This window comes from Nelumbo nucifera, chromosome 3 (assembly GCF_055504915.1).
Source record: "Nelumbo nucifera cultivar China Antique chromosome 3, China Antique-T2T, whole genome shotgun sequence".
Classification (NCBI taxonomy): Eukaryota; Viridiplantae; Streptophyta; class Magnoliopsida; order Proteales; family Nelumbonaceae; genus Nelumbo; species Nelumbo nucifera.
The window spans coordinates 98,798,180-99,053,198 of NC_142651.1; the positions used below are offsets into that span (position 1 = coordinate 98,798,180).

The window sequence follows — 255,019 nt, forward strand, 5'->3', positions numbered from 1 at the left end:
GTTTTCTTACAACATTTTTAAGGTGTTAGTAAGGGTTTTCAATTTCTTAACAATTTTTGTTAATTTTTGTACAGTTTTAGGAGGGATAGGAGGATGGTGTTTTGTTCAAAACATGAGTTAGATATCACGGTTGAGGATTATGATATGTTGATTCAATGACAAACTTCAAGTTGTTGACACGTGCATGGTAGAACAAAAAGATGCTCTAGCAATTCTTCAATTTCAGGCCAATTTAGTTCAAAGGTTCTAAGAATAGATTCAGTTGATGGTAACACCTTGTAAACCCTAGAATTAGAACTTGTACTTGTTCTCTGCACCAATCTTTATTGTTTTTAGTAGTTGATGAGCTTTAAAGTCGATTGTTTTGGGTGATTGTTTGCTATAAACATTCATTGGGTTATTTATATCTTTAATCATTTGTTTTTCATCTAACCATGTAAAGCATGTCAGATTATGAGTAGTTTATTAAATTGAGTAAACTTTTATAACTTTAATATTAATTGATTGGTTCAATTTAGCTTGGTCCCCACCCTGATGATTAGCTTATAATCTTAATTGTTTGATTATATGCTAAAGTTGGTTTATAAATTGATGGAGAATTAAGTCATTATTATTTTTGTGGATCATTTTTCATAATTTAAAATTGAAAATCACTTTTTATAATTCAAATATATATTTTTAGCAATAATACGATAAACATACACGTGCAACGCACATGCACCCCACTAGTATTTAACTCGAAAGGTAATAAATCTAACATACCCTTACCATCAACAACACTACTGTCAATATCAATAACATTAAATAAATAAAAATGTTTTTGTACATAAATAAATACAAACATACTAAAGAGCTTAAATAAATGACATGTTTCTTTTATCAATATCAATAAAGTCTAACTTTTCAAGGTGTCGCAATTTCAAACTTCTATTTGGTAGTGAATTATTAGCTCAACGAGAGATCTCTTCAATATTTGTTATGAATTGAGGGGAGTCGTCAAAATCGGAGGCTCATATACGTATACATGCGTAGAACTTGCACACAAGAGAAAGAAACCATATACAACCCAAAAGCTTAAGCTATTGGGTTATGGACTACTCTTATATATAAGTCCCTTGTACATCTCTTTCCTTTCCAATGTGTGATTCTTTTCAACTACTCATACGTGAATCCCAACAATATCCTCTACGTCATCCTTAGTCAATTAGTTTTCAAGATTGTATATGGCATTTCAAGTAGGTTTTATATATTCTGTGATGCTACTTTTATTGGGTATGTCTACATGATTACTTGGGCGGTGCTAAATTTCTAATTAATCATTCATTCATTAAAGCAGGGGGTGGAGAGATGTTGTTGGGTGATGTGGAATCTATGAGGTTTTGCCATTAAAATTGTGTTACAGAATCTAATGGACTTAAGAAGGCTCATCTTTACCTTCTCAGTCATAATCAGATTGTCATTAGGAGTATTAATGCATTGTGGGTGTTTTGAGATATTATGCAAGAGAAATGAAAATGTTGTTGCCCATTGTGTGGCAAAGCATTTTTGTGATTCTTTTTGAGTTTGTCTCATGGTTTGGTTGTTTCCTCAATGAATTGTGTTTCACTTTTGAATAAAATCATTCCCTTGAAATGGGAGAAAAAACATGGACATTGACTTTTTTGACTTTGTGTACTGGGTGATTTGATGGGACAATGGAAGGGTTAAAGCTTTTGAACTCATAGTTGTTACGATGGGAGGAGCAAAATTGGTTTTTAAAAAAATTTCACCCATACATAATCACATGTTGACATGTAGATGGATTTTAACAGATTATAAATGGTGGGAAGGTCTTTGTCTGGTGATATCACCCAAAAGGAAAATATTTGTCCATTTTGTAAAACTAGGGGAGGTTTAAGTATTTAAGATGAAAAGTAAAGGGAGGCTTAAGTCTTTTTGCCATTTATTATTATAATAATAACAACAACAACAACAACAATAATAATAACAATAACAATAACAACAACAACAACAACAACAACAACAACAACAACAACAACAACAATAATAATAATAATAATAATAATAATAATAATAACCGAGAGAGAGAGAGAGAGTTAATGGGGAGAGAAAGTTTGCTATCGCCGCACTATTCTTGTCAAATGGAAGATGATGAACAATGACCTGGGCGGAAGAGTTAGCACAAGAAGAAAGAGTAAGAGAGAGAGAGAGATTGGTGGAATCACCACCGTTGCTAAAGGTTGCAACGACAATCAAGGTGAGGAATAGTGGAAGAGGACCGAGAGGGAGAGAAGAGAAAAAATGGGGAAGAAGAGGAAGAGAGGATGAAAGAGAGAGACTGGAAGAGGGGGGAGATCTCGAGATATGAGGATCAAGACATCTTCTAATGGGAAAAAGGAGAATCTTTAATGACATCTTCTAAAAAACTAAAAGAAGAAGAAAAATCTAACACTCACTCTATAGATGTATTAAACGAAGAATTAGAGATAGAATGAAAATCAAATACACCATCAATGGAGCTAAATATGCTCTCATATAAAAGCAAAAAGCCTTATTACCTAGGCACACCCCATTAGACATACTTTTTGAGGAACTTGCAAAACCTTAAGTAAGTTATGATGGAAATACATTTTATGAATGGAATTTAGATGAGAAAACTGAGTACCAAATTCATGAAATGGTCCATCATATGATGTTATATGCTAGCGCCAGTAAACTAGCTGAGAATGAAGAAAAGATAATTGCCACCATAATGACCGAATGCTTTACAGGCCAACTTAAAGGATGATGGAACAATTACCTTTCCCAAGCCGAAAAAGATTGTATCATAAATTCGGTAAAAAGAGATGAAGATGGAGAAATGGTCTTAAGTCAATGCCAACCAATTCAAGATGCAGTCACCTCTTTAGTATTAAATATACTAAATCATTTTATAGGGAATTATGATGATATGTCAGAAAGGATAAGTGAACAACTTATAAATATTTAGTTAATAATATATTTTACATCAATTAATAATATATTTTAAATATTTACGAATAAATATTTTAAATAACGAAATATTTAACATAACTAGATTTTGAATAGTTAAAATAACAAAATTATGTATTAATAGTACTATAGTTTTATGGATTATTAAATTCAACAAGTAATTAATATTTTAAAATTTAAATAATGATATTATTTCAGTAAATAAATAATATTGTAAATAACTAATTTCATTTGTACCAATTAATAACTCCAGAAAATAACTTTTTAAAAAATTATTGCTTATTAATAATAATTTTAAAAAATCTTTATTTATTATATATTTATCTATACTAAAATTAATATTTATTGTATTTCAATAATTATTTATTGTTTTTTGTGATAAATATATTTCCCTAATTATGTATAAATATATTTTTCTTTTGTTATTATCAATAATTATTAGATTTTAATATACTGTTATTTAGCTTTTTAAATTTAATTTATTGCATATTTTGCTATAAATTTTTAATAATTATTGGAGATTAAACTATTGTTCACGAGTTGGTTTGGTTCACTTGTAGGTTGTTTAGCCAACCAAATCAACCTGGTCAGGTTGGGGGGTTGGTCATTCAGGTTATATTAGTTTAGGCCAATTTTTGGTTTGGTCGGTCAGTTCAAAAATTTAAACTTAAAAAATTAAGTTTAAATTTAAAAAAATTACAATGACATTATTTTAAAAATAAATTTTTGATATAAACTATTTTAGCCTAAGAAATATTGAAATTTTCCCGCTTCTCCATATTAAAAAAATATTAATATATATCTACGGCCGAGTTGTTCGATTTTAGTCAGTTTACAAATGGGCAAAGCAAAAATGATCCAACTTAGTTGGGTTGGGAAATTATTGAACCATAGCCGAATGGAAATACTAGAAATCGGGTTGGCCAGTTTTATTAGCTTGATTTGGAATGACAATGGGGTGGGGCGGGGATGAGGAGCCTCTCCACATCGATGTCCTCGTCCCCATCCACGCTAACGGGGACAAAGTTATCCCCATCCCCGTCTCCATGGGGATCCCCACTCCTTGTGATTCTTTATAATGTCAACCATTATATTTTTGTTTTTTTTATTTTATTTAAAAAATAAAAATAAAATAATTAAAATTTACAACCCTATTAGAAAAAATTCAAACATATTAACCATATTTTTAAAAATATTAACATATGTATGTGTGCATATATACATATATAAACGTATGTGTATATATACATATATATTAGTCAGGGTCCATGTGGGGCAAGGAGTGCTCTCTCTATCCTTGAACCGTCTCCGCAATGGGGGTGAAAATTTCCCCATTTCCGTCCCATTCGGGATAGATCCCCACGGGGATCGGGGAAATGGGGGAAACTTGCCATCCCTAAGTTTGATAAACAACCATATCTAAAATTAATTATTGTTATTTTTTGTATTGTAAAAAATATTAAAAGTAATATATAAAATATAGATGACTATTAATTATTATATAAAACAATTGTATACTCTTACATATTTCTATTATTTATCTTTAACTTAACAAATCCCGTGCATCGCACGGGTCCTCCCTAGTAATATCATACAACGAAATCATCAAAAAAGCTCAAGGAACTTCCTCTCAGCCCCCTAATTTGATAGACCTAAAGCAAGAGGTCAACAATCTCAAAACTGAGGTTAAATCCTTGAAAGGAAGAATTGAGATATTAGAATCTTATAAAGATTCCATACACCAAGAGGGATCTAGCAGATCTTCAGAAATAGGAAGTGTAGAACCCGCACCGCTGAATTTGTGGGAGAGGATGAAGAATTTGTATATTTAAATGAAGAGGTAAAATACCAAAAATGGTACTCAAGAATAACTATTAAAATTAAAGATTTTAGTTTCTCAATTATAGCCTTAATTGATTCAGGTGCCGATATAAACTGCATAAGGGAAGGAATTGTGCCTTCCAAATACTTTGAAAAAACTTCCTATTATCAATTCTTCCTTGCCAAATAGATTTTGCAGGAATTACTACCACTATAGGTGAAATAACCATCACCTATAAGTTCTACCAAAAGCCAAAAACAACAACTATAAATACTTTAAGGGAAGATTTGAAAAATAAAGTCAAATTTATTTCTGAATTGCAGTAAAAAATAAAAGAAAAGAAACTGGTTAAATCCTTGGAAGATTCAAAAACCCAACAGGAAATAACAAAGTTCTAAACAAAATTGGAAAAGGAAATATGCGCCGAGATTCCCAATGCATTATGGCATAGGAAAAGGCATGTAGTAAGCCTTTCTTATGAGGAAGAGTTTAAACAAAAATTCCCACTAAAACCAGACCAATTCAGATGAATAGTAGATTAATATAGATTTGCAAAAGAGAAATTCAAGAATTAATAGCAAAAGGTTTAATTATACTAAGTCCCCTTGGAGCTGCCCAACATTCTATTGGAAAACACAACAGAGATAGAAAGGGGGGTACCAAGGCTAGTGATTAATTATAAACCACTCAATAAAGCCTTGAGATGGATTAGATATCCCATCCCTAATAAGCAAGACCTAATAAATAGGTTATATGATGCAAAACTATTTTCCAAATTCGACCTAAAATCAAGTTATTGGCAAATCCAAATAAATGAAAAGGATAGATATAAAACATCTTTCACAGTTCCTTTTGGGCACTAGGAATGGAATGTTATGCCCTTTAGATTAAAAGAATGCTCCCTCTGAATTCTAGAGAATTATGAATGATATTTTTATTCCTCATACTCAATTCATCATAGTTTATATAGATGATGTATTAGTATATTCTCCATCTTTGAAATCCCATTGGAAACACTTGAACATATTTCTAAAAATCATGAGAGAAAATGGCTTAACTGCATCAGCTAAGAAGATGAAACTATTTCAAACAGAAGTAAGATTTTTGGGATATCAAATATCCAAAGGGAAAATAACCCCTATTTAGAAAGTGATAGAATTTGCAGATAAATTTTTTGATGAAATTAAGGATGGGACCCAAGTCCAAAGATTTTTAGGTAATCTTAACTATGTAGCAGACTACTACAAAGACCTAGCTAGAAACCAGCAACTGCTCCAAAAAAGACTAAAGAAATGTCCTTTGAAGTGGAATGATCAATTCACTCAAACAATGATAAGAATAGAGCAAGGGGTAAAAAACCCTTCCATGTCTCAATATCCCTCATCCAGGGATCCCCAAGATTGTAGGAACCGATGCAAGTGAAATTGGATATGGAGGAATCCTAAAGCAACATAGGAATGAAAAGATGAAATCATCCGTTTCACCTCTGGTACCTGGAATGAAACCTAGAAAAAAATATTCTATTGTCAAAAAGGAGATACTAAGCATTGTTTTATGCATATCAAAATTTTAAAGAGATTTGATAAATCAGCATTTTACTTTGCAAATTGATTGTAAATCTGCAAAAGAAACTCTTGAAAAAGACGTTAAAAATTTGGTTTCAAAGCAGATTTTTTCCAGATGGCAAGCTATTTTATTAGTTTTCAATTTTAAAACAAAGTATCTTAAAGAATCTGATAATGCTTCGCTAGACTTCTTGACCAGGGAATTCCTCTAAAGACATCTAATTAAAGATGGCTAGCAGGATAAAAGATCTGCCTCCACGTCCTAATCAAAGGCATTAAAGAAGGACTAATCAATATATCCCTCGAACTTATTAATTCGGGTTAAGCTCTTTCAGGACTTATCAGTCCCCTAGTGCTTCTCCCTTAATTAGGGAGCCCTCTACGGCAATTGATGAGGCTAATTCCAACTAGTACATAATCAACTCTTCAGAGTTTGTGGTAACAATATCTCGTGAAGAAGCGGTTGCGGTATCCTCTCATATAAATCCAGAAGGTGCTCTTCAACGTCTCGCCTTAGAATACCTTGATGGTAATCATTTCACAGTGTGTGGTCTGAATAAAGACCAAAAGTACTATGAAGAAATTCTCCTTCATATGGGTTCTGCAAGAATTTAGCACTACTACAAGGACCCTAGTAAATAAAAAATAGCTTATTCAAAGCTAGTAATAGTTAAATTTATGTCGAAGGCATCTTAGGGTGACTCCAACAAACCAAGATTCATCACCAAACCAATAGATAGGAGATCTAGAAAGTTCAATTACTAGGATTATCAAGATGCTTGGTATAAGGTATTTTTGGTTCAAAATTCTATTTTCAAACATTCGTGGTTCATCTGGTTCTCTAAAGAGTTTCAGGGCCCATATTTAGATTGGGCCTATGTTTGGTGGACTACATGGGGAGCATCAAATGATATCTTCCCTAAAAAAGAATTATTAGATAAGTATTCAAATTTTGGGCAAGGAAGAAGCTACTTAGAGTTCAAACATGTAAAACAATTTGAATTCTTTAAAACATATTGCCTTCCTTGGATCCTAAAATGGAGTTATCATTTGGATGTTTTGTGGATGCCTCCATCCATTAATAGAATCATTGAAATTAAGTGGTGGGATAAGTTCGACCTCACGTTAGCTCTTAAGCCAGTAGAAGAAGACGAGGTTCTTTAGACACTGTTTGAGTCCTATATGGAAAAGATCAAAAGAAAGTTTTATGACTTGGATCCCATTTGAGCTCGAAGAGATGTCCCTTTGGTTTGCAGAAAAGATGAAAGAGAAAAGCAAAGGAATCTCTAAAGATATCGATATCGAAAGTGTTCGGTCTTTCAGTACCCACTAAGGGTCTCAATTAAGAAGGAATCTAACTGTTGATAGATATTTGTCCACTTTAAAAAGGTTCGACCTTATCTTCAACAGTAAGATTCATCACATCGAAAGTCGAAAATAAAGGAGCATTTTCCCATAGTAAAGAGATAATTAAGAAGCATTTCTAGCTCATCTCCCTGTCTAAAAAGACAAAAGTAGAAAAGTCAAGCGTCTCAATTAAAGATGCCCTCAAGATAAGATCGAATTTGAAAAGAGATTTCTTGAAGCTTTTCTCCTACCTATAAATAAGGATCGCCTTCTCATTCCAGGGCACGGCTGAGAATTATGTTTAGGAGTGTTTTCTTTCTAGTCTTCTTGTTCTAAGTGTTTGTGAACATTTTCTTTTCTAAGTGTATTTCATCTGAAAGTTCTTGTGAGGATTGTCGAGTGTAATTGTTAAGTTGTGCTTCTAGTGTGAGTGTGCTTTCGGTGTACTTTTCGTTTTGTAAGTTGAATATTTCTGTAAACCTCTTTTGTAATATGTTCTTTCTTTAAATCGAACTATATTATTTTGTTATTTTCACTGTTTTGCTGTTTTTATGCATAGCATATTGCCTCCCTCAGTTTAATCTCTGTTATAATAATAATAATAATAATAATAATAATAATAATAATAATAATAATAATAATAATAATAATAATAATAATAATAATAATAATAATAATGTTTGTGAAAAATTGTCGACGTTAGATCTGTACAATTAATGTGCAAGATTGCAAATACACAATTCAGATTTGGATAAGACAATTCGATCCAAAACAAGTAGTGATTCTGATTTAGGTGATGTTTGGTATGGTGATGTTGCGATTATGTTTTCAGGCTACGTAAAACCTCACCATCGGTTTGGTGTTGTTGGCATTTGTTTGCAATGTAAATCAAGAAAGATGTAAAACATCACCATCAGTTTAGAATTGTCGGCGTTTGGATGGAGTGGAGTTTTACATCGTAAGATGATGTAAAACCTCACTATATTAGTGATGTTTTACATCTATTATCAATGTAGTATTACATCGATAATCACGTTTTCCGATGCTCAATGGTTCAATGTGAACTCTATTGGTGGACTTTTACATTGATGAGGTTTTACACCGCAAACAACACATCAGCACGATGTAGGTGATTGGGTTTTGTCAAACTATAATATTGTGACTGTTCACGGGCTACAATGTTGTGTTGCCAAATATAGCCCATACCCCAAGTTGAGTTAGGCCTAGGAGGTAAGGCCCATGTGTTGGCACAACCCATTTTGTATATCTATGATTTTCAAATTTATTAATTATTATTTAAGGTTTTTTCTAATTCTATTATAATTTTTTATTTTTTTAATTTTATTGTACTATTTCATTTTAATTTATTGTAATTTTTACCAATTTCATTTTACTATTTCAGTGTGAAACTCCATTGATGGACTTTTACATCAATGAGGTTTTACACTGCAACCAACACATCGACACGATGTAGGTGATTAGGTTTTGTTGAACTATAATACTATGACTATTCACGGGCTACAATGTTGTGTTGTCCCCTATGAACACTGAGTTTTTAACTACAAAAAGGAGATAAGTCCTTAAAATAAGGAATGCCAAATGCAACCTTAATAGGAGGTCAAAGTTTGTTCTCACAAAATTGGTCCTCGCACTGTTATCACAAGACTTGCTTTGAAAACATCTTTTATATATTCATGGGAAAATGTTCCCAATGCATGACCACAACACTTGCTTTGAGAACATCCTTTTATTCATGGGAAGATATTCCGGGACAAAATCCGAATTTGCTTAGTGGACTCCAATGGCACTTTTGTATAAACGCAATGGACATACAACACAACATACTAAGCATCTCCTCATCAGCGTCTACCTTTCACATACTAAAAGATTTAAACCACGGTAAAAAGCTCTTGCTTTCTAGAACAAAACCGAATAAAATCGGCTTATCTTGCAAAAGCAATGGAGAACAGAAGTATGGAGGTACTTTTAATTGGTACTCAAAAGTTTGGAACGTCAAATGCCCCCCAAAACTAAAAGTTTTTCTTTTTCTCCTACTCATGGATAGACTTCCCTCAAGTCAAGGGAACTTTGAGAAAAAAAAGAGGTTTTAATATAGAAGACACTTGTGCTAGATGTGGTGAATTAGAAAACTGTACTCATATTTTTAATTTGTGCAACTATGCAAAACAAATATGGATGGTGGTTACTCCTAGTATCGAAGGTCCAAATGATGATGAAGTTACTTTGAGGATGTGGTGGGAGAGGATTTCAACTCATAATCATGAAAATAATTTGGAAAAAAATTGTCTTTATCTTGTGGTTCATGTGAAAAAGTAGAAATCAAAAAGTTTTTGAAAATATTGAGACTCCCCCTCCTCAGGTTCTTGAGAGAGCAAGCATTGCTTTATCTAAAAATTTGAAAGCCCAGCAGAATGATTTTGTTGAGGAAAATCACAAAAAGTGGAGACCGATCATTTGGAAATGTCCAAAAAGTAATTCAATAAAAATTAACTTTGATGCATTTTATATTGATGGAGACAAATGTGCTATGGCTTCTATTGTTAGAAATTGTAGTGGTAAAGTCTTGGATATAAAGACATATTTTTTGGGCAAGGCCACAATCAATATAACTGAAGCTTGGGCAGCTTGGGAAGCCTACAATCTTGCGCTAAATTTCAGAGATTCCCCCATAATTATAGAAGGGGACTCCAAGCTTATCATCTCTTGCCTGCGAAATGAAGTTCAGCCGCCTTGTAGCATAAAGAATATCATTGAAGATTGCTTTGCTCTGAAGGCCCAGTTCGAGAATGGTTTGAAGTATCGTCATGTCTTCTAGGAGACGAATTAGGCTTCTGATTGGATTGCCCACCAAGCCCAATCTTATACTCTAGGTTTCTTAAATTTTAACTTGAAGGATCTTCCAATTTCTTTGGGTTATATTTGTAGTAGTGATTTGTGGGGACATGCTACCCCCAGTCTTGTGTAGTTCCTTTTGGTTCTATAAAAAAAGAATAAAAATTCTAAGTTTGTTAGCTTAATGAACAGTGATATCTTGATATTTTAACTGCCCAAACAATGCAACCGTTTTTGAAAAAAAAAAAAATCTCAAACTTTCACCAATAAAAGAAAAAACACTCCCAAACACCACTTTTTGATAACCCATTTTTTGAGTTCAAATATGATATCGGAAAACTTTGAAGCCATTCAAATGGTATCATAATAGGAGTGATCAATCAGATGGTATTAATCAAAATTCAAGGGGGTGCTTTAATGGGTTAAAGCTCTTATGGTATCATAAAATTTCCCCCCATTTTATATTACAGGTTATTGGTTTCTGAAGTCGTTTTTTTTGAATTCCAAGAGACTTAGTTAAAATGGCTGAATTGAATCATTTAATGCCTTTTATAGATAAAAAGGGAAAACTTTCGAGGGTATATATATTAAAAGTCCAACTTCAGCTTCTGTAATTGACTATAGTAAGAGAAAGCTTTAAGTTCAGCCACATCGGCTGTTATGAAAAGACATTATTTTTTTTTTTGTGCTACAAGTTTAACACTGTTTTTTAGTAGAATACATTGTGCTCTTTAAATGTCATTCCACGTACAAAATTAAAAATATAAAGATTGGATAATTTTTGGAGTCCCGATTTACTCCCATTAAAACATGTTATATTGCTTCCAAAACGATATATAGCTTTACATCTCAAACATGTTAGTATGTTTTATTGAGAATAAACCTGAACTTTGATTTTTGAATGTAAAACTGGCTGTATTTATCGATCGTTCTATCTAAAAATGGAGTTCATCAAGGGAGAAAACAGATGATCATACTTATTCCAATAAGCTTCATGTCCAGAGCATCTTATTCATATGAAAAGTTCCACTCCTATCTCCTACCACAAAATCTTTTCACATCCCTACCCACAGGACACCACAGCGATGTAATGCAAAAATCTTGTAATGAAGACAAGAAAAAAAATTCCCAATGTACGGCTGTAATGTCTGGTGGGTAGGAATATGGGAAGAGTTGTAAGAAGGAAATCTGAGCTCCAAAAAATTCAGTCCTTTCTTCTTGTTACCGGAAAAATTCAGTCCATTTATCTCTTCTCACCTAACAATTTCTGTTGATAGCGAATCCACAGTGATTGCCCCCCAATAATGTTGACACACTAATAGGCATGATACACGTGGGATTTACAGCTTTCTTGGAGGATTATGGTTTGTCTTTGAGTCGATATCGTGAACATAACCATTTGAGGAGGTATTCTAATTTGAATTGTTTTCTTATTCTCATTTAAAAAGGGAAAAAAACAAAACAAAATTAGCTGGCTTGAAAATAAACCGGTTTTTTAAATAAAAATATAAAAGATATGTTCTTGATTATATGTGTTTTTTGTTTTCAAAGTTTAAGGCTGTTTTTGGTTGCAATGCAAATAAATTTGCACTGATGCAAAACTTTGGCAGTGCAAATGATTCGAGTGTAAATTCTGGCTTATTTTTGTTTTAAATTTTAGCTTTTATTTTGTTTGATTGCAGTATAAATGAAGTGAATTAAGACATGAAGCAGGATAAAATTAAACAAGAATTTGCATTTTTTTCATTTGCACTCCCATGCATTTGTACTAGTACAAATAAAATTGTACTACAGCCAAATACGGCCTAAAGCTTAGTTTGGAAGGAGTACAAATACAAATATGTAGAATGCAAAACCTTGCATTTTGTATTATTTTCTGTATATTTGTACTCCTTCCAAATTGAGCCCAAATAAAAAATGTATTCTTAAGTTTCTGGTTTAAAAAGATATTTTCATCTAGTTATTTAATATCATGTACCACGAATGAGTGTGTTATAAGATTAAACAAGTTAAAGGCTGAAAATGAAATCTTATGAAAGAACTTAGAAGTAACTCCTATAGATGATAAAATGAGAGAAAATAAATTGAGGTGGTTTGATCAAATGCATGATAAGACAATCAATAACACACTTTAGGAAAAATAATCTATTACAAGTTGAAGGGGATAGAAGAATTAGGGGCAAATGAAAAAAAGGACTTGGGTGGAAGTAATGAGAAATGATTTAAACACCCATAGTTCAACAATGGATATGACGAACATAATGGAATGGCAAACCAAGACTTATCATTTATGTAGACAACCCCATATAATTGGGACAAGGTTCAGATAATGATGCACACACATAGATATTTGTTTTATTTTATATAATATGATATATTATATATCTAAATATTCTAAAATGACACCCAATATAATGTAGTGTATATAATATTTTATATTTATAAAAATTATAATATATATTGTATACATATATTATATGTTATATAATATGAAACATAATAAATATAAAATGTAATGTTATTTAAAGGCATAGGCCCAAAGCCTGGCCCGGGCTTATATTTTAGGCCTGGAGTTTGAATGGGCCGGGCAGGTCCTGGGCCCAGCCCATGATCTAATCTTTGCTATTATTTTGAGTGTAGACGCTCCCTGAAGTGGATCCACCTGAATCATGATAGTGATACTCTCCAAATGCAACCAGTGGCGAGTAAGATGGGTGCCAGACCACAACCATCCCGAGAGCCACTATTACATCTGCGCAAAAGAAGCAACAAACAAATATCCTTTTACGTAGGATATAAACTACAAAACATAGAATACAGACGTAAAGAAAGAGTAATAAAGAGCTAGGAAAATGAGAGAGTTCTCATATTTTAGCTCCTGATTTAGAGAAAACAATTCTAAAGATATATTTGCACCCTAGATAAATCACAGAGAGATTATTTACTACTCGTTTCTCTTAGCACCAAAGTTCAACCATGTCAACCTCTATGACAGATTCAAAATGAATAACTAATATCCTTCAAACTCTGACATGAGCATTCCGCAATACAGCAGTTTGACCTCAAGAGAGATTAATTTCGATTATCTGCTAAATAGAACTTCATCAAATATTGAGTTTCATATACATGGTTGACAGAGTAGTTTCCATTACCACTCATAAGAACTTCAGTAAGGCATGTTTAAACATATATTGATGAGAGAACTTACACAATGTTTATGTATGGTATAACAAAGGAATTAAAAAAAAAAAAAAAATCAGCTCTGCCATAGGCACAGATGCAATAACTAACATAACTAGCAGTGGAGAGGATATTCCAAAAATAATAATAATGAAAATGAGAAGATCCACTCATCTGTATGTTGTCTCATAACTCGGACCCTATTTGCATTTTAGGATGGACAACATCTTGGTCAATCCATTTACGAGACTCTTCCCACAATTGGGTCTCAATTCCTAATTTCCTGAGCTCCACCATACCTCTCTCAACTGTAAGATTGAAGACAAAAACATCACCAAGTGGACAATTTACATCGTCAAGCCAACTGATCAAGTTTCTATCTATGCACAATTAAAAAGAATCGGTATATGATCCCAGCATATATCATGTGGATAATACTCTTCACCATCCATGATTACACAACTTAACCCGTATGAACACAGTCACCTTTTACAACCCTTAAAGTTCAACCTCAGTGGATAATTTACCAGTGACAACTCCAGTTTACAGTGGATGAAGATGAACATCTTATATATGACAAGCAATGTGTTTAGTTCTCTATATATTCAGTTATCAAAACACCATTATCTGCTTCTCCAGTACACTGAAATTCCAATGGACAAAGAAATCCCCCTTCTTTCATCCCCCTTCATATTTGTGCAGATGTGTGTGTCTATCTGGGTAGTATCTGTGGTACTCATAATTTATGTTTTGGCAAGCACAACTAAAGAACTAGCAAATTACCATCAACAGCATCATGTGACGTTGGTGACCGAGAACTGTGGTTGATCCAGAATTGCAAATGCTCATCTGCAATGTCCTGTTCCAGCCCATGATTTTTTGCTCTTCTCCAGAAATATGTAAGCCAAGCCTGCAAAGGCATAAAATCAAACACAGGTAAATAGATCAGGAAAAAGGGACTGAAAGGGCATATCCACTATTTGGTTTGGTCAGCCTATGATGATTTATAGTGTCAATCAGTGTAAAGGAAACTTATATGCATTTTAAACTGTGAGACTTGAACTTGACATTTTCTTCTAGTTAAAAAATACTATCCACAAATATAGAAACATTGATAGCTCTTAATGCCTTCCTGATCATGTGCGTGTGTGTGAATTCCCAGCCCAAGCCCAACCTAAGGCCTAAAATGTGGATGCTCTCTTCGAGCTGTGCTTGAGTCAAACTTGGGCAGATTGCATCCTTAAATCACCATGTGCAACAGTGCAAGAGGTTTGGGAGAATAAATCACTTTACATGAATTAAAGGTACTCTCAACTATGTTGCTGTCACTTAATTACAAGTGTTCAGATGCCCTGACTTTGTTACATTCAAATAGTTTATTCAATTTCCTATAGAACAATTTTCAAGGTTATGCAATTTGAGTACAATTTAATTAACTCTTCTTTGAATTACAAGTTTTGTACAGAATTTATAATTTTTTATTTTCTTTTTCCATGATAACATTTTAGTCATGCATATCTTCTTATTTTAAGCTTCTCTTTAATTATGAATGGGTCCATAAATTTCTAAGGGTCATTTAAAATCCCTGAAGTTTTGGGTAAACTAGAATATCAAAACATCTAAATGAAATGAGGTTCTCAGAGAAGGTATAAAGTTGTGTTTTCATCTTACTTCCAAGGTTTCTTCCTGTAATGATCTTGAAAGAAAGGAGCTTGCTCTTCATTTCTTCTTTCAACCTCATCTCCTAGGGTCTTTGTAAACATTCGAGATCCTTCTTTAGCTGATTAACTGAACACCCAACCCTATTAACAGGGTCTGGGTCCATAAACATAAGACTCAATCATAATCAGTCAATCTTGGGTCCATTTACTCAAGACCCGATAGAAAATCTGGTCCAACCCTGATCCTGTTAGCAGGTGGTCAATCAATATTCAAGTGTATGGATATTAATGTTCTAAGTTGGGAAAAAACAAATCCTTTTCCAAATTTATCTCCAACTGTTGGTCTTTTTCAATTTCTACACACTAGTTTAGTTCCAATCAATTCACAGGTCTGGTTTGGAATACCTGCCTAATATCCAGACCCAAAACTGATAAAAATAAGAATTAATGCATAACAATCAGGGCTGCAATTTTTACAGGACAAACCGAATCCTGCCAAGATTTTGCATGGGCTGGGCTTGGATTTTCAGGTTCTAGGCTAGTCCTGGACCTGGAAGTTCAGGCTTTACTCCAATTTTGTGTTTGCTTTGGGTTGAAGCCTCAGGTAGCTCAAGCCCACCCAACCTTCTAAAACATATGAACTCCAATGTATATATGTAATTTATACAAGTTTATACAATGCATTTACACTATTATGAACACTAATACAATATCTTTATGCTATGTATAAGATGGCTTACACATATGGACATACACATATCTAATGTGTGTGTGTGTTTTTTAAGTACAAATGAAGGTAGAAGTGCAAAACATGAGCAAAAAGAGCTTCAAACATAACCAATCCACCCAGGCTTGAAGCCAGCACAAGTTGTGATAGGGCTTTAGCTCAGGCTGGCCAGACTGGGCTTTGACCATGGATTGGGCTGGACCTTGGCCTTAGGTCCAGGGTCTATGGTTGGGCAATGGGTATGGGCATAGGTTAGACATAAACTCAGCCCAACCTTCTCAGGGTTCAATTCCTACACAAAATAGGTTCTGGATCTATATATGTATGACCAGGACCAAACCTGATCCATCGACACCCCTTGTATAATAGATATTTAGATTCCTCTTCGTTATGGCTTCACAATCAGATCATACTTGCTGATCTACATAGACAGCAGGCTACAGCATGACATGAAGCTAATCACTACTCTTAGTAAACCATTGGCTTATTCCTGCTCACAATCAGTCATGTTAGTGCATACTATTCATCATTTATATCAAAATGAATCTACTAATTTATTTGGTTTCTGACAGGGTTAATGGCACAACTGTGAGATTACTGATAAACAATCAGGAACAAGAAAGACAGGAATTTGTATAATATTCTTTTACTATAACAGAATTGCTAGACCAGGAATTAACCGGAGGACTAAAACACTAGATGCTATGTTTTACATCCCTTGTGACAACAATTAAGTTCACAAATCATGGACATGAGAACCAAAAAGGAAATATTTACAGTTAATTGATGAAATACACTTTCTTTAACAAAAGAAAATAGACAAAAAAAAACTTCTACTATGAGTTTTGTGTAAAGAAATATGAACAAGAATAACTTTTCCAAGGAAATACAATGATACCTGCTTGAAAATCACATCTTCAGACTCCTCCTGGCTCAACTCTGAAACCAAACATTGTTTTGAATTCAACATTCATCAAAGTAAAGGATCAGAAGGATCCATGTAGCAATATTTAATAGAGATCTATCTAAATTTGTCATAGCAGGAAACCTCAAGCAATGAAATGAACACATAAGATGTGGCAATCAAGCTAAAGTTCCAAAAAATAACATGTCATTTTCCTGCTCCCTCCTCAGTTTTGTGTAAGGGCATTTTTGTCCTTTTATATATATATTTCTATTAGGGCACCTAGTCTTCTTCTTCTTCTTCTTCTTCTTCTTCTTCTTCTTCTTCTTCTTCTTCTATATCACAGAATATCTTGTAACTTGGTATCAGAGCACCTTAAAGATCAAGGAAATAATCTGCTGCTGGTCGTGACTCACAGACAGACCTGCTGACATCAGCATGCTAGCGGTTGACATCAGCAGTCCATACATTTGGAAGCAGCACTTTGTATTTCTGATGCACGTTGATGTGCCTAGATTTTAAAGGAATTTTGGTGTAGGTTGCATGGTAGGTTGAAGCTGTTTGAGATTTTTTTTGGATTTTCCAGATAAAAATAGGTGAAAAATCCAGATCTGGAGTTTAGGGCTTGTAGTTGACATCAGCACGCTAGCGGTTGACATCAGCAGTCCATACATTTGGAACCAGCACTTTGTATTTCTGATGCACGTTGATGTGCCTAGATTTTAAAGGAATTTTGGTGTAGGTTGCATGGTAGGTTGAAGCTGTTTGAGATTTTTTTTGGATTTTCCAGATAAAAATGGGTGAAAAATCCAGATCTGGAGTTTAGGGCTTGTATGCTTGTATGGTGGGTTGGATGCCTTTAAAACCTCTTGTGTTTGAATCATGGGAAGTGGTCCCCAATTTTTTGGAGCCTCAAAATATTCATAAGAATTTTTTTCCTCCATTGTTTTGCCGCCAACATTTATTTTTCCCTTGTTCTATTGCTGCAACCCGTGTTCAACCTTGTGGGAAAGGATTTTGAGTGTTCAGCTGGTGTTGGGATACTGGTGTTGGTGAGAAAGATTGTTTTTGAGGGGTTGTGATTGATGGACTCACACAAAGATGTCCGTGTGCCTACCTAAGTCCTCTTGGGAGGTAATGATAATGCCAGAGGACAAATTACTACCGCAAAACTTGATGGAACAAATTTCCTTGAATGGTTCCAATTAGCTAAGCTTACAACTGGTGGGAGAGGTAAACTTGAGTTTATTACCAGCAAGGAAGCTAAACCAAAGCCTGAAGATCCAAATCATTCCAAATGGGAGCAAGATAATCTGCTAGTCATGTCATACTGAAACCTTTGCCTATTTCCAGGGGGATAAAAAGATACAAGAATACTATTCGAGCTTTATTGATCTCTGGGCTGAATATGAACTTGTTCATACTGAACCTTCTGATCCCGTTGAATGTGTCAAGTGTTTGCAGAAACATATTGAAAATAGGAAAGTTAACCGGTTTCTCATGAGGCTAAGACTCGTATGAAATAATCAGGTCAAATATTTTGAGTAGAGGAACTCTTCCAGACTTAGACTTTGTGATGGGAGAGTTGTTGAGGGAAGAAACTAGACTCCTAACTGCTGCAAACATAGAAGGGAAACATCCTAATTTAGGGATTGATATTGTTTTTCTTGCACGAGGGAATAAGAAATCTGGTGGAAAAGACCCTTCTAAAACTCAATGCTATGAATGTAAAGGATATAGACATATAGCCTCTCATTGCAAAAAGAAGAATGTCTGCACATATTGCAAAAAAACATGGACATATCATTCCAGATTGCCCAATTCATCCACCCACCCAAGGGACCCATGAAGAAGAATCAACCACGAGCTTATCGGGCATGTGAGGGACCAGTGTCCAATACCCCTATTGTCAAGGGAGAATCCTCTGCTTCCATGAATAAGGAAGAGATACAACAACTGGTATCCTCTGCCATCTCATTTGCCTTTTCTGCTATTGGCTTACCTATTGAGTTCTCCGGTTATTGCTCTTCTCCCTCTCACATTTGTATAATTGATTCCAGTGCAACAAATCATATGACTGGGGCCTATCCTGAACCTTTTGTTAGAATGTTAGAGTGATGTTCGGCTGATAAGAGTTCTTATTAGCCCATTCTTATGTGTAACTTATCTTGTAACTGGGCTTGTGTTAATGGGCCTAATCCTGTTTAATGATTTAAGTCATCTGGGTGTCCCATCACTAATCAGGGGCATCCCAGTAATTTCTTGTACCTTGTACTATATTCATCTATAAATAAAGGATTGGTCGACTGGCTAGTACAGTTCGACATTCTCTTCAGTTCTGTGGTTCTCTTCTCTTCCTTGCTACTTCGAGTATAGCTCTTCAGATTACATGGTATCAGAGCATTAGCTCCTTCCTGGTTTCAGCAGGCGCACTCTCTTCTCTTGCTGTCTTTTCATCTTCTCTCTTCTTTTTCTGGGTTGCTGCAGTGAAGACCTAGGAGTGTAAGAGAGTAAAGCAAGTTCGAACCTAGGGTTTCTCTTGGTTGTAGGACTCAAGGGAAATAAGACCCAAAAGTAGATGTCCTACTAGATTATCTCCAGCAAATAGTAGCTATTGGGCTACTAAGAGAGGTCTGTATAGGACAGACCTAGTTGAGGACTGATTTCAGCAGTCCTAGCTCTAGCCGAAAGGGGGAGAGCTTCCTCTACAGTTGCAGCTTCGTGCTCCAGCAAGACTTGCGCAGAACAAGTGGTAAAGACTTAGCCTTCTCTACAGTTGCAGCTTCGTGCCCCAGCAAGACTTGGGCAGAACTGTGGTAACTTCAGTACAGATTTTCTTCAGGTCGGTTATCAGTCCTACTTTGTGAACTTCAGTTACTGCACTGCACAGTTACTTCAGGTCGCAGAACAAGCCCTAACTGAAGTAACTTCAGTTACTAGCACTGTGAACTGGTTCAGTTACAGCCCCTTACTTGCTACTTCGGCCAGTCCTAAACAGCACTGCACAGTACCCGAACTGTGAACACTTCTACCAGCACTGTGAACACTGTGACCACTTCGGCCAGTCCTAAACAGAACCACCTACAGCACTGTGAACAACTCTTGGACTGAAGTCAGGATGTCCTCACTATCCGGTGAAGTTTCCTCTAGAGATAACAGACCTGTTACAAGGTCCTCAAACCTGGAAAACCCTAATCTGCACAGCTTGCAGATTACAAGTGTGCTGCTAGATGAGTATAACTTCAGAGAGTGGTCTGTCTCAGCAATGCTGTTCATTACCTCTCGTGAGCTCACAGGCTATTTGGATGGAGACAAGAAACAACCAGAAATTGGCAGTCTGGAATACACTGTGTGGCGCAAGGAAAATGCCACAGTCATGTCTTGGTTACTGGCCTCTATGACTCCTATGGTGGCCAGAACTGTTCATCACTTCCCCACAACTGCTAAAATTTGGGAGAAAGTATCTAAGACATATGGCCAGAAAAAGAACAATGCTAGAATCTACAGGCTGAACCAAGACATTGCAGCCCTAAGGCAAGGAGATGTTGTCATGCAAACCGGATATAGCCAAAGTGCATTAGACTACTCTCTCTTTGTTTGGAAAAGACCCTAAGGCCTTACCATTCTCTTACTATATGTGGATGACATATTGTTGACTGGAGATGATATAGAAGGAATCTAGGACCTTAAGTCTCTTCTCCACAGTTCCTTTCACATGAAAGATCTTGGCCCTCTTAACTATTTCTTGGGACTTGAAGTTCAACAGAGCTCCTAAGGTTATTTTGTCTGCCAACACAAGTATGCCTCTGATCTTGTTAAGTTGGCCAACCTCACTGATGATAAATAGGTTGATACTCCCTTGGAGCTGAATGTCAAATTATCCAAATTAGAAGGCTCCCTACTTCCTAATGCTTCCCTCTATAGGCAACTTGTTGGGTCTCTCATTTTTATCATAGGGTCTTTTCTTCTCTTAATCTTCTTCTCTCCAATTGAAGGCCTATGCTAATGCAAATTGGGTTGGATGCCCCAACACACGCCACTCCACTATTGGGAGGTGTGTCTTCATAGGAGACTCTAATTTCATGAAAATGCAAGAAAATAGACTGTTTCCAAGTCCTCTACGGAAGCAGAGTATAGGGAAATGTCATTTGTTTGTAGTGAAGTTGTTTGGCTTCAATCTTTATTTCAGGAGTTGGGTCATTCCTCTCCTACACCCATTCCTCTGTATGCGGATAACACTAGCTATTAAGGTGGCCTCGAAACCTGTCTTTCATGAAAGGGCGGTGAATAAACCCTAGTTGATTCCAGGTCAAAGTAGAGAAGAAGAAAGAAGAAAGAAAAGAGAAAGAAGAAGAAGGAGAAAAGTAGAGTGTTCGGCCAGACTAGAAGAGAGAAATGTGAAAAAATCACTCTCCTAGCCGACCCACTTGAATTTTATTCATAAAACTTAGAGTTGCAAGAAAGACAATTTTGTCCCTCATAGAAGATGGGACACATAACTTAAACTCAGATACAATAGACCTTTCACTTTCAAGAAGATACACCAAAATGACCAAAATACCCCTGACTCGAGCATTCTAACACTCCCCCTCAAGCTGGAGAGTATATATCATATAGTCCCAGCTTGTTACAAATGTAATCTATTCTTCCCCGAGACAATCCTTTTGTGAAGAGATCTGCCCACTGATTTCCTGAGCTCATATGAGATGTAGTTATTACCCCACTTATCACTTTCTCTCTCACAAAGTGACAATCCACCTCAATATGTTTAGTTCTTTCATGGAAGATGGGATTGGATGAGACGTGAACAGCAGATTGGTTATCACAGTATAGTTTCACGGGTTTGTCAATTGAGAAACCCATCTCCTGTAGTAAGTTCTTTACCCATACTAGTTCACATGTGGTATGGGCCATAGCCCTGTACTCTGCTTCTGCACTACTTCTTGCCACCACTGTTTGCTTCTTGCTCTTCCAAGTTACAAGATTGCCACCCAGGAAGGTACAGTACCCTGTGGTTGACCTCCTGTCTGATATAGAGCCAGCCCAGTCAGCATCTGTGTACCCTACTATCTCAAGAGTTCCTCCCTTTTGGTATAACAAACCACGACCTGGAGCACCCTTTAGGTACCTAACAATTCTCAGAACAACTTCCCAGTGAGGAACCCGGGGATGTTGCATAAACTGACTCACCATACTCACAGCAAATGATATATCTGGTCGGGTAATGGTCAGGTAGTTCAACTTTCCCACCAACCTTCTGTATCTTCCAGGATCATCAAACTCTTCACCTGCATCCACACTTAACTTGGCATTGAGTTCCATAGGAGTCTCTGCTGGTTTAGCACCTAACAACCCTGTTTCTTCAAGTAGATCAAGAACATATTTTCTCTGACATAGGTTGATCCCCTGTTTTGACCTCGCAACCTCTATTCCTAGGAAACACTTTAGCTTCCCCAAATCTTTCGAATTGAAGTGGTCCTGTAAGAATTTTTTCAGCCTATCAATTCCATTGCTGTCACTTCCAGTTATGACAATATCATCCACATACACGACTAGCAAGATTTTCCCATCCTTTGAGTTATAGCTGAACACAGAATGATCAACCTGACACTGTTTCATCCCAAAGGCCTTCACCACTTCACTGAACCTGCCAAACCATGCACGTGGAGATTGTTTCAGTCCATAAATTGCCTTTTTGAGCCTGCACACCTTAGCAGCCTCCCCCTAAGCAACAAACCCAGGTGGTTGCTCCATATACACCTCCTCAACAAGATCGCCATGTAGGAAGGCATTTTTTATGTCAAGTTGTACGAGAGGCCAATCATACATAGCAGCTTATGAGATCAACACCCGAACTGAACCAATTTTAGCCACAAGAGAGAATGTATCCATATAGTCCACACCATATAACTGAGAATAGCCCTTGGCCATTAACCGTGCCTTCAATCGTTCCACACTGCCATCAGGAAGACGCTTCACTGTATAGACCCATTTACACCCAATAGTGTGCTTACCAGGAGGAAGGGTGGTGAGTTCCCACGTGTGATTATGTTGTAGAGCAGAGAGTTCTACGCCACCCTGGGGAGGTAAGGGCTTCTTGTACAGTCTTGGGAATGGGAATCAATGAGAGTAATGATATAAACTTGCAATGAGAAACAGAAAGGTGAGCAATGGAAACATAGTCTGAAATGGGATGAGAAGTACAAGCACGTTTACCTTTCCGCAAAGCAATAGGGAGATCAAGATCTGAGGGAGAAGGAGTAGTAGCAGGATCTGTCAATAGGTGCTGAAGTGGAGGAGGGGCTGAAGCACTTCTGCGGGTATACACTTGAGTAATTGGCGGCCTCTCTGTAGTAACAGGCATATGATATGCATCTGCAGTAGGAATGGGAGCTACGGGAAGAGGGTCCACAATTGGTACAGGAAGAGGAACCACAGAGGGAGAAGAAGAGATTCCGGCATCTGAGAAAAATGGAACTGATTCAAAGAAGGTGACATCAGAGCACACAAACGATTTATGAAATTTTGGGTTATAACACTTATACCCTTTCTGAGTCCTCGAGTAGCCAAGAAAAATACACTTCGTAGCTCGAGGATCTAGCTTGTCTACTCCAGGCCCCAAGTGTTGAACAAAACAAACACAGCCAAAGACTCTTGGGGTGAGAGGAGAAGGAGACAAAGTGGGAAACAACACGGAGAAAGGGGATTGACTTCCAAGGATTGACATGGGCATCCGATTTATCAGAAAACAGGATGTAAGAACAACATCACTCCAAAAATGCTTTGGGACATGCATATTGATCATCAAGGACCGAGCAGTTTCAAGAAGATGTCTATTTTTCCGTTCAGCTACACCGTTTTGTTGCGGGGTGTAGGCACAAGAAGTTTGGTGAATTATTCCATGATGTTCTAGGTATTGCTGAAATGATGAGAAGATGTATTCTTTGGCATTATCGGAGCGAAGTATTTTCATATGAACACCAAATTGAGTGCGTATTTCAGCATGAAATTTCTGAAAAATAGAGAACAATTCACTACGATCTTTCATAAGATAGATCCATGTTATCCTTGAAAAGTCATCAACAAAGATTACAAAATACTTAAACCCATTGTATGACACCACTTTAACTGGACCCCATACATCAGAATGAACTAAAGCAAAAGGAATTGAGACACGACTATCAATTCTTGGACTAAATGAGACTCGATGATGTTTTCCCAACTGACATGACTCACAATCTAATGATGAAAGATGACTCAAGGAAGGAACTAGCAGCTTCAAAGCCTTGAGAGAGGGATGACCAAGTCTGCAGTGCCATTGGAGAGGAGTAAGAGACGACTGAAAAGCCACTTGGGGGCCACCACCATCATGGTAATACAAACCACCTGCTTCATGCCCTCCACCAATCTTCTTCCCCATCTTGAGATCCTGAAACACACAAGAAGAAGGATAGAAGGTTACAGAACAATTAAGGGACTTGGTTAATCTGCTAACAGACATAAGGTTAAAAGGGAACTTAAGAACATATAAAACAGATGCTAAAGACAAGGAGGAGAGATCAACATCACCAACACCACAAATAGGAGATGTAGAACCATTAGCAAGTGTAACTGTCTGAGATGTGGAGGAGCGAGAAAGGGAAGAAAATACATCAAGAGTCCTAGACATATGGTCCGAGGCTCCGGAATCAATGATCCAGGGTGAGGCCTTGGAAGCTAAGCAAGTCATACCTGAATTGGCAAGTGTAGCTGCGTTCTGTTGAGATGTTTGAAGGAACTGCTCATATACTGCCCGTGGTACACTCACCATTTCCTGCCCAGAAGCACAAGCAGGTGTGGAGGGGGTTGGGGCAGTTTGTTGGCTTTCAGTAATTGTGCTACTACTCTTAGATGTAGCATGGTTAGCCCAAGTGTTGGGTGGACCACGCAAATCATAGCAGAAATCAACTATGTGCCCCTCTAAGCCACATTGTGTACATTTTCTCTTAGCATTATTCCTTCCTTTTCCATGGCCTCCCCCTGACTCTCGGCCTCCAATTCGACCACTGCTACCACCACCACTTCTACTTCCACGGCCACTCCCTTTAGTCACTACCAAACCAGATCTATCAGAGAAGGAAGAATGTTCCACCGGCTCAATGGATGTCCTCTTAAGACGGGCAAAAACTTCTTCAAGTGAGGGGAGAGCTGATCCCCCCAATATCTGTGCTCTGACAGGCTCAAACTCAGCCTTCAAGCCCACAAGAAACCTAGTCACATCAAGCTGTTCACGTTGCTGTTGTTGGATCTAGACATCTGATGTTAGAGGGTGATACACATTTAGCTCATTGCGGATGTTCCTCAAACTTGCATAATACTCTTCTAAGCTTTGACTTCCTTGCTTCAAATTGAAGTACTCTTGGTATAACTGATATACCCTAGTTGTGTTGAGTTGTCCAAAGTACAACTTTTTAGCATGATCCCAGATCTCTTTGGTTGTATCTAGGAATATGAAGTTCACACTAACCTTTGGTTCCATGTTGTTCCAAAGCCATGTCATTATCTGTGCATCATCTTGTTCCCAATCACTGAACCCAGGGGAATCAGAGGGAGGTTTCTCCTCCCTCACATGTTTTACTTTCCTCTTGGCCTTCAAGAACACCTCCACAGATTTTGCCCATGGTACATAGTTCTCACCATTCAACTTCTGAGGGGATGAGAGATCCATCCTATGGACGCCCAAAGATTGCGGAATAAGGGGCGAATTTCAAAAATTTTTCTCTCCCTTCAACTGGGAATCGTATTCCCTATTTAGAAAATCATATTTTCAAGGATCAATCTTGAACCATAAACTGAACCAGATCTGAACCAAAAGGAGTGGGAGAGGATTATACCTGATATGGAGAAATACTTTCTCCCAATGGAGGTGTTCACACCCAAGGAAGGATCCAAAATCTGCTCCCACTGAAGATGGCGCAGTGAAGGATGGAGCAGAATCAGCAATGTTCTTCAAAAGAACTTGACCCTTCACAAGAATCAACTGGATGACTTGAGTACAGCTCCAACCAATCTTTTCCCTAAAAGATTGAAATCAAGATCCAATCTTGATTGCTCCCAAGAACTGGAGATCGAACTGAAGGAATGGCAAAAACAGGAAGGTGGCGGCAGGAGAGAATTCGCAGTATGCAGGAAATCTCTCAATCTCTCTTTCTTCAAAGAGAAGAATGCTATGGATGTTGTTGTGTAGTAGGCTGCCGCCCCCTTCCCCTTTTATAATCTCAAAAGGGATCAGCTCCTAATCAGATTAGGAGCTGCTAATCCAAATCATATTTGGGTTAGAAGTCCCTTAGTGATAAGGGATAACCCTTATCTTATCTGCAGATAAGATCAGCTGTCTCCTAATCTAATTAGGAGGTTTCCAGATCTAAATCCCATTTAGATCTTGGACTCTCTGAGTGGATAGGGTCTAAGCCCAATCCTTTCAGCTGACCCTCTTTAGAATTCGCCCCCTTTAAATGACTGATCAAATCAGCCCAGTTCGAAATGGGCTTAAGGCCCATTTAAGGTTATGTACTCAAAAGGTTTCCAAATTGCTGCCCAGTTGGGCTTCCTTGTATGGCGTGGGACCCAAGCATTGATCTACACATCAGCCACATGGGTTCAGCCCAGCCTTTGTTTCAAGGCCTGGCCGAATGCACTGCTGAAGACAGTGTACCCCCTGAAACCCATCAAATGAGCTCTATGGGCCCAACACTTACACTAAGTGGTCCCTGGGCCAAGCCACCTTGTAACACCCAGGGACTGTGGGCAGATGCAAGATTAGCCCATCAGGCATTATCCTCAATGGTCTTACACTTAACCTCTCAGCCCATAATGATCATACACTGCCCGACAAGAGAGGACCTCTCCCTCGGCTGCAAGGAACAGTGTTGCACTCTCCACTTATATGGATCCCGGGAATTAAAACCTTCTTGCAAACAATTTAGAAACCATACATATATACTTTTATATCTTATATAAAATATATTTTGCAAAACAAATCTCAACGGTTGAAATCGGCTGCCGGCAGTCTTGGTTTCCATCAGTGAGAGTGCATCCCTGATCATTACCTTTGTCCGATAAAGGGGCTGATCCTGTCACTATGATCACCCACTCAGATGAATTCTCGGACTGTCCCAACATACCCAGGTTTTGACCCCCGCTAAGGATCTCACTGATTGGTACATCAAAGACAGCCCAATCCGACACCTAGTGTAGTATCATAATCGAGTCTAGGGGTCGGGTGTAACTTTCCAGTTTTGCCCATCAATCTCCAAGGTCCAGGGCAATACTGGAAATCTGGTCCAGTTCAAAGATTCAATTAATCCTACACTGTATGTGCCTAGGGTCTCACCCTGGCAGCTGAGACAAGCCACCCCAACCGACTTGGTGGCACTACAGTGTCAGCCTTGTCAGGATAGGTCTCCCCAGACCGACCCACTGGCTGTGAACATTCTAAACTAACACGAGTCTCATTAAGTGTCCAGTTTAAGGGTATTACACAAAAACATACCAAGGGAACATGAATCAAATATGTATCTTTATTTATTTACAATAAACTCATAAAGTATATCATTCTGATTGAAGCTAAGGGCATACAAAACTGTCTAACACTCACCATTCAACTTGATGGATGTCATTTGAACACTTAGATAATCTGGAGAAAGCATGATGCCGGTTTTGTTGTCATTCCCATCTACAGATGAAGCCATTTCAATTATTACACCTTTGAATATACACCACAATCTCACACTCTTCACAAGACTTATCTCACTTATGATATCACCAGCTCCACCTTCTTCAGCTGCACATATTACACTACACTCTAAAGCTGAAATCATTCAGTCAACACATCAAACACTTGGACTGCACACCGCAGAACCGTTTACCATCAACACACCACGGCTGAAATTACTCAGTCATTTCATCGAACACTTGTTCTTCATACTGCAGAACTGATTACACACAAGGTCTAGGGGTTCACTTTTAAGCATTTAGAATTATAGATATGTCAGCCACCACAAGACAACCATCACCACACCACTGCTGTTGTGGACATCAACAGTTTACTACTCTTCTTTCAGCACACATGCGAGCAAGAAAACAAAGGAACATGACTGATATGTGTATCAGTTTCACTCAGCACCACAACAACCAACTTTTGAAGCACAAAAATTATCATTCACAGTCCACTTCTGAACACACGACAGCAGTGTCCATACCTGTATACGTCCAACCCTCTTCGTACACTGAATAGAGGGTCTAGTATACCACTTCAACGACCACCACAGCACCGGCCAGAGGCATTCTCACCTCCAGGCCCTCAAAATGGCAACTCCTTTTCAGCCCTTTATCGAGTCTTCAATCAGGTCAGCTGTAGGATGATGAAACCTACTGTGAAGCTGGCGGCGAACCTAGGAAGAAGACAGCAGCAAGAAAACACGAGACGTTATTGCTCTGATACCATGTGAATAAACCCTAGTTGATTCTAGGTCAAAGTAGAGAAGAAGAAAGAAGAAAGAAAAGAGAAAGAAGAAGAAGGAGAGAAGAAGAGAGTTCAGCCAGACTAGAAGAGAGAAATGTGAAAAAATCACTCTCCTAGCCGACCCACTTGAATTTTATTCATAAAACTTAGAGTTACAAGAAAGACAATTTTGTCCCTCATAGAAGATGGGACACATAACTTAAACTCAGATACAATAGACCTTTCACTTTCAAGAAGATACACCAGAATGACCAAAATACCCTTGACTCGAGCATTCTAACAAGGACAAAGCATATTGAGGTGGACCGCCACTTTATCCGCGACCTATTTCTTGCAAACTCTATCTCTCTCCCTCATGTTGCCTCTGAAATGCAAGTTGCTGACATCTTCACAAAGGCCATGACGAGATCCAGACACTTATTTCTAGTAAGCAAACCGATGCTCATGCCTTTGCATCAGTTTGAGGGGGGAGTGTGAAGAAACTCCCTGATGTACCATTTTATTGTAGTCCTTATTGTATTGTTTTCTCTTATTTATTATTATTTTCACTTCAGCCTTGCATGGGCCTCTCTGCAAATTCTCTAAATTGTGTTGCCCTACAAGGGCCTCTCTGTAATATCTTTAATTTTACTTTCTATATAAAGGACCCTTGGGATAGGGTCGAGTCATCCATTCTTCATCCCTAGAGTTCTGTGTTCTTCTCTTGGTTTGTTGACAATGGAAAAACTGAGAGGCATCTTACTCCAACTTGCCTCTGAAATTGGTTCTTGGATAATTGGCACAAGAGCCAATGATCATATGACTAGTATGTCTTCTTACTTCACCACTTATAGATTATTTTCGGGAAAAGGTAAGATTTCCGTTGCTGATCGATGTCGGACCCCAATCTAGGGTTTGGGTGAAGTTAAACTTACCAACAACCTTTCTCTGAACTTTGTACTCCATGTTCCACAATTGCATAGAAATCGATGAGGCAAAAAAAAAGAAAAAGTGTGAACGTATTCTAGTTTGCATGTTTTTTTGTAGTGGGATCCCAAATTGTTGTCTTTGGGTAGCTTTGTTGATAGTTTGGGACCAGGGGTATTTTCGTCATTTTATAAGTTAGGTTTTTGGTCAGGGGGCAGTTGGGTGCATTTCTGTTGGGTTTTGGTCTCTTGGGTCTTTTTGTAGCAAAAGTTATCTTTTGAGGGCTCATTTGAAGTTAGTTTTGTTCTTAAGGAGTTGCTTGTGAGAGGGAAACATTCTAGGGGCTTATGTGTAACTATTTTAACTAGCTTGTCCAGCAAGCCAGTGGGTCTTATAAAAGAGAAGGGGGCTGTTTTTAGAGGGGTCTTTTGGTTCTTTCTCTCTTGTTTGAGATGTAGCTCAGCCCCAGCCAGGGTTTTCAAGCATTGGGAGCTTGGGTTTTGAGGAGTCGACCCATTTTGGCACCTTCCAATCCCTCCATTTCTGCATTGTTACTATAGCGTAATTGTTCCAGGAAGAGTTTTACTTCATGTTCAGGTCTGAAATCCCTAAAAATCCAACTTATTTTGTTGTTTTCAGCTTGGTATTTCCTGTGCTTATTACTGTATACTTGAGGTATTGCATGTAATTTGTCTTTTTGTCCACATCAGAAATCTTCTGTCTATTAGTTCCCTTATCAAGTCTCATAATTGTTCTGTAACCTTCTTTACATCTGATGAGAATAAAAATTATCATATTTTTATCCCTCACTATTCAGTTTTTTATACTTAATTAGCACCTAATTGGATTTACTATTCTTGTATTTCAATTTAGGGCACGAAAGAAGGTGTTATGGGAAAAACAAGGCTAATCGGGTAATTTTACACAGTTTCGGCACCGCGAGATAATTTGGGCATAACTCTCTCATCCGGACTTCGATTGAGAATATTCAAGATGCATTGTAAAGATAAGGAAAAACTCTACAACTTTCATGTTTTGAGTTTTGACAGATTCGGACTGTTACGAGGTCAAAATCGGGACCGAAGTATGAGCAAATTCGTAGAGAAGCCCAGTTCGCAGCTGAAGCCCAATTCGTAGAGAAGCCTTGCAGCGGCCCAATTCGTTAGGGAAGCCCAATACGAATGCAAGAATAAGAAACATCAAAGAGTCCTACCAGATTTAATTTTCTGTTGTATTTTTAGAAAGATAAAAGAAGATTAGGATTACCAGTTAAGAGATAAGGATAGACAAGATCTAATCTAAGCATTATCTATTAGAGAACTGATCTCCCAAAGGAGAAAGAACTCCTTAGAGGAGCATGAGAAAGCTCCCTCCTAAAGCTATAAAAAGGGGGGCAGACTAGCACCTAGGGCCGTCAAATCCTCCAAGAGAGCTTCAGCCTCAAAGAGAGCAATTAGCAACTAAGGAGGAAGAAGCAGAGTTCACCCCCTCTCATCTGGAAGCTGCGATTTCATTATGAAGTGTTTGTAAGGTTTTTATTTCTAGTTGAAGGGTTAGGGAAGCTTTGATTCTATAACATTGTGAGATCTAATTGATTTTTATTTCAGTTCATTGTTTATGGGTATTCATATGTTTTCTGCGATTTTCTGTTAAGATTATTTTTATTGATTAAGCAAGATGGGCCCCTTGCTCGTTCAATGAGAATAATCTATGGCCGATTGAACCTCCAATTTTGTATATGATTGGTAGGTTTAATCAGGGTGGCAACTAACATAAATTGATTGCAAAAAAGTTTTCGATCTATGTTAGGGAAATATATGATCTGGTTTAAACGGTCCGAGCTTGTGAGATCGCTGACCAGAATAGGGTCTCTCCCCTCTTAATGCTATTAATAGATTAAATCCTAAGAGCTTGTTTAGGACTGCCTATTAATGAGAGAAGCAATCAAAGAGCTTTTTTTGGTTGTCGAATAATATGAGTAGAGGCTGGCTGTTAGAGCTTGTTAATGGCCATAACCAATTTATTCGTAAACATATGGATTTATCCTTGCATCGAGGATCAATGATAAGAATCAAAGCCGAACTTGTCCCTTCAACTGGAAGCTACCTCCCATCGATTTGATCTCTTGCTTTCTGTTATTTCTTGTTATTTTCTTTATTTCATCTTATTTTCCTTATCTGCACAACCCTCCTACTTCGATTACTTGGAAATAAATCCACCCAATCCCTATGGAGACGACCTTGCTCATCACTTTCTACAAATTATTTAATTGGAGCAAGACTATTTATCTTTGGTTGGATTCGACACCCACCAACATCTCATTGTGTCTTTCAGGATTTGAGTACAGGGAAGACGATTGGCAGTGGACATGAAGCCGATGGTGCTTATCTTCTTGATCAATCTCCAAAGTTAGGGTTAATGTGTCAGTTTAAGTCCTGTCATGATGAGAAACACATAATGTGCCGGTCTCCAATTGAAATTATGGCATCACCATCTTGGACATGTCTTTTGGTTCACTGAAGTTTTTGTTTCTTAGTTTGTTTTAGTCTTTGTCTAATTTTGGTCTGTAGTGTGAAGTTTTTCAACTATCAAAGCAATGTGGAACCACATATTTTGCAAGTAGCAAAAGAAGTAATATTGCTTTCCATTTAATACATATAGATGTTTGGGGACCTTATTTTATTCTTTGTATGGGTGGCTACAAATATTTCATTCTTTTTATTGATGACTAATCATAGTATACTTGGTTGTATTTGATGATGAGCTAGGATTAAGTACCATCAATTGTAAAAAACTTCTTTAGTATGGTGGAGACATAGTTAGAGAAGAGATTATCGTTTTGACAATGCCAAGGAATATGTAGAGAAAATGGTTGATCAACTTGTGGTCCCACATTTTATTATTTCTTGATGATATATTGCTGTTAGCATTTGTTTTAATGTTGTTTCTAGCGATAGAGGTATTCTTGTCATTGTACCTCTTTTATTTTGTATCTAATATAAATAACACCTAGGGCGGCAGATCAGATTAGATTTCTGCACCCCTTTTCTTCTATTCTTTCTTCTTTGCTCTCTTCTTCTCTTCTTTTCCATCTCTGTTCTTTTCTTTCTTCTTTTTCTGAATTCTTCTTGCTAAAACAGGTTTGGATCTCAATGGCTTTAGACAACTTAGTATCAGAGTAGGTTTAAGACTGATTAGGGCTCTCATGTAGGAGTAGTCCAGCCGACTACATGAGAGTTTTATAGGGCTGGAAGTTTAGCTTGAATCGCTTGGTTCTTGGAGGTCATTAGAGATTGCAGGAGGTGCCCAAGGTGTAGAAATCTTGGAGAGTTTCCCAGTGATCAGGAAGAATTAGAGAAAATAGGCCAGTTTCTTATTTAGGGATTAAATTAGTGATTGAGAGTGGCACTCAGCTCTTTCTGGGTAGTTTTCACTCCTCTTTATGGACTGACAGACTTCTGAAGTCTTTTGGGATCCTCTTTGAGGATCGACTGTCAATTTTTCTGACTTCTCTAGGGATGAATTTAGGGTTTTTATTTGAACTGTGCTTTTGGGCTGAGTGGTTGATACTTTTTCACTTCTTGGGTTCATTGAGTGGTTTGTTCTGGGTGCTGCTGGACAACACTTGAAGTTTTTTTTTTTGGAAAAGGAAGTTGAACAGTGTTGTTTCTTCCATTCTGTGACTCTTCATTGAACATTCAAGCATGGAAATTACTGGAAATGAGTCTAAATTGTATGGACTTGTGGGAGCTGGAAATGCTATTGACAGCAATTCATTTCAGATTACTACAGCAAAGTTTGATGGAACAAACTATTTGGAATGGGTCCAATCGGCTATGATGGCCATTAGAGGAAGGGGAAGGTTGGGGTATGAGATGGGAGGCACATAAACCAGCACAGGAGAATTCTTCTCTTGCTAAATGGGTCTAGGAAAATTATTTGGTTATGACTTGGTTATGCAACTCCATGCAGCCCCATATAAGTAGAAACTATCTATGGGCAAAGACATCTAAGGAGATTTGGGACAATATGAAAGAAACTTATTATCATCCCCTTAGTGGTGCTAGAGCCTATGAACTAAAAAATGAGGTGAATAATCTTAAACATGGGGAGAAACCTATGTCAATTTATTTATCCACCCTAAAATCATTATGGCATGAGATTGATCATCTTGAAACAATTAACTAGGTGAGTTAGAAAGATGTTGCCACATATAGGAAACTGGTTGAGAAAAACAAAGTGTTTGAATTCTTGGTTGGTTTAAATTCTGACTATGACATTGTGAGACAACAACTACTCACTAGAGATAGTGTCTCTTTATCTCAGGCCTACACTGGTAAATAGTGAGGAAAGTAGGAGGAAGGTTATGCTACAGATTCCATCTATGGAATCAGCTTTAGCAGCCATAAATCCAAAGCTTGGAGGTGATAAGGAGAAGGAAGTGAAAAGTGAAAGAAAGAGGGATGTGTTTTGTGATTACTGTAAGAAGCCAAAACATACTAAGGAAACTTGTTGGAACCTTCATCCTCAACTGATTCTAGAAAGACTTAAGAATAAGAAGGGGAATGTCAATACAACTGTAACTACAGGAGCTGTATCCACACCCAACACCGGATCCAATTCTCTAGATGCATTGGCTATGGTAAGAATTGCTTTGAATTAGCTGGAGAGTGAAGTGGGCATCTCTAAACAGTCTCATTCTAATTTTGCTCCTCCCACTTCAGCTTTTGCTCAATCAGGTACACGTGCCATTGCCTATCCTGCCTCAACCCCAAGTAACACTAGCTGGCAAGGGGGACATCAAAGTCTCTGGTGCTATTTCTTTAACCTCAGTTTTGCATGTTCCTAAGCTAAGTACTAGTCTACTTTCAGTCAGTAGTATCACTAAACATTAGAACTGTTCAGTGACCTTTTTTCCCTGATCATTGTGTTTTCCAAGATCTGGCGACAAGGTGATTGGGATTGGCTATAAGACGAATGGAATCTACTTACTTGAATATCCACCTGGGAAGAATAAAGAAGCTAGGGAGTCTTTTTGTGTCACAGTCTGTGAATCAGATTATGCTCAGGCATAATCAGTTGGGTCATTTATCTTTTGGGTCTTTAAAGAGTTTATTTCCTACTTTGTTTGAGTTAGTCTAAGTGTCTAATTTAAAGTGTGAGAGTTGTGAATTGGAAAGGCATTGTAGATCAACTTATTCACAAAATAATAAAAGAAGCATTATTCCTTTTGAAATTGTGCATACTAATGTTTAGGGGCCCTATCATATTACTGCTATGGGAGGGTACAAATATTTTCTTTTGTTTGTTGATGACTACTCTCGGTTTTCATGGGTTTGCCGTATACGCTCTTGAGATGAGATTCCCACTTTGACCCGTGCTTTTCATCAAATGGTCCTGACTCATTTTGGGATTAAAATAAAAAATCTTAGATCTGATAATGCGAAGGAGTATTTTGCAAAACCCTTAGCCTTTTATCTCCTTGAGAATGGAGTTATTCATTGGAGCACTTGTCTCCATACACCTCAACAGAATGGGGTAGCTGATAGGAAAAATAGGCACATCCTAGAAGTTGCAAGAAGCATTATGTTGTGTTTGCTGGAACACAGCAGCCGAAGAAGAAGAAGAGAAGAAGAAGAGGAAAAAGTTTGAGAATGGCGGCTCTAAAACTTTCAGCCAACCCTACTATCTTATATATATGTTTATCACATAGTGTTACATGAATGGACTAGAGTGCCCCTGATTAATGATGGGACACCTAGACAAATAAAACATTAAACAAGTTTAGGCCCAATAACTAATGACTTAAGACCCAGCAATGACTAACATATACATTAAATCAGCCGAACCACACTCCCCCTCAAGCTAAGCATGGATGTCGGTCATGTTTAGCTTGCCAAATAAGTCCAAGAATTTCGTTGAAGCTAGCCCTTTTGTTAGCACATCTGCAATCTGCATCTCGGAAGGAGTATAAGGAATGCAGAGTTCCCCTGAGAATATTCTTTCTCTAACGAAGTGTTGGTCAATCTCAATATGTTTCGTCCTATCATGTTGCACTGGGTTATTTGCAATGTTGATGGCAGCCTTGTTGTCACAGTACAACCTGAGAGGGCACTTGATCTTTATCCCGAGCTCACTAAGAAGGGTCCTAAGCCATAGAAGTTCAGCAACACCATGAGCCATATCTCGATATTCAGCCTCTGCACTTGATCTAGCAACCACATTCTGCTTTTTACTCCGCCATGTAACCAGATTCCCTCCAACAAACATGCAATACCCAAAAGTTGACTTCCTGTCCCCAACAGAACCGGCCCAATCTGCATCAGTATACGTTTCAATTTCAATTTTATTGTGTTTTCTGAATAGAATTCCTTTTCCTGGGCAAGTCTTCAAGTACCTAAGAATCCTTTCCACTGCTCTCATATGAGAGATCTTTGGAGAGTGCATGAACTGGCTGACAACATGTACAACATAAGCAATATCTGGTCGAGTGAGAGACAGATATATCAACTTCCGTACCAGCTTTTGGTATCTCTCTTTATCAAGGTAGTCTTCTCCTACTGATTCCTGTAGACCATGGTTATGTTCTATTGGAGTATCTGCTGGCCTACACCCCATCATACCTATCTCTTCTAGGAGGTCAAGGACATACTTCCGCTGATATATATAGATGCCCTTTTTTGACCTAGCAACTTCAATCCCAAGGAAGTATCTCAGATGGCCCAAGTCTTTGATCTCAAACTCAGAATCCAAGAACTCCTTTAATCTTTTTATCTCTTCCAGATCATCCCCAGTAATCACCATATCATCCACATAGACAATGAGTGCTGTAAGTTTGCTATTTTGTTTCCTTATGAACAAGGTATGATCTGCCCCACTTTGAGCCTATGCCATGGTAAGAATTTGAGAAACCTTTAGCTGTTTATTTCTCAATACTGAAGTCTCTTTGGCAAGAATTTGATTTGATAGAAGTTGTAGCCTGGGATACCACTAATGATGCTGAGACCTATAGGAAACTTGTTGGGAGAAATAGGGTGTTTGAGTTTTTGACAGGGTGGAATCCATAGTATGACATCACAAAGCAAAATATCTTATCTAAGGATAGTGTTTCACTGTCTCAAGCCTATGCCATGGTAAGTAGTGAAGGAAGCAGGAGACTTGTCCAGGTTCAAGGGGCTGGTCTAAATGATCACTTTGCTAATATGGGAGTGAAACCCAAGGGAGTTACAGGGACTCCAAGTAGCTCAAGGAAGAAAGAAATTATTTATGAGTACTGTAAGAAACCAAAATACATTGAAGACAAGTGTTGGAAATTGCATCCTGAGCTTCTTCCTCTTTGGTTTCAAAAGAAGTCTGATAATATGAAGGCAGGGAGTGCCAATATTGCTGCTGGTCCAAATAGTGACAGATGCCTAACTGAAGAGATGACTGCTAGTGAGTAGTTAGCAGCTATGAAGGCAGAGTATGAGAAGTTTGGAAGGATGATCAGTCACCTAGAGGGTGTGGCCTCTTCTTCCAACCCTCCAGGAAATTCAACCTCTTCTGCATTTGCTCATTCAGGTATATGGGCTTCTGCCAATCATGCAACTATTTCAGGTAATCGTAGGATCCCTTGGATTATTGATTCTGGTGCTTCTGATCATATGACCTGCCTTTCCACTTTGTTTGTTTCTTATGATTTACTTCTTGGCCATGACAAAATCACCCTAGCCGATGGCTCTCTTGCCCCTATCTCCGGCAAGGGAACCATCAAGGCTATAGATTCCTTGGTACTTCTTTCTGCTCTTCATGTACCCAAGCTAAATACAAATTTGTTATTTGTAAGTAGCCTAAGTCCTTGAACTGCTGTGTAACATTCTTTCCTTCCTACTGTGTTTTTCCGGATCTGGAGTCTCAGAAAGTGATTGGGAGTGGCCATGAGGCGAATGAAATATATCTGTTGGACACTCCTGGACAGAGCCATGGACAACCTGGAAAAGTTGCTTTTGGGTCTACATCTACAGAGTCCATCAGTCGAGTCATGTTATGCCATTTTCATTTGGGTTTTCTTTCTTTTTCTGCATTAATTCATTTATTCCCATAACTGTTTAAGGGAATTAGTCTGTCTATGGGTGGCTACAAATATTTTATCTTGTTTATTGATGATTTTTCACGGTTCACTTGGATATTTTTTATGAAGTTCTGTGATGAAGTTCCCAGACTTGTGAGGCAATTCCATGAATTTGTTCTAACCCAGTTTGATACCAAAATTAAAATTTTCAGATCTAACAATGCAAAAGAACATTTTGAGAAAAACCTGACCTGCTATCTCACTGATTTGGTGGTTATTCACCAAAGCTCCTGTGTTAGGACCCCATAACAGAATGGAGTTGCTGAAAGAAAAAATCGACATATTGTTGAAGTTGCAAGAAGTATCTTCTATTTGCCTCACATGTCCCTACAAAATTTTGGGGTGATGTTGTTCTCACTGCAACCTACCTAATCAACCGTATGCCATCCAGGGTTTTGGGTTTATGTTTCCCCTCAGTCTTCTTCATCCGGGCAAGGACCTTTTTCCTATTCCACTTTGTGTCTTTGTCTGCACTTGTTATGTACATATCCCAAGTGTCTAGAGACATAAATTTGAACCAAAAGCCCACAAGTGTATCTTCCTTGGTTATTCCCCCACACAAAAGGGTTATTGTTGTTTTGATCCGAAGACTGGAACTCGGTATGTCTCAATGGATGTCACCTTTGATGAGCTCTCTTCATTTTATGATTCTTCTTAGGAGAGGCATTGTCCAAAGGGGGAGAGTTTGTCACAGTTGTTTGCTCTCCCCCTTCCTATCCCAGTTGAGTCTTTTATTGAGACTCTTCCTCCTTCAAATGAGTCAAGGGAGGATCAGTCATTTCATTCTCATTCTAGTGTTCCTATCCCTCCTTGTCCTCTTTTTAATCCCAGGTTGTACCAACGGCAGAGAACCAGAAGTGAGCAGATTGTTTCCCTTACACCACATGAGCCTCCTGCACTTCCAGTCAGAGAAGAGAAAACAAGTACTGATACAACCCCTTTGGAGTCATCCTTTCCAGACCTTGATATCCCTAATGCTATTAGGAAAGGAAAAAGGAAGTGTACTGAACATTGCATTTCCAAACACCTTTCTTATAGTTTGCTCTCTCCTTCATATTTTGGCTACCTTTCTTCTGTTGCTTCTAATCCAATTCCCAGGTCTGTGTCAGAAGCTCTCTAAGGGCACTCATGTAATTGTCCTTATTTTTACAACAAAATAAAAGAGATCATTGGGGGCTGAGGAGAGGTTTTGAACTACTCTCTTTTCTTCTACTTCCTTTTCTTCCATCTTCTTCCTCCATCACTTCTCTCTCTCCAATCTCCTTTTCTCCTTTTTTTTCTTTTAATTCAGATTATTGTAGGTGCTATTTACAACTGAACCGATTACACCCTTTGTTGTTAACATGGATAATGTCCATGGGATCAGATGTGAAGGAAAGTGCAAAACCATTGGGCTTAAAATTCATGGCCACATATTTACAATGGATCTATAATACCATTGAATTCTCAGGAGTAGACATAGTGTTGGGTATCGAATGGCTCCAACAACTAGGCTCGGTGATGTGTAATTGGGCTGAGCTAACGATGGACTTCCAACATAATGGAGCTCCCTGTTCATTAAAGGGAACTAGACCAACCAAGACCACTGCAAAAGCTCCCCAAGTTATTCTTAAGAGTTGCCAACATTCAGACTCCCCCTTGTTAATGAGCATGGGCCCTATGCCTTTTGGATTGATGTTGTCCACTAAAGATTTAGAAGTCCAAACCTCAGAACAACAGAACCAACTCTAGATATTGTTGAGTGATTACTTGGATGTGTTTTAGGAACCCTCCACATTACCCCTAACTAGATAGATGGACCACTGAATCGTCCTTCACCCAGGGGCCCCACCAGCAAATGTAAGACCGTATAGGTATCCACATTACTAGTGGGTAGAGGTAGATAAGATGGTCAAGGAACTCTTGGATAAGCATTCGGCCCAGTAACAACCCCTTTTCCTTGCTTGTCCTATTAGTTAAGAAAAGGACAGCATATGGGGGTTTTGTGTCGATTACCAGACCCTCAATAACATCATTGTGAAGGACCAGTACCCCATTCCCTTGGTAGAGGAGTTACTTAATGAATTGGGCCAGGCTCTCTTCTTCTCTAAACTAGATCTTACGTCCGAGTATCATCAGATCCGGGTCCACCTAGATGACATCACTAAGACTACCTTTTAGACATCAGATGGACACTATGAGTTTGTGGTAATGTCGTTTGGTTTAACCAACGCACCCTCCACCTTCCAACGACTCATGAATGAAGTCTTATACCATTCTTGTGTCGCTTTATACTTGTCTTCTTTGATGACATACTTATATACAGCCTAACATGGGTCTCACACATGGAACATTTGCATTGTACCCTGGATATGCTAAGACAACACCTTTTGTTTGCCAAGCCCACTAAGTGCTCCTTTGGGCAGACCTAGGTCAACTACCTCAGGCACATAATATCCAGTGGCAAGGTTTACACTGACCCCGACAAGGTTTCCAGCATGGTTAACTGGCCCAAGCCCACTTCCCAGAGGTCTCCCTTAGAGGGTTCCTAGGGTTAACTGGTTATTATAGGCACTTCATATTTGGTTACGACATTTTGGCTGCACCCCTCACTAGGTTGTTGAAGAAACAGGCCTTTGATTGGGATGAGCAAGCTGAGCATGCATTCCAATCCGTTAAGAATACAGCCACCACACCACCCACCTTGGCCCCTCTAGATTTCAATAAAGAATTCCACTCTTGATATATCTTATTAGTATAGCCCCTGTTGTAAATACATTACTTGTATTCTTTATTCTTTTTTCTCCCCTATATGGGCATTCTTGTAATTGTACATTTCTTTTAATATATACTGTTAGCTCGTGAGAAAGTGAAAGAGCAAGGAAAGAGACAGAGGTTCAGATCTGTTAGGGTTGATCAATCTGATCGAACCAACCTAGAAAAGATATATTTATATTAATCTTATATAAATATGGACAAGATTGTCCTTACAAAGAAAATAAAAGAACTATACACTAAAGTACACGCTTATTACAGTACAAGAAAGAAAAACAAAGTACAGTAGAATTACAAAACTAACCTTCAGTAGTTCTTCTACACTCCCCCTTAAACTGATGCTGGGGTATAAACATCAGTTTGTCAACAAGGAAATTATGTCGGGCTTTGGTCATGGATTTGGTGAAGAGATCCGCAAGCTGTAGACCCGATGAAACATGTGGGAGAGAGATGTGACCCACATGGAGAAGGTCACGAATGAAGTGACAATCCACCACAATATGTTTAGTGCGCTCATGAAGTACAGGATTAGTTGCAATCTTGATTGCACTCATGTTGTCAGCAAACAGAGGAATAGCAGATGAGTGGTTAATATTCATGTCATGAAGAAGTGCCTTAAGCCAGATTATTTCATTGCATACTGAAGACATGGCCCTATACTCGGCTTCAGTAGATGACTTGGAAACCGTTTGTTGTTTCTTGCATTTCCAAGAAATCAGAGAATCACCAAGGAATATATACCAACTAGTAGTAGAGTGACAAGTGTCAAGACAACCTGCCCAGTCAGCATCTGCATAAGCTTGGAGTTGTGTGGATGAGAAAAATAAGCCATGTGATAGTGTACTCTGTACATAACGAATAATTTGGAGAACTACAGAATAGTGAGGCTGACGTGGAGAAGAAACAAACTAACTCACAATCTGAACCACATAGGAAATGTCAGGTCTAGTCATGGTTAGGTAGATAAGACTACCTACAAGTTGTCTATATAGGGTAGCATTAGGAAGAATATCACCCTCATCTTTACTCAACTTACAATTAAGCTCCGGAGGTGTATCAACATGTTTAGAGTCAGCCAAGCGAGCAAGAGACACCAAATCAGAAGCATATTTCTGTTGGTTGACAAAGTAACCCCGATGTCATCTTTGAATTTCGAGTCCAAGAAAGTATGTTATTGGCCCAAGATCTTTCATTTTGAAGGAGTTACTAAGCAGAAATTTGAGTTTGTTAATTGTAGACACCCCATTTTTGCGTTCTTCAGTCTTTCTACAGCACTTTAAGCTTCAAGCATGCTTCATCTAACCTCACAGTCGACCTGGGGGTATTTTTGGAATTTTACAAAAGTTGGGTTCTCGAGGATTCAAGACCATAGATACGTAGAGCCTAGAAACCCAAACCCAATGATGCCAAGATCACCCAAATCCAACACCGTTTACCCCTTCATCTTGATACCCAAAGCCGAAACCGATTCCGATCGTCTAATCAGAGTCATTTTAATCCTAATCCTCATTTCACATCAAATCCAAAATCCGAGACCATAGGTACGTAGAGCCAAAAATCCGAATCCAACGACCCCAAGATCACCCAAGTCTGACATCGTTTACCCCTTCATCCTGAGACCCGAAGCCGAAACCGATTTTGATCGTCCGATTAGAGTCATTTTAATCATAATCCTCATTTCACATCAAATCCAAAATCTGAGACCATAGGTACGTAGAGCCCAAAAATCCGAATCCAACAACACCAAGATCACCCAAGTCCAATACCGTTTACCCTATCATCTTAAGACCCGAAGCCAAAGCCGAAACCGATTCCAATCGTCCGATCGGAGTCATTTTGATCCTAATCCTCATTTAATATCAAATCCAAAATCTGAGACCATAGGTATGTAGAGCCCAAAAATCCAAATCCAGCAACACCAAGATCACCAGAACCCGACACCGCTTACCCCTTCATCCCAAGACCCGAAACCAGAACCGATTCCGATCGGCATCATCTCTGATCCTAAATCCTAACCTCCATAAAATCTGAAATCCAACCTTATAGATGGATAGAGCTCGAAATTCCGAGTCCAACGGTACCATGATCGTCCAACTTCGACACCGTTAGCCCCTCCATCTTGAGACCCGAAGCTAGACTCGACCCGGACCCTCCGTTTAGAATCCTCTTCACAATAACTTCGAACCTAGGACATTCCACGACCCAAACCTCCCCTCAGCCTCTAGAAGCATCTTAAAAATCTAAGATTTGACCAGCTATAGCCTCCAATCAATCAAGCCAATCACCTAAACTTGGAATGTCCAAGTTAGGTAAATTGGTGAAATCTCACTCTTTGTCTTGATTGATTGAGAGAGTCTCTCACAAAGATGTCTTGACAGCCCATTCTCTCAATCAATCTCCCTCCAAAAACCATTTAAACATCAGCCATTGATCTCCCTTATCACCCATCTCAGCCCTCCATTCCCCTCTCAAAAAATCTATAAATACCACCCCTTTATCACATCCTAGACACACAATCTAACCTAGACACAAGCTAGCTTAGGGAGAGAGCTCAACTCCCACAGCCATTACCCACGTCCCAAAGCCTCCCCACTCACTCTCTAGCATCCCTATAGTCCCTCCATATCAGTTTGAAGCCAAATAACACCCTTGGGTCGTGCCTCAATTCAAGAGAAGAAGTATGAAGCCTTCTTGAAGCAAAGGTCATGTTACAGAAAATTACAGCCATCCAGCATGTTTCTACACATCTTGGGCTACATATCCAACGTATTTGACCTCCTAAATGATGGTAAATTCATCTTCAATCCAAGGGGTTTCAGGGAGTCGAATTTCTCAAGAGGTATTCTGTAGAGGCGACAACCAGAACATAGGCATGTTCACGTCCCTATCCTTTACTAATTTTATTTAGGACTGTCTTCCTTTTCTTTTTACCCTTTAACTTTGTAGTTTTCTTTTCTTGTTTTTATTTATTATACCAACCATCCTAAAGATAAAATATTGTTTTTTAGAATTAGCATTACCTTTTCCTTGTTTTTTTACTTAGTAATCGATCCATCTAGTCCTGCTACATTGCCTTTTTTTTACTTCATCTCGCATGTTACCGTAGTTAGAATTTTTAGGATTGATCATGCATTAGTTAATAGGGGTACATTTCAGACTTGTTTTAGTTTTTTCTCAACGTTTTATTTTTTTTTAATTTAAATTCATGCATTAATTTATAGGTATGCATTGAAGTGATAAGAAGATATGCATTTCACATATCAGCCATTAGTATTAGAATTAATGAATAGTGCTAGCATTCATCGGGTTAGACCATCTTCTTGGGTTATTTCAGTTATTTCTCTCAGTTTTCTTCTTCTTCTTCTTCTTCTTCTTTTGTACTTCACATTACAATTTTTATGCTCTCGTCATTAACATCTTATCTAGGAATGCAGTTAACTTTCAAATAAAAGAATTTTAGATGTCGTATGTTTCTTTAAGCCATCCTGCATAGTGCAATCACATGTCTTAGTAGGACCCACTTGAATTCTAGAATTTAGCATCTCATTTCTAGGATATTGATTAATTCATGACACTCATCTAAGTCAAACATCTCTAACATTCTCATTCTTAGGTAAATTGGTTCTTTTTATTAGATCATAGATTAAATTAGTTTTCACTCTACTTTCTTCTTAGCTGGTTATGCATTTCAAACGTTCATAACTTTCATTCAAATCTTACACATCTCAGCTCTTGCATTTAGTTTATATTGCCTTCACGTAAATACACATTGAGTTCCAACCCCTTTTCATGTCAACATACCGTCTAGCACTTTTTTAGATTGAAACTTTTAGTTGTTATGTCTTGCTTCTTTAGTTAATTGCTTATCCATTTTCTATTGCCGTTGCTTCTTTTTTCCTTAGTTTAATTTGTAGTGTTGGTTGTTAAACTGCAACTTTAAGTTGTTATTTTATCAACCAAGCATGGATAGCCCAAAAAATTATTAATTCCTCCTTGGAACATTGGTGAAGTAGAGGCCGGTTCAACCGGGCGTGTGTGGGGTGCCTAACACCTTCCCACATTGTACCTTGGTCCCCGGACCCTAAGAATCTCATCCCCATTGGGCAATGAGCCACCAAGAAAATAAAATGTTTTTCTTGAAAAATCCCGGATTTTACTAAATTCCCAATTTGAAAAATTTAGGTTGCGACTCCAAACTCCATTCCCCAATCTGTCCCTCCCTCCAGGTCGGGTAACCACATTAATACCATCCACATCATCTCCAGTAATAAGGATGTCATCCACATAGACCAAAAGAAGAGTCAATCCCTGATCCCACTTGAGAGTGAAGAGAGAGTAGTTTGAAGCACTCTACTAAAAACCAGCTTCCAACACTACTGTACGGAAGCGATCAAACCAAGCTCGTAGAGCTTGTTTAAGACCATATAGAGATTTTTTCAGTTTACACACCAACTGAGGATTGTCACAGTAGCTGGGAGGTGGCTTCATATAAACTGTCTCCTATAACTCTCTATGGAGAAAGGCATTCTTGATGTCCATCTGGTGAACTGTCCACTGTTTAAGAGCAGTAATGGCTAGTAGCAAACAAATTGTTGTCATTTTGGCCACAGGTGCAAAAGCTTCATCATAGTCAATTCCATACTCTTGCTTGTGGCCTTGAGCAACCAAACAGCCTTATCTGTCCAGAATACCATCGAATTTGAGTTTTACGGTGTAAACCCACCGGCTACCAATTATGGAGGCATCTGGGGGAGGAGAGACAAGATCCCATGTATCATTCTCCAATAAAGCCTAAACCTCTGATCCATAGCTTCTTTAATGCTCAACTGCTACGGCCTGAATATAAGACTTAGGAATATCTGTGGATGACAAAGCAGCTGAGAAGGAGCTATGACTTGAAAAGAAGCCATAGCGATCAGGTGGACAAGAAATACGAGATGACCGACGCAAAGGAATAGATGAAGGTAAATCCTCAGGAGGAGAATCTGCACTTACAGTAGTGGTGGGTGGAGAGGAATGACCAATCACTGTTGCTTGAGGTGGAGGAGGCATAGGCAATGGGTGAATTGGATTCTTGTTGAAATACGTCTGAAGAGGCTAAAGAGAAGGAGAATCACCTGTAGATCCAAAGTCATGCAGAACAGAAATGGATGGTGCAGGTAATTTGCAAATATGTTCAAAGAATGAAAGATTCTCAAGAAAGATGACATTGCGAGAAATGTGCAACCGACGGACTTTGGGATCATAACAGAGAAACCCCTTGTGTTCAGTACTATATTCCATGAAAGCACACATCTGATTGAGCTGTTAGCTTTGTGCGTTCATGGGGAGGGAGATGGACAAAGCAAACACATCCGAAGACACGAAGTATGGATAGGTTTGGTGGATGATGAAATAAGGACTGATGGGGAGAAGAATTTTCAAGAATAGGTGTAGGAAGACTATTGATGAGATGAACAATAGTGCGGGTCACCTCCACCCAGAAGGTAAGGGGAGCATGAGAGTCTTGTATCAAGGATCTCACCATACTAGCAATGTGACAGTTTTTGTGCTCCAATACTCCATTCTGTTGAGGAGTACCAGGACAAGATCTCTGGGACTGAATGCCATGTTTCAGATAGCTTTGAAACTCACCGTCCTCACCATCATAATACTCTCCCCTTGAATCTGACATCAAAATATTTATGGTGCTTTTAAACTAGGTTATTACCATGGCATGAAAGTTCTTAAACATGGAGAAAACTTCTGATTTCTTTCGAAGAAAGTAAACCCATGTGTAATGAGTACAGTCATCAATGAATAACACAAAGTACTTATACCCAAGCATGAAATAACTGGAGATGACCACACATCACTATGAATGAGATAAAAAGGTGTAGATGCAAGTTCAGTAGAAGATGGAAAAGGTAAAGCATGGATTTTACTATAACAAGTTAAACAAGATTTATCAATATTTTTGACTGAAGAAGTATTCAAAGGCAAACAACAGGAGGAAAATAAATAATCCAAATTTTAAGGATGAGTGTGACCCAAACGTCTATTCCATAAATGCCACACATTATTACATGAAGAAATAGAAGAACTAAGTGTAACAGATAGCAAACAAGAATCCGGTAAGGATTTCATAGTCTCGAATTCCAGAGCAAACAACCTCCCAAGCCTACGCCCCTTCCCCTTCAGCTTCCTAAAGTGCTGGTCCTGAATAAAACAACCATCACGAGTAAATAGGACATTATTACCATCATCAACAAGTTGCCTAGCAGATATTAAACTAGTAGTCAATTTAGGCACAAAGAAAGTTTTGGGAAGATGTAAGGGTTTGGTCTTAGTGGTGGATAAGAACAAATCATTACAACCATATACAAGTAAAGAATCACCATTAGCAGTAATAATATGGTTGTCAAAGGTTCTAGGTTTAGGAGACTGATTGAAGGAGGCCCTAGTCATGTGACTTGAGGCCCCGGAATCAATAATCCACATGTGACAAGGAGATGAACACAAAAAAGCAGACTTACTGGCTAGTCCAAAAGCAGAAAAAGCAGAAGAAATAGTTGAAGACATGAGCTCATGGATCTATTCCTTAGTCAGATTTCCCTGGGCATCTGGTTTGTGGGCTGATGATGAGGTGGCAGCATCCATAGAAACAGATTCTGTTGAGGCCTGATAAGCCTTATGTTGTCCTTTCTTGGGAGGCTTAGTCGGACAGTAGGTACAAAAGTTTTTCTACCAAATTCTTTGCATTCATAACATTGCAACTTTGAGAAGTCTTTCTTAACCTCCTGTTTGGTGGCTAAAAAATAGTATCAATCCTATGTTCCTTCTTCTAATCTAGTGCAGATAAGGTAAGAAGACGAGTTTCCTCCCGTAACAACTCTCCAAGGATTGCATCGAGGTCAGGCATTGGTTCTCTACTGAGAATGCTGGAACGTAGAGTTTCATAGTCAGGCCTAAGGTGCATCAAAAAGTTCATAGTCTTTCTCTTAGTGAGATGCTTCTTCATAGTCTTCACACAATAATCTGTAGACAGATCCCCAAAGTGAGCCAGTTCGTATTCAGTCCAAAGATTTAAAAATCCTGCATAGTATTCCCGAATCCACTTCTCCCCTTGAACATAGGAGAAGATATCAATTTCGATCTGATATTGCCTAGACATATTCGATTGCTGATATACCTTTTCTAGGTATTCGAACATGTCATGGGCAGACTTGAGACCTCTCATCGGAATACTGACATCCATTGAGATAGACCCAAGTATCCATGAGATAACCTGACCATTATCGGTTCTCCACTGTTTCAGCCCTTTAACATCACTGGCGTCAGGCATGGAAGTAGAACCATCAATGTAACCCCACAAGCCTTTCCCTTCAACAAAGTATTGAAAATGAAATTTCCAGAGAGCATAGTTGCTCCCATCAAACTTAACAGAAATAAATTCATTCTTTTCCAGAGCCATAACGAAAAGGAAACAAGTAAAGACCGATCAAATCAAGCAATAAAGAAGTAATCAAGCTGTGAGAATCAAAGAAACTGATAATAGAAGCCTCTTACAGTCACTAGAAATTGTCCAAGTTCCAACAAATGGAAAAAACTTGAAACACAGTCCAGAAAAGGAAAGTCTAGGTGCAGTCACCCAGAAGAGATGTATAGATCTCTCTCAAAACTTCTCAGATCTTGATGAAAGTTTCAGAATATGTTGAGAGGGCATAGGAGACACTTCCTTTCAATTCTTACTGCAAACTGATGTCGTACGAGAGAGATTTAATGAAATCTCTCTCGGATGCGCAGAACACAAAGAACAAATCTCTGGATAGATCGAAACAATCCAGATTCAATCGGTAGTGACTAAATTTGTCGTCACACTCATCAAAAAGGAGGAGAAAGGGATCAGAGAGCAGCCTACTCTGATACCATGTCAGCTCGTGAGAAAGTGAAAGAGCAAGGATAGAGACAGAGGTTCAGATCTGTTAGGGTTGATCAATATGATCGAGCCAACCCAGAAAAGATATATTTATATTAATCTTAGGTAAATGGACAAGATTGTCCTTTCAAAGAAAATAAAAGAGTTGTACACTAAAGTACACGCCTATTACAGTACAAGAAAGAAAAACAAAGTACAATAGAATTACAAAACTACCCTTCAGTAGTTCTTCTACATATACGAGACTCTTTGAGGTGGGGTCTATTATTCTGGACACCTCTAAGATTATTCTTGTTCTCTTTACTCTTGCAACACCTAAAATAATAAGTACAACATCAGGCAATACATGCATACTCCTAGGATCACCCACCTTGTAGTAGAGAGGATCCTTGCCTACTTGAAGGTGTCCAGGTCATGGTATACATTTTAAGAATGATGGTCATATGAATATAAAGGCATACATTAATGTTGGCTAGGCCAGATGTGTTGATGATAAGAGGTCCACATTAGGGTATTATGCTTTTGTTGGAGGGAACCTTGTCTCATGGAATAAGAAACAGAATGTTATTGCATGTTCAAGTGCTAAAGTGGAGTATAGGTCTATGGCTCATGGTGTGGCTGAGATCTCCACTTGAAGAGTTAGGTGTTGAGTATGAAATGCCTTTAATGTTGTATTGCAATTGTTAAAGTGAGCCGAATAGGGGTAGTTTAGTCATCTCATGTTTGTTAAGTACCTTACTTATGTAGCAGTTTTATTAGAGATACTCTGCCCACACTTAAGTAAGGGCAGTTTAGTCTTTATAAAGGTTATTAGAACCTAATAAACATTAGGGGGTCGAATGAACAGAGTAGGAATCAGTTTTGACTAAACCCTCTTGTTCTCTCTTTCTCTTTTCTTCTTCTTCATCTTCTTCTTCCTTCTCTCCTAGTTCGGGTTACTATAGCTGCATTCGAAACATGGTATCAGAGTGAGGTTCCTGACCTGCTTCAGTTTGTAAAGCATCTCAGTTGTGTTCGTGACACCTTCTTCTTCGTTTCTGGTTAGTTAATGGAGAGAACTGGTTCGCCCTAGGTCTGAGACATCACAGCTCGTTTCTCTCTGCTGCGCACAGTCTTCTTCATCAAGGAAAGTGATTTCAGCAGTGAATGGTTGGTTGATACTCTCAAAGGAAGGTTGGTTATCTAGTCCTTTTGTGTTGCTGGTTGTTAAGATGTGCCGAATAGGGGTAATTTAGTCTTCTTCTGTTTATTAAGTAACTTGCTTATGTGGCAGTGTTATTAGAGTTACTCTGCCCCACACTTAAGTAAGGGCATTTCTGTCTTTGTAAACATTATTAGAATCTAATATAGATTAAGGGGGTCGACTGGATGGGTTAACCATCAGATTTTCGACAGACCCTTCTTCTTCTTCTTCTTCTTCTTCTTCTTCTCCTCTTCCTGTTTGGACTACTGTAGCAGCAGTCGAAACATGGTATCAGAGCCATGCTCCTGACCTAAGTCGATTGGTAAAGCACCTCAGCATTGTTCGTGACTTTTCACCTTCGTTTCTGGTCAGTCGATGGAGAGAACTGGTTCGCCCTAGGTCAGAAACATTACAGCTTGTCTCTCTGCTGCACATAACCTTCTTCAACAAGGAAAGTGACTTCAGCAGTGAATGGTTGATTGATATTCTCAAAGGAAGGTCGGTTCTCTCTTCTTCTAGTGTTACTTATATTTCTGGGTAGAAACCCTATAAGAAGCTGTTAGTATTGAGTAGAACCTAGAGAACTAGGTTCATTGTTGCCCTAGGAAGGGCTGTGTGTGCAGTAGCCGAATGGTGTAGGGCTGCTGTAAGTTGTTGAATGGTGTTAGGGCTGCTGTAAGTGGCCGAGTGGTGTAAGGTAGAATGCAGTGACCTAGCCGAACTCCTTGTGGTTGTGTAATGCCCTCTTAAGTGTGTTAAACAAGTCTGAACTGGGTGCAGCAGATTTGGCTGTGTTGTGGTGCTTGAGTGGTTGTAAGAGGGCCTCTACTTGTGATTAGTGAATGGTAAACTGATGCTTATGTGGGACGTAAGTGTGTGAAGTCAGCAGTAGTGTGAATAAGAACAAGTGTGTGCTTCCACTGTGGTGTTTAGAGGCTGCAATAGGTGCTGAAATATCAAGCTGTGAACAACATCAATCAGCTTGTAGCTGAGAAGTAAAGTTAGAGACAACTGTGAAAGAGTACAATGGCAACAATAGGAGATGGATACAATGATCAGAAACCTAGTGTAGTAATTTCCTCCGACTACCTAGGGGTACAAATGACCTCAATTAAGCTAAATGGGGAGAACTATGTTCCATGGGCTAAATCAGTGGAAGTTTTTCTCAAGGCAAAGAAGAAAGTAAAGCATGTAAGAGATGAGAGGGCACCGGTTGACTCTCCAGGGTTTGATGATTGGGAACAAGAAGATGCTCAAATCATGACTTGTGTGTGGAATAGTATGGAACCCAAAATCAGTGCCAACTTCATAATCCTTGATACGGCTAAGGATATATGGGAGCATGCTAAGAAGCTATATTCTGGACAAGATAACACAACAAGAGTATATCAGCTGTATCAGGAGTACTTTGATTTACAACAAGGAACCAAAACACTGGAAGAGTACTATGCCTGCATGAAGAATATAAGAAATGAACTCAATGTCTATCATCCCCTTACTCCAGATATTCAAGTTCAGCAACAGCAAAGGGAGCAGCTGGATGTTACAAGATTTTTAGTGGGGCTGAAGTCGGAATATGAACCAGTTAGAGCTCAAATATTGGGGGGCTCTACTCTTCCTACACTTGAGGAAGTATTCTCAAGACTTCGTAGAATTTCTTTGGGCCAGACAGAGAACCCCACACAGTCTGATAGATCAGCACTTGTGACAGCTAGAGGTGGTGGACATATTACAAGAGGGGGAGGTCATTCCAGAGGAGGCCGTGGCAATTCCATGATTGGTCGGGGTGGCCGTGACTTAGGGGGAGGCCGTGGCAGAGGAAAAAATAACTCTACAAGGAAGTGTACTCATTGTGGTAGGGATGGACACACAGTGAGTTTCTGTTATGACCTACATGGCCCTCCCTCTAAATGGGCTAATCATGCTATAGCAGGCGAGGTTGCTATTAGTGACAGTAAACTGGCAGACTGAACACCTCCCACATCTACATCTACTTCTGGGAGGGAGATGGTGAGTGTTCCGCGTGATGAGTATGAACGGTTCCTTCAAACTACTTCACAACATACAACTGCCACATATGCCCAATCAGGTATTGCTTGCATGTCATCTAAAACTCCTTCTTGGATTATTGACTCTGGAGCCTCAGATCATATGACTGGGACTCCAGGTGTGTTCTCTTCTCTTTCTGAAACCTCCACATCACAAACTGTTACACTTGCCAATGGGTCCTCATCTCCCATTTGTGGTGTTGGTAATGTTGACTTGGCTTCTGTCCCCTTATCATCTGTTTTATATGTACCTAAGTTTCCATTCAATCTTATGTCTGTTAGTAAAATAACCAAAGCTCTTAACTGTTCTGTTACCTTCTTTCCTTCCACTTGTGTTTTTCAGGATCTCAAGACGGGGAAGAAGATTGGTGGGGGGCATGAAGCTGGTGGCTTGTATTACCTTGACGGCGGTGGATCTTCAATTGCACTTCAGACTTCCCTTACTCCTCTACAATGGCATTGCCGACTAGGACATCCATCTCTCAAGGTTCTCAAGATGTTGGTTCCATCATTGAGTCAATTGTCAGTTTTACAATGTGAGTCATGTTAGTTTGGTAAACACCGTCGTGTGTCCTTCAGTCCAAGAGTTGAGAGTCGTATGTTGAGTCCTTTTTCTTTGGTTCATTCAGATGTTTGGGGTCCAATCAAAATAGAGTCTTATAATGGGTACAAGTATTTTGTCTCCTTTATTGATGATTGTTCAAGAATGACATGGATTTACTTAATGAAAGAAAGAAGTGAATTATTTTCCATTTTTCAAAAATTCCATGCTGAAATACGCACACAATTTGGTGTTCCAATCAAAGTTCTCCGTTCAGATAATGGTCGTGAATACTTTCTTACTGCATTTCAACAGTATTTAGAACAGCATGGCATTATTCATCAAACCTCGTGTGCTTTCACCCCTCAACAAAATGGGGTGGCTGAACGGAAGAATCGTCATCTTCTTGAAATTGCTCGGTCTATGCTTCACCACATGAATGTTCCTAAATGGTTTTGGAGTGATGCTGTACTCACTGCATGTTTTCTCATTAATCGGATGCTCTCTTTTATTCTTCATGGTCGGTCCCCCTTCTCCATCTTGTTTCCCACTTTATCTCCGTTTCCATTAACTCCTCGTGTCTTTGGTTGTGTGTGTTTTGTTCATAATCTGAGTCCTGGAATAGACAAGCTAGATGCACGCTCAATTAAATGTGTCTTCCTTGGCTACTCTCGGACTCAAAAAGGGTACAAGTGTTATAATCCCATTGCCCGAAAGTGCTATGTCTGAAGGATGGGATATCCTTCACATGGACACCCAAGTCTTGCGGAATGGACTGGGCGAATTTCAAAAAATTTCTCCCATCTTTGCAGGGAATTGAATTCCCTATTTTTGATAAACATATTTTTCAAGGATCAATCTTGAACCATGAACCAAACCAGATCTGAACCAAAAGGAGTAGGAGGGAGGATGTACCTGATACAGAGAATTAGTATCTCCCAATGGAGGTGTTCACACCCAAGGAAGGATCCAAAGACTGCTCCCACTGAAGATGGCGCAGTGCAGGATGGAGTAGAATCAGCAATGTTCTTCAAAAGAACTTGACCCTTCGCAAGAATCAACTGGATGGCTTGTGAGTACAACTCCAATCAATCTTTTCCCAAAAGATTGGTATCAAGATCAGATTTTGATTTCTCCCAAGAACTCGAGATCGAACTAAAGGTAATGGCGGCGGCAGGAAGGAGGCGGCAAGAGAAATTTTGCAGAGGTTGCAGAAATCTCTCTTCTGTGATTTCAGCTCTGAAGACAAGAGTTAGGTTGCATGTCTAAAGGCTGCCCCCCCCCTCCTCCTTTTATAGATTTAAAGGGATCAGCTCCTAATCCTATTAGGAGCTGCTGATCCAAATTATATTTGGATTAGAAGTCCCTTTAAGTGATAAGGGAGAACCCTTATCTTATCTGTAGATCAGATCAGCCATCTCCTAATCTAATTAGGAGGCTTCCAGATATAAATCTTATTTAGATCTTGGACTCTCTAAATGGATAGGGTCTAGGCCCAATCCTATCAGCTGATCCATCTCAGAATTCGCCCCCTTTAATTGACTGATCAAATCAGCCCAGTTCGAAATGGGCTTAAGGCCCATTTAAGGTTATGTACTCACTTAGCCTTCCAAACTGCTGCCTAGTTGGGCTTCCTTGTATGGCGTGGGACCCAAACATTGATCTACACATCAGCCACATGGGTTCAGCCCAGCCTTTGTTACAAGGCCTGGCCAAATACACTGTTATGGACAGTGCACCCCCTGAAACCCATCTTATGGGCTCTATGGGCCCAACACTTAACCTAAGTGGTCCCTGGGCCAAGCCACCTTGTAACACCTAGGGACTGTGGGCAGATGCAAGATTAGCCCATCAGGTATTATCCTCAATGGTCTTACATTTAACCTATCAGCCCATAATGATCAAACACTGCCCGACAAGGGAGGACCTCTCCCTCGACTACAAGGAACAATGTTGCACTCTCTACTTACATGGATCCCGGAAATTAAAACCTTTTGCAAATCATTTAAAAACCATAACATATATATATATATATCTTTATATAAATATATTTTGCAAAACAAAATCTCAACAATTGAAATTGGCTGCCGGAAGTCTTGGTTTCCATCAGAGAGAGTGCATCCCCGATCATTACCTTTGTCCGACAAAGGGGCTGATCCTGTCACTGTGATCACCCACTCAGATGAATTCTCGGATTGTCCTAACATACCCAGGTTTTGACCCCCGCTAAGGATCTCACTGATTGGTACATCAAAGATAGCCCAATCCGACACCTAGTGTAGTATCATAATCGAGTCTAGGGGTTAGGTGTAACTTTCCAGTTTTGCCCATCTATCTCCAAGGTCCAGGGCAATACTGGAAATCTGGTCCGGTTCAAAGGTTCTATTAATCCTACACTGCATGTGCTTCGGGTCTCACCCTGGTAGCTGAGACAAGCCACCCCAACAGTTGGCAGCACACCAGTGTCAGCCTTGGTAGGATAAATCTCCCCAGACTTACCCAATGGCTATGAACATTCTAAACTAACACAAGTCTCATTAAGTGTCCAGTTTAAGGGTATTACACATAAACACACCACAGGAACATGAATCAAATGTGTACTTTATTCATTTACAATAAATTCATAATGTACATATTTCTGATTGAAGCTAAGGGCATACAACTGTCTAACAATGTCTGCCCTGATGTCACCTTTTTTGAGTCTGTCCCCTTTTCTCATGTCTTGAAGCACCTTCGTCTCCACCTGTACTTCCTCTTCCTCTTCCTGTCAGTGATCCAGTTCCAGATGTTGTTGTTGGAGTAGACTCATCACCTCATCCAGTGCAGATCACCACCGAACGACCACCAATCCGGCAAGTGTATACATGTCGAACGACACCGGCCCCTCCTCCAGCTTCTACCTCATCTGCGGATCCTCCCATGGCTCCTATTGTTGAACCTTCAGACCTCGACCTACCCATTGCCTTACGGAAAGGTAAACACAGTTCTACCCTCCATCCCATTTCCAATTTTGTTTCATTATCTCGTCTTTCTACCTCACATTGCCAGTTTGTTTCACTTTTGTCCTCTATTTCCATACCTAACAATGTTCAAGAAGCTCTTAGTTCACCTGGGTGGCGGCGGGCAATGGAGGAGGAACTTTCTGCTCTTCAACATACTCAAACGTGGGAACTTACTACTCTCCCACCTTGTAAGCATGTTGTGGGCTGTAAATGGGTGTATACTGTGAAATACTTGCCAGATGGTAGTGTGGAGCGTCTGAAGGCCAGACTTGTTGCTAAAGGTTACTCATAGTTGTATGGAGTGGACTACATGGAGTCAATCTCTCCGGTGGCTAAGACTGGTTCTGTTTGTGTACTAATTTCCCTGGCAGTTATGTATGATTGGCCTCTGTTTCAGCTTGATATAAAGAATGCCTTCCTCCATGGTGATCTTGTGGAGGAGGTATATATGGAGCAACCACCTGGTTTGTTGCTCAGGGGGAGGATGGTAAGGTATGCAGATTGAAGAAGGCAATTTATGGGTTGAAACAATCGTCGCGTGCTTGGTTTGGGAAGTTCAGTGAAGTGGTGAAGAGTTTTGGAATGAAGCAATGCCAGGTTGATCACTCAGTGTTCAGCTATGACTCAGAAGCTGGGAAGATCCTATTAGTGGTCTATGTGGATGATATTGTCATTATTGGCAGTGATAAATTGGGGATTGGCAAACTAAAGGTATTTCTGCAAAATCATTTCCAAACAAAAGATTTCGGAACATTAAAGTATTTCTTGGGAATAGAAGTTGCCAGGTCAAAACAAGGTGTAAATCTGTGCCAAAGAAAATATGTTCTTGATCTATTGGAAGAAACAGGACTGTTAGGTGCAAAACCGGCTAATACCCCTATGGAACCAAATGTTACGTTGAGCAGCGATATAGGAGAAGTATTTGAAGATCCTGGAAGGTGTAGACGACTAGTGGGGAAGCTGAACTATCTGACTATCATGAGACCTGACATATCCTTTGCAGTCAGTGTGGTGAGCCAATTCATGCAGAACCCTCGTATACCTCACTGGGATGCAGTTCTTAGAATTGTAAGGTATCTGAAAGGAGCTCCAGGCTGTGGACTATTGTATAAACCAGGAGGAAAACTTGAAGTAGTGGGGTATACAGATGCAGACTGGGCAGGTTCAATGAATGATAGAAGATCTACTACAGGTTATTGCACATTCCTTGGAGGAAATCTTGTGACGTGGAAGAGTAAAAAGCAGACAGTTGTGGCCAGAAGTAGTGTTGAAGCTGAGTATAGGGCCATGGCACATACTACCTGTGAGTTAGTGTGGTTGAGGAATCTTCTACAAGAAATTGGGTTTCACATGGATAAACCTATGAGACTGTATTGTGACAACCAAGCTGCACTCCATATCTCATCCAATCCTGTATTTCATGAGAGAACAAAGCACATAGAGGTTGATTGCCACTTTGTGAGGGAGAAGGTCCTTGCTGGAGAGATAAACACAGAACATGTGGGCTCGAATGATTAATGGGCAGATTTGTTTACAAAAGCTCTAAGCTCAGGGAAAGTGAACTATCTATGTAACAAGCTGGGATTATATGACATATATTCTCTAGCTTGAGGGGGAGTGTTAAGGTGAGCCGAATAGGGGTAGTTTAGTCATCTCATGTTTGTTAAGTACCTTGCTTATGTGGCAGTTTTATTAGAGATACTCTGCCCACACTTAAGTAAGGGCAGTTTAGTCTTTATAAAGGTTATTAGAACCTAATAAACATTAGGGGGTCGAATGAACAGAGTACGAATCAGTTTTGACTAAACCCTCCTGTTCTCTCTTTCTCTTTTCTTCTTCTTCATCTTCTTCTTCCTTCTCTCCTAGTTCGGGTTACTGTAGCTGCATTCGAAACAGCAATTACCAGGCCACCATTAATAGTGCCTACAATTCAATACAACATTAAAGAACAAAACATATTGAGGTGGATCGACATTTTATCAGGGAGAGAGTTGCCTCTCAAGAAGTCTTTCTGCTATATGTTGGTTTTGACATGCAGCTTGCTGATCTTTTCACCAAAGTAGTCACTAAAGTCAAGTAGCAGACAAATTTACGCATGCTGGGATGACCAATATATATTCCAAACTTGAGGGGGGAGTGTAGAGATACAGTAGATCAGACTTGAAACTTATTTGTGGTCCCACATGTTTACTTTTTATTACTTTTTTATTTCTGTCATACTACTGTTACTACTGTTTTTCTCAATGCTATAGTTGGCAAGGTATTATGGTCATTGTACACCTTTTATTTCATTTCTCATATAAATACCAATCATTGGGGTGGCAGGACCACTACATTCTGCTCCCTTTTATTCTCTTTTTCCTGTGCCTTCTCCTCCATTTCTTCTCTTCTTTTCTTCTGTTTCTTTGAAGTTTTTATCCTAAACCTATCTCTGTTAACAGCTCATCTTTCAAGTGGGATCATTGGTAGGATAACCACATCATGGACATTGTTGTGTGATAATCACATAATGCTGCCACTATGCAAATGGAGTCACTCTATCCACCTGGCTTCTATCCAAAATTGCCATGACATATTATCTCCCATGAAATCCTGCTTCTTGATTTGAATTTTCTCATAAAACAATTTTGTTTTCTTTAAATGCTATTTTGGAGAAGTGTTATTCTAGATTAACTTTTTCTTTGTAAGCTTATTTCCATTGAAAACATGTTTCTTTACACGAAGCATGTACCACTTCCATGCTTTCACCCTCTCTTGTAACCCCTATTTTAGGTAGGAATTGAATGGGAAATATATCTAGTTAGAAAATAAACCTCAAAAAGGGAAGTTTCCAGGTTGAAGTGAACTAGGGTTAATGGGTCATGTTCTATCCATAAAAGTGAATTAAAGAAGCCTTCCCTCACAATGAAATTCATCCAAACTTCTCCCTCAAAAGTAGAAGCCTTCAATTACCGTTTGGAGTAAAGTAGCTGGTGCTATCTTGAGCTCAAAGGCCATATGCTATTGACCAAGATGTGGTTTCACCTATTTTTTTCATTCAATCTAAAGCTTAAAAAAATGCAATTTGGGTGAATGGTTTTAGATTTATATATTATATGAGATAGTCAAAGAATAAATCACTTGAACATTATGAAATTGTTTAGTGGATCAACATACCAAACGCTTCTATCTGACCTTCATCTTGAATCTTCAAGTGATCTGCATCTATGATAAACAGAATTATTATGTATCCAAACAGATATTGAATGAACTAGTAGTGAAACCATTTATTGTGTCTACCATGAAAGGTCATAATAAATTCAAATCATAATCTTCTCTAACATATTAAAGACAGTATGTTTATAGCCACAATCTTCTTTTGTTATCCAAGGAATGATTTTATCACAGTAATTATGGCAACCTGATACTATTTCACCTAAAAGAGCGTGAACATAGAAATCTAAAAAAGATAATTAAATTTCAGGTAGGTAAAAACCTGGATAACAAATTCAAAAGTGTTTTATTCATCCAATTTCTTTAAATTGTATGCCTAATTGTAATTAATACAAGAATGCTTTTTTGAGTAGAGTAAAAATAGATCTGAAACTACATAGAAAAAAATCCTCTTAAGGATCTACTATTCATGTTGATTAAAAGCTTAAAGCTGAGTGAGCTTCTACTTTTTCATTAAACAATAGTATTAATAATAATAATAATAATAATAATATCAAACTATTCAATATGGACAAATTTAGTCATAGTCATCATCAACATCATTATATAAGCTTTGTCCCAATATGAGGTCTGCTACATGAATCCTGTTTCACCATTCCGTTCTATTCAAACCTATGATATATAATAATGGACAGACTTGGTTCTAAAATTATTCAAAATATGAAACTTTAGAATCAAAGTTCCCATTCCAAAAAACGAAGGTAGTATCATATACTCTCAGAAAACAAATTTATGGATGACTTCGAACATAATACATTGGTCCTACTTAATTTTGGTGTTTCTATAATTTATGCTTTCCATGAATCATCTTGTGTCATCCTGACTTAACTAATAGAAGGAAAAACAAGCATGCTGACTTGAAGAGAAACCATTCCATTGTCAGAGTCAGATTGAAAATCAAAGAAAGAGAAAGAGAGAGAGAACATAGCCGAATGGTGGGTGTGACACCTTGTGTCAGTCGACACCCTAAAAGTTATATTTATATGAAAAGGTAAAAGGACAAATCTGTCCTTAATATGCAAAAGAAAGAGAATAAAGAATAGTTATACAACAAGGGAAAAAAAGTACAAAATTAGCCCTATGGCTAGTTTCCTAGTTCTCTACACTCCCCCTCAAATTGATGCCTAGGAATAAGCATCAGTTTGTGCATAAGAAATAGATGTTGAGCTTGAGTCATTGCTTTAGTCAACAAGTCTGCTAGTTGGAGCCCAGAGGAGACATGAGGAAGAGATATGGTACCCCCAAGAAGAAGATCGCGGATGAAATGGCAATCAACTTCTATGTGTTTGGTGTGCTCGTGGAAGACGGGGTTAGAAGCAATTTTAAATTCATTGATATTGTTTGCATACAGAGGGACATGTGATGCTGGCTCATTAAGTATTTCAAAAGGAAGAGCTCGAAGCCATATGATCTCACTACACATGGAAGACATAGCCCTGTATTCAGCTTCAGTGGAAGACTTGGATATGGTAGCTTGCTTCTTGCACTTCCATGAGATAAGAGAATTGCCTAAGAAAACACACCAGCCAATAGTGGATCGTCAGGTGTCAGGGCATCCAGCCCAATCAGCATCTACATAGGCCATGAGATTAATAGGGAATGAGGAGGAGAAGAATATCCCGTGTGACAGGGTGCCTCGCACATATCTGATGATCCAATGAACTGCAGATAAATGAGGTTGTCTTGGGGAAGACACAAAGTGGCTTACTATCTAAATTGCATAAGATATATCTGGACGAGTCATGGTGAGATACATCAAGCTGCCCACTAGCTGATGATAAAGGGTAGGATCTTCAAGAGGAAAGCCATAATCTTTGCTAAGTTTCAGATTCAGTTCTAGTGGGGTGTCCACAAACTTAAAATCACTAAGATTTTCCAATTTAACAAGATCAGCCACATACTTCTGTTGATTGACAAAGTAGCCTCGAGAATTTCTACTCACTTCAAGGCCTTAGAAGTATGTCAAAGGCCCCAAGTCCTTCATCTTAAAGGACTCACTGAGTAACTGTTGTAGCTTATCAATTCATTCTATGTCATCTCTTGTAATGAGTATATCATCAACATAAAGAAGTAACATCGTTACTCCCTGCTTCCGCCTTAGGGTGAACAAGGAGTAATCAAAAGAACTCTGGATAAAGCCAGCATCAATGATGACAGATCTGAATTTCTCAAACTAGGCCCTAGGAGCTTGCTTCAGGCCATAAAGTGACTTCTTCAGACAACAAACAAGTTGCGGCTTTGTACAATATCCTGGAGGAGGCTTCATGTAGACTGTATCTTTCAACTCCCCATGGAGAAAAGCATTCTTGACATCCATCTAATGAATTGTCCACTGTTTGACTGCAAACACAACCATCAAAAGTCATACAGTGGTCATCTTAGCTACAGGAGAAAAGGTCTCCTCATAGTCTATCCCATATTCCTATTTGTAGCCCTGTGCAACATGCCTAGCTTTGTATCTGTCTAGGCTTCCATCAGATTTTAGTTTCACAGAATAGACCCATTGACTTCCTATGAGAGATGTCTTAGGTGGAGCTTTGACCAGGTCCTAGGTGTCATTCTCATGAAGAGCTCGAATCTCAGAATCCATTGCATCTTTTCAGTGTGGTTTTGCCACAACCTACTGGTAAGATCTGAGAATGTCTGTGGTAGATAAAATGGCAGAAAAGGAGCTATGGTCTGGTGAATAACCATAATGGTTAGGTGGACGAGAAATTCTAGAGGAATGACATAAAGTAGGAGGAATGGGTTCAGAAGGAAGGTCTTGAACACTTATTGAGGAAGCTGAAGTGACTGGAACAACAACTGGAGGCAGAGCAGAGGGGGGGATCGAGACTGAAGAAGGCCGTTTCTTCCTGAAGTAGGTCTAAAGTTGTTGCGGAGGTGACAATGGAGTATTTGAGGTATCTGTAGAATCAAAACTGTGCAACAAGGAAATAGAAGGAGCTGAGAATTTCACAATATGTTCTGAAAATGACACACTTTCAATAAAAACTACATTACGAGAAATTCGAAGATGACAAACCAAAGGGTCATAGCAAAGATACCCTTTATGTTCAAAACTGTACCCCATAAAGGCACACAAAGCTGCTTGTGTAATTAACTTTGTGCGTTCATGGACAGAACAATCACATCCAAACACTTTGAGCATGGATAGATTTGGGGATTTGTGAAAGAGGGATTGAAATGGAGAGGAGTTATTCAAAACTGATGATGAAAGATGATTTATGAGATACACAGCAGTACTGGCCGCCTCCACCCAAAACCAAGAGGGTACATGGGAATCCTGTAGAAGGGTTCTGACTACACTCAAGATATGCCCATTTTTCCTTTTTGCAACCCCGTTTTGTTGTGGGGGTGCCTGGATAGGACTTTTGGGTTTGAATTCCATGTAGTTTTAAATAGTTTTGGAAATCCCCATCAATATACTCTCCCCTTGAATCCGATCGTAGCACACAAATTTGGGCATCAAATTGAGTGGTAGCATAGGTGTGAAAGTGCTTAAATACAGTGTACACTTCAGATTTCTTTCGAAGAAAATAAGCCCAAGTGAAACAAGTGCAGTCATCAATAAAGGTTATAAAATATTTAAAACCCATCCTGAGACAACTAGAGACGACCAAACATCACTACATATTAAATAAAAAGGGACTATTGCATGTTCAGAATGAGAAGGAAAAGGCAAAATATGGCTCTTACATAAGCCACAAGTAATGTAATCTTTACTCACATTCTTAAGAGAAACATTAGAAATAGGTAAACTACCAGAAGAAAAAAATTGATCAAGTTTCTTAGAGAAAGGATGGCCCAGGCATTTATGCCACAACTGCTAATCTTTATTACAATTAATAGATTCAAAACTAGAAGTAGTAGAAATCAAACATGAAGTAGAATCAGGCACAATTTTATTCTTCTCAAATTTTAGAGGAAAGAGTCTTCCGAGTCTACGCTCCTTCCCCTTCACTGCCCTAGTTTGTCGGTCCTGTATCAAACAACCATCAGAAGTAAATGAGACATTTTACCTTCCTCTACAAGTTGGCCAACAGAAATTAAATTGGTGGTAAGCTTAGGTACAAATAAGGTTTTGGACAAATGAAATGGAGATGACTTAAGAAGTAGATAAATACAAATCATCACATCCAAGTATACCTAATTTCTCACCATTAGCAGTAATAATGTGTTTATTGGGGAGATGGGGTTTAGGACTATTAGAGTGCTCGAGTCAAGGGTATTTTGGTCATTCTGGTTTATCTTCTTGAAAGTGAAAGGTTTATTGTATATGAGTTTAAGTTATGTGTCCCATCTTATATGAGGGACAAAACTGTCTTTCTTGTAACTCCAAGTTTTATGAATAAAATCCAAGTGGGTCGGCTAGGAGAGTGATTTTTTCACATTCTCTCTTCTAGTCTGGCCGAACATTCTTCTCCTTTCTCTTTTCTTTCTTCTTCCTTCTTCTCAACTTTGACCTAGAATCAACTAGGGTTTATTCACAAGGACACTGACCAAGAGTGGCCCCTGCCATATGGTTAGAAGCTCCTGAGTCAATGTACTATAGATGGTTCGATAAGGGACAATAGGTAGGAGACTTACCAGACAGGTCCATAGCAGAGAAGGCTGAAGAGATGACAGAGGACATGAGCTGTCGAATTCGTTCTTCAGATATGCTACCTGAAGTGTCATTTTGGCCGGCCACAGAAGTAATGGAGGATGATGTATCTGATCCATCTACACCTGTCTGATAAGCCTTGTCCTTTCTTCTGATTTGATCCATTGCTTTTCTGAGGCCGAGTGGGGCATTCAGTGATAATATGGCCTACCTTCTTATAGTAGGTGCATGTATTCTTTTTCTTGCAGTGAGAAACAACATGCCCGAACTCCTTACATTCATAGCACTGTATTTTAGAGAAGTCCTTCTTCCCTTTTGGTTTTGTTGCTAGAAAGACAGTATCAATGTTGGACTCCTTTCTTCCATCCAGAGAAGTCTGTGTGGCAAATCTAGTTTCAGCCCTCAGAATTTCCCCAAGAATAATACCCAAGTCAGGAAGTGTTCATTGATTCAGGATATTAGATCTAACAACTTTGAATTCAGGTCTGAGATGCATTAGGAAGTGCTTAGTCTTTCTTCTATTAAAATGTTCCTTCATATACTTCACACAACATTCTGAAGGATCATTTCCCATGTGAAAAAGCTCATATTTGGTCCAAAGGTTAATAAACCCAGCATAGTACTCTTGGAACTTTCTTTCTCCTTGATAATAGGAGATGTCAACCTCTATCTGGTACTGTCTTGAGGTGTTTGATTGCTGATATACTTTCTCGCGATACTCATACATCTCATAAGCATTCCTATATCCTCTCATAGGAATTGCAATGTCAGTTTCAACGGATCCTAAGATTCATGGTGCAATTTTTGCATTATCAATTCTCCACTGATTAAGATCCTTGATGTCCGAATAATCAGGTTTAACTATTGATCCATCCAGATATCCCCAGAGACCTTTCGCCTCCACATGAAATTGGAAATTGAATATAGTTCGTACCATTAAACTTAATGGGGAGAATTTCCATCCTTTCTGATACCATTGAATCACAAGAGCAAGAAAAACCACAACAAGAAGAGTTCAAAACAGTAGAACAAAGAAGTACCTCTCAGTCGATGTTCAAAAAAGGAAACTGTAAGGGTCTGCCGAACTCTGAAGTGGCTAAAAACCCTTCTAAATCAAATCTGATTCAAACCAACTAGATCTAAAGTTTCAGTCTGATCCGATGCTTCTAGAGGGAGATCCAAACCAAAAGAGAAATCTGATGGCGCGGCAGTCCAAGAACAGAGTCTGTCGAGTTCTGATTGAATGCAGCCTCAGAAAAAGGATTCAAGGACACTCAAGAGCCTCCCAAATACTGTTAGGGAGTACTCTAGATTACAGATAAGAATGGGGTGAGGAAGAAGTTACTTGCAGATCAGATCGTGACCTGCTCTGATACCATGTCAGAGTCAGATCGAAAATCAAAGAGAGAGAGAGAGAACACAGCCGAATGGTGGGTGTGACACCTTGTGTCAGTCGACACCCTAAAAGTTATATTTATATTAAAAGGTAAAAGGACAAATCTGTCCTTAATATACAAAAGAAAGAGAATAAAGAATAGTTATACAACAAGGGAGAAGAAAAAGTACAAAATTAGCCCTACGGCTAGTTTCCCAGTTCTCTACATCCATTAGGGCTGTCAACGGAATTTATATAATTATCTTATATTCTATATATAATAAATTCAAACCTTTATTTTATATTAATTTATCATATATACGAGTTAAAAAGTAATTAACTTTTCAAAATTTTCCTTTATTTTAAAAAATGAAGTGGAGCTGAATTAAATATGAATCTGATCTGAGATCATCAAAACCAATCAGATTTTGGGTTGGATTTGGATTTCAGTTTTCATTAATCAGATTGGATTCAGATGTTGATGAATCCTATCTGTTTACAGTCCTACATTCCATGTGGAAGATGAAAACTTCAGATGACAGATATCTAAGGGAAAAAAAAAGGTGTCCAAAGATTGCTAATATTCCCAAGATTTTCTGCATATGATCCAACTTCACATAGTTCTCATCAGATTGCTTCTTTCTTCTAAATTCAAGTGAACATGCTAAACAAACTACCAACATGTGATATCTAAATGGTCTAAGCTTTATTTAAAAACACTAATAAAAAAGAAAAAGAAATCTATATCTAAATGCTCTCAGCCCAAAAGTTTCCTGTATCATGATCCAAACATGTTGCATTGTCATAGATTGTAAAGTAGATATTCGACCATGAATTCGAGATATCAAGCAACACATTATCTCACAAAAATCACTTTCAATGCAAAGTGGAAAATATTGAAATAATAAATTTGTATCTCAGACCTGAGACATGATTATCAAACTTCAGAAAATGTGGGCGTCGATTTTGTGCCATTGCAAGCAGTACAGCATCCTCCACCTTAAAAAAGATTTCAAAGTTAACTCCTGCTTACTGAAAGTGAATAATTCATAGGAAACAAAATCAATATATGCATCTAGTGCTGCATGTTTTTCACATTTGTCAGGTTTGTGGCTTCTTGCAATTGTATTCTCCAATCTATGAAGTTCCTAGTCAGGTAGTGTCAGAAGTTTAGCATAGTCATGATCAATTTTGACAGAGATGTAATAATTCAGAGGTGGGTTCAGAAATTTAAATACCAACTCACACTGAATCTGACCCAAAAATAAATTGATTGAATATCAACTTTGGGAAAATAACCTGCAGCCACCTTTTTGTCCCTTGACAGAGCACAATGGCAGAACAGATTTCTGTAGCCAACCCCAAATAGTTGGGACCAAGGTTGAGCTGAGTACCAGAAGCTGCGTTGTGAATATATTGAAACCTCTTTGATTATAAATTTATTTGTTGCTCCTATGCTCCATGTTAAGTTAAAAATAGGGGAAAATTAAAAGAGAGTAGGTGATCATTATTTTTTGCAATAACACATTATTCATGTTTGATGACCAATATAGAGACAAAAGTAGCATTTATTAGTCGTTGAAAATATGAAATGACATAAAATATTCATCTAGTGTTCTATTTAAATATGATGTAGTCTTCTCACTCGCCCACCTCAAGCTAGTGCAAGATGACAGCGATGCCAATGTTGTGAAAAGTCATTTGTAAGGTCCCCATCAAAAAAAGCCCTAGCTTGTCAACCAAAGAAGCATCTATTACCTAATCTCACTACCTTAGTGAAAAAAATTGTACCATGAAGATAACATAGAAAGCTTACTGCTGTTACATGTTGCATCAAAACCAAGATACCGTTTGTGTTGAATCTTAGTCTGCATCTAGTAAAGAGTGCGAATGCAGAACTGAAGTGAATTTGGAATCTGGTTTGGTTTTGCAGGTGTTTGGTAAGAATGCATTTTTGTTCTGAAAAATGAAAGTAAACCGTTTTTTGCATTCAAAATGGGAGCAAAGTTTGCTTGTAAAAAATGGAAGAAAATTTTGCATTTAAGGCCCAGTTTGGAAGGAGTACAAATGCAAATATGTAGATGGCAAAACCTTATATTTGTATTATTTTGTATGTATTTGCACTGTACATGTTGGCATTTGTACTCCTTCCGAACTGAGCCTAAAGTTGGCCAATATAAAATAGGTTGGTTCCAACCTTGAGATTCATGTTTGCATCCATCACAAGAAAACAAGACACTGAATTTATCAGCGCAAAAATGAACCAGGTTTACATCCATCAACTTGAACAAATTTTGCATATCAGTGGATTCACTTTCTGCACTCTTTCCAAATGCAGCCTTAGGAGTAAAGCATTCAACAAAAAATCAAAAGCATTAAAAGATATATAGACTGAAAAACTATAAACATTAAACATAAGGATATGATTAAAACCTTTAGTGAAGCTAGTTCACGCATTCCTTTTTCAACTAAAAGCATGCTCTCAATGTTCCCATCTCCAGAAAGGTCACTTAGGCTATGAGGAATTTTATCCCTTTCCTCTGCATCTGTTTTCTCTGCACATAAGTAAATTGAAAAAAATAACCAAGTCATTAAAAAGTATATCATAAGCAAAATCATTCAACCTCCAACATTGAAATTACAATATCTAACCTGAGTTGGAAACATTGAGTGAAAAAAACTTAAGTTATCTACTAATAATTGATATTTAACCTGTCGGATTTTCCTCTTTAGCTTTCTGTCCAGCAGACAACACAACTTCAAGAGGAAGAGGGGCTAAGGAGGACCAATATTCATGTTTTGCTCCAGCAATTTCTGCATGGATGCCTACCAAAGGAAACTTGTTAAACATCAAAAGGAGTTCACATAGGAAACATCTAAATAAAAAATAAAAATGTTTGATATATGACTATATGAGATATATAGAAGAGCACGGTATGGTGATTAACTAATTCCACCATAATGTTAGGAGAGAGCAGAATTCTGGTAACTTCAGGAAGGTGAATTGTCTCGATATCTTCCTTTAAAACAGGAAACAGAACTCATGTAAAGATGAGAAATTAATTTTAACAGTTTCATGGAGATGAAAGGAAGAAATGAGGGAGTTAAGGTTTTATGTTCAAAACACTATTTTCTTACTAATTTTATCTATATAAATTGAAATTTTCCAAGATAGACCTGCTCATCTATAAAAAATCTAGATCTACTCAACTCAACAAAGCCATCTCTCAACCATTTGGGGTAGGCTAGACTGATGCAATTTTGCCATTCATCTCTATGAAGGGCGATATTGTATGTCTTCTTAAATCTACTCATATATGTAAAACCTTCTAAAATATTTTCTTATTTTAATACTTGATGTTTTCTTGGGTTTCTTGCTTCATGAGGAACATATCATGGTGATTATCAGAAGGTTAGCCATTAAATGTTCAAGGAGCATTGTTAGACTGATGGGCTGTTTGAAAATGGCTGAATTGGGCAAATTGAATTGGTTATCTATTTGTATTCAAGTAAGCAACTAAATAGAGTGTGATCTCCATAATTTCTGAATAGCATGCCAATTATACTACTTTACCCCTAAATATTTCACTATATAGCTATCTACTACATCACAAATCAAGAGGCAATTCGGTTCATCCAGTTCAGAAGTTATTAAATGGCCCTTCAAATTACTAATTACTAAAACAACAATATAACTTGTTTTTGGAAAGAAGTTGGAAGGTTTAGAGATGTTGAAAAGAAAAGGGAAGAAGAAGAGGAAGGAAGTGTCGAGAATGCTTGGTGTGTTACTGTTCACACCAAGAGACTTTTCATTTTACTTCACAAGCAAAATTACAAAGGTGTCCTTGAATAAGCGCCCAAATACAAATATTCATAAAAGGACAGAAATGCCCTCACACTCTTAACACTCCCCCTCAAGCTAAGTATAGATATTTATCATGCCTAGCTTGTTCAAATTGTTGTCAAGCTTTGATTTGGGAACACCTTTAGTAACACAATTAGCCAACTAGTTTTCAGACCTCACATAAGGTAGACAAATCTCTCCACTGGCAACTCTTTCTCTAATGAAATGCTGATCAACCTCTATATGTTTTGTACGATCATGTTGTACAGGATTTATGTTTATGGCAGCTTGATTGTCACAATATAATATCATTGGAGTATCAATATGCACTCCCATTTCTGTCAACAAGTTCTTTAGCCACAACAATTCCGAGACACCATGTACCATGGCTCTATACTCTGTCTCTGCACTAGATCGAGTTGCAATTGATTGCTTCTTGCTTCTCCAAGATACAACATTACCACCCACCAAGGTACAATAGCCAGAAGTAGATCGTCTATCATCAATAGAACCTACCCAGTCAGCATCAGAATAGGCCTCTACCTTCAGATGTCCATGATTAGAATACAACATCCCCTTTCTTGGACATCCCTTCAAATAGGCAAGTATTCTATTCACTTCTTGCATATGAGATGATCTAGGTTTGTGCATGTATTGACTGACCGCACTTACAGCATATGATATATCTGGTCTAGTCAGAAACAAGTAGAGAAGGCGACCAACAAGTCTTTGATACACACATTTGTTAGGAAGGACATCTCCATCATCAACTCCCAACTTATGATTGGGATCAATTGGAGTTTCGGCCAGTTTACAATCTAATTTTCCTACCTCTTGAAGCAAATCAAGGACATATTTCCTCTAAGAAATATAAATGCCCCTCTTTGACCTTGCGACCTCAACCCCTAGGAAATACCAGAGATTTCCAAGATCCTTAATTTCGAATTCAGTAGCAAGGAAAGACTTTAGTTCAACAATCTCAGAGATATCATCCCCTGTGATAACAATATCATCGAAATATACTATCAACATAGTTATTTTTCCATTTGCTCTCCTAATAAATAGGTTATGGTCAGCTTGTGATTGTGACAAGCCAATTTTTAAGACAACTTTCCTGAATCTATCAAATCAAGCTCTAGGGGATTGTTTAAGGCCATAAATAGATTTCTTCAAACAGCAAACCTTTCCTTCACTCCTAGGGATGTTCACTTTTGGAGGAAGTTCCATGTAAACTTCTTCCTAAAGGCCTCCATTAAGGAAGGCATTCTTAACATCCATTTGATACAAGGGCCAAGAATAGTGGGCAGCAAGAGACATGATAACTCAGATTGAATTCATCTTGGCTACTAGAGCAAATGTTACCTAGTAATCAATGTCATAAGACTAAGTGTACCCTTTTGCTACAAGTCGAGCTTTATACCTTTCAATTGAGCCATCGGCTTTATGCTTCACTATGTAAACCCATTTGCATCCAATATGAATTTTTCCTTCTAGAAGAGAAACAATTTCCCATGTTTGTTTTTTTTTTGAGTGCCTCCATTTCCTAGTTCATAGCATCCTTCCAATGAGGGAACTACACTACCTCAATAACATTGTGAGGGATAAAAACAGAAGCAATAGAAGAGATATAGGCACAATAAGAGGGTGATAAAGTATCATAAGAGACATAGTTTGAAATATCAGATTGTAATGGACATTCAATCTCTGGAGTCATCCTCTTTTTTTGTCTGGCGAATCACTGATGCCAAGATCAAGGAATAGGAGGAGGCAAAACAGGATGACTACTGCCACCACAGGGAGGAGGAGGAGGAGAAGAAGGATTGACAACATCAGCTGTAGGAATTGACATACAAAAAGGAGACGATACCGTTTTCTAGAAGGACGAGAGATGAAGAAGAAGGGAGTAGACTCAAAGAATGTGACATCTTTGGGCATATACCGTTTTCCAGAATAAGGGTCATAACAATGATACCCCTTTTGGACTGAAGAATACCCCAAGAAGACACTTGATAGACTTTCAATCAAATTTCAGCCTACAAGGACTCATGTCATGGACAAAGCAGATACACCCAAAAACCTTGGGAGGAAGATGGAATGTATCCTCATAAGGAAAAAGAAGCTGATGAGGAGACTGGAGATGTAGGGTCTGCGAGGGAAGTCTGTTAATAAGATATACAGCTTTGAGCAGCATGCCCCCAAAACCAAGTTGGAACATGCATCTGGAATAGCAAGCCTTTGGCAACTTCAATCACATGCATGTTTTCCTCTCCAACACCCCATTTTGTTGCGGAGTATGAGGGAAAGAACTCTGGTGAATCACTCCTTTTTCTTCAAGGAAGGATTGTAAGTGCTTCTCAAAGTACTCCTTGGCATTGTCAGATCTAATAATCTTGATCTTCTTCTAAAACCGTGTCTCCACCATACTGAAGAAGCCTTTCATGATGGAAGGAACTTCACCTTGGCTATTCATCAAATACAACCAAGTATACCGCGAATAGTCATCAACAACGAGAATGAAATATTTATAGCCACCCATACACGGAATAAAATAAGGTCCCCAAACATCAGTATGTATTAAATGAAAAGCAACATTACTCTTGTAATGTGTAGTGGCCTGTGGCCTAGTAGGGGCATTTCTTCCCTTTCCTCTTGTATTTCCTATGAGTTGTCACCCTAAGTATAAATACTAACTTAGGCGCCGCCAGCTTTAGTATCAGAATACATTCTTCTCTTTTCTCTCTTCTCTCTTCTCTGTCGAACTACATGGTATCAGAGCATCTCTGATCTGGGCGCAAGCTTCTCATCTCGGATTGTGGTTTCTTTCCTTTTCTGGAAATTTGTTTTTTCTCATATCATGGTTTCTTCTTCTGGGTGCAACCTCCAGCCCCTGATTTTTTCTTTCTTCTCTCTTGGTTGTTGTACCAAGGAGAAGGGTGTGGTGCCAGCCGAATGCAGTAAAAGATCTCTCCAGATCTGTGGTGGTAACCGAATGCAGTAAGAGATCTTTCTAGATCTGTGGTGGCAACCGAATGCAGTAAGGTGTCTTTCTGGATTTGTGGTGGCAGCCGAATGCACCAAAACTTGATTTTCTGAGGGTTTTTCTATGTGTTGTGGGTCGTGGAAGATAGGTATGCACTGTTACATTCATACGTAAACATTTGACCACTGTGAATGTCACAGTTTTGAGGATTTAGGGACTGGTGGTCTCCTCCTGTAAACCGAGGTGTTTCAACTAAGAGTTATCACCTACAGTACTGTTAAACATTCTTTGGAGGCTCCTTTTTTTTCAGACAAAAAACCCTCTATATCAGATTCAGTTTTTGAAAAAACGGCAGTAGATTTTCTGTAAAAATGGCTATTGAGGATTCAGCAACCTCTAGTATTACTTCCCAACAAGGAAACTTAAATGGGGGGATGAATGGCATGAATTTCTCTATGTCTATTACCCCCTTTGATGGTCGAACTATCTGGAATGGTCCAAAGGCATCAAACTTTATGTTACAACTAGGGGGAAGGCTAGTTATATAAGTGGAAAAATAAAAGAACCAAAGTCTGGTACTGCTGAACATGATCGATGGGATCAAGAAAACAGCATGGTTATGTCATGGCTGTTAGGCTCTTTGTTACCTCATGCAAGGAAAAATTTCATATGGGCTGACACAGCTTGTGAAATTTGGGAACAAGCCAAGGCAACCTATTCTGAACAGAGGCACTTTGCCAAGATTTATTAACTTCAAGCAGAATCATCTACATGTAAGCAAGGGGACCATAGCCTATCTACATACTACTCAGCCCTTACATCTGCCTGGAAGGAACTGGACTATTATTAGACCATTGATTGGAGGAATGATGGAGATGCACAGCACTATAAAAAACTTGTCTCCCAACAGTGGGTTTTTGCTTTCTTGCATGGGCTGAATCTGGCTTATGAGCCTCTCCAAGTGCAGATTTTGGGAAGTAGTGAACTTCCTTCAGTTGAGGAAGTATATGCTCTAGTCCAATCTGAAGAGAGCAAAAAAAACCTCATGAATGTTTCTGGGGGGGAGCAACCTGTTGCCCTAGCTGCAAGAGGGGGTAACACAAGAATGAAAAAGGGAGAACCAAGGAAAGGTGAAGATAAAGACAAATTGTGGTGTACTCACTGCTAGAAGCCTAGACACACTCGAGAAACCTGTTGGGAGTTAGTGGGGAAGCCCAAGTGGGCAACCAAAAATTAAGACATTTCAAAGAAGCCTCTTCAGAAGAAATTTACTTATGCAAATCTGGCCACACAAGACTATCAACAAAATAATCAGACTACTATGTTTCCCCAAGAACATCCTAGTGGTTCCGATCCCAAGGAAGACATCATCAACTCCTTCAGAGATCATTTGGAATTGTATGGTAGGACACTCAGGTAGATAGATAGATCGGTTCTTACCCCTTCTATCTCATTCGCTTCTACATCAGGTAAAGGTGCTTTTGCATTTCATGTGTGTACTTCTGCTCCCAAGTCTCCTTGGGTCATTGACTCAGGGGCATCAGACCATATGACTGGTAAGTCCAATCCTTTTCAAACCTACACTCTTCTCTCTAGAAGGATAAAGTGAGACTTGCTTATGGGTCTCTATCCACCATTGTTGGTCAGGGATCTGTATCCCTTCCTGATGGCCTTGTCTTATCCAATACCCTTCATGTTCCTAAGCTTCCTATTAGTTTGTTTTCTATAAGCAGTATTACTTAGTCCTTAAATTGTTGTGTAACTTTTTTCCCCATTCTTACCTCGGGGAGGACGATTGGTAAAGGAAATATGGTTGATGGCCTCTACGTCTTGGAGAATAAAGCTGGTCCTGCGGCATCAACCTCTGTGAGTCTTATGAGCCAGTCTATGAGTCAGTCAAAAAACAATCAACTGTGGTTATGGCATAATCGCCTTGGTCATTCGACCTTTGAGTCTTTGAAAGCTGTGTTTCCTGAATTGTTCAAGTCAGTGTCTATTACTAGTTTACATTGTCAAACGTGTCAGTTGAGCAAGCTTTGTAGAATAACTTTTCCATCAAATAATAAAAGATCTACTTTGCCTTTCCATGTTGTCTTTTCTGATGTTTGGGGCCCTGTAAACATACCTATTGAGGGTGGGTACAATTACTTTATCAGTTTTATTGATGACCATTCGAGATACACTTGGCTATATCCCATGCATTCGAGAGAAGAGGTACCCAAGATTGTGCAAGATTTCCATCGCATGGTTTTCACTCAATTTCATGTTGAAGTCCAAATCTTCCAATCGGATAATGTGAAGGAGTATTTCCATCATGACTTAGCTGAGTTTTTCTCCTCTCATGGATCTCTTCATAGAAGCTCATGTGCCATAACACCACAACAGAATGGCATTGCTGAAAGGAAGAACCGCCATCTCCTCGAAGTTACCCGTAGTATGATGCTTCACATACATGTTCACAAATGGTTTTGGGTTGATGCTGTGATGGCTGCAGCTTATGTTATTAATCGCATGCCATCGCGCCTCCTGCAATACAAGGCCCCACATCAACTTCTTTTTCCTCAATCCCCTTTATTTTCCATTCCCCTACGTGTGTTTGGGTGTAAGTGTTTTGTTCATGATCTTTCTCCCAGTCGGGGTAAATTGGATCCCAAATCTGTTTCATGTGTTTTCTTATGTTATCCCTCTTCCTAGAAAGGTTACAAATGCTTCAATCCGGTCACATATAAGTACTTTTTGTCGATGGATGTGTCATTCTTTGAATCGAAACCCTTCTTCCAAGCCTCTCCTCAGGGGGAGAATAGTGTGAAGGAGGAGAGGCAAGCTCCAACTCCTCAAATTCCTCTTCCCTCTATTCTTGACTCCTCTCCATTTCGTGTCTTCTTGAGGCACCGTAAGGGACAGCTTGACTCAAAGGTTGTGGAGCAAATTGAGACTATACATCCAACACCATCGGACTTCTTGAAGAAAAATCTAGGTACCCTTGTTTCTTTTGATATTATTAAAAGGATGTACTACTAATAATCCTATTACTCAGTTCTTTTCCTACGAAAACATTGCTCCCTCATTTCGTGCCTTTTTGACTGTCATTGATTGTGTCTCCATTCCCCAAAATGTTGTAGAATCCTTATCTATACCTGAATGGACAGAGGCAATGAAGGAAAAAATTAATGCTCTTCACAAAAACAACATCTGGGAGTTGGTGAATCTTCTTGAAGGCAAAGAGCCAGTGGGATGCAAGTGGGTATTCACAGTAAAGCATAAAGTAGATGTGTTAGTTGAGAGGTATAAAGCCATGTTAGTTGCAAAAGGTCATACTCAGGTGTACAGGGTTGACTACACTGAGACTTTTGCCCCAATTGCTAAAATGAACACTATTCGGATTATACTATCCTTGGCTATTAACTTTGATTGGGAGCTCCGCCAACTGGACATCAAAAATGCATTCTTAAATGGGGATCTGGAAGAAGAAGTGTACATGATTCAGCCTCCTGGGTTTGAAGGGAAAGTCTGCAAACTAAAAAAATCTTTATACGGTTTGAAACAATCCCCAAGGGCCTGGTTCAGTAGATTTCACTTGGCCCATCAACAAATTGGGTTCAAGCAGTGCCAATCTAACCACACTCTATTTGTCAAGAGAAACTAGAAGAATGTGTAGTATTAATTGTCTATGTTGATGGCATTGTGATTACGGGGAATTAGGGCTCTAATTAAAAAGGTCAAAGAATCCCTTGCTGTGCAATTTGAGGTAAAAGATCTAGGACAGCTACATTATTTCCTTGGTATTCAAGTAGCTCGCTTAAAAAAGGGCATCTTCATTTCCCAAAGGAAGTATGTCCTAGACCTCTTGCAGGACACAAGAAAGTTAGGAGCAAAGCTTGTAGATTCTTCTATTAAGGAAAACCATCGGCTTGGTGATTGTATTGGAGAACCCGTGACAGATGTCAAGAAATTTCAAAGGCTGGTAGGAAGACTTCTCTACCTATCAATGACTCGGCCAGATATAGCTTAGGTTGTTGGTGTACTTAGTCAGTTTATGCATGCACCAACATCCTCTCATTTAGAGGAAGATGAGAGGATTCTCAGGTATCTGAAGAAGTATCCAGGAACTGGGTTACTTTTCAAGAAACATGATCATATGAAAGTGGAAGTCTACATAGATGCAGATTGGGCTGGGGCAGTTGATGACAGGAAATCCACTAGTGGATATTGTACCTTTGTTGGTGGAAACTTGGTTACGTGGAGAAGCAAAAAACAAAGTGTTGTGGCCAGATCTAGTGTTGAGGCCAAGTATAGAGCCATGGTGCATGGAGTTGCTGAAGTACTATTGGTAAAGAATTTGATTGGAGAGTTGGGTCTCTCTGTTGATGGCCCAATGTCTCTCTACTGTGACAACAAGGCAGCCATTAATATTGCTACCAATCCAGTTCTTCATGACAGAACCAAGCATATTGAAGTTGATAATCACTTCATAAGGGAGAAACTTGAAAAGGGGGAAGTCTGTACTCCTTACATCAGTTCCAAGGAACAACTAGCAGATGTTCTTACAAAGGGTATTCACTATCTATGGTGTTGGTTTGGCTGTCTTAATTTGTATGTTTATCCTTGTTGGGTCTTAAGTCATTAGTTATTGGGCCTTAGTTACTGGGCCTAATCGTATTTAGTGTTTATTTGACTAGGTGTCCCTCCACTAATCAGGGGCATTCTGGTCTATTTATGTAACATTATGTAATGTTGTTATATATAATAGATTAGAACTGGCTGAGAACTGAAATTGCCGCCCATCTCATATCTTCTTCTTCTTCTCTCATTCGACAGCTCTATTTCAGCAAACATGGTATCAGAGCACTAATCTTTTTGACTGGTTACAGCAGCCGCCTTTTTCTTCTACTCGCAGTTAACTCTCTCTCTTCTTTTTCTTGGTTGCTGCAAAGAAACCCTAGGGTTGGTCGCAGAACACAGCTGGACCTACATCTAGGGTTTCCCTTGGTTGTAGGGCCCAAGGGGAGATAGACCCAGAGGCTGATGCCCTAATAGACGCAGTACAGCAGATTGTAGCCATTCGGCTAAGATAGATCTGTGTAAAACAGATCTAGGAGAAAGGACGAATCTCAGCAGTCCTAGAACTGTTCATGGGTGAGAGTATAACCTGAGATAGCAGTGCTTAGCACACAGTAGAAGCTAACACAGCAAGTTGCAGGCTGCGGCAGCAGTGATTAGAACACAGCAGAAGGTAGCACAACAGATTATAATCTGCGACAGCAGTAATTAGGGCACAGTGTGCAGTGTAGTACTCGGTGTTTCAGCTGTGTCGGGTTCTCAGGACTGAGTTTACAGTGCAGCAAGCTCCGTAAGTGTGAAACAGTTCATTATATATTGTGTTTACAGTCTTGACTTTACGAGTAGGAGAAGATGTCTTCCATATCCGGGGAAGTGTCTTCTAGAAATTTAGGGCTTGTGGGAGGTCTCCTAATTTGGAGAATCCAAATCTGCATAGCCTACAGATCACAAGTGTATTGTTGGATGAGTACAACTTCAGAGAATGGTCTGTCTCAGCCATGTTGTTCATCACATCCCGGGAACTCACCGGTTACTTGAACGGGCAGAAGAAGGAACCCGAAGTGGGGAGTGCTGAATATGTAGCTTGACGCAAGGAGAATGCTACAGTTATGTCCTGGCTACTTGCCTCAATGACTCCAAGAGTAGCTAGGACTGTTCAACATTTCTCCACGGCTGCCAAGATATGGGAAAATGTTTCTAAAACCTATGGGCAGAAAAAGAATAATGCAAGAATTTACAGACTGAATCAAGACATTGCTGCCTTGAGGCAAGGAGATATGAGTGTTGCAACATATTTTGCTACACTAGGACTATGGGAAGAGTTAGATCACCACCTTATTATTGATTGGGAGAATGCCAGAGACAAGGAAAAGCATGACAAACAAGTTGAAGAGGGTAGAGCATTTAAATTTCTGGCTGGCCTAGATCCTATATATGAGAGCATAAGGTCCCAAATTCTGGGAAGGGATGAAATGCCAGACTTACATCATGTTTACTACCTTGTGAGGAATGAAGAGGTGAGAAGAAAAGAGATGCAGGTTGATACTCAAACTAAACTAGCTGAACAGTCTGTGGAACATTCGGCCTTAATCTCTACAAATCAAAGGGGAAACAGACACTCTGACAAGAGACATCTGAAGTGCACCTACTATGGAGGGGAAAGGCATGTGAAAGAGACCTGTTGGGTTCTCCATCCGCATTTGAAGTCATCTGCATTGAGGAAAGATAAGAAGCATCAGAAGGGTCAATCTGCAAGTGTGAATCTGGCTATGGGTCATAGTGATGATGGTTCAAAACACTCATCCACAGTTACTTCCTCTTCCATGGGACAGACAACTAATTCCCCCGGAACCGGGTCCTTGGGTTTTACTGCCGATGAGGTAGAGGTACTTAGCCAGGCCCTAGCCCGTCTAAGGACCAATTCTCTTCCATCCTCCTCCCTTGCCAGATCAGGTATTGTCTCTGCCTTTAGTGCAACTAGTACTATTGATCCTACCTCTTGGATTATTGATTCTGGTGCAACTGACCACATGACACACATGTCTTCCCTATTTTCTTCCTATCATTTAATGTCTGGCCAAGATAAAATGAGGGTTGCTGATGGTTCTCTCTCTACCATCTCTAGGAAGGGAGTGGTTGACCTAAGCAAGGACCTCTCACTCAAATTTGTCTTGCATGTTCCCAATCTTTCTTCAAATCTCTTATTTGTTTCAAAGCTTACCAAAAATTTGAATTGTAGCATAACCTTTTTTCCTACCCATTGTGTCTTTCAGGACAGATTGACGAAGAGGACGATTGGAAGCGGTCATGAGTGTGGAGGTCTCTACTACCTTGATGCAGACATCAGTTCGGCATTACAAACATCTGCTACTAGTAGTCAGTCCAATGTGGAGTCAATAACTAGTTTACATCTGTGGCATGCTAGGCTAGGTCATTTACCGTTTTCATCATTGGAAGTATTGTTTCCAGAATTATTCAAAGGTGTTTCAAGTCAAGAGTTATTTTGTGAAGTCTATCAACTATCAAAGCAATGTAGAACTGTTTATTCAACTTCGAGTAATGAAATTCAAGCTTCTTTTGACTTAGTCCACTCTGATGTTTGGGGCCCCTCTCCCATTATTTCTGTTGATGGCTTTCGATATTTTATCAGTTTTATTGATCACTATTCTCGATGCACATGGATCTACTTATTAAAAACACGAGAAGAAGTGCCACGGGTAATCATGACTTTTTGCAAAATGATTGAAACACAGTTTGGCACGAAAATCAAACAATTCAGGTCAGATAATGCTGCTGAATACTTTGAAAGGTCCTTGAATCTGTTTATGGAGGATGCTGGAATGATTCATCAGTCATCTTGTGCTAGTACCCCCCAACAGAATGGGGTTGCTGAGCGCAAGAATAGGCACCTATTGGAGACTGCTCGAGCCTTACTATTTCAGCACAAAGTTCCAAAAAACTATTGGTCTCAAGCAATCCTTACTGCATCGTACCTGATAAATCGAATGCCATCCAAGGTTTTTGGGATGAAAACTCCTTTCTCTGTTCTTTGCCCTCATCTTCCTGACTTTTCTCTTCCACCGAGAGTCTTTGGGTGTGTATGCTTTATACATGTCAAGGATCCGAAGAAGACCAAATTGGATCCTAGGGCTACAAAGGGAATCTTTTTGGGGTACTCTCCTACTCAGAAGGGATACAAGTGTTATGATCCAATCACCAAGAAAAAATATGTTACAAAGGATGTGGTATTCTTTGAGTCTCAATCCTATTTTCATTCTTCCCAGAATCCTCTTCAGGGGGAGACTAGTGGGATTGAAGAGGATTCTTCTGTTCCCCCTTTCTTTGTGCCTCTCTCTACCTCAGACCTTCCATCTTCTCCTCCTGATCCACCTAGTTGTAGTATCCCGGGTGAATCTAGTGAGGCTCCCATTGTACCAGCCACTACTAGTGATGTTGCAGATGTTACTGAAGACTCAAACAGGCTGCAAAGAGATATCAGAATCACCTACAACAGAAGGAAGAAGGGCCCTCTAACTCATGACAGCAACCAATTGGACTCAGATCAACCTGTCTCAGAAACTCAAGGTAATCCTATCAGTTCCTCTGACTTAGATCTTCCTATTGCCCTTCGTAAGTCTACCCGTTCTTGTACTATCAGACACCCCATTGCTGATTTTGTGTCTTACTCACATTTGTCTCCCCGTTATTGTTCTTTTGTGTCTGCTCTCTCTTCTGTGCATGTTCCTACCAGGTATTCTGAGGCAGTATCTGACCCAAAATGGAAAGAGGCTATGGATGAAGAAATGAAGGCCTTAATGAAAGCAGGGACTTGGGAATTAGTGGATCTACCAGAAGGGAAAGGCACTGTTGGATGCAAGTGGGTGTTCACTGTGAAGCATAGGGAGGACGGGTCCATTGAAAGGTACAAGGCTAGACTGGTAGCAAAAGGGTTCACTCAAAAAGAAGGGATTGACTACAAAAAAACCTTTGCTCCGGTGGCAAAACTCAACACAATCCGAGTTCTATTATCATTAGCTGCAAATTTCTCATGGGAGCTACATCAGTTGGACGTGAAGAATGCTTTCTTGAATGGTGACCTGCATGAAGAGGTTTTCATGGATCTTCCACCAGGTTATGGGTTTGGCAAGAAGGTATGTAGACTGAGAAAAGCCCTATATGGCCTTAAGCAGTCCCCTCGAGCTTGGTTTGAGAAGCTATGTGGGGCCATGAAGAAAGGGGGTTACACTCAAAGTGGGGCAAATCATACCCTATTCATAAGGAAGAAAAATGGCAAACTTATAGCACTTATTGTATATGTGGATGATATGGTAATTACAGGGGATGATCAGGAAGAGATCAAAAGACTAAAGGAGGTCTTGGCTGCTGAATTTGAGATCAAAGACCTGGGCCAACTGAAATACTTTCTTGGTATTGAAGTTGCAAGATCCAAAGAGGGCATCTATATATGTCAGTGGAAATACATCCAATAGAACAAAATCATGGTCTACAGGAGTCAGTAGGAGAGGACTACCTTGATAAGGAAAGATACCAAAAGCTGGTGGGGAAGTTGATTTACTTGTTCCTCACTCGCCCTGACATTGCTTATGCTGTACATGTTGTCAGTCAGTTCATGCACACTCCTAAAATCCCTCACATGAAAGCTGTGGAAAGGATCCTCAGAATTTGAAGTCTTGCCCGGGGAAAGGGATTCTGTTTAGAAAAAATAGTAAAATTGAAGTTGAAGGATATACTGATGCAGATTGGGCTGGCTCAGTTGGGGACAGGAAGTCTACTTCTGGGTACTGCACCTTTGTTGGAGGAAATTTAGTTACTTGGAGGAGTAAAAAATAGAATGTAGTTGCTAGATCTAGTGCGGAGGCCGAATATCGAGCTATGGCTCATGGTGTTTCTGAACTTTTATGGCTTAAGATCCTGCTTGGTGAACTTGGAATAAAGATTGAGTGTCCTCTCAGGTTGTACTGTGACAACAAGGCTGCCATCAACATTGCAAATAACCTAGTGCAACATGATAGAACTAAACATATTGAGATAGACCGTCACTTTGTCAGAGAAAGAATCATCTCAGGAGAACTCTGCATCCCTTATACTCCCTCCGAGATGCAGATTGCAGATGTTCTGACTAAAGGGCTAGCTATAGTGAAATTCTTGGACTTACTTGGCAAGCTAAACATGATTGACATCCATGCTTAGCTTGAGGGGTTGTGTTGGTTTGGCTGTCTTAATTTGTATGTTTATCCTTGTTGGGTCTTAAGTCATTAGTTATTGGGCCTTAGCTACTGGGCCTAATCTTATTTAGTGTTTATTTGACTAGGTGTCCCTCCACTAATCAGGGACATTCTGGTCTATTTATGTAACATTATGTAATGTTGTTATATATAATAGATTAGGGCTAGCTGAGAACTGAAACTGCCGCCCATCTCATATCTTCTTCTTCTTCTTCTTCTCTCATTCGACAGCTCTATTTCAGCAAACATATGACATAATGAACTTTGTGACAAGTTGGGCATGATTGACATGTATGCTCCAACTTGAGGGGAAGTGTTGTAATGTGTAGCGGCTTGTGGCCTAGTAGGGGCATTTCTGCCCTTTCCTCTTGTATTTCTTATGAGCTGTCGCCCTAAGTATAAATACTAACTTAAGCGCCACCAAATTTAGTATTCAGAATACATTCTTCTCTTTTCTCTCTTCTCTCTTCTCTATCAAACTACAATTACTTCTTTTGTTACTTGCAAAAAAGGTGGTTCTACATTGCTTTGATAGTTGATAGACTTCACATTGCAGAACAAAACTAGACAAGGACTCAAACAAACTAGGAAACAAAAACTTCAAGGAACCAAAAGGCACATGCTCAAGATGGTGATGCCACAATTTCAATATACATGGTTTCTCATCATGACAAGACTCGGACTAACACATCAACCCTAACATTAGAGACTGATCAAGAAGATAAACTCCATCGGCTTCATGTCCACTGTCAATTGTCTTCCCTGTACTCAAGTCTTGAAAGACACAATGAGATGGAAAGATGGTTTAGAGCAATTATGAGACTTTATAAGAGAACTAATAGATAAAAGGTTTCTATGCAATTTTGCAACATGGAGTATAGAGTTCAGAGAAAGGTCATTCATAAATTTAACTTCACCCAAACCTGATATCGGGCTCTGGGATCCATCGGCAACGGTAATCTTACCTTTCCCTGAAATAAGTCTATAAGTGGTAAAATAGGAAGGCATACCAGTCACATGATCACTGACTCTTGTGTCAATTATCAAAGAGCTAGAGGGAGGGGCATGACACGCAAGTGCAGTACCTGATTATGCAAAGGCACTAGAAGAAGCATTTGAACCAGTAGATGTAGGCAACTGCTCTTTTCAAGATGGAGTAAGATGCCTCTCAATTTTTCCATCACATCAGAAGTGTCATGAGTAGATGCCAGAGCAGAAGGATTTCCCTCAAGCATGTGAGTCTGAGAATCATGACTTGCAGACTTGTAGTAGCAACATGAGCATTTACTTTCTTTCCAGTTTTAAACTTCTCAGGTTTCAGGTGGGGATTTAGTTTCCAGCATCTATCCTTGGTATGCTTCGGCTCTTTATGCCTCAATTTGTGGCTGTTTGTGAGTTGGTGAGGGTTTGCTAAGCTTCCTCTACTCAACAGTTCGAAGAGGAGCAGATTTATAGATGTTGTAGGTGCAGTTGTGTTTAGTCTTCAATGTGGTGAAGTGAGTGATAGTTTGTGGTGTATAAATAGACTGTTGGTAAGTATGTGAAGCTCCCTTTGTGTTCAAGAAAAGTGTAGTGATGATTTTTCATGGCCTCATCAAGTGGTCACCCTAAACCTGCCGTGGTGGTGTAACCAGACCTAATGAATTTATAGTTGACAACAGTAAAACTCAATGGTACCAACTATATACCATGGGTTAAGTCAGTTGAGGTGTCTTTTATTGGAAGATGTAAGTTGAAGTAGAAGGCCCGTTGAAGAATGGATCAAAAGGATAAAATGAATAGCTACAAGAGAATGCCCAGATCATGACCTCATGGAATAGCATGGAAAACCACATCAGTGTGAATCCTATGTTCCTTGATACAACTAATGAGATTTGGGACCATGCTAAGCAAGGCAAAATTATGTCACAAGAATAAATTAGTTTTACCAAGATTTTTTGTCTCTCCAACAAGGGGATAAAAGTGTTGAAGAGTATTATGTTTCACTGAAGAACCTGAGAAATGAACTTATTGTCTATCAGTCCCAGTCCACTGACTTCAAGGTGCAACAAGAACAGAGGGAGCATCTTGATGTAGCAATATTTCTATCAAATTTGATGTTTGAGTTTGGACTGGTGATGGCTAAAATTTTGGGCAGCAGTGATTTCCCCTCCTTATCTAAAGTTCCCCCCCCCCCCTGGATAAGGAGAGCTTCAACTCCTCATAATGACCATGTTCCTACCTCAGAGAGATCAGCCTTAGTAGCTTCTAGAGCAGGTTTTGCAGGCCGAGTTAGGAGTCAGTGGAAGTGCTACAAGAGGTTTTGGTCGTGGGCATAGAGGTGGCCATGGTGGGGGAAGAGAAGTAGGAGGTATAAGGGGTGGTGCTAAGGGTGGTGGTGGACGTGGATCTATTCATGAATGTTTACATTATAGTGAAGGTCACGTAGTTAACTTCTGCTATGACTTATATGGCCCCCCATCTACTTGAGCTAACCTTGCTGTTATAGGAGATGATCTTAGTACTCACAGCATCACTAAGGACATATCTGCTCTCAGTAATGGAAATGACAAAGAGACTATCTCCATCACATGAGAGGAGTATGAGAGGCTTCGCCAGTCTACTTCTTCTTGTATTACCACTTCCACCCTTGTGAAATTAAGTACAGCTTGCCTTGCCTCCAGATCTAAGTCTTCTTCCTAGGTGACTGACTCTGGAGCTTCAGACCATATGATCAGCTCCTCAAACTTGTTTGTTTCTATGTCTCCACCCTCCACACCCTAGACGGTTACTTTGGCTAATGGCTCTTCTTCCTCCATTACCGGTACTAGTAATGTGTCTCTTGATTTGACCTTAGTTTACACTTTGTTGTGACTGGTAATGATGCCTCAGGAATTCGTGCTCTTAAGTCTTTCCTTCGTATAGAATTTGAGATACTTCCTTGGCATAGAAGTTGCTAGATCCAAGAATGGGATTCTTATCTCCCAAATGAAGTATGTCCTTGACTTGCTCTCTGAAACTGGGAAGATGGGTGCTAGACCAGCTGCAACTCCTATTGATATGAGTCACAAACTGTCTACTTCAGATGGGACATTGTTGGAAGACAAAGGGGTTTTTCAGAGACTTCTTGGGAAGCTTCTGTACCTGTGTATGACTCGGCCAGATATTGCATATGCTGTTAGCTGTATTAGCCAGTACATGCATGCACCTAGAGATACTCATATGGCAGCTGCAGAACGAGTTCTGTGCTATTTGAAAGGTTCTCCGGGAAAAGGGATTCTGTTTGCCAAGCATGGACATCTGAAACTCGAAGCCTATACTAATGCTGACTAGGCTGGAAATATTGATGACAGAAGATCCACTTTAGGGTATTGCAGTCTGGTGGCTGGTAATGTTGTCTCTTGGCGGAGCAAGAAACAATCAGTTGTGGCCCGATCCTCAGCAAAAGCAGAATACAGGGCCATGGCACATGGAGTCTCTGAACTGTTGTGGCTAAGGTCATTGATGGAAGAACTCGGGATTGATTATGACAAGCCAATGATGTTGTACTGTGATAATCAGGCTGCCATCAACATTGCCCACAACCCCGTACAACATGATAGAACTAAACATATTGAGGTTGATAGACACTTTATTCGAGAAAGAGTCTCTTCAGGTGAAGTGTGTCTTCCATTCATTACCTCTGAAGGACAATTGGCAAATTTCCTCACCAAAGGTCTTCCCAAGGCAAGGCTTCAGCATGACACTGGCAAGCTGGGCATGATTAACATCTATACTCAGCTTGAGGGGGAGTGTAGAGAAGATGGGCCGAATGGCCCATAGGCTGTTACTTTATATTATTTTTATGTTCTTCTCTGTAATGGGCCTTATTAGCCATACTCTTCTATGTTCCTTTTTTTGTAATTTCTTGTCCAACTAAGGACCACTCTTGTAATTACTCAAAGATTAACTTAATAAAAGAGTATTAAAGTGTTAGAGGGAGGATTAGTTCGAACTCCTCATCCTCTAACTCTCCTTGCCGCAGCTTTCTCTCTCTCTCTCCTTCTCTAATCTTCTCTAATCTTCTCTTGTTAGTTTTTCTGGTTTTCTTGCACAGTCCCATACTTCTAGGACTGTTTTTCAACTGTACCTAAGTTTCCCTTTAGTCTCTTATCTGTTAGTAAACTTACGCAAGTTTTTCATTGCTTAGTTACTTTCCATTCTTCTTATTGTGTGTTTTAGGATCTCAAGACGGGGAAGACGATTGGTAGCAATCGTGAAGTGGGAGGGCTGTACTATTTGGAAGATCATGGTCCACAGAAGGCTCTCCATACTTCCCTTACCCCACATAAATGGCAATGTCATCTTAGCTATCCTTCTTTGCGTGTTTTGAAGTCGTTGGTTGCTACCATAAAGTATGCCACACAGTTGGAGTGTGAGTTTTACCAACTCACTGAACATCATCGAGTATCTTTTGTTCCTAGAGAAGACAAGAGAGTCTTAAGTCCTTTTGCTTTGGTTCAGTCAATGTTTGGGGTCCAAGTCGTGTGTCTTCTTATAATGGGTTCAAATATTTTGTAACATTTATTGATGATTACTAAAGAATGACATGGGTTTACTTAATGAAGGAACGTTTAAAATTGTTCTCTATATTTCATCTTTTCATGCTGAGATAAGAAATCAATTTGGTGTATGAATCAAGGTGTTTCAATCAGATAATGCTAAGGAATATTTTCATAATGAGTTTCAATCTTACTTCGATTTTGATGGTATTATACATCAATCATCTTACTCACACACCCCCAGCAGAAAGGGGTAGTGGAGCGAAGAATCATCGTGTGACTAAAACTACTCATGGCTTGTTGATTCAAATGTTCATTCCTAAAACTTATTTGAGTGATGCAGTTCTCTTTTCCTGCTTCCTCATAAACTGAATGTCTTCCTTAGTTCTCAATCATTTATCTCCTTTCTCTATCTTGTTTCCTTCTGTTTCTCCCTTCTCCCTTCCTCCTCGGGTGTTTGGTACTTTGGTTGTGTGTGCTTTAATCATAAATTGGGTCCCAACCATGACAAACTTGACCTTCATGCCATCATGTGTTTTCCTCGGTTGCTCTTGCTCTTAAAAGGGATACAAATGCTATGATCTCGTCCTTCGCAAGGCATTGGTCATACCAAATGTAAAAGGTAATTTCACATCTTAGAATACCATGTTAAATAATAGAAAAGGCTGTTGATAAACACTTAATTACTAGTGATAGATTAATCACTAGTAGTTCCACATCTTACAATACCATGCCCATTGATTGTTTAATCATAACAACAATATAACAACTTTAACAGTGTTCCTAAGGTTATAAAGTGTATGCTGAACCTACCCAAGAAAGAAACACATACCAAGTGTATAAACCAACTTCTTAGAATGCATTACAGTTGCAATTAACACACTGGTGCAACAAGTATTAACTATAGTTTAGAGGAAGAAACGAGAGAAAAGAAGAGAAACTAATGTTGAAAAGAAACATAAATAAAATCAGATTACCATGTCGAACACATAAGTTCCAATACCGGGCAAGCCAGCACCTTTTAAGAACAACCTCCTCCTGATATAAGAACATAAAAATACATAGTGCACAAACAAAAGGAAAAAAGGAATCAATTAACCAATATATCCTAATAACTGAACACAAACCATCTCTTCTTGAGTCAGTATCATTCTCTGTGTCATTGTTCGAAGGGATTTAATTTCACATTCAGCTTCATGGAGCTGTTCCATTGCAGATGTTGCCTCATCCCTTGCACTCTAACTCAAAAAGTAGGAACCTGTCAATCTAGGTTTGTAGCCATATACTGATGACAAATTAAACATTGGATGAGAAGAAAATGAACAATTTAAACCAAGAGACAAGTTCTCAATACCTCAGCTTCTAAACGAAGGGATGTAATCTCTTCACTTCGAACATCATGAGTTTGTGCTGCTGTTTTCAAAGCAGCCTGTAACAAAAGCTATATATCAGTTCCAAGGATTGAACAGAATTTTTAGGATAATTCAATAGAAACAGAAATTAGGAAACAATTGGTTTGAATTTGATGCAATCTGAATTCATAATCATCAATCGATTCAACCTTTTTTAACATAAAAAATGTATCAAAAGGCTTCTTAGAAATCTAAAATAGTGTTTTCATAGATTCTGTGTATCATAAGCTTATTTTTATGCAAATCTTTTAGTGTCAAACAACAAGTTTAGAAGTTCCATTGCACGGTTAGTGATTGCATGTAGTGTACTTTGTTGTTCTTAGAATTATCTTTTAGGCATTCTTTTCAAATGAAAATGGTTGATATTAGTTTCTTAGACCTTAACTTGCTCCTATGATAAGCTTATGGAGAAGAGATACTGATAAAAAAAAAGCTTATGGAGAAGAGAACCATTGATATATAAGTTCCTATAAGCACTGAAGATGGAAGAACCTTTTGTACCAGCAAGAAGATGGAAGAAAGTTGTGAAAACGAAGGCAAAAATCTTTGTTTTGGAAGAGGTGTGGACGAGAAAGGATGCAGCGCTGGAGATAGTAGAACTACAAAAAACTTCATTTATTCTTGCAGATTTCAAACAAGGTCGGAAAAGCTCTCATGTGGAGACGGGAGGAAATACTTTGCAGAAACTAAACAGAATAGGAAAGGTCACTTTGTTGGAGTTTACGAGCACTATGGGGAAGGCCTTAAGCAGTACACCTGCTTCCCAGAGGGCAAACAAGCAGCAGGTTGGACAGCAGTTGGGAAGGCAATACAAGATTACATGCAGTTCTCAGATACCAGGCAAGTGGCTTTGGCAGAAGCAACTGAAGTGAAGTCCTCGAGAAATAAAAGGACAAAGAGTATCAAAGGCCTCACAGTATGAAGAGAAGGTGGGTGAGCAGGCTGATCCCAGAAGGGAGTTACATCTGCCTTTGAACCTGCAACAACCAAAACTGTGGATTAATGCCTCTGAAGAGTACTGGAAAGAAGGGCTGGTGTTATCTACAAAAGGAAGAGTTCAAGATTGGAAAGCCTTGGGTGAAGAAATAAGAGGGGTATTGAAGATAACTGTAGAGAAGATGGGCCGAATGGCCCATAGGTTGCTTATTCCTTCTTGTTATTTATGTTTCTTTTCTGTAATGGGCCTTATTCTGGGTCCATCCTGTCAATATTAAGTTCTGTGTAAATTCTTACCCAACTAAGAGCCTCCTTGTAATTATTCAAATATTTTTAATAAAACAGTGTTAGGGGGCTGAGAGAGTGTGAGTTCGAAATCCTCTTCTCAGACCCTCATTGCCGAACCCTCAACTCTCTTCTCTTCAGTTTTCTTCATGGTATCAGAGCATACCTGAACTTCAGTACCCTAGGGCTGGAAGCTTGACTCGTGTTGCCTGATTCTTGGAGGTCATTGGAAGTGCCCAAGACTTGAATCTCTTGGAGAAGTGGTTCGGTGGCCAGGAAGAATAAGAGAAAAGAAAAGGGGAAGAGGAACAGTTCGGTTCTGTTTAAGCTCAAAACTGTAAGTTGTACTCAGATTTCTGGGTTCAGTTTTCTTTCGGTTGTTCTGTATTGCTTTCGACTGTGTTTGGACTGTTGAACTGTCCGAAAGCTTTGGTTGTTCTGTACTACCTTCGGCTGCCATTGAATCTGGTTTAACCCAGAAATTTCTGGGCTGTTTTTCACTCCTTATTGGACTGTCAAACAGCCGAAACATCCCTGTAACAAGGCTGGGGATTGTTGCTTATATCTGGCTGTTTTTGGGGGGCTGTACGAACTGTTCTTGAGGCCTTTTTTCTCCTCTTGACAGTGGGGTTGTCTCTATTGCCCACACTGTGTTTGTAAAAAGGGTACTTCGGCTGAGTGCCAAGTGGTATTTACTTTGAAGTCCAGATTTGAAAAGGGTACTTCGGCTGAGTATCTAGAAGTTTCTGTTTTACTTCTTGAAGGCTGAACTCAGTGTATTGCCTTCTTGTGGTCGGCTGAATTCTGTTCTTGCTTGTCCTTATTCAGTATACTTGTAGAAGTCATCTGAAATCATATTTGGAGTGTTTACATGATGTACTCCTCAGAGTTTGAAAACAAAAGTGGTGCTGAATATGGACTGGTTCAGGGGACTCCAAGTGACTCCTTATTGACTGTGACTATAGTTAAACTAGATGGAACTAATTATCTGGCATGGTCACAATCAGTAAAGATTCATGTATGTAGTAGAGGAAAGTGGGGGTTCATTTCCAGGAGTAAGAAGGCTCCCCCAGAAGATGATCCATCCTACGAGAAGTGGATGCAAGAAAATTACACTATCATTGGGTGGCTTGTGAACTCAATGCAGCCACAAATCGGTCAACACTACCTATGGATGAATTCAGCAAAGGAAATTTGGGACAGTGTTGCAGAAACCTATTCCCAAAAACTCAATGTGGTCCGGGCATATAAATTGAGAAGTGATGTAAAGAATTTAAGGCAAGGAGAGAAACCTCTTGCTGTATATTTCTCAACCCTTAAGTCCTTATGGCAAGAGATTGACCTAATAGAAGTTGTAACTTGGGACACCACCAATGATGCAGAGACCTACAGAAAATTGGTTGATAGGAATAGGGTTTTTGAGTTCTTAACTAGACTAAACCCAGAATATGATATCACAAAACAGAATATTCTTTCCAAGGAGTGTGTCTCTTTGTCACAAGCATATGCATTGGTGAGTAGTGAAGAGAGCAGAAGGGCTGTTCAGGTTCAAGGGGCTGATATTAATGATCACTTTGCCAATATGGGGATTAAACCTAAAGGTAATGCTGGAACTTCAAGTGGCACAGGAAAGAAAGAAGTTATATGTGAGTACTACAAGAAGCCGAAGCACACCAAAGACAAGTGCTGGAAGTTACATCCTAATCTTGTTCCCATTCGGTTTCAGAAAAAACATGATAGTAAAAGATCAAGAAGTGCAAATGTAGCTGCCGGGCCAGATAGTGAAGAAATGTCTGCTTCTGCACAGTTGGCAGCCATGAGAGTAGAATATGAAAAGTTTGGGAAGATGATCAGTCAGCTGAGCGATGTGACCTCTCCTTCCATACAGAGGCAGTTCGATCAGATCGAACTTGCCAAGGACATATTGGACAGTCTAAGGACAATGTATGAGGAGCAGAACCGTTCTACTCGACAGAAGGTCTTGAAATTGTTCATGACCGCGCAGATGACCAAAGGGCAGAAAGTTCATGACCATTGTCTTCGGATGATGGGATACATCAACGAACTTGAAGCTCTTGGATCCGGGCTAGATCTTGGCACGCAAGTGGATGCCATCCTAAATTCTTTGCCCTCTTCCTTCAATGCGTTCACTATGAACTACAATATGAATAAGCTGAATGTCAGCGTCCAGGAACTCAGCAATATGTTGCAGAGGGCCGAGGATTTACTCAAGAAGGATGAGCCTGTGGTTATGCTTGCTGAAGCTAACAAATCGGGCAAGAAAAAGAGAAAGGCAAAGAAGCCCCAGAAGAAGACTACCAAACCCAAGAAGCAGAAGAAGAACAAGGCATCTGATGTCTGTCACTTCTGCAAGCAGACCGGCCACTGGAAGAGGAACTGTCCTACCTACCTGGAATCTAAGAAAGGTAATATCGAAACTTGTGTCATAGAAACTAATATGTTAGTTACTTCTGTGTCCTGGTGTGTTGACTCCGGGGCTTCAACTCATGCGTGTAACTCACTGCAGGGGTTCAAAGTTAGCAGAAGGTTAAGTGAAGGTGAAGTGACACTGTTCTTGGGAACAACTGCAAGTGTTGCAGCTGCGGCAATAGGAACCGTAGAATTAGTTTTTAAAGAAGGAGTCCTTGTACTTAAAGATTGTCTTTATGTACAGAACTTGAGAAGGAATTTAATTTCTGTTTCAAAATTGTGTGCTGATGGATATACTGTTTACTTTAGTAATATGATTACTGTTAAACGGAATAATAAATTCATCGCATGCGGGGAACTAGAGAACGGTCTCTATGTTCTGCATCCTTCTTTGGAAACTAACTTAACCGAAACTACGTCGGTCGAAAATCCCAAGAAAAGGACTCGTGATACAGTAAATCCCACATGCCTCTGGCATTACCGACTTGGCCACATCGGTGTCGACCGAATCACAAGACTGGTAAAGGATGGTCCTTTGGATTTTCTAACCGTAGAAAATCTTCCCACTTGTGAACCTTGCCTCCAAGGTAAGATGACTAAGCGGCCATTTGACGGTAAGCCTGAAAGATGTGCAGGCACACTTGACCTAATACATACTGATGTATGTGGTCCCCTGAGTGTTAGGACACGGAATCAACACGTGTACTTCATCACCTCTACAGATGATTTTTCACGATATGGTTACGTGTACCTAATGAGACATAAGTCTGAATCATTTGAAAGGTTCAAAGAGTTCAGACAGGAAGTCGAGAAACAGTTAGGGAGAGAAATTAAGGCCCTTCGATCAGATCGAGGTGGCGAGTATCTCTCTGACGAATTCAGGGACTACTTAAAGGCCAATGGGATAGTGTCACAACTAGCTCCTCCTGCTACACCTCAACTCAACGGTGTTTCAGAGAGGAGAAATAGGACCTTATTAGACATGGTCCGGTCACTTCTCGTACGCTCAGGCACGGTTGGAACTGAATAGGGTTCCAACCAAATCAGTTCCGAAAACTCCATATGAACTTTGGACCGGAAGGAAGCCAAGTGTGAGACACTTGAAGATTTGGGGTTGTCCTGCACACGTTAAAAGAACAAGTGCGGACAAGTTGGAATCTAAAACCAGCCGTTGCCTGTTTATAGGCTACCCAAAGGATTCGGTGGGTTATCTATTCTATGACCCAAGTGAGCAGAAAGTGTTCTGCAGTCGAAACGCCCGATTCTTAGAATCCGATTACATCCTGGACACCCATCGTTAGGAAATAGTTCTTGATGAGGAGAGCTCAGGAGCAGTGGGAGATGTCCCACAAGTTCCAGGTAATGACCAACCTAGAAGGTCCACCCGGGTATCCAGACCACCAGTCCGATATGGTTATGACCAGGATAGTTACCTGGTGGAAGCCTTGACTAGTGAAGAGGATCCCGTGACTTACGCGGAAGCTATGTTAGACATAGACTCCCAGAAGTGGGTGGAGGCCATGAGAGCCGAGATGGACTCAATGGAGACCAATGGAGTCTGGACTCTAGTGGATCCACCCTCCGGGGTAAAAGCAATTGGTTGCAAATGGATCTACAAGAGGAAGAAGGGCCCCGATGGCAGGATTGAGACCTTTAAAGCTCGTTTGGTGGCGAAAGGGTATACTCAGAAAGAAGGCATCGACTATGAGGAAACCTTTTCACCGGTGGCCATGCTTAAATCCATTAGGATCCTGCTAGCTGTAGCAGCGTACCATGATTACGAGATTTGGCAAATGGATGTCAAAACAGCGTTCCTGAATGGAGATCTTAGTGAAGATATCTACATGCAACAGCCGCAAGGCTTCATTGCTACTGGTCAGGAACACATGGTATGTAAACTTAATAGATCCATATATGGACTTAAGCAGGCTTCTAGGAGTTGGAACATCCGTTTTGATTCTGCAGTCAAAACGTTTGACTTTGAGCAGAATCCGGATGAGCCCTGTGTTTACAGGAAATCCAGTGGGGATAAGATCACCTTTTTGGTCTTGTATGTGGACGATATCCTACTCATTGGGAATGATGTAGGAATGTTGACTTCGGTCAAGGTATGGCTATCACAGCAGTTCTCCATGAAAGATCTTGGAGAAGCTTCATACATACTGGGTCTTCGACTCTATAGAGATAGATCGAAGCGGATAATTGGATTATCCCAGGCTGCTTACATTGACAAAATTGTCAAAAGATACAGCATGGAAAACTCCAAGAAAGGAAACGTTCCTTTCAGGCACGGAGTCACTCTCTCCAAGAAGATGTCTCCCAAGACTTCTGAGGAGATTGAGAGCATGAGAGACGTTCCCTATGCCTCAGCTGTGGGGAGCATCATGTATGCCATGTTGTGCACTTGCCCGGACATAGCTCAGGCGGTGAATGTGGTAAGCAGATTCCAGGCAAACCCAGGACAGGAGCATTGGACTGCTGTGAAGAACATACTCAAATACCTTCGAAGGACGAAAGAGTTTTGTCTGGTATTCGATGGTAGTTCACTGCAAGTTCTAGGGTATACCGATGCCGATTTCCAGTCGGATCCAGATGATAGAAAGTCTACATCTGGGTATGTTTTCACGATAGGATCGTGTGCTGTTTGCTGGAAAAGCAGCAAACAGGGGTCCACTGCAGACTCCACAACCGAGGCCGAGTACATTGCCGCAAGTGAAGCTGCCAAGGAAGCCGTGTGGATGAAGAAATTCATACACGAATTGGGAGCGATTCCATCCAGCACATCACCCATCCCGTTGTTGTGTGACAACAATGGAGCGATCGCCCAGGCTAAAGAGCCTCGGGCCCACTCGAAGTCAAAGCACACCGAGAGGAAGTACCATGTACTGTGGGAGATCGTTGGTAGAGGGGACGTCCTAATTTAAAAGGTAGCATCAGCGGATAATGTGGCAGACCCATTGACTATGCCACTGACACAGAAGGTGTTTGAGAAACACGTGGAAAGTATGGGACTCCGGCTTGTACCAGATTGGACCTAAGTGCAAGTGGGAGCTGTTAGACAGTTTTGTATGCCCTTAGCTTCAATCATTTTGATGTACTTTTGTTATTTAGTGGAAATAAATAAAGTGCATGTTTGATTCATGTTGTTTGGTTTAATTCTGTGTAAAACCCTAAAACTGGACATTTGTAGAGACTCATGTTAGTTTTAAATGTTCACAGCCGTTGGATAAATCTGGGGAGATTTATCCTGCCAAGGCTGATACTGGTGTGCCACCAAGTGTTGGGATGGCCTGTCTCAGCCATCAGGGTAAGACCCGAGGCACATACAGCATGGGATTACTTGAATCCTTGAACCGGACCAGATTTCCAGTCTTGCCCTGGACCTTGGAGATAGATGGGCAAAACTGGAAAGTTACACCTGACCCCTAGACTCGATTATGACACTTCACTAGGTGCTGGATCAGGCTGCCTTTGATATGCCAATCAGTGAGATCCTTAGTGGGGATCAAAACCTGGGTATGTTGGGGCAGTTTGAGAATTCATCTGAGTGGGTGGTCATAGTGACAGAATCAGCCACTTTGTCGGACAAAGGGTAATGATCGGGAATGCACTCTCTCTGATGGAAACCAAACTGCCGGCAGTTGATTTCAATCGTTGGAATTTTGTTTTTGCAAAATTAATATATTTACATATATATGTACGGTTTCAAAATGTTTGCAAATGGTTTTAATTCCCGGGATCCATGTGAGAGGAGAGTGCGGCACTGTTCCTTGCAGCCGAGGGAGAGGTCCTCTCTTGTCGGGCAGTGCTTGATCATTAAGGGCTGAGAGGTTAAGTATAAGACCATTTAGGATAATACCTGATGGGCTAATCTTGCACCTGCCCACAGTCCCTGGGTTTTTATAAGATGGCTTGGCCCAGGGACCACTTAATGTAAGTGTTGGGCCCATAGGGTTCATACGATGGACTCAAGGGGTTCATTGAGATTTTCAGTGAATTCGGCTGGGCCTTGCATTAAAGGCTGGGCCGAACCCATGTGGCTGGTGTGTAGATCAATGCTTGGGTCCCACGCCATACAAAGAAGCCCAACTAGGCAGCAGATTGGAAACTAATTAAACACTGAATACTTAATGGGCCAAAAGCCCATTTCGAGGTGGGCTGATATGATCACCCATCCATGGGGCGAATTTGAGATTGAAGTTAGCAAAAAGGATTGGGCTCTTAGCCTTATCCACTCTTAGAGACCAAATTCAAATCAGATTTGAATCTGGTAACCTCCTGATAAGATCAGGAGTAAGCTAACTCTATCTAGGAAAGGGATTAAGATTATCCCCTATCCAAATACTGATTTGGATTGGGATAACTCCTAATTAGGAGATTTCTTAATCAAGAAGAAAGGAGGAGATTTCGAATGTACCAAGAGGGAGAGAAATCAGATTTCGATCCAAGGGGTTTTGGTAAGCAAGAAAGGTTCCTGCGATTTGAGATTAGATCTCATACTCTCCAGAAAAGAAAACAGTTCAGCCTTTTCGTTTCTGGAGATCTCCTCCTGCCGCCGCCATCTGCATTATTGCAAGATTTGATCTTTGCAGAAAAGAAAGTCAAGAAACCAGTTCTTGACATCAGTCTTGCAAGAAAGACTGAAAGAATTCAGTGTTTAGTACATCCAGGGGATTCTTGCGAAGGATCCAGTGTGTAGGACGCACCCTGCTGGTTCTGTTCCATCCACAGCTGTGTCATCTTCAGCAGGGACAGATCTTGGAGCATTCTTTGGGCGTGAACACCAACTTTGGGAGATACTGTTTCTCCGGATCAGGTATAATCCTCCCATTTATCTTTTGGTACAGATCTGGTTTGATTAGGGTTCAAGTAGATCCTTGAATATTGTATTCTAAATTCAGGGAATATGATTCCCAGTTGGGAGAAGGTAGGAAATTTTTGAAATTCGCCCCACTCATTCCGCAACCTTTATGGCGTCCATCAGATGGATCCTACCATTCTTTCAGTAAACCCCGTGCCACTTCAAGAAGGTGACGGTTCTTCCGTTCAGCCACATCATTTTGTTGTGGCGTGCAGGCACAAGAGCTCCGGTGAAGTGAGCCATGTGAAGCAAAGAACTCCGTGAGGTCACTATGAAAAAACTCTTTTGCATTGTCTGATTGAAATATTTGAATTTCAGTCTGAAATTGGGTGAAGACCATCCGCTGAAAATCTTGGATAATTTTTTGTACTTCCTCACGGGTTTGCATTGGATATACCCAAGTGTATCTGGAATAATCGTCAATGAAGGTAATAAAGTATTTGTAGCCACTCTCAGAAGGTAAAAGTAACAGGGCCCCACACATCCGAATGCACAATGTGAAAAAGAAACTCAGATTTACTATTTCTTTGAGGAAATTGAGTTCTACAATGCTTGCTTAATTGACACGTTTGACAAGAAAAATTGTAAACAGACACGGACTTACACATTTCTGGGAAAACAACTTTCAACGACTCAAAAGACAAGTGACCCAAACGACAATGCCATAAATACATTTTACTCTTTTTGAACTGACTCATAGACTCTGTAACAAGAAGGCCAGCCGTACTCTCCAGCATATAGAGTCCATCAACCATACGACCTCTACCAATTGTCCTCCCCGAGGCCAGATCCTGAATCACACAATAGGAAGGGAAAAAAGTCACGGAACAGTTTAAGGAATTTGTAACACTACTGACTGAAAACAAATTCATAGGAAATTTTGGAACATGAAGAACATTAGAAAGAGTAAGGCCAAGGGGAAGAGAGAGAGTTCCTTGACCAGCTATGGGAGAGTATGATCCATCCGCTAGTTGTTAGACAGTTTTGTATGCCCTTAGCTTCAATCGCTTTGATGTACTTTTGTTATTTAGTGGAAATAAATAAAGTGCATGTTTGATTCATGTTGTTTGGTTTAATTCTGTGTAAAACCCTAAAACTGGACATTTGTAGAGACTCATGTTAGTTTTAAATGTTCACAGCCGTTGGATAAGTCTGGGGAGATTTATCCTGCCAAGGCTGATACTGGTGTGCCACCAAGTGTTGGGATGGCCTGTCTCAGCCATCAGGGTAAGACCCGAGGCACATACAGCATGGGATTACTTGAATCCTTGAACCGGACCAGATTTCCAGTCTTGCCCTGGACCTTGGAGATAGATGGGCAAAACTGGAAAGTTACACCTGACCCCTAGACTCGATTATGACACTTCACTAGGTGTTGGATCAGGCTGCCTTTGATATGCCAATCAGTGAGATCCTTAGTGGGGATCAAAACCTGGGTATGTTGGGGCAGTTTGAGAATTCATCTGAGTGGGTGGTCATAGTGACAGAATCAGCCACTTTGTCGGACAAAGGGTAATGATCGGGAATGCACTCTCTCTGATGGAAACCAAACTGCCGGCAGTTGATTTCAATCGTTGGAATTTTGTTTTTGCAAAATTAATATATTTACATATATATGTACGGTTTCAAAATGTTTGCAAATGGTTTTAATTCCCGGGATCCATGTGAGAGGAGAGTGCGGCACTGTTCCTTGCAGCCGAGGGAGAGGTCCTCTCTTGTCGGGCAGTGCTTGATCATTAAGGGCTGAGAGGTTAAGTGTAAGACCATTTAGGACAATGCCTGATGGGCTAATCTTGCACCTGCCCACAGTCCCTGGGTTTTTATAAGATGGCTTGGCCCAGGGACCACTTAATGTAAGTGTTGGGCCCATAGGGTTCATACGATGGACTCAAGGGGTTCATTGAGTTTTTCAGTGAATTTGGCTGGGCCTTGTATTAAAGGCTGGGCCGAACCCATGTGGCTGGTGTGTAGATCAATGCTTGGGTCCCACGCCATACAAAGAAGCCCAACTGGGCAGCAGATTGGAAACTAATTAAACACTGAATACTTAATGGGCCAAAAGCCCATTTCGAAGTGGGCTGATATGATCACCCATCAATGGGGCGAATTTGAGATTGAAGTTAGCAAAAAGGATTGGGCTCTTAGCCTTATCCACTCTTAGAGACCAAATTCAAATCAGATTTGAATCTGGTAACCTCCTGATAAGATCAGGAGTAAGCTAACTCTATCTGGGAAAGGGATTAAGATTATCCCCTATCCAAATACTGATTTGGATTGGGATAACTCCTAATTAGGAGATTTCTTAATCAAGAAGAAAAGAGAGGAGAATTTCGAATGAACCAAGAGAGAGAAATAAGATTTCGATCCAAGGGGTTCTGGTAAGCAAGAAGGGTTCCTGCGATTTGAGATTAGATCTCATTCTCTCCAGAAAAGAAAACATTTCAGCTTTTTCGTTTCTGGAAAATCTCCTCCTGCCGCCGCCATCTGCATTGTTGCAAGATTCGATCTTTGCAGAAAAGAAAGTCAAGAAACCAGTTCTTGACATCAGTCTTGCAAGAAAGACTGAAAGAATTCAGTGTTTAGTACATCCAGGGGATTCTTGTGAAGGATCCAGTGTGTAGGACGCACCCTGCTGGTTCTGTTCCATCCACAGCTGTGTCATCTTCAGCAGGGACAGATCTTGGAGCATTCTTTGGGCGTGAACACCAACTTTGGGAGATACTGCTTCTCCGGATCAGGTATAATCCTCCCATTTATCTTTTGGTACAGATCTGGTTTGATTAGGGTTCAAGTAGATCCTTGAATATTGTATTCTAAATTCAGGGAATATGATTCCCAGTTGGGAGAAGGTAGGAAATTTTTGAAATTCGCCCCACCCATTCCGCAACCTTTATGGCGTCCATTAGATGGATCCTACCATTCTTTCAGTGGTATCAGAGCCACAGGTTCGAATCTTGAACCAAAAGAAAATCAGATCTGACCCTGCGCAGATGGATAGAAGGTGTTCTTTCAAGATTTGCGCAGATTGTTTTCTTTTTTTCAAGAAACTGTTTCTTGTTAAGGGCGATTGATCTGAAATTAATTTCTATTAAATCCAAAATTTATTTGGAATTGTTCTTTATTTATTTTGATTTAATGGACTGTTCAAACCTGGAGATCGCAGTGCAGTTTTAGCGCAGATGGTCTGCGCACCCTTTTTCTTTTCTATTTATTTATTTCATTCAATTCGGTCTGTAAATAATTTTTTTTTATTTTTAGACTGAATGTATAGGATTTGATCAAGAATGTAATTAATAGAAATAGGATTTCTGTTATTTTTCTTGATTAAAGAAGATGGAAGAAGATGGCGGCGCTGGAGATTTGCAGATGGAGAAATCGTTTTCTGCGATTTGCAGTTTATGAAACTGCAACCCTTGTGATTAACCTCTGTTTTGCAGGTGGTGCGAACAGTCCATAATTGTTTTGTGTTTGCTAGAAATCAAAACTATTAATTTCAGATCATTCAATAATTAATTCTTGAAATTGAAAATCAGTTTTGGACCATTTCGGACTAGATTGGACCAAAACTGTTTGGACCGAATCTGGGTTTCGAAAGGGGCTGTTCTCAGTCCAATTGTCTCACACTTTTGTTCCAAATCTGATGTTCAATTACAGGGATTAATTCGGCCCACCTGTAAAGCCCAGTTTTAAAGGGTTAAAACTGCAAAAGCCCATTATTGTGAGATAAGCTGTATGGGCCGAACTGCTATCTGCGATTCAGCCCATACACCTAGTGGACATTAATCGTTAATGACTTGGTTTTTAAATGGGCCGTTGAATGGGCTTTACAGCAATTAATTGATTGGATCAATTCCTCCTTTACATGTGATGTTTGGATGTTTGATGTGCTGCGACCATGGGCCATAAGTACTTGGCCCGTGATGACTCGTTAGTGGCTCTTGCGCACACCATGACTGAATGCACATCATTGCCATGGTGTCCCTGAAGGTCATTGGATGACCCCCTCTTTGCCTGGTGGGCCCCACAACCTTGAAAAGGGATGCGTACGGAACCCCTAGCCGATGAAGGCCCACCAGAAATCTGACTTTATGAAAGTCAGTGGGAGCCACTTTGGTTTGACCTAAATTAGAACTAGGCCGTGATTTTGTTCCCTCCAGCAAATATGAATGCAAGTGATAGGGAGATCCATATGATGGACTCTCTAAAGGCCTTCCGTCATTAGCACAATGATGGGTCCATCAGTAATGAGGAAACGCACCATAAAATTGGGCTATCCATTTGCTGTTGGATCTGTTAGAGTGTTTCATAAGATGATAGGGGCGTCATAGACCGATGTGGGAGGGGCTTCACCAGAAAATGGGAACTCTCTCACGGTACCTTGGCGTAACCTGAATATGATGGGTGTGCACTCACTGACAGAAGGGTTTACCTGAAAACGGCTCTGAACCTTGTCTGACAGAGGCCAAAGGGAAACTCATTTGATGAGTGGATATGATCCGTCACAGAAAGGTGGTGGGGTTATGCAGCTGAAACAGTTGGCTTCACGCACCCCATGTGATTTCCCACATTTCCAGAGACATTTCGTCGTCTCCGTCACTGAGATAGGAGGGAAATCTCAGAGATGAACAAATGGGAATGGAACATAGATTAAAAGCCATATCTATGTAGGTAAACATGAATCAAACTAAGGTTGTGGACTAATGATTTTGCTGTTTTATCAGAAAATGGCAAACGGTCAATTTGCAAAGCTTCTAGACGATAACAAGCTTAAGGGCCCAAACTATGCCGACTGGTACAGAAATCTTATGCTGGTCCTAACTTCTGAAAAGTTAGACAAGGTAGTGAAAAATCCTGCCCCGGAACGTCCGGGTGATAGGGCTTCTGAGGCCCGTAGGAGGGACTACCAAGATTGGGAGGATAAGAACTCCCTAGCCCGCTGCTTTGTCATTGCCTCATTAGACAACTCAATACAGAGGCAGTTCGATCAGATCGAACTTGCCAAGGACATATTGGACAGTCTAAGGACAATGTATGAGGAGCAGAACCGTTCTACTCGACAGAAGGTCCTGAAATTGTTCATGACCGCGCAGATGACCAAAGGGCAGAAAGTTCATGACCATTGTCTTCGGATGATGGGATACATCAACGAACTTGAAGCTCTTGGATCCGGGCTAGATCTTGGCACGCAAGTGGATGCCATCCTAAATTCTTTGCCCTCTTCCTTCAATGCGTTCACTATGAACTACAATATGGATAAGCTGAATGTCAGCGTCCAGGAACTCAGCAATATGTTGCAGAGGGCCGAGGATTTACTCAAGAAGGATGAGCCTGTGGTTATGCTTGCTGAAGCTAACAAATCGGGCAAGAGAAAGAGAAAGGCAAAGAAGCCCCAGAAGAAGACTACCAAACCCAAGAAGCAGAAGAAGAACAAGGCATCTGATGTCTGTCACTTCTGCAAGCAGACCGGCCACTGGAAGAGGAACTGTCCTACCTACCTGGAATCTAAGAAAGGTAATATCGAAACTTGTGTCATAGAAACTAATATGTTAGTTACTTCTGTGTCCTGGTGTGTTGACTCCTGGGCTTCAACTCATGCGTGTAACTCACTGCAGGGGTTCAAAGTTAGCAGAAGGCTGAGTGAAGGTGAAGTGACACTGTTCTTGGGAACAACTGCAAGTGTTGCAGCTGCGGCAATAGGAACCGTAGAATTAGTTTTTAAAGAAGGAGTCCTTGTACTTAAAGATTGTCTTTATGTACAGAACTTGAGAAGGAATTTAATTTCTGTTTCAAAATTGTGTGCTGATGGATATACTGTTTACTTTAGTAATATGATTACTGTTAAACGGAATAATAAATTCATCGCATGCGGGGAGCTAGAGAACGGTCTCTATGTTCTGCATCCTTCTTTGGAAACTAACTTAACCGAAACTACGTCGGTCGAAAATCCCAAGAAAAGGACTCGTGATACAGTAAATCTCACGTGCCTCTGGCATTACCGACTTGGCCACATCGGTGTCGACCGAATCACAAGACTGGTAAAGGATGGTCCTTTGGATTTTCTAACCGTAGAAAATCTTCCCACTTGTGAACCTTGCCTCCAAGGTAAGATGACTAAGCGGCCATTTGACGGTAAGCCTGAAAGATGTGTAGGCACACTTGACCTAATACATACTGATGTATGTGGTCCCCTGAGTGTTAGGACACGGAATCAACACGTGTACTTCATCACCTTTACAGATGATTTTTCACGATATGGTTACGTGTACCTAATGAGACATAAGTCTGAATCATTTGAAAAGTTCAAAGAGTTCAGACAGGAAGTCGAGAAACAGTTAGGGAGAGAAATTAAGGCCCTTCGATCAGATCGAGGTGGCGAGTATCTCTCTGACGAATTCAGGGACTACTTAAAGGCCAATGGGATAGTGTCACAACTAGCTCCTCCTGCTACACCTCAACTCAACGGTGTTTCAGAGAGGAGAAATAGGACCTTATTAGACATGGTCCGGTCACTTCTCGTACGCTCAGAATTACCCACATCCTTTTGGGGATACGCATTAGAGACTGCTACCTACGTGCTGAATAGGGTTCCAACCAAATCAGTTCCGAAAACTCCATATGAACTTTGGACCGGAAGGAAGCCAAGTGTGAGACACTTGAAGATTTGGGGTTGTCCTGCACACGTTAAAAGAACAAGTGCGGACAAGTTGGAATCTAAAACCAGCCGTTGCCTGTTTATAGGCTACCCAAAGGATTCGGTGGGTTATCTATTCTATGACCCAAGTGAGCAGAAAGTGTTCTGCAGTCGAAACGCCCGATTCTTAGAATCCGATTACATCCTGGACACCCATCGTCAGGAAATAGTTCTTGATGAGGAGAGCTCAGGAGCAGTGGGAGATGACCCACAAGTTCCAGGTAATGACCAACCTAGAAGGTCCACCCGGGTATCCAGACCACCAGTCCGATATGGTTATGACCAGGATAGTTACCTGGTGGAAGCCTTGACTAGTGAAGAGGATCCCCGTGTCTTACGCGGAAGCTATGTTAGACATAGACTCCCAGAAGTGGGTGGAGGCCATGAGAGCCGAGATGGACTCAATGGAGACCAATGGAGTCTGGACTCTAGTGGATCCGCCCTCCGGGGTAAAAGCAATTGGTTGCAAATGGATCTACAAGAGGAAGAAGGGCCCCGATGGCAGGATTGAGACCTTTAAAGCTCGTTTGGTGGCGAAAGGGTATACTCAGAAAGAAGGCATCGACTATGAGGAAACCTTTTCACCGGTGGCCATGCTTAAATCCATTAGGATCCTGCTAGCTGTAGCAGCGTACCATGATTACGAGATTTGGAAAATGGATGTCAAAACAGCGTTCCTGAATGGAGATCTTAGTGAAGATATCTACATGCAGCAGCCGCAAGGCTTCATTGCTGCTGGTCAGGAACACATGGTATGTAAACTTAATAGATCCATATATGGACTTAAGCAGGCTTCTAGGAGTTGGAACATCCATTTTGATTCTGCAGTCAAAATGTTTGACTTTGAGCAGAATCCGGATGAGCCCTGTGTTTACAGGAAATCCAGTGGGGATAAGATCACCTTTTTAGTCTTGTATGTGGACGATATCCTACTCATTGGGAATGATGTAGGAATGTTGACTTCGGTCAAGGTGTGGCTATCACAGCAGTTCTCCATGAAAGATCTTGGAGAAGCTTCATACATACTGGGTCTTCGACTCTATAGAGATAGATCGAAGCGGATAATTGGATTATCCCAGGCTGCTTACATTGACAAAATTGTCAAAAGATACAGCATGGAAAACTCCAAGAAAGGAAACGTTCCTTTCAGGCACGGAGTCACTCTCTCCAAGAAGATGTCTCCCAAGACTTCTGAGGAGATTGAGAGCATGAGAGACGTTCCCTATGCCTCAGCTGTGGGGAGCATCATGTATGCCATGTTGTGCACTCGCCCGGACATAGCTCAGGCGGTGAGTGTGGTAAGCAGATTCCAGGCAAACCCAGGACAGGAGCATTGGACTGCTGTGAAGAACATACTCAAATACCTTCGAAGGACGAAAGAGTTTTGTCTGGTATTCGATGGTGGTTCACTGCAAGTTCTAGGGTATACCGATGCCGATTTCCAGTCGGATCCAGATGATAGAAAGTCTACATCTGGGTATGTTTTCACGATAGGATCGTATGCTGTTTGCTGGAAAAGCAGCAAACAGGGGTCCACTGCAGACTCCACAACCGAGGCCGAGTACATTGCCGCAAGTGAAGCTGCCAAGGAAGCCGTGTGGATGAAGAAATTCATACACGAATTGGGAGCGATTCCATCCAGCACATCACCCATCCCGTTGTTGTGTGACAACAATGGAGCGATCGCCCAGGCTAAAGAGCCTCGGGCCCACTCGAAGTCAAAGCACATCGAGAGGAAGTACCATGTACTGCGGGAGATCGTTGGTAGAGGGGACGTCCTAATTCAAAAGGTAGCATCAGCGGATAATGTGGCAGACCCATTGACTAAGCCACTGACACAGAAGGTGTTTGAGAAACACGTGGAAAGTATGGGACTCCGGCTTGTACCAGATTGGACCTAAGTGCAAGTGGGAGCTGTTAGACAGTTTTGTATGCCCTTAGCTTCAATCGCTTTGATGTACTTTTGTTATTTAGTGGAAATAAATAAAGTGCATGTTTGATTCATGTTGTTTGGTTTAATTCTGTGTAAAACCCTAAAACTGGACATTTGTAGAGACTCATGTTAGTTTTAAATGTTCACAGCCGTTGGATAAGTCTGGGGAGATTTATCCTGCCAAGGCTGATACTGGTGTGCCACCAAGTGTTGGGATGGCCTGTCTCAGCCATCAGGGTAAGACCCGAGGCACATACAGCATGGGATTACTTGAATCCTTGAACCGGACCAGATTTCCAGTCTTGCCCTGGACCTTGGAGATAGATGGGCAAAACTGGAAAGTTACACCTGACCCCTAGACTCGATTATGACACTTCACTAGGTGTTGGATCAGGCTGCCTTTGATATGCCAATCAGTGAGATCCTTAGTGGGGATCAAAACCTGGGTATGTTGGGGCAGTTTGAGAATTCATCTGAGTGGGTGGTCATAGTGACAGAATCAGCCACTTTGTCGGACAAAGGGTAATGATCGGGAATGCACTCTCTCTGATGGAAACCAAACTGCCGGCAGTTGATTTCAATCGTTGGAATTTTGTTTTTGCAAAATTAATATATTTACATATATATGTACGGTTTCAAAATGTTTGCAAATGGTTTTAATTCCCGGGATCCATGTGAGAGGAGAGTGCGGCACTGTTCCTTGCAGCCGAGGGAGAGGTCCTCTCTTGTCGGGCAGTGCTTGATCATTAAGGGCTGAGAGGTTAAGTGTAAGACCATTTAGGACAATGCCTGATGGGCTAATCTTGCACCTGCCCACAGTCCCTGGGTTTTTATAAGATGGCTTGGCCCAGGGACCACTTAATGTAAGTGTTGGGCCCATAGGGTTCATACGATGGACTCAAGGGGTTCATTGAGTTTTTCAGTGAATTTGGCTGGGCCTTGTATTAAAGGCTGGGCCGAACCCATGTGGCTGGTGTGTAGATCAATGCTTGGGTCCCACGCCATACAAAGAAGCCCAACTGGGCAGCAGATTGGAAACTAATTAAACACTGAATACTTAATGGGCCAAAAGCCCATTTCGAAGTGGGCTGATATGATCACCCATCAATGGGGCGAATTTGAGATTGAAGTTAGCAAAAAGGATTGGGCTCTTAGCCTTATCCACTCTTAGAGACCAAATTCAAATCAGATTTGAATCTGGTAACCTCCTGATAAGATCAGGAGTAAGCTAACTCTATCTGGGAAAGGGATTAAGATTATCCCCTATCCAAATACTGATTTGGATTGGGATAACTCCTAATTAGGAGATTTCTTAATCAAGAAGAAAAGAGAGGAGAATTTCAAATGAACCAAGAGAGAGAAATAAGATTTCGATCCAAGGGGTTCTGGTAAGCAAGAAGGGTTCCTGCGATTTGAGATTAGATCTCATTCTCTCCAGAAAAGAAAACATTTCAGCTTTTTCGTTTCTGGAAAATCTCCTCCTGCCGCCGCCATCTGCATTGTTGCAAGATTCGATCTTTGCAGAAAAGAAAGTCAAGAAACCAGTTCTTGACATCAGTCTTGCAAGAAAGACTGAAAGAATTCAGTGTTTAGTACATCCAGGGGATTCTTGTGAAGGATCCAGTGTGTAGGACGCACCCTGCTGGTTCTGTTCCATCCACAGCTGTGTCATCTTCAGCAGGGACAGATCTTGGAGCATTCTTTGGGCGTGAACACCAACTTTGGGAGATACTGCTTCTCCGGATCAGGTATAATCCTCCCATTTATCTTTTGGTACAGATCTGGTTTGATTAGGGTTCAAGTAGATCCTTGAATATTGTATTCTAAATTCAGGGAATATGATTCCCAGTTGGGAGAAGGTAGGAAATTTTTGAAATTCGCCCCACCCATTCCGCAACCTTTATGGCGTCCATTAGATGGATCCTACCATTCTTTCAGTGGTATCAGAGCCACAGGTTCGAATGGTCACGGAAGCTCCAAATGGTCATGGAAGGAGTTGACAATATCCTCTCTTGGGTCGGATCCAGAGTAGTTATGTTGGCCATGTGGTGGTTGAGTCACAGTGGAGGTGGAGGGCTGATTCTCCTGAGTAACCATATTGGCCATGTGGTGTTTCTTGGTACCTTGCTGCCCGGGTCTTCTAATACCATCTGATCCTTGCTTCTTAGGTAAATTCTGAGCCCACTTTGGTTTCCCATGGAGATCCCAACAAGTATCTTTGGTGTGCCGGGGCTTCTGACAATTAGTGCACCACAATTTTTCCTTATCTTCTGCTTTCTTCTGGAGATTTCCTCTCTTGAAAGAAGGTCCACCACTAGTAGAGGGACCCCCCTTTGCCGCCAACACAATTGCATCCCCTCCGGTGCTGTTCATCAAGTTCCTTCTGCTCTCTTCAGATTGGACAAGAGCATAGACCTCCTGAATTGAAGGAAGATCCTTAGAACTTAGAATTTGTACTCTGATGGGTTCATAGATAGGATTGAGACCATGTAAAAAGGCAAACACCCTTTGCTGTGAGACAAGTTTCTTATACAATTTTGCATCTTCCTCACACTTCCACTCAATGTTCTGGTAATGGTCCAGCTCCTTCCAAACAGTTGTCAGATCAAAGTAATAAACTGATAAACTCCTCTCCCCCTATTTACAAGTAGATGAAGCTGCTTGCAGTTGATAAGTTTTGGCATAGTGTCGAAGTTCAGAATAGGTAGACTTTGCCTGATCCCATATCTCATTTGCAGTTTCAGCCCACATGAAGTTCTTCCTTATTTGCGGTTGCATGGAGATCAAAAGCCATGACATAACCATACTATTCTCCTGATCCCATTTATCATGTTCTGCATTTTCAGAAGGTAGTTCTTTGATTCTTCCATTTATGTAGCCTACTTTTCCCCTTGCAGTTATGTATAGTTTGATCCCCCTTGACCACTCTAGAAAGTTTAACCCGTCAAGAGGAACAACAGCCATAGGGAAGGATAGATCATTGTTCCCACTCATTCCATTCAGCATTGTGGAGATTCCGGATGTAGCTGAATCTTCACTACTCATGATTCTCAGTTCAGAAATACACAAAACCAAAGCAGTCTTACAGAGCTGCAATAGTCCACAACAGGACACTTGCTGATTTTCGGCCCCACAGAGAACCAAGCACAAACACTGCAACTGCAGTACTAGGGTTTATCACCTACACTGTGTAGGAGTCCACAGAACACTATACGAACTGCATATGCAGTGTAACCAGGTCTGGAAGACCTACAGTTCACAACTTTGATACAGCTTCTCAGCCCTAAAAAAAAGGTCACAGTAGGAGCAGCAATACGTGTGGTGATTCACCACACCTAATCGGCTGATATCCACTTTCCAGGGCAGCCGAACAGTCACTCAAGTTCTAGGGTTCATCAACAGCCCCTTAGAGTGCAGACTAGGGCAACATACAATCGGAGGAAGGGGAACAGTCCCTACTCAGATTCTGGAACATTAACAGTCGTGCAAGAAGCCATAAACCGGAAGAGGAAAAAAAAATCTCAGTACCAGCAATAGGCAGCACAGTCATCAGTCATGAACTCGAACTCCCTTTCAGGTCAGAGCCTTCCTTTGAACATCTGGGATGGATTTCTACAGTCCTCTTAGCCGCAGCAACCCAGTTACCAGCAAAAATACATGTAGCCGAACCTTTTTTCTGTGCTGGGAAGTTGAACAGTCAGCATACTTGTAGCAGAGCCCTACTCGGCAGTGGAGACTAACCGCAGCACAGAAAAACTTCCTCTTCCTTGTCTTCGAGCATCAGTACTATAACTCCTTCGCAGCAGAGGAGAGAGACCTCAGCTAGTTGTTTTCTAGGCATGGATGAACCTGCTCTGATACCATGTTGAGCAGGAGACCAAGAAGAAGAAGAAAAGAAGAAGAAAGAAGGAGAAGAGGAAGAAGAATAAGAGGCAACTGAGTTAAGGCCTCAACAAAACTTAGCTTCAGTCGAGTGAAGCTTTCTATTTATACTGTTCTGGCCGTACATAACAAAATGTATACAGAATTACGAAAATACCCCTGCGGGTACTAAGCCTGTGTACAGTACATATAATACACCTGTTAACAGTTATGTACAGATGAAGAAGGCCACTTGCAACCAAAGAGAGAGGAGAACCAATCCCAAATACAAGAAGTAAAAGGACAAGAAATAAATAGATGAGCCATTGTCTCTCCATTCTACTAGCAAAGGCAATAGACATGAGGGGAAAGGCACCAGCCTTTCCTTTTTCTTTGAAGTAAATCCAAAGTATCGACCTTTTGGAGAACCACTTCCCAACAGAAATCCCTAAAACCTTTGGTGGAACAGGAGTAGCCCAAACTTGTTTTGTAGGGAAAGGGGTAGGCACAACATCAGAACTAAGTAAGGCATTGAAAAATGAAAAGCAAGAGAAAAACCCCGAGGGGGGCTCTGACCAAATTCTAGTATCTGGGCAAGATTGCTCAAGGAAGGCGGCACCCAAAAGAGAGAACAGCTCATCTACGGAGGCCACCTCTGAGTACCTCAGCCCTATCCTTAGTCCCAAATCCCAAGAACCCTCATTCACACGAATAGAGGAAATGACCTTCAATTTGTTCAACGAAAGAGAGTACATAACCGGGGAAACTTTCCTTAAGAGGAGCACTCCCAACCCAAGTGTCCTCCCAAAACAGAATTTTGTCACCTAAGCAAGCATCATACCTTATAAAAGGTTGAACAGAAGGTAGGGAATCCAACGATTGCTTTCCAAGGGGAGTGGTGAGAGGCCTTGGGGTTGACACCAACATCGCATCCATTTGCTACCATACCATGAATGCTTATCACTACCTTATGCCACAAACTATCCTGCTCTAAGGGAAATCTCCATAGCCACTTTCCTAACAAGGCTAGGTTCCTTAATCTAATATTACCAATGCCTAAGCCCCTGTCCTCTCACCTCTTAGTGACAACGTCCCACTTCACTAGGTGATCCTTTTTTGAGTCACCCGGTTCCTAAAGAAAATCCCTCATCAACTTTTCAATTTGACTTGCTATCTTCATAAGAAGCTTGAAAGTGGACAAGAAATAAACTGGTAGGCTGGCCAAAGTAGACTTGATTAGAGTGATTCTACCCCTAGTGAGATGTAATTTCTCTTCCATCTTGCTAGTTTCTTTGTGAATCTTTCCAAAAGTGGGTGCCAGAAACTCTCTAATATAGGATTTCCCCTAAAGGCAAGCCCAAATAAACCATAGGCCAGCCACTTACCCCACAACCTAGAGAGCCATAGGTATGTTAGACAGTTTTGTATGCCCTTAGCTTCAATCCGATTTGATGTACTTTTGATATTTAGTGTAAATAAATAAAGTGCATGTTTGATTCATGTTGTTTGGTATAATTCTATGTAAGATCCTAAAACTGGACACTTATTGAGACTCATGTTAGTTTTAAACGTTCACAGCCATTGGATAAGTCTGGGGAGATTTATCCTGCCAAGGCTGATACTGGTGTGCCACCAAGTGTTGGGATGGCCTGTCTCGGTCACCAGGGTAAGACCCAAGGCACATGCAGTATGGGATTACTCGAATCCTTGAACCGGACCAGATTTCCAGTATTGCCCTAGACCTTGGAGACAGATGGGCAAAACTGGAAAGTTACACCTGACCCCTAGACTCGATTATGACACTTCACTAGGTGTCGGATTGGGCTGTCTTTGATATGCCAATCAGTGAGATCCTTAGCGGGGGTAAAAACCTGGGCATGTTGGGGCAGTTTGAGAATTCATCTGAGTGGGTGGTCATAGTGACAGGATCAGCCCCTTTGTCGGACAAAGGTAATGATCGGGAATGCACTCTCTCTGATGGAAACCAAACTGCCGGCAGTTGATTTCAATCGTTGGAATTTTGTTTTGCAAAATTTATATATATATATATATATACATACGGTTTTGAAATGTTTGCAAATGGTTTTAATTCCCAAGATCCATGTGAGTAGAGAGTGCGGCACTGTTCCTTGCAGCCGAGGGAGAGGTCCTCTCTTGTTGGGCAGTGCTTGATCATTAAGGGCTGAGAGGCTAAGTGTAAGGCCATTTAGGATAGTACCTGATGGGCTAATCTTGCACCTACCCACAGTCCCTGGGTTTTTATAAGATGGCTTGGCCCAGGGACCACTTAATTTAAGTGTTGGGCCCATAGGGTCAATGCGATGGGCTCAGGGGTTCATTGAACTTTTCAGTGAATTCGGTTGGGCCTTGTAATAAAGGCTGGACCGAACCCATGTGGCTGGTGTGTAGATCAATGCTTGGGTCCCACGCCATACAAAGAAGCCCAACTGGGCAGCAGATTGGAAACTAGTTAAGCACTAAACACTTAATGGGCCAAAAGCCCATTTCGAGCTGGCTGATATGATCACCCATCTATGGGGTGGATCTGGGATTAAAGTTAGCAAAAGGATTGGGCCTTTAACCTTATCCACTCTGGGAGACCAAATTCAAATCAGATTTGAATCTGGTAACCTCCTGATAAGATCAGGAGTAAGCTAACTTAATCTGCAGATAGGATTGAGATCATCCCCTATCCAAATACTGATTTGGATTGGGATAACTCCTAACCTTAATCAAGAAGAAAAGAGGAGAAACCCTAAGAGATCATAATCAGATTTCGAACCTAGGGTTTTGTGCAAGAAAACATCCTGCAAATTGAGATTGCATCTCATACACACTCCAGAGAGAAGAGAAGCAATTCAGCCATCTTCACTTCAGGAGTTCTCCTCTAGCCACCGCCTTTCTTTCTTACAAGATTCGATCTTTGAAGAAGAAAGGAATCAAGAAATTGGTTCTTGACATCAGTTTTGCAGAAAAGACTGAAAAGATTTGGTGCTCAGAGTTTCAAGTGGATTCTTGCGAAGGATTCAGTGTGTAGGATGCACCCTGCTGGTTCCGTTCCACATATAGTTGTGTCATCTTCAGCAGGAGCAAATCTTAGTGTCCTCTTTGGGCGTGAACACCAACTTTGGGAGATACTGCTTCTCTGGATCAGGTATAATTCCTACCTTCCCTTTTGGTTCAGATCTGGTTCGATTATGGTACAAGTAGGATCCTTGAATATTGTATTCTAAATATAGGGAATACAATTCCCAGCTGGAAGAAGGTAGGAAAATTTTTGAAATTCACCCACCCATTCCGCAATCTTTATGGCATCCATTAGATGGATCCTACCATTCTTTCAAGGTATCACCTCTTCTTCTTGTTGGTTTAATCCCTCTACATATCTCTTATTCCAATTAACTTTCAAAGTAGAAACCTTCTCAAAGTGTGTCACTAAAAGCTTCAAATTCTCAATTTCCTCTGGTTCCCCTTCACAAAAAAGAATGATATCTGCAAATTGTAAGTGTATGACTATCACTTGATGCCTCCCAATTCTCCAACCTTTGATTAAATTTCGAGTCAGCCCTAGTTATCAACACACTCAAAAAATCCGCTACAAGAGTAAAAAGGAAGGGGGACAAAGGGTCTCCTTGTTTGAGACATCTCTTAGCATGAAAAAAATCTCTAGCTACACCGTTAACCAGTATGGAATAGTGGCAAGTAGTTATACAGTCTTTAGTCCACTTACACCACCTCTCTCCAAAACCTCTACTTTTCAAAACATCTAGCAAGAAGTCCCAATCTACCAAGTCGTAGGCCTTTTCTAGATCAAGTTTACAATTCAAGCCCTTTTCACCTTTTCTTTTCCTGTAATCCACACACTCATTAGCAATAAGGATTTGGTTGATGATTTGTCTCCCTAATACGAAAGCCCCTTGATTTAGTGATATTATAGATGGGAGTACTTTATTAACCTCAAGGCAAGAACTTTAGAAATTAACTTATACATGCTCCCAATCAAGCTGATGGGTCTAAAATCCTTAGGATGGCGTGCACCCACCTTCTTAGGAATCAAAGCTAAAAATGTCACAGTTGCACCCGAATCAATTTTCCCTTTTTCAAAGAATTTTGAGAATACCTCCAGCAAGTCCACCCTTAAAAATGTCCCAAGAATCTTGATAAAAGGCCATTATAAAGCCATCTGGACCCGAGGTTTTTGACCTATCCATAGAGAAAAGGGCTGCTTTTATCTCTTGACTCTCAAAAGGTCTCTCCAAGGACTCCGTCAAATCTCTGTCACCCATCTGCCATTAAAAATCGACTAGAGGCTCTCTCAAACTACTAGGGCTATCAAAGATGGATTTAACATGCTCAACTAGGGATCGTGCAATGTCCGCTTCACCAGTCAACACTTCTCTATTCCAATCCAGACTTTTTATCATATTCTTTCTTTTCCTTCCACTTGCCAAGTTATGAAAAAATCTTGTATTACCATCCCCTTCTTTCATCCATTTGCATCTTGATTTCTGTCTCTAGCTTGTTTCATCTCTTCTAAGGATTTCCTTTAGTTCAACTTTTAACCTCCCTCTCTACTGCCCTCATACTTCCACAAGCTTCTACTAGGTCTAAATATTGAAACCTTTTAATGGTCTCCTTTTTTTTCTTTAACTCTACCAAATTCCTCTTTATTCCAATCTTTAATCCTAGCTTTCAGCTTTTATAGATTCTTATAGAATTTGTAACCTTTCCATCTAAAAGCTACTTGGTCCTCATCCAACCAATCTTTTACTTCCCTTTTAAATTCTGGGTGGAGAAGTCACATATTTTCAAATCTAAATGGGCACGGACCTCCCAATCTTTCTTGTGACAGTCTAATTGGGCAATGATCTGACGTAGGTCTAGGTAGAGCTCTTACAGCCAGCTCTCTCCAAAATTCCTCCCAATCTGAAAAGAAAAGGAATCTATCCAAGTTACAGCTAAGGGGCTCTTCTTGAAAGTTAGACCAAGTGAAATTAGCTTGTAGCATTGGCAACTCTCTTAACTCAAAGGAGTCCACAAAGTGGTTGAATTCCCTCATGCTTGAGGTGATCCTATGGTTGGGGTTGTTTGTTTCAGAGACAAATCTAATCACATTAAAATCACTTCACCACCCAAAATCCAGACCCTCCCACATAGCTGCTGCAAGTTCTTGCCAAAGCTCCTCCCTTTCCCTATACAAATTTGGACCATAAACATTTGTTAGTGCCCATTCCATCCTATCCTTTCTCCTCCTAAATTTTGTTGTAACCATGAAGCAACCAATTTAATTCTTTGGAGCAATCCATCTCTTCATTTTTCCAAATGGCATAAATGTTGAGGAAGGTGATTTGAAGGACATGGCAAACTCTTTGGGTTGCAAGAAAGGGGATTGACCACTTAAATACTTAGGATTACCTCTAGGTGACAACCCTAGATCACTCAGCTTTTGGGTCCCAGTGGTAGAAAGGTTTGGGAAGAGATTAGCTAGGTGGAAAAAGAATTACATTTCTTTGGGAGGAAGAATAACCTTGATCAAATCCACCTTAGCAATCCTTCCTGTACATTATATGTCGGTCTTCAAGATGCCCCAAGTCGCTGTGAGAAAGATAGAAAAGATTATGAGAGACTTTTTGTAGGAACCTGCGAAAGGGAAGAAATATCACTTGATTAGGTGGGAGAAGGTGGTGAAATTGAAGGTAGAAGGGGGGCTGGGAATTGGAAATGTCAGAATGAAAGCCATTCATGATATCCTTCCTGTTTTCCTCAGCCACATCAAGTATGACTTGGTCTCGGGCCAGAAAATAAGGTTTCATTAAGATATTTGGATTGGTGAGTCACCTTTGATGGAGACTTTTCTGTCCCTTTATACTCTTTTCAATCCCAAAGGTAGACCAATGTCTGCGTTTCTCTACTCTCCTTCTTCTCTTTCTGGGTTGAACTGGAATTTGGGCTTCACCAGGAATCTTAAAGAGTCTGAGGTTCCCTTTGTGTCTGCTTTACTTACCTTGCTTAACTTTCTGGTCCTAGGGAAAGTTGGCTTGGATAGTTGGATAGTAGGATGTGGACCATTAATCAAGCCAGACTTTTCACCTCTAAGTCTTTGTTTACCTCTCTTATTGCCTCCTCACTTTCCCCTTCTCTTTCCTTCCCTGTTAAGGAAATTTAGTGTGCTCCCATTCCTCCTAGAGTCAGTGCTTTCTGCTGGGAAGTGTTTCATGGATGTATTAACACTTGTGATTTACTTCAAAGGAAGAGGCCAAACTGGTACTTGTCCCCTAATTGGTGCTGCTTATACAAGTTAAATGGTGAGACTATGTTTCATCTCTTAATATCTTGTCCCTTTGTTGGCTTTATTTGGGATTGGTTTGCTTCACATTTTGGTTGCAGGTATTTGGGATTGGTTTGCTTCACCTCTTGATAGCTTGGAAGGGTTGTTTAGCCCTTCTGTTTGCAATTGTACAGAAAGGAGGGGCAGGTTGATGCGGAAATGTACTAGGGCAGCAGTGGTTGGACAGTCTGGGAAGAAATAATCTCAAGAACTTTCCAGGATAAGGAGAGGTGTAAGGAAGCCTTAATAGAGATCATAACTCTAAGAGTGGCATAATGGGTCAAGACCTTGAATCTCTTCTCTGATTTTAAGGTTGATTTTTCAGGTATTGGGGGGCTATTGCTGACTCCTCTTCTAGAAGATAGCTGGTAACAGTGGAATGGTCATCCCCACCTATTGGCTGAATGAAGCTGAAATTTGATGGGAGTTGTGTGGGCAATCCAGGCCCATCCGGAATTGGAGGGGTAATTAGAGATGAGGAAGGAAACATACATGCCTTTTTCTCAGGTCCAACTGAGCAAGGTGATGTAGCCACAGCAGAATTCTTGGCAGCAGTTTTTGGAGTTGGGAAAGCCAAAGAATTGGGTTCCGAAACGTCAATTATTGAAGGTGACTCCAAGATAGTTATGGATTGGCTAAAGAAGGGGGAAGGAGTGTCTTGGCATCTAAGGAATGATCTCAGACGGTTCTATTGGCTTTCTAAGGATAAGTCCATTCAAGTTAATTGGGTAAGAAGGTTTGCTAACAGCCTGGCGGATGGTGTAGCTAAGCAAGGGGTTCTTTCTCAAAAAAATCTACGTTTTGGGCTCAATTGTATTTCTGTGGGGGATTTTGACACTGTCATATTTGTTTATTCCACAACTTCTTGTTGTTCTGTTTTCTCATAATTTTAATAAATTTCGTTCTGAGTTATGATCAAAAAAGAAAAAGTTGGAAGTAGATATAAGATTATAATTGATCATGTTATTGACTCTGAACTATACAAGTATGCGCATGTGTTATATGTATGTGTGTATTAAGATGCACTATCCTGCATGGAGATTGGCATGGGACAAGCAATTGTATGTACCTCCCTTTGTTGCAGTGCTGCCTCCTTCCTGAATAGTAAACAAACCAAAAAGAGTTATAGATGTATAAGCATATAAAGACAGAACTGACATGAATCTGAACTTTAAACCTTGCCTGCTTAAGAGACGGGCCTCTAATGATACACCTTCTCCAATGGTAGCAACCTATATCAAGATAAGCTCTTATAGATAGAAAAGCAAATGAAAAGTAAAGAAAAACTACTTTCACACATGAAGAATCCATTACTGCCAAAATTGGAGAAGTGTTCTCATTTATAATGCAGAAGGCAATCTGTAACTGGAAGTCGTCAAGACATCAACTGAGATACACCAGATAGCTGAAGCTAATTCATGCTTCAAAGATACATATGTAAATTCTCATAAACCCAATTCTTAATTTTCTAATGCACATGTTGAGCACAGAAATCATTTACTTTTACTATCTTATCACCCTAAAATGTAGGGATTCACAACAGAAATAGCATGTACAAGTAAAGTTTGAACCAAAACCACCTTTTAGTGCCAAACTTCCTTGCTCACTAGTCATAGTCAATTAATGTTTTAAGCCCATAGATGGTTATGTATTTTGCATAGAAACATGGAAGTATACTCGAAATAATATTCAAAGTGCTTGCAAACAGATTGAGGGAAGTGTTGGGCTCTTTAATTTCCCCCTCCCAAGGGGCATTTGTGGATGGATGTCAAATTTAGAATGGGGTGCTCATAGTAAACAAATGCATGGACTCCAGAATTTTGCCAAGGACACCGGGAATCAAATGTAAACTGGATTAAGAGAAAGCTTACGATCATGTCCAGTGGGATTTCCTTGAGTACTTGTTGAGACATATGGGCTTTGGCCCGAAATGGAGGTCCTGGATTAGGATATGTATCTCAACTGCCTGGTTTCCTATTACGATAAATGACCAGCCAAAAGACTTCTTCAGAGGAAAGAGGGGTTTGGGAGAGGGAGATCCTCTTTCTCCATTTCTATTTATAATAATTGTGGAAGCTCTAAATGGACTGGTTAAGAAGGCAGAAGGAGGAGGTTACATTGAAGGATTCAAGGTGAGTGATGACAACCCCTTTATCTCCCTCCTACAATTTGCAGATGTCTATTATTTTTTCAAGAGCAAGAACTGAAGATCAACTGTTTTTGAGATGCCTAATGATCTGTTTTGAAGTTGCCTTGGGAGTGAAAATAAATTTGAAGACAGTGAGATAATTCCAGTACGTGATGTGGTTAATATCCAAGAGTTGGTGGCTGTTCTTGGTTGCAGGTGGAGATCATTACCTTCAAAATTTCTGGGCCTGCCTTTGAGAGTTAATTATAAGTCAAAGGAGATGTGGAATCCATCATTGAAAGGTTCAACCACAAGCTTGCAGGTTGGAAAAGGCTTTACTTATCGAAAGGGGGTAAAGTTACTTTAATCCAAAGTGTTTTACTGAATCTGCCAACATACTATTTCTCCTTATTTTCAGCTCCAATCTCAGTAATTAACTCTCTTGAGGAGGCAAGAAGGGACTTTCTTTGGGATGGGATGAATGATGAAAAGAAGTTCTATCTTGTGGCAAGGCAGCAGGTTTGCAAACCAAAAGTAAGAGGGGGGTAAGTCTAAAGCCTCTCCAGGAAATGAATAAAGCCCTCTTGGGAAAATGGCTTTGGAGGTACAATACTCAGAGGGACGATCTTTGGAGGAGAATCATTCAATGCAAGTATGATTCAGCTGAAAACTATTGGCTTACTGAGGCAGTCCAAGGTTCCTATCAGCAGCAACCGGCAATGGTACATTCACAGATCCAAATCAGACCACATATTGCAGATCAGATTAGATGGGCAGCAACCATAAATCGTGCATTCTCAGTCAAATCATTTTTCAACAAGCTAATTGGCCTGGGGGGCCACTCCTAAGGCGTTGTGTTGGATCTGGTCAGCTGCAGCCCCATCTAACGCTATCTTCTTTTTGTAGACTGTTATTTTGGACAAAATTCTTGAAATCAACAATCTGCAGCAGAGAGGGATGATCGTAGCCTGTTAGAATGTTAGAATGAAGTCTCTTTGTATGAGTGTTCGGCTGATAAGAGTCTTATTAGCCCATACTTAAGTTAAATTATCCTGTAACTGGGCCTGGGTTAATGGGCCTAAGCCTGTTTAATGTTTTAAGTTAACTGGGTGTCCCATCACTAATCAGGGGCATTCCAGTAAACTCTTGTACCATTGTACTTCATTCAAATATAAATCATTGCTGGTCGACTGAACAGTACAGTTCAACATTTTCCAGCATACCAGTGGTTTTCTTCTTCACTTCTCTACTTTGAATACAGCATTCAGCACACATAGCCAATCACTGTAAACTTTGTGGCAATGCTGAGGAAACAGTGCCTAGGGGAAGGAACCTTTTTTGGGAAGAGTTGAGTGATACTAGGAGCCTTTGGGAAGGTCCATGGTGTCTAGGGGGATTTCAAGGTTATTAGATTCTCAAATGAGTCAAATAATCCGAGCCATGGAATAACTACAAGTATGACGAAGTTCAATAACTTGGTGGAGGCTTTGGAACTGAAGGAATTACCTCTCCTGTATGCACACTACACTTGGTCCAATTTTCAAAATAATCCAGTTTGCTCAAAATTGGATAGTTTTTTATTCATATTGGATTGGGAAGAGATGTGGGAAGATTTAGCTTCAAAAGCCCTGACTAGAATAACCTTAGACCATTGTCCTATAAGTTTAGGGGAGGAGAGGCTCATAGGAGGACTAACCCCTTTTAGATTTGAAAACATGTGGTTGGAAGACCCCCAGTTCGGGTGAAAGTTAAGGAGTGGTGGGAAGAAAGTGGAATCTTTGTGAGAGAAAAAGGAGTGATATTTGTCAAAAAGCTAAAGAGACTAAGAGAGAGGATAAAAGTGTGGAATAAAATTTTGGGAGGGTGGAGGATAAGAAGAGCTGGATTCTTAAGAGGGTAGAAGAGTTAGATGAAGAATCCTTGAGAATCTTATTAGAAGATGAAAGGAAAGAAAGATGGGTTTTAAAAGAGAGATGGAAGATCTTGAGGAAGGAGAAAATTTCTTGGAGACAAAAATCACAATGCAGAGGGCTTTTAGAGGGTGATAGGAACACTATATTTTTTCACTCTAGAAAATGGAAGAAGAAAGAAAAACTTCATTCATAGAGTAGGGTTTGAGGGAGAAATGCTAACAAGGCAAGAGGACATTGTGACAGTTTTTGTAAATCATCTTAAAGGCATCTACGGAAGGACCAAAGAAATACTTTTCCTAAGCTAGGTTAGTGTAATCACCATGGAATCTTGGTGGTTGGTCAATTCTCCGAAGGTCCAGAGAAGGCGACAGGAAAGAGAGAGAACGTGGGGAAGAGAGGGGAAGAGAGGAGAGAAGGGAGAGTCTCTTTCTAAGAAACCCTAGATTAAGGTTATGTGATCTCTACCTGCTGTGGGGAAGAGTTATTCCCCTTTATATAGAGAGCACCCCAAGACTATAAGGAGAAGGATCTAAAAGGAGACCTTTCCTATTAGGAAAGGGGACCTTTCCCATTGGGGTTTCGCCACATGTCTATCGAGATCCTCCAAAGACAAAGTTTTCTTTTTCTTAAGGATTCTCATGTAGCATGTGTAGACTACGTCCCCTTGCGGGTTTCCTAGTAGCAACATGTTAAAGGACAAGATCTGACTTGTGATGTTACCGCAAGTCGACGCCTATCGTTCACCGTGGGTCCTAAGAGGTGTCTTATACTCACCGCAAGTCTTGGATGGCCTTCTGTGCTTATCGCAGATCTCGGGTAGCTTTTAAGCTCATCGCAAGCTTGTGTAGGCTTTGAGCTCATCGCAAGCCTGTGTAGGCTTTGAGCTCATCACAAATTTGCGCCGAGTTGTGAACTCGCCACGGCTGTCTCTGTAGCATTGGTTTAGCACCTTCAGTGCTATTGCAGTTGTGGAGACCAACATATACCTACAGTTAGGTCAGATTGTCTCTATCCCAAAAGGAAACATTGGAAGGTAGGTTCACCTTGGAGGAGATAAAAGAAGTAGTGCTCTTAATTGATAATTCAAAAGCTCCAAAACCAGATGGTTTCACTATGGCTTTCTACCAAAAATGCTCAGAGATAATCAAAGAATATTTATTGAAAGTCTTCAATGAACTTTGGGTTAAAAGTGAAGTAAATCTAAGTGCTAATGCCACATTTATTGGAGTAATTTCAAAGAAGAAAGAAGCTTTACACCCAAAGGATTATAGCCCAATAAGCTTGGTGGGAAGCCTTTATAAAATCCTAGCAAAGGTCATTTCTAGGAAACTGAGCAAGGTGTTCCACTTGTGATTTCAAAAAGTCAAGGAGCTTTTGTCTAGGGGAGACAAATAATAGATCAAATTCTGATTGCAAATGAATGTGTAGAGGATAAGAGGAAAAGAGGGGAAAAGTGTATAATTTGCAAACTAGACCTAGAAAAGGCTTATGGTTTTGTGAACTAGAATTTACCTTTGAAGATTTTGGAGAAAATGGGCTTTAGAGTTAAGTGGCAGAAATGGAATAGAGGATGCATCCATTCTTGTCACTATTCTATTCTGATTAATGGAGTTTCAAGAGATTTCTTTGCAGTAAAGAGGGATTTAAGGCAAGGGGACCCCCTCTCTCCTATTCTCTTCATATAGTGGCTGATGTGCTAAGTAGAATGATCTCAAAAGCATATGAAAGTAATCTCCTAAGGGGTTGGAGAGTGGGGAGGCAAGAAGTGACTATGACACACTTTTTGTGGATAATATTTATCATTTTCTGTGAGGAAGGAATTGAGAATTGGTGGAGAAATTTAAAAGAGGTCATCTCTGGTTTTGAGTGTTGCTCCAAATTGAGAATAAACTTAAGGAAGAGTTTTTTTTTGGCTGGGGTAAACTTACAAGAAGAGTTAGAAGCACTAGCTGAATGCTTGGGATGTCAACTAGATCATTGGCCTTTAGTTTATTTAGGATTAGCCCTAGGTAGAAATCCAAAATCTGTATTTCTTTTTGGAATCCTGTCTTGGAGAAATTCGAAAAGAAGCTTGCAGTTTGGAAGAGAAATTATATTTCATTGGGGGAAGGATTACTTTGATTAAATCGATACTAGCAAACCTTCCAACCTATTTTCTCTCCATCTTTCGTATTCCAACCAAATTAGCAAGAAAGTAAGTGAAAATCACGAGAGATTTCCTTTGGAAACCAGGGAAGGAAAGGAATGACCATTTGGTGAAGTGGGAGATGGTGTGTAGACCAAAGCGCCAAAGGGGGATTAGGCTTAGGAAACTTGCTACTTAAGAACACTGTTTTACTTGGGAAATGGTTGTGGCAATCGCCTCAAGAGAAGGAGAGTTGGTGGCAAAAAGTCATAGTAAGCATTATGGTGCTTCGGGCAATGGATGGGATGCAAAGGTCTTGCCTCACACTTCAGCTTCTTCACCTCAGAAAGCCATTCATGAGGTACTGCCTATTTTCTTAAATTTTACGATGTTGGATGTGGAAATGGTAGTAAAGACCTTCTTTGGGAAGATATCTGGTTAGGTGATACCCCCTTAAAATCCCAATTCCCTTTGCTCTATTCACTTCCTAGTCTTCAAAACAAACCTGTAGAGATGTAGAGCAATAATTAGTGCTGTTATTTTATTTATTGTGGTCCCCAGCGCTGCAGTTAGTCAGTTCCTACTTTATATTTGTTGTTAGGCTGCTGTCCGCAATGTTAGTTTTGTTAGTTATTTGCTTATATAAGCAGTAGGGGCATTAATTTAATTGCTGTCTTATATTTTGATGTTATTATAAATAGCTGAGTGGAGGCAGCAACTAAAGCCAACACTCTTTCTCTCATCTTTTTCCTCTCTCTTCTCTTCTCTCCTCTCTTCTTTCTTTCTTCTTTTCTGGTATTTTTTCTCATTTAATTTGCATCAACAATTGGACTGATTACAGTCCTCATTTGCCAATTTGGTATCAGAGCCAATCTAGGGTTTCTCATGTGTGTCTAATCCAGCCGACCACATGAGAACTTCCTAGGGTTGGAAGCTTAGAAAGATCTGTCCATCGGCTGATTCTTGGAGGTTACTAGAAGGGTTTATCAGTTGTCCAAGAGATTGTAGAGGCTTGGAGAGTATTTGGTAATCAGGAAGAATCAGAGAAGAACAAGAAAGATAAAGATTAGGGTTCAGACTGAGATTGGAAGTGGGAATCAGGTTTTTTCTGGATAAGTTTCTATCTTCCTTGAGATCAACACCAATCAGAGATAGATTAGACCTATTTAGAAGCTGCGGCTGAGAATTGTTTCTATTCTCTCAAAGTTTTCTCTAGGTTTTTTCTTAACCCTACAATCAGACCTGACTGTTAACACCTTTTGGGTGATTCCTAAATCAGTTTCAGCATTCCAGACTGTTTTCTAAGTGATTTTTAGACTGTTTTCAGCTTCCAAACCTTTTTTTTTTCTGCGTGAGAACGGTTTTCTTTGGGATCCCTTTGCTGAGAACTGGCTTCTCCTAATAAACCTATTACAGAAATGGCAGGAGCTGAGTTTAAGACTCAAGGAGAAGGTGTTTTGGGGGATGGAAACATGGCAGAAAACAATTTTCAGATTACTACTGTTAAATTTGATGGTTCTAATTACTTGGAATGGGCTCAGTCAGCCATGATGGCAATTGGGGGCAGAGGGAAGTAAGGTTATGTGAATGGAGATGTAAAGAAACCAGCCAAGGAAGACCCTTCATATGCCAAATGGGTTCAAGAGAACTATTTGGTCATGACTTGGCTGTGTAACTCTATGCAGCCTCATATTAGCCGCAATTACTTGTGGGCAAAAACAACTAAGCAGATTTGGGAAGTGATGAAGGAGGCCTACTCTTAGCCACTCAATGTTGCTAGGGCCTATGAATTGAAATGTGAAGTAAATAACCTCAAGCAAGGGGAGAAGCCAGTTTTAGTTTATTTCTCCACTCTGAAATCTTTATGGCATGAAATTAATCATCTAGAAACCACTGAGTGGGAAAGTCAGAAGGATGCAAAAACCTATAGAAAACTGGTTGGGACCAATAGGGCTTTTGAATTCCTAGCTGGCCTAAATTCAGAATATGATATTGTGAGACAACAACTGCTCACAAGGGAGAGAGTGACCTCATCTCAGGCCTATTATCTAGTGCACAGTGAGGAAACTAGGAGAAAGGTTAGGTTGCAGTTTCAGCCTATGGAATCAGCCCTAGCAGCCATGAAACCAAAATTTGGGGGTGACAAGGAAAGGGACATAAAGAAGGAGGATAAGAAGGATTTAGTTTGTGACCATTGTAAAAAGTCAAAGCATACCAAGGACACTTGTTGGAAGTTATAACCACATTTAATGCCAGCAAAGCTCAAAAACAAAAAGGGGAATGCTAATGTGGCTATCACTACTGATGGTGTATCCTCTTCCAGCACAAGAGCCACATCCCTAGATACTTTAGTTGTTGCCCGAGCTGCTCTGACTCAGTTAGAAAGTGAAGTTGGTACTTTAGTCCCCTCATCTCAGCCACCAGTTACATCTGCTACACCTACTTCGGCATTTGCTCATTCAAGTATACGGGCATCAGCATATCATGCTTCAGGCCCAGGTAACAATGCACCTTGTTGGGTCATAGATTCAAGTGCACTTGACCACATGATAAGCTTTTCTTCTCCATTTACTACTTATTGATTATCCTTTGGCAGAGATAGAGTATCCATTGCTGATGGATCCCTTGTTCCCATCTCTGGGAAGGGAAACATTAGACTATTGGATGCCATCTCCTTGTCCTCAGTTTTGCATGTTCCTAAACTTGGTACTAATCTATTGTCAGTTAGTAGCATCACTAAAAATCGAGATTGTTCAATGACCTTTTTCCCTAATCGATGTATTTTTCAAGATATGGAGACAAGGAAGGTGATTGGGATTAGCCGTGAAACAAATAGAGTATACCTGATTGGAGGGTGTCTGCATAGGGAAGATAAGGAAGTTGGAAGGTCTCTTGTTTCTCAGTCTGTGAGTCAGGTTATGCTTTGGCATAATTGATTGGGTCATATGTCTTTTAGGTCTTTAAGTAGTTTGTTTTCCAATTTGTTTGAGTCAGTCCAAATGTCTAGTTTAAAATGTGAAAGTTGTGAACTTGTAAAGCATTGCAGAACAACCTATTCTTTGAGCAAGAAAAAGAGTACTATTCCTTTTGAAATTGTGCATATTGATGTTTAGGGACCATATCATATCACTATTGTGGGGGGATACCGATACTTTCTGTTGTTTGTTGATGACTATACTCATTTTTCATGGGTTTATCTTATGCACTCTCGAGATGAGGTCCCTATTCTAACTTGGAACTTCCATCAAATGGTTTTGACACAATTCAGAGTCAAAATCAAAGTTTTCAAATTAGATAATGCCAAAGAGTATTTTGCAAAACCCTTGGCCTCATATTTCCTTGACCATGGGGTCATTCATCAAAGCACTTGTCCCCATACACCTCAGCAAAATGGAGTTGCTGAGAGGAGTAATAGGCATATATTGGAGGTAGCTAGAAGCATTATGCTAAACTCCAATGTTCCTATACATTTCTGGGGGGATACTATTCATACAGCCGTGTATCCCATCAATTGAGTTCCTTCACGGGTCCTAGATATAAAATTCCATTCAGCCTCTTATATACCGATAAGGACTTGTTCACAATTCCCTTTAAAACCTTCTGATGTACTTGATTTATTCAGATTCTTGGGCCTCATCATTCTAAGTTTGACCCTAAAGCTTCCAAATGCATATTTCTTGGGTATGTACAAAATCAAGAGGGACATTGCTGCTATGAACCTACTTCTGGGAAACGGTTTGTTTCTATGGATGTCACCTTCTTTGAGGATGTTCCCTACTATCATAGAGTTTCTTCTCAAGGGGAGAGTAGTGAGATGGGTTCACCTACATCAAAAATTCCTTTACCTATCCCAATCTCTGAAGGGGAGTGTAATGAGGAGGGTTGTCATAAGTGTAGGGAGTTGAGGGTGTTTCACAGGTAGTGGAGACAAGTTGATTTCGGTCCTCAGCAATCCAAGCAAACTCCAGTTTCCTCTGTGGCTCCAGATCCAAGTACCACAGCTCCCTCACATCCTACTATAGATGAGATACCTCCCACCACTGAGCCTAATGAGATGCCTCCCATTATTGAGCCTTCTCCTCCTTTGGATGATCTTGATCTTCCAATTGTTGTCTGCAAAGGGAAACGCCGTTGTACTTCATCTACAACACTTTGTATTTCTCAATTTTTGACTTATGATCATTTGTCTCCATCCTATAAGTCCTTTTTGGCATCTATCTCTGCTATTCCCATTCCCAGGACAGTGCAAGAAGCCTTGTCAATACCTGAGTAGAAGGATGCCATGAAAGTAGAAATGGATGCCCTTCTCAAAAATAATACTAGGAGTTAGTTGATCAGCCAAAAGGGAAGAAACCGATTGGGTGTAAATGGGTGTTTATAGTGAAAGTGTGAAACATAATGTTGATGGCTCTATTGAGAGGTATAAGACTAGATTAGTTGCAAAGGGGTTTACACAGACTTATGGCATAGACTACTTGGAGACTTTTGCACCGATAGCCAAGATGAACATTATCAAAATTTTATTGTCTATTGCAGAAAATTTTTCATGGCCACTGTGCCAAATGGATGTTAAAAATGCCTTCCTCAATGGTGATTTGCAAGGAGAGGTGTACATGGAGTTAGCCTCCTAGATTCTACAGTATAGAAGCAGGGAAAAAGGTCTGTTGATTGAATAAAGCCTTATATGGACTGAAACAGTCACCAAGAGCATGGTTTGATAGATTTAGACTAGCTCTTGGAAAATTTGGCTATGTCCAAGCCCAATCAGATCACACTCTTATAATTAAGAAAACAAACTCCTCCTTGGCTCTACTTGTTGTTTATGTGGATGATCTTGTGGTCACAAGGAGTGATACCCATGAGATTGACTCTCTAAACAACTGCTTCACCAAGAATTTGAAGTCAAAGACTTGGGAGAACTACATTATTTCTTGGGTCTTGAAGTAGCCCGGTCCAAACATGGGATTTTTGTCTCCCAAAGGAAGCATGTTCTTGATCTTCTGGAGGAAACTAGGAAGCTAGGTGTAAAACCTACTGACACACCCATTGAACAAAACCACAAGATAAGAACCGAAGGTGGAGAGCCCCTTGAAGACAAGGTTATGTTTCAAAGGTTGGTTGGGAAACTGCTTTGCCTTAGCCTCACCCGACCAGACATTTCTTATGCGATTAGTGTAGTTAGCTAGTTCATGCATTACCCCAAAACTTCTCACCTTCTTAAAGTTGAAAGGATCCTTGCTCACTTAAAGAGATGTCCAAGCAGAGGCATACTCTTCAAAAATAATGGTCACATGAAGATAAAAGTCCACACAGATTCTGATTGGGCTGGGTGTATTGATGACAGGAGGTCTACTCCTAGGTATTATGCCTTTGTAGGAGGCAACCTTGTCTCTTGGAGGAGTAAGAAACAAAATGTTGTCGCACGTTCCAGTGTTGAAGTAGAATATAGATCTATGGCACATGGTGTGGCTGAAGTATTATGGTTGAGGTCCTTGTTTGAGGAATTGGGAATTACTTATGAGAAGTCCCTAATGCTAAGTTGTGATAATCAGACTGCTATTAACATTGCCTACAATCCAGTACTGGATGAAAAAACTAAACATATTGAGGTGGATCGACACTTTATCAGAGAGAGAGAGTTCCCTCTCAAGAAGTGTCTTCCATATATTGCATCTAATATGCAACTTGTTGATCTCTTCACCAAGGCAGTTACAAGGACCAAGCTGGAAACAAATTTACACAAGTTGGGAATGATAAATATGTATTCCCAACTTGAGGGGGAGTGTAGAGATGTAGAGAAATAATTAGTGTTTTTATTTTGCTGTTATTTTATTTATTGTGGTCCCCACTACTGTTGTTAGTTAGTTCCTGTTAAGAGTGTAAGGGCATTTATGTCCTTTCATGCTTTCTGTATTTGGGCACCTATTCAAGTGCCCATTTGTAATTTTTTTCAAATGTTAAGAAAAGGCATTCTTCAGGGTGAACAATAACACACCTAAGTTTTCGACAAAACCCTTTCTTCTTCTTCCTCCTCTTCTTCTTCGACAAAACCCTTTCTTCTTCCTCCTCTTTGACAAAACCCTTTCTTGTACTTTAACTTGGTATCAGAACGTCGGAAGATCAAGGAGAGCATCAGCCGCTGGTCGTGACTCACAATCCTGTTGATGTCAGAACGCCGTCGGTTGATGTCAGTAGCCCGTATGGTCGGCAACGTCTATTTGCGGTTTTGACACTCATTGATGTGCCTCGTTTTTAGAGGAGTTTTGATATATATCATGGAGGTTTAAAGCTCTTTTACATTTTTCTTAGATTTTTTAGATGAAAATTGGTGAAAAATACAAATTTAGAGTTTAGGGCTTGCATGCTCACATGGTGGGCTGGTTGCTATTAAATCCACTTGTGTTTGAACTGTGGTAAATTTCTGAGATTATAGGAAGCAATCTCAGTTTTTTGGAGCCCTAAAACTATTTTGGGATTTTTTTTCTTCCCCTATTTTGCCATCAACACCTTTTCTCTTGTTTTATTGTTGTAGCCTGTGTTTAACCATCAAGGAAAGGTGTTTGGGTGTTCAGCTAGTGTTGGGAGATTGTAGTGTTGGTGAGAAAAGTGTTTTTAGAGGGGTGGTGATCAATGGACTCACACGAGGATGTGTGCATACCTACCTATGTCCTCCCAGGAAATAATGACAGTGCTGGAAGGCAAATTACTACTGTAAAACTTGATGGAACAAATTTTCTTGAATGGTCTCAATCAGCTAAGCTTACAATCAAAGGAAGAGGTAAGCTTGGTTTTATTACTGGTAAGGAAGCTAAGCCGAAGCCTGAAGATCCAAATTATTCCAAATGGGAGCAGGATAATTTGTTGGTTATGTCATGGATTGTATGCTCTATGCAGCCTCACATTGCCCGCAAATATATGTTCCTACCAACAGCTAAGGACATTTGGGATAGGTTACTTCAATTTATTCTCAAGCGAAGAACACAACTAGAATCTATCAGTTGCGAAGAGAAGCAAGTAATATGCGGCAGGGGGAGAAATCGGTGGCCATGTATTTCTCTTCCTTATGATCAGTTTGGGTAGAAATGGATCATTTAGAAGCATTGGAGTGGAAGGATCCTATTGATGCTGAACAATACAGGAAGTGCATTGAGAAAAACCATGTTTTTGATTTCCTTACTAGACTGAATGCTGATTATGATTTCACCAAGAAACACATCCTTAGTGCTGATATTTTGCCACTCTCCTTAGCATATTCTTTGGTGCAGAATGAAGAGAGTAGGAGGATTGCCATGATGCAAGTTCCTGTCAGTGAACACACAACTCTTGTGTCTACAAAACCCAAACAAAGTTTTGGTAAACCTGAAGAGATAGTTTGTGAATATTGCAAGAAGCCAAGGCACACAAAGGATAGTTGCTGGAAACTAAATCCTGAGAAGTTTAAAACCGGAAAGAAGGTAAGTGCTCATGTTGCTACAGGTAGTCATGATTCTCAAACTCACATGCTTGAGGGAAATTCTTCTGCTTAGGCATCTACTCATGACACCTCTGATGTAATAGAAAAATTGAGAGGCATCTTGCTCCATCTTGAAAAGAGTGAGTTGCCTACATCTACTAATTCACATACACCTTCTAGTGCCTTGGCAAAATCAAGTACTGCACTTGCATGTCATGCCTCATCCTCTGGCTCTTGGATAGTTACATAGGAGCCAGTGATCATATGATTGGTATGCCTTCCTACTTTACCACGTATAAACTTTTTTTAGGGAAAGGTAAGACAACTGTTGCTAATGGATCTCAAACCCCAATCTCAGGTTTGGGTGAAGTTAAACTTACCAATCTGAAATCAGTTCTCCATGTCCCACAACTGCATAGAAATCTCTTATTTGTTAGCTCACTTACAAAGTCTTATAATTGTTCTGTAACCTTCTTTCCATCTTATTGTGTCTTGTAGGATCTGAGTACGAGAAAGACGATTGGCAATGGACATGAAGACGATGGAGTTTATCTTCTTGATTAGTCTCCAAAGTTTGGGTTAATGTGTCAATCTGAGTCCTATAATATGAAAAACTAAGTCAATTGAAATTGTGGCATCACTGTCTTGGCATGTGTCTTTTGGTTCATTTAAGTTTTTGTTTCCTAATCTATTTGAGTCATTGTCTAGTTCTGATCTACAATGTGAAGTCTGTCAACTATCAAAGCAATGTAGAACCACATATTTTGCAAGTAACAAGAGAAGTAATGTCGCTTTCCATTTAATACATACTGATGTTTGGGGACCTTATTCTATTCCATGTATGGGTGGTTATAAATATTTCATTTTCTTTGTTGATGACTACTTGCGGTATACCTGACTGTATTTGATGAAGAGTCGAGATAAAGTTCCTTTAATTATAAAAGGCTTTTTTAATATGGTGGAGATAATTTGAAAAAAGATTAAGATTATTAGATCTGACAATGCCAAGGAATACTTTGAGAAACACTTGAAGAGAAATGAGCAATTCACCAAAGTTCATGTTCTCATACCCCCAACAAAATGGGGTATCAGAGAGGAAAAACAGACGCGTGGTTGAAGTTGCCAAGGGATTGTTATTCCATATGCATGTCCCAACTTGGTTTTGGGGGGATGTTGCACAAACAGCTATATATCTTATTAACAGACTTTCTTCGTAGACCCTTCATCTCTAGTCTCCTCATTAGCTTCTTTTTCCTGATGAGGATACCTTCCATCTTCCTCCTAAGGTCTTTGGGTGTGTCTGTTTCATCCATGACATAAGTCCTTCTAGGTTGAAATTTGATCCAAAGTCTATTAAGTGTGTCTTCTTGGGATATTCTTCAGTCCAAAAAGGGTACCATTATGACCCTCACTCTGGAAAAAGGTAGGTGTCCAAAGATGTCACATTCTGAGTCTACTCCCTTCTTTTCCTCTTCCCGTCCTTCTCTTCAAGGGGAGAAGGACTCCTTTTTGTATGTTGATTCCTGCTCTAGCTGTAATTGGTATTGTCGATCCTTCTCCTTCTCCTATTCTTCCTCATGGTGGTAGTAATACTCCTCTGCCTCCTCCTATTCCTCGGTCTTGGCACCAATAGTTCATTAGACGGAAAAGGAGGATGAGTCCAAAGATTGAATGTCCATTACAATCCGACTCCTCGGACTCAAGTAATCTGGATTCTGAACCTCTTCTTGCTTTTTATACTTGCGGTGAACCTGTTACTGAGCCTCCTAGTGTAGTTTCTGACCTTAACCTTCCTATTGCAATTCATAAAGAAAAAAGGACATGTGCTAAATATCCTATCTCAAATTATGTCTCTTATGATACCTTATCTCCCTCTTATTGTGCATATATCTCTTCCATTGCTTTTGTTTTATCCCTCACAGTGTTACTAAGGCAGTGTAGTTCCCTCATTGGAAGGATGCTATGAACTAGGAAATGGAGGCGCTTGAGAAAAATCAAACATGGGAAATTGTTTCTCTTCCGATGGGCAAAGTTCCTATTGGATGCAAGTGGGTTTACATAGTGAAGCATAAAGTTGATGGCTCAATTGAAAGGTATAAAGCTCGGCTTGTGCAAAAGGGTACACTCAATGTTACGGCATTGATTATCAGGAAACCTTTGCTCCAGTAGCCAAGATGAATTCAATTTGAATTGTCGTGTCTCTTGTTGCCCATTATTCTTGGCCCTTGTATCAAATGGATGTGTTAAGAATGCCTTCCTTAATGGCTACTTTCAGGAAGAAGTTTACATGGAACTTCCTCCTGGAGTGAACATCCCTGGGAGTGAAGGAAAGATTTGTCATTTGAAGAAATCCCTTTATGGCCTTAAACAGTCCCCTAGAGCTTGGTTTGACAGATTCAAAAAAGCTATTTTAAAAATTAGTTTTTCTCAATCTCAAGCTGACCATACCTTGTTTATCAAGAGAGCAAATGGAAAAGTGACTATGTTCATAATATATGTTGATGACATTGTTATCATAGGGGACGATATCTCTAGAATTGTTGAACTAAAGTCTTTTCTTGCTACTGAATTTGAAATTAAAGATTTTGAAAATCTTTGGTATTTCCTAGGGATTGAGGTTGCAAGGTCAAAGAAGGGCATTTATATTTTTCGGAGGAAATATGTCCTTGATCTACTTCAGGAAGTAGGGTAATTGGATTGGAAACCAGCTAAAATTCCAATTGATCCCAATCATAAGTTGGGAGTTGACGATGGAGATGTCCTTGACAAAGTTGTGTATCAAAGACTTGTAGGTCACCTTCTCTACTTGTGTTTGACTAGACCAGATATATCATATACTGTGAGTGTGGTTAGCCAATAAATGCACAAGCCTAGATTATCTCATATGCAAGCAGTGAATAGAATACTTGCCTATTTAAAAGGACGTCCAGGAAAAGGGATGTTGTATTCTAATCATGGGCATCTCAAGGTAGAGGCTTATTCTAGTGTTGGCTGGGCAGGTTCTATTGATGATAGGCAGCCTACTTTTGGCTATTGTACCTTGATGGGTGGTAATGTTGTATCTTGGAGAAGTAAGAAACAATTAGTTGTGGCTCGATCTAGTGCAGAGGCAAAGTATAGAGCTATGGCTCATGGAGTTTCCGAATTGTTATGGCTGAAGAACTTGTTGATAGAAATGGGAGTGTAGATTGATACTCCAATGATATTATATTGTAACAATCAAGCAGCCATAAATATAGCCCACAATCCTGTTCAACATGATCGTACAAAGCATATAGAGGTTGATCGACATTTCATTAGAGAAAGAGTTGCCAGTGGAGAGATTTGTTTACCTTTTGTGAGGTCTAAAGATCAATTGGCCGATTGTCTTACTAAAGGTGTCTCTAAATCAAAGATTGACAACAATTTGAACAAGCTAGGCATGACAAATATCTATTCTCAACTTGAGGGGGAGTGTTGAGAGTGTAAGGGCATTTATGTCCTTTCATGCTTTTTATATTTGGGTGCCTATTCAAGGGCCCATTTGTAATTTTTTACAAATGTTAAGAAAAGGCATTCTTCAGGGTGAACAGTAACACACTTAAGTTTTCGACAAAACGCTTTCTTCTTAATTGTTCCTACTTTATACTTGTTGTTAGGCTATTGTTAGCAATGTTACTTTTGTTAGTTGTTTGCTTATGTAAGCAGTAGGGGCATTGATGTAATTGATGTCTTATATTTTGATGTTATTATAAATAGCTGAGTGGGGTAGCAACTAAAGCCAACACTTTTTTTATCAGCAAAAAAGACATTTATTAATAATAGAGAAAAATTGAATTACAATAGTTATAGGTTGCAGTAATGCATTAACCCAATCTACAAATACATACAAATAGTTACAGTTCTACCCAGTACAAGGTAGATCTATTTGCCCCTTGTTTTTCTAGGGTATCCACCAACCCATTTGCAGTCCTTTTGACCCAACCAAACTGAGAGTTGAACCTCCTTGCAAGTATGTCAATTTCTCTGTAGATAAATTTGAGCTTCCAAGGTGCTGATGTACTAAAGCCAACACTCTTTCTCTCATCTTTCTCTTCTCTCTTCTCTTCTCTCCTCTCTTCTTTCTTTCTTCTTCTTTTTTGGTATTTTTTCTCATTGAATTTGCATCAAGAATTGGGCTGATTACAGTCCTGATTTGTCAACTAAACCCATTGCTTGCTTCTTGAGCTTTTCTACTTCCAATTTAAACTGGGATTTCAGCTTTAGATGGGGTTTAAGGGATAGAGAATATGGGATTGTGATAAAACTGTTGAGCAGGAGAAGAAGAAAGGAAAGAAGGAAGAAGAAGAAGAAGAAGAAGAAAGAAGAGGCTACTGAGTTAAGGCCTCAAAAGAACTGCTTCAGTCGAGTGAAGCATTTGTATTTATACTATACTGGCCGTACAACACAAGAGGTCTACAAAATTACAAAAATACCCCTGTGGGCACTAAACCTGCGTACAGTACATATAATACACCTGTCAACACTCCCCCTCAAGTTGGGGCATAGATATCAATCATGCCTAACTTGTCACAGAGACCTTGGTGTCTGGAATGGTTTAGCCCTTTTGTAAAGATGTCTGCTAGTTGGTCTTCAGAGCTGATGTATGGAGTGCATACTTCGCCTGTGATGATTTTCTCTCTGATAAAGTGTTTGTCAACTTCAATGTGCTTTGTTCTATCATGTAGTACCGGGTTGGCAGCGATACTTATAGCTGCCTTGTTGTCACAGAGTAGAGTCATGGGTTTGTCAACTGGAAAACCCAACTCTCCCAATAGATTCTTTATCCACATACCTTCGGCTACTCCGTGTGCCATGGCACGGTACTCAGCTTCAGCACTGGATCTAGCTACCACGGTTTGCTTCTTACTCCTCCAAGTAACAAGGTTCCCTCCTACAAAGGTGCAGTAGCCACTAGTAGACCTTCTGTCACTTTGAGATCCAACCCAACCCGCATCTGTATAAATTTCAACTCTCAAATGTCCATGTTTCTGGAATAATAAGCCAGCACCCGGGAATTTCTTAAGATACTGCAATATTCTTACTCCTCCAAGTAACAAGGTTCCCTCCTACAAAGATGCAGTAGCCACTAGTAGACCTTCTGTCACTTTGAGATCCAACCCAACCCGCATCTGTATAAATTTCAACTCTCAAATGTCCATGTTTCTGGAATAATAAGCCAGCACCCGGGAATTTCTTAAGATACTGCAGTATTCTCTCCGCTGCTTCAAGATGAGTGGACCTAGGTGCATGCATGAACTGGCTGAGGACACCAACAGCATATGCTATGTCTGGACGAGTCATAGAGAGGTACAACAATCTCCCTACAAGCCTCTGAAATTGCTTCACATCCTTAAGAGATTCACCTTGGCTGTCACTTAACTTATGGTTGGGGTCAATGGGAGAGTCAGCTGGTTTAACCCCAATCTTTCCGGTGTCCTTAAGCAAATCTAGGACATATTTCCTTTGAGAGATGAAGATACCTTTTTTGATCGGGCAACCTCAATTCCAATGAAGTATTTGGCGGGTCCTAGATCTTTCACTTCGAACAGAGTGGCAAGGAAGCCCTTCAAACTTTGAATTTCATCCTTATATTCACCAGTAACAATTATGTCATCCACATATACTATTAGGGCAGCCATTTTACCTTCTACTCTTTTTACAAACAGTGTGTGATCTGACTGACATTGCTTGTATCCCCACTGCTGAACTGCAGTATGAAATCTGCTAAACCAAGCTCTTGGTGATTGCTTCAGCCCGTATAAAGACTTCTTTAACTTGCACACTTTTTGTTCACTTCCTTGAGCCAAAAAACCGGGGGGTTGAACCATGTTAGAGTTAGCCAAATAAGGGTAGATTAGTCAACTCACCTTGGTTAAGTTATGAGCTTATGTGGCAGTCTTATTAGAGGTTCTCTGTCCCATACTTAAGTAGGGGCAGTTTAGTCCTTGTACATTTAATTAGAGCCTAACCACTATTAAGAGGTCGATTGATAGGGCTTAGCTATCAGGTTCAACAGTTCTTTCATCTTCTTCTTCTTCTCCTCTTCTTCAACAGTCGATTGATAGGGCTTAGCTAACCACTATTAAAGGTCTTTTTGCAAAATCATTTTCAAACAAAAGACCTTGGGACATTGAAGTATTTCTTGGGTATAGAAGTTGTTAGATCAAGACAAGGTATAAACCTATGCCAAAGACAATATGTTCTCGATCTATTGGACGAAACAGGACTGTTAGGTGCAAAACCGGCTGAAACTCCTATGGAACCAAATGTTAAGTTGAGCAGTGATACAGGGGAAATATTTGATGATCCTGGAAGGTATAGACGACTAGTGGGGAAGCTGAACTATTTGACTATCACGAGACCAGACATCTCCTTTGTAGTCAGTGTGGTGAGCCAATTTATGCAGAACCCTCGTATATCTCACTGGAATGCATTTCTTAGAATTGTAAGATATCTAAAGGGAGCTCTGGGCCGTGGGCTATTGTATAAACCAGGAGGAAAACTTGAAGTAGTTGGGTACATGGATGCAAATTGGGCGGGCTCTGTGTCTGATAGAAGATCCACTACAGGTTACTGCACATTTCTTGGAGGAAATCTTGTGACGTGGAAGAGTAAAAAGCAAACGGTTGTGGCTAGAAGCAGTGCTGAAGCCGAGTACAGAGCCATGGCACACACTACATGTGAATTAGTGTGGTTGAGGAATCTCCTACAAGAAATCGGGTTTCACATGGATAAACCTATGAAGTTGTACTGTGACAATCAAGCTGCGCTCCATATCTCATCCAACCCTGTTTTTCATGAGAGAACAAAGCACATAGAGATTGATTGCCACTTTGTGAGGGAAAAGGTTCTTACTGGAGAGATAAGCACAGAACATGTAGGCTCAGGTGATCAGTGGGCAGATTTGTTTACAAAAACCTTAAGCTCAGGGAGAGTGAACTATATATGTAACAAGCTGGGATTATATGACATATATTCTCCAGCTTGAGGGGGAGTGTTAGAGTTAGCCGAATAAGGGTAGATTAGTCAACTCACCTTGGTTAAGTTATGAGCTTATGTGGCAGTCTTATTAGAGGTTCTATGTCCCATACTTAAGTAGGGGCACTTTAGTCCTTGTACATTTAATTAGAGCCTAATCACTATTAAGAGGTCGACTGATAGGGCTTAGCTATCAGGTTCGACAGTTCTTTCATCTTCTTCTCCTTCTCTTTCTTCTTCTCCTTACTGGTTCGGACTACTGTAGCAACAGTAGAAACAAACCATATAAACTTCCTCTTCAAGGTCACCATTCAAGAAAGCATTCTTGATGTCGAGCTGATGTAGATCCCAATTCAGATTGGCAGCAAGAGAGAAAAGGACTCTAATAGAGTTCATTTTGGCAACAGGGGCAAAGGTTTCTGCATAATCAACTCCATATGCTTGAGTAAAACCCTTTGCCACTAAACGGGCTTTATACCTCTCCACGATTCCATCAGCCCCATGCTTAACAGTGAACACCCATTTACATCCAACTAGATCCTTTCCCTTAGGGACATCAACAAGTTCCCACGTTCCATTCTTATGAAGGGCATCAATTTCTTCCTTCATGGCCATTGTCCATTCTGGTACTGAGAGAGCTTCTGCCACATTCTTGGGAATAGAGATACTGTCAATGGAGGTAAGAAAAGCACAAAATGAAGGTGAGATGTTCTCATAGGAAACAAAGTTGGAAATGGGGTGTTTAGTGGTGCACGACCTAACACCTTTCCTGTGGGCAATGGGAAGGTCAAGATCATTAGCAACAGGGAGGTTGGGAGTCAAGTTACCTGAGTGAGTATGATCTTCCCGCAAGGAATTTGATGGCACTTGAGGTATGGCTTCTGGATTCTCCACAACTCTTGAACCTGGTTGGCCTTTACGACGATGAGAAAAAACACGGAAAGGAGGAGGATCAGAATGAGAAGGGGGAGAAGGTGAAGGAGTAGGAAGAGGAGGAAGTTGAACTAGTTTCTCCTCATGCCTACACTCCCCCTGTGGAGAAACAGGAAAGAAGGGCTCATCTTCAAAGAAGGTAACATCCATGGAGACATAGAATTTCCGAGAAACAGGATCAAAGCAACGATACCCTTTATGAGAGAATGAATAGCCAAGAAATATGCACGAGATAGCACGAGAGTCCAATTTCCCCCGGGTGGGAGATAGGTTTTGGACAAAGCACCGACAACCAAAAACACGAGGAGGAATAGAAAGAAGAGGGGCCTTAGGAAAGAGAAGCTGATGTGGGGCTTTGTACTCTAACCAACGAGAGGGCATTCGGTTAATGAGGTATGTAGAACAAAGGATGGCCTCGAGCCAAAATCGTTTGGGAACATTCATGTGGAGTAGTAAACCCCGTGCCACTTCAAGGTGTCGGTTCTTCCGTTTAGCCACACCATTTTGTTGTGGCGTGCGGGCACAAGAGCTCCGGTGAAGTGAGCCATGTGAAGCAAAGAACTCCGTAAGGTCACTATGAAAAAACTCTTTTGCATTGTCTGATTGAAATATTTGAATTTCGGTCTGAAATTGGGTAAAGACCATCCGTTGAAAATCTTGGATAATTTTTGGTACTTCCTCACGGGTTCGCATTGGATATACCCAAGTGTATCTGGAATAATCGTCAATGAAGGTAATGAAGTACTTGTAGCCACTCTCAGAAGGTAAAGTAACAGGGCCCCACACATCAGAATGCACAATGTGAAAAGGAAACTCAGATTTACTATTTCTTTGAGGAAATTGAGTTCTACAATGCTTGCTTAACTAACACGTTTGACAAGAAAAATTAGAAACAGACACTGACTTACACAGTTCTGGGAAAACAACTTTCAAGGACTCAAAAGACAAATGACCCAGACGACAATGCCACAAATACATTTTACTCTTTCTGAACTGACTCATAGACTCCTTAACATGAAGGCCAGCCGTATTCTCCAGCATATAAAGTCCATCAACCATACATCCCCTACCAATCGTCCTCCTCGAGGCCAGATCCCGAATCACACAATAGGAAGGGAAAAAAGTCACATAACAGTTTAAGGAATTTGTAACACTTTTGACTGAAAACAAATTCATAGGGAATTATGGAACATGAAGAACATTAGAAAGAGTAAGGCCGAGGGGAAGAGAGAGAGTTCCTTGACCAGCTATGAGAGAGTATGATCCATCCGCTAGTCTCACTTTATCTCTTCTGGAAAGGGGGTGATAAGTTTGAAAGAAAGAGGACATACCAGTCATGTGCTTTGACGCTCCAGAATCAATGATCCATGGAGAGTCAAGGTCGTGAGAATCAACATGGAAAGCTGTGGTAGGATTACCTGATGTGGATGCAAAGGAGGTGATGGAAGGATCATCCATCTGGCGAATTGTTCTACCATAAAGCTCCAAATGGTCACAGAAGGAGTTGACAATATCCTCTCTTGGGTCGGATCCAGAGTAGTTATGTTGGCCATGTGGTGGTTGAGTCACAGTGGAGGTGGAGGGCCGATTCTCCCGAGTAACCATATTGGCCATGTGGTGTTTCTTGGTACCTTGCTGCCCAGGTCTTCTAATACCATTTGATCCTTGCTTCTTAGGTAAATCCTGAGCCCACTTTTGTTTCCCATGGAGATCCCAACAAGTATCTTTGGTGTGTTGGGGCTTCTGACAATTAGTGCACCACAATTTTTCCTTATCTTCTGCTTTCTTCTAGAGATCCCCTCTCTTGGAAGAAGATCCACCACTAGTAGAGGTACCCCCTTTTGCCGCCAACACAATTGCATCCCCTCTGGTGCTGTTCATCAAGTTTCTCTTGCTCTTTTCAGACTGGACAAGAGCATAGACCTCCTGAATTGAAGGAAGATCCTTAGAACTTAGAATTTATACTCTGATGGATTCATAGATAGGATTGAGACCATGTAAAAAGGCAAACACCCTTTGCTGTGAGACAAGTTTCTTATACAATTTTGCATCTTCATCACACTTCCAATCAATATTCATAGAGTATTTACCAATCCATTCTGGTAATGGTCCATCACACTATGTTGGCATAGTGTCGAAGTTCAGAATATGTGGATTTTGCCTGTTCCTAGATCTCATTTGCAGTTTCAGCCCACATGAAGTTCTTCCTTATTTGCGGTTGCATGGAGATCAAAAGCCATGACATAACCATACTGTTCTCCTGATCCCATCTATCATGTTCTGCATTTCCAGAAGGTGGTTCTTTGATTCTTCCATTTATGTAGCCTATTTTTCCCCTTGCAGTTATGTATAGCTTGATCCCCCTTGACCACTCTAGGTAGTTTAACCCATCAAGAGGAACAACAGCCATAAGGAAGGATAGGTCACTGCTCCCACTCATTCCATTCAGCATTGTAGAGATTCCGGATGTAGCTGAATCTTCACTATTCATACTTCTAGGTTCAGAACACTGCCTTACAGAGCTGCTACAATCCACAACTAGAAACTTGCTGATTTTCGGTTATAGAGAACCAAGCACAAACCTGCGTACAGTACATATAATACACCTATCAACACTCCCCCTCAAGTTGGGGCATAGATATCAATCATGCCTAACTTGTCACAGAGACCTTGGTGTCTGGAATGGTTTAGCCCTTTTGTAAAGATGTCTGCTAGTTGGTCTTCAGAGCTGATGGAAGCTCTATCAGATTAAAGTGTAAATTTGATGGAAGCTCTATCAGAAATCCAAGACTATCAGGAATCGGAGGCGTGTTCAGGGATGGTGCAGGAAAAGTGGTAACCTTGTTCTCAGCAGGTTTAAGAATCCCCTATTAGAGTAGGGGATTCTGTAAGAGCAGAAATAAGTCTTACATCAAGGTCTTAAATTTGCAAAGCAGCGGGGGTTTAAGAACCTGGAAATAGAAGGTGACTCCAAATTAGTAATTTCTTGGATGGATGAAAGCAGCCCAGGTGTGTGGAAGTTCAGACATCTAATAAGAGAAATCAAGAGTTTAGCAAAGGACCTTGAGGCAAGTTTCAACTAGGTTAAGAGAACAGCAAATGGATTGGTAGATACTTTGGCAAAACAAGGGGTGCATAGGGATCAATTTTTTGGGCAGATTTGGGTTAAATTTTACCTACAAATAAGTGGCTTTTCTTGTTTCTAAATTTGTTCTTAATTCTGTGTTGTAATTTCTTTCTTCGTACCTAATGAAATTTACTCTGTTTACTAATAAAAAAATACTGAGGAAACAGTGCATCATCTGATGATGCATTGCAATTTCTCTTTCTGTACCTGAATGCACTTTTCAAAGTTGTTTGGTTTAAGTACTATTTTTCCCAGTGGTTAGCAAATCGGACCGGCCAATCAGACCAGTTGAACTGGGACCCAGGACCTTAGCCAGTTCAGTCTTACCCCAATAACCGCTTTTGTTAAAAAAACCGATGAAAACTGGCTGACCAGCCAGTTTAACTAGAAAACCAAGGAACCAGTCCCAGTTTCATGAAACCGGCCAGGTCTTTAACCAATTGAAATTTTAAAATGTGTTTAACAAGATTTGAACCCATGACCTCTTTTTTTCATATATTGCTTAATTACCATTAGTCACTTCTTAACTTGTATTAATTAATGACTCTTTATTGTACATATTACTTTATTATGCATGTATGTTAAAGAAAATATAAATTAAGAGACTTGAGCCCTTATTATTTGTATTAAATAAGGAACTTGCCATCCGTACACCATATTTAAGTATATTAAAATTTATAAAATATATTATATAGTATTTATATGACCTATAATATATATATGTATATGCCACATCATCATTGTTCGACCTCGGTTGAACCTCTGACCCCCTTCTCCGGTTCTATGCCCGGCCCAATTCTCTGAACATTGATTTTTGCCCATAGATGTGGAATCTCTCATTTTAGCTTGGAGGTGCAAGGTCGTTAGTAAGAAAGGGGCTATCTTGTAGAACTTGGTGCCACTTGTCATCAAATGGTTGTTGTGGAAAGGGCGGAATGAAATAGTTTTGAATGCAAGGAACTCACAGATGGAGGCAGTAATAGGAAGAATGGAAAGAACCATATTCATGTGGGCAAGCACTCATAAGGCCTTTTCGGGGTTTAACTTTTTTTGTTTTGTCAACCCACTAGCATAAATGACTCTTTCGGTGTATATCAACTAAGTTGAGCTAGCAGGTTGTTTTATTTATTTGTACGATTAACCTCTTCTCGTTATGTATCTATGGCTTTGTACTATGTTTGCAGGAATGCCTTTCCTCTTTAATAAAATTTCCTATTTTCATTGAAAAAGAGAGAGGGTACTATTACTGTCTACTCCAACCTGATTGACTCAAAATATTCAATTAAAGCCAAGATCCCTGTCTTACTATGGGATTTGGGTTGATATTTTCCTTATGCTTCAAAAAGACTAAAGGTGAAGTTATGCTAAGAAACTAAGAAGTAGTTATATAAGGTGGTCTCTGAATACTTAACCATATTGTTAGGGAGACAAGGCCTCTGGCTTCAAGAGAGAATATCTAGTTATAATGGATCCTGAGATTAAAATTTTTTTGGAGAAAAAACTTGTATGTATTTATGTAAAAAGAGGTACATGAGATGATGTAAAAATCAAAAGACAGCTCTCCACAAAACTACCTAGGGCAGAGAGTTGTCACTATACATTTTTTTTAAGGTTAAAAAGAAAATTCATTAAAAAGAAAAAAGAAGTATAGCAGAAGGTGATAAGACATCACCATAAGCAAGAAAGTCATCACCAAAAAGCCAATACAATCACAACTTACAACCATAATCGATGCACATTCACCCAACATAAAAGGAAAACATAGACCCATAACAAAACCAAAGAAAAGGGCCTCTAGCCTGCCCCTAACCAGACACAAAGGACCCTATACTAAAGCCTGCATCAATCTTCATCAGTGAATTCATCTTCTTAGTTTGAGAAATCCTCATCCCATTCCCTTCTCCGTGCGACTGAGCTTTGTTTTTATCTTTCTCTTCCTTTTTTCTTCTTTCAAATTCCTCAAATGCTTTCCTAGCAAATCCTTCACCGCCCAAGAACAATAGTCCCAAGCTTTTCCTGATCGTAACTTCTCTGTCGACAAGATTCTGTAGCTTCACTGCTAAATTTTCAACAACTACGTCAGAATTCTTCATTATGTTGGTCACAGTAGAATCAGAGCCATCACCACTCCTCTTGACTTCTTGATGTTTCTCCAACATAAAGGTATCTGGACCGGATAATCCAGTGCCTGAACTGACGCAGTCACCCCCTATGGTCAATGTCAGAAGTTCCTTTGCCTCTCCATCTTTTTATTCTATATACCCATTTAAATTTTTTTGTAGGTCTTGTCCCTGCCAGGCCAATTTTTAGCCTTGAAAAGATCTTTGTCACATGAACAATGTCGTGAGATCTCGAATTGCACAGCTTCTTGTTGATTATCCCATTATTCTGCTCTTCCTCCTCTTCATGGTTAACCCTTCGACCCAAATCTACACCCATCCTTTCAACCTCAACCTCTTCATAATGCAACCTTCTCCATCCAAACCTTTTTCGACTTACCTTTCTACCTGTCCTCCAATGAACTCATCACCGCAAGAGATTTCCTTTCCCACAACCTCGCCCTCAGTTTCCATCTCAACACCGGAGCTTCCTATTATTTCCGGAGTCTTTTCCACTCCCTTCCATCCTCCCTAATTCAAAGGAAATCATGTTATCCAATTGTAGCAAAACAAGACTTCCCGAATCACCGCTACACTCAAGTAGTGTCTTGCTTAATCCCCTTAAATCTGGGGAAACACAACTCCCATCAGACTCCCTACAAACCATAGTACGTCTAACCATCATTGCCAGACCCAATAGATGTATCGTTTTCAAGCAACTTTTTGGAGCCACGTAAAATTCTCTTTTTTTCCACTTCTGCCAAACCTATCTATTAACCAAATCCACCTTTTTTCCTTTCCTTTTCTAGCCTCCACCGCAATCCTCTTTATTGCTATGTTTCTTTTCAGCATTGGCTTGATAGGCCCTAAGGACCGTCTCAAACCAACAATCCTATTCCTGAAGCGGTTTTCCTTCTTGCCCTTGCGTAAGGTAGCTTTGAAGATTTGATCATCTCCCGACCTGCCTAAAGAGTGAGAAGAGTCATTCAGGCATGGTCCCTGAACTACAGTCGAGAGAGTGCCGTTGAGCTCAATGCTTTTAAAATCCTTAACCTCTCGAGCATCCCCTTTATAAGCAAATTTGTTGGGAAAATCCGATGAGTTGCTAATCTCCCTCTGAGTTCCACCTAGTTCGGAGCCAATGCGCCTGATACCCAACCCGCTCTCGTCATCAACCTTATCTCCTAAGCCATTTGGATCTACTCTAACAATTGGATTCAAATTTTCTATGACCTTTCACATCTCGAGCATACTCTCCACCCCTCCAAGGCCAAATAAATTATTTGCTTTTTCCAAAAAGCAGTTAAAATCCCTTTTCATCCCTGACCTTTTTTCGTCCAAGATGGAAACTTCTGCCAACAAACCTTCTTCCAATTCTTTGCTTCCACGTGATCTCTGTCCAGCCACGTCAGCTTCATCTTCCAGTCCACCTCTCAACCTTCCCCCAATAGCGCCACTTCGTGTTCCGTCGCAACCCACACATTCGTCCAAATCCCATTCAAGAAAACTTCAAGTGCTCGAGGAACTTCCTCCAGCTTCACTCCAGCAACCATAACCGATGCAAAGCAGAGCTTTGAGATGTCACAAGCGATGAAGACACCTCCAATCGCCTTCGCAACCTTCTCCAATCTTGTCGTCTCCCAAAGATTGAAAGGAAGCCCAAACAACCTGATAATAAAGACCCCGTTGTGGAGCTTCTTGCCATTGCATGAAACAGACCACCTTTGCACCCAGATAACTCCCAACTCAGTCTCGAAGCTATCGAAATCTATTGTTTTTCCTTCGACTACCAGGATGGCATGTCTTCTGTCAAGGGGGAAGATTGTAAAACTCCTGAACTTACCAATAGTTTTTTCTTTAATCCACACAACATAATACCCCAATCTGAGACATCCCTTTCTGCTTTCAGAACCAATCTTCTCTCCCATCCCTCTCTGTTTCTTACATTATCAACTCTTGCTACTCATTATTCATGATCTCTATACCAGATGGATGTGAAGAAGGTTTTCCTAAATAGAGAATTTCAAGAGGATGTGTATATATGGATCTACCCCCCCAGGGTAAGTTTCCCTAACAGCGAGGGGAAGGTTTGCCATCTAAAAAGATCTCTTTATGGGCTTAAACAATCACCTAGATCTTGGTTTGATAAATCCAAGAAAGTTGTTCTTAGAATTAGGTTCACACAATCATAGGCATACCATACTTTGTTCACAAGAAGGGTTAATGGCCTAGTAACTTTATTGATAATGTATATTGATGATATTGTTATCACTGAGATAATCACTCTGGGATAAACCAACTAAACTCATTTCTTGATTTGAGATCAAAGATCTTTTTTTTTTTTTTAATCAGCAACACAAGAATTGATTCATTAGATTAAAAGGAACATATACAACAAGAAGTTGTGGGCAAAAACAAGAAGCCCAAGGAAAAACTATCCCACTATCTACAAAACAACCTAGAACATGGATTGTCTCGGAATTCCTTGATTAGCTAAACCATCAGCCATTTTGTTTGCATATCTCCTAATCCACTTTATTTGGATCATCATGTCTTTAGATATCTTCTTGAAGCGCCCAAGCTCATTCTTTAGCTTCCAAATTACTTCTTCCCCCCTTTTCAACCAACCCACAACTATTTTTGAATCCCCTTGAATAATCAGCCTATCGAATATCTTGGGAATCTCAGATACTTTCTTAGAATCAAAGTGGCAAGGCCAAAGGGAGGGATATTCATTTCATAGAGGAAGTATGTCCTTGATCTCTTTCATGAGGTTGGTAAACCAGGGTGCAAACCAATTGAAACTCCTATTGACCCCAATCATGAGTTAAGTGTTGATGATAGAAATATTCTTCTAGACAATGGTGTTTATCAGAGACTTGTTGATCGGCTTCTTTACCTACGCCTGACTTGACCTAATATATCCTATGTTGTAAGCATGGTGAGTCAATATATGCACAGTCCCAGAACTTTACATATGCAAGCTGTCAATAGGACTCTTGCCTACCTAAAGGGGTGTCCAGAAGGAATTTTGTACTCCAACCAAGGACATCTTAAGGTCAAGGCTTATACCAATGCTGATTGGGCAGGTTTTGTGATGATAGAAGATTCACCTTGTCGCCCGATCTAGTGCTGAAGCTGAATATGGAACCATAGCTCATGGTGTACCAGAATTGCTATGGTTGAAGAACTTGTTATTAGAGATTGGGATCCAAGCTAAAGCCCCAATGGGATTATACTGTGATAATCAAGCTGTTATAAACATTGCTCATAGCCCTGTTCAACATGATCATTGATCACACAAAGCATAATGAGGTTGACAAACACTTCATAAGAGAAAAGTCAGAAGACCAAATTGTTGATTTTATTTTACAGAAATCTAAGCAAGTTGGGTATGATAAATATCTACGCTTAGCTTGAGGGGGAATGTTGAGAATATGTATTTGGCTTAGGGGCATTGTTGTCATTTTATTTTATTTGTATTTTGGGTGCCCATATAGGAACATAAATGTAAATATTGTCAGTATAAAATGAAATGTTTTAGGTGTGAGCAGTAACACACCCTCTTCCCCCGTAACCTTTCTTCTTCTTCCTTCCTTCTTTTTTTCTCTTCCTCTCACACTTTTTCAACTTTGTCCTTCCCCCAAATTGCACCACCTATGCCTGCTTCACTATGTTACCTAAGGAGCTTCCATCAAAATTTTATCTCATCCCCATCTCTTCTCTCACTAGGAGAACCCAAGGGAAGACTAGGGTCTTTGGGGAAGAGGATAAAATCCCAAACAGGTTGCTTCAAAGATTTCTCAATGACAAGTAAAAAATCAGTAGAGGTTGAAACCCAAGAATTGCACATGTGAGTGATATGGGTAATCAGATCTTCATAGGATCTAGCCTTATTATCAAATATGTGTTTATTTCTCTCCTCCCACACACCCCACATGAACCACAGTATGCCAATAAGTTTTCCTTCTCCTGTCAAGGTGTCTTCCATGCCACTGCTAGATGAAGTCAATAATATGCTCAGGGGTCACCCAACTGAAACCAACTAGAATAAGAAAATGATGCCAAATCCTTCTTGTTTCTGGGCAATGAAGAATGAGGTGCTCAGCTCACTCTCCATCCCGGAGGCACAAGATACAGACATGATGAGAAATGTATAATCTGCCAATATTCCTCCTTTGGATGCAATAACATGTGTATATTTTCCCCAAGCTGGCCTCCCACATGCACACACACACAAAAAAAAAAAGACTCCTGGGGGAGTGGAGCACCAAATCATTTTATGAGGAAAGCTAATAGTGGGGAACTGGTGATGTTTTTTTTTTTTTATATGTTGTTTTATTTCTATTTTGGGTGATATCTCATCACCTATAGATTATGTTTTGTAATATTTCTCTTTTATGATGAATAAATTTTCATTTTTTTCTTTTATTATCAAAAAGAGATCCTGAGATTAGCATTCTTTGGGTGGTGAGTTTCATTCTTCTACCCACCTTTTTTTGGTGCTTTTATGATATTATTCATTCACCTCTTTTGATTCTATTTTGTACCCTTGCCTCCATCTAAAAGGTGTGTCTATTGTACCCCTTTAGTTTTTTTTATTAAAAAATGTTCCTCATTACTAATCAAAGAAAAGATACTTTAAAGTTGGGTGCACGCCTAGAGGAGAAAAGCATATGCTGTAGTAGAATAAGAAATAAGGTCAAAATGTTAATGGACAAATTGGACATAGTCCTCATATTTAATAAATACACATAATAAGTAGACATTATGTATCTATATGGCTTCATCAACACTTCATGTCTTTTTTTCTTTTTTGGATTCTAAGCCTTTCAGTTGTTTGAGCAATGAAAAATGTTACCTGTTTCTCAAGCAGTCTAGCTCTAGCCTCTGCTTCCTCATACCTTTCCATTGCAAGTCGGAGCTGCAAGTGGCATATTTTAATATCAAGTGTAATGCAACAACAGAAACATATGTTTTTTTTGGAAGAAATAGCAGAAACATAAGTTGCTCAACTGGAAAGCTATGATTTGCTATTAAACATGTTGGTACTACCTTATGTTAATTGAGATCTATAACCGGTAATAGATGGGATACCAAACTGGTTTGCTCTGCTCTTAAGCATTATATCATTTCTCAAATGACATATATGTGATACATGTGAAACAAAGTTTGGAATTTTTAAGTTAGCAAATGAAGAAAGATATGTGCTGGAGCTATACCTTTTCAAGTATACTCTCATTTTCTTCCTGTAGCATATCAATCTGCAATGTGAACATATAAGAATTATACCACAACAATAACAACCTATCTTCTAGAACTATAATTTATACTTTTAACACAAAACAAGTAGATGCAAAAGATAGCAAAGAATCTCAATTTATATCTTCTGTTGACCATTTTACAATAGGAAACAATTATAAATTTACGTTTTTTATGTCACCCTCAATATTGTCAAAATCTTAACAGTACAATTCACGATTTGAATCATAAATCCCAAGGGTTTCAACTTGAATCTTATGTTTGAATCCTTTTCTCTAAAAATCTCATGATTTGATTCATAAATCTTATGATTCAATCAATTAAGATCCATGTCTGTAGTAGAGGAAAATGGAGGTGCATCACTAGGAGCAAGAAGCAACCTAAGGAGGATGACCCTACCTATGAAAGGTGGATGCAGGAAAACTATACAATTGTAGGATGGTTAGTAAATTCCATGCAGCCTCATATCATCCAGCATTATCTATATTTGTGGATGGATACTACAAAGGAGGTGCGGGATATCATAGTGTCATAGAGACTTATTCCCAGAAGTTGAATGTTGCTAGGGCTTACAAGCTAAAAAATGATGTGAATAATCTAAAACAAGGAGAGAAGCCTCTAGTTGTTTACTTCTCTAAGCTGAAATCTCTCTAGCAAGAGATTAACCTAACGGAGACTGTTGTGTGGGGATGTACTAAGGATGTTGAGACTCGTAGGAAGTTAGTGGAGAAGAATCGATTTTTTGAGATTCTTAGTAGACTCAACCCTAAGTATGATATTGTCAAACAAAACATTCTAGCAAAGGATGAAGTGACCTTATCCCAAGCTTAAGCCACGGTTAGTAGTAAGGAAAGTAGGAGACGTGTACAGATTGTAGAAGTCTCAACTAATCACTTTGCCGATGTTGGAATAAAACCAAGGGCTACCACTGAGAAGAAAGATGTAGTGTATGAGTATTGCAAAAAACCTAAGCACATGAAGGATACCTGCTGGAAGCTACATCCAAAGCTTATACCTCCTAGATTCAAGAACAATAATAATGGTAAGAAGAATGGGAGTGGGAAAGGTGGCAAAGCCAATGTAGCCACCTCTTTTGAAGTTCGGAAAGATTCAATGATGAGAAATTAGTGGGGGAAACAGTTTGCAGCTCAAGAGCAGAGTATGAGAAGTATGGTTAACTCATCAATCACTTAGAATCTACTACTACTTCCTCATGAAATGGTTCATCTTCTGCTTATGCTCATTCAAGTATTTATGCCACTATGAATCATGCTTCTATCTTAAGTAATCGTAGGATCCCTTGGATAATTGATTTTGCTGCCTTTAACCATATAACTAGTGTGTCTCATTTATTTTCTACTTAGCAGCTTTTATTTAGCCGAAACAAGATCTCTCTTGCTCCTATCGTTGGCAAGGAAAACATCAAAGCCTCAAATACTCTCACCTTATCTTCAGTTCTTCATATTCCTAAGCTTAACACTAACTTGCTTTCAATTAGTAATTTGACAAAATCCTTGAACTGCGGTGTAACCTTTTTCCCTTCTTACTGTGTTTTTCAAGACATGAAATCTTGGAAGGTGATTGAGAGTGCCCATGAAGCGAATGAGATATACCTAACGGATATGCTTGAACAAAGTCAAGTATCACCTTAGAGATCAGCTTTTGGTTCAAATGTGTCAGAGTCAGTCAATCGTATTATGTTATGTCATTATTGTTTGTGTCATCTTTCTTTTTCTTCATTAAGTCTTTTGTTTCTAGCTTTGATTAAAGAGACTAAGTTGTCAAGTCTACATTATGAGTCATGTGAGTTGTCAAAGCATTGTAGTAATTCTTATCCTACAAGCAATAAAAGATCTACGGTTCATTTTCATATTGTTCACTCTGATGTGCAGGGGCTATACCATTTACCTTGCATGGGTGGTTATAAATACATTGTTTTGTTTATTGATGACTTTTCTTGTTATACCTAACTTTACCTTATGTTATCTCGTGCTGAAGTACCTACACTTGTGAAGAAATTCCATGAATTTGTGCTTCCTTAGGTCAATACCCGCATCAAAATGTTCCAATCAAACAACACTAGAGAATATTTTGAGAAGGACCTTAATTCATATTTTAGAGATTTGGGGTTGTGCATCATACTCCAGTACAAAATGGCGTGGCTGAGAAAAACCGCATGTCTTTGGGGTTCAAATCCCAAACAACTCTAGAGATTTAGTGTTGTTGTTTCAATCAAACAACATTAGAGATTTGGAGTTGTGCATCGTACTCCCGCATCAAAATGGAGCAGTATCCTTTTTGCCCCCCATGTTCCAATGAGATTTTGGGGTGACATAGTCATGACAGCTACTTATCTTATTAATTGCATATCTTCTCAAGTCTTGGGGTTCAAATCCCACTTTGTTGTTCGGTTCCCTAAGGGTGATGCATTTCCTATTCCTTTGTGTATTTTTGGTTGCACTTGTTATGTCTATATTCCCAGCTCTCAGAGACATAATTTGAACCCAAGGCTCGAAAGTGTATTTTCTTAGGTTATGCCTCCACACAATGACACAAAAGGGTTATTGTTGTTTTGATCCCACTACTAGCACACATTTTGTTTCTATAGATGTCACATTTGCTACGCCACTTCTTTTTATGGTCATTCTCCTAAGGGAGAGCATTCTATTGAGTTGTATGCTTCACCACTGCCTCTGCCATCTCCGGCCAACCAACATCTGCAGCTTCTTCTGTCCTATTGATAGAGTCTTCTTCATGTCCCAATCATCCCATTCCTGCTCCTTCTCCTCCTCCTCCTCCTCCTCCTTCTCCTCTTCCCCCTCCAATTTTCACTACTCATCCTATTGTTCGAAAGTGGTACCAAAGACAAAGGATAAGGCATGAACAAGTTGTTCCCTATCTATAGTTAAGCCTCAAGCACTCTCAACTCCTAAAGAGAGGATAAATCCTTTACCACCTGCTTTAACACCTTCCCTCCCAAACCTAGACTTACCTATCGCGCAAGAAAAGGCAAGAGAAAATGTACAGTACACCGTATCTCCAAACACCTTTCTCATAACTCGTCATCACCCTCATATTATTCCTTCCTAGCCTCTATTCCTTTCAGCCTATACCCAAGTCAGTTACAAAGGCATTCATATGATAAGCCCTTGATGTTGTACTATGAAGCCTGTGATAACCAGGCTGCAATTAGCATAGCTCACAACCCATTTGTGATTAGTGGGCCTTAGTCATGCTCCTTCTTTCTTTTATTCTTATTGTTTTTAGTGTTGGCCACCCTACTAAGGGAATTCATGTAATTGTATTTACATTACAATTAGAAATAATAAAAGATCATTATAGAGGACAGGAGAGAGGCTCGGTTGACTCTCTTCTTTCTTCCCTTATCTTCCTTTCTTGGCTTCTTCTTCTTCTCTCTTCATATTCATCCATCTTTCTTTATTTTTCTACTTTATTTTTGGACTTATACAGGTCAAATTTACAAACTATGATTATAATAAATTCAATTAAGAATTAGTTCTCTACTTCGTTAACTTTTATGCTTATATTTAGTTTTATGGGAGTCTTGTTTTAAAACCCTTACTAAAAAAATGATTTATTTATTTTATTTAAGACTAGGTGTGGATTCAAGTCGAGTCAAGCCGAATATTTGCTATTCGAGCTCGGCTCGCCAATAAACTATTAGGCTCAATCTCGAGCTCGATTCGAGCTAGAGACTTGAGCTTCAATTTGGCTCGAGTCAAAAACTCGTAAGTTTGAGCTCGAATCGAGCTTGACTGTGAGCCAAATGTTTTATAAAAAAAATATACATATAAAAAAATTATTTTGTATTTGACTTATAAAAATTAGTTATTATTATATATATAAAATAAAAATACTAGACAAATTCGGACTGTAATCAGTCCAATTCTTGATGTAGATTAAGAAGAAAAAAAATACTAGAGAAGAGAAGAGAAAGATGAGAGAAAGGAGTGATAAGCCTTTAGCTGTCGCCGCACTCATCTATTTATAATAACATAAAAAATAAGATGGCAATTACATTAAAGCCCATATTGCTTACATAAGCAAATAACTAATAAACTAACATTGCTACTAGCAGCCTAACAACATTACTAACAGTAGCCTAATGACAAATATAAAAAGAACTAACTAACCGCAGTAGTAGGGACCACAATAAATAAAATAACAGCACTAGCTATTGCTCTACATCTCTACACTCCCCCTCAAGATGGGAATAGATATTTATCATTCCCAGTTTGCATAAATCTGTTTCCAACTTAGCTTTTGTAACTACCTTGGTGAAGAGATCAGCAAGCTACATATCGGAGACAATATATGGAAGACACACTTCTTGAGAGGCAACTTTCTCTCTAATAAAGTGTTGATCCACCTCAATATGTTTATTTTTGTCATGTTGTAGTAGATTGTGGGCAATGTTAATAGCAGCCCGATTATCACAATATAGCATCAAGGGTTTCTCATAAGCAATTCCCAGTTCCTCAAACAAGGACCTCAATCATAATACTTCGGCCACACCATGTGCCATAGATCGGTATTCTACTTCAGCACCGGAACGTGCAACAACATTTTGTTTCTTACTCCTCCAAGAGACAAGGTTGCCTCCGACAAAGGCACAATACCCAGAAGTATACCTCATGTCATCAACACACCCGCCCAATCAGCATTTGTGTAGACTTCTATCTTCATGTGACCATTATTTTTGAAGAGTATGCCTCTGCCTGGACATCTCTTAAGGTAAGCAAGGATCTTCTCGACTACAATAAGATGAGTGGTTGTGGGAGAATGCATGTACTGGCTAACTGCATTGACTGCATAAGAAATGTCTAGTCGGGTGAGGCATAGATAAATCAATTTCCCTACCAACCTCTAAAACATAGCCTTGCCTTCAAGGGGCTCCCCACCTTCAAGTTGGTTTAACACCTAGCTTTCCAGTTTCCTCCTGAAGATCAAGAACATGCTTCCTTTGAGAGACAAAAATTCCATGTTTGGACCGAGCTACTTCAATACCCAAGAAATAACGTAGTTCTCCCAAGTCTTTGACTATAAATTCTTTGTGAAGCAGTTGTTTAAGAGAGTCAATCTCATGGGTATCACTCCTTGTCACCACAATATCGTCCACATAGACAACAAGTATAGTCAAGGAGGAGCCTGTCTTCTTAATGAAAAGAGTGTGATCTGATTGGGCTTGGGCATAGATGAATTTTCCAACAGCTAGTCTAAACCTATCAAACCATGCTCTTGGTGACTGTTTCAGTCCATATAAGGCTTTATTTAACTAGTAAATCTTCTTGCAGATCACCATTGAGGAAGGCATTTTTAACATCCATTTGTAACAATGGCCATGAGAAATTTGCTGCAATCGATAATAACACTCTGATAGTGTTCATCTTGGATATTGCTGCAAAAGTCTCCAAGTAGTCTATGCCATAAGTCTGTGTAAACCCTTTTGCAACTAATCTGGCTTTATACCTCTCAATAGAACCATCAACATTATGTTTTACTGCAAACACCCATCTACACCCAATCGATTTCTTCCCTTTTAGCTAATCAACCAATTACCATGTATTATTTTTGAGAAGAGCATCCATTTCTACCTTCATGGCATCCTTCCACTATGGTATTGACAAGGCTTCTTACACTGTTATAGGAATGGGAGTGGCAGACATAGATGCCAAAAAGGACTTATAGGATGGAGACAAATGGTCATAAGTCAGATACTGAGAAATACAATATGTTGTAGATGAAGTGCAACGGTGTTTCCCTTTCCGGATAGCAATTGGAAGATCCAGATCATCCAAAAGAGGTGAAGGCTCAGTAATGGGAGGCATCTCATTAGGATCAGTGATGAGAGGTATCTCATCTGTAGTGGGATGTGAGGGAGCTTTGGTACCTAGATCTGGAGCCGCAGAGGAAGCTAGAGCTGGCCTGGACTACTGAGGACTGAAATTAACCTGTCTCCATCGCCTATGAAACACCCTCAACTCACTACACTTTTGACAACCCTACTCATTACACTCCCCTTCAGTGATTGGGACAGGTAAAGGAATTTATGATGTGGGTAAACCCATCTTACTACTCTCCCCCTCAGAAGAAACTCTATGATAGTAGGGAACATTCTCAAAGAAAGTCGCATCCATAGAAACAAACCGTTTCCCAGAACTAGGTTTATAGTAGCAATATCCCTTTTGATTTTATGTATACCCAAGAAATATGCATTTGGAAGCTTTAAGGTCAAACGTAGAACAATGAGGTCCAATAATCTAAACAAAACAAGTACATGCAAAGGTTTTAAGGGGAATAGTGAACAAGTCTTTATCGGGATATAAGAGGCTGAATGGAATTTTCATGTCTAAGACCCGAGAAGGAACCCTATTGATGAGGTACACGGTTGTATGGATAGCATCCCCCCATAAACGTATAGGAACATTGGAGTTTGGCACAATGCTTCTAGCTACCTTCAATATATGCATATTCTTTCTCTCAGCAACTTCATTTTGCTAAGGTGTACGAGGACAAGTGCTCTAATGAATAACCCCATGGTTAAGGAAATATGAGATCAAGGGTTTTGCAAAATACTCTTGGGCATTATCTGATCAAAAAACCTTGATTTTGACTCCGAACTGGATTAAGACCATTTGATGGAAGTTTCGAGTCAGAGTAGGGACCTCATCTCGAGAGTGCACAAGATAAATCCATGAAAAACGAATGTAGTCATCAACAAACAATAGAAAGTATCAGTACCCCCCTAGTAGTGACATGATATGGTCCCCAAACATCAATATGCACAATTTCAAAAGGAATAGTACTTATTTTATTGCTCAAAGAATAGGTTGTTCTACAACGCTTTGCAAGTTCATAACTTTCACATTTTAAACTAGACATCTGGACTAACTCAAACAAACTAGGAAACAAACTCCTTAAAGACTTAAAAGACAAATAACCCAACCAATTATGCCAAAGCATAATCTAACTCACAAACTAAGAAACAAAAGACCATCCAACTTCTTTATCTTCCCTATGTAGACACCCTCTAATCAGTTAGATTCCATTCGTCTCGTGGCCAGTCCCAATCACCTTCATTGTCTCCAGATCCAGAAAAACACATCAATCAAAGAAAAAAGTCACTGAACAGTTTTGATTTTTAGTGATGCTACTTACTAACAATATGTTAGTACTAAGTTTAGGAATATGCAAAACTAAGGATAAGGAGATGGCATCCGATAATCTCATGTTTCCCTTCCCAGAGATGGGAACAAGAGATCCATCAATAATGGATACTCTCTCTGCCAGAGGATAAGAAAAAGTAGTAAACAAAGAAGGTAAGCCTGTTATGTGGTTAGATGCACCTGAATCTATGACCCAACAAGGTCCATTATTACTTGGGCCTGAAACATGATATGCTGATGCTCGTATACCTGAATGAGCAAATGCCGAAGTAGGAGTAGCAGAAGTAATCAGTGACTGAGATAACGGAGCTGAAGTACCAAGTTCACTTTCTAACTGAGTCAGAGCAGCCCAGGCAACAAATAAAGTGTCTAGGGATGTGGCTCTTATGCTGAAAAAGGAAGCACCATTAGTAGTAATAGCCACATTGGCATTTCCCCTTTTATTTCTGATCTTTGTCGGCATTAAATGAGGATATAATTTCCAATAAGTGTCCCTGGTGTGCTTCGGCTTCTTACAGTGGTCACAAACTAGGTCCTTCTTATCCTCCTTTGTGTCCCTTTCCTTGTCACCCCAAATTTCGGTTTTACGGTTGTCAGGGCTGATTCCATAGGCTAAAACTACAACATAACATTCCTCCGACTTTCCTCACCATGCACTAAAGAATAGGCCTCATATATGGTCACACTCTCCCTTGCGAGTAATTGTTGTTTCACAATATCATACTCTGAATTAAGACCAGCTAGGAATTCAAAAACCCTATTGGTCTCAACTTGTTTTTTATAGGTTTGTGCACCCTCCTGACTTTCCCACTCAATAGTTTATAGATGATCAATTTCATGCCATAAGGATTTCAAAGTGGGAAAGTAAACTGAACCGGCTTCTCCCCTTGTTTGAGATTATTTACTTCACATTTCAGTTCATAGGCCCTAGCAACATTGAGAGACTGATAGTAGGTTTCCTTCATCACTTCCCAAATTTTCTTAGCTATTTTTACCCACAAATAATTGCGGCTAATATGAGGTTGCATAGAGTTACACAGCCAAGTCATGACCAAATAGTTCTCTTGAACCCATTTGGCATATGAAGTGTCTACCTTGGCTGGTGTTTTTACATCTCCATTCACATAACCTAACCTCCCTCTGCCCCCAATCGCCACCATGGCTGACTGAGCCCATTCCAAGTAGTTAGGACCATCAAATTTAACAGTAGTGATCTAAAAATTGTTTTCTCTTACGTTTTCAGCCCCCAAAACCCCTTCCCCTTGAGTCTTAAACTCAGCTCCTGCCATTTCTGTAATAGGTTTATCAAGACAAACTAGTTCTCACCAAAGGGGTTCTTCAAAAAACAGGTTTGGAAGCTGAAACAAGTCTAGAATTCACTTAGAAAACAATCTATATATATATATATATATATGTAAAATCTCAATTGGTCTCCCGAGCTTTATTGGACTCGAGCTCGGCTCAATTAGCAAACAAGCCTATATATTAGGCTCGAGCTTGGCTCAAAGCTCAGTTTAGACCGAGCCAAATAAAGCTTTTCACAATCCGAGCTCAAATAGCTCGTGAAAATCTTGGCTCGTGGCCACTAGACCTGTTCATGGGCCGGGCCGGGCCGAGCTCAGGTCGAGCTTTTACTCTGTATTAACAAATTTTTCTAAGGCTCGAGTCCGAGCCCGGCCCGACCATCGGGCCTACAACTTGGGCCCAAGCCCAGCCCTCATAAAAAGCCCGAAGCCCGGGCCTGGGCCCGAGCCCAAAATTTAGCCCATATTGTTACTATTACTACTACTGAAGCGGCTGAATAGAGAGAGAGAGAAATTATAAAGAAAATAATAAAAAATATATATATATATATATTAAATTATAAATATATATTTTAATAAATATTATATTATTTATATACTTTATATAATATATAAAATACATATTATATATTTTATAAAATATATAGTGCTAAGTCGGGCCAGGCTTTTTTGACAAATCCCAAGCCTGGCCCGAAACACAGTCGGGCTTACTGTGTTAGGCCCGAGGTCAGGCCCGCGGACCTAATAACATGACCAAGCCCGACCGAGTGCGGGTCAGGCCGGGCCGGGCCATCGGGCTACCCGGCCCATGAACAGGTCTAGTGGCCACCCCTATTTAAGACAAAACATTGAGTTTATTTTACACCATATCTAGGTAAAGAGCCATTGTATGTAAATTATTTTACTTTCAAGTCAAGCTTGATTTTATCATCTTAGGCTTTTATTGTACAAGTGTTAAATTCTATTCTTTTAGGCACATATATGGTAGATATAGATCAAAAATATGGTAAAATCATATTCCTAAATATATTTAGCTTTTTAGTATATTATATTTAATTTCTTAATAAATTTGTAAAAAACATAAATAATCATTTTGAGAAAAAAAATATAAATAATTTTACCATTTACATACGATTCTTTATTCAATTCTATTCAGTTTTCTCTACAACTTACGATACAATTACAATTTTCAGAACATTGTGCCCCTAAGCATAAAGTTTACGTCTTTATATAAATACCTCATCTTGAAGAGCTGAAGTGGAACGATGAATTCCAGTTTCTCGTATGCTCATGTTCCCTGTATCTACTGACAATCTGCATATTACAAAAATAAGATCAGATAAAAAATGCCTTTTAAGAGGTTCAAAAACCCAAGTTGGAAATTTGATAACCTCTACCTGATTGTGAATTAAAATATCTAGCTCAGTATCCTAGTGTGTACTTATAAGAAGTCTCACACAATGAGTTGCTGGCTTTATGGCAACCATTTATGCACTCTATTCATAATGGCAACCTAACATATACTTTATAATATTTTCCGTATACTAATCATATATGGGTTACCAGTGATCAGATGGACCAAGCCTCTACTTACCATGGTGCAATTGTAAGCTGCGGTGCAAATTTATCGCCCTAGATTAGAGTGGAACTGAGCAGGATTTTTGTAACTGATCCCAAATGGTTGCGATAAGAATATGATTTGGGCTGCATTTAGCATTCCTTATTTTAACGACTTATCTCTTTTTGCAGTTAAAATACTATTATGAATACTGAGTTTTTAACTGCAAAAAGGAGATAAATCCTTATTTGATGTCAAATGCAGCATTAGACTATTAAAGGTGTTTCACGTGATTTGGTTTGTTAAAATATTCTGCTCGCACTATTACGGAATGAAATTTGCAGATATGCTTGAGAACCAAAAAAAGAACAAATATAATATAACATCCAAATGGTGGTTGAAAATAAACTTGCTGATTCTAGCCCAAAAAACAAATCATACAGAATTCATCAGAATGAAGTTCAAGCTTGAAACTAAGTGATACCTTTTATCCCTTCGGTTAGGAGTCTCTGATGGAGGCATGGAAGAAAGTGGCTTTAATGATATTGGAACACTAGAAGGTATCTTGCCAACCGTCTTGATTGCTAGAGATGGTCGTCCAGTTGGAGAAGAACGAGCAGATAGAGGCTGTTCTACAGAACTTAAAGGTAAAGGTGACCGGACAGATGAGGTAGAATGTGGAGATGGAGACTGTTCTACAGAATTGAATGGTAAAGACGACCGGCCAGCTGACGTAGAAAGTGCAGATGAAGGTTGTTCTACAGAGTTGAGTACTAAAGATGAACGACAAGCTGACGTAGAACGATCAGATGGAGGCTGTTCTGCGGGAGTGAAGGATAAAGATGGCCGAGCAGCTGACGAAGAACGTGCAAATGAAGGTTGTTCTACATGGTTGAGTGCCAGAGATGATCGACCAACTGATGTAGAACGAGGCTGTTCTGCGGGAGTGAACGGTAAAGATGGCCGAGCAGCTGATGACGAAGAACGTGCAAATGAAGGTTGTTCTACAGAGTTGAGTGCCAGAGATGATCGACCAGCTGATGTATAACGATCAAATGGAGGCTGTTCGGGAGCGTTACGACCTAACTAATAGAAAAAAAAAACACAAAAGTTTCCAGTAAGACTTATTTCTTAGCCACTTTTTTTTGGTAAAAAAAAAAATTCTTAGCCACTTCAAACAACAGAACAACTGCAGTTTCAACAATTTATAATCTTGAAATACCACAAAACAGAAATATCAATAAACAGCTAATGATTTCTTAATTCCGTTTCCTGGGTCGCAAGCTACAACCAACAGTAAGAAATGTGGCCACCGCTACCATATAAGTAATGCCCACCATTCTCATTTCTCACTGTAAGAAAATGAGGTTTCAATTGTAAATGCATTTCAACACTTCCATATTCACAGTTACAAATCCTTCAGAAGTGAGTCGATTTATGTTGTCAACATCAATTCTCAAGCAACAATGCCTGGTCTCCCATAGTGTGTTAATGCGTCTAGCATGTAATTCTAGTTGTTTAAGCTTCAATTTTATGTTCTGTTATTGTACTGTTTCAGGCGGCCATAGCCATGCTTCCTGAATAACACAGCAGTCCAATGAAATAGTCTAATAAGAAGAAAGAAACAGTGAGTGATATCATTGCTAAGCCAATTACCGCGGTAGAACGAGATCTCATTGGCCGTCCGGGTGCAAGACCAATGCCCCCTGTGGCACCCAAAGAATTATATTCAAGAGAGAGGTCGTCCTCCTCCTCCTTGTCTTTTGATTGATGTGCCATGACCTGCGCAAGCCTCTGAGCAGCGGCTTTGGCTGCATAGTTCTGCGTCCTCCTGGAGGTCGACAGGCTGGCCGCTCCCAATCGAGCATGGTGATGCAAGGGGGACAGCATGGGAGATGCCGGCCCCCCCGACGCGTTTGCGACGCTCCTCTGCCTATCATACACTGGACTCTTTGATCTCGCCCTATCCATCGCCGAATAAAAGCTAATAAACAAAATCCCTACTCGATCCTTTAAAAAGGAATGAACTGAATTCTGCCGAAACGCGACCTAATCTTGCTCTGTTGCATTGCAGATTAATGATAGAAGGTTGAAATGAAGGCTCTTCTAGCTTAAGCTTAAACAGAGCTCGATCTCTGCTGAATCAGAATCTGATTCGACGAAGACCAAACTGAAATGAGGCTCGCAAATCGCAATGCCTGTGATTTATAATCATAAATGCGGAGAGAAGTAATCAAATACATATTTATTTCACGAGATACGCGACCTAATCTTGCTCTGTTGCATTATAGATCGATAGAAAGTTGAAATGAAGGCTCTTCTAGCTTGAGCTCAAACAGCACTCGATCTCTGCTGAATCATCAGAATCTGGTTCGATGAAGACCAAACTGAAATGAGACCCGCAATGCCTGTGATTTATAATCATAAATGCGAAGAGAGATAATCAAATGCATATTCATTTCTTGATCTACAATGAATGAGAAATCGGATATTTTGTCCAAAATCAAATGCAAAGTTCGATTGAATTCCATTGAAGCTAAAAATGGAGGAGAAGAGCTACGAAACAGATCAGAAATCCTCGCTGATTCCTCTTCTGAATACTCGTTGTTGTGGGTTGGGTTGGTATTCCCTCCGCTAGTTTTGCCGGATTTTAATGCACAGTAGGAACAGAGAGCGAGGGAGTGGGTCATGACTCATGAAAATGGGAGGGAAGAAATTGAAACGAACCTACAAATATAATAATTGGGGATTTTAATTTAGGGGTTGACTAGTGGAGGGGGGCCGTGCTCAGCACGGGCCAATAAAACCTTAAAGATGCGGGGTTATATACTTATATTATGGGTAAAAGTATTCAAATTGTCTATTATATTTTTTAGGGTAAATTACAAATACCCCTGGGTCTGTGAGCTTTCCCTGTTGTGGTGAACATCCACCCACAACGTTCATTCCTGCTTCCCTGTTGTGGGACATGGCATATTCTCGGAGATACTGAACCATCCAACTCCTGCTTCAAAGCGAAATTCAAGTTCTCCAGAGAACAATGAAAATGGGGCATCGTCCAAACTAGGCAGCAGTTCATTCAACTTGAAGTCTACTTCCAATCGTGCGGTTGATGGAGCTGCAGTTTCAATAAAGCTTGATCATAGCAATTATTCGGGATTGGAAGATTTTCCAGCGAGGAGTCATGGTTTCTGGGATGGGAGCAGAATTCAGACTGGCTTTTCGTCGCAATCAGATTTTGCTATGCTATTGGCAAAATATCCAGCAACATTCGGTGATTATTCAGCACCATCCTGCAGGGTATGGAAGCAACCAGTGCCAGTTGTCAAGAGGAATGACCTGAACATGGGTTGTGTGTCAGTATTTCCAACGAAGGATTTAGATGGTATTGGGGGTTTGGCAGATTATCAGACATACAGAAGCTATGATGGAACGAAGTTACAGCCATATACGACGGTGGATGTGAAGGGACGTAGCATATTCTCGGAGCTGGAGAAGAGGAATGGATTTGAATTGACTAGTTTTCAACAACAGGAAAGAAGTGCAGTGGGGATGAACGTTGTGGGTAGAGGATTTAAATGGAAATCCGCTGCCGCTGCAATAGCTACTGTCGTTGTTGTTCGTGTATCGTGAGGTTGGGAAAATGAATAGTGATAATATGGGGATTAAAAAATATTATAAGGGCGGATTTTAACGTGAAAGGCTAATGGAAGGGGGTCTTTGTTTTACGGTCATAATATAGGAGGGTCTTTTTTGCAAAACAAAGTACAGGGGAGTCTTTGTCACAAACCCCATAGTATAGGGGGGTCTTTGTAATTTACCCTATTTTTTATAAGGGAAAATTTTCGATAGGTTCCCTGTACTTTACGCCGAGTGCCAATTTAGTATCCGAACTTTCAAAACGCAACAATCTAGTACTTACCGTTAATCAACCGTTAAGTGGCAAGTGAAAAGACACAAATGCCCTTCAAATGTCATCTAATTTTCTTTATCAACCAGATTGATCTTTAATTCATCCATCTAAAGTTTGTTAGGAACTGGATAAAGTAAATAATAAGAGAAAAAATAGAACAAGTTTATTTTTCTTTTATTTGGGTCTTGAGACTCTTGACATGACTCATATGAGTAGATTGAGAGGCAAGCCGAGGGATTCAAACTTGAAAACTGATGAAGGAAGATTTGGCCCGACCTCATAACCACTCAACACGTGGCAAAGGGCAACAACCCGAACTGGCCTGCCCCATGGCAGTTCGGGCCACACCTCCGTCCGAACTCAAGACTTCACCTCGCACACCACTCCAGCACTTCGCCTCCAGGACACCGTATCCAGGGGCGGCGCACCTGACTGACTTGGGATCTGGCGCTTGCCAACCGCACTCCAACAGCTACCTGCCACCGCCACCTGCCACCGCCATCTCCAGTTACAGAGACAGCTCCGACAAAGAGCAGTGGCAGTTCTGTCCCAGCAGAGGTGATGACACCCGAACTGGCAGAAGCATAGAAGTAATCATACCCGACCTGACAGAAGCCTAGGAGTGAGTGCACGAAGTGGTTATAAAAGGCTCTCTACTCCCCGAGGACGAGGTATGTGAACTTTGCGCCATCTGGTTTTATCTTGCCTTTGAGAGAATACTAACTTGAGCTTCAGAGTGATCTCACCGGGTTCCTCCCCGAAGATTCCCCACTTTCTTCTCCGTTTCAGACCCCCCTATTGCTCCAGTCAGAGGCAAGGTCGTTGACAGCTAGGACCGACCGGATTGTGCATCATCAATTGGCGCCATCTGTGGGAAACGCTTCTAAAAGCCTCCCTCTAAAACTCCCATTACCTCTTTTTTCCAAAAACCCCAACACTCATGGCTTCTTCCAGCAATGCCAGACATGGCACGGAGATGAACACCACTGAGAAACAACTTCAAGTCCCCGTGGTGTGCATCGGACAGTTCACCATCCCCCTTCCGGTGGATGGGAACCCCAATTTAAATGCGCCACAAACAGTGGTGCCCGCATACCTTCCTGCCATGAACGTCCCCTTTCCTCTCCCTGTCGAAACAACCTTTACTGAACCAACTGCTGTCCCCCTGGCGACTAGCCAGAACCAGTTGGACGACCTGATGCAATGCATGCGGGCAATGCAAGCCCAAATGCAACAATTTCAGTAACATCAGCTCTACCAACACCAAGTATTGCACCACATCTCTCAGTATCACTATCAGCAGCAGTTCCCCCAACTGCCTCTGAACCAACCACTGCTTCCACCTCGGCACCCTGCTCCAAAGCCGGTTAAGCCCTCCCCTCAGGGTGGACGCCGTCACCGAGGAGAGGCTTCCCAACCTCAGAACCCCCACAAGAGCCAGGCCTCATCCCCGGGCCGAGAGGAAAGAAAAATCACCCCCACCTCGCAGCTCGCCGGTGGGTCGAGCACCTCGCCCGCCAAGTCAGTATCTCGACATTCCAAGTCTGAGCTCCCACTGACAGAGAATCGATTCAGCGCCCTAGCGGCAGACTACCAACAGCCCGGGCCCATCGAGCTCAGCAACACAGAGGCCAGCAGCGCCAGCACCAGGCCCACACAGCAACGAAGGCGCCGACGAAGTTGCCGAACTGCCACCCGTGTCTTGCCCGAGCTCAGAGGTAAAGAAGAGACAAGCTCGGAAGAGGTAAAAGCTGCCCCGATTCTCTCAGTTCTTTCCCCCCTCGCATCGGAACTCCTGGCAGTCCCCATGCCCAGAGACTTCAAGCTCCCACCTTTGGACAAGTATGATGGGTCCTTTGACCCCAACGACCACATCGATGCTTTCCAGTCCCAAATGCACCTCGCTAGGGCCAGTGAATCGTGCATGTGCGTGGCCTTCACCACCACCTTCAGGGGGGTAGCCCGCACTTGGTACAGGAACCTGGCCCCCGGGTCGATAAGATGCTGGGCCCAGTTTGTGCAGGTCTTCACCGCACACTTTGTCACTAGCAACGGTGCCCCAGAACCGAGGAAAGCATCTTCGGAGTAGTCCAGAGGGAAGGAGAGTCCATCCGAGGCTACATCAAGCGGTTTAATGACGTGAGCTTGCAGATACCGCGATTAGACCCCGTGGTGTAGCTCGCGGTGGCCAACAGAGGAGTAACACACAAGGAGTTCAAATGGCACATGGTAGCTAACCAGCCCGCGACCGTGGCCGAATTCCTCAAGCTCGCGGATAAGTTCATGAGAACAGAGGAAGAAATCAACCAAAGGACCGAAAGCGGGATCGAGAAAAGGAAGAGGGAAGGCGAGCCCTCCAACCCAGTCGACAGATAAAACCCGGCCCGAGAGCCGAAGCCGAGCCAGCCGTTCCGAGCTCTTTTAGCAGCTCGGACGGATTACACACCGTTAAACACGAGGCGGACCAAGATCTTGATGACGATCAAAGACGCCCCATACGTAAAGTGGCCACCTCGCCTAAAGGGGAATCCAAACGAGAAAAATAAAAATTTGTACTGTAGTTTCCATAGAGATCACGGTCATAATACCGAACAGTGTAATAATCTCTGGGACGAGATAGAGGGACTCATCCGCCGCGGATACTTGAGAAATTTTGTACAGTATGATAACAATAATAAGAGTAAGGCAGGTCGGAAAGGGGAACACGGAAGGGATGCCCCCGAATCCAGTAGCAGACCAGCCGAACCGTTGCAACGACAACCTCCGAAAGAGAGGCCAGTTCGGGGAACCATCCATGTGATAGTGGGAGGTTCGGTGGTAGCAGGTTGTACTTCGGTAGCGGCCCGGACGTCAGTTCGCGAAGCAGCCCGAGAAGACCAGAACCCTCTAAAGAGGTCGAAGACAGAAGAACCGATCTTCTTCACGGAAGACGATGTGCAAGGGGTCCACTACCCCCACGATGACTTGTCATAAAACTAAGGATCAGCAACTTCGAGGTCAGGCGCGTACTTGTGGATTCGGGCAGCTCGGTAGACATCCTCTTCAAGTCAGCATTTGACCAGCTACAGTTGCAGAGAAGCGAACTAAAGCCCGCGAACACTCCTCTGGTGGGCTTCAGCGGAGAGGAAGTCAGGCCCCTCGGGAAAGTAACAGTACCTGTGGAAATCGACACATGGCCTTGTGCGGTCAGACTCAACCATGTTTTCCTGGTGGTCACGACCCCTCCCCATACAATGCCATAATAGGGCGGCCAATTACGCATATCCTGCGGGCAGTGGTCTCCACCTACTATTTGGTAATGAAGTTCCCTACAGACTTTGGTGTGGGGGTAGCGCGGGGTGACTAGCTCGAGTCTCGCAAGTGTTATGTTGCCGCCCTGAAGGGAAAAACCAAGGCGGCCGACGACCTTGAATTAGAGTGGCCCACAGAGCAAGGCGAGGAATGAGCTTTGCCCACAAAGGAAACAGTCGCAATTCCAACTTTGGCTACGGACCCAGCTCGCACGCTATACATCGGTGCTTCCGTCAAGGAACCTCTACGAACCGAACTGGTGAGTTTTTTACTTCAAAATTTAGATATTTTTGCCTGGTCCGCGGCCGACATGCCCGGTATTGACCCCAGCCTTATAACTTACAAACTTAATACTGACCCTGTAGTCAGACCCATTAGACAGAAGAAACGCAACTTAGCCCCAGAGCGCTGGAGGGCGGTCAACGAGGAGGTCGAAAAGCTCCTCGCAGCAGACTTCATAAGGGAAGTTCATTACCTGAGTTGGGTAGCCAACCCAGTGCTGGTGAAAAAGGCAAACGGCAAGTGGCGCATGTGCGTCGACTACACTGACCTGAATCGAGCTTGCCCGAAAGATTGCTTCCCCCTCCCCAGAATTGACCGCCTAGTGGACGCGACCTCAGGACATGAGCTGCTAAGCTTCTTGGACGCCTACTCGGGCTACAACCAAATCAAGATGGACCAGTCTGATGAGGAAAAAACCAGCTTCATAACCAAGTTCGGCCTATACTGCTACAAGGTCATGCCCTTCAGATTGAAAAATGTTGGGGCGACCTTCCAAAGACTTGTAAATAGGCTGTTTCGGCCCTTAATTGACACGAAAATAGAATGTTATGTAGACAACATGGTCGTCAAGACGCAGTTTTCACAGGAATTAATACAAGACTTAGATTCTGTCTTCCAAATTCAGCGTCGATTTAGCATGAAACTAAACCCAAACAAGTGTGTCTTCGGTGTCACCTCGGGTAAATTCCTAGCGTACATTGTCAACCGGCACGGTATTGAGGCCAACCCGGACAAGATAAAGGCCATCCTAGATATGAGACAACCCAGAAAAGTAAAAGAGGTTCAGAGGCTAAACGGCCGCATAGCCGCTCTGAGCCGCTTCATGTCCAAATCGGCAGACCGCTGCCTGCCTTTCTTTAAAGCAATCAAAGGCAAAGGGTTCGAATGGACCCAAGAATGCCAGCTCGCGTTCGACGAGCTAAAAAACTACCTTGCTAGTGTGCCGTTCTTAGCCCGGTCTGAGGAGGGCGAGGTCTTGGAACTGTACCTCTCGGCAAGCGACGATGTGGTCAGTTCGGTACTAATAAAAGAAGTAGATCGGGTCTGACGACCCATTTATTATGTTAGTAAAATTTTGTAGGGAGCAGAGACAAGGTACCCGCAGATAGAAAAGCTAGCATACACACTGGTAATAGCAGCTCGGAAACTCTGCCCGTATTTCCAGGCTCACACTGTCATCGTCTTGACTGACAAACCTCTGAGGCAAGTCTTACTCAAGCCCGAGGTTTCCGGTCGGCTGACGAAGTGAGCCATCGAACTTAGCGAGTACGACCTCCAGTATAAGCCACGAACTGCTATTAAGGCCCAAGCCTTGGTAGATTTTATCGTCGAGTGCACGTTCAGCCTCGAAGTCCCCAGGCCGGTCGAGTCCGAGATCCCCAGTTCGGGTGAGCACGGAGCTCCCAAGCCAATAGAGTCTGAACCCCGTGAAGTAGCAGGCAGTGTGGCATCTCTCCTGGTTAGAACAAACGCGAACTGGGATGAGGAGCCCTGGATCCTTCACGTAGATGGCTCCTCGAACCAACAGGGCAGTGGGGCTGGAATAGTACTACGCGGCCCAGGTAGCACGAAATTGGAATACGCACTATGCCTTGAGTTCGTGGCATCCAACAACGAGGCGTAGTATGAGGCACTGATAGCCAGCTTGTAGTCAACCAGCTTGTAGTCAACCAGGTTACGGGCGAATACGAAGCACGCGAGTTGACTATGATCACCTATTTGGCAAAAGTAAAGGAGGCTCTGCTCAACTTTCAGTCACACTTCATCAGGCAAATACCGAGGTCAGAGAACACTGAGGCCGACGCCCTGTCCCGGTTAGCCAGTACAAGTCACAACACCATGAGAACCGTATACATAGAGGACTTACCTCGGCCTAGCATTCTCGGGGGGGCAGAGGAGGTTGCTCCCGTCCTTGAAGCAGAGTAGAGCTAGATCGACCCACTCGCGAGCTTCTTGCTAGATGGAACCCTCCCTACGCACCCAATGCAGCCAAGAGGGTGCAACATTAGGCAGCCAAATACGTCATAATAGACGAACGGCTGTACCGACGGTCCTACACGCTGCCTTACATGCGCTGCTTGCGACCTACCGAAGCCGAGCTCGTACTCCGCGACACTCATGAAGGTCTGTGCGGCAAACACTTGGGAGGCAGAGCCCTCGCTCAAAAGGCACTTCGACAAGGGTACTACTGGCCAACAATGAAGGCATAGGCCATCGAGCTCGTCAGAAAATGCGACAAGTGTCAAAAGCATGCCAATATCCACCATCAACCTGCTGCCGACCTCAAGTACCTCACCAGTCCATGGCCCTTTGCGCAATGGGGCATCGACCTCCTGGGGCCATTCCCGCCAGCAACAGGTGGGAGGAAGTTCCTAGTGGTGGCTGTAGATTACTTCACAAAGTGGATAGAAGTTGAACCTCTGGCAACAGTTACAGCCCGAAACATACAGAACTTCTTTTGGAAGAACATAGTATGTCGCTTCGGGCTACCTCGGGTACTGATCTCCGACAACAGCAAGCAGTTTGAGGATATCAAGTTCAAAGAATGGTGCCAAGATATGGGAATTTGTCAAAACTTCACATCGGTCGCACACCCGCAGGCAAACGGTCAGATAGAAGTAATGAACAGAGCCATCCTCCGCGGACTGAAAGCACGACTAGACCGAGCTAAAGGGTTGTGGGCGGACGAGCTACCAAGTGTTCTATGGGCTCACCGAACTACGAAAAAAACCACCACGAGAGAGACCCCCTTTAACCTCACCTACGGCACTGAAGCGGTAATCCCGGCGGAGATCGAAATTCCTACACTGCGACTAGAAGCATATGACGATCAGACAAACGGAGATGAGTTACGTACCAACCTCGACCTACTGGACGAGGTAAGAGACCCCGCGCACATCTGGACAACAGCCTACCAGCAAAAAGTAGCTCGGTACTACAATGCCAGACTAAAGAAGCGGAGCTTCCGCGTCGGCGAGCTAGTTCTCCGTAAGATCATGGCACCCGAACCCGGCGTGGGCAAACTTGGACCAAATTGGGAAGGGCCCTATAGAGTAAAGAGAGCGCTCGGGGGGGCATACGAGCTTGAAACCTTAGAGGGCAAACAAAGTACCCCGAGCGTGGAACATCGTCAACTTAAGGCGATACTACCTATAGACCACCAAGCGAAGTGGACAAAGTCGCTACCAGAGCCTAAGTGCTAGGATGCCGAGCCAACGAAGAAACCTCGGCATAGGCAAGCAAAGGAAAAAAAGTGCCAACCAAAGGCTCAGGCAAAGTGTTGACAACGAACTGATAGGGACATCGGCATCTCAGAGACTAAGTATTAACACCAAAACAGGCCGCGCAAGTGTAGTGACCCGGGAAAAAAATAGATCGGACATATGGTCAGTTCGACAAATATGGTCAGTTCGGGAGAAAGAACAACCAACACTTAACCAAAAGAAAGTCATTCCATTTCAAAATAAGGGAGTGTACATTTCAAAAAAAAAATACATATCAAGCTCACAGGCCCGGAGGCACTTATTCTTCATCAGAAGGCACTTCAACAACACCCGAAGGTCCTGCCTCGCCCTCAGAATCCGGCTCACCATCAGCGGCGTCGGCCATCTCCTGAGTAATGCGCGAAGTGGATATCACACTAATATCAAGCTCGGGGTATGTATTATGGATCATCCACCGGCTTAGTTTAAAGCCCTTTCTGTACGAGTCCACCATCAGGTCATCAAAGCGTGGCGAGGCGATGTATTCATCGACGGCCTTCTTCTTGGCGTCCTCAATGCCTTGAGAAAAGATCTGTGTCCTCTCCCTGATATCCTCTTGAAGGTATTCAACCTGATGCTGCAAATCCAGCCTCAGGTCCGCCATATGCTTCACCACTACTCCCATGGCCTCGGCATCTCTCTGAGACCTCGCCTGCCTGGCCTGTGCAGCGCGAGCAGCCGCCTCAGCAACTCAGGAAGCCGCCTCAGCAGCACGAAAAGCCTCTTCGGCAGCTCGCACCTGCCTCGAGCTCCTTTCCACTTCGGCCACCAAGGCATGGATAGAAGAATTCACCTACCAAAAGGGAAGAGCAAAATGATCATAAGAATGACAACAAGAAGGATAAAAGCAAAGAGCCCGACAAGAAATCTGACTTACCACCATGGCATGAGTGGCAGCATGACAAGCTTCCTGGTTCAAAGGAAGCTCAGACCATGCCGCGACCTCCTCATGATAGATGGCCTCCCTACTCTTCTGAAGAGCGTGGTTCAGTGACAACACGCTCCTGAACTTGCCTTGGGCCCCCGAGCCTGAGGGCCCAGCTCGGGTGTAAGCGAACTCAGAGTAAGCGGGAGCCCCCGTGTAAGTAGCCTCGGCATAAGGGGCCCCTGCCACGTCATGAACTGGAGGGGCCATCTCGGGCTCCCTGGGCGGATCCGCGGACGGGTAATCTGGTACCTCGGGCTCCGCATCCCGGGACAGCTCGGCACGAGTTCATTTGGCGACCCGCTTCCTCATCTTCATGCCGTGAAACAGGTGCCCACCACGAGTCCTCTCTAAGTCCATCACACCTGCAAAATAAGCTCGGCATTAGGAAAAAACGAAAGAACAGAGCAAAACAAAAGACAAACCTGAGTAAGCAACCTACCCGAACTCAGACCGGCCTCAATGAGCTTGGCCTCCGATAGATAATGATGGCATTTTAGCCCAATCCGTGCCCATTGCCGGAGGCCCTTCACCGGAGTCAGGGACGGCCATCCCCCACCCGGTTTGAAACGGCCACCCCAATACACTTCGCACCCCGAAGTAGTCCCGCTTCCACGCCGGGACCTTGTTGGGAAGTTCATGTAAAAGATTAAAACCCGGGCGAGGAGACAGGTAATACGCCCATCTACGCCCGAGAAGGGGACCCGCTTGCTTCTTAAGGATTAAAATGGAAGAGAAGATCTCTAAGTCTAAAGTAAAGCCCTGTTCGCAAAATAGGGAGATTGTCCCCACCAAGTTACAAATGGAGTGCGGGTGAAGCTGGCCGACAGTAACGCCGAAGTGGTTTATGACCTCGACAAGGAGGGGGTGGGAAGGTAGGCGCAACCCCGCAGCGAGCTGCTCCCAGAATATCACGATCTCATCAGGATCGTGTTCCCAAGGGAAATTGCCCGAAGGTATGAAGTAGAAGTACTCCCCAGGCAAATTGAACTGGGTAATAAGGGATTGAAGACCCTCAGGCGTCATGGTCGAGGGTCCAAACTTGTCTAACATCCGACCTCGACAAGAGGTGGACGCCAAACTACCCGAGGCGACCCGGCCTACGGGTTCGAACTCTTCCTCGAGCTCTACCTCCGGTTCGATAGGACCATCGGGGGATGCAACTCGGTTCGTAGAACCTGCATCTGACCCCCTTGAAGACCTGTCTAAACTATCCGAGCTAGACATCGGGAGGAGAAGATGGATTCCAGGAAAGTACTCACCCGGAAAAAGGCTTGAACGGACTACGGGAACTTGAACACAAGCTAAAAGCTTGAATGCGAACTAAAGGCTTGGACGCGAGCTCAAGAAGCAAAACGCAGAGGTGACAAAGCGACTGGGGTCCCCCACTATTTATACCGACAATAACCAAGAATCAACGGCTCAGATCAAAGCCAATCCGACGACCCGCAGTCACGCTGACCGCACGTCTCCTAAGACCGAGACGTGATTGGCCACACGTCATCAAAACTGAAAGCGCACGTCTCCTCACATTAAAGGCGGCAACGGCGAGTTTTAAATTTGAAAAGACGCCCACTGTCATGTCTCCCAACGGCGCACTTTTTTGAATTTTGAAATAAGGCGCACGCTATCACGTCTATCAGCATTTGTAGGCAGATTGGTGCGTTCCCCTTTTTGGCACTCGAGAAACCCGAAAGAATCCTGACGACGCGCACCTCGCGCTACCAATCAACCAATTCAAAGTACGGGACAAATCCACACGCCACCTCGCGAACTCCCCACGCTAGGGCAAGACCCTTAGCACGAGGAGTGGGGGGCAATTGATGAAGAAAGATTTGGCCCGACCTCGTAACCACTCAACACGTGGCAAAGGGAAACAACCCGAACTGGCCTGCCCCATTGCAATTCAGGCCACACCTCTGTCCGAACTCAAGACTTCACCTCGCACACCACTCTAGCACTCCGCCTCCAGGACACCGAACTGAACGAACCTCACCATACCTGACACCAAAGGAGTCCGTATCCAGGGGCGGCGCACCTGACTGACTTGGGATCTGACGCTTGACAGCCGCACTCCAACGACCACCTGCCACCGCCATCACCAGTTACAGAGATGGCTCCAACAAAGAGCAGTGGCGGTTCTGTCCCAGCAGAGGTGATGACACCTGAACTGGCAGAAGCACAGAAGTAATCATACCCGACCTGACAGAAGCCTAGGAGTGAGTGCGCGAAGTGGTTATAAAAGGCTCTCTGCCCCCCGAGGATGAGGTATGTGAACTTTGCGCCATCTGGTTTTATCTTGCCTTTGAGAGAATACTAACTTGAGCTTCAGAGTGATCTCACCGGGTTCTCCCCGGAGATTCTCCACTTTCTTCTCCGTTTCAGGCCCCCCTGTTGCTCCAGTCAGAGGCAAGGTCATTGATAGCTAGGACCGGCCGGATTGCGCACCATCAAAAACAAAGGTTCGAACGGAAGAAAGAGAACTGAGAATCTAAGATATATTGACAGCTGATGTAACCGTTTTTGGTCACGTACCATTTTTTGGGATGTGTAAAATTTTTTTTGGCTAAGTACCTCGTGTTTGACCTGGTGGTGACGTGCCTTGGTGATGAGCTACTTGGTGGCGAACTTCCCGGGGGAGAACTGCCTGGTGGCGAACTGCCTGGTGATGCTCCCTGGTGGCGAACTGCCTAGGGGCAAACTGCCTGGTGGCGAACTGCCAGGTGGCGAACTGCCTGGTGGCGAACTGCCCGGTGGCGAACTGCCTGGTGGCGAACTGCCTGATGGCGAACTGCCTGGGGGCGCTGCCTGATGGCGAACAGCCTGGTGACGAACTGCCTGGTGGTGAACTGCCCGGTAGTGCTCCCTGGTGGCGAACTGCATGATGACGAACTGCCTGATGGCGAACTGCCTGGTGGCGCTGCTTGATGGCGAACTTCCTGGTGACGAACTGCCTGATGGCGAACTGCCTGGTGGCGAACTGCCTGGTGGCGAACTGCCTGGTGGCGAACTACCTAGTAGTGCTCCCTGATGGCGAACTGCCAGGTGGCGAGCTACCTGGTGGCGAACTGCCTGGGGGAGAACTTTCTGGTGGCGAACTGCCTGACGGCGAACTGCCTGGTAGTGCTCCCTGGTGGCGAACTCGTCACTTGACTTGCTCCTAGGCAGTCTGCAACTCAGAGGATGGTGGAGCTCCCTGGTGCAGCGCTACCCGACTACCCCCCGCGTGACGTGATTTTCTCTCCTTTGTAGACGACGGGAGCTGAGGGACCTGCGGGAACTGAATCAGAGGACCCGGGGGTATTTTCCCGGCGGGGACTCTCCGATGCCTAAGTTAGCATTCTGATTACAGAGGGCTTGGAGAGAAATGGGAGAGCTAGAGAGCGGGGGTTACCATACTCTTTTCTTCTCCCCTTGGCTTTGGGGGTCGGAGTCCTTATATAGTGGTGCCCTCGCGGGTTAGGTGGGTGAAAAGCCTTCAAATGGTAAGACGTCATATCCCGTCAGAACCGGGGTACGGTGATGAACTCCTCGAGGTTGTCAGGCTGGCGCTTGTGCCAGGCGGCCAGGTCGGCGCCTGTCAGTCGACGGGTCGGTGTCCGGGCCAGGTTGTCAGGCCGGCGGGTCGGTGTCCGGCCAAGTTGCCAGGTCGGCGCCTGTGTTCGAGTCAGGTCATCAGGTCGGCGCCTGTGTTCGGGTCATGTTGTCAGGTCGGCGCCTGTGTCCGGGCCATGTTGTCAGGTTGGCGCCTGTGTCCGGGCCAGATTGCCAGGTCGGCGCCTGTGTCCGGGCCAGATTGCCAGGTCAGTGCCTGTGTCCGGGCCAGGTTGCCAGGTCGGCGCATGTGGGAGGCTGATCCGGCCAGGTCGCGCGCAGGCCGCGCCAGGCCGCGCGTAGCCACGCCAGGTCGCGCAGGTCGCACGCAAGCCGCGCCAGGTCGCGCGCAGGCCGCGCCAGGTCGCGCCAGGCCAGCCAGACCGGTGCCCGGGGGGGGACCAACTTGGTAATCTGTTGCCTGGGGGCTTGCCTAGTTGTCACGAGGTGCCACGTGTCGCAATTTCATTGGAGGGCCAAATCTGCCCTCATCAATTTCCCCCCACTCCCGAGCTGAGAGTAACTCAGCGAAGGGAGTAGATTTCTTTTGGCCCGTAAGTCGACGAGCTAGTAAGTTTTGATCCAATTCCTTAGGCTTTGGGAGCTGCCTGTATGTGGCAAGCTACCAGTAAGACGAGGGGGTCTCCGCCGGTTTCAGTAGTGTAGCCCTTAGGCTCTAGGGCAACTTATAGTTCACTTTTGCTGATTTTGTTCCTACTGAGAAAGCGATTGGATATTTAGCAATAGTGTGGCCCGCAGGCTTTGGGAGTGACTCATAGTCTACTCTTTTTGATTTTCGCCCGTGCCGGAGAGGCGACCGGGTCTTAAGCAGTAATGTGGCCCATAGGCTTTTGGGAGTGAGTCGTAGTCTACTCTTTTTTGACTTTTGCCCGTGCCGGAGGGGCGACCAGGTCTTAAGCAGTAATGTGGCCCGTAGGCTTTTGCGAGTGACTCGTGGTCTACTCTTTTTTGACTTTACCCGTGCCGGAGAGGCGACCAAGTCTTAAGCAGTAATGTGGAACGTAGGCTTTTGGGAGTGACCCGTGGTCTACTCTTTTTTGACTTTGCCCGTGCCGGAGAGGCGACCGGGTCTTAAGCAGTAATGTGGCCCGTAGGCTTTGCCTGTGAGGTGTCGAGCTATGATTGTGCTACATCAGCTTCGTAATGCCGGTCACCCACTCCTACAAGAAGCTACTAGGGGCTCGACCTTCGGGGGCAACACTACTGACTTTAGGTTGCCAGCTCACACGGGAGGCTTGGAAGGCTCGACCGGTAAGGGCGCCTATGTAGTCTGTTGGCCGTCAACTCCCGCGGAAACCACGAAGAGCTCATCTTTGTAGGGGGACCTTGCGGAGAGGACTGATGAGGCATCATCTGGATCGAAAGTAAGGTTGGTAGAGCTACTTAGTCTGTTAGCCCCTGCATAGTTTTTGAGTTCATAAAAAATGTAAACTATAAAGTGATATCTTCAAAAAAGTGAGGACTTAGCTTTGGTAGGATGAGAACTTAGCTTTTGTAGGATGAGAACTTAGCTTTTCGTAGCGTATTCCCACAGACGGCGCCAATTGATGTAACCGTTTTTGGTCACGTACCATTTTTTGGGATGTGTAAAATTTTTTTTGGCTAAGTACCTCGTGTTTGACCTGGTGGTGACGTGCCTTGGTGATGAGCTACTTGGTGGCAAACTTCCCGGGGGAGAACTGCCTGGTGGCAAACTGCCTGGTGATGCTCCCTGGTGGCGAACTGCCTAGGGGCGAACTGCCCGGTGGCGAACTGCCTGGTGGCGAACTGCCCGGTGGCGAACTGCCTGATGGCGAACTGCCTGGTGGCGAACTGCCTGGTGGCGCTGCCTGATGGCGAACTGCCTGGTGACGAACTGCCTGATGGCGAACTGCCTGGCAGTGCTCCCCGGTGGCGAACTGCCTGATGACGAACTGCCTGATGGCGAACTGCCTGGTGGCGCTGTCTGATGGCGAACTGTCTGGTGACGAACTGCTTGATGGCGAACTGCCTGGTGGCGAACTGCCCGGCAGTGCTCCCTGGTGAAGAACTGCCTGGTGGCGAACTACCTAGTAGTGCTCCCTGATGGCGAACTGCCAGGTGGCGAGCTACCTGGTGGCGAACTGCCTGGGGGCGAACTTCCTGGTGGCGAACTGCCTGACGGCGAACTGCCTGGTAGTGCTCCCTGGTGGCGAACTCGTCACTTGACTTGCTCCTAGGCAGTCTGCAACTCAGAGGATGGTGGAGCTCCCTGGTGCAGCGCTACCCGACTACCCCCCGCGTGACGTGATTTTCTCTCCTTTGTAGACGACGGGAGCTGAGGGACCTGCGGGAACTGAATCAGAGGACCCGGGGGTATTTTCCCGGCGGGGACTCTCCGATGCCTAAGTTAGCATTCTGATTACAGAGGGCTTGGAGAGAAATGGGAGAGCTAGAGAGCGGGGGTTACCATACTCTTTTCTTCTCCCCTTGGCTTTGGGGGTCGGAGTCCTTATATAGTGGTGCCCTCGCGGGTTAGGTGGGTGAAAAGCCTTCAAATGGTAAGACGTCATATCCCGTCAGAACCGGGGTACGGTGATGAACTCCTCGAGGTTGTCAGGCTGGCGCTTGTGCCAGGCGGCTAGGTCGGCACCTGGGCCAGGTTGTCAGGTCGGCGCCAGTCAGTCGACGGGTCGGTGTCCGGGCCAGGTTGCCAGGTCAGCGCCTGTGTCAGTCGACGGGTCGGTGTCCGGCCAGGTTGCTAGGTCAGCGCCTGTGTCCGGGTCAGGTCATCAGGTCGGCGCCTGTGTCCAGGTCATGTTGTCAAGTCGACGCCTGTGTCCGGGCCATGTTGTCAGGTTGGCGCCTATGTCCGGGCCAGATTGCCAGGTCGGCGCCTGTGTCCGAGCCAAATTGCCAGGCGGTGCCTGTGTCCGGGCCAGGTTGCCAGGTCGGCGCATGTGGCAGGCTGATCCGGCCAGGTCGCGCCAGGTTGCGCGCAGGTCGGGCGCACGCGCAGGTCGCGCAGGTCGCGCGCAGGCTGCGCTAGGTCGCGCCAGGTCGCGCGCAGGTCGCGCAGGCCGCGTCAGGTCGCGCCAGGCCAGCCAAACCGGTGCCCGGGGGGGGACCAACTTGGTAAGTTGTTACCTGGGGGCTTGCCTAGTTGTCACGAGGTGCCACGTGTCGCAATTTCACTGGAGGGCCAAATCTTCCCTCATCAAGAGCCATGACGAAGATTTGAGACTTTGGAAACTTTGCTAGAATATGAGCCTTGGCTTTAAAAAACAAGTGAAGAGAAAATGCGCAACCTCCGTCTTCGTGTCATCTCAGCTTTGAATGCAGGCAATAGGCTACTAGAAATCGAAGCCAAGTTCCTGATTTCACTCTTGGAGGAGTTCGAACCAGCATAGGCGCCAGTGACCTTGTTGCACTCTCCGTCTTCGTCAACATCATTGTGGCAGATTTTCAATGCTGGATCAGAGTAGCTGAAACATGAGAGAGAATATGTTAACCAAGACCTGCGCATCAGCCGATTTGAACATACTCCAAAACCGGAATATGTTAAAAATCAACCAAAACCATTTATTCAATCAATCTAACCAAAAAAATCGATGAATCAATCCCAACCTGAATTTTTTAAATGCAATTACAAACTTCCAAGAACATTGCACATAACTAAAGTTTAAAACATTAACAATTAGCTAGCAATCGATCAAAATCAAATAAACCATTTGATCTTTGGTGTTGTGCGGAAGTGGAGATAACGGGGGAGTTCCGAATGCAGTTTCGATACCAGCGTTCATTTCTTCTCTGACTATGATTACCTTCTTCATCTCAGGTGGTGTTAGAAGATGCATCAGCAGTGATCATTTTCTTCTCTTTTGATGGGGTTCAACCAGTAATGGTGTGAACTCTTCAAAAACCAAGTCGGTTCTGCTTCATCAGCTTATCAAGTTGGTTTCATCTCATGTCCTCTCGTTCATTCACTTATTGTTTTGTTCACTCATCTATGGAAATGGGGTCACCTGTGAACTGTGATAATAGTGGTGACGGAGCGGAGATTGGAATAAGCTCTGGTGACCTGTTCAGTCCTTGACTTAGAGTTGAAGCCGTTGGGGCCCACTAAACCGAGGAGGCATTTTACTGTAATATGAATCAAGGTAGGCAACACACTTGAGATGGATTGGCCTTGGCAAAGAGAAGGGTTGGCAATCAAGGTAGGCACGTCGGGAGGAGGTTAAGAAATCAGCTACGTCGGGAGACTAAAATGGTAGAGGAGTTTAGAGGACTGTCAATCATTTTATGCAAAAAGGGTTTTCTTGAGGAAGAAGATGATGAATAGTGTTTTTAAGGATAATTTTGACATTTTTAAAAGTCTTAAATCGCACATGAGATCATGTGATATACATGACTGACGGTCCATTAACGATAGGTACTAGATTGTCGCATTATGAAAGTTCAGGTACTAGATTGTCGCATTTTAAAGTACAGGTAGTAAATTGGCATTCACCCTAAAGTACAAGGTACCTATCGGGAATTTTCCTTTTTCATAATTTCATTTATTTTAAAATTGAAAAATTGTCTAAAACTCACATCACTTTTTAAGAATTCTCTTAAAGTCACCATAACTTCTCAAAACATCCAAAACTCTCCATGTCAATAAGTTTTTATTTTCTAAAACTCACCTTCTGTTATATTACCCTTAATATATTCATTGATAGAACTTGTCCACATCGGCGTTGATAATACCAAACTACCCCTAACGAGTTAGGGAAAAAGGGTCTTTTAGGGTTAGATTCTCTGAATGTCGATCTAATCTCTCTTTCTCAGATCTTCTGGTCGTCAAGTCTCTCTCTTTCTCTTCGCACATTGATCTTCAAAAAGTAGACGCCGCACCAACTATCTCCTCTCAAGTTACCCACCACTGGCGACCATAAGCAACATTAAAGAGGTGCATTTTTTTCATCTTTTTTGTGAGCCTCTACACTCTACCCGATAACAACTGGGTCCTGGCACTTTGGCTTCACACCTCTGTCTGTGGCCGCACCTCAACGGTGGCTTTGCTCAGAGAGCTGTTGGTCTTGGCCAGGGAAGTGAAAGAGGGACTGCTGAAGGGGAACAGGGAAAGAGAGGGGAGTTCAAAGTGGCCATTGAGGAGCTTGTACCCAAAGGAAAAGCAAACAAGACGTTGTGGGCTCATGGAATGGATATGCTTGCTTACTCCTTGAAGTCATTAAGATTTGCCAATATAAATTTTAAGGACTCGATTCCACATCGTCTGAGGTTGTGAGGTTGCAGATGAAGCCAGATGAGACACATTGATTTCTTGCTGTAAATAAATTCAATCAGTGGTGGTTTGGACCACAACATTTCATCCCTTCTTCTTCTTCTTCTCCTCTAATTCTTCATTTCCCACTTGGCTCTTAATTGAATCTGCTCGTGTGAGTTGAGCCCTATGTAAAAAGGTATTGAATATCTACCAGGGTATATGCTAGAGGTTGCAATTTATGCTCCTATATCTTCTCTCGCTAAAATGAACAGAATTTTTACACGATAAAACGAAAATGGAATCCAAAATCACAAGCCATAAGCTAAGCTGATTCCATCGGACCCAGTGAACATAAAGAAAGCGGAAAATTGGGAAGCCCAATACCACTCTACCAGTCTACCATCTTCTTCATTTGAGAAAAAGCAAATGACAAATAACCTTTTCCATTTTCAATCCCATCTGATGACAACCGCCAATTCACTGGACAATCGAAAAACTAGAGAGGTGGTTCCAAAAGGCTTTGACAGTCCATGAGCGTAACTACTGCGTACTTCTTACGTTGATGATTTTGAAGGGTTTTGGACAGGCATGCAGATATCAACACAGCAGATGCTAATGCCCAACATAGTTTAACCCTTCTTGCTTCACTCACTCCTGTATCTCATTTGAAGTTGTGAAGGAACGGAGATTATGATCAGAAGTTTTTGTAAATATGTATCGTAAATTTTTGCAACTTGAATATAGAATGTAAATCCCCAGCGAGGCTTTGCAAATTTATGCTTTTTTTTGTAATCTTTTATCTAATTCTCTGAAATATTTTTTGAAATTTTCTTGCAATATTAATTGGGTGCAATGGATAATTTTTGTTTGATTTTTTTGAAAACTTTTATCATTTTATTAGTTTTTTGAAAACTTTTATCATTTGAGATATTGTAAAATGGGTCAAACATAAGAAAGGGTAAAATAGTAAATTAGCAAGGTCGTTAATCAAGTTATTGTTATCTGACATGGGGTGTTTTGGATGTTTTGAAAAGTTATGGGAGTTTAAGAGAATTCTTAAAAAGTGATGATAAGTTTTACACAATTTCCTTAATAACTTAGATTTGGGCAGCAATACCATCTCATTTATGAGAATTCACATCAAAGCCCTACAACCCATCCCAACGGTGTATTGAGAATTCACATCAATACCATCTCCGATGCACGCTGAGATGTGCATGAGTGGTGTCAATCCGGCATGCAGAAGAAAAATCAAATATGGGGAGAATGACCAATCAGCCCAGATCAGAATTTTATAGCCTCAAAGTACGGGGGGAATGCATCCTGACTGTGAATTGATGCCAAATTCACGGGCAGGATGTGATTTATAGAAGGGGAGAAGACTAGTAGTAAAGGGGGCAGGAATTCAGAATTCTTTATCGTGTGTATCCTTCTCCTCAAATATGTATTATGTTACCCGTGCAAGAAGAAAGATGAAGGGGACAAGTGAATGGAGTGTGGAGAAAGGACTGGAAAATAAAAGTGTCACGTGCAGCGACGAGGCCTCTTATACCTTTATTTTTTTTTGGAGGGGTAAATTACAGATTTTTTTTTTGTAAAAGGGTAAATTACAGATTACCATACTTAGGCTCACTTTGGAGGGAGCATAAATGCAAATATGTAAAGTGCAAAACCTCGTATTTTATATTATTTTGTATGCACTGTACATATTTGTATTTATACTCAAACCAAAGTCTAAACAGAGCCTTAGCTTCATGAACTTTCATTTACAATAAATATCCTCTGAACTTTCGCATTCCAACACTTAAAGATTGCAACTTGAGCAAATTGGGTCAGATTTAGGGTCAATTCAGCCCTAAGATATAAAATCGGACTTGGGCCTGACCCAACCTGACTTTATCAACTCAAGCTAAACCTAAGCTTAACCTAACACAATTTGGGTTGGGCTCAGGTTCCAGCTAGGTTGAGCTGGGCCCGAACAGGTTGGCTGGGTTTAAAAGATTTTATAATTGTATTTTTATACAATTATCTCTTACTTGGATTTTAAATCCCAACTTAAAAGTAAAATGGATTAAAAATGTACATAAGTTTTATTCATAAATGCATATATACATATATATAACGGGAAATGATATTTTTATGCATATAAAAAATGCATATATGCATGTATTTTTTCAAGTGGGCCTGGGTTGAACTTGGTCAAGCTAGACACAAGCTACTTGATACCTCAACCCAAGTCTAACCAAAGTTTAGGTCAGATTTAAGTTTTTTGGCCCAGGCCCAACTCGAAGCCCAGAAGCTCAGTCCAGCCCATGCAAAATCTCGGGTGTTGGGTCAGATCTGACTTGGGTTGGGCCCACCCAAGTTCCACCCCTACCAATGCTTTGTCCTTTTAGTTAGTATTCCGTCCATCAACTTAAAAAAAAAAAAAAAATTCTCATTTGACAATTATGTGCTTGTTAAACAATTATAGATCCTTAAACTACTCTCTCCTTAATTTATGGGGCCATTTTGTCCTTTCTATATATTTGTATAAGCCAAGGTTCAAAATTTTACAGCATATCGGGTCGTACCGGCTGATATATATCATTCTGATAAGAGCCCGATACGCGAAATGTGTAAAAATTATTTGTTTCATTTCTTTTTGTACGAATCACACTGATACAGGCCCGCTGTTTCAGTTCTGTATCGGCCAATATGGGCCCAAAACAGTCTGATACAGCCTGATAAACTTGATTTTTTTCGGGTGCCCTTCATTCATTAATATTTTTAATTACTTCTATATTTAATTCTAACTTTTCTTTCATTAATTAGTCAATTATTCATACTTTAAATTTAAATTTGAATTTTAACGCCTAATTCGAATTCTCTTATTAATTCCACTAATTAATGATACTCTCTCTCATTAATTCTGCTAATTAATGATCCTATCTCATTAATTTCGTTTTGTTAGTATAAAAACTAGGGATGGAAACCGATCCGGGCACTCCTAGCTGGCTGCTGACTGACTCCTTGTTGGCAACGAGCGGCACTTGAGAAGATGAAAGGAAGGATTCCCGGGGATTTGCCTAGTGAGAATACTCCGATGCTTAAGTTAGTACTGTGTATGGGAAGTAAAGAGAGAAACGAAGGCTAATAGTGGAGGTCGCGCTTTATCACTATACTCGAGAGATTAGAGGTCTCAAGAAGAAGTTTCTCTGACCTGAGGGCTTTTATAGGAGCGCTCTTGCGAGATCGGGCATAACCGCCACTGGGTCCCTGCCACAGCCGTTACCTGCCAGGGCTGCGCAGGTGGCTGTCGGGGACGTACTCCTTACTCGGGCGAGTGACACGTCCTCAAAGTGACAGGCACGCCTCCTCCTACTAAGAGACGTGAGCGCAGACTGTCGAAAGGACAGAGACTGCGCCGTCAGTTAGGGATGTGGCCCAGCCTGACTGGTACGGCTTATTAAATAGAAGCTTCCTGAGGAATGTTCGTGCGGCCCATTCACGAGCTACTTTGCACCGAGCTTCGAATACTTCAAAAGTACCCTTAGTAGAATTGGTCCTCGGATGACTAGCCTTGTTCGGGAGCTCGGGCGAGCTGGTTTTCTTAGCTCGCAAGTTAAAGTTGCCTCGAAAAATCCCTTTAGAGGTAGCTCGCGGGACCCGGAGTTCGCGTTGTGGCGAGCCCCTCCTCTAGCCCGCTACCATGTAGCGAGCTGCTTTATGGGCCTATCACTTAGCCGTACTGGACCACAATGCTGAGTTGTCGCTTAGGCTGAGTCAGCGTCCACATGTCACCATTTCATAGGGCGGGTCAAATCATCCTTCATCAATTGCCCCCCACTCCTCGGGCTAAGAGTACCGCCTTAGCGCAGGGAGTTTATGAAGCGGGATGGACTGATTTGACCGAAATTCAAACTTGATTGACTATCCCCATTAAATGCATTTGCGGGAATCAAGATATCTTCTGACTTCTCTGACTTTTCGAATTCCGAAAACGTGCTGAGGTGGCCTTTAATTCCAAATGTCGTGCGGCTGCGACTACCTTAATCGTGGAAGATGTGCCGCCAATCGCCTTCGGTTTTCAGAAGACGTGCGGTCAGGGTGCCTGCGGACCGTTGGATCTGCTTTGATCCGGGCCGTCGGTTTGAAAGGGTGAGGGCTATAAATAGGGAGCCCCCCCGGCCCTATCTCCTTCCACGCTATCTTGCTTTGGACTCTGAGGTCGCGTACTTCGCCTAGTCTACTCGAGTTCCTCAGTCCGCTCCGTTCCGTCTACTCTGGTGAGTCCCATTCGCCGTCAGCCATGTCTGGGTACCTACGCCATACCTATCACAGGGGCAATAGCTAGGATGATGATGCTCCCCCGAGCTCAGGGGGAGCCTGGGAGCATATCCCAGAGGCTCGGGAGGCCTCTGGCGACATGACGTCCACTTCTAGGGGGAGGGAGCCTGATACCTTTGGCCCTTCCTTAATGACAGCGGAGAGACTCATGTCTCTGATCCGCTACTTTCGCCTTCCTGGGGACCTGGTTTACAGCCTCCCTACTGGCAACTTCCCCTGGGAGCATGGTCCCAATGACATAGTGATCTTTTAGGAACAGCTCGAGGCTGGCCTGCGTCTTCCCCTACACCCCTTGATAGTGGAGGTGCTGAATCACTTCAACATCACTATTGACCAGCTTCACCCCAACGCTGTTCGAAACATGGTTGGGACTATATCCCTGTGTCATGAGTACTGCGTCCCTTTGGACCTTGACATTTTCGCCTCTATCCTTTGTATAAAGAATGTTGCTCCTGGGTTCCTCCGGAAAGGTGCTTTTAGGTCGCGTAGTGTCTTGTGACTATTGTGTACACATGCATTTTGCTTCCTGTCGGACTAATATTTTGTGGTCTTTTGGCAGCCATCATGTCTAGTGCCGATTCGCGCCACCCTCTCTCGGGCAGCCAGAGACGCCAGGTGAAGAGGATGCGCCCCGACCGAACCCCTCCTTCGGGAAGCATTGAGTTCGGGTCTGCCGAGTCGGCCTTGCCCTCTCCTCCGCCCGAGGTTCCGATGCCCCCTTCTGAGGAGACTAGTGGGATCAACCCTGGGGGAAGCGAGCCCTCTCTGCCGGGGGAGGCCTCCTTTAACCCCCTTCAGCCCCGTCCTTACCCCCGATTCCCAGTGGGAAACTGGGAAGGGGTAAACAATTATCTGGTAGCTCGTCGGAGGAGTCGGAAGGCAATCAATAACGACGAGATCGCTTAGTGGGGAAACATGGAGCCCGGGGATCTCTCTACGTTCGCATCTACCCATTGCATGGTGGTAAGTGGCCTTTTTCCCTTTTTCCCTCTCGTTTTGCCCCTTTCCGTTGTCTTCTGATCTTCTTTTTCGTCGATAGGTAAATTCCGCCATCCATGCCATGGCTCTCCAGATGCGCATCCATCGCGTCAACGCCCTCGACCTGCGTGCTGCCAATCAGAAGCTCTGCGTCGAGCTCGACCGGATTCGGGAAAAGCTCCATCACACTTGCAAGGGGAGCGAGTCTCAAGAGCTACTCGTTCATGACCAGGAGGCTCAAATCGCTCGGCTTACTGAAAAGAGTGCACGCTATAGGGAGGAATCGTCGAGGATGACGGGGGAGAGGGAGCTCCTCAGGCAACAGGTGCGGGACCTGGAGTCCACTCTTCTGAATCTGACCCGAAACTTTGACCAGATGGTGGAGGCTGAGCGAGAGAAAGCAGTCTGGGATTTTAAAGACTCCCAGGAATTTCATGACCTCCAGGCGAAGTATGGCTCGGGTTCGTACCGCTCAGGGTTTAAGCTCTGCCGGTGGCTGGTTCGGAAGAAGTTCTCCGGGCTTAACCTCAACGCCATTACTATGAAGGGTCTATCCCCTGAGACAGCAGACCAAGCGGATGAAGATGAGCCTGACTCTCCGATGGATGAGGAGGCGGATCCTTGAGGTGGCATTTCTCTGGGCTTCTATGGCTTCCGGGTGCCGTAAACCCGGTCTTTCACAAGTTTTTTTCGGTTGGGCAGTTGTGCCTTGTGATGATCAAACCTTTCCCGAGTTGTTTAGCTCGGTTACTACACTTGTTATTTTCCTTTTCTGCACTTGTTTGTTTTCTTTTTTTTTTTGACAATGAAAGTCTCTTCCTTCTTCTGAGTTTGATGAACTCCCTTTATTTTTGCTAAAGAGATCTCATCATTTGGGTTATTGAAGTTACCTACCCAAAGTAGGGCTCTTCGGTAGGCGTTATCCCTATTTGTCACGTTTAAGGCCTCCGTGGTATACCGCGAAGTGATTACTACGTACGTCCGGACTAAGCATTGGTTGGTTATTCCTTAGTTCGACCGACGTATCAAGACGAGCTAGGCTTCGTAGGGTTTGAACCCGAGCTGCTTACGCCTTTAATATTTCATACTTTGCCTTCGCCATTGAAGTGGCTGTCTTTCTTCACGCCGAGGTCTTTGTTAGCTCGGAGTTTTGGCCCTTAGGCTTTGGGAGTGACTCGTGGCCCACTCTCGGAGTTTGCCCATGCCATAGAGGCGACTGGGTCCTCTTGTGGCCCTCAGGCTTAGGGAGGGACCCGTAGTCCGCTCCTGGATTTTCCTAGGCCGAAGTGGCGATTGGGGTCTTCTTGTGCCGAGGTCATGTTAGCTCGGCATTCTGGCCCTAGGCTTTGCGAGTAGCTCGTGGCCTACTCGCTTCTTACAGATAATATTGCCTCAAATTGACAATATTCCATGCTTGAGGTACTTGTTTCCCTTTGAGGATCTCGAGCTCGTATGTTCCTTCCCCGAGCACTTGTTTCACTCGGTAAGGACCTTCCCAGTTGGACCCAAGTTTGCCAGTGCCAAGCTCGGGTACCATAACTTTACGAAGGGCCAGGTCGCCAACGCGGAGGTTCCGCTTCTTGACCCTGGCGTTATAGTACCGAGCTACTCTCTGCTGGTAGGCTGCGATCCTAATGTACGCGAGGTCCCTTACTTCGTCGAGTAGGTTGAGGTTGGTGCTTAGCTCATCTTCGTTTGTTTGATCACTGTATGCTTCTAGGCGCAACGTAGGTATTTCGATCTCTGCGGGGATCACTGCTTCGGTGTCGTAGGTGAGATTGAAGGTTGTTTCTCCCGTGGCGGTTTTCTCCGTGGTCCGGTAGGCCCATAGGACACTGGGTAGTTCATCTGCCCACAATCCTTTAGCTCGGTCCAGCCGTGCCTTTAGTCCGCGAAGGATGACTCTGTTCGTGACTTCTGCCTGACCGTTTGCTTGAGGGTGCGCGATTGAAGAAAAGTTCTATTGGATCCCCATGTCTCGGCACCAGTCTTGAAATTTGATGTCCTCGAACTGTTTGTCGTTGTCGGAAAGCAATACCCGAGGTAATCTGAAGCGGCACGCGATGTTCTTCCAAAAGAAGTTTTGGACATTTCGGGTTGTTATCGTTACGAGGGGTTCGACTTCTACCCACTTGGTAAATAGTCCACTGCTACCACTAAGAACTTCCTTCCACCCGTTGCTGGCGGGAATGGCCCGAGAAGGTCAATGCCCCACTGTGCAAAGGGCCACGCACAGGTGAGGTATCTGAGGTCAGCAGCGGGTTGGTGGTGAACATTGGCATGTCTCTGGCATTTATCACATTTTCTAACGAGTTCAATGGCATCTGCCTTCATTGTTGGCCAACAATACCCTTGTCGAAGCGCTTTCTGGGCAAGGGACCTGCCCCCCAAGTGTCTGCCACACAGACCCTCATAAGTGTCGCGGAGTATGAGCTCGGCTTCGGTAGGTCACAAACAACGCAGGTAGGGGAGCGTGTAGGATCTTCTGTATAGCCGCTCGTCTATCATGTCGTATTTAGCTGCTTGGCATTGCACCCTTCTGGCTGTATTGTGCTCTGCAGGGAGGGTCCTGTGTAACAAAAAGCTCATGAGTGGGTCAATCCAGTTCGGCTCTGCTTGAACGACGGGAGCGACCTCCTCTGCCCCCCCGAGAATGCTAGGCCGAGACAGGTCCTCTATGTACACAGTTCTCATGGTGATGTCGCTATTGCTGGCTAACTTGGACAGGGCATCGGCCTCGGCGTTCTCCGACCTAGGGATCTGTCTGATGAAGTGTGACTGGAACTTGAGCAGGGCCTCTCTGACTTTGGCTAAATAGGCGACCATGGTCGACTCGCGAGCTTCATACTCGCCCGTGACCTGGTTGACCACGAGCTGGGAGTCGCTGCAGATAACGATGTGCTTGGCTTTTACATCTCTGGCTAAGGCTAGATCGGCTATCAACGCCTCGTATTCTGCTTCTTTGTTAGATGCCTCGAACTCGAAAAGTAGCGCGTATTCCAGTTTCATGCCGCTTGGGCCGTGCAAAACTATTCCGGCACCGCTGCCCTGTTGGTTCGAAGAGCCATCTACGTGAAGGATCCTGGGCTCCTCATCCCAGCTCGCGGTTAGCCGAGCTACTACTTCATGGGATTCAGACTCGACCGACCCGGGAGCTTCGGGCTCACCCGAGGTGGGAGCCTCACGCTCAACCGGCCTGCGAACTTCAGAGCTGAATGTGCATTCGGCTATGAAATCTGCTAAGGCTTGGGCTTTAATGCCAATTAGCGGCTTGTACTAGACGGCTCAGCGAGTACGACCGGAGACCTCGGGCTTAAGCAATACTTGCCTCAGAGGTTTGTCGGTAAGGACGATAACAGTATGAACTTGGAAGTGCGGGAGAAGCTTCTGAGCTGCAATTATCAATGCGTATGTTAGCTTTTCCATCTTCGGGTATCTCATTTCTGCTCCCTACAATACTTTACTAACATAATAGATGGGTTGTTGGACCCGATCTATTTCCTTTATTAGTACCGAACTGACCACCTCGTCGCTTGCCGAGAGGTAGAGTTCTAAAACATAGCCCTCATCGGGCCGGGTTAGGGTCGGCACGCTAGTAAGGTATTCCTTGAGCTCGTCGAACGCGAGCTGGCAATCTTGGGCCCATTCGAACCCTTTGCTCTTTATTGCCTTAAAGAACGGTAGACAACGGTCCGCTGATTTAGACATGAAACGGCTTAGGGCGGCTATGCGGCCATTCAACCTCTGAACCTCCTTCGGCTTCCGGGGTGGTTTCATGTCTAAGATGGCCTTAACCTTATTCGGGTTGGCTTCAATGCCGCGCCGGTTAACGATGTATCCTAGGAACATCGTTATTTACAAGCATTCTACTTTTCTGCCGATTAACGGCGCAAACAATTTATTTACAAGCCTTTGAAAGGTTGCCCCTGCGTTTTTCAACCCGAAGGGCATAACCTTGTAATAGTACAGGCCGAATTCAGTGATGAAGGCAGTCTTTTCTTCGTCCGCCGGGTCCATCTTGATCTGGTTATAGCCTGAATAGCCGTCCAAGAAACTTAGCAACTCATGCCCTGAAGTCGCATCCACTAAACGGTCGATTCTGGGGAGCGAGAAGCAGTCCTTCGAGCAAGCCCGGTTCAGGTCGGTGTAGTCGACGCACATGCGCCACTTGCCGTTGGCCTTCTTTACCAGGATGGGGTTGGCTACCCAGCTCGGGGAGAGGACTTCTCTTATGAATTCCGCCGTGAGGAGCATCTCGACTTCCTCATCGACCGCTTTCCACCGTTCCAGGGCTAGGTTGCGTTTTTTCTGTCTAACGGGCCTAACTACAGGATCAGTGTTCAGCTTGTGAGTTATGAGTTCGGGGTCTATACCGGGCATTTCTGTCGCGGACCAGGCAAAAATATCTAAATTTTGAAGTAAAAAACTTACCAGTTTGGATCGTAGGGGCTTCTAGACGGAAGCGCCGATTTGGAGCGTCCGAGCTGGATCTGCTGTTGAGGTCGGGACCGCGACTGTTTCTTCCGTGGGCGCGGCTCGTTCTTCGCCTTGCTCCATGGGTCGTTCCAGTTCAAGGTCATCGGCCACCTTGGTTTTCCCCTTTACGGCGGCAATGTAGCACTTGCGAGACTCGAGCTGGTCGCCCCGCGCTACTCCCACACCGAAGTCTGTTGGGAACTTCATAGCCAAATGGTAAGTGGAGACCACCGCCCGTAGGACATGGGTGATCGGTCGACCTACTATGGTGTTGTAGGGAGAGGGGGTTGCTACCACCAGAAAGTTGTGTTCGAATCTGACCACACAAGGCCACGTACCGATCTCCACAGGTACTGTTATTTTCCCAAGGGGCCGGACTTCTTCTCCGCTGAAGCCTACCAAAGGAGTGTTTGTGGGCTTCAGGTCGCTTCTCTGCAACTGGAGCTGGTCAAACGCAGTTTTGAAGAGTATGTCGGCCGAGCTGCCTGAGTCAACAAGTATGCACCTGACCTCGAAGTCGTTGATTCTCAGCTTTATTACGAGTGCGTCGTTGTGGGGGTAATGGACCCCTCGTGCATCGTCTTCTGTGAAGAAAATTGGCTCTTCCGTTCTCAGCCGCTTTGGGGGGTTCTGCTCCTCCCGGGTGACCTCGCGAACCGACGTCCGAGTTGCTGCTGAGGTGCAACCTGCAATGATCGAACCTCCCACTATCATGTGGATGGTCCCCCGAACTGGCCTCTCCTCTGGAGGCTGCCTCTGGGGTTGTTCGGCTGGCCTGCTACTGGACTCGGGAGCGTCTTTACCGTGCTCCCCTTGCCGACCTGTTCTATTACTATTATTATTGTTATTTTTATTTTGTACAAAGTTTCTCAAATATCCGCGACGGATGAGCTCCTCTATCTCGTCGCGGAGGTTTTTACAACTCTCGGTACTGTGACCGCGGTCTTTGTGAAAACTGCAATACAGACTCTTATTTCTTTCATTGGGATTCCCCTCATATGGGGTGGCCACTTCACGTACGGGGCGCCCTTGATTGCCATCAGGATTTCAGCCCGCTTTGCGTTCAGTGGGGTGTAGTCAGCTCGGTCTACTGCAGGAGCTCGGAACAACTGATCCGGCTTTGCACCCCGAACTGTTTTCTTTTTTCTTCGAGTGTCCTCTTGACTGGAAAGTTCTCCTTCTCTCTTTCTTTTTTCGGGTGCACCCTCACCCTTCTGGTTGATTTCTTCTTCAGTGGCTATGAACTTATCCGCAAGCTTTAGAAATTCGGTTATGGTCGCGGGTTGGTTAACAACCATGTGCCACTTAAACTCTTTGTGCTTCATGCCCTTCTTGGCTGTTGCAAGCGTACGGCGGGGTCCAGGCGTGGTATCTGCATACAAGTGTCGTTGAACCGCTTGATATAGCTTCGAATGGACTCTCCCTCTCTTTGTGCTACGCTGAAGATGCTTTCTCATGTCCGCGAGCACCGTTTGCTGGTGACAAAGTGGGACGTGAAGGCTTGTGTGAACTGCACCCAACTTCTTATCGACCCGGGTGCCAAGTTCCGGTACCACGTGCAGGCTGCTCCCCTAAAAGTAGTGGAGAAGGCCACGCACATGCATGACTCACTGGCTCGCGCCAGGTGCATCTGTGACTGAAAGACATCTACATGATCATTCGGGTCGAACGACCCGTCATACTTGTAAAGAGGGGCAAGCTTGAAATCCTTGGGCATCGGGACTGCCAGAGTTCGGAAGACAGGGGGATGGAACCGAGAGGAGGGGAGCCTTGGCTTCGGCCGAGCCTACCTCTTCTTTGCCCATGAGCTCGGGCAAGTCGCGGGTGACAGATCGGCGAGCTTGGCGGCGGTGTCTCTGCTTCTTGGTGGGCTCGGCGTTCATGCTGCTCACCTCCGCGCTGTCCATAATGGTTTGTGTCGGAGTAGCCCGGTCTGCTGGTGATGGCTGCGGACAGAAGGGGCCTGCTTGGAGTCTGTTGCCAGGATCTCGAACCGGTTTTCAAGGATCGGGGTTCTGAACTTTGACTGTTGAGGCGACATTGACCTGCCGAGCCGGGGTCCTCCCGACCTGTCCACCCGCGGTGAGATCGGGGTAGCCGGTCTCTCCCGTCTGCCGTGGGGGGAGGCCTGGTTTTTTGGGAGATTTTGGGGGGCCTCTCCTCGGCTGGAGTGCTCGCTCTGGCGGCGAAATTTGGCTTGCTGCAAGGCCAGGTGCTGAGGCTGTTGAAGCTGGGGTTGGGGCAGTTGGGGGAACTGCTATGATACTGGTATTGGGAGACCTGGTGTAGCACGTGTTGTTGATAGAGCTGAAGTTGTTGGAACTGTTGCATTTGGGCCTGCATGGCCTTCATGCACTACATCAGGTCCTCCAGCTGGTTCGGGCTGGACATTGGGGGCACGACCGAGGGTTCGGTGAACGTCGTTCCAACTGTAGCGGGGAGTGGGGCAATGACAGGTGCCATTGTGAGAGGCACGTTCAAGCTGGGGATTCCGTCCGCTGAGAGGGGGACGGTGAACTGTCCGATACAGACAGTAGGAAGCTGGGGTTGCTCCCTGGAGTTACCCATTTCCGTGCTTCATCCGACGTTGCTAGAGGAAGCCATGAGCATTGGATTGTTTTAAGGAAGAAGTAGGAACTGAAAGAATTTAGAGGGAAAGGCCTTTTGAAGCATTCCCACAGACGATGCCAAATGATGCAGCACGATCCGGGCACTCCTAGTTGGCTGCTGACTGGCTCCTTGTTGGCAACGAGCGGCACCTGAGAAGATGAAAGGAAAGATTCCCGGGGATTTGCCCGGTGGGAATACTCCGATGCTTAAGTTAGTACTGTGTATGGGAAGTAAAGAGAGAAACGAAGGCTAAGAGTGGAGGTCGCGCTTTATCACTATACTCGAGAGATTAGAGGTCTCATGAAGAAGTTTCTCCTCTGCCCTGAGGGCTTTTATAGGAGCGCTCTTGCGAGATCGGGCATAACCGCCACTAGGTCCCTGCCACAGCCGTTACCAGGGCTGCGCAGGTGGCCGTTGGGGACGTACTCCTTACTCGGGCGAGTGGCACATCCTCAAAGTGACAGGCACGCCTCCGCCTACTGAGAGACGTGGGCGCAGACTGTCGAAAGGACAGGGACTGCGCCGTCAGTTAGGGACGTGGCCCAGCCTGACTAGTACGGCTTATTAAATAGAAGCTTCCTAAGGAATGCTCGTGCGGCCCAACTTTGCAACGAGCTTTGAATACTTCAGAAGTACCCTTAGTAGAATTGGTCCTCGGATGACTTGCCTTGTTCAGGAGCTCGGGCGAGCTGGTTTTCTTAGCTCGCAAGTTAAAGTTGCCTCGGAATATCCCTTTAGAGGTAGCTCGGGGGACCCGGAGCTCGCGTTGTGGCGAGCCCCTCCTCTAGCCCGCTAACATGTAGCGAGCTGCTTTATGGGCCTATCACTTAGCCGTACTGGACCACAATGCTGAGTTGTCGCTTACGCTGAGTCAGCGTCCACGTGTCACCGTTTCATAGATCGGGTCAAATCACCCTTCATCAGAAACAGGGTGGGTTCGGGGAGGGTTTCGTAAATTCTAGACCCTACTCGCCTCCCTAAATCTCCTAACCCATACCCGCCCCAAAACTCGTAGCGGGTTGGATTTTGAGAATCCAAATCCTACCCGCACATGAAAAATGCAAAAACCTCCCCGCATTCAGGGGTAGGGGCGGGTTGGCTTTAGAACCCATATCTAATTTCCTATTATTACTTGTCATATATAAAAAATAAATAAGTAAAATAACACAAATAAACAACAAAATTTCCAATTATTTAATTAAGACATGTAGAAAATACATAAACTATCAATTATCCTTCACATAAAATTCAGAATATTATTAAATTCAACACTTGCAACAAAACGTTTTCATGCTTTCCAACAATAAGCAAGCTGGGAGGGTCAGATTTAGCTTAATACTGGACCTACCCGTACTCGTACGGGTTGTAAAATCCTAAAACCCATCCTTGCCCCAAAATCCATCATTCAAGCAAAAAAAAACCATCCCATCAGGGAGGGTTGAGGCGGGTACCCACCAGGTAGGGTAGAAATTGCCATCACTAATAAAAACTACAGACTTTAAACAATGACAAGGTTCAAATCTTAGTCACTAGGTTTTAACAACCGAAAGTCACCACTAAGCCACACCCATTTGTTTATTATGGTCATATGCATTATTATTTTTAAGTAAATTTTATCTTTTCTTAATGGATATTTATTAATAAATGCTAGAATTAATTACTAAAATTTATATACTAATAAATATTAATATAAAATTGATGTACACACATAACATTTATATTGGTTATTTGAAAATTGATGTATACACATTCATATTTTAGTTTTTTTTGTTTTCTCACATTTTATTTGTTCCATCATTTTCAATAGTTATTAATTGCAATTATTATAATTAAATGATTGTAAATATGGATTTTTACATTTAAATAACTTATTTACAATCATTTAAAACTTATAATTATTGTTAGTAATATATTTTTTAGGATATATTTGAATTTCCTAACATATTTATACATATCTTAGTATATGGTCTAGACCGTTAAAATCGCATCAAACTAAATCGAATTTGTCACTTTGGTTTAATCTAGTCTTAAAATAGTTTGGCTTGGTCTAAGAATTTCTCAAATCATAATTTTCTGGGTTGGTTTAGTTTTATAAATAAAAATACCAAATGTAAACAAAATTATTAATAATATATTTATTATTAGTGTATAAAATGCATACATACATATGTATGCATTCATTTAACATTATACATTGTTGTTTGTTTCAAATTTTAACTCATAATTTGATGTCCAAGGAATTCTCTATATTTGAGAAGGTGTGAATACAACTTATATACTAATAGTAGGTGGGTACTTGCTAATATTTCAAATTGATATTTGAATTATATTTGTTACTTATGTAGGCAATGCATGTTATTTGGGCTTTCTAATTGGGTTAAGCCAGATAGAATGGCCCAAACTATACTAGAAATTGGACCAAATCATAATAAATTATAAGAAAACTCCCAATTAGTACCTTGTACTTAGGCCTAGTGCCACTTTGGTCCCCGAACTTTAAAATGCGACAATTCAGTTCTCAAACTTTCATAATGTGCCAATCTAGTACCTATTGTTAACCAACCATTAAGTGGCATTTGAAAAAGACATAAATGCCCTTTGAGTGTCTTTTAATTTTTTTATCAACCATGTAAACCTTGACAAAAAATGAACAGTCCCAAATCATTGCCTCTTCTATTTAAGAAAGTTGGGGTCATATCTCATTGGGTATTCTGGTGACCCCAACTTTCTTGAATAGAAGATGCAAAGATTTGAGACCATTCATTTTTTGTCAATGTTTTAATGGTTGATAAAGAAAATTAGATTACACTCGAAGGGCATTTGTGTCTTTTTTCAAATACCACTTAAAGGCTGGTTAGCAATTGGTTAATGGCAAACGACCTGTTCATGGGCCAAGCCAAGTCAAGCTCGAGCCAGGTTTTGCCTCTTTATCAATAGAAAATGTGTAGGCCCGAGCCCGGCCTGACCATCGGGCCTAGATCTTGAGCCTGAGCCCGGCCCTTATATAAAACCCAAAGCCTGAGCTCGAGCTTGACGCCCGACTTATACACAAAAATGTCTTATTTTCAATGTACTTTTATAAACTAATATTATATTAATTTAGTAATCATTTAATAAATTAATAAACTAATTTGTATTTCCTAATAGCAAATTAATATTTATTAATAATTTAAGAAATAAATATTATATATATATATATTTATTATATATAACATAAATTCTTTTTTATTATATGTAATAGTATTGGGCCGAGCTCGGGCTCGGGCCCAGGTTGGGCTTATTTGAGAAAGCCTGAGCCGGAGTCCGCAGGCTTGAGGTTTTGTCCAAGCCCAAAAAATAACGGGTTGGGCTATCGGGCTACCCGACCCATGAACAAGTCTAAACGACAGGTGCTAGATTGACACATTTTAAAAATTAGGGTACTGAATTGTCGCATTTTAAAATTCGGGGACCAAAGTAACACTAGGCCCAAAGTACAAGATACTAATCAGGAATTTTCTCTAAAATTATTTGATCTAATTTGATTTCCATATTAAAATGATTTTGGTTGATCTAATAATTTTTCAAACCGTAATTTACTAGTTTGGTCTGAGATCTTCTTCAACCAAATCAAACTAGACTATGAAATACACCCACGGAAATGCGGAATAATGTTATAAAACTTAGTCGATCAGAAGGTTCAAACCGTTTTTCCCTCACCAGAAGAACGACACCTATTGATCCTCGAAACGTGCCCTGCATCATACTTGCATCCATCTCTGCCTAGATTATCAGAATCCCTGGATTGATTTTCAAAGCTTGGCTTTTTCTTTAGTTTGTTTTGAATGTTTTTGAGTTGTGATTGTCTTTAGAGCTCTGCAGCTTTTCCGAGATTAGATACCCTAATGAAGTTGCTAATGGAAGACGAAGATGGGAGAAACAAGATCGTTAGTAGCAGTAGTGGTGTTTGAAGACTGTGGGGGGAATCCAAGGCCTTGTTTGAATCTAGCAACACCTTCGCTTTTGCGTGTGAGGTTGTCATAATATTTAGTAATATAATGGCCTTTTCCAGTTTTCCTCTTCCATTGATGAGCTTGGAGGACTAAAAATTTGATTTGAATGAGCAGCATCTATAACCAATTCACAAGCACAATCAAATAGCCTCAAAACCAAGGGCTTTAATTTTAGGGGGCGTTATTTTTTTTGGATTTTGAAAGGAGGAAAGTTGGTCAAAAGGATTTTGATTCCCATTCATCAAAAAATCCATGTTCAATTTTTAGATTTATGTGGGGACTAGTAAAAGTTTATTTTCCTGGGTATCAGTTAGTCGAGTAAGTGATACCCATCTCCTAGGTGGGTAAATTAACTTTCCCATCTAGGGGAAAGTTGTCAATACTTGGATGGGACAAAAATGCCCTTTTAATAATGAAAATTTTATGACTAAGATGGCCATTGTCTTATTTACATGGAAAATAAAAAAATATGGGTAAATGCACTTACCAAGATAAGTCTTTCGTAGGAAACACTTACCCAGATAGATGCACTTACCTGGGTAAGTGACTTACCAAAAAACAAACGGGGCATTATAGCAAAATCTATTTCACAAATCACAATCAGGGTGGAACCTGGAAGAGGGAAGAACAAAAGAGAGAAACAATTAAAAAAGTCCAAAACTTGATATTGGGGACGATACCGAATCAGCCACCCACAAGACTGCCTCTCACAACGTCCCACACCACATCCCCGCCTTGTATTGGGAACATCTCCCAATGATAATATCTAGAATGCTGATGTCATCATCAGGAGATATTCCCAATACACGGTGGGAATGTGGTGTGGGATGTTGTGGGGAGCAGTCTTCTGGGGGGCTGATTTGAACTCATTGGGGACCCTGCCTTAGGTTTGTAAGGTAATAATTCTCCCAAATGCCAACAAACTTGTAGCGTTAGTTTGCTCCCTTCCAACCAAATGACAGTGTTGTAAATGGCTGATATAACCCGCTTAAATTTTGCATTTACGTGAACCAGACATATCTGCATTTGCACTCTTTTCAAAACGAAGAAGATTGTTTCACCCCATGTGTTGGGTAATTTTGAATTTTGACATTAATTTGGAACTTTGGATCCAAGCTAGGTTCATGATTAGAGTTGGCATTATCCTAATCAAATCCAGACAAGTACGGATACACACGATGCAGAATTCATCAAAGAATTCACCAAATAAAAGTAAAACTTCTAAATTAACTATCTTAGTGTCCTATCTTAAAATCTAATAAATCTTAATGTACAAACATGTCTCCTCATAAAAACCCTCTTATGTCTCAATTTTCTCTAATCCGATCCGATTATATATTATTTATTTTTTATAAAAAAACATGTATATATATGACGAAAATAATTGAAAAAAATACTTTATTTTTTATTTTTTGTTATTTAGACTATTATATTTCCTTTTTTAATAATTTATTAATTTTTTAAAATAAATTGGATCGGTTCAGATTCAGATATCCAACATCGTTATTTGATTCGAATCCAAATCAATTTTTGTGATATCCTATAATATCTCCCTTCTCCCCTTCCCCCATTGTACCCCTTATTCCCTATTAAATATCTTGAAACTCTTTTAGCCCTCACATATATTTTCTCTATTAAAATCTATCACTACTCTTTTGTAATAAAACAATTCTTTATTCTCCCCCCTATTCGAACCCAAATCACCTAACACAGGCATGCCACTGAATTTCTTTACAAACCTTCAAACTACTAAGCCATCTCATGTCTTATAAAATTTAATGAAATAAAATGATTTTTATTAACTTTTGCATCCATCCAAACAAATAATCAATATTTATATTTAACAACTCTAACTAAAATTTAAAATAAATAATATCTAAAATCAGCATTTTATAAACAAATCGGATAAATAATCCATCAATTCTATATTTATGTCAAAATATAATTTTAATCTCAAAAAATTTATATAGATAAAATATTAATAATAGAATAATTATCTTAGTATTTATTTATAAATTTGTGCATGATAGATATGTTGTAATTTTTATACATTTTATAATTATTAATTAATATTTTAATTTACATTAAATAACAATATATTTATTATTTACAAAAAATAAAAAAAAATTGTTTAAAAACTATTCAAAAATATTAAATCTATCAAATCCACTAATTTACATTTATATGAAAAAATATTTTTAATTTCAAAAAAACATAGAAATAAAAAATTTAATAATAAAATAACTATTTTAATAATTAAAATTCATGAATTTGAAAATGATATATATCTTAGAATTTTACTAGATTTGATATATTTTGTTTTAAAATTACATATTTTTAGAAACTATTAAATGATAAATTAATTTATATTTTAGAATTTAATATTTGGTTAACTTTTTTGTTAATGTTAAAAATTAAAAGTAATAAAATAGAAAATAATCGATATAATAATTAGGATAAATATAATAGGTCCATCTTGGACTCTTAATTAATGCATTGTATGATATCTATGCATTTCGCTATATTAATTATAATGTATTTTTTTATATACACCATTAAATATATATTTCTTATAGATTTATCCATTATTAATGGGTATTTGACCTTAAATTTAGTATTATTAATGTATTTATAAAATTTACGTGTGTTTCCCTAGCTAGTGTATCCAAAAGTTTTCATATTTTCCGTTCATATCCATACGTTTCCAAAGTGTATCCATATCTACATCCAATTTGTTCAATACGATACTCAACACTGGTAATTTAGTCCTTGGTGCTAAATAAATCACAAAAGATGAACCAAATAGGGATTTTACTCTCTCTCTCTCTCCATGAATTCTCGAATAGGCTTTGTACATGGGCCAATGGTGCAGTGGCCTACTAGGCTGGAAATTTTAGGCCTGAAAGCCCAAAACTGGCATGGGCCAGTGATATGCACGTAACCAGTATTTTAACAAGGCTGATGTTCAACCCACCCATATATGTGTCCATGGTCGGATCTGCTGACCATAAAACATTGGCTATATCCTAGCCATAAGACACTAAGCCGCACATCGGAGGGAATATCTCTCTATAAGTTACAACATTCTTAATGTGTGGCCGTAGAATTTTGTGGTTACCAGATTCGGACTCGGTCCATGGAATGTTCGATTTATCAAAGGGGTGAAGATAAACTCTGTTTATGAAGATTGAAGACTAACGTGTAACGCAGGAAGAACCCTGTAAACAGCATGGGGCTGTCAAACATGGAAATCCAAATTTTTCTCACTTGGACAAACTCAGCTATGTCAATATTAGAGTCTGTTTGATTTGTGGGAATAACGATGTAGAATTGGAATTAAAATGGTCCATTCCGATTTTAATGGCAAAATCGGAATCCCATTTTCATTCCTGATAGAATTGCATTTTTCCATTAAAAAGAATGGCCATTCCCTCCCTTTCCCTAAGAATAATAATCCGTTGCAACCAATTCTGATTCCAATTTTAATTTCAGTCTAAACCAAATAAGTAAGAAGAATAAATCATTCCAATTCCGATTTCAACCATAAACCGAACAGAGACCCTTAGACTGGTTTGTCCATATTAGACCCCGTGTTCTCACTTCTCACTTTTCACTCAGGGAGAATGTACCACACAAAAGGATAAAAGAATCTGCATATTCATCCTCAAAACCACATTACATAACGGTTCCAAAATAGATACACCAAGATTTTGTTCAATTAAAAGAATGGTTCCATCACATTGGATCAGAGATTCGGATTTAACATTTAAGCTTTTAAGTATCTCAAATATATATATATCGAACTAACTCATAATGCATTTATTTAATCAAATAGCCTCAAAACCAAAGGCTAGCTCTTTTGAAATGGCTCGTCAGGCACAAACTAATTGGTTATACCTGGACAACCCTATTCAATAACACATTTCATATATATTCTCCCAGCACAAACAGCACCACTGTCTTATTTTCTTTACTTAAGCATCAACAGAGTTGGTATTTATAAGAGGGATTTTATATCATTAGCTATATTTTGGGCGTCTATGGCAGCTCCATACAATCCTCTCCTTGCTAGTCCAGCACAATAGAGACCCTTTCTTCCTTTCCAATGGTTAGGAAAGCTTGGTTTCGGAAGCCCATCTTCGTTGAGGAGGTAATCGTCCTTAACAGTAAAACATAATGAGTTAAAAACAATATAATTTTGCTGATATGGTAATTGTTTTGTTTTTGAAAATAAAATCACACACATCGACAAACATTCCCTTAGCCATGGTGATTGAAGCATATGACTAAGGTAGTGTTTGGGATGGATGCTGATTCTTTAAAAATTGGCACCACATTAGCAATTCCAAAATTGCCGATTATTTTGCTGTTTTGTTGGTCGGTTTTTGAGAAATTGACAAATTAGTCAAAAATCAATTATTAAAATCAGGTTGAAAAGAGATAATGATGATTCCTCTTTTCAGGTGATTCAAATTATTCTTTGATATTGTGGCATCTGATATAAATAAGGGAAATGGTTTCATAAACACAAAATTCACTATAATCACTACTAAATAAATTCATAACCAATTTCTAAGAAATCAATTGACATAATGACAATGGTATCAAACAAGCAAATTCTCTGATTTCTGAGAAATCATTGATTTTTGAAAAATGTCATAAGAGGAATCAGTATCAATCCCAAACATCTCCGAAGAGCATTATGTTTTGATGTTTCTTCCAATACATCTACATGTCAGAGGCAAAATCTATCTAGCAAGATACGTTTGGACGCTAACATCAAATCACCCATATGATACTTAGCAAGAATCAAAATGGCAACACAACACTATATTGACAAACATCTTCCTAGTTAGATAGGCCTACGTGTCCTGCTAGGCGATACTTAGCAAAAATCAAAATGGGAACACTACTGGTAGACCAGGCAATTGGGTTGGTGGGTTGGGTTCGGGTTGAGTCAAGATACTTGGGTTGATTTCGGTCGGGTTATCAAATGCTAGACCCTAACCCTAAATGTATGGGTTAGGGTTGACCAATGTGTCAATTTGGGTCATTCCAAAAAATAACTGAATTTTAAAAAAAATAAAGAAAAACTACATTAAAAATACCAAAATTAAAGGAATTAATCTTAAAATTCCAAATCATTTAACAATTTAAAGAGTAAAGACCAAATAGAAAAAATTAAAGAGTGGAAACTTCTAACAATGCATAAATAGTCCCAATTAGACTTGATAATCAGGTCAGTGGGTTGACCCATGATCAAACCCATCCCAACCCAGTTTTTTTCAGATTGGGTCAGATCGGGTCATTCTTACATTCAGGTAGCTAAATATGAGACCCTAACCCTGTTTTCGGGTTGAATTGAGTTGGGTTTGCGGGTTGGGTCAACTTTTTGCCAAGTCTAAATTGTCTAACTACTGGTGCCAAACGTCTTCCTAATTAGATGGGTGTAGGCATCCTTCTACTATGTGATACTTAGGCTGTGTTTGGTCACAGTGTTAACATATTTGCACTAGTACAAATGCATGGGAATGCAAATTCTTGTTTAATTTTGGTTTGGATTTTACTTTATTCTGATTCATGACTTAATTTACTTCATTTGTATTGCAATCAAACAAAATAAACTAAAATTTGAAACAAAAATAGGTTAGAATCTACACTCAATTCATTTGCATTGCTATAGTTTTGCATCAATGCAAATTTATTTGCGTTGCAACCAAACACAGCCGTAGCAAGAATAAAGATGGGAATACAACAGTATGCTACCATACATATTAATTAGATGGGCCTGTGTTCTAGTAGACGATACTTAGCAAGAATCAAAATGGAACCCAGATTTCCTATTCACTTTTTCTACCTAACGTGAATTACAGCCACACATATCATACTTTAGGGCCCATTTGACATGTCTTTTTGAGAAGATTTTTTGATAGCTCTAACATGCAAAAGACACATTGAGCTTTTGCATGAAGATCTGAACAGCCCGAAGCACGTTTGGCAGATGCACGTTCTTCCACATCTTTTCGTGCAAGATTAAAATGCTAGAAGCTTCATTTAGAACTTCCTGAAATCAGCCCAAAATGAATTTTTCACGTCTTTTCAGTATTCTATCTTTTAGTGACTAGATCTTCCGTACATCAAATGGAAATAGACCGAAAATCAATCTTTACAGCTAATAAACAACCCAAAACCTGTGTGGAAAGATGCACTAAAAGAGCCCTAAAGATGGGTATAAGTTGCTGCAATTCATGCCAACTAGAATGTGAGAAGAGAATATTGGACAGAAAATCCGGTTTGATCGAAACAGGAACACGACACTACTGGTACCAAACATGTGGGTGTACACGTATTCTGCTACATGATACTTAGCCGGAACGAAAATGAAGAGTGGGAAGACAACACTCTATGCTACCAAACATCTTCTTAATTACATGGGCCTACGCGTCCTTCTACTGGGTGAAGCAGGAATCAAAATGGGAACACAACACCAAACTTCTTCTTAATTAAATGGGCCTACACGTACTCGAAGCCCAAAGAAATTAATAATAAAAAAAAAATGAACCCTCGGATCCTTTCCAGAAGGAGTGGGAATTCCTCCTTCCAGCAATAGCAATAAATGGCAAAAGCAGTACTTCTCTGTTTCAGATATTCTTATGACTTACTGTAGTAACATGGGTTATGGCCTTTTTGGGGCCTATTCTCTACCAGCCTGACTCCTAAGATCCTTCGAGGAAAGAGCGGAAGTTAAGGCAGAAGGATCCTTTCTGCTTTTTTGTTTTTCGTAAAAACAATATAATAATGCCACCGAGCACATGGTTAAGTAACTTTTTGGATTTGGATTTCTTCTTCACACCCACAGCATTTTACAATCGCACTCCCATACTATTCTCTTTCATTAAGACTTTTCCAATGCACAGCTGCAAGTGCGGAGTCTGTGAGATGGGTGTGAACAAGGTTCAAAATATTGATACTTTTAATACGTCAGTAGGGATATATTGGATGAATCAATACATTTTTTTTATTTTTTCTTTTAAACTGGTTTAGGGGGGCCGGTTTAGAGCTCCTCCATCCCCTGAATTGGTCAGACTCCCGATACATTCACTGTAGGGGTGTATCAGAGGGGTCCCAGAACGAAACACGTCGATATTTTGAACCTTAGGTGTGAAGACCATTATGTGAGGAGGAAATCTAGATTCTAACTATTTAATAGTTGGTCATGATATTATATGGGATAAGGTGGGTTCTATTTTGTGGAAAATAAAAGGATTTTATTTGGGAGAATGATCGATCAGCTCAGGGTCAGAATTTATAGACCTGAAGTACAGTTGAGGTGGATGCCAACTCGGAATTGATGTTAATTCACGAGTGAGCATTGATATATAAAATGGGAATTTGTGACCTCTAGTAAAAGTCAGAAATCTACATTGAGCCTGTCGGTATTTATTTTCTTCGACTAGATTAGAGTGTTTCACATGGCGCGCAAGAATGGGACTTTGGTACAGTTATTAATGGAGCTTCATCATGCAAAAGGACAGGGAATCTAGAATTTCACTCCATTTCTGCCACGGAATTCCAAAAATAAATGACATTGCCCATACAAGGCGAATATGGCCACTGTAAACCATGTGTGTTCACTAATGGCAAGCCAATCAGAAAACGTGTACCAAGCCAATCAGAGGCATGTGTTTAACTGTTATCTGAGTCTCGATCACCTGTCAATAAAATATGTTCCAGCGTCATTTGATACCATTCATCTCATGCATGACAGGTTATGGTGGCCGTGAGATGTCAGATCAAATTGGTAGGGTGTTGCATGCGTCTTATTGGTAGGAAATTCCAATTCCTCTTATCTATTGTGTTCGAATCAACTACCAACACATTCCAGAAGCATACCAACTAGTGATTTCAGTTTATATCGGGAACATCTCCCTATAAACGACAAGGGAAATGTTACCAAGGAGCAGTTGCAGGGGCTTTGTGGGAGTGTTTTATTGGTACCAGATCCCTATCAGTTATTTACCGCTGAGCCTATATGAGTACGGGTGTCGATGAAAAACAGAAAATTGAATTGGAAAATGCGATTAATTAAATCGATAAGTTTGGTTTTGGTTTGGTATTTTTGAAAAACTGAAAGATTGGTTCGTTTTTTAAACAGTTAATCGAACTGATCGATATTTATATTTACATGTATATTTTATATATATTATAAATATATGCCACATATTTTTTATATATTATATATATAAAATATATGCATATATTATATTTATAATAATTTATTTATACATATATATTTTTGTAATATTTATAATATATTATATATCATTTATTATTTATAATATAATATTATACATATATTGATATAATACATATTATGAATATAAAAAACCGAAAAACCGAAGAACTGAATCAGTCAAAAACCAAAACCGATGGATTGATTAACTGATGGTATCAATTTGGTTTCAGTTTAGAGAAATTAAAAAACCGATAGAACTAACTTAATTTGCAAAAAGGGTCCATGATTCGGTTAACCAAACTGTGGACACCCCTATCTATGACTATGAGGATTTGGAATTGAGGGTGGATTTGGACTTTCCAGATCCAGTTTCCTAGCAGAGTGAAATCGAAAATTAGTGGAATTATGTCTCCAATTCCATGTTTTTAGAGCCCAACCTGAAAGATCCCAGGCCGTTTCAAGTGTAAACGTACTAAAGAAGCTGTTGACTTTAGAATTGGAATTGGTATCTCAACCCCAAACCCATCTTCACATAGCTGCCTTTGGCATGGGTTTCCGGCTGCCTTCAGGAAATTTCAAATGAAACTTTTCTTTTCGCACTGAAAATAACCTCTTCAGTTGCCAGTAGATCAAGACCCTTGAAAAAAATCTTGGTCTTAAAAAACAAGACCTCAAAAGGTCAGTGCATGTATTAGACGGTTGAAAAATCTAGGGAGAATGACAGTTCAACCCAGGGTCAGAATTTTTAGGCCCAAAGTACAATTGGGGCAGGTATCAGCTCGGAATTGATGCTAATTCATGGACAAGCATTGATGTATAGAATGGGGGTATTTGACATTTTAAATGTTTATAGATCTGCAATGAAATTTAGAAATCTGTATTAGGCCTGTGTGTATTTTTCCGAAAAATATTTTTTATCCCGAAAGAGTTGCCAAACGCCACCATAATGATTACCACGTGTTTTTCGAAACATCATCGAAGGTGCTATAGTTTCAGGACATTGAGAATTTGAGACATTCCGACATGATAAGTAAGCATGAGATGTGGTCCAGTTACGTACCTTGAGCCATTTGTTTGTAGATCTTTTAAACCCTGTGGCGAACACTATGGCGTCGAACTGGTATGACCTTCCATTAATGAAGACCATCTCGTCACCCTTCATGCTTGCTATTGAAGGCAAAACCTGTTACATCATGAGATGGGAGGATGGAATTCAATCAGTCGGAAAAAGGAAAACGAAAGACACATATTGGGCCTCACTTTCCCCGGGCTTGGGCCACCCTCTAGTGGGCCCTATCTCCTACGTAAATAAATGGGCCCAAAATCAAACAAGTATATGCTGTTAGAGTGTTAGACTGTTAGTCTCTCCATCGGAGCAGTCAAATCCAATTCACAGGTCAATGGGCAAAGACGAAGGATGGCCAAAAGTCATGGCTTCAAATCCATCCTTTTTCTGCAGACCCATTGGGCTTTGGGTCTTCTGGGCCCCCAACTCCAAATCCATCCATTGAGTGAGCTTATATGAAAAAGTTGAAAAGCACGTAGCTTAGAATTGACTCTAATAAACACAAAAGTTGCCCTACCAAATGATAACGGAAGACACGGGAAGTGATTCAACAAAAAAACACATTTTGCTTTTGCAGCTGAAAACCCTCTGACTTGCACAAAAGAAGAAAGGGGAGAGAGAGAGAGAGAGAGAGAGAGAGAGCCATACAGAGACAGAGGGAACGACGATGAAAAGTGTGTGAGCTTCGAGGAATATTAAGACTCACAGACTGAATGGCTCAGCCTGGCTTTTTGTGGCCAGGTTCGATCAATCCTTGCAGCCTAAGGACAGAACTGGGCAGAGAGCTAGGCCAGATTATTAAAGTTTTCATCTGGAAGGAAAGAAATTCCGCTCCTGAGTCTGAGTCCTGACTCGATAGCTTTAACTTAAATCTACCGTCTAACTCGAGAGCTCTAAAGCATGTCGGTCGGCTGCTTCGCCTTGCCATGCAACAGACAGGCAAATAAAACAAAAAGACGTACGGATGGATGCTTGTTTATCCCGTCAAAAGGGAACCAAGTGTGAACAGTAGTACTCGAATTACCTGAATCTCGCCGGACTTGATCTTCTTGGCGGTTCCGACGTCGATGATTGGATACTTGCCGTACTTCACTTTCCGGGAGAACGGACCCTCCTCCGGCCTGGTGATCCCGTACTTGCTCAAATCACCGTACACCAATCTGCTCAGCATGACGACCAATGAATCCACGGCGAAGTAGGGGAGATACTTCAGCAAGATCAAGCCCAGGTACACCATACCCCTTGAGAGAATGTGAACCTAGTCAAGACAAATGGTAATCGGATTTGATCAAAAGAAGAATTCTGAATCCATCATTCATGGGGTGGTTGTAGATCAGGTGGTGATTATCTAGATCTCTGACGACTTACCGGGTTTCGAACGACAATGGAGGGGTTGGCACCAGAACTGGCTAGATCAAAAGCGATTTCCATGCCAGAGTTGCCGCACCCAACTACCAAAACACTCTTGCCTTTGTATTTCGCCCCAGATTTGTATTGGGTGGAGTGCAGAATCTCTCCTCTGAAGGTACCCAGGCCTTCAATCTCCGGCACATAGGCGTCGCTGGTCTCGCCAGTGGCGACGACTAGGAACCTAGCGACGTAATCCTCCACCTCGCCAGAGCCCGTGTTTCTCACTTTGACGTGCCATTTCTTGGTGAATTCGTCGAACGTGGCCGACTCGACGGATCGATGGTAAATTGGATTCACCTTGAAACGAGACGCGTAGTCGTCCAAGTATTGGATGAACTCCTTCTTGGACGGAAAGGTGGGCAAGGTGGTGGGGAATGGCATGTGTGGAAGCTCACAGTATTGCTTGGCCAAGTGAAGGTGGAGGCGATCGTAAGTCTTCTTCTTCCACAAGGAAGCAAAGCAGTCTTCCCTCTCCAACACAATGTTGGGGATCGAGAGGACGTTCAGACAGGCGGAGGTGGCCAGGCCCGACGGTCCGGCTCCTGCTACAATCACTGCGACGTCCTTCATTTCTGACTCTGATCACTTGGGCTCAGCCCCACCACCACCGCTGCCGTTATATTGAGAAGAAGAAGAAGAATGAGTAGGCTGATATAGCCACATTTGACAGCTTGTGTTTTTTCCCTTCGTTCTTTTTCTTTTTACACGGGGCAAGACCGAGTTATGAGATTTCTGGTTACTTGCCGTGCAATAACAGTAATTGTCCATTTATATGTAAAGGTCAACTTGGAGATATATGTGGTCTGCCAGGTCAGTCTGGTGGACGGTTTTGATCTTTTTAGAAGCTTTCTCTATATTCATCTTTTCATCTACACTACTAGAGTTACTTGCCGTGCAAGTTTATTATTTAATTATTAAAAATTAAATTAAAAAATTAATATGGGTTTAGCATCTTTGAAATTTATAATCTATTTCGATGTATTTTATTTGAAATCTACTATTAATATATATTTTTTTAATTTGATTTAAGATATTAAATGAAATCTTATTGATAAACAATAACCCACTTTATTTAGCATTTACTATTTATCTAATAGATCTATTTTGATTTATTTATTTTTAAAAGTTAAATTAGGTTTATTCCTAAAAGCTAAATCAATTTCGTAATTAATAAAGTATTTTTTATTTGAAAAAAATCATTTAAAAACAAAGGTGTGCTTATGGTAATCTTTTAACTGGTCCCACTATTTGTATTTAATAGACTATGGATAAACATATGTTAAGCTGATAAATAATTGTTTGAGAATGTTTAGCGGTGAAACTACCCACTTTTTTAATCATATTTCTTGAATTAATAGAATGCCACATGTCTAAATGCTTGTAGTGGGTTGTGGGCTTTAGCATCAACTTCTCAGAAAATGCCACAAGCTTTCTAGAAAAATGAAAAGGCCACATATTTGAATGGTGGGGGGTTGTAGCCTTGTAGTGGGTTATGGGATTTAATAGGAATTTCTCAAAAATTGTCACATGTTTAGTTTTCCAGGAAATGAAAAGGCCACTTGTCTAAATGATGGGGGGCTATAGCCTAAAGACCTTCCTTTAATATATACTAGCAAATGACCCAATATTAAGTACGGGGAATCATAAGAGATTAAATCCAATGGGTTTCATTGGTCAATTACATAAAAAATTGCACCTGCACACTTGATTATGGTACAATGCAGACAGTTGATCACCATTGATGAGATCAATGGTCACGATTCGATCGGATGTGATCAAGAGGCACAATTCAAAGTTAACAAACATTAACTGTTAACTACTTTTTAAACAGTCACGATGTTTGAAATTGTGACTGTTCAAGATGCCTTCTCTGAACCAGCACCCACCTTTTCTTCATACCTCTTCATAAACTATTTAAGGAGCATGAATCAAACTTTAAAAACACACATTTTCAAAATCCACTTTCTCTCTCTCTCTCTCTCTCTCTCTCTCTCTCTCTCTCTGTCCGGTCTGCTACAGTCTCATAGAAGGTTTCTTCAGAGATTCTTCAACTTTGCTGGTTGTAGATTCTCGCCCAAGGCTCTGTTGTATCATGGGAACGGATTTGCCTGTAACCCAACAGTAAACTCAGTGAAACTGAGTGGGGGCAAATAACGTTCTAAAGACAATGTCTTCAGGCGCATCTCAAAGCTTCTCCTCCAAAGTTACAGTTACCCCATTTCCCAACAATTTATGACGTTATTCTACAATGGAGATGGAAGCAAGCATGACTTTGATCAAGATGATGAACCAAGATCTTGTTCGACTAGACCAGTTCAATGGAGCAAACTTGAACCGATGACAAGACAAGATGATCTTCTTTTTTACCACACTAAAACTATACTATCTGTTGGACCCGAATCTGCAATCACTTCCTGAACCCACTAACAAAGACTCAAAAAAACTAAAGAAGGAAAGAGCAAAACGAGAAGATGACTCACTTTTGTGTCGAGGACACATATTGAATGCCTTATCAGACCGGCTCTACAACTTCTACAAGGAACTTACATCTCCAAAAGAAATCTAGACGGCCTTGAAATTCAAATACAAGGTGCAAGAAACAGGTACGAATAAGTATCTTATTGCAAAATACTTTGACTTCACCATGAACGACCATAAACCCATAGTGGAGCAAGTTCATGAACTACAGGTGATAGTCAACAAATTTCGATCCCTTGACATCATCCTCCCTGAATCTTTCCAAGTGGGAACAATCATTGCCAAACTTCCACCCTCTTGGAAGGATTACAAGAAGAAGCTTCTGCACAAGGCTGAAGAACTTACATTGGAGCAAATTCAGCAACACCTTCGTATTGAAGAAGACTCTCGGATTAGAGACAGTAGGAATAAGACCCTGGCCGGTATGCTGAACTCTAAGGTCAATTTTGTGGAAAACGGATCGAACAAGACTAACCATGCATTACAAGTAAAGAAGAATGATCATGCTATGTTTGTGGAAAAAAGGGGCATTATGCCCAAGTTTGACAACATCGAAAAGGCGAAACCAAGTCTGCAAACATGGTAGAAGACAATCTAGTGGCCATGATTACTGAAGTCAACATGGCAGAATCGTCTTCTGGATGGTGGTTTGATTCAGGCGCCACAGTCCATGTTTGCAAAGACAAGTCCTTGTTCAAGACATATGAAGAAGTGACTGATGGCTAAGATGTATAGATGGAAAACCAAACATGTGCCAAAGTTGTTGGAAGAGACAACGTAAAGTTGAACTTTACCTCTGCGAAAACACTGACTCTCCTGAATGTTCTCCATGTCCCTGACATTAGAAAGAACTTGGTCTCAGTAATTCTTGTCTGTAAGAGGGGATTCAAAATTGTCTTTGAATATGGCAAACTAATCTTATCCAAGAATGGGATGTTTGTTGGAAAGGGATATTGTTGTAATGGTATGTTCAAATTAAGTATTAATGAAAGAAAAGTTTCTGCTTATATTGTTGATTATTTCTATTTATGGCATGATAGATTAGAACACTTGAATTTTAAATCCATAAAGAACATGAACAAACTTGGTATAATTGCTTACAGTAATGAATCAACTGAAAAATGTGAGATATGTGTAAAATCTAAAATGGCTAAAAAACATTTTCCTAATGTTGAGAGAAATTCTCAACTTCTAGAACCAATTCGTTCTGACATCTGTGAACTCAATGGTGTATTAACTAGAGGAGGTAAGAGATACTTCATAACATTTATAAATGACTTTTCTAGGTACACCTATGTCTACCTTATGACAATTAAGGATGAAGCCTTTGACATGTTAAAACTGTACAAGACTGAAGTTGAAAATCAACTAGAAAATAAAATTAAAATCCTTAGAGGTGATAAAGGTGTTGAATACTTTAAAAATGAGTTTAATTCTTTCTGTGAAGAATTTGAAATAATACATCAATGTCCTGCTCCCTATACCCCTCAACAAAATGGCCTGGCCGAAAGGAAAAATAGAACACTTCTAGAAATGATAAACTGCATGTTGTTAAAAACTAATGCACCCTTAAACCTGTAGGGGGAAGCACTCTTAACAGCCTTCCATTTACATAATAGAATTGTTTCTAGAGTTAATAACAAATGCCCATATGAATTATGGGCAAGAAAAAGCCTAATTTAGCATATCTAAAAGTGTAGAGGTGCTTAGCGTATTATAGAGTTCCAAATCCTAAAAGAACCAAGTTATGACTCAGAGCTAAGAGAAGTATGTTTGTTGGATATGCAGAATATAGCAAGGCTTATAGGCTTCTAAACTTAGAGGCACTCGCACTTCGCGCGCACCTGCGTGGCTCGCAAAGGGCGGCTTTGGTTTTGGTGCGATGCTGACCGTTGATCACCATTGATTAGATCAACGGTCACGATTCGATCGGGTGTGATCAAGAGGCACAATTCAAAGTTAACAGTCATTAACTGTTAACTACTTTTTAAACAATCACAATGTTTGAAATTGTGACTGTTCAAGGTGCCTTCCCTGAACCAACACCCACCTTTTCTTCATACCTCTTCATAAACTATTTAAGGAGCATGAATCAAACTTCAAAAACACACATTTCGAAATCCACTTTCTATCTCTCTCTCTCAATCTGGTCTGCTACAGTCTCACAGAAGGTTTCTTCGGAGATTCTTCAACTTTGCTGGTTGTAGATTCTCGCCCAAGGCTCTGTTGTATCTTGAGAATGGATTTGCCTGTAACCCAGCAACAAACTCAGTGAAACTGAGTGGGGGCAAATAACGTTCTAAAGACGGTGTCTCCAGACGCGCCTCAGAGCTTCTCCTCCAAAGTTACAGTGACCCCATTTCCCAACAATGGGGAATGGCATGTGTGGAGGCTCACAGTATTGCTTGGCTAGGTGGAGGTGGAGGCAATCTTAAGTCTTCTTCATCCACAAGGAAGAAAAGTAATCTTCACTCTCCAACACAATGTTGGGGATTGAGAGGACGTTCAGACAAGCGGAGGTGGCCAGTCCCGACGGTCCGACTCCTGCTACAATCACTGTGACCTCCTTCATTTCTGACTCTGATCACTTGGGCTCAGCTCCACCACCACCGCTGCCATTATATTGGGAAGAAGAAGAAGAATGAGTAGGCTGATATAGCCACATTTGACAGCTTGTGTTTTTCCCTTCGTTCTTTTTCTTTTTACACGGGACAAGACCGAGTTATGAGATTTTTGGTTACTTGTCATGTAATAACAGTAACGTTGTCCATTTATATGTAAAGGTCAACCTGGAGATATATGTGGTCTGCCAGGTCAGTTTGGTGGACGGTTTTGATCTTTTTAGAAGCTTTCTCTATATTCATCTTTTCATCTACACTAATAGAGAATGACCCCCGTATTTAATAAGGGGTAACTAAACATGTGTATAATTTAGTTTGAAGTTTACTATTTAATTATTAAAAATTAAATTAAAAAATTAATATGAGTTTAGCATCTTTGAAATTTATAATCTATTATGACGTATTTTATTTGAAGTCTATTATTAATTTATATATTTTTTAATTTGATTTAAGATATTAAATGAAATCTTATTGGTAAACAATAACCCACTTTATTTAGTATTTATTATTTATCTAATAGATATATTTTGAGTATTTATTTTTAAAAGTTAAATCAATTTTGAAAAAAAAATCATTTAAAAACAAAGGTGTGCTTATGGTAATCTTTTAACTGTTTGAGTATTTATTTTTAAAAGTTAAATCAATTTTGAAAAAAAAAATCATTTAAAAACAAAGGTGTGCTTATGGTAATCTTTTAACTGGTCCCACTATTTGTATTTAATAGATTATGGATAAACATGTGTTAAGCTGATAAATAATTGTCTATTGAGAATGTTTAGGGGTGAAACTACCCACTTTTTTAATCCTATTTCTTGAATTAATAAAATGCCACATGTCTAAATGCTTGTAGTGGGTTGTGGGCTTTAGCAGCAGCTTCTCAGAAAATGTCACAAGCTTTCTAGAAAAATGAGAAGGCCACATATCTGAATGGTGGGGGGTTGTAGCCTGCTAGTGGGTTATGGGCTTTAGTAGGAATTTCTCAGAAATTGCCACGTGTTTAGCTTTCTAGAAAATGAAAAGGCCACTTGTCTGAATGGTGGGGGGTTATAGCCTAAAGACCTTCCTTTAATATATACTAGTGAATGACCCAGTACTAAATACGGGGAATCATTGATGTTAAATTTACATTATGGAATCAATAATGTTAAATTTATATTTATTAATATTTTAAATAATTATTAAAATTTCAAGAAATATTTATTTCAAAAATAGTTTTCAATAATTACTAGAATATGGATTGAAAGTGGTTGTGGATAACCAGTTTTGCATTTTCTGCATTTTTCAGGAATTGATTGAAAATGGTGGCAGTGGGTTGTGGGCTTTAGCAACAACTTATTAGAAAATGTCACGTGTTTAGCTTTCCAGAAAAATGAGAAGGCCATGTGTTTGAATGGTGGGGGGGTTGTAGCGTGATAGTGGGTTGTGAGCATTAGTAGGAATTTCTCAGAAATTGGCACGTGTCCAACTTTCTAGAAAATGAGAAAACCACTTATCTTAATGGTGGTAGTGGGTTGTGGGTTTTAACAACAATTTCTCAAAAAAATGCCATGTTTTTAAATTTAAAAAAGCCACGTGTCTATTCGATGGGGGCTATAGCCTGAAAACCTTCCTATATATATATATATATATACAAATACATGCACATATAAAAAGTGGGAATGATATTGAAAATTCTCCGCTACAATTAATTAAAGACCTTACCAAGCAATCAATCAATTGGCATCAATTTTGTTGAAAATTCTATCCTACCACAAAGGCATGATATTGAAAGAGATCGTGTTAATCAAACAGCCCCCGATGAATTTGATAAATTAAATTATCACTATTTTCATGACTTCAATCCGCAATTTATGCTATCAACTTGGCACCTTGCTTCTCAACATTCATTAATTGTGACGAAAAATCTATGCTACCAAAATGACATGATATTGAAAGAGCTCTCGTTAATCAAACATCCTCCTCAAATGATAAATTAAATAACCACTCTATTTGTTATTATTTTCATGTTGTTGATTGGTTTTATCTATATAATAGTCACCATGAATTCCATATAGGTCATTAAGTCAAAATATCATATCGTTAATAATTTCGTAGCACATGTAATATTCACGTAATCTTTAAAACTAGTTTTTTTTTTTTTTACGGGGGTAGCTAACTAACTATTTCATCAATAAAAGAGACCACATGAGAATATATAAAAAAATTAAGGGGGTTTAATAAAAACAAAACAACCAAATCTCAGGGAAAAAATTGCACCGTACAAAACTACCCTCTAGCTCTTATACTAGTTGGTTTAAAGACTTATGACTTTTAAAATCAACTTAGAAACACAACCATTTATATCCTGGTAGCGGGTTACGGAGTTAGTGGTCCATAATTTTTTTTTATACAAGTGGTCCAGTACCATAAAAACCATTACTACTAAACTCTTTTTATGGCTACGCGCGCCCCATTCTTTCGGTCCTTTCAATTCTCTTGATTTGACATTTAAGTATAAGGCTGTGTTTGCTTTCATATATGATAAATTGGAGGAACAGTAAGTTCTCCGTTTCTTTCTCATTTTTCTAAAAAACAGTAGAACAGCGTGAACACACTTGCCTCGAACAAGTCGACTAGTCGAGACTCGATACGTCACCTCAAAGCAAGCAAATCATACATCTGTCCCTGAAAAAGAGCTCGGGTGCCCTACCCACTTACCCAGTAGCCCGTTTTGGGAGGGATTTTGCGTTGAGGTGAGTTGGTCATTGATCACCCGTGTTTTGGATAAGCAACTCACAAGTAAGTCATGTTTATTGCATTAGGAACATCAATACTGTTTTAATTTACAGATTTTTTTACCAAACAGGACTTTTATATATTTTATACTAAGCCCAATTCGAAACTTGAAAAATCCCATTCCAAAACCCCTTTCAAACGAATACTCAATTATAGGCACTTAAGGGTTGATTCGAGTTAAACCGAATTGAATATCTAGTTATTCGAATTCAGTTCGCCAATAAAGTATGAGGTTTGAGTTCAAACTTGATTTGGTTGTGAGTCAAATGTTTTATAAAAATAAAAAAATTATACATTTAAAAAATATTATTATTTAATATAAAAGATTACACAGCAGGGATAGCCCAGCCTCCAACTTAAGTACAAGCGGAATTTGATACCAAATCTTTGCTACGATACGTAAGAAACCTTATCAACTAACTGGTTGGCACCTTACAAGCCTATAAACAATTCATTTACAAAAAATTTACATCAAAATTGAGCCTTCTGTTTTCACATTGTCAATATAAATTTATCAGTGGATTTCCACCTAACCATTATTAATCAGAAAAGTTACAGGATTTTGAATAGATAAAACGAAACGTTGAGGAAACTATAATATTTATCTATGATCACTTTATTATCCAAAGCTTGGTAATGGATACTTAAGAGCAAGATAAGAGAGTATGCACGCTACAATTAATTATTCAACCTATGATCAGACTTCAGACGCATGAATTACGGACTCGATTGAAACCCTGTACCAACGGAGGCAAGCAAGTTGCAATTCAAAAATACCACAACCAATTGAAAAAAAATTAAAAAAATACCACTTATGCCTCCTTTGCATACACGCACGTATGACGTATGTGTCAAAGGCTGTATTTGGTTGCATTATTTGCATTGATGCAAAATCATGGTAGTTGATGAATAAAGGTTTGGCCCGACATCGTAATCACTCGACACGTGGCAAAGACAACAGCTCGGCACAATAGCACGCCCAAAGCGTGAGCACTGAAGGGAGGAACCAGTAGTCCGAACTCCCTACCAGCAGTTCGAACTCCCTACTAGGGGCCCGAACTCTCCCTTAGGCCCCGAGCCTCACACAAGGCAACAACCCAAACTGGCCCGTCCCATGGCAGTTCGGGAAACTCCCCTATCCGAACTCAAGACTTCACCTCGCTCACCACTCCAGCACTTTGCCTCTAGGATACCGAATTGAACAAACGTACCATACCTGACACCGAGGAGGTCCGTATCCAAGGGCGGCGCACCTGACTGACTTAGAATCTGATGCTTGACAGCCGCACTTCAACGGCCACCTGCCACCGTCATCGCCAGCCGCAGAGGCAGCTCCGACAAAGAGAACAGTGGCGGTTCTGTCCAACAGAGGGGATGACATCCGAACTGGCAGGGACTCAGAAATAATCATACCCGATCTGACAGAAGCTTAGAAATGAGTGCGCGAGGTGATTATAAAAGGCTCCCTACCCCCTAAGAACAAGGTATGTGAACTTTGCACCATCTGGTTTTATCTTGCCTTTGAGAGAATTCTAACTTGAGCTTCGGAGTAATCACACCGGGTTCCCCCCGGAGCTTCCTCATCTTCTCCATTTCAGGTTCCTTGTAGCTCCGTTCAGAGGCAAGGTTGACAGCTAGGACCGGCCGGATTGCGCACCATCAATAGTCAAATGATTTTGATGCAAATTATGTTAATTTTTTTTTAATTATCTTATTTTGCTTTATTAAAGTACAAATAAAATAAAATAAGACCTGAAACAAAATAAAGTAAAACCCAAAACAAAATTAAACCAGAAATTGCATTATTTTCATTAATTTGCTCTCCCATGCATTCGTATAAATGCAAATAAAATTGCACTGCAACCGAACACAGTCAAATGAATTCATCCATTAATGTGCCAATTAATGCAAGGAATTTAATAAATGAAGGAAAAATGAAAGTCGATTCTATCAACGGACAAGAATGATTCTAATCAAGAATGGGTGACTGTAGAAAATAAAAAAGAAAAAAGAAAAAGAATAGTGAATATCAATCTGAAAGTGGTCGAAGATCATCAAGACCCAATAAAGGGTTTTATCACCCTTGCTATTCTTCTTGAGAATAAAGCTTTTTTCTTTTTTAGAAAAAGAGAAAAATGAAAAGCTTTTGAATCGAAAAAAAATGGAAAAATAGCTTGGGTATGAATGAGGAACATGAGTTTGTTTTCTGTTTTTTCTTTTTGGTAATGAAAATAGAAATCTTGGCACAGTAGTTGAATTATCTTAGCATACAATTTTATTACAAGAGTTTATTGTTTATATAACACATCTCATTTTCAATTCCTGTTTTTAATTTGAAAGGAAGACAATCACGATATAGAGAGAGAAGAGGAAGAGAGTCAAAGCTCTCCATGCATGAAACAAAATGGAAATAGTGCAGAAGCAAAAAAGTAGTTATTGAATAAGGGATCCAACTCACCAATTCTCTAAGTGATTGACCTTATAACCCAAGCATGTCTATGTAGTACCATCGGAAATTTGTCTATTTGTTAGAGAATAAAAATCTACAAGGACCTCACCTAACAACTTAAGCTTTTAGGCTTAAAGTTTCTTATGTGGTATTAGATCTTGATTGACCCCTCATTAGTCATTACCCCCATTATAATTTTGTCCTGTGCTTATCCATTCATCAAGACTAATGGACTTTGGCATGAGGGGGCATGTTAGAGAATAAAAACTTATTCAGGAACCTCACCTTAACAGCTTACGCTATTTGATAAAGTGGTGATTTAGGTCCTCACCTCACCCATAATATATAATTAATTAAATTCTAGCACAAGCTATGGATGGGCCTATGCTTGTCCACGTATTAGAAAATAAAAACATATTTAAGGACCTCACCTAACAACTTAAGATTTTAGATTAACAATTCCTTGAGAGTCTTTTCGGTTATGTTTGGTTTGAAGGAAAATGTAGGGAAAGGAAGGGAAAGATAGGAAAACCTATATAAGGTTTGTAAAGGTTTACCTACTTTTCCCTTCCTTTCCCAGCATTTTCCTTCAAACCAAACATAACCTTCCTTAAAAGTTTATATAAGAAGTAAGTAAAAAATATCTCCTCTAGCTTTATGAAGAATGTACCTTGGTATGATAAAGGTTGGTGATGGGAAACTTTATATGTGGCCTTAAACATCACACATATTTGTAGTGAAAATAAATAAATAAAGGACATCCAGACGAAAGAAAGAAGTTTGGAAATTTTCCTAAGTATGTGTTTGGTTTCCATGATGAAGAAAGAGGGAAAGAAAAAACCACTTTCTAGTGTTGCCTTCAATAAATCTAAGGCCTACATGTAGTGCAAATTTTATTCGCCTCAGTGTAAAAGTATGAGAAGGAAAAATAGCCTCGATGCAAATTCTTATTGACTCTTGTCTTAGGTTTCATTTTATCTTATTTGTTTGTGAGAGTGAGACAGAGAGAAAATAATGTGACCCACACCTTTTGGGGAAAATGGTAAATACATGCTCACAGTACCATAGTAAGAAATACAACTGATGGTGGCTTCATTGGTAGGATCTCTGACTCGTAGTAAACCTGGGGTGAAATCCCGCTACCACCAGGGTTGGGTGGTTAAGGAGATGGGAGATGGACTACCCCTCCCCTTTGTTCTATAAAGCCATGAAGAAATTAAGCATAAACATATTGCAAGGTATTCAAAGGTGATAGAGGATAGAACTATATATGGGTCACTAGTTTGTGTTTGAGTTCAATATCAATCAAATTAAAATAGAAACAAAAATAAGTAAAAATTGGTGAAATCACCAAGAACTTAGGTACTTCTGAGTTCTGAGCTTCCAAGGCAATTACAAAATTATAATAGAAAGTTGAGTACTGATACTTAATCTTCAAATAGTATTGGATATAATTGGAGTCTTGGAATGAGAGAAAATGAAATCTAACAATGAAAAGCCCATAATAGAACCCAAGATTTTCAAATGAAGAAATAGTAACTTTATGCAATTGAATTTTTTTTACATCCAAAATCAAATGAAAAGGCAAATAAAAAAGGGAATTTTCAAATTGCTTTGATTATATAAATCATCAACTGATTGAAGAAACGTATTTCCATAAAAGCCTATGAGCATTGCGCATCTAGGAATTTTCTCTTTGGGAGCCAAGTTTTATAACTTTTCTTTGGCTTATGGCAATGAAAAAGTCATATTAAGTTAAAACCCTTAAAAATAATCACACAAACAATCTTGTAATATCTTAATTCATAATCTATTTAGATTATTAAAAGGACAAGAAATTTGATATAAACACATATACATAAGGAAGCAAAAGAACTGAACATCTCCTAAATGAGTTATTCGGTGGGGATGGAGAAAAGAAAAGGCCTACAGATGAGAAAAATGGTTAAGACATTAGTATGGTATTTGACAATGATAGAGGTGTTGGGGTTGTGCCTTATTTTTAAACCATTGGATTAGTTTTTAATATAATGGTTGGGTTGATAGGTTTATCCATAGGTTAAGGGGGGTTTTATCCTATAAGTGGTTGTGAGCCCAACAAGAGGCTAGAAGAAGAAATGGGTTACAGGTTTATGTTCGAGTTAAATGCCAATTGAATTAAAATAAAAACTGAAAAAAATGTAAAGTTCGGAGAAGTCACCAAGAAATTACAAAATTTGAAAGGAAAATTGAGTAATACTTAATCTACAAGCATTGATTGAACATAATTGGAGTCCTGGAATAAGAGGAATTAAAAATTGATCCTGCTGGTAGGGCGGGGTCGAGTTACAAGGATGAGGCCATGCCTTAAGACCTGCGATCAAGAGAGGAGATGTTAGAGGCCCGAACAGTTATCCCCGGGTAAGTACTCTGACGCTGAAGTAAGTAGGAGGTGGTAGATGGTCGGACCGAGCTATGAGGATGCTGGTCCGAGCTAAGTAGCAGTACGGGTGTCAAAAGTTGGATCCTTTACCTTGAGCATGCAGTATCTTTTTATAGTCGAAGATCCATGTCCTGGTTGGATTGGGCTTTCGGGGTTGTCGGAATGAGGTTAGCCACCGAGGTATTCGGGATGGAGTCCCAATCCCTAGCGAAATCGTCTTCCTTACTCCTCTTTATCTGTAATTGTGCCCATCTGTGTGACATGTAGCTGACGTGGCTAGAAGAATAAGATGGGGGGGGCATAATAATAGCTTAGCTTGGCAGAGCTATGCCGACGTGGCTGAGCTAGGCCGACATGGTCGGGCGATGATTGGGCGGCCACGTGTCTCTCAAGACCAACTTAGCCATGACCCGAACACCACTCCCCCAATTCTGAAGTCGATGAATGAAGTAGTCCCAATTCGTTCCTCGGCTAAGGAACTTCCAAGTTGAAGTCCGGTTGAGCGTCTAGTCCCTTTGGTGTTCCTCGGCACCTGCCGTAATTGTGGGATCCAAGCAATATGGAACATGGCCAAGGAATCATTCCATCGTCGGCTGCAGAACTCCAAGAACTTTGACTTCAGAATTCAAACACCACTCCCCCAGTTCTGGAGCCGAGGAGGGGGAATGCTCGGCCTGAAGTGTTGCACGGTCACGTAGCTCGACAGAGCACCGAGGTGTTGAACTGAGCTTCAAGGTCCATCTTTCTGGTGGGGCCGAGGAACGGCTCTTTGGTTCCTAGTGGAAGTCGAGCTCTGGTGTTGAGGTCACTGTGATGCTCAACCATGGGGTGTCTAGCTCCAGAGTTGGAGTCCAAGCTTCGAAGTTGAGGCCGCTGTGATGCTCGGCCATGATGTGTCGAGCTCTAAAATCGGGTCTTAGCTAGGCCGGGTGCCAAGGAAGGACTTTCTGCTACTAGTGGGAAGTCGAGCTTCAGAGTTGAGGTCGTTGTGATGCTCTGCCACAGTGCGTCGAGCTACGAAGTTGGGGACCTTTGAGGTGTCGATATACGGAGTTGAGGCAATTGTAATTCTCGGCCATGGTATGCCGAGCTTCGAAGTTGGGGGCCTCATAGGTGTCGAGCTATTGTTATGCTCAGCTATGGTATGCTGAGCTTTAAAGTTGGGGGCCTCGTAGGTGCCGAGCTTCGAAGTTGGGGTCTCTTCTCTTTGGCTGAGGAACTTGTACTTTAAATTTCGGAATCTGAACATCACTCCCCCAATTCCGAAGTTGAAGGGTTGGGTGCTCGGTTGGGGCACAGTGAGGCCTCCTTTGGTCGGTAATTGTTGTTGGGCGTCCCGAAGAATCCAGAGAAACTGGTTGACCTAATGGGCCTGGGCGAACCTCGAGCATCTGTGTTGTTGGTTGGACCGCTGCTACAAGGTGGATCGGGGCAATTAATGCCATGGCCGTTGCATGTCAAGGTCATCGCTTCGGTTCCTGAGGCCTTGCGCATGCAGTAACAATCGCGTCGATTGGTCTTCCTGAGCTTTGTCAGGGTGGTGCTTGATCCTCACCGTAGATTTGACATCAATTTGCATTCCTATGTCTTGACCCTCTAGGGTGGAAGCCGAGCTTCCCTTGCGGGCTGGTCATCGATTTGGGACCACACCCTAAGTCTTGACCCTCGAGGACATGGCTCAGATCTGACCTATGTACGACATCCCCGAGGAATTCTGAATGAGGTGCCCACAGAACGGTGAGATGGAAACCGATGCTCGGCCCGACGAGATTTTCATGTATGAGAACAATTTGGAAGTCGGGCTGAGGTTTCCTCTGAAAGAAGGGGTTGCTGAGGTACTTGCATGGTACCGAGTATTGCCGGTGCAGTTGATGCCGAACTCAGTTAGGTTATTGGTCAGTCTTCTGTCCTACTGCGTCGTTCGTGATATCGAGCTGGCCATGGGTTTGGTGAGCTTCCTTCTTCAACTCAAACATCACTAGCAGGGCTACTACTACTTCTCGACTAGGAAGAACATCAGAGCGCTGGTCGAGGCCCCCTCTTCTGTGAAGCACTGAAAGGAAAATTTCTTCTTTGTGTACTGTCCCAGGGAGCTCCCCTTCCCGGCTGCGCTACAAAAGCCGAGAACGAGAGTGCCCCAACCTCAATGGTCTGCTCTTACTTGGAAGGAGAGGTCGGCTCTGAGCATGATTCACGAGATAGACGTAGTTGCATATACATGCTCGGAGATGTTTATGCTCAGCAGGCTAATGCGTAGGGTGGCTGGTCCGTCCTTTCCATTGCTTTGTTTGCTCGTATATTCTTTTCTTCTTTGATCTTGTACTTACTGTCGTGCTTCCGCGGTACAGGTGTAGAAATGGGAAGTGAGGAGGAAATTGTACGTCAGATGAAGGAGAATCGCTAGAGGCAGAACTGGAATAGCACACTACCGCAGGTCCGTCCCAAGGTAGTTCCTCCTCCGAGGTCTTCTGAGAGGGCATCGCGTCACCAAAAAAGAGCTCGGTGGTCGGGGAATGACAATGAGGACGTTGTGGTCGTGGATCCTAGGGAAGCTCGCCAGGCTGCCTTCCCTTCGCGAGTTGAGGTGGGGAGCAAAGCTCTGATATTCATGTGCCGCACTGGACAGTCCATAGCCTGGACGGGCTAGAGATCCCCGGGGTTCCCGAGCAGCTTCTTCGTGGGATGATGATGGCCTACATCACCGAAGAGGATGGGAATACTAGGAGCAGCACCTTAGAGTGCATACTTATTCGGGCTGTGGCTCAGGTAAGTTCGTACATGCCATCATTGTTTTAAGCACATTTCCTCGTACTAACAATGCTTCTTGTATCCGTAGAACGCATGCTCAGCCATTGCCATGGTTGATCAACTTTGTGAGTTGCGGTGATGGTATGAGAAGGAGCATTCTGAGCACCTGTAGGTGAAGGCCCAACTAGACAAGCTTCAGGCGGCCGGGGAGCGATCCACTGCACTGGAGCACGAGATTACTGAACTGAAGGCGGAGAGGGAACGGCTGAAGCAAGAGGCCGCCGAGGAGGCATTGACGCAGTACAAGGGCTCGGTGGAGCTTCGGCAAGACATGGATGAATATGCTTCAGCTTCCTTCGAGGCGAGGTTCAACATCTTCTGACGAAGAGCATTGTGCCACTGTCCTAAGCTAGCCGGTGTTGCGTAGACTTGGGAGGCCTACGATGACGAAAGCCCCCGGCCTCAGATGAACTCATTGATGAGGAGGGAAGAGGCGGCGATGATGATGAAGATGGTGGTGACGAGGCTGCTAATCTCCCTTCCGTGGATTAAACTACTACAGGTTCCTTTCTCCTTTTGTTTTTGCTCTTGTAATGGCTTGGTATGCCGAGCTTTCTTCTGTTGTACTGGCTATTTAACTTAATGAAATTTTCTGGTTCTAAACTTGTGTGCAATCATTTTTTTTCTCTTTTTTTTTTGGTTCCTTGGCCTTGCCTTGACCGAGATCTTTAGCCTCCAACTGGAAAAGCGGGAGTGTATTTCGAGCTCTCATCTTTGGGATGCTCAGCCGTTGCTCAGCTAGCTCTGACCGATAGTTAGTCGATAGGTGTGTGGAGTTTAAAGGCCGTCCTCAAGCCTTGATGGGCGGGGGCATTCTTCTCTGCTTTAGGTTCAGGCCATGGGCAGCCGAGTCAAGTTGATCGGTAATACGCTGTTGAGCTATGCGTTGTGGGCTTGGGTCGTTCAGAGGTCAGCCGAGTTAGTGAGTTGTACTAAGCGACACAGAAGTTGTGTGGTCGTGTAGCTCGATCTTGTAGCACAATCGTGTAGCTCGATCATGTAGTGCAGTGCTCGTGCAGTGGTGTGTGTGTGTGTTGTGCATGCATGTAGTGTGTTGGGCAATCAACACTTTGCTTGAACAAGGTGTTCTTCATTACCATCGATTCATTGATAGTACATCCAAAGGTTTCTTGTGTTACATCTCCTCAATATTGGTCAGCCATCAAGGTCTTCGAGCCTGTAGGTGCACGAACCAAGAACCTCAATGACTCCATATGGCCCTTCCCAGTTTGGTCCGAGCTTACCTTCCCCGGGCGCGGGCACAATGACTTTGTGGTGGACGAGGTCACCTGTCTTGAACTTGCGTCTTCTGACTTTGGTGTTGTAGTATTTTGCCATCCTCTGTTGCTGTGCTACCATCTTGACATGTGCTCAGTCCCGAGCTTCCTCGATCAGGTTTAACTCTGCACAGAAATCCTCGTCATTCTGGTCCTCATCGAAGAGCTCGATCCAGAGGGTGGAGAGCCAATCTCTACAGGTACCATAGCTTCAGCTCCGTAGGTCAGCCTAAAGGGTGTCTCTCCGGTGGCTATCCGCGGAGTAGTCCTGTATGCCCAAATTATGCTCAACAGTTCTTCGACCCACCTCCCCTTGGCCTGGTCTAACCGAGTCTTTTGCAATAAGGTTCGGTTGGTTACCTCGGTTTGCCCATTGCTCTAGGTTCGGTGTACGTTGGAGGTCCGATGATCGATCTTCAGGTCGGAGCAGAGGGACTCGAACTTTCAATCGGTGAACTATGTCCCGTTGTATGTGATGAGGACGTGTGGAATACCGAATCGGTAGACAATACTTTGCCAGAAAAAAAAAATTCCAGGCATTGTGCACAGTAATGCGTGCCAGAGCTTCGGTTTCCACCCATTTGATGAAATAATCCACCGTCACTAGGAGGAACTTTTTCTAAGCAACCACAATGAGGAAGGGGTCAAGGATGTCCATCCCCCACTATGCGAACGACCTGGACCGGTGATCGGCTTCAGGGGGACTGCAGGCTGATGATGAAGATTGGAGTGTCGTTGACAACTGTCGCATTTCCGAACTAACTGGGATGCGTCTTGCTTCATCGTCAGCCAGAAATAACCTTGCCGGAGTGCCTTGTGTGCAAGGGTGTGTGCGCCTGGATGGTCTCCGCAGATACCTTCATGGATCTCCCTGAGGATGTAGTCTACCTTGGATGGGGAGAGGCATTTCAAGTAGGGGAGAGTGTGTGAGCAGAGGTAGAGCTAACCTTGGATAAGGCAGTACCGAGTTGATTTATGCTGGAGTCTCTTCGCTTCTGCCCGATCTTTTGGAAGTGTACCTTCTCGGAGATACTGTGCGATGGGGTCCATCCAAGATGGACCGTGTTGTATCGGAAGGATGAAGAGAGTTGTTGGTGCGCTGCTCAGTTGGGCCTGTGTATCCAACCGTGTTGTCTTGCCGAGGTCGGTTTTTGGAGAGCTAGCTAACTTAGATAGTGCATCAGCTCGTATGTTCTCGGCTTGAGGGATTTGTTGGATTTTGAAGTACTCAAGTCAGTGGATGAGCTCTTGCACCTTCTGTAGATAACTTGCCATTGTGGGCATTCGTGTCTCAAATTGTCCGTGGATCTGGTTGACTACCGGCTGAAGGCTTCTATTCTCCGAGCTCTTGGGTCTAGGGCGAGGCGCAGTCTGGCGATCAAGGCCTCATACTTAGCCTTGTTGTTGGATGCTTTAAACTCGAACCTGAGAGCATGCTCTAACATCGTGTTATCTGGGCCGAGGAGAATGAGGCCGGCTCCGCTACCGTGCTGATTTAATGAGCCATCCACATAAAGGGTCCATACTTGCGAAGGCAGGGCAGGATCCTCGGCGGCGAATGTGCATTCAGCAATGAAGTCGCCCAGGGACTGAATTTTGATGGTGGGCCAGGGCGTGTATTTGATGTTGAATTCACTTAGATCTACGCTCCATTTGATCAAGCGATCAGATGCTTCCGGCCTTTGGAGGACTTGCTTGAATGGCTGATCGGTGAGCACTCAAATACTATGGGCCTGAAAGTATGGCCTGAGCTTTTTGGTTGAGGTAACTAGAGCCATAGTCATTTTTTCCAAGTTGGAGTACCAAGTTTTCGCACCACTGAGGACTTTGCTGGTGTAGTAGATCGGCCTCTATACCTAGTTTTCCTCCTTAACCAGCACCGAGCTGATGACATCATCCCCGACGAGAGGTAGAGCAATAGCTCGTCCCATGGGCTCGGCTTGGTAAGGAGAGGTGGCGAGCTCAAGTACCGCTTCAGTTCTTGAAAGGACCGTTCGCATTCCTCTGTCCACTAGAAGTCCTTCGGTCGCTTAAGGGCTTTGAAGAAGGGCAGACACCGGTCTACGGATTTGAACACGAATCTGCTAAGGGCGACTACTCTACCGGTGAGCCGTTGCACATCTTTGTGAGTTCGAGGCGATTACATGTCAAGGATGGACTGGATTTTCTCTAGATTTGCCTCAATCCCCCTGTGTCACCATGAACCCCAGGAATTTACCTGAGCTGACCCCGAAAAATCATTTGGTTGGGTTCAGCTTCATCTTATACTTCTTAAGGGTACCGAAGACTTCTTTTAGGTTGGCAAGGTGGTGCTCGGCCTTTTTGCTCTTCACTAGCATGTTGTCGACGTATGCTTCCACGTTTCAGTCGAGCTGATCTTGAACACCTCATTCATCAACCATTGGTAAGTGGCGCTGGCATTCTTGAGGCTGAAGGGCATCACCTTGTAGCAATATAAGCCGCAGTCAGTGGCGAAAGCTGTTTTCTTCTGGTTATCGGGGTGCAATCAGATCTGGTTTTACCCCAAGAAGGCATCCATAAAGCTCAGGAGTTCATGGCCTGCCGTTGCGTCAATGAGTTGGTCGATCCTTGGTAGAGGAAAGCTATCTTTGGGGCAGGCTTTGTTTAGGTCAGTGAAGTCAATGCATACCCTCCACTTCCCATTGGCTTTCTTCACCATTACCACATTGGCCAGCCAGCCGGGGTATTTGACTTCCCGAATGAAGCCAGTGTCGATCAACTTTTGCACTTCGTCTGTGATCACTTGCCACCATTCTGCTACGAAGCTCCTTTTCTTCTGCTTGAAAGGTCAATAGCGGGGTCGGCATTCAGGTGGTGCATTGTGACTTTGGGGTCGACCTCCGACATATCCGCACAATCTCTTCCCGAGGCGGTCATCTAGGAGAGAGCTAACCAGGACTGTCTCAGGATCTTCTTCATTGAGCGGCACCTGGATGAGGTCTTCGATAGGTTGGCCATGTTGTGCTCTCACCTCATCCCTTAGATCATAAGCTTTTGCCATTAATGTTTCCGTGGCCGGGCTTGGTCCTCTGCAGGAGAGCAAGTAGCACTGCTGCACAGTTCTTTGGTCTCCACGTGCTACCCCTATGCCATATTCAATGGGGAACTTCATGGCAAGGTGGAATGAGGAGACCGTAGCCTGCAGAGCATTAAGGGGTCAGCCTACCGAGGATGGAGTTGTATGAAGAAGGGAAACGAACCACGATGAAGTCCATCATGGTCGTTGTAGTAATGTCACCGTCTCCGATCAGTAGGGGAAGGTTTATTCTCCCTGTGGGTAGGAGGGACTCCCCAAAGAAGCCCATCAAGGGAGTGTTGACATGGGTGAGGCACTCTTTGTCGATGTTGAGCTTCTCAGATGCGTCCTCAAAGAGTACATTGGCGGAGCTGCCTATATCAACCAGAATCCGCCGTATCTCGAAATTGGCATCCTCGGTTGTGATTACCAAGGCGTCGTCATGTGGGGTCTGAACCCCCTAGAGGTCATTGTCGATGAATATGATTGGTTGCGCTTTTTATTGTGCCCCTGGTTGTCAATCTCACACAGTCGTGCATATCTCTTCCACCCCGAGCTACACTCCCCTCTTACGGTGATTCCTCCTGATATGACGTGGATCACACCAGCAGGGGGCTCGAGGCGGTGGCCGAGCATTCTCTGCGTGTTGTTCCTCTTGTGTCGCTTTCTCGCTTTTGTCGATGAACCCGCCAAGGTATTCGCGCCTGATTAGGTCTTCGATGTGGTTGCACAGGTCGAAGTAGTTCTTTGTGTCGTGGCCATGATTTCTTTTGTTGCTTTGCGTTTTCATCTTCTCAAGCCAATGAACATAATTACGATCACGGATTTGCATCAGGACTTCAAACCGCGGCATGTTGAGCGGCGTGAAGTTCCGATAGGTCGGCGGGGGTGTCTGTGTCTATGATCAGGTCAATAGTCTTGCCTCTTATGGTCTAGGTCTAATCTTTCTGACTTCCGCTCCTCAGTATCTCTCCTCTTCTTGTTGGGCCTCTCTTTCTCGTCCCATAGCTGTGTTTGCGATTCTTCTACATTTATGTACTTTTACGCATGGCTCATCAGCGCAGTCAGGGTTTGCAAAGGGTTCTTGGAGATGAAGAAATTGAATGGGGATGGGCGGAGGCCGTGTTGAATAGCGGTGACAGCCACAGACTAGTTCAGGTTTCTGACCTATAGTGCCTCTTTGTTGAATCTCGCCAGGTAGTCCTTGAGAGAGTAGTTTTTCCTCTATCGTACCTGCATGAGGCTAGCCGAGGTCTTCCAATGCTTTTGACTGGCTATGAACTGTGCACGGAACTGAGTTTCCAACTGCTCCCACAACACTATTGAGCGTGGAGGTAGAGAGGAATACCAGGTTAGGGTTGGACCTGTAAGGGTGGCCACTAGGGCTTTGCACATCAGGCCCTTAGAAGATCCGTGCAACATTAACTGAGTCTTTAGTGCCTCGATGTGGTCGGCGGGATCAGTGTTTCCATCGTACTTGTCAAGATGAGGTGCCTGCCATCCGGTGGGAGGTACCTCATCCACAATCTCCTGGGTGATAGGTGGTTCCTTGGCAATGGGCACAGCTGGTTGCGCGAGCTGATCTACAACCGGCATCGTGCTTCTTTGGCCTTGGCTGCGCTCTAGCTCTTCCTAGCACTGCCGGAGTTCCCGAATCTCGTTATCCCTATGGTTTGGGACTGTAGTGTACGTTACCCTTTCCTTCTTGGGGCGCGCGGTGCAGTCTTTCACGGAGCTGGACTCGGCAACAGAGACCACGTGAGGTGGCGTTCGTCTACATGAGGTGGCGTTCGTCACCCGTCCTACTATGAGAGGGGGTGGAGGGCCGACCTTCTTGTTGTGTCTTGCTTTTCTTGGTTGGATCGCGCTACACCCTTGTTCGCACGATGCACTTTGGGGTCCTTGAGGCGAGGATCATCCTTTGTACACATCAAGGCATGAGGGGGGACGGTCTTGCTAGGCGATGCCACGGATCCTAAGTTCTGCATCATTTCAATGATCTTGTCGACCTTTTCTTGCATTGCTCGGAACTGCACAGGATCAACCGCGGCTGGAGGCTATGGAATTTCTTGGTGCGGAGGGCTGCGATGCTGAGACTCACGAGATGGGGATCGGCTTTTTGATCATTCGGGCTGGTTCTTGGGCATCTTGATTGCGCGGTGAGGAAGGAAGGATTTTCGGGAAAGGCTTTTTGTGTGTTTCTAACAGATGGCGCCAATCTGATGTTGCTTAACCCGAGGTGGTGCATGAACTAAGGAGAGCAACCAAATAGTCCTTGCTGGCAAGGTGGGGCCGAGATACAACGACGAGGCTGCACTTCAAGACCTGTGATCAAGAGAGGAGATGTCATAGGCCCGAGGAGTTATCCCCGAATAAGTACTCCGACGCTCAAGTTAGTAGGAGGTGGTAGATGGTCAGGCCGAGCTATGAGGATGTTGGTCCGAGCTAAGTAGTAGTATGGTTGTCAGAAGTTGGATCCCTTGCCTTGAGCATGGAGCACCTTTTTTATAGTCGAATATCCATGTCCTGGTCGGGTTGGGCTTCCGGGGTTGTCGGGTTGAAGTTAGCTATCGAGGTATTTGGGATGGAGTCTCATTCCCCAACGAAGTCGTCTTCCTTACTCTTCTTTATCTGTAGTTGTGCTCATCCATGTGACGTGTATCTGACGTAAGTGAAATGATAAGATAGGAGGGGGAAGGAAATAAAAGAAAGGAAACAAAGGGTGTAGCCATGGATGTGCATAGTTAAATGCCCAAGCTATCAAAGTGTATGTGTGTGAAGTTTTTGCATGCAAGAGATCCCATCATCCAAATAACGACTATTTGAATAATGAGTTTTGAGTCAAAAAGTATTGTTTTTGAAATAATACAATTCAGCTTCAAAGAATTAATTCTTTGAATGAGTTCTAAACCGAGAAGTTAGGTCCAACAAATTCCACAAATCCAAATGTAAATGATTCTTAAAATTATAAATATTTTTTTTTAAATTAGACCACTTTACCTTCCAATTTGAGATCAAAACAGCCCCCTATAACGTCCCACACCACATCTCTATTGTGTATCGGGAACATCTCCCGATGATAATATCGGAAATGATGATATCATCATCGGGAGATGTTCCTAATAGACGGCGATAGTGGGCCTTTGTGAGGGGGCAATCTTGTGGGGGGGTTGATTTGAATTCTTCCAATTTTCCAATTTTCAGGTCAGCAAATCAACTGTTTGGGTTGAACAAGTAAAATGGTTGAGTTTGTGAGATGGTGGGTATGCATTCAATGGTTAAGAAGTAAATTCATAGTTTGTGAGACTGTCCAATCTGTTCAAATTCCTATTAATTTAAATTGGTTTCAACTCAAATCTGGTCCATTGACACCTATGTTCTTATCTTCTATCAATGGACCAGATATTGGTTCAATCCAATATAAATTCATTATGGGTGGACCAGGTCCAATCCAATATTTCATATTGATCCATCCAGTTTATCCAAATTCAATAAGTCTTATTGGTCCATCCAAATGAATTTTGATTTGAACGGAGTTCAACCCAAAACCGGTCCATTAACACTCCTAATCACAAAGAATGCTTTACGAGGCAGGAATTCATGAACCTAGCATAAAGCGGACCTACCATCTTGTTGACCTCGTGAGAACTCGACTTCTCGACCTCGTAAGGGTGCTAGAGCTTGCAACCTCGCAAAGCTGAAACGAAATCAAACCCTAAAGAGCTTCTGAACATGTGCGACCCTATGAAACTTTATCGCTTAAGGGTTGCTTTGAGAATAACAGACACATTATTGTTGTTCTAAAGAAAATAAAATTAGAATAGAAAGTTGAGTAATACTTGGTCTGCAAGCAGTGATTGGACATAATAATTTGAGTCCTAGAATAGGAGAACAAAATCTAACAATGAAAAGCCTATAAAGAGAACACATGTTTTTCAAAGAAAGAAATAGAAACTTGATGCAACTGAAACTTTTTTCAAGTGAGAGAGAGATCCAAAATCAAATAAAAGAGCCAATAAAAAGAAGGAATTTTCAAATAACACTGATTATATAAATGATCAACTGGCTTAGGAAACTTATTTCCACAAAAGCCTACGAAAAAAAAAATAGAAATAGAGGGAGGGAGGGAGGGAGGGAGGGAGAAGAAAGTAAAAGAAAGGAAACAAAGGGTGGGACCTGCAAGAGAGGGGAAAATATTAAAAGAAAGAAGAAAGTTAGGTGGGCCAAAGACTCCCAAACTATAACTTGGCTCCGACCTTGAATGTGCACAAATAGATCATGCTTCAGTGTGTAGAGTTTTTGCTTGGAGGAGAACCTATTGTGCAAAATTAAATTCTTTACAATACAAAGCGCTTTTAAATGATACCACACTAATTTTCATAAATCCTAACTTAAGTGATTCTTAAAATCACAAACCGTTTTTCTTAACGCTGTATTTGGAGACAATGCAAATGGAGTGTAAATCCCGGTTCAGGATAAATTTGCAGTCTGGTTCACTTTTGCCTATGTTTGATAACATTACATTTATGCATTGGAAAATGACAGATCAATGCATATTTACATTGATAATAAAATGTAAAAGTACATCAATAAAAAAGAAGTAAATTTGCATTCAAGTGGGCTTTTGATAAAAAAAAAAAAAAAGCATATACTTTATTGAAATTCATGTTTGCATCCATTACAACTAAAATTCTGTTTGGTAAGAAGGTAAATTTGCCAGTACAAAACTAACCCAATTTTACAATTTATATGAACCGTTTTATACTCTACATATTTACATTCACACTTATTTGCATCATTCCCAAATGCAGCCTAAATTAATCCATAAACCAAACGGCTTTACCTTCTAATTTTTTGGTCAACAGTTCAACCATTTAGATTGAGCAAATGAAATGGTTGAGTTTGTGAGATAATGGATATACATTCAAGGATTAAGAAGTAAGTTCACAACTGAAAGTGCATAGGTGAGAATAGTTATAAAAGCGAGTCCAGGCTTCATAACAATATCAACAAAGCAGGACCTCACAAGACTAAAAGAATTCAAACTTTATCGAACCAAATATGGCCTCACAAGGTAAGGAGATATTAATACGTGCGATTTACAAAGAAGCTCTTGCAATAGGAATTCACAAACATAGCGCAAAGTGGATCTTCCATCTTATTGACGTCATGAGCATTAGACCTTGCAACCGAAAGGCTGAAACAAAATCAAAACCCAATGACTTTGCAAGGGTTAGAAACCCAAAGACCTCAACATGTTCAATCTTGCAAAATTTAAGCATTTAGGCTGTGTTTGGAAATGATGTAAATAAGTGTGAATGCAAATAGGTAGATTGTAAAACGGTTCATATAAATTATAAAATTGGATTAGTTTTGCACTGACAAATTTATCTTCTTACCAAACAGACTTTTAGTTGTAATGGATGCAAACATGAATTCCAATAAAGCATATGCTTTTTTTATCAAAAGTCTACTTGAATGCAAATTTACTTTCTTTTTATTGATATACTTTTAAATCTTATTATCAATGTAAATATGCATGGGTTTGTCATTTGTCAATGCATAAATGTAATGTTGCCAAACACCGACAAAAGTGAACCAGAGTACAAATTTACCCTAAACCAGGATTTACACTCCATTTGCATTGTTTCCAAATGGAGCCTTACGGATTTTTCTGAGAATGACAAATGTGTGACCATTGTTCCAAGAAAACCATGACTGGTTGTACATGGTAACCATACTAACACATGCCACTTTCCCAGAGTAGGGCCTCAAGAGTGTGCTCTAACAAACATGTGACCCTTAGGAAAAGTGTGGTTAGGAGAGAGAAATGTGGGATCTGCTTCTCCGCCAACAGTTGGGACTAAGAGTATCCCAACTCTTGGCTGCCATGGATGCAACTTGCCTCTTGGATTCTATAAATAATCAAGCAAGCAAGACATGGGGGATTCATTCAGACATCAATTCATTCATCCCCTATTATTTGCTCATTCTTCCAATCCCAAACTTAGTCATTTTTCAGACCTTCCATACTCTGTCAACCTAAGGCGTTTCTTGGCCCATTCTCATTGGTATGGATTTTGTTAAGGTTGTGTTTGGTTGCAGTGCAAATTTATTTCCACTAGTACAAATGCATGGGAGTGCAAATGTAAAAAAAATGCAAATTCTTGTTTAATTTTGTTTTGGATTTTACTTTATTCTGTTTCATGTCTTAATTTACTTCATTTGTACTATAATCAAACAAAATAAGCTAAAATTTGAAACAAAAATAGGTCAGAATTTTCACTCAGATCATTTGCACTGCCATGGTTTTGCATCAGTGCAAATTTATTTGCATTGCAACCAAACACAGCCTAAGTTGCAATTGCTTTGTTTATAGGGCATCACAAATCCTATGATATCTAATGTCAATGTTAATGGCACTCTCATTATTTGAGTAAAGAATATAATTTCCCTACTTCAACCCTAATTCTTGTAGGAGTCTCTTCATTCACATCAACTCTTTGCTTGCCTCTATAATAGCTATGAAATTTGCTTCATTGGTGGACAAAGCAACACACTTCTGAAGCTTAAATTGCCATGAAATTACTCCCCCTAAGAAGGTAGCCATCCAACACAAACTTTCCATTTTTAAAACTCAAACATGCTTTAGAGGTTCCTTTGAGCCTCTGAGGTATCTCTAGTGCCCTTTTCCATGATTTTAGAGAAATCTTCTTACAACTTCAATGGCATGAGTGAGGCCAAGCCTTGTGCATACCATTGCATACATCAAACTTCCCATGGTTGATGCATAAGGCATACATTTCATTTTTCCTTTTTCTTTATCAGTTGTAGGACATTACAAAGAGCTTAATCTAAAATGACATGCTAGTAGAATGCTAGCTCGCTTAGCTTTGCTCATGTAGAACTTTTTTGGTACCATTTCAATATACTTTTCCTAAGACAACCAAAACTTTCTATTTTTCCTATCTTGGAGAATCCTCATTCCTAGAATTTGTTTAGTTGATCCCAAATCCTTGATAACAAAATATTTGCTCAGCACCTTCTTTAGCTTTTCAATCTTTTTAGCATCTTGGCCAATGATCTACATATCATCGACATATAGAAGAATGATGATGAAATAACCATCAAAGAAGTATCTTTCCAACACATAGTGATCAAAAGAGATTTTTTGTATCTATGGTCTATCATGAAAGACTCAAATATCTTGTACCATTGCCTTGGAGCTTGCTCTTGCTTATTCCATAAATATTTTTTTCAACATGCATGACTTCTTCATATATATTTCCTTTCCAAATCACCATGAAAGAATGTTATTTTCACATCTAGTTGTTCAACTTCTTTATTCATGCTTGCAACCATAGTAAGAACCACACGAATGGAAGACATCTTTACAACTAGTGAAGAAGTCTCTTGGAAGTTAACCCTTTTCTTTTGGCTAAAGCCCTTTCCCACTAGTCGAGCCTTGTATCTGGGCTTTGCATCACTACCTTCAGCCTTCACTCTAAACCCCTACATGTTCTTGAGTGCTCTCTTGTCTTCAGGCAACTTAATGAATTCATATGTATGGTTTTTCTCATCTCACATTGCCTTTAACCATTCCACATTGTTCTCATGAGACATAGCATCTTCAAAACTTTCTAGCTCATCTTCATCAATGACTAGTAGGCATTCGTTAGGAGGGTACATTCTAGAATGTTGTCTTGGCCTTATGGATCTCCTCAGTTGTTGGTTACTAGCAAGTTCATATGATTACTGCCTTGGGGATTCGGCTTGCATTGAATTATCACTTCAGTTGTTTTGTTTGCGAGATTTCTTACTCCTGTTGTGCTTCTCCCCCATTTTCACAATACACCATTGGTAGAGGACTTGGAGTTCGACTCACATAATTTTCTTATACAGACCTAGGCTTCTTTGTCTTCTCAAGGTATTCAATAGTTTGTCCTTTAAAGAATACCATATCCTTTCTTCTGATGATTTTCTTATCTAAAGGATCCTGCAACCTGTGACCAAACTCTTCATACCCATATCTATGAAGATGCATTGTTTTGCTTTGCTATCAAGCTTGGACCTTTCATCCTTAGAGATGTGAAAAAAAATCCCTTTTGCTAAAGACTCATAGAAGAGTGTATGATACATCCTTCCCTTTCCAAACTTGCTCTAGAACATCACCTTTTAGTGGAACAAAGGGTGAAAGGTTGATTAAGTCCACTACAATCTTCATAGCTTCCCCAAGAGCTAGGAAATTTGGAATGAGAAAGCATGCACCTTATCCTTTCAACAATGTGTGATTCATCCTTTCTACTACTTTATTCTGCCAAGGTGTCTTTGAAATGGTCTTCTCTAGCTCAATGCCCTATTCTCTACAATAGGCATCAAGGGAGTCTTTGTACTCGCCACCATTGTTGGCTCTTACACACTTCAATTTCTTGCTAGTTTCCCTTTCAACAGTAGCATGAAAAGCTTAAAAATAGACGACACTTGGTCTTTGGCTTTTAGGGTGTAAACCCACACCTTATAGAACACACGTCAACAGGAACAAGGTCAAGAATATTTTAACTTCGATGCAAGGTAAACCTTTAGAAATAAACTTTATGTTGTTTTCCCACCAAACAGTCAAAATAGGATTTTAGATGCATATATTTGGCAATAGGAAAAACTTCATGCATCGCAAGGGTCTCAAGGCTCTTCTCACTCATGTGGTTAAGCCTCTTGTGCCATAGCTCAAGGGAGGAATCTTCCATAGCATTTACCTCCCTGTTGTAGCTCGTTGTTTATGTGATATAGAGGGTATTCACTTTCTCACGTTTGCATAGCACTAAATAACTTCTAGTGAGCTTCTTTCTCTTTCTTTCACCAAAGTAGCTAGGGTATCCATCATCTTCAAGTCAACCAACAACGCGCCCGATAAAGCGGAAACGGTTCTGCGAGAAGCTCAGGCCCATTACAAGAGGGCTTTGACCACTAGTGCCTATAAAAGGCACTCTTTTCTACCTGAAAATGTACACTTGATCACACACTCTCAATTTCCCAAAGAACTCTCAAACACTCTCTTATTTAAGCATCAGAGTGCCCTCCCTAGGTTAAGACAACCCGGGCACACTAGTTCTCCTTCTTAAAGAATATTTCAGCTCGGCCACCTTTCAGCTCGGCCCTGACCAGAAAATATCCAAATCAAAGTCCAAGTCATCAGACACAAGTGAGCTTCCTGATTGTGCGACATCATCATATAATATCAACATTTGCAAACATTGGTTGCCCATATCTTTTAATCTTAAATCCAATCTACAAGTTAACGCATTTAGAGAAATGCTATAAAAAAATTCTAAATCTAAACGTGTTTTCATCTATCTGCTTTTTTTTATTATACTAGTGGAATGGCTCGTGCAATGCACGGAGTATTTGATATTGATGTTGATATTTGACTATGCTTTTATATATTGGGTATAGATTTGTAATTTATGTTATTTTCTTCAATTTTTATGATTTTCTATTTTTTATAATTTTTCTATGTATTTCTTTGTTTTTTATAATTTATTTTATTTTCTTCATTTTATGTGTTTTTTCATAATTATTTTGCAATAACATATATAATGGGAAAAATAGAAAGTTGAGGGTAAAGTTGAAAAGTAAAATTAGAGTGTTTTGACCAAACCAATTGCACCATTCTCATTTTTCAGTGTGATATATAAGTTTCTATGATTTTCTATATTTTTTGTAAATTTTCAATGTATTTCTTTGTTTTTTTATAATTTATATTGTTTTCTTCATTTTATGTTTCTCATAATTATTTTGTGGTGACAATATATATAATGGAAAAAATAGAAAGTTGAGGATAAAGTTGGAAAGTAAAACTAGGGTGTTTTGACCAAACCAATTGCAACATTCTCATTTTTTAGTATACAAGATAAGATATACATGGTATAGAAATTTTAATGATTTTCTATTTTTTTGTAAATGCTTTTGTGTATTTCTTTGTTTTTTTTTTGTAATTTATATTGTTTTCTTTATTTTGAGGAGAAAGGTGCATAGGATAAAGAGACACCATTTCTATTTCCTCCTTCCTATTGTGAAGTAAGGGGAATGGATAACATATACACTATACAGAGAGGGGTTTAAAGGAGAGAACTGGGGTTTTAGAATTTATTTCTTCGCTTCATGTGTGAATGATAATATTTGGCCTTTTGCCTCATGTCATCCTGCTCATCAATGGTGAGACTGTTATTTGCATATCTAACGGTTAGCGCTTGGATATAGGTTGATCTTGATTTGTTTTTATTCGAATTTGAATTGAACATCCGTCCAATTTTTGTAGAAGAGTTTGGATCTCTTGCCAACAAAACACATTCCAAACCCCTACGACCCTACCAAGTACAAAATCCCTACGGTATTACGTTGGTAGGGTGTTAGATTATTGGACTGGCTTGATGATCATCGAGAAAAAACACCCTAAAACAAATCAATAAAATGAACCTAAAAGCATTTCCCGATCCAATACAACTTATTATGTTAACGTAGACAATCAAAATAGAGGGGAAATGGGAAAAAATACCTGGAAAAATAGGGAGAAAACCAAAAATGGCTTCATTTAATCATCTAATTGATTGTTCAATGATGAAAATAGAGAGGTAGAAAAAAATCCATTCCTCCCTTCAATTTGAATTCATGGGTTTTGGGCAAACCATCGGATACTTGACACATGTTGGCTCTAATCAATGAAGAGGTTCGTCAGGTAGGCCTGACGGGAGTAAGCTTGTCAATGATACATGAAAATCTGAGGCCCAATTCAACATCCAATCTGATTATCTTGGATTCAGATCACATATTTATGTAATCGGATCAAATTCGGATGTTACAATCTACATCCAATTAATAATCAAATTGGATTTGGATTTGACCCAATATGATTTGATTAAAATTTGAATATGATTATATTATAATATTTATTAATTTTAATATATAAATTCTATATAATTATATTAAAATTTATAAAAATATATTTTAAATATTATATTATAAATGAATTTATATACAATAAATTTAGTATGTTATATTTATATTAATTTACTATATATAAAAGTTGAAAAATAAATAATTTTAATTTTACTGGTATTTTAGAGAATTTAAAGTGGAGTCAGATTAAATTTGAATCCAAGTCTCTAAATCCAATCGAATTTTGGATCAAATTTGAATGTAGTTTCTTAATATTCGGATCGGATGCGGATTTTGCTACATCAATCAGAATCCGATCCGATTGCAGCCCTATTGAGGAGAAGATCAAATAAGGCCTAAGGGGAGAGAGAGGAGTAGGTTCCATAGCGGTTTTATTATTATTTTATTTGTTAAAAGCATGAACTATTAACTAAATAAAATTGGAAAAATAAAAAACTATTATTATTTTATTCATTTTATCCAATTACAAATGTTAACCGTTAATTAAATAAAATTAGATAGCTAAAAAGGGTAAAAATGGAAAGTGAAAATCAGGCTTTTTCATGAAACATTGTCGCCATCCTCATTTTTATAAATGGTACAGACAACATTCTCATTTTTTAGTATGGTATAGAAATTTTTATGATTTTCTATATTTTTGTAATTTTTTTTGCATATTTCTTTATTTCTTCTATAGTTTATATTGTTTTCTTCATTTTGAGGAAAAAGGTGCGTAGGATAAGAGAGATTCCATTTCTGCTTCCTTCTTACTACTATAAAGTAGGAGTGGATAAGATATACACTATGCAGAGAAGGGTTTAAAGGAGAGATTTGGGGTTTTTGGATTTATGTCTTCACTTCATCTGTGAATGATGACATTTGGCCTTTTGCCTCCTGTCATTCTGCTAATCAATGGTGGGGCTGTTATTTGCATATCTAATTCTTAGCATTAGGATATAGGTTAATCCTGATTCATTTATATTCATATTTGAATCGAACATCCATTCGATTTATATAGAAGAATCTGGATCTCCTACCAACAAAATGCATTCCAAACCCCTATGGCCCTACCAAGTACAATCCCTATGATATTAAGTTGGTAGGGTGTCAGATTACCGAATTGGTCCGATGATGATCGAGAAAAAACACCTAAAATGAATCAATATAGTAAATGTTTGAAATCGATGCTACAGTTGCAACACGATGCCTTTTTTTGTTTGGAATCATTGCTGCCAGGTAAGACATTTCCTTGAGCAACAACAACTTTTTCTGCTTGGTACAAATGCTCTAGGAAACGTTTTCTGCACTTCTACCCATTATCCACTACCACAACACTGCCCTGTTGGCAGCAACAAGCTGCAACTTTAGGAAACGCCAAATTTGGCATTGCTCCAAGCCATGCCTTCCCAATTTCCAAGGCGTGGCTTGGAGCACCATTTTCTATGGAAAAATGGTTCCAAACATATGGTTGTTTCCTGGAGCACCATTTTTCCTACATGGCGTTGATGTGGCGCCGCTTTCTAGAGCAACGGCAACGGTTCCAAACAGACGCATAATGAACCTAAGAGCATTTTCTGATCCAATACAACTTATTACGTTAAGAGAGACAATTGAAAAAAATAGGGAGAAAACAAAAAAAAAAAGCTTCATTTAATCATCTGATTGTTCCCTAAATAAAAGAGAGAGGTTGAAAAAATCTGTTCTTCCCTTCAATTCAAATTCGTGGTTTGGGCAAACTATCCGATACTTGACACGTGTTGGCTCTAATCAATGAAGAGGTTCATTAATTAAGTAGGTGCTTCGGGAGAAGATCAAATAAGGCGAGAAATAAGTTTCACAGTAGTCTTGTTGTTATTTTATTTGTTTTATCCAATTACAAGCGTTAACCGTTAATTAAATAAAATTGAAAAATAAAAACATAACAAAGGGTAAAAATGGAAAGTGAAAATCAAGCATTAAAATAAAAAACATGATAAAGGGTAAAAATGGAAAATGAAAATTAGGCTTTTTGACAAAACATTGTCACAATCTTCATTTTTATAAATGATGAGATACAGAGATCATCCAATTACAAGTGTTAACTATTAATTAAATAAAATTGGAAAAATAAAAAACATAATAAAGAGTAAAAATAGAAAGTAAAAAATCAGGCTTTTTGAGGGAACATTGACACCATCCTTATTTTTATAAATGGTACAGATACAGATATTATATATATATATAATTCAGGCATTTTAAGAGGGGTAGGATTGGAAATATGAAATCGAAAAAGGGGTAGAATTGGAAATATAAAATCAGCATTTTAAGATGAGATAAGATTGAAAATATATTGGAAATATGAAATCAGAAAGGGGTAGAATTGGAAATGTAAAATCAAGGTGTTGGACGATGTACGCTCATCCATTTCTGTTTTTATAAATGGGTAAGATATATGTCCTTTTTTATACTTTTGCATTTTTATTTTTACTTGCCTGGTTCTCTTCCACAATGCTCACATTGATAACAGCTGCAATGACAAGTATGGGAGAGCTGAGATGCACATGTGGGGACCCCACAGAACATGCCCGTGGGGTGCTCATGTGATCTAGAGATGGAGAGGCTGCAACTTGGGTTGGGTTAACCTGAACCGAGCCTGAAAAGCAGGGTTAGGTTGATTGGGTGGTTAGGTTGATTGGGTTAGAATTAGGTAAAGCATGAATCTGACTTAACTTTAGATTGGGTTAGGATTGAGGCTTTGACCAAGGCAATACAACTTAAGTTCATATTTGCATGTATTAATATTATATATACTGGAAGAGTTGAAAAGATCCTATGTTACATTTGGTTTCTTAACTGAATCGGTTGTAGGTGAACTTTCTTTTTTTTTTTTTTGCTCCAAAGGAAGGGGCTACACAATAAGGGATAGCCCATTCTAACCTAGGTGCAGGCAAGATTTGATCCAAGTCTCCGCTGTTATACCTTCGGTTGTAGGTGAACTAACTTAAATAGTAGCACATTTAAATTTATATATTTTAAAATTCATTGAAAACACAAAATTATGAAAGGATTGGAAAGCAATATGAGGAATCTGACGTGGACAACTGCATTTTGAAATATAATATAAATTCATGTGCATGAATGTGATGATAGTGGGGAGTACTTCTATGTGGAGTGGATTCTGTAACACAAACACACACATGAAGTCATAAAAAGACCATCAACACTTAGCTTGTTGGGAGACATCTTTATATGTTTTGAAGAAAACAATTGTTTTAATTTTTTCATATACTAGCGGAAGAGAACGTGTAAATCATGTGTATATATAATGTTATAAATATATGGGTATTATACTTATAAAATTTAAACAACATTATTTTCTTCATCAAAAGAAAACACGGAAAAAGATTCTCATTTTTAGGAAGTAGATTGATTATTAAACACTAAACCAATAATCGATCTCAATGTGATCAGGATTGTTTATAAACTTAGCCAATTGATTGCTTTCCGATGGCCATTACAACAATTATAAAGTTATAACTACAACCTAGGTTACAAAAGGATTGATCCCTTATATGTGGTTATATGATAAAATTGACCATCGCCCAATGATTTTTAGGGTGAGAATCTTATCAAATAGTAGGGTGGGTCTCAACCCCATCATATGCATCATGCATCAATATGACAAATGGTTTATAGCAGAAAGACCTTTATAAGATTCAAATTGCTGTGGCATGTGGATGGACATCCATATCCATATTAGAAAGAGGAAAGAGGGGAAGTGAGGAGTCCGCAAAGCTCCTACAAACCTCCTTCTCCCCTCATCTCTCACACATGTTGTTATTTAATTTTAAATTAAATATTATATATAATATATATTATAGGTGTTATTAGGGATAATAATCTTGACTCCAATCCATTTGACCCATCCAATTCACCCATATCCATCTAATCTATTGGCGGGTCAATATGGGTCAAGTAACCCATTAGGGTCAGGAGAAAAGGGTCAGGGTGGGTTGGGTCACATGGGTCTGGATGGATTGGGTCAAAGTCAATTCCATCTATACTCGCCAAATCTCAGAAAACAACAGTTGAAGTGACACAAACTCAGACCTCCTAACACGTCTATATATCATTAGAATTCCAAACCACCATGCCACATTTCATTTTGAGATTAAAAATGAAATAAAATAGATTTTGTTAACTTTCATATTCACATGCAATTTTATACAAAAGCACTTCTACTTAAACAATTTTATAAAGTAATTTTATGGAAAAGACTTTTACAAAAGCACTATAAAAGTACTTTTACACGAAAACACTTTATGAAAGTACTTTCATGAAAACACTTTTATGAAAGCATAAAAGCACTTTTATAAAAGTACTTTTATGAAATCACTTTTACAAAAGTACTTTTACACAAAAGCACTTTTATGAAAGTACTTTTACACAAAAGCACTTTTATGAAAGTACTTTTACAAAAATACTTTTATGAAAGCATAAAACCACTTTTACAAAAGTATTTTTATACAAAAGCACTTTTATAAAAAGTATTTTTATACAAAAGCACTTTTATATGAAAGCACTTTTACGAAAGTACTTTTATAGAAGTACTTTGCTACTTTCTGTATTTTTTTGGTATTCTCTGCATCTTTTGCAATTTTCTAGTATTTTTCTACATTTTCTGAAATTTTCCGGTATTTTTCTGTATTTTCTACAATTTTTGGTGCTTTAACGCATAATTTTTGCATTTTATGGTGTTTTTATGCATTTTTTGCAATTTTTAATATTTTTCATAATTTTCTGATTTTTTTGTATTGTTCTAAAATTTCTGCATTTTTTTAGTATTTTTTGCATTTTCTACAATTTTTTACTATTTTTGTATTTTCGTGTATACAAGTTGACCTGACTCGTTTTTGTCACGTGACAGTCTTAAGAGAGATTATTCTCTCAAAAGTTATTATTTTAGGTATACGGGTCGTCTCGACCCATTTTTGTATTTATAGGTGAGGGTAGGTGGGTTAGTATGGGTGAGGGTGGTTAAGGCTCAATATGGATGGGTCAAGTAGGTCAATATGGGTGGGTCAAGGTGGGTTAGGATTAGGGTGGGTTATGACCCTTTTACAATGATTAATGACAGATCATGGTGGGTTGGTGGGTCAATATGGGTGGATTGGTATTCAACCCTTACCCAATCCACCCATTTGCCACCCTTAGGTGTCACATTATAATATTTATATATAAAATATAACATAAAATAATATATATACGTAAATTATATATATTTTTTGGGCTGGGCTTGGGCGTATTGAGCCTAAGCCCTAATCCAAACTTCAACCCTAATCCTAAGCCTCAACCCTAAATCAACTTAAAGTTAATCCTAATCCAAACTTCAACCCAAACCCTAATTTGTCTGGCTGGGTTCAAGATAGCCCAGCTCAAATTGCAGCCCTAATCACAAATCTAGAACACAGGGGTGCAATTTGGGCGAGCCCAACCCGGAATTTTAAATGAGCTGGGCTTGGATTTTTTATCCTCAGACTGGTCTCGAATCCTAGAAGTTGAGCTTTTTTTATTTTTTGGACTGAGCTTGGGCCTAGCCTTAAGATAGCCCGAGGCCGCCCAACTGTATACATTTATACATACATATGTGTAATAAATATATGTATATTTATTTGTATAAATATATATATATATATATATATATATATAAATTTAGAGTAAATTCATTGACTAACCAGAATGCATCAAATTACAATACAAGTTAAATTCAAGTTAAAAAAATCAGACTTAACTTCAGGTTCGATCTAAATATGAACCTTAAACCTAAGTTTTAGGGTCGGACCTAGATTGATAATAAACCCGACCCAAATCGCCTGATTTGCACCCCTCCTACAACAAGCCCCTTTGTGAATCGGGTTTCTGGGGTCAGAGCCAATTATTACTGACAGGCTTTTAGTTCCAAATTTTTCTCTATCTTCTAAAATATATTATATCTCTTCCTTAGGGTCTTAATTTTTTATTTCTCTGTTATTTCCTACCAAACCAAACCAAACATATTTTATATATGAAACGTAACTATTACAGGCTAATCATGAAAAATATATATTAAACATTAGATACCTTTCTCATATGTAAGTAGCCACAGCGATACTGATAATCATACCTCAAGATGTAGGCCCCAGCCCAGTCTAATTGGGCCACACTGGTTTAGGTATGTCGGCTTGACCCAAACCATTGACAGAGTCAAATCTTAGCGTTTACTGCTATAATGGTGCACACTGAAAAAAAAAAATTTAAAAAATTGAATGCTCTACAGCGCCATTCAGACCAGAATCCATTAAAAAATCAGAAAAAGAAAAATCCAAAAAGCTTTGCAGTAAGACTGCTCAGAAGGAGAACATGCAGCCTCAGATTCTACCACCCATCGCGAACTAACACTGCCAAGAACGTAGTGAATGGGACCCACCATTTGATGGGCCCCTCCCAGCTCATAAGTGAACATGATCCAATGATCCATGTTGTGATTTAAGGAGTTCATTATAATTTACTGTTTCGAAGTGTGATGTGTAAAATGAATTCTCTTCTTCATGTCCATTAAAAGAAAAATAAAGAAGATGTCCACTCTTGATAGGATCATTTTTTCTCATTTCTCATCTCTTGCCCACAAATAGTTCCCAAATAACATTAGGGTGTGTTCTTTTCTCGGATTTTGAGAGAGGAGAAAGTTGGTTAATGGGATTTTGGTTTCTATTGATTAAGATTCCTATGCTCTTTTTTTTTAGATTTATGTAGAGATCAGGAAAAGTTTATTTTTCTAAATACTCATCTCCTAGGTGGGTAAATAACTTTCCCACATAGATGAAAAGTTGTGACAAAAATGTCATTTTTAATAATAAATTTTTATGACTAAAATGGTTATTATCTTATTTACATGAAAAATAAAATAACATAGATAAATGCATTTACCCAAATAAGTGTTTCTCAAGAAAAATTTACCCAGATAACTACATTTACCTGGATAAATAACTTACGGGGCCTTAAAGCATCTCCCCATGAATGACAAGAGAGATATTTCCAATATATAATCACAGTATCTCATGAACAAAGATGTGAGAACAGCTCATGAATAACAGATCAGAATCCCTTTTTTCCACGTATACAAAAGAAAACATTAAACACAGGAATAAGGATAAAAATATCATATCTAATGTATCGTATCTATATCGGTGCATACAGATATGCTTGGATATATTAATACTCAAAATTAAAAAAAAAATGAAATTTCAGAAAATATCAATCGTATCGATATAAATATTAATATTTTAATCCTTGCACAGAATTAATATATGCGTATCTGTCTAATTCATGACTTGTCATCACATCTTATGTGTCTCATGAACAGTAAATGTAGGGGGCCAAGGAGTTCCACGCCAAAAAATACAGTCTAGGGTAAAATTATTGAGATTTTTTGTCGTAGCTTTGTAGGGCAAAATAACTCACAGATCATTGATCTCAACTAAAGCATTAATTTTCTCTTTTTTCTTTTTTCCCCCGATAAAAATAAATCTTGAAGACTATTGATAATCATTACATGTCCCCTTTTGATGTAACCGAATTTTTAACTAAAAATATTACTTCACTAGAGCCAGGAGATGTGGGTCTCTCCGGACTCCGGAGTAGCTCCAAAGGAAAGGTTTCAGTGCTCGACTTATTTTTTCTCGGTGGGAATCGGAAAGACTGGTAGATGAGGCATAAAACCGAGAAAAGTGTTAAAAAAGTTGGATAAATAAGAGCAAGTAATATATTCCATGGTTTTTAAAACCGAATCGGTCAGGGTCCGGTTACTGGTTTGAATGGTCTGATCGTTCCATCCGAATGGTCGGTTCATTCTTAAAAAAGAAATAAAAATTTGAAAAATGGTCAAAATCATTTGAACGATTTGAATGATTAATGGCCGGTTCAGCATTTGCTGACCAAAATTAATGGTTTTAAGAAAAAAATGGTTAAAGAAAAACGGAGCCAATTAAGTGACCGATTCCCAATTTTTCTGGTCCGACCATCCGATCCAGGCCGATTTTAAAAACTATGATATATTCTATAGCCACCGGCCAATATATCAAGACATCGTGATGATGCCTTGTTGGTATTTTTACGCAATGCAAATAAGGTTGTCATCAGTATGTTATATATAGACTTCCATTATTTTGGATTCAGATGTCATGAACTCAGATTTTGGCAGTTAAATAATTAGGGCTTAAGCTGCTGTTCTTTTGGTTTGGTTAGATGTGTAAAGTCTGAAAAGTAGTTTGCTTTTAAGACCAGGCAATACAGTAGAATTATTATCGATACCCTCCTATGTCCAATCTATTTGACATGGGTCATTTATGTTGTCAAGATAAATTTATTGTTATATCTTTATACTAGCGGGTCATGTGGGATGCATGGAAAAAGGTGTTAAGGTTTATTGGGCTTAAAACTTATTATTCTATGGACTACATAATCCAAGAGTAAAGATGGCAATTTTCCCCATTCTCATCAATTACCTGACCTCCCCAACCAGGCGGGGATGTGGATGAAGACTATGTTGGCAAGGACAGTATGGAGATGGCTCGATGGGATTGATAGGAATACCTGATTGGGGACGGGGAGTGAAGTCCATACCCCACCCAACCCTAATTATATATATAAAATATGTGTACATATATATTCTATTAAATATATAGTATTATTTATGGTATTTATAAAATTATATATTATATAAATATATATCAAAATTTATTTAAAATGTTATTTGCATTTTAATTTTTCATTTATTTTAAATAAATACCATTCTGAAAGCAAACTTTTAATTAAAAAAAATAAAGGATTCATGTCTCCGATGGGGAACCCATCTTCATCAAAGATCAAGAATGTAGGCTAATTTTTCCCCAACAAGGATCGGGGTCAAGACGGTGACTAATTTAAAACCCAAGGTTGGGATGGGGAGTATGATCCCCACCCCGAACCCACCCATTGCATTCCTACCCGAGGGGTCATCCCCCAAACCCATAAGCATAGTTCCAATAATTGCTAAAAGATTATAGTAAATATCAAAATTACTAAAAATATAAATAAGAATTTTATATTTATTGAAATTAATTTTCCATTGAAAAAAATAATTATTATACGACAATATCATTAAATATTAATAAATTGACCAAAATTACTGAAAATATCAATAACTACTTATTATTGCTAAAAAATTACTAATAATATCAAGTGTTTTTTAGTAATTAAAGTTTCCAATTTTCCAAAATTAAGAAAAATTATAGTTAGGTGTTGGTATTTACTAAATACTATTTAATAATACTAGTAATTATTGGAAATATCAAAATATTTCATGAATTAATTAAACTACCCAAATTAATTTCTCTAATTAATTTAATTACGTATTTGATTTTAGATGGTGTGCTAGTGGGGACCCGTGCAACGTAGGGGATTTGTTAAACAATTGCTAAACAATAGAAATACATAAGAATGTGCAATTGTTTTGTATTTTTATCTTTTTAAATAATTAATAATTATATATATATATATATATATATTATATACTACTCTTAATATTTTTTTGTACAATACAAAAATAACAACAATTAATTTCAGCTAGGGTTGATCATCAGACTAATGAAACCGGCCAAATCGACCAACTCGACCCAAGTTGATCACTTTTTTAATATTTCTAGTCAGCTTTGGTTCAACAATTTCCCAACCCGACCATGTTGGATCAATTTCGCTTTGGCCAATTATAAATTGACCAAACCATAGATATATATTAATATTTACATTTTTAGCGATTTTTTTTTAATACAGGAAAGTGGGAAAATTCCCATATTTCTTAGTTTAAAATATTTTATATCATAAATTTAATTTTCTTAATTTTTTTTAATTTAATTTTAGTTTTTTTTAGTTTCAATCTTTTGAACAGACTGACCAAACCAAAAATTGACCCAAACCGATACAACCCAAGTTAGCTAATTTTCACTAATGAACAGTTGATTTCGGATAACCAACTCCCCAACTTGACCAGGTCGATTTGGTTGTTCAAATAGCCTATAATCGAGCCAAACCAACCCAAACACTCTTAATTTCAACTAAATCAATAGTCTAATCTCCAATAAATAACAATAGTTCAATCTCCAATAATTATTGAAAATTTATAGCAAAAATACATAATTATTGAAAATATATTGATAATGAAAATACAATAAATAACTAATAAAAATACAATAAAATACTAAAAATATATTTAATTAGTAAATAAATAATTTAATTTCTAATAAATTTTAACAAATATACAATAAATGCAATAAGTACAATAAATTAAATTTAAAAAGTTAAATAACAGTAATTTAAATACCAAAAATTATTGAATTTTTTATTAAATAACAAAACAAAAATAAATTTATAAACAATTATTAAAAATATATTTATCACACAAAATAATATATATTACTTAAAATAGTATAAATATTTATTTTAGTATAGATAAATATATAATAAATAAAGATTAATATTTTAAAATTATTATTAATAAATATTAATTTTCAAAGTTATTTTCTAGAACTATTGTTTGATATAAATTAAATTAGTTATTTAAAATATTATTTAGTTATTTAATTAAGATCATTATTTCAATTTTAAAACATTAATTATTTATTGAATTTAATCATCTGTAAAATTATAATTTATACTATTATTACATAATTTCATTATTAAATGTGTAAAATATTAAATTATTATTAACTTGAATACTATGTTATATTTATTTTTCTACTTTTAAGATTTTTTAATTTAATACATAATTTTTTTATTTTAACTATTTAAAATCTAATTATGTTAGAGGTATATATATATATATATGCGGATTATAAGGCTTAAAACTTATTACTCTATGAGGCTACACAATCTGGAGTAGGAATGACAATTTTCACCATCCCCACCAAGTACCCAGCTTCCCCGAACAAGTGATGATAGGGATGGAGATTGCCTAAGTTGCCTTAACGGGTATAGGGTGGGGATGGGATTAATAGAAATTCCCAATCGGGGGACCAGGAGTGAAATCTAAGTCCACGCCCCGTCCGACTCCAATTTTATATATATTAAAAGAACTTGAGGGAAAAGGAGTTAGGGATGCAACTTGAGTAGGCGTAATTTGATCCCGACCCAATTCAACCAAAGATTTTACATAGGTTGGGCTTGAGCTTTCAACTTGAAGCTCGGCTTAGGCCAAATAACTCAAGCCTAACATAAATTCACGTTGGGCTTGGGTTGAGGCATTGGGTAGCCTGAGCCCGATTTGACCAATTTGAGCTCACCCAACATTTTGTGATATACATATCTACACATTATCAACATATTCTACCTAGAAATTGGGCTACAAAGCTCAACACGTCTAATCCCAAGCCCAAGTCAAGATGTTGGGTTAAAGTTCAATAATTAATGACAATTTGCTAATATATAACAAAAAATAGAATGACAATAATTATTGATAATTTACTAACCTAGGTCCTAGTTTACCAACTTAGGCTCAACCCGAGATTAGCTTAACATCTTGGGCTAGACTTGGGCTTGGGCGTATTGAGCTTTATAGCACAATTTCCAGGTAGAAAATATTGATAAAATTGGGTTGGGTTAGTTTAAACTACCCAAACCCAACTTGAGTTTAGGTTAGCCTTAAGTTTTTTGGCCCAAAACCTAGCTCGAAGTTCAAAAACTCAAGCCCAACTTGTGCAAAAGCTTGGGTTGAATTGGGTCAAGCTCTAGTTAGGCCCACCCAACCCAACGTACACCCCTAGCTCCTTTTGCCTCAAATTCTTTTAACAAAGCTTGTGCATTGTAGGGTCACCCTAGTAATTAATAGCACTAATTTTAATTTATAGTTACTAATAGTAATATTAATTACTAAGAATAGTAATATTTTATGGTATTTTTAATTACTCACAAAAATAGTTAGTTTTAATTTTTACAATTAATATTTTAAAAAATATTAATAAATTTATAATTTTAGTTAATAATTTTCAATTATGAATTAATAAATTTTATAATTATTAATTTATAAAAATATTGCTAATAATATAGATAGACTACTATTATTAATGGTAATTTAATAATCAATTTAATTATTCATGAAACAATTATTAATTTTTTATTTTGATATTAATAAAGCACTTAATTATTATTGGTAATTAATTGATTTGTTGGTAAAATGTCACTAATTAATTAATCATGAATTATTAATATATAACTAATATTACTTACTAAAAACAATAATATATTTTGGTATTAAATTTTGGAAATTTTTAATAAATTTTGGAAATTATATGATTTTAAGTGAATTTTGGTATTTTTTAATTAATCCTGAAAATAATTAATTAATTTTGGTAAGCTATTAGTAAATTAATCTTCGACAATATTAGTAATTAATCCCAAAAATATTACTAAAATGAAAATTATTAATTATTAAAAATAGTAATATTGTTTGGGAATTTTAATTAATCGCAAAAATAATTAATTTATTTTGGTACGAGTTATAATAAAATAAAATAATTTTTTTAATTATAAACAATACGTAATATACCATTCAAAGTAAATGGGTTGTAACTATGTCGAATTAATGAAAACCAAACCATACCCGACCCAATAAACCACATCATATATACCCAACCCATTCAAAGTAAATGGGTTGTAACTATGTCTTAGTTACAAGTAAGGAAGTGGGGATTAGTTAAGAGTATAAGGAAAGTTGGTTATGGGCAATATTTTATGAATAAGGAGAGGTTTTTTAGGAATTAGGACTTTGGGAGAGTTAAAATTAATAGGGTAGGAATGCTCTTAGGGGGGGTAGGGGTGTTCACAGGTCGGGTTGGGTCGGTTTATTGGGGTTTTCCCAACCGACCCGACCTGGTTGGGTTACCTGAGGTGGAAATCGAAACCGACCCACTGATAGGCCAAACCGACCTGGTCGGTTTGAGTCAGGTTGGGTCGGTTTCGGTTTTGCTCCTATACAAAAGGACACCTAATTGAATTCTAATTGTAATTGCCTAATGGGTTGCCTATTTGGTGTAAAAGATTATACAAAGTTAGAAACTAGGATAGATTGCTTATTCTAATTGTAATTGTCTAATGGGCCTTCTAGTTCTAGTAGAAGACTAGTTATAATTAAGTAGGAAACTACTCAAACTAGGAACTACCGAACGGTTCGGGTTGGGTTGGTTTCGGTTTTCACACAAGAAAACCGAAAACCGACCTGATATATTGGTTTATATATTTGCCCAACCCAAAACCGACCAGTACTGATGAAAACCCGGCCAACTCGGGTTAGGTCGGTCCAAGTTGGTCGATTTGGTCGGGTTGGGCATTCTTATGAACAACCCTAGGGGGGGGGAGAGAGAGAGAGAGAGGAATTAGTTGAGTTGAGCTAATTGAGGAGAGTAGTTAATTGGGTAGAGAGAGTGAGAAAACGTGAGTTGTGGAGAGAGAGCTTTTAGGTAAAATATATTGACCTAGCTAATTAGGAAAAGAAGATGGTGCTAAGTTGGCTTAATATGAGTGGTGGGAAGGGAAGAGAAGAGAGAGTCAATGAGAATGCATGGTGGGGTAATTGAGCAAGGAGAGGCATGGTGACATAGACCGTCTTGCTATATATATATACTAGCAGGGACCCATGCCATGCAAAGACTTTGTTAAGGGAAAGTTAAATAAAATAAATATATAGGAGTATATAACTGTTTTATATTTTAATTTTTTTAATAACCAATCTGATCGAACTCGACCCGAGTTGGTCATTTTCTAGTATTTCTGATTGGCTTTGGTTTAACAATTTTCCAACTCGACCAAGTTAGGTCATTTTCAATTTGACCATTTGTAAACCGACCTGACCATAGATATATATTAATATTTTATATTTTAAATATATTTTTTTAATACGAGAAAGTGAGAAATTTCCCATATTGCTTAGTCTAAAATATTTTAGAACGTAAATTTATTTTTTTCAATTTTTTAGTAATACCACTGTAATTTATTAAATTTAAATATTCTAAACAAACAAACCAAAATGAAAATAGACCCAAACTAATACAACTCAAGTTGAAGGATTTTCACTAATGACCAATTATTTCGGATGACAAACTCCCGATCTAACTAGGTCAACATGGTTGGCGAAAGAGCCTACAACCGAACTGAACCAATCCTTGAACACTCCTAATTTTAGCTAAATTAATAGTCTAATATCTAATAAATAACAATAGTTTAATCTTCAAAAATTATTGAAAATTTATAGCAAGAATACACAATTATTGGAAATAATTTTATAATGAAAATACAATAGATATCTAGTAAAAATACAATAATTATAAAAATATAATAAATACTGAAAATATATTAAATTAATCAATAAATAGTGTAATATCAAATAATAGTTTAATCTCTAATAAATATTAATCAATAAATTATAAAAAATACATAATTACTAAAAATAAATTTATAACAAAAATATAATAAATACGATAAATTAAATTTCAAAAGTTAAATAATAGTTGTTCTCCAATAATTATTGACAATTTACTATTAAATAGAAAAACAATATTAGATTTATAAATAATTATTGAAAACATATTTATCAAAAAATACAATAAATGATTACTGAAATTAGTTATTTACAATATCATATATATAATGAATATAAACTATTGTTGTAAAATTATTACTAATAAATATTATTTTTTTTGAAAGTTATTTTCTACAATTATCAATTGATATAAGTGAACTTAGTTATTTACAAAATTATTTATTTATTTAAATAATATTTTTATTTAAAATTTTAAAATATTAATTATTTTTTGAATTTCATAATCCATAAAATTATAATTAGTATTATTATTACATAGCTCATCATTAATTTTGTAAAATATAAATTTTTATTAATATTAATATTATGAAATCTATTATAATTATTTTTCAACTTTTAAGTTTTTTTAATTTATTACATAATTTAGTTATTTTAACTATTTAAAATTTAGTCATGTTAAATATTAAATAATATGTAAAATATTTAAAATTTTTCATTATTTGAATTTTACTTGTTCTAATGTTATTGCCTAATACTAAATATTTTGTTATAAAATTATTTATCTATTTTTAATTTTTTGTTATTTAAGATATTTAGTTATTGAAATATTTAAATAATGTTTTATTTTTAATGTTAAATTTTTATTATTTGAAAACATTTAAATTGAATCATTCGTAAAACTATAATTTATATTGTTACTACATCATGATGAATTTTCTAAAATATAGAATTATTTATAATATTAATATTATTAAATTTATTATAATTAAATTTTATGATTTGAATAAATATTTTAAAAGTTAGTATATAATTTCGTTATAATATTTACATAATTCTGAAATTTTTTAATTGAAACTTTCTTTAGATGGATGGAGATAAAAAGTGGGGGAGAGGATAAATAGGGATTAGAGATAGATTATGAGGGAATCTCTACTAAATTGGAGATAATTTAATAGATAAATAGGAATTAGAGACAATTTAAGAGAAAGTGTGGGAAAGTGGTGCCACTTGGCTAAACATTAGATAAGCAAATCACTCTTTCTTTATGGTTGTTATAAATAGTTAAGCCTATGTTATTTCCTTATTGGTTTAATGGGTAATTATATGGAATTAAAAAAATTAAAAATTAAAAAAAAACAAGAAATTAGAAAGGGGGTTTGGAGGAAGGAGAGATATGGTGGCGTGGACTGTCTTGCTATATATATATAGAGAGAGAGATGGATAGATAGATAGATAATGGAATATTAATAACAAATTTTTAATATAATCAAATATTAAGAATAGAAAATATCAAAATAAAATGTGAAAATAATAATAAGATACTACTAAAATACTAATAAATATGGATTAATAATGAAATATTAATAACATATCACTAATAAAAATAATATCATTAATTAATATTAAAATAGTAAAAGATAATAAGTATTTAAATATTATTGAAATATTAATTACTAGTAATATATTAGTAGTAGTATTAATATTTACTGTTTTATTAAAATTTTATTATTAAATAAAACACTAAAATACTACTACTGCTACTATCATCTTATTATTTTAATTATAATTAACATTAAATGTCCCATAATAATAATTCAAATTATACCATAAAGGTGAAGATAGTAAAATGTTCACTTTTCAGGATTTAACATTCAGAATTAGAACAATGCACTATGCATTTAGAAAATCAAACAGAGCACCAGATTAAACATTACCAAATCGAAATGATAACAGCCTTTTTGGTTTTCAAGCATCAGATTTAAATGGTACAAAATGACACCTTAATTTGAAAAAGCTCTCACTTTTGATCGTTGGATTGTGAGAAACAAAATTTAGTAGAAAAAAACAATTAAATAAATAAATTGTTTTGATCACTTGGTGAGAGTTCAATGATGTAAAAACATAGCAATATATACAAGGCTAATTTACTTTTATGGTAAATTACAGATAGGTACCCTATACTTTGGGGTTGTGATAGATAGGTGCCTTGAACTTTCAATTGCAACACTTGAGTACCATGAAGTCTAAAAAATTAGACATTCGGGTCCATTCGTTAGTATTCCATCAATTAAACATTACATGATGTCAAAAATACCCTTCTCGTGTATTTTTTGAGATCATTATATGGAGTAGAATCATCACCAGAGAATGACGTCGTTGGAAAATTTGAATATGTTATTTGCTATCCATGTGAGAATGTCATCGTGGGGAGACATTCGGTTACTTGAGAATGACAAAAATACATGAGAAGGGTATTTGTGGTATTATGTAATGTTTAGTTGATGGAATACTAACCAATGGATCCCAATTGTCTAATTTTGATAGTTCAAGGCACTCAAGTGTTGCAATTAAAAGTTAATGGTACTTATCTATCGCTACCCCAAAGTATAGGGCACCTATCTGTAATTTATCCATACTTTTAAGATCAAACTTCAAAGTATAAAGCCTATGCACCCATTTGGGAGGGCATTTACACAATGGTTTTTTGCTTTATGAGATCGGATCCACTTAGATAGCCTATAAGCAGTAAGTAGTGCTTGGTGGAAAAAACACATAAACTAGTTGTATTCCACCCCGAGCAAGGGCATTCTCATAATGGTTGTTTAAAAATGCATTTGATTTGAAAGATAAAACGGTAGGGAAAGGTAGTTCTTCATCAGATTTGATTACCACAAGTGATAGTTCTTCATCTACGAATTGGGCGTCGTCCATTACCACAAGTGATAGCTCTTCATTTAGGCTACAGTTGGCATTCCCTATTTTAATAAGTTATCCCCTTTTTCGCAATTAAAATGCCCATACGAACACTAAGCTTTTAACTACAAAAAGGAGACAAGTCCTTCAAACAATGAATGCTGAATGTAGCCTTAGTATATGTTTGGTTTTGTAGGCATTTATCCTTGGGTGTTTATTGCTTTAAACATTTGTTTTAACAATTTTGCTTTAAATGTTTCTTGCTTTTATTGTGTGGTTGAGCATAAATTTAAACGTTTTTTACTTTTCAGCTCAAATTAACACCCAAAAAGTATACCACATAAGCATTCCATTTCAATAAATGCTTAGGCATTGGGAGAAACAATAATTTAACATTCCCCAAATGTCTCATGCACATACATCCAAACATTTATGCTTTTTAGTGTTTACTAGTAAGTATGCACGTGGGAGTTCTAGATGATGATAACGATAGTAATAATGTATCCAAAATTTTATATAAATTTTGTGTATTTTTTATTTTTTGGTTTTCATTATTAATCTGATGCAGATTGCAAAATCCGAATATGATTATGTAAGTACCTCATATTGAACTGCAAATTTGTTGGGTATCATTGACAACCTACCTAGTTGGTTGGATTTTTTCTTTTTGTAATGTTTTATCTTCTCAGTGTATTTTTTTGTTCATTTATTAAAAAATGCAATATTTAAAGAGAGGGAATTGAATGAGGTGAAAATTGTAATTCACACTATATTTTAAATCTCACAATTAAATATGGATTAAATTCAAAAAATGAGTATTTTAGTCAAAAGAAAGTTCAACGATCTTATTCATATTTCTAATAGTAGTGCAAATATGGAATTATAGTAGATGTGTTTAATTTTTTTTCTATAATTTTTCTATTTCTGTGTGTAAAAATAATTATGTTATGTAAACTTATTTTTTGTTTAATATGATAAATATATGATATTATACATGTGCCTAAATGTTTTTTTTTTGTAAAATTTATGTGTTTTTATATTTTATTAATTTTTATTATTTAATTATGAAATTAAAGGTTGACAAATTTGACCCAAAAATTTAACTATTGATCTCCGCTAAACAGGAAAATAATTTTATTTTTGGTTAGTTTAGATTATGTATTTCATTTTCATCACCGATAAATATAATTGTTATTTATTTCACTTATTTTTTTAAATTGATAAATAAAAATGTCATAAATGTGTCTATTTTTTATATATTTTTGTATATTTTTATATTTTAAAATTTTATTATCTAGCTATGACTTTATGAGTTAACCAATTTGATTTGGATGGTTAAATTGCTTAGTCATCACTTGGCAAAGAATGGTTTTATTTTTTGAGTAAGTTTTAAAATATATGGGTTTATATTGTTAAAAGTTTTGGACATAGATCTAGTTAGTAGCATTTATTAGTGAGAAAATAACTTAAATATAGAATTTAATAAGAAAGAATGTGAGTTAATACCTTAAATATAAGAGTTAATGAGAGGGGGATTAAATGAGAATAACATTAATTGAAATTACATTTTTCAAACTTCATAATTAGAGATAGACTAAATAACAATTGTGGGTATTTTTGGTTAAGAAAAGTTCCACACCCTCATTCATACTTTTTATAATAGTATAGATAGATATAGATTTGATATATAGTGAAACAAAAAAGTGGTTTCATGCTCAGTAAATGCAAACGCCCGTGTGGCGCTGATGTGGTAACGTTTTTTCAATAAATGCCCACAGAACCAAACATCCCCTTGTTTCATTGGCATATTCATCGTGTTATTGCATGTTATAGAAATCTATTTTTTTTGGGCGGCTTTGATCAAGGTGTTGATCCCCTTCATTCATCATATGGGTAATTTTGTGGCTCATACCATTTTATGAGCAGTGTGATTGCTATTTAGGCATCGTAGTTGTCTATGATACTTGATTTTTTATTACTTCTACTCATGAATGATTTTGTGCAATGATATTGAAAATCTGTGCTATACAAAGTGATACTTGCCTTGTTCATAGAAATTAAATCCAAATATCATATATATCATATCTAGTTAATACTTATTTGCACATGTGCTGTTACATTAGCCAATGGTAAAATAAAAAGTGTAAATTGCTGAAACCTCCCTTGAAGTTATAGATCATTGCTAAAATCTTCCCTGAAGTTTGGTAATTGCAATCACCTCCCCTGTACCTTTTGACATAGTTGCAAGTGGACCCTTTGTTAGAATCATCTAAAAAGAGGTATTAAAATGTCCAAAATGCCCATGCAGCTACTATTGGGACTGGTTTCTGTAGCAAAAAAAAAATACAGACTTCATTGAAAAAAAAGAAAATTTAAAATTGTGGCTTTACCTCTAAGCCTATGTTTGGTTTGAAGGAAAAAGTAGGGAAAGGAAGGGAAACTTGGGGAAACTTATACAAGGCTTGTAAAGGTTTCCATACATTTCTATTCCTTTCCTTACTTTTTCCTTCAAACCAAACACAGCCTAAGCAAATGGTTATTCCAGCTGATTTCTATTCCCTCCCCCTCCCTTGGAAATGAAATCCCATTCTAGTTAATTTCAATTTTTGTCGCAACCAAACAAATTATGGGAATAGATCATTCAGATTCAGATTCCAATAGATTTTGATTTGACTACGAACCAATAACCGCTCGGAACCAACCAATTGGTATTCATGCAAGCAAGAATGTCACTGGATCGGGTTAAGTGGCAAACCCACATTGCCCTGAACTCATCGAGATTGTGTTGGCCTGTTGGGCCAGTCGTCTTTGAGTATTCAGTTGGGCCGAGTTGAGGCTGATCTGTGTCAAACCCCAACGGAGGGATGTAAGTCGGGTATCTGATTTACGCGGCATTGGGCCTGGCCCATTAAAATTTTAACAGTTACAGTTCGAGCCCACCCAAGTTGGACCGGAAATTCACATGGGCCGAATTCATGTTAGATGGGCCGGATTCGAACTGAGCAAGGTCCGTACCAAACCCGACCCGTTAGAATCCCTTCATGCATATGGTAAGCGGTAACCAATAAACTGTAACTGGTATTCATAATTTCATACAAATTCACGTGGGGTTTGAATTTCTGATTGGTTAAAATTTTTCAGGTAC

General features: G+C 40.2%; 2 protein-coding genes and 1 long non-coding RNA gene across 8 annotated transcripts; 1 reads left to right on the top strand and 2 right to left on the bottom strand.

The window, feature by feature from the left end:
* Positions 1-13,182: 13,182 nt before the first annotated feature.
* LOC104590245 (coiled-coil domain-containing protein SCD2-like) lies at positions 13,183-158,907 on the bottom strand. 3 transcript variants are annotated; one of them, XM_088902097.1, is made up of 17 exons: positions 157,841-158,906; positions 156,669-157,270; positions 155,865-155,940; positions 146,096-146,137; positions 145,735-145,797; positions 115,279-115,328; positions 115,166-115,193; positions 86,714-86,788; positions 86,487-86,597; positions 86,337-86,397; positions 66,922-67,035; positions 66,643-66,764; positions 65,133-65,208; positions 58,172-58,219; positions 17,045-17,085; positions 14,542-14,668; positions 13,183-14,066 (listed from the first exon to the last, which is right to left on the bottom strand). In XM_088902097.1, exons 1-17 carry the CDS (start codon positions 158,153-158,155, stop codon positions 13,945-13,947), a joined length of 2,073 nt encoding a protein of 690 aa, XP_088758223.1. In that variant the 5' UTR covers positions 158,156-158,906; the 3' UTR covers positions 13,183-13,944. The 3 variants fall into 3 exon arrangements, with proteins under 3 accessions (XP_088758223.1, XP_088758224.1, XP_088758225.1); XM_088902098.1 differs by having other exon boundaries at positions 13,188-14,066; positions 58,172-58,213; positions 157,841-158,905; XM_088902099.1 differs by lacking the exons at positions 13,183-14,066; positions 14,542-14,668; positions 17,045-17,085; positions 58,172-58,219 and adding an exon at positions 61,767-62,210 and having other exon boundaries at positions 157,841-158,907.
* On the top strand, positions 29,913-32,131 carry LOC148801766 (uncharacterized). Of its 2 annotated transcripts, none has more exons than XR_016084570.1 (3): positions 29,913-30,056; positions 30,333-30,990; positions 31,794-32,131. It is a non-coding gene; the product is annotated as an uncharacterized LOC148801766 (long non-coding RNA). The 2 variants fall into 2 exon arrangements; XR_016084571.1 differs by having other exon boundaries at positions 30,333-30,985.
* A 37,886-nt stretch (positions 158,908-196,793) lies between the features above and the next one.
* LOC104588924 (putative indole-3-pyruvate monooxygenase YUCCA10) lies at positions 196,794-204,544 on the bottom strand. 3 transcript variants are annotated; one of them, XM_010247048.3, is made up of 4 exons: positions 203,756-204,544; positions 203,412-203,645; positions 202,382-202,504; positions 196,794-197,244 (listed from the first exon to the last, which is right to left on the bottom strand). In XM_010247048.3, the coding sequence occupies exons 1-4, from the start codon at positions 204,365-204,367 to the stop codon at positions 197,083-197,085; spliced, it is 1,131 nt and encodes a 376-aa protein (XP_010245350.1). In that variant the 5' UTR covers positions 204,368-204,544; the 3' UTR covers positions 196,794-197,082. The 3 variants fall into 3 exon arrangements, with proteins under 3 accessions (XP_010245350.1, XP_010245351.1, XP_088756262.1); XM_010247049.3 differs by lacking the exon at positions 196,794-197,244 and adding an exon at positions 198,769-199,149 and having other exon boundaries at positions 203,756-204,535; XM_088900136.1 differs by lacking the exon at positions 196,794-197,244 and adding an exon at positions 200,506-200,797 and having other exon boundaries at positions 203,756-204,535.
* Positions 204,545-255,019: the final 50,475 nt, after the last annotated feature.

Excerpts from the sequence above, each read along its gene's own strand:
- LOC104590245 (XM_088902097.1), bottom strand. The coding sequence starts at position 158,155 with ATGGATAGGGCGAGATCAAAGAGTCCAGTGTATGATAGGCAGAGGAGC. Across the intron at positions 67,036-86,336 it reads GAACTTATGTGTTCGACATG|GCATCCATGCAGAAATTGCT; the intron begins GTAATCTGATTT and ends TTCCTTTGGTAG. Across the intron at positions 58,220-65,132 it reads GTTTGATAATCATGTCTCAG|ATGCAGATCACTTGAAGATT; the intron begins GTCTGAGATACA and ends TGTTTATCATAG.
- LOC104588924 (XM_010247048.3), bottom strand. The coding sequence starts at position 204,367 with ATGAAGGACGTCGCAGTGATTGTAGCAGGAGCCGGACCGTCGGGCCTG. Across the intron at positions 203,646-203,755 it reads CCATTGTCGTTCGAAACCCG|GTTCACATTCTCTCAAGGGG; the intron begins GTAAGTCGTCAG and ends TGTCTTGACTAG. Across the intron at positions 202,505-203,411 it reads TCAAGTCCGGCGAGATTCAG|GTTTTGCCTTCAATAGCAAG; the intron begins GTAATTCGAGTA and ends ATGATGTAACAG.